At 36.4% G+C, this 288358-nt stretch overlaps 5 protein-coding genes, 1 long non-coding RNA gene and 1 pseudogene across 14 annotated transcripts; 4 read left to right on the forward strand and 3 right to left on the reverse strand.

Annotated features, from left to right (window-relative positions):
• Positions 1–103543: 103543 nt before the first annotated feature.
• Positions 103544–109251, reverse strand: C1H3orf38 (chromosome 1 C3orf38 homolog). 3 transcript variants are annotated; one of them, XM_015248987.3, is made up of 4 exons: positions 109109–109242; positions 108743–109006; positions 105949–106187; positions 103544–104457 (listed from the first exon to the last, which is right to left on the reverse strand). In XM_015248987.3, the coding sequence occupies exons 2-4, from the start codon at positions 108867–108869 to the stop codon at positions 103882–103884; spliced, it is 942 nt and encodes a 313-aa protein (XP_015104473.2). In that variant the 5' UTR covers positions 108870–109006; positions 109109–109242; the 3' UTR covers positions 103544–103881. The 3 variants fall into 3 exon arrangements, with proteins under 3 accessions (XP_015104473.2, XP_015104474.2, XP_072823441.1); XM_015248988.3 differs by having other exon boundaries at positions 103544–104454; positions 108743–109251; XM_072967340.1 differs by having other exon boundaries at positions 108743–109250.
• Positions 109252–109297: 46 nt separating this feature from the next.
• On the forward strand, positions 109298–183211 carry LOC116277672 (uncharacterized). Of its 4 annotated transcripts, XR_012075599.1 has the most exons (5): positions 109298–109694; positions 117740–117821; positions 129357–129488; positions 178508–178645; positions 183074–183211. It is a non-coding gene; the product is annotated as an uncharacterized lncRNA (long non-coding RNA). The 4 variants fall into 4 exon arrangements; XR_012075609.1 differs by lacking the exons at positions 178508–178645; positions 183074–183211 and adding an exon at positions 176697–176819; XR_012075595.1 differs by lacking the exons at positions 178508–178645; positions 183074–183211 and adding an exon at positions 130627–131120.
• On the reverse strand, positions 116776–200333 carry ZNF654 (zinc finger protein 654). 4 transcript variants are annotated; one of them, XM_072967315.1, is made up of 9 exons: positions 200041–200333; positions 176814–176959; positions 145755–145836; positions 133527–133662; positions 130615–130817; positions 129887–130026; positions 123276–123417; positions 117770–120116; positions 116776–117185 (listed from the first exon to the last, which is right to left on the reverse strand). In XM_072967315.1, the coding sequence occupies exons 1-9, from the start codon at positions 200230–200232 to the stop codon at positions 117178–117180; spliced, it is 3396 nt and encodes a 1131-aa protein (XP_072823416.1). In that variant the 5' UTR covers positions 200233–200333; the 3' UTR covers positions 116776–117177. The 4 variants fall into 4 exon arrangements, with proteins under 4 accessions (XP_072823416.1, XP_072823432.1, XP_072823409.1 ...); XM_072967308.1 differs by lacking the exon at positions 116776–117185 and having other exon boundaries at positions 117195–120116; XM_072967331.1 differs by lacking the exons at positions 176814–176959; positions 200041–200333 and having other exon boundaries at positions 133492–133662.
• A 1025-nt stretch (positions 200334–201358) lies between these two features.
• Positions 201359–204048, forward strand: LOC102528925 (uncharacterized). The gene is made up of 2 exons (XM_006215599.4): positions 201359–201556; positions 203464–204048. The coding sequence occupies exon 1, from the start codon at positions 201359–201361 to the stop codon at positions 201434–201436; it is 78 nt and encodes a 25-aa protein (XP_006215661.2). The 3' UTR covers positions 201437–201556; positions 203464–204048.
• Positions 203483–204048, forward strand: CGGBP1 (CGG triplet repeat binding protein 1). Its single transcript, XM_072967358.1, has one exon. The coding sequence runs from the start codon at positions 203483–203485 to the stop codon at positions 203984–203986; it is 504 nt and encodes a 167-aa protein (XP_072823459.1). The 3' UTR covers positions 203987–204048.
• Positions 204049–254592: 50544 nt separating this feature from the next.
• Positions 254593–255806, reverse strand: HTR1F (5-hydroxytryptamine receptor 1F). The gene has a single exon (XM_072970776.1). The coding sequence runs from the start codon at positions 255776–255778 to the stop codon at positions 254678–254680; it is 1101 nt and encodes a 366-aa protein (XP_072826877.1). The 5' UTR covers positions 255779–255806; the 3' UTR covers positions 254593–254677.
• A 7928-nt stretch (positions 255807–263734) lies between these two features.
• On the forward strand, positions 263735–264463 carry LOC102531576 (BCL2/adenovirus E1B 19 kDa protein-interacting protein 3-like pseudogene; annotated as a pseudogene).
• The last annotated feature ends 23895 nt before the right edge of the window (positions 264464–288358 follow it).

The raw sequence follows: 288358 nt of genomic DNA on the forward strand, positions 1-288358 counted from the left end.
TTCAATCAGGTAGTATTAACACTGTAATACATCTCTTCTCGTTGAATCTAAAATGAGAGACAGTTAATTTCACATCGGCATGAGCAATCAATAATCTATAGCTTTATTGAGGATTCTTTATATGACTCTGCTTTAATAATGTGCATATGTCTTATTAAAACACTTATATTTTATACTTAATTTTTTAAAAATCTAAGGTGTTATGATATAAGAAAGAGACCTTGACATTATGGTTGAAAGATTAGGGGTTAAGACATATAACTGTGTGATCTTCAGGGAGTCATTTAACTTCACTGTGTTTCTACATCTAATCTTTAAAATTCCTATTCCACTAAAATAAGATAAACTCTTTGACAAAGGGGATGATGTTTCGTTGCTACCATGTCCCTAGTACCTAGTACAAAATATGGCATTCACTATACTTGCTAAATGACTGACTGCTCATTTGGGGATAAAGTAAGGGCTTATTTTAACTTAGTCTGGGAGTAAAATGAGGTAAAAAAAATTTTTTTTAATCCTGGAAAGTGTAAAGTGCTAGACAAATTCAAGATATTTTTGTGCTTTAAAATGTCTAAGGAATTTGAATGTTTAAAAGTAGTGAAGTGAGAAATCAAAATTAGACTTTGTGAGATGTCACCAAAGAAATTCTTCAGAGGAAACTGTCAGCATTAAATGCCTGAATTAGAAAAGAAGCATAATCCTGAATCAGTAAACAGCCTCCATCTTAAGAACCTAGAAAAAAAACAACAAATAAAATCCAAAGTAAGAAGAAAGGAAATAATAAAGATCACAGCAGAAATCAATAAAATTTAAAAATGGAAACTCAAGAGAGAAAATTAATAGAATCAAAAGCCAGTTCTTAAAGAGAAGATCTACATCATAAGTCATCAAAGAAATGAAAATTAAAACAACAATGAGATACCACTACACACCTATTAAAATGGCCAACATTCAGAAACTAACAAAACCAAATGTTGATAAGGATGTAGAACAACAGGAATTCTCATTCATTGCTTCTGGGAATGAAAATGGTGCAGTCACTTTGGAAAACAGTTTGCAGTTTCTTACAAAATGAAACATACTTTTACCTTAAGTTCCAGCAATTGAACTTCTTGGTGTTTATTCAAAGGAGTTGAAAACTTATGGCCACACAAAAACCTGCACATGGATGTTTATAGCAGCTTTATTCTTAATTATCAAAATTTGGAAGCAACCAAGATGTCCTTCAGAAGATGAATGGATAAATAGACTTTGTTACAATGGAGTATTACTCAGCACTAAAAAAGAAATGAGCTTATCAACCATGAAAATACATGGAGGAAATTTAAATACATTTTACTAAGTGAAAGAAGAAATCTGAAAAGGTTACATACTGTATGATTCCAACTAAATGACATTCTGGAAAAGGCAAAATTATAAAGACAATAAAAAGATCATTGGTTGTCAGGGACTGGGTGGCAGGAGGAACAGACAAAGCCCAGAGTATTTTTAGGGCAGTAAAAATATTCTGTATGATATAATGGTAGATATCTATCGTTATACCTTGATCCAAATCTATAGAATATGTGACACCAAGAATGAACCCTAAGGTCAGCTATAAACTTTGGGTGATTTTGATGTGATGTGTCCATGTAGGTTCATCCCTGGTTAAAAAAATAAAAAAGCACCATTCTGGTGAGTGGTGTTTATAATGAGGGAGGCTATGTGCATGTGTGGAGGCAGGGTATATAGGAAATCTCTGTACCTTCCTCTCAATTTGTTGTAAATCTAAAACTGCCCTAAAAAATGTCTTTTAAAACATCTGATTCTTTGAGGCAATCAATAAAATGGACAAAACTCTAGCTAGACTCATTGGGAGAAAAAAAAGAACACACAAATTACCACTTTCAAAATGAAACATAATATCACTACAGTTTCCATATTAAATAGATAATAGGGGAATATATCAATATTATAAACATACATATGAATAGATTTATGCCTATAAATTCAACAATTTAAATGAACAATTTCTTTCACAGACAAAAAGTGCAAATGCCCATTCAACAAGAAATAGCCACCAATGAATTTACTGGTGATAGTCACCAAACATTTAAGAAATAATCCCAATTCTACACAAATTTTTCCAGAAAATTGAAAAGAAAGGAATGCTTCCTAATCCATGCCATGAGGCTAGTATTACTCAGACATCAAATCAAGATAAACACATTATAAGAAAAGAAAGTGACAGATAAAAACCCCTCATGAACATAAATGCAAACTTTCTAAACAAAATTTTAGCAAATAGAACATATTAAAAAGATAATACATTATATCCAAGTAGGATTTATCCAATAATGCAAGGCAGTTTTTTAAATTTTGGAAGTCAACTGGATTTGCCATATCAACAAACTAAAAAAGAAAACCATATGATTAACTCTATTGCCAAAAAAAAAAAAAGCATTTGACTAAGTTCAACATTCATTCTTGATTTAAAAACTTTTAAAACTCTTACAAAACTCAAATTTAAAGAAAATGTTTTCAATTTGATAACCTGTATCTGTGGAAAGCCTGCAGCTAACATCATACTTAGTGGTGAAAGACTGAACGTTTCCTTCCTCATATCAGGAAGAAGACAAGAAATCTTCTCTCACCACCTCCATTCAGTGTGGGGCTGGAGGTTCTGACCAACATAATTAGGAGAAAAAAAAAAAAAACAGGTATCCAGATTGGGGGAAATAAAGTAAATCTGTTTTTTTTTCACAGACAACATAATCTTTTATACAGAAAATCTGATGGAAGCTACAAAAGAGTCAAAAGAATCATAAGTGAGTTTAGCAATGCTGCAGGATACAAATACAACATCAAAACTGAAAATCAATTATATTTCTATATACTAGAAATTAACAGTAAGAAACTGACTTTCTTTTAAACACCACTCATAATAAGTGAATATGATATATTTAGGAATAAATCTGACAAAAAAGGTGCAAGATCTTTTTAAACTACAAACTTCAAAACATTGCTGAAATTTTAAAGGACCAAAATAAATGGAGAGCTATACCATGGTCAACAAATGACTCAATATTGTTAAGATATCAATTCTTCCCAATCTAATCTATAGATACAACACACTAAGGATACAAGAAAACTTTGGGGGATGTTGGATATCTTTAATATTTTATTGTAATGATGGCTTCACAAGTATATACATGTGATACAACTAATGAAACTGTACACTTTAAACATGCGCAGTTTATTATATATCAATTACACTTCAACAAAGCTGTTAAAAATAATTTTTTAAAAATTTAAATGCCAGTTTGTATCAACAGCTTAAAATATTTCATGCATTTGCCCCAGACTTCATATTTTTGGGACCTATTCCAGTAAAACACAGCTGATCAAAGACATATTTACTCTATTCTTTAACCACACTTTAATGAAAGGACAGTTATGAAATTTGAAGAGCACAGCAGATGGTAGTGATCCCAAGGAAAAGAAAATTGAACAAAAGACAACTCACAAAATTTTGAAATCTGGAAACAGATGAGTTGTGATTGATTCAGCACACCAGAGAAGGAAGAGAAACCAAGGCCTGTGTGGAGCTGGTCTTAGATGCCAGCTGATTGGCTGTATAGAACCCAGGGAGCCCCAGGAATGGGAGGTGCCAGGTAGCTCACAAAGAAGAGATGTGCAGCACCCATCAGAACCCCTGATTCTTTCCCTGTGTCCTCTGCCTGCAGCTTGGTGACTAACCTTTTTCCACCTCCTTCCACCATAAAAGTCATAAAAGTATTCTACAGAGAAGCTGAAGCAGACACTGCAGAACGCTAAGCACAGCTGGGGGTGTGCTGCAGACTAGACGTGTCTTCTGCAAATTCATATATTGAAGTCTAATCCCCAAGATGATTGCACTTGGAGGGAGGGCCTTTGGGAGGTAATAGGTCCTGAGGGTGGAGCTCTCACAAATGGGATTAGTGCCCTTCTAAGAAGACACTGAGAGAAATTATTTCTCTCTCTCTTTCTCTCTCCCTCTCTGTCACTCCCCACCATGGGAAGATATGGAGAGAAGGCAGCTATCTAGAAGCCAGAAAGCGGGTCCTCACCAGACATCAGATCTGCCATGACCTTGATCTTGGACTTCCAAGCCTCCAGAACTGTGACAAAAAGTATTTGTTGTTTAAGCCACCCAGTCAGTGGTATTTTTGATATAGAAGCCTGAACTAAGATAGGGCAGAATATCACACTTAAAATGAGGTGATTAAGTAAAGATCTGCAAATGAAGAGGTGATCTGTAAACCCCTTTCTCCCACTTGGCACCGAGAACAACGAAAAGCAGGCTTAGGTAATTCCGACATTACGCTGGAGGATTCTTCTCTGAGGAAACTGATTATCTCAAAAGAAAAACAAAAAACAGAAAAACTTTTGACAATGAAATTGTCCAATAGTTTAATGAGAGAGTCCATGCTGAGCCCAATATATTAAATACTGCCACTCAATAAACGATCTCTTTGGCACAACACACATATACACACAAATGGCTTCCAATCAGCTTTTTACTGCCTTACTCTCAAACAGACAGCCAAAGATCACCTGACATTTCGAGAAAAGCCTCTAATAAAAGAAAAGAAGAAATTGGAAATAAAGTAGAAAGCAGAGAAAATGTAAATAAACTATACTGAATATCCTCAGAAATTGAAGAGATCTTTGAATTGAGAAAGCACTTCAGAGAGAAAAAAAAAGCTACATTTTAAAAAACTCTCATTCAAAAGTAGGATGTGAGAAATAAAATATTTTTAAAATATGCATAAAGATAGAGTTTAAGGAATCTCTCAGGAAATGCAGGGGGAAAATTATGGAAATAAGGAAAAGGAGCTACAAATAATACAATATAATACAGGGGATTCAACAGACAGTAAGAGCTCCAGAAAGAAAAAAATCAAAAGCTGGAGAAAATGAGATTTTAAAAAAATGATTAAAAAAAATTTCTCAGAACTCAGGGATTGGAGTTTGAAATTGAAAGGGCCCACCTAGTGACCAAATCAGTGGATGAAACAAAAAGCCAACACCAGATGTTACAATTGAGGACCCTGGGAATAAAAGAACATGGTGATGGGAAGAATAAATTTATGTATTTGACCAAATATTTATAACACAAGTCATCACGTTAGGTACCATCAGATACACAGAAATAAGCTAAAGGCCTTCCCTATCTTCAAAGGTAAAAAATTAATAAATAAGTGAAACTCTCATCACAATAAAAATCATGGGACATCAGCTACTACATTTCCCTCTTATCTTGGTTCCTATGCGGATTTCTTTGTTTTTAAACAAGAGCCACTTAGAAGTGTCTCAGCCTATGTATTCACCACATGCACTGAGCGAGGAAAGCCAGCTATTTTTTTTTTTCTGAGTCCTCTTCACTGGTACACACATACACTCTCACACATACTCACACTAATACTCATAAGCATGCACACAAAAATTGTACACACATTTTCACACACTCACGTGTTACAGCCACATTCACAGAGACACACGCACAGACTGCGTGGGTCCTCTTTAGCACCCCATTTCAGTAGTCAGGGGAGAAGGCTTAGTTTCTTAGTTTTCCAGATAAGAAGAGGCTCTGGCCGCCTGAGATTAGAAATGAGGTCTATGATTTATACTCTTATTTCTTATCTCCTCCCGTATTTTGCTAGACTTCCAAAATCTACTTGATACTCAGATTAGCCAATGGCGCCCTCTAACTGCCTTGTACCCTGCCCCTTTAACAGTGTGCCATCTTCCCCATTTCCATTCCTCCCACTGCTAGCTTTTCAGTAGCCAACAAAACCAGTTCTGCCCAGTTCTGGGCACTGCTCACTGTCCCGCCAACAACAAGCCTCCCCTTGCCACCCCGCCTGCCCTGCTGCAGCAACTCAAAGCCGTCGGCCTTCGGCGAGCGCGGAGAATGCCGCTCCCAGCACCTCCGGGGACGGACCTCACAGCTTCTCTGCAGGGTGAGCCAGTGCGTGCACTACGGTGTCAGCGCGCAGCTGACTCTGGTTTCCTTTTCTGGCTGCAGTCTGGAGGATGAGCGCCAGCTGGATTTAGGGCCGACTGTGAAACAGGACCTGAAGAAGAAAGTTGGAGAACCTAGTCGTGCCAGCCAGCTATGTCAAATGCTTTATCCTTAGAGCTAACAAAATGTGTGGTTCTTGTCAAACTGTGTCTCTTTCTTTACAATCCAGTTTTTATTTATATAAAAGAAGAGGAGAGAAAGAAGCATTATTATTATTATTATTATTATTATTATTATTATTATTACTACTACTACTACTACTACTACTACTACTACTACTACTACTACTACTACTACTACTATCATCATCTTATTATACAGCTGTGATAAGAAGACAATGCTAAAGATGCTGGGCACTGGACTAGTTTTATTTTTTCAACCTCGGTCATTCAGTTACTTACCAACACAGCGCATGAAGTGAACCTGACACATCATACAGCCTTCAGTGGACTTCCACAGACTCTCACCCAAATCCCCACCCCCCATTGTAGGTAACATCATGGGACCTGTCCAGCCTCTGGCAAGGTTTTTGATGTTTTCCATCTTTGTCACTACTTTAGATTAAGCTTTTACCTGTAGGCCCTTGTTAAAATGCACATCTGTCGCCCAGGAGGTTAGAAGAGCCCACGTATTTGTCCAGAAAGCAGGCCCGGTGGCCTGTCAGTGTTCGTGAAGAGGAAGCCAGGTGTCCTGGCTGGGTCATGAACAGGCTGGGTTCCAGGCCCGTCTTTGCTACTCATTTGCTGATGACAAGCCTCAGTTTCCGAAGATGCATTTCCCTATCAACAAGAAACTGTATTCCCAGAATTGTACCCAACAGAATTGTTCTCACGGACCTCTAAGATTCTGTCCCGTCTTAAAATTCAGTGACTCTATATTCTAAATAGAATATATACTCTGACACTTTAGCCACCAAGAACAAGGCGATTTGATTTTTTTAAAGAATAAATACTGTATTTTAAATATCCATTACAGTATATCTGCCCATGTAATTTCAAAAAAAAAAAAAAAGCAAATAATTCCAGCTTGTTAAATTTAGAATGCTTATATTAAAACCAATTTGACAATACTGTCTGGCACTATTCCCAGAACATTTTCATTTGATTGGGAATTGTTTAAATTTTAATCCATTTTAAACCCTTCTCTCCCCTAACTGTGTCACTTTTGAAATAGTGACTGCAATTGCATTGACTCTCTTATTAAATCATGGCTCTCAGCAGTGTTACTGCTACCCATTTAGATGTTTTTTGGGCCCCATATAGAACGTGTGGCGGGTGAAGAGAATGCATTTATATGATTATGAGTGTGTTTCTGTGGATTCCCTTTTGGTTCCAAGAGCACCTGCCCCGTATCTATATCAATACTCCTGTATAGCTCTCACTGCTCTGATCTTTCCCTTTTAAAACATTTGAGAAAATAGCAAAATTGTCTTCCTAGACACTATTGCCAGCACAAACTCTAGAAAAACAAGCAAAAAGCAAGTCAAACTGTGCAGATTCTATCAGTCAAACAGGCTCATTTTCTGTAAATTCATAATCGCATGGCTTTTCCCTTCCTTGCTAGCACTTTGCTGTACTCTCAGTCAACTCTCCGTGCTATTGGCCTTGAGAAGAGAAAAGTGGAAACAGTGGCAACAGAGGCTGGGGGAAGGGCTTCCAGCAGGACCTCCCGTGGATGCTCGAGCTCAGCTTGGGTACAGCGCCTTCCCGGTTCTCTGTATCAGGCTTCTATCACTGCATACAGCGACCAACACACACTTTTTCTTAACAACTCTCTCTCTCCACTCACTCCTTTACTGATCCAGCCGCTTCTGAGACTGAAATTTACCTTTTATCCTAAGAGCTGCCATACTTTAAGCAACAACTAGTCCCAGGCACTGAGTTACCCACGTCACATAAATTTCATCACTTAATCCTTACACAGTCTTACAAGTCAGAAATAACCTTGTTTGTTAAAGTTAGGGAAATGATTTGCACAATGTCCACAGACAATAGAGTTGAGTCTAGATGAACACCCAGTACTGTCTCACTATTTAAAATGTGTATTTGTTTAAAAGGAATAATAACCAGGGTATAGTACTGGATGAGCACAAAAGGGACAGAGCTGGTAGTATGGTTTGATCAAAACTATAATAACATCTACATGTGTGTAGGAAAGACTCAGCTAATGACTTCCATGATCTCCATATTCCTTGATTGGAAATGGCGTTTGGTAACACTGAGGATAAGTGCTACCAAAACTTAAGTGTCGGTCAGCCTGACTTTTATTGGCCTAACACTTCTTTCTCACGTGCAAGAAAGTCTAGGGCAGTGCTGTTCGACAGAAATACAACGTGAGAAATTCAGGTCACTTATGTAACAGCAAAGGTTCTCGTAGCCATATTAAGAAGGTAAAATGAAACAGGTAAAGCTAATTTTAATAATATATTTTACTTAACCCAGTATAACCAACATACTATCATTTTAACATGCAATCAATATTAAAAATATTGACATAACTTTCTTATTTTTTCATAAGCCTTTGAAATCCAGTGTGCATTTCATGCTAACAGTGTATCTTAGTTCAAACTAGCCACAGTGTAAGTGCTCTTAGCCAGATGCTAAGTGACTATCATATTGGACCACAGGTCAGGAAAGTGGCTGCTGGGGCTAGATTCCTAGTGGTTTACATGGCTTTTCCCTCATATTTAACACCTCAAGTTCATGAAATAGTTACCATACCAGGTATTGTATCACTATTGAAAGCAAGAACAGGGAGGAGCCACTACCACCAAAATCCTTCCCAGAAGAACCTCTATTTACATCTGTGAACCGTGTCCCAAAGTGACCCTTCATCACAAGAGGTGCTGGGAAAGTGAGAAATTAGGTTTTTTCAGTTTCCAGTGGCAGTATAAGGAGAAGGGGTTGGGAAGCAGAACTCTATTTGCTAAGCAGCTTGGTCAGCCATAGGTATTGATTTAAAAAAAAAAACAAAAAAGAATATATTTTAAGCAAAGAGAAATTCTAGTGTGAAATAAAATTCATATTTGATAGCAAGACAAGAAAAATTTAAACATGAAACATTCTTCTCTGCCCTTTGGCCTTCTCTCTGTGGCCCCCACTGTGCACAGCGGATCTGTATCAGGCATCGAACAAGCCTCCCCCATCAGCAGGAATACCTGCTCAACCATCAAAAGCAACGTTCTCTCAGCATCAACAAGACACTTCCTTGAAAGGTAACATTCCTCCGTGATCTTGTAAGGGGTCACATGACCCATCAGGATGACGCTTAGATCTGGATTATATAAATTGTCAATAATACATCATCTGATGTACAGCCCTCTGTCTCAAAAAAACTTGTATAACTGTGCCTTGATTTCTAACTGGAGGAAAAGTTCTCAGAGCTTTCTGAGATGCTCTTACCAGATTATATGCCTCAAATTTGGCTCGAATAAAATTTTCCCTTTCTTTCTTAGATCGACTAATTTTTTTGTCAACACTGGGAATCACAGAAACATGCTGTTTCATTTTTGTAATATTTATATAATATTTAACTATATAATAAATAGATTTTTCCTTTCAGAACAATATGTGTCTAGCTCACTCACACCATTTGCCAGGAGAGAGAGTAAAGGAGCATCAGGAATGAAGCATCTGGGGAGAATAGTGGTTCTCAGAAGATGAGAGTTTCAACCTCACTTTCCCCCCCAATCTTTCCATGGTGAGCCTTCCATGAATATGTGTACATACTGAACATCAAATATAACACTATTTGTTCAAATTCTTATTGAGCTAATGTCAATGTTCATTTTAATACATCACAATCTAAATATATACTTCTCTTAATAGTTTATATTTCTTCCCAGTCATCTCTTTCCCAAATAGCAAAAAATAGATCTAAAATAATACCATCTTAATATCAACAAAATTCCATAGCTACCTTAATAAAAAGGAAAAAGATCTTTAGCTTCAGAAAAATGAAGAATATATAGCTTTGACATAATTAACATTGGAACTTGAGTAACAATAAATGGAAGCAAATTATCTAATAACTTATACTGTGGATAGTTTGAATTCCTCTGTCCAATGGTACAGATACTACATGTTATGGTAAGCTTAGGTTTTGTATTCTAAAGTATTTCTGTATGTCCTCTCTTCTTACAAAAATCCTAAAAATATACTCACTTATCTTAAACCATGATATGACATGGCATATTCTATTAACAGTAGAAAACTAATCTGTAATGAAGTTATTCCATTGAATGTAAATTAAAGTTGGTATATTGTTTATTCAGTTTTAAATATGAGTCCATACATGTATATACAGGCGTTCATATAACTAATGCTCTAAATATTCAAACAGCCCATCAGGTCATCTAATGGGATTTGTGAAGCAAAGTTGCCATAATCTAGAATATAGGGCACATGGCATGAGCTGACAATTACAAGCATAAAATTCCTCAGTTGAAAACATGAATGAATTTAAACCATCAGAGAAATTAGGTCAATAACATAGTCTTTAACTGTAATCTCCTGAGATTTGCATTTTGAAAAGGAGTAGAAATCCTTGGATTCCACACAAGGAGGAGTAATCCCATTATAACTTCACTACACTGTAGCGATTGAGACGAACTTTGTACCACATTATATGAAGGTCACGTGTTGACCTCACCACAACTAAGCTGCAGCTTCAAGAGATTTTATGATTGTTGCTTAATACATTAAAAACCAAATAAAAGAATAATTTGTGCAACCTAATATTACCACTAATACCATTAATATCACTTGAAATCCTCTTTTATTTTTAAATACTTGATGGCATATCAAATGGTTGCATAGCGCCTATGCGCATATGGATGCCTGACTCCTAAACTCTATGACACCAGATAATAATGCACACTATAAATCAGCCAGTGACTCCTTAATGACATAAACTCAGTGCCTGAATTGCCAGTGGATCATACTTTCCCATCATTATGATACTAAGTAAATATGCACTCAGGGCTGTTAACACCACTCTGGACTTTGACACGTGCCACCACTCAGGGTGCCGACAACCAGCTACGCAAATGCTTCGCATAGATCTACTATATTGCCATTGCCATGCATTCCTTGGAGACATTAAAAGTGATGGTTGTGTCACCTGAAAGTGACATAAGATCACAACGTTCTATTTGAGAATACTGTCGAATTGATGATTATTTCAAAATGAAAGAGAGAAAATAATTTAATTCTAATTAATTAAAAACACTGAGGGGATTCATTTAAATTCAAATAAGAACTATGACTTCCCCGCCAGCACCTCTCCTTGACTTATACACACAAGCAAAAGACCTTTAGTGCTGCAGACTTTGATGAAAGTTTGGAGAGAGAGAGAAATTTTGAAGAATCAAGAAGTTAAAATGCAATGTTAGATCCTTATTTCTAAGTGCATTTCATGACCCTATTATGTGACTCTACCCTCCTCTCTGCTGTCTGCTCTCTGCCCTTACCCTCTCTGCTCTTTGCCCATCCTTTAGAAAGAAAAAAAAAATTCTCCTATCTTCTTACAGAGTAATCCAGCTATCGCCAGCCCCAGTACCGAAACTCAGCAAAGCCATACGTTTTGCATATCCAAAGTTATATTAATGAGCGCTTACTCTTTCACGTCCTATGCATATTTGCTGAAATAAAGGAAAAGTATAGTGGTATGACTTATAATACGATCCTTAGAAACCTTGACAGGTGTATTTTTAACTAATTTTTCTTTTATAAATGGATCAAATATTTAAACAGCCTGAAATCTAACTGTTTGCAGTTTAGAGTTATGTTCATGTAAACCAAATATTGGTCTAAAGTGTAAGTTAGCAATTGTGTCACTTAAAAAAAATCTAAATAAGTATTAAAAATAAATAATTTGTAGAAAACAAACTTATGGTTACCAAATAAGTCTTCTTGGGTAAGTGGTATGTAAGGCATCCAATTGTGAATTAGTCACTTTTCTGTAAAGACACAGGAAGTATGAATAATATCATTTTATTTAAAATAGTCATATATGTGGTGGACAGAAAGAAATTTGGAGTCAAAAAAGGATGCAAACTTACATAATAATTTTGATAATCTGCAACAGATAAAATCCATTTATATGCAAAATTACTATTTATAAATGGCTACATCTTATTTTTGAAAATTATAAATGAGTATTACATGCATCAAAAGATAATAAATTATCTTGGGATTTGGGAAATTATAGGATCATTATCAACTAATAACTCAACTAGAGTTTAAAGAGCTGTCTAAACTGGAGATTATTCTAGTAGTCTAACAGCAATATTGACATCATTTCAAAGACTTTTAGAAATGCCAAAACACTTGATTGCATCAAACTCTAATGTGCACTACACATTTTAAGGCCTAACTAGCAATAAAAATAATTGTGCATATATAGTAAACAATTTACCAGTCACATAAGTCAAATCTTTCATGTTTCCTTGCACTTGAGTGTCTACATTTGAAACTTGAAAGAATTTTGCATTTAATTTTATGACTTGAAAAAATGTAAGCTAAAATACATCTATCAACTAATGATATAAAAACAAATCCAAGCATTAAAAAAGAGCCATTAAGGATAATCTCATAAATAATGAGCAAATGTGTGTTCTTTATTCATTACTAAATTTTAGTTTTAAAGTTTAGCACTTACTTTGTTACAGTCAAATACATATAATTTTATATAATTTTTTAAATAGTCCCAAATGTTAATTATGCTTATCTCCATGAGGTTATTGAGGCTCAGAGAGTTTAGGCAACTTTCCCACATTCATATAGCAAGCCACAGTGGGAAGGTAGGAGGTTGATTCCAACATTGATGTTCTTAGTCACCCTTCTAGAATCCCTCACATAAGACTCTGAGAAATAGAAACCTAAAATAGCTGTTTGGAAGGTAACACTTTCTGAATATATATGTGTGACAACTAGCAGTTCAAGTTCCCAATAACTTTATCTCACCAAAAGAAATGCATAGTGTAATTTATGAATTGATAAACCGGATATATCAAATACCCTTGATTCTACAACATATGTTTTAAAGCTCCAGCACTTTCTGTACTTTGTCTCTTGATCAAAGAAACCTTCACATTTGCAGGCAGGGTATTTCCTTAGCCTTTAAGAACTTACCCAGTATACACCCAGAAGCATCTGCTTATTGTCTTGTATAGCACAACATGTGGTTGACTTTTAACTAAAACTTTGGATTACTAATTATGAGGAAATTATCCCAAGAATATTTAATTTTCATTAAAATGCAGCATTGAAATAAAAATCTTCTCAGTTTTTCCCCCTATAAAAGGGTCTAGGGCAGTCTTCATCACATTCTTGTAAAGATTAAGTGTAAAGCCTTAGAACGGTACTGGGCATGCAGTGGGCACTCCATGGATGTTTGCCATTCCGTGACAATGCTAATTATGAGGCAGAGGAGGAGGAGGATGTGGAAGAGCATGGAAACAACTGCAGGCTATAAGCTGACGAACGGAACGAGAAGAACATTTCAACAAAAGCATGACCTACTTAATCTTCTGCATGGCAATAACCAGGTGCCTTACAGGACCTAGAAATGGGTGACACTTCCAAGGAAATAAAGCTGCTTCACATTGTCACTGAAACATATCCACAAATGTCACTTTAAACTCTTGTTGTTGAAAGTACAGCTCACGTTTTCTCCCCATCAAAGAGCGTGGAAACGACACCACTCCCTGTGCTGTTACCACTTATAGCGAAGTGGATAGTGCCCCCCCCATTCATGTTCACTTTAAGAGTGTGACCTTATTGGAAACAGGGACTTTGCAGATGTAATTAGTTAAGATGAGGCCATACTGGATTGGCATGGGCCCTAAATCCAATGACTAATGTCCTTGTAAGAAGAGGAAAGGACCCACAGAGGCACAGGAAAGAAGATCATGTAAAGGCAGAGATTAGAATGATGTGACTATAAGCCTAGGAACATCCAGGAACGCCAGGAGCCACTAGAAGCTAGAAAGAGGCAAAGAAGGACTTTTCCCCAGAGGCTTCAGAGGGCGCATGGCCCTGCCTACTCCTTAGTTTCACACCTTTAGCCTCCTCAACTGTGAAAGAATACATTTCTGTTGTTTTAAGCCACCAAGTTTGTGGTATTTTTCACGGCAGTCCTAGAAAACTAAGACACCACGTCTGCACGTCCACCCCTCTTGCTGTTGTCACCGAGTCCAGGCTTGTACTGTTCATCGCATGACAGCTCAATAAATCAAGGGACAAGTAGTAGGGGCAAGGAATAGTGACTTTATTAAACAAGCCAGCAGATGGAGAAGATGGTACACTAGTGTCCCGAAGAAACTTCTTACCTGAGTTCGGATTCTGGCTTCTTTCCTACTAAAAGCGGAGGGAGTAAAGTTGAGCATTTCCTAGCTCTGGTCAGCCTTTGACAGAGTCGGGATGGGGTGGGGGTGGGGGGTATGTTAATTTCTTCCAGCCTACAGTCATCCACAGGTGGGCCTGGTCAGCATGTTTCCTGTGAGCTAAACAAATGTATTTTAGCTTAACGTTCATTACCTGGGAGCCAGGGTTCCCAGAGATGGGCTGTTAAGTGTAATTTAAGCTTTTAGGCAACATCCCTTTAGTGATTAACTTGTAGCAAAAACAATAGAATACAGTAAAAGAAACAGATCCGAATGGAGTCAGACTTGTTCATCCCTATTGCGGTCTCCTGCCTAAATGCTCGCTCCCTTTTTATCCCAGTGAATTCATCCAACTCTTCTCTGAACCTTCCTGCAGACCTCACTGACTCTCCCTGATCTCCTAATTATCTTTCTTCCAACAGCTAAAGCCTGGGAATCCATCCCTTACAATTCAGTAACAAGCTGTCGGCTCTTTATGGGGAGAGCCAGATCTCAAATTTGTTTAGCCCCTCAATGTCCAGCACTTACAAGATGCTCAAGAAAAGTGCCCGAGCAATTACGTCTGGGGCACAGGCTCTGACTCAGATTAAGAGCACAGTCCCTGGGACCAGACAACCAGGGTTCAGACCCCCACTTCGCTCTTTTAGATCCATAATGTGGTACAACTTCTCATGCATCCTCTGTGCCTCATTTGCCTCAGGTATAGAATGGGGATAATAGCAGTACTTATGTTGTAAAGTTTTTCCAAGAGACTGAGTTAACACTATAAAGCACTTCAAACAGTTGCTAGCACATAGTAAGTCCTTGAAGCTATTATCTTTTTTATTCCAACTATTACAATATCCAGGGAAAATACATATTAAAATACATCTGTTTAAGATTAGGTATGGACAGATGTTGCTAAAAAGGAGCCATGAGTGAACTAAGTAGGCAAAAACAATTAGTCAAGTGTTCTGCTCTTCAACTCCCCGCCCCCCCATCAATTATTTTCTGGTATAATCAGAAAAGATAATGTGTTGGGAGGAATCGACTCGACATTTCTTTTCCTAACAGTGTAATGGTTAATCATGTGTCTCAACTTTACTGGGCTAAAAGGTGCCAAAGGAGTTGGTGAAACATTATTTCTGGGTGTGTCTGTGAGGGTGTTCCAAGAAGAGACTGGCATTGAAATTGGTGAACCCAAGTAAAGATCATCTTCACTAATCACATGTGAACATCCCACTCACGGGGAGCCAATAGAACAGAAAAGTAGAGGAAGGCGGAATTTGCTCTATCTGAGCTGGGATATCCATCTTTTCCTGCCCTTGGGTATCAGCACTCCTGGCTCTTGGGCCTTCAGATTGGGATCAGTACTTACATAATTGGCCCCCAGGTAGCTTCTCAGGCATTTCAGTTCCAGACTGAATTACACCACTGGTTTTCCTGGTCCTTCAATTTGCAGGTGGCACAGTCACACTTGACCTCTATAATGGCATGAAACAATTCTTTCAATAAATCTCTTCATAGGTAAGTAGATAGATAGATAGGTCGGTAGGTAGATAGATCAATCGATCCTATTGGTTCTGTTTCTCTGGAGAACCCTGAATGACAATGTAAGTGTTAGGTAGTTTAGATAGAAATGAGCTCTGGGCAGGGGGAGAGGAAGGGGAAAGGAAAAATCCAGAAATTTTTTCTTTCTTTAAATGAGGGCCAGTAAAAGAAGCCAGTTAAAATCAAAATGCTTCAGCTGGACCTGCCAAAAAAGGGGATGGGTGTACCAGAGCACAGGCAACCTGAGTTGTCAATCAATCAATCAATCAATCGCGAAACCAGGATATGAAAACAGGAAAAACAAAGGAATGGCACCACTTTTCCTCTCTTAGATTGGCCCACTCCCAATTCTCAGCAATGTACTATTTTTTACTTTTTTATTTCACTAATAAAAATCTTGCCTATATCACGCTTTCTGTCTCTCATCAAAAATCTTTTTTTCAGGTGACTAAGAACTGAGGTAATCCTTATTTTCCTTTTCCTGGTAACATAAGGAATAACCTTGCCCTTCTTAGAAAATATTAGCCAATATTCCAAATATCCTCATATGACTTATTAATCCTAAAACCCCTTATCTCTCAGGAGTTTCCCTCATCTTTAATATCCTCTCTCTTTTCCCTAGGCACATCCCACTCCCTCTTTTAAGGCCAGTCTCCTACATGTGACATGATTACTTTCCCAGTTACTCAAGCCCACCCCAATCCTTTCTTCCTGTGAAGACTTCTAATACACCATAGCACAGAATTCAAATACCAATAATCTATAATTTTTATGTACATATATTCTGTTTCCACTAAACTGTGAGTTTAAGAGAAGAACCAGCAATTTAGCAAGAGATTGATTCTAAAGTCCATTCTCTTGATTGTATTTATGTGTTTAAATCTTTACTTCTTAACATAATGGTAAACCGTTTAATATAGTTAGAATATTCTAGACATTAAAATATCTTTCCTAGGCCATTTAAGTAAACTTTACTTTAAAAAAAATTGGGAAGGGATAATTTATCTGCTTTATTTGGCCCAAATAAAAATTTTTTTGGTAATACATATCTTGCTATTTGATTGTTATGTTTATAGAAGAATAATGAGAAAGTTGTAAGAAAAGGCCCAAAAGGAAAGTTTCAGAGAAATGAAATAATTTAGACGAAAGAAGTCAAATGGATGAAATAAGTAAGGTTAGTGTTATGTTTGATGAAAACTTGAGCTTCAATTTCTGCAGAAAGGAGCCAGGTAAGACATAAGACAAAATTTATGAAGAGGTAAATTTATAAAACATAAAACCAAGAGAGAAAGGGACAAAGATGTTCCTCTTTTTAAATTACTGAAGAAAATAACTCTCTGAACAAGATAGTTTCCTGTTCTGTCTAAAAGCCTGGGGATGGGTAAGAAGGTCTGTTCTGTAAATCCTGAAATCCACTTGAAAGAAACATATATTAAACATTTTTTTAACTATCTGTAATTTTACTCCTGCTGCTTTTCCTCAGAGTGATGATTACAATCAATTCTTTAACCTTTTTAATTACAGGAAAATGGGCAGCTTAATTACACATCATGGGGTAAAGTACAGTGGGAAAGCAGTTGCGATGGTTGGAATTCAGGTAAAAGAGCAATAAAGACATTGTAAAGAAAAACAATACTCATCAAGTCAAATAAATAAGCCGTAAGAAAAGGCAATCAGAGAAGTAGAAAGAGAAAACAGCCATCTATATTTGTTTAATTTGATATTTTAATTAATTAACGAACTTAAGGGAAGACAAAATATCTCTAAACCTGTCAAGTAAATTTTAAATAGAATAATACTCCACTAATGTTTTGACAACAGAGATATTGTCAGGCTACCTGCTCTATCCTCATCCCCTAACACAGTCCTTGGAACTTTTGTTGCAATCACAGAGAACTAAGGTATATGGCAGGCACATCCAAACTGAACCCAGATAGAAAGCATGAAAGCCTCAGGGCACTGATACAGATGTCACGAAACAACGCTCTTCAAGTTTAAGCTTTAACTTATTGGACTGCCCTTGAATCCATGTCAGCCAAGGAAAGAGAGGCATTCATTCACTCATTTATAAGTATTTATTGCAAACCCATTATGCACCAAGCATAGCACTAAGGACTAGTGCAGAAGGGCGAGGTCTGACCTTGCATCTGAGCACAAGGTCACCCAAATTAGTAAGAGGGGCAGAAGAGTTTCTGGGAACAGATGCATGTAGGCTAGTTGACTGGGTGGTGTAGAGACGAGGAACAGCTCTTCAACTTGCTTGTTTCCTCAGTAAAGTAGGAGGCAGATTCATCAGCTGAAAGAAGAAAGAGAGGGAGAAGCATTGAAGGTTTAGGAGAGAGGAGAGCGTGAAACAGACATCTGAGGATGGAAGAGCCAATGACGAGGAAACTGACTGCAGGCGGTGCCAAGGGTCCCCATTGTCATGCGTTACTGAGAAATCATTCAGCCTGTTTGTCTACATTCTCCCAGCTATCTTCAGTTGTTCAAGAGAGGGCACAGAGAGCCAGTCAGATTAAACCAGAATGTTGGTTTTACCAGACAAGTACCACAAATGGAGATGGGAGTCAATAGTCCATGTGTAAGAAAAGTGTCCTTTAAATGAAAAGGGAGCACTCTAACATTATGCATAAATTCACTTAAAAGTGAAACAGTAATTAAAATCAATTGTAATTCTATTTTTATTTATGTTTATTTATTGGCTTTTATTAACACTATTAAGTCAGCACGTGAGATCTTCTAGTGTACGAGGGAACTCTGTCTATACAAAACATAAAAAAATAAAAATAATACTCCATGTGAGGAAGAAGGCAAGTACAAGTAGAATTAAAGGGTTCAGCTTGAAAATAAGGTCAGGGGCTGGGGTATAGCTCAGTGGTAGAGTGTATGCTTAGCATGCACGAGATCCTGGATTCAATCCCCAGTACCTCCATCAAGAAAAAAGAAAGAAAGAAAAGAAAATAGGAATTGGGGGACAAAGGAAAGAGCAGGGGCTGAACCGAATGGCAGGAGCTTGGAGGAACTACTGTTTTGTGGAAAAATTAAGAAAAATAATTAAGTCCCGCATAGATCAGAAGTGCATGTGTGAGAAGGCAAGGAGACTTCTCATCAAAGTTAGTATGGGCAGGAAGTTGGATCCAAAGTAAATTTGATAATTTACAAAAACCTCAGGCACACCAGTGGTCCTCCTACAAAGAGGGAAATGACAGCTTGTATTCGTCGTATGTAGGTCATAAAGCCCAGGATGACATTATTTTTCCCCAGAGTTACATGGTTAACATTCATGAAACTTTTTTTGACCCACAAAATTAAGATTATTAAACTAGATATCTAGGTCCACTTTTAGCTCTTCCATTCCGTGAAACTGAGGTTTTCCAGGAAAAAGCACAGTAAATTAATCCCTAGCCCCTAGCCCCAACCTAAAAGCAACAAACTGAGTATAACCCAACTTGAGTTTATTGCTACATCCTTAACTGCTCCCTGTTCCCACTGGGATCTATGTCTTAATGGAGAAAGGGCAACTCTCCAGCTGTCCCCGTAAGCTTGTTTAAAGTGATTATCACTGAGTGAAAGGGGTGTCAGGAGGCAATCACAATCAGGAGGTAACTCTCCAAAAGGCAGGGCTCCCGGAATAAAGTCACTCAGCCATGTGAACAGTACACTCTGCTGGCCCTAACCAGTTATTTCTGCCTTATAAGTGTAATTTTCATGCCTTGAGTGATTAAATGAATATGAACGCTATGTTCTAAAAGGTTAATTATACGGTGCAGGAGTAAATGTTGTATCACTGGCTCTTTGTTTAACTTAAAATTCTAACACCACTTCTTGAAAATGTAAAAGCTGCATATTTTCCATAACTAATTAACAAAGAAGTTGATTTAAAAGTTATGTATTTCGTCTACTAGATGCAACATCTGGGTGCAGGATTTAAGAATTAAGATAGTTTCCAGGTGAAATGAAACAGATTCTTTAAAGGAAAGAATCTTATACAGCTACAATATTTACAGTGCTTTTATCAAGACATTAAAACAGAAGCAGATGCTTCTCTATAATTCTAAAATATTAGTTACACATGGTATAATGCATTGCAGAAAACATAATAATAATAATGGATGGTAGTAAGACAGAACAGTTTTCTCCTGAAGTTGGATACAGAACAGATACCAGATATTTTTGAAGTTAAACTTAATACAGATGGGACAATCATAAATGTGTTGCAAAGTAAATATCACACTAGAGACATAAGAGAAAGTATCACAAAACATTTTAAGAAATATCAGTGCTGAGGGGGATGGTATAAATATATACTCATTCTTAATAAGTATGAATTATTTAAAGCATCAATCATGTAACTATTAAAATATTCCTGGTGATGTGCCTATATACTACTTACACTTAAAAGCCTATTCTAACTCCGTTTTGTGGGTTCATGTGATGAAACACCGTATAGCTATGACTGAATTAACAGCTCTGTACTCTAAGCAGCTGACCCCAGTGCTTATTACCAATACAACAAAAATTGAAAAACAGGCGCTGTGCTAAGTGGAAGGACTATAAATACACGATAAACTCTTTTTGCTCTGCACCCTGTGTAATTCAAGAGAGAACATGCCAGAGGGCAAGGTGATCTCTCGTCCAATTCAGCATAGGCAGGAAATTGGGGCAGGAAGTGAACTTGGGAATTCACAGACATCTTGGGCACAGCAGTGGTCTTTCCACACAGAATGAAATGGCAATTTGCGGAATGAATTGTCTAGTGGGAAAACAGCTGTAGGTAGGGAAAAAGCCCACAATAATGTGTTAAGGTCCTTGTTTCAGGTATATATAAGGCACCATGAGGGCAGAGACAAAGCAGTTAGGTACCGCTAGAGCTGGATAAGGCTTTACCAAGAAGGAAGTGACGTTCAAAGAATATTTGGAAAGATGGGGAAGGAGGACATCATAGGAAAAGCAGACAGAAAAGTTAAGTGAGAGCACAACTTGAAAGAGCAGGATATCATCTGTCCCATAAAACCTTCCAAAGCAGTGATTTACCTGTCTGAAGCAAAGCAGCAAAAGAAAAGGAGAGAAGACTGATTATGCCCTTAACACTTCCAACACCTATCAAATATTATGCAGGATTTACAAAGAATCCGTAAGGTGATTTCATGAAATGCCTCCATTCTTGAAAAAAATCTGCCAAGCTCAGCTTCTGCATGATTACATTTTGTTCTAGAAGCAAGACAAAATTCCTTTTTGTTTACCAAACAGAAATATCTTTGATTTCTGATTTGAGAAACAAGAAACATTCATCATAGAAATATTCATACAACACAGGAAAATATAAAGAAGAAAATGAGATCCAATCTCCTCAAAACAAACACCATTCACATATCGGTACACAATGTCTTAATGTTCGCAGTGTACATGTGAATGTATGTGCCTGCCTGAGTACAGCCTCAAACTTGTACAAAAAAAAAGTACTACTTGGAGTAATCTAGATGTTGGAAAAGGCCGTCTCCTGTGTGCTGTCTTTGACCCCACTGGGCTGCATAAGAATGGAACTTGGGCTTGGAACACTTCCTTACCAAGAGACGACAGCCTCACAGGGTGGATCACCTTTTGTGGAACTAGCTTTCCCTATTGTAAGTTCACTGTGTGCTCCTTTGTTCTGCTTAAGTGTTGCATCTTATTGTACCTGGCCAACTCCATTACTACACCTGTCCTCCATAGGGAGGGGACAAGCTCTTCCCCTGGAGCTCGGGAAGTGTGCTTATAGGTAAACTGCCCTGCAGGGGCTGCCTGGAGAGACCCACTGGCCTTGGGGGATCTTGCTCTGACTCTAAAGCTGATCTTGCTCTACCTCTTCTCTCTGTAAGTAAAGCCATTGCTCCATCCAGTGCTTGACTGCGTTATATTTTCCTTGGAGAGCCCAATACCAGGATGCCATGGGCAGAAGTACTTGAACTTCTGTTCCTGATGGTTGGCATTGTGATGCGCTTTGCTATCTTCCATATAGCTGGAGTCTTCCCCTGGGAATGGTAACCTGCACATGCATGGTGTTCACCTCAATACTTTATACCCCATGTCAGGCAGTGTCAGCAAATGCCTCCTTGCCCCATAAGGTCTAAATAATATTGCCTCAAAACTTCAATCCACACCCTGTTGCTAACCCTTGTGTAGAGCCCTACCCCCAAGTTCCTAGTCGTTCTGAGCAACTCCGCCTCCAGGCTCCGGCCTTTACATTTTCTTCCTTGTCTGATATCAAACTCAGACCCTTCTTTGAGTTCCACAATAAGGCCCATTTTACACATGTCTCTGGGACTAGATTAGACTTTACTGAGGATTTATTAGGAAGATTTTAAAAAGAAAAAAACAAGTTTACATCATAGCAACAACAACATTTGAATCAAATACTAGAATCCAAGTTCCCAAATGGATCTTTGGTAAACCCACTACTGGGGAATTTGCACTGGTCTTTAATTGTAAGCAATCCCTTTCTCACAACATCTCAGTGGAAATTCAGTCCCCTCACTCCCTTCACTCTCTCTTCCTCCCACATGGTCATGCAGAGCAGATGAAATAGCTCTTCTGATTCTTCAGTTCTCTCCATTCATGTCCCAGTTCTTACTTTCCACCCTGAGTGTTCTCACAAAGACAGTTCCTTTCTAAACAAGATGATTGGTGTGGGTGTGTTAATTAGTACATGTTGGTTTCATATACAGGTAAGTTTATCAGGCATGTCATAATTAGAGATCAATAGCATCATTTTTAATGACTGCATAATATTTCACAATTAGTCATTCAACCTATCATGTTTTATAGCTATATAATTTTTCAATTTGTCCTTACTTCAATTAACATCTTTGCATAAATACTGCAGATATTTTCTTAGCTTATTTGGAAAGTAGATGAAAATTCTTACTTGATAAATTCTTGTCCTAAAATAGAATAGGCAGAGGTTTATTCCTCCAAGTGAAATTATCTGATCAGTCACCTCTGCACACTGATTTTAAAATGTACACCTCCTTCATCCTTCTCCCCATACTGAAGAATGTTTTTTAACCCCCAAGGCCAGATCAACCACCTGTGAAGTACTGATCAGACAGTAGGCTTCTATACTACTACTACTTCCATTGAAACACTGGTGATACATATTTCTACAACACTTCAATTAATTTTTTTATTTGAAAATGTAAAACTTTAATAGTGGCACAAACATTTAAATACTAACCATGAATTTGTTTAAATGAAACGGAACCCCTTCTATTTAGAATGGTAAATTGATCTTCTTAAATGTCAACCATTATCAATCCCTGCTTAATCTAAGCTTGGGTTTTTCAAGGTCTAACTTGCTTTCCTCATTTTTTTCCAAAAACACAGAACTTTTAGGGCCAACCTTAGCATTTCTATTAAACAATCTGTATCAGTCAAGCTTCTCCAGAGAAAAAGAACCTATAGGCAATATACATATATATTCTTAAAGATAGATAGATGGATAGATAGATAATCCTAACTTCTTTGGAAGTCATTATAGATCCCATACCTACCTCTCCATATTCACTTTTGTTACTTGTTTAGGAATGTTCACTTTTCACAATCCTCTTTAAACACAGGGTGCAAATTTTAAATAATCAAAACACACCACATTTAATAAATAATGATTATATATGTTCTTTAAGTTCAATACAGAAACTTTAGAGAAATTTGTTTGATAGAATTAATGTTTGTTTCTTTCCAATACTATCCCAGCCAGCCTCCCAATTCTTACTGATTTTGAAACATCTATTTCATAAAGAGGCTTTGTAAAAAAACATTGAGTCTGTTTTAAATTTTTGTGGACCAAATGCCTCAAAGAAGTTTGCTAAAAACTGTTTATACAATTATGATTTCCTAGGTACCACACCCCCAAAATCGAAAGAAGCATCCCTTCGTCAATTACTCATGATTAGTTCCAGGATCCACAGTCTTCTCAAATCTAACATGGCCAAAATTAAATCAGTCTCCTCCCTCCTCATCCTTACTCCTTTCCAATGTTCCCATGTTATGAAATGCACCACCACTTACATTTGACCAAGGCAGAAAACTAGAAACTGCCCTGGATTCTGCCTTTCCCTTACCACCATACTCAATCATTCAATCAGTCACCAATAAATGCTGGTTACACTACTTCAAGAGCCCAAATCTGTCCTCTTTCTGTAATCCCACAGTTACTGTCTTAGTTCAGGTCTTCACTGTCTTCATTGCACTTGGCCTTCTTGCCTCTATACTTAATGCACTTTCCCCATCCCATCTCCCATCCATTCCCCAGCCAACAGCAAAGGCGATTTTTCAAAAAAATCAAAAGCTAAAAGAACAAATAAGCAATGCAGTCGGAACATGAAATTCTATTTAAAAGTCTTGAATTGTTCTCTATTTTCCACAGAATCAAGTCCAAGTTCTTCAATATAGAGAGAAACTCCCCTATAACTTTGCCACCACATCTTCAGTCTCAACATTTATTACTATCCATTTCTATTCTTGATCTACCATTATAGAGAAACCTGTGGCCAAAGATCAGGAATGACTCCTTTATCCTTTCAGACTCTAAAATAAATAAATGATCCTATTTATAAGCAAATAGTTTAAATGAGTATGTTGGTAAAACTTTTGCCAACCAAGCCCTTTATTTTATATACAAGATAGCCTTAAGTAATAGGGGTTTTTTTGGTTTAGTTTAGTTTAGTTTTGTTTTTTCACTGAAGTATAGTCAGTTACAATGTGTCAGTTTCTGGTATGCAGCATAATGTCCCAGTCATGTGTGTATATATATATGTGTGTGTGTGTGTGTGTGTGTGTGTGTGTGTATATGCACACACACACATATATTTGTTTTCATATTCTTTTTCATTAAAAGTTATTACAAGATAGTGAATATATTTTCCAGTGCTATACAGAAGAAATTTGATTTGATCTATTTTTATATATAGTGGTTAACATTTGCAAATCTCAAACACCCAAATTTACCCCTTCCCACTCCTTTTCCCGCGGAAACCATAAGATTGTTTACTATGTCTGTGAGTCTGTTTCTGTTAAGTAATAGGTTTTAAATTACTGCTTTCTCGGTCTACTTATTTAGTAATTTTTTTTCTTACATTATTTCAAAAGTCAAAAGTGAAGTTATCATTTCCTCTTACATCATCTTAAAAGAGGCGGACTAAGAATGTTGGTTCACAACTGGAGGAGTTTCCTGGTAAAATCTGAAACTGGCCCTGTACACAAGAGGGCAAGGAGAGACTGAAGAAAGAGACAGCCACTTCAGAATGGTAGGTGGTATAATAATTTAATAAGCAAGAGAACTTATGTACGAGGCTTGTTTAGGGTGGCTGTAGGACAAGTAGATTCCCACATCTGCCCACCAGATTCTTAAAAGTTTACGTAGAGGCCTTAACTGGGTTCAGTCACATGTACCATCCAGATGATCTCAACTACACATTGCTCTCTCAAGGCTGCATCCTTCAAAACAATTCCCACTGTGGGAACTGTGGGCAGAACTTTCATTTTAAGGACAGGGGAGGGGTGTGAGGTCCAGCTCACAGGTCAACTGGCAGCCATGTCCTCTGGATGACATCCTCCTTCAAAGAGATATTCTCCGCCTGCGTATTGCCTCCAACAAGGTCTTAAGTGAATTTTCTCCATGTAGTATTCCAATTCTCCTGAGCAGGTATGTGGTCTCAGAACTGAGGTGCAAAAAAAGGGATGTCTTTGAGGTTCTCCCTGGTAGTACTACCACATGGAATTATTTCATCGTGTTAACAAAAGCATTTAATTTACACTTGAAGATTAGATACATAATATATGTAATTATATATATAGAGAGAGAGAGACTGCTGACATTTAGAACCTATTATAGCAAGTTTTTAAATGGGAGATTGTATTTAAATAGTAATTAATTTGTATTGTACTTTACAAAAGTATCAGTCCAAGACAGAATGGACATACAGACATAAAAAATAAAAAAGCAAAGACCTAGATTTTGCCATCGATAATTTGAGAAGCTCTGTTCTAGCACACTTTTTAACTCTGCCAACACACCAAACATGTAAAGTCTGGCTTTGTGTCTACCCAACTAGCATTAGTATTTGTTCAATCTACTGATGAACCTCTCCAGGATGATTTCTTCTGTAGGTGACTGCAGTCTCAGATGGCCTGGTGTCTCCCACAGATACTTTCCTAGTGTCTTATTAGGTGCTATATATTACAAGAGTCCAGTCCTGGCCTCTCACAGATAGCCCATCTCAGAAGGGGTGATCAGTGTTGATCAGACTGCCCCCCACCACTGCAGAAGAGCTTACCAACATGTAGTAAATTATGTCATTTCCCACCAAGAGGAATGGTATTAAATTCCAAGTTCTATATACTCCCAGTAGGGACAATTCCGTGGAATGAATCTGTAACTCTAGCCTGAAAAGCAATAGTCATCATCACAAATAATAGCGTTAGATAATCTATTCTTAAAAAGAAAAAAATTTAAAAATTTTTTTTCATTCTAAATGACGGCTGAGTCTTATTTATTCTCATGTACCCACTCAACTACCTACATCATACTGCTAGGTTCTCTTGCCTTTACTTCCCCCTTTTCTGGCTTTACTGCCCAGTAGTTAAATTTCTCAACTGGATTAAAGAGAACTTTTACTTTTATTAAATCTTTCTGGGGATATCACCAAGATGACAACATAGGAGGCTCCTAAATTCCCCGCCACGGATGCACCAAATATACAGCTACACAAGAATTAATTCCCTGCAGAGAAATCGGAAAACTACTTGGGTGGTTCCTACACATCAGGTGAATGAGAAAATTCATTCACGAAGGCTGAGATACGCTCTCACCATAAACCCACCTCTGGCACAGTGCCTGGAGGCCCCCGCCTGAAGGCTCTAGAGAACAAGCCATGGGCAATCAACTCCCAGATTCTCCCTGGGAAGCAAAAGGTTTGGACCCCATATCTAGTGTTCCAACTTTTAAGTCTGCCGCCAGGGGACTAGCCCCCAAATCAGCCAGCATAGGACCATAGCAAACAAAGAAGCAGTTGTTACAGGCAGGAGGCAGGAGAACTCTCCACCTGGCTATCCCCACCAGGCTCTGTGCAGAGGCAGTAGAAAAATCTCCCTCTCCCAGTTTTTAACCTGAAAGGGGTTTGACTACATATTTATCCAGCTGTTGCCTGAGGGTCTAGTTTCTAATTAGACGGGAACAAAGTACTAACAGAAATCCTCCCCAGAGCCCAAAAGAGCAGGTGGGTACTTCCCCCACCTTTCCCTCTGGCCCGCTCTGATGAAAAAATCAAGCCTCCAGCTTCATTCTAGAAGGAAGGAGTTTGTCCACACATCTAATGCCCCAACTTTTAGAGTCAGCACCCAAGGGATGGGCCCCCAAGTCGCGCAGCTCTGACAGTCAAAAGGGCTTGCATTCATAAGTCCCACATAAGGGACTAGAGCAAACTAAGAAGCAGTTGTCAAACGGACTCATGAACCCTCCCCACAGCTATTTCCCCTGGACTAAGCAACAAGAGAGCAGGCAAAAACAACCAGCTCCCAGTTCTCCCCCCGAGGGGGCTTGACTGCAGGCTCTCCCAGCTGCCGCCTGCAGGCCAGGGGGCACGCCCCGCGTTCTCCCTCTGCTCGCTCGCTCCGACAATAGAGCCCGGTCACCTGCTCCTCCCTGGCCCCTTTTGCTGCTACCACCCAAGGGATAAGCCCTTAAATTCCTTAGCTCTGACAGCCAACAAGGCTCAGTACTCCTAAGTCCCACAGGACAATATTAAACACAACAAGCAGTTTTCACATGGGCACTCACGTACTTCCTACAGGTACCTCCCTGAGCTCAACGCAGAGAAAGCAAAGTGCCCATCGCCCACTCTCTCTGTGGAAGGGAGAAGGGATCTGACTGCATACATTCCCAGCTGCTGCCTGAGGTTCTGGCTTCCAACCAGCCTGGTGAGGAAGCTGACAAGGATCCTCCCAGGACAGAGCTGGTAGGCACAGCACCCTCTGTCTGCTCCTCCTCACTAACTCCAACAGTAACACCAAGTCTCAGGCTTCTTCCTGGGAAGAGCTTGTCCACACATTCAGCACCCCAACTCTTACAACTCCCCTGCCCACCCGAAGGACTGGCTTTAAAATAACCTAGCTCTGGGAGCTAACAGAACTCGGCATTCATGAATTCCCTGGGATTACAAAAAGCAAAGAGACAGTTCTATTTGGGTGCACAAGCTCTCCCAGCAACTAGTCCCTCTATCTCAGCACAAAGAACGTTAACAAAAACACCCAGCTCCCAATTTCTCCCTTATAGGAGCGAGACTATACATGTAATGTTCTGACTTCCCCAGCTGCCACCTGAAGACAGGACTTCTAATTAGCAGCTTTGCCATGCTTATTTGGTCAGTGTTTTGGCAAAGCTGCTGAGAATATACAATGAAAAAAATAGTCGCTTACATAAATAGCGCTGGGAAAACTGGATATTCACATGCAAAAGAATGAAACTTGTCCCCTATCTTACATCATACACAAATCACCCAAAATGGATTAAAGACCTGAATGTAAGTGAAACCATAAAACTCCTAGAAGAAAACATAGGCAGTAAGTTCCTGATATCAGTCTTGCCAATGATTTTTTTTTTGATTTGACATCAAAAGTAAAGGCAATAAAAGCAAAAATTAACAAGTGGGACTACATTAAACTAAAAAAGCTTCTGCACAGCAAAGGAAGCTATTAACAATATGAAAGTCAATTGTGGAATGGGAGAAAATATTTGCAAACCACATATCCAATAAGAAGTTAATACCCACACTATACAAGGAACTCATACAAGTCAACTGCAAAACACCAAATAATCCAATTTTAAAAATTGGCAAAGTACCTTAATAGACATTTTTGCAAAAAAGACACCCAAGTGGCCAACAGGCACGTGAAAAGGTACTCAGCATCACTAGTCATCAGGGAAATGCAAACCAAAACCCCAATGAGGTATTACCTCACATGTTAGAATGTCTGTTATCAAAAAGATCACAGATAACAAATGCTGGCAAGAATGTGGAATAAAGGGGTCACTTGTACACTGTTGGTGGGAATGTAAACTGTTACAGCCACTACGGAAAACAGTATAAAGTTTCCTCAAAAAATTAAAAATAGAACTGCCATATGATCCAACCATCACACTTCCATTCAAAAAAAACAAAATCACTATCTCAGAAAAATATCTGAACTCCCACATTCATTGCAGCATTAATTACAAGTCAAGATATGGAAGCAACCTAAGTGTGTGTTGAGAAATGAATGGATAAAGCAAATGTGATATTTGTATACAACGGAATATTGCTTAGCCTTAAAAAGGAAATAAATGTTGCAATTTGCAACAACCTGGAGGAAACTGGAAGACATTATGCTAAGTGAAATAAGCCAGAGAAGGAGACAAATACGACATAGTATCACTGATATGTGGAATCTAAAGAAGAAAATCATACTCATCCAGTAGAAGGGTGGTTGCCAGGAGCTGTGGGGTGGGGGAACTAAGAAGAAGCTGGTAAACTGATACAAACTTTCACTTATAACAGGAATAAGGTCTGAGGATCTAATATATAACATGGTGACTATAGTTGATAATACTGTGCTATATAATTGAATTTGCTAAAAGAGTGAAACTTAAATGCTCTCACTAAAAAAAAAAAGGTAAATATGTGAGGTGACGGATGTGTTCATTAACTTGATTATGGAAATCCTTTCACAATATACATGTATATCAAATCATCACATTATACACCTTAAATATATTACAATTTTATTTGTCAAATAAATGAATATACCTTTCTGGTAATTATTAAAGATATAAATTTCTGTCCTTCTTTAATCAGTGATTTTACATCCAATTGTTACCCTGAATTTTTAACAAGAATGCGTTAACTGCTTTTATTTTTTTTTTAAATTAACAGTTCTTTTCAAATCCATTAAAGAAGGCAAATTGATCTCCATCTCTTTGTGTTTTAAAAAAAATTTTGTAAGTAAGTTCCAGAATGTCTAATGTCCATTTTATGACCAAGTATACTAGGATATCTGGCCCATTTATTGCCAAATGTCACTTGTGTTCAATTTTTCTACCTCATAAGACTATCTATCATGAAGGAATGTAATGGAAGAGATAGCACCATTAATTTATCTCCAAATGAAAATCCAGAGATTTATTCTGACTGTACCAACTTAGGTCCCATGCCCACAACTAAAGCAGAAAGATGGAATGCAATCATTAACTTAACATCAGCTTCACCCAAACATCACTATCTACAAATCAGCACTAAGAAAAGTGTGGAGACAATTAGATGCTAGGGAGGCAATCAGATAATAATCTGCTACTCAAATATTTCCTAAATATGGACTGTAAGTATCTTGAGAGCAGGTACATGTCTAATTCACTATCATATTTCCAGATCATGATACAGAGCATGTAACATTGTAGGCCCTCTATAAATAAATGTCTTATATTATGTAGGTGTGCAAGTGTGTATGGATGGATAGATGAATAATGAAATAATGAGAATAATTATCTCTATCCCTGACAAATGTTTTTTAAAAACCTAGGATAAAAGGACTTGATAAATCATGTTTCAGCAGTATAATTAATAAACCTTCTTGACTGCTAGGAGAAAATAATCAAAATGGTATTTTCCATATGTAAGTTTAGACGTAAGTAAATTTAGAATTAATGTCCCAACTTAATGGCTTATATAGGTTAAGATTAGCTGAGGTCATAGTCCATGATCCTACTTACATCTTACCTTGTATTACAGTCTTTTACTTGATTATCAGTCAAATGTCTAAGCAAGAGACATGAACCGTACCTTAGAACATCCTGTGGTGAATTAAGTGGTTTCCCTACGTGAATGCCTTCAGCAGAAAATATCCTGTCTCTGTGATGAAGGAAGGATCACATGTGAGGAAGATCACTGATGTATTCTGGCTGATGGTTGATTTTAATCGTCATGAGACTATGTATTATACAGACAATTCCATTTCTACTAGAGGATCAAACTTCAGTTAGATAACTAGATAATTGGCCAAACAAGATTTCTCTGGGCCACGTTCAGGACCTCATATATCCTCCATTAACTTCAGATATCGGGAGCCAGAGAAAATGCGTATGTGGTGAGTATAACACTCTTTTCTCCTTAAGGTCTCATTAAAACTGAGACCCTGGTGAATATTGTGGTAATGTTCATCTATATCAAAAAGAATACAGCACTAGATTCACAGATAATTGGTTTATAAACAAGACGTCAAGCTATTAGTTTTAATATCTTATTTAAGATTTCAGTACCTTGCCTGGATAGGAGCAGCTGCAGAATTTAACCTAATGTAAAAGGGACATAGTAAAACACTTTTCTTTAGTCTTATGTTGACTATACCATTGAAACAGAAGATTTCATATTGAAGGGAGTAAACTATAAGAGTAATTCTGAGCCCTAATATCAATAACAGTTTGGAGATCTAGTTCCCACTTAAGGCACCAGTTTGGAAAATTTCTGTGTGAAGCAAAAGGAATAGACACCATGATATGATGAATGTGGGGATTTCACATTCCATTTAGATGACTTTGGAGCTCTCACAGTGTTAGGAACATGGATTTATTTTACATAATGAACACTCGTAGAACTTGTGTGACCTTAGGAGCCCTAAGTTAGACAGACAGGTTACAGAGGAGGCCTACAAGACCCCAAAGACCCTCATCAGGGGGAAAATACTTTGAGGCCTCACCTAAAAGGGGGCCACTTCCAGAGTTTCAATAGGTTGTTTATTAAACAGGTTACAGTAGGCCTGAAATTGTATCTTCCTCATTGACAAGCTATTTCATATTCAAGATTCACCTTCATGAATCACCTAACAAATGCTGTTATCTCTGTAATAATCCACATTTCATTAACTTAATTTACATCTTTAGCCTTGACCCAGGCTCCTGTGAGAAATAGAAAATAGTGCAGAACTCTCTAGGGTGTGGAGGCAAGGTAGATCCTTACCTTTTTGCTTTGACCTCCCGGGGCAGGGGAGATGTTAGTTAAGAATAAGAGGATCAGGGTTAGAAGCTTCTCCAGTTTCGTAGGTCAAAGTCCTTCCGACCAGACCTTGCTAAAGTTCAATGCTAGTGCTATTGACTCCAAAGTTCAAGTAATTGCCAGATTTTAGGTTTTGTCTTTCTACTAAGTGGTTTGGCACCTCTTGTTCCTTGGTTTACTGACCTAACTTTGTCTCTAGCATTCACTGTATTGTGAAAATCAAACAGCCATTCCAAGGGACAAAGGGCAAGTGATTGTTATGGCCATTCAACTATTAGTACCTTAAATTTCATCATGAGCACAAGTTGATCTCCATTCCATCCATAGTATGGTTGATCTCCATTCCATCCATAGGATGGCAGGAAGCAAGCCAAGGGGCTAAATATTACAACCACATGATAGTGAAATAACCTCAAAGTTATTATTAGCATTATAACATTAAGTTATTATTAGTTATTGTTATGTGATATAATATCATAAGTTTCAGAAAACTAGAATCTCTTCTGCATTTTACCTATGTGGTTTTTATTTCTAAGAATAAATAATTTAATTAAATGTCATTTTTTTATTCATTCTTATACATAAAGATCTAAAATTAGTAGTATGTATTACTTACAAGATTTCTATATTTAGTAGATATACACAAAACATTAAAATCTATAATACTCATATATAGCAAAACAACGTCCTGTCTTAATTGGTAACTCTAATTTCTAGTATCATCCCTCTTGATATTTAAAACAAAAAATTATACTGAATAAGATTTGTAAGCTATTAAATAGAACAGTAACTCTGAACGTAAGAAAATATGTAAAATCATTTATTTCATTTGATTGGAAACACCATGGAAAAGCTGGCCATGAGTATTTAATCTGAGCCTGAGGAATAATGAAGTCAACTACTCTTGTTAACATAGATTTATAATTGTGTATCTGTGTGTGTGTGTGTGTGTGTGTGAGAAGAAAGTATGGTCAAGAAGATGAGTAAAAGATTCACAGGTTTTTGGAGAAAAATATAAAGAAATTGACCACTTAAAAAATTGAAACAATAAAATGAACATTTGTGAACTGTTACAAAATACATAATCCTTATGCATCTTCCTTCTGCAATATAACAGAATCAGTATAGCTATGCCAAATCCATTGTTTTTGATTTAAAAAAAAGACTTTTTAAATGAATAGTATTAACATCTTGAAGAATTTCTACAGTGATCTGTTGCATGTCTTAATTTTAATTAAAAAACCAAATGAATAACATAATGGAAGCAAAGAATCAACATTAATCTTTAAATCAAAAGGATTTACAATGAGATTATAATTAATTACATGCCAAAAAATATCTTACTGAATAGGGTGGTGACCTCAGTTACTTTGTTTAATCACTAAAACAATTCAATTGCCAAATAAGAATCTGGATCAATTCCAAATATATCCAATTAAGATTATCAATTCACTAAGAACAGTGACAATAAACCTCAAAAATAAACTCTTTAAAAACTTTTCATTTTGATTAATGTGTCTGCACCAATATTTTTCAGTACTTAGGTCCTTGAGGAAAACAATCTTAGCAGTAGGACCCTGCTGTCCTCAGAATGCCTGAGGGCAAACATTTCCATAAATAATTGTGTTGATTATCTGTTCTATTACTGAGCACATCAGTTGTCACTCACTAAACCCATTTGCAGTAGACCAAAGTAAAAAGATGCTATTCCTGTTATCTTGAATACATTCTGGAAAGCAACAGATTAACAGTTTTTATTCTAAGATTTGGAAACAGCCATTAGAATTTTGATATGTTTCTACACACATGATTATATGCTTCTAAGAGTTTTGTCTCTCGATTTCCCCTGCAGCCTCTGTCTGAGCTGCAGTGTCCCTGCCAAGCTCCAGACACATGTGGAGGTCCAGCTGTGTACTTTGGGCAGATGCAGCCCCAGAGTGACTTGAAAGTAGAGCATTCTTGGCCCTCCTAAAGAGATATTAGTGGCAGGTGGACAGTCATGTATGGAGTTACCAGATGCCTTCACCTGTGTGAGAAACGTTCAATCCACTGGGACCTCAGCTGTCTAGACTGCCCTTTGTGATAGCAAGATAAGTAATGTATATAGTCCCTTTGCCATGTAGGTCCTAATTAACTCTCTTCAGCTCAGATAGGTGGTGTGAAATAATAGAAAAATATATGCATACATTTAATAAATATATACAGACACACATATATATTATATATATACATATATATCTTCCCTGGTTCCTGGCACATAGTTCCTAAAACCCTTGTATTTCCTAATTGATCAGAACACCAGGAACACCTTTTGTTACAGTGTTTGGTCTTGGAATCTGATTCCTGACAATGAGCTCCTAAACCCTTGGAATTTCCAGGAATGTCTTTTGTTCACCAGAAAGACCAGGCAATGATTAGAAGCTTGGAATTTTCATCATTGCCTCCCCTTCCCACACAGACATATACTCATTCTCCAGAGAGGGAAGAGGGGCTGGAAATGGAGTTAACGATCATACCTACAGGATGAAGCCTCCATAAAATTCCAATAGTAGGAGGTTCAGAGAACTTCCAGGTTGGTGAACAACATGTGGAAGTGTTGGGAGAGTGGTGCACCTTCCCGTGTACCTTGTCATACACATCTCTTCCATCTGGATGTTCATCTGTATTCTTTATCATATCCTTTTATAATTAACTGGTAAACATTAAAAAAAAAAACTGTCTCTCAGATTCCACAACAACACCATAAGGGTGCTCTAGACAATACTTGTATTGCCAAAAGATTATAGTTCATTTCTCTGGGAACCTGCAGTACAGTTACATTTGACTCAGAAAATGAAAACACGAACAAATCATTTCTGGAATCTTATAAGTGAAAAATGTATTTTTACTAGTGCAAAGTAAGTTTCCACTTACTATTGAGTGACCTTGTAAAGATGTTTATGAGAAGACATCTTATTTTTCAAATGTCTGGTTTTTTTCACACGAAATGACAAGTGCTTCTAGGAATTCTAATTGCAAAATGCTGAATCAATTATAAAAGTTTCCAAGCAGCCCCTTTCAATGAACTTCAGAGGGAAACCAAAGCAGCCTTCTCTAAACAAAACTGGGGTAAGGAAGCCAGCCTATTTTTAACTTTTATACTTGCTGATACATGTTATAGATCTTTGAGACTGCACCTGTTTTTTAATCATGATATCCTCTACTACTCAAAATGTGAATATTTCTTGAGCTCCCCTCTGTGCACAGCACTCTCATGATGCATGGAAGTTCAACTTCTTCCCAGAATTCTGCCAAAATCATCTCTCTGACTTTAGTTTCAGCCTTGGTATTTCGACCATCTTAGAACTAAAGAACTGTTGGCATTCGTGAGGAGACCTACAGATTATCATACTAAGTGAAGTAAATCAGAAAGAGAAAGGCAAATACCATCTGATATCACTCACATGTGGAACCTAAAATATGACACGTATGAACTTGTTTATGAAACAGAAACAGAGTCACAGACATAGAAAACAGCTTTATGGTTACCGAAGGAGAAAGAGGATTGGGGAGGGATAAATTAGGAGTTTGGGATTAGCAGATACAAACTAATCTATATAAAATAGATAAACAACAAGGTCCTACTGTATATAGCATGGGAACTATACTCAATACCCTGTAGTAAACTATAATGGAAAAAATATGTATGTATACCTATGTATAACTGGATCACTTTACTGTACACTAGAAACAAACACAATATTGTAAATCAATGATACTTCAATTAAAAAATTAACCTTAAAAAAAGAACTGTTAGCATTCCTGAAGTTGTGCCTAATCAAGGACAGGTGTTTGATAAGTTACCAACAGCACTAATCAGCATAACCATGTCAGTAATATAAATAAGACGTGTCATTCAGATTTATTGTCATGCTCTGAAAATTTACATTCAAATACTGATGAAAGCATTCTAGATGTAACCGGAAGCACAACAGCAAAAATTCTTACAGGCTTTCTGTGTTGAAATTCTGTCACTCTGCTTAAGTACAATTCGTTGTCAAAATGAATTGCAAAAATAATAATCAATGACAATAGCTGATCAATTGCTTTTAAAGGGTTAAGAAATCTACTCGCCATCCTTCGGGATGAAATCTCCCCAGGCGGGACTCCGGCCTCGGCCTCCCGCCGCCCTGTGAACTGCTCTGGGTCTCTCCTGGCTCCGGGGGCGCCCGTGCGGGCGGGTGACGGGAATGAGAAAGCACGAGAGGAGCAGCAGGTGCCGCGGCGCAGAGGCGGGTTGGAGGCTCGGCGACGCGGCTCGGGGCGCCCTGCAGCCGGCTTGGAGCAGGCGCGTCCGTGCCCGGTCCCCGCTCCTCTCCCGCCGCTCTGGGCCGCCTGGTCCACAGACTGACCGATGGCGGCAGCTTCGCTGAGGGACCCACCTCAGGTAAACGCCCGTCCTTCAGCGTCCGCACCGCCCTCACCCGCCAGACGCCAAAGGCCCGAGTGCGGACGCCTGCTGCAGGCCCGGGTGTCCAGGAGGGAGAGGCGGTCGTGGGCGGAGCCCTATTTCTGACCAACCGTGTGATGGCCTGTGTTGGGAGAGGGTACAGGCGGACGGACTGGCTCGTGTAAAGGTTGGGAGGTGCGACTGAGGCGGGAGGATTCGGGAAACCCGGGTCCATCCTCTGTCTGCAGCAAACGGGGTGAGGTCGAGTGGCACCTAGACTGGCAGAGACGTTGTTCCTTCTTTCTGAGGGACCTGGAGACCATGGAGGATGCTGGACATAAGAGAGGCACATGACGTATTCAGAGTTGTAAAAGTTATAAAAAATGCTGCTCGAGAGGGAGTAGGCTGAAATGTAGGTGTTGGGGACAGTGAGGTACAGAGAAACTAGAGTGCTTGTTCAAGGTCAGAGATCTGGAAAGAGGCAGCTCTGAGAACTGAGACACAGAGTTTAGTAAGTTAACCTAAGGTCACCAGGTTCCAATCATGGATGAGGATACAGGGGAGTCCTCTGTCAGAATGTCCATCATCAAAAAGTCTAGAAATCATAAATGCTGGAGAGGGTGTTGAGAAAAAGGAGCCCTTGTACACTTTTGGTGGGAATGTAAATTGGTGCAGCCATTATGGAGAACAGTATGGAGTTTCCTTAAAAAACTAAAAATAGAGTTACCATATGATCCAACACTTCCACTCCTGGATATATATCCAGAAAAGATGAAAACTAACTCAAAAAAATACATATGCCCAGCCCCCCAGTGTTCATAGCAGCACTGTTTACTATAGAAAGACATGGAAGCAACCTAAATGTCTATTGACAGGTGAATAGATAAAGGAGATGTGTGTGTGTGCATGTGCACGCGTGTGGGGGTGGTGGAATATTACTCAGCCATAAACAAGAATGAAATAATGCCATTTGCAGCAATATGGATGGACCTAGAGATTATCATACTAAGTGAAGTCAGTCAGAAAAACAAATACATTATATCACTTACATGTGGAATCTAAAGAAATGATACAAATAAACTTATTTACAAAACAGAAACAGACTCACAGACATAGAAAATAATCTTATGGTTACCAAAGAGGGAATGGGTGGAGGGATAAATTAGGAGTTTGGTACTAGCCAATACACACTACTGTATATAAAATAAACAACTGGGACCCACTGTATAGTACAGGGAACTATACCCAATATCTTGTAATAACCTATAATAGAAAAGAATCTGAAAAAGAATAGATATTTCTATCTATCTGTTGATCCAGCTATCTATCTGTATAACTGAATCACTTTGTTGTACACCTGAAACTAACACATTATAAATCAACTATACTAAAATTAACAAAAAGAAATTTCCAATGGTTGAATATAAACTGATAGCTAAATTAATATTAGGAGAGATTACATTAAATAAATTTAGGAAAAACATTTCTTTTTGGAGATAGGAAATGCTTATAAAATATAAATAATAATACAAAGCTTATTAATAGAGATTAGAATAAAGTATTAATCTTAGTTTGATTGTAGGAAGAGATTCATTATAAGAATTATTAAAATAACAAGTGTGATATAGGAATTAGGGCTTACATGATTAAAGAAGGAGCTAGGGAGTAAAGGTCTGCAAGGATGAAGCCAGGAAATCAGGAATACTTATTCATAATATCCTTGAAGCCCTTGAGTTTGGAGAAGCTGCAACTTTTGGGGAAGTTTGAGATACCACTACCACCATGACCATGACCATGAAGTGAGAGCTCACAAGTCTGTCTACAAGACCACCATGTCTTAACACCACGATATCTCAGGAACGTGGCTTCCAGTTCACTTCCATTTTCACATCCCACACAACAGGAAACAGGAAACTCTAACCAGAATTGTACAGCAAAGAGGATTCTGAAAAGCTTGGTTCTCAGCCTTAGGTAGGAGGGTCTCAGTGTCAGGTTAAGAGCATACAACCCAGCACTATCTCCTCTAATTGTAGCAGAATTGCTTCTTGTGTGAGCAGTTACAACATGAAAGAAAATAATCTTTAAAAATTATATTTATCAATTTATACTAATTCCATAGAAGCCTTAAAATTTTCAAGAAAAAAATGCTCTTGAAGAATTTTCATAGCTTATGAGGGTAAATTAAAATCAGAATATCAAAATTGCCACATCAACATTTCACAAAGAGGAAAATATCCAGAATTGTATATAACAAGTTTTATAATAAATCACCTTCAAACTAAATGTAGCAAAGAATACAGATATAAACAAATGAAGAGTTAAAGAAAAGTGGATGTCTCAGATTATATTTTGTTCTCACCGATCAAACTTCAAAATAATAATTTGGTAAGAATGCTTTAAGATTTGAGTCTATGGGGTTAAAAATTAAAAACTAACTTAAGTAATTTTTATATATTTATTAACAATATAGGCTATAAATGTCTTAAGTTCATTTTATAAAGTGTAATTAAAAAACATTTTCTTGAATTCTGCTGGGTACAAAAAGATGAATGGTATTGCTAAGTACACCAGTGGAAAGCAAGTATGCATTTAGCACTTCCAACATGTGACCAGAGTGACTAAATGAGCCATCCAGTAGTTAAGAGGTTAGGGAAATTACTGTTCTGGTTGCATGTCAAACTTCTAAAATTTGACTCCTCAGAATTTTATTAATCATAATATTAAACATTTTTAAATAAAATTTCAGATTTTTTCTTATATTTCACAAGTTTATTCTATTAGGTGGTATTTGCATTTGGCCTTGGCTTTGGGAAATTGTTGATCTTATCACTCCATCATTGATCATTTGACAAAAAATTGCATTTTAGTGTACATCTCTAAAATCATATCAACACAGTTCACATAGGTTTTTTTGGTGAGTTATGTGGCTATAAATAATCTACTCTATGTCTTAAATCAAAATTATTTCTTTAAGGCTACCACCCTCATGAAACCTTCCCCTGATCATGCAGTCAGAGCTTCCTCCTTTCCTCCTTTCCAAATTCTCTTTTGTTATAATTATTTATGTCTGTCTTCTCATCTCCCTCTTAATCTGAAGGTGGTCAAATGGAAAGAACATTTGCTTTTGTCTGTTTTTCCATCCCCAACAGGAGTCATGAATCAGCAACCTCCATGGCAAATTTATTCTGCAAAAACATTTGGTTTGGTTGGCATAATGCGTTTGTGTGTGTGTGTTTCCCATGCAGTTGTTTTCAAGTATATTAAAGGCATTGTGTAACCATCATCACAATCTAATTTTTGAACAATTTCATCACACCAAAAAGAAACCTGCACCCAGCCACCAACAGGTACTCCTCATCACTCCCCCACTCCCCCACCAACCTAGGTAACCACTAATTTATAGATTTGACTATTCTGGTTATTTCATATTAGAGAATCCTATCATATGGATTCATCTGTTACTGGCTTCTTTCACTGTGCATAATGTTTTCAGACGTACCCACATTATATCATATATCATTACTTTATCACTTTGTATTGCAAAATAATATTCTGTTCATTGTCAGACCACGTTTTATTTATCCATTTATCAGTTAATGGACATTTTGGTTGTTTCTACTTTTAGGCTATTATCAATAATGCTCCTGTGAATACCTGTGTATAGATTTTTGTGTGAACATGTTTTCATTTCTCTTGGGTATATACCTAGGAGGCAAACAGCTAGATCACGTGGTAACTCTGTGTTTAAACTTTAGAGAGACTGCCAGTTTTACGAAGTGGCTACACCATTTTACATTCCCACCAGCAGGATATAAGAGTTCCAGTTTCTCCAAATCCCCACCAATTCTTGTTATTGTCTGACTTTTTCTATTCTAACTTAGTGTGTGTGAAGTGGTATCTCACTGTGATTTTAATTTTCAGTTCCCTAATGATTAATAATGTTAAGCATGTTTTCATGTGCTTATTGGCTATTATATATCTTCTTTGGGAAAATGTCTGTAAGGTACTTTGTCCAATTTTTAATTGGATTGTTTGTGTTTTTCCAATATTGAATTTTAACAATTCTTAGTATATTCTGGAGGTAAGTCTTGTACCAGATACATGATTTGCAAGTATTTTCTCTTATTCTGTGGGTTGTCCTTTCACTTTCTTGATGGTATTATTTGTAACACATTTTAAAAATAAGATCCAATTTATCTATTTTTTCCTTTTGTCACTTATGCTTTTGAAAATATTAAGAAAATATTGCCTAACCCAAGGCCAGAAAGATTTACTGCTATATTTTCCTCTAAAAGTTTTAAAAGTTTTAACCCTTTTATTTAGATCTATGACCAATTAAAGTTAAATTTCATGTATAATGTGAGATAGGAGTCTAATGTTGTTGTTTTGCATGTAAATATCTAATTAGTTGTCCCAGTATCACTTGCTAAACAATTATCCTTCCCCCATTGAATTGTCTTGGCACCCTTGTCAAATATCAGTTGACCAAAATGTGAGGGTTTATTTCTGTACTCTGAATTCTACTTGATGATCTAGATGTCCATTCTTATGCTCATACCACACTGTCTTGAGTACTGTAGCTTTGTAGTAAGTTTTAAAATCAGAAATGTGAGTCCTCACACTTTGTTTCCTTTTTCAAGATTGGGGATATTGGAAATCTTGCATTTCCATTGAAGTTTTAGGCTTAGCTTGTCAAGTTTGTAAAAAAGTCAGCTGGAATTTTGTAAATCACTTTAAGAAGTATTACTATCTTAAGAAAATTAGGTCTCCCATCAACATGTGATGTATTTTCATTATTTAGGGCAGGGCATCTTTAATTTCTTCCAGTGATTTTTTTTTCATTTAGCATGTACAAGTGTTGAACTTCTTTTGTTAAATCTATTTCTAGATATTGTATTCTTTTTGATGGTATTGTAAATAGAATCATTTTCTTTATTTTTTCCAAAGCTTGTCCAAGTGTATATGATCTGGTATTCTGTAACTTGGCTGGAGACTCATTTATTAATCCTAATAGTTTTATTCTTTAGTGGATTCCTTAGAATTTTCTGTATAAAAGATTATATCATTTAGAAATAGAGACAGTTTTACTTTTTTTCCAAATTGGCTGCCTTTTCTTTTCCCTGCCTAGTTACCCTGGCTAGAACCACCAATATAATGTTGAATAAAGTGACGTGCTATTTTAAAATCAAGAAATTTCACACACAAAGAAAAACTGAAATTTCTTTTTTTTTTTTTTTTGGAAAACCAGAAGACCTGAAAAATACTATACTTAACAGGAGCTGAGTAGTGGCTGCCCATTTAAGTGGAACATGTGCTTTCCAACTGACCAAGTCCCCATCATTTCCTGTTGCCTAACACTTGGCCAACTTCACTAACCTGTTCACTGTCAGATACTTTGGCATTATAGTTTGTAAATTGTGCCTTGTAAAGATTAATATGATACCTTATTCATCTTAGACATTTAGTGTATATTTATTAACTGATGCATAGGAAGACTGTCATGAATGAATGAACAAGCAAATTTTTATATATGAGAATAAAAAATCCTATTTCCCCTAACTGTGGTCTCCCAAGCAACTAGATCCAACTATAATTCTCCATTTCTCATTCTACCATATATTTCTTATCAGATCTGTAGAGCCATTATGACCATTTTTGATAGTATCTACTCTTTGTTTATATTATTAGAAAACTTAACTTAGCCAGTTTCTTTTTTAAATATAAATTTTCTTTTATTTTGAAATTGTAACACTGGAATGAAGTGGTTTGTGGCTCAAACAACCTGCGTGGGAAAGAAAAATGGAGTGCTCATCAATCAAATAAACAAACTCAAAGTCTGAGCCAGCTGCTCCAACTTCCCAGGACAAAACAAAGAACAGATTTTAAAAAGGGAGAAACAGTCCTATCAAAATCAGGGTGCTGATGGCTGGCAGCTTTCCAGTAAAATTCAGTTTTCAAAGTTGCCACAATTATAGAATAATGTAGCACTTATTTTTAAAACCAGTTAAAGCAGGAGTACCCTCTCCAGCCCTCATCCTGATTCTCATTAAAATATATATATATTTTTACTATCCTGGGTGAGAGATATATCAGGAGTGTTACAAGTGGCCCTTCAACCCCTAAAGGGAATGTGATGACTGGACTTAAGCGCCCTCAGCACACATAAAGCCTTGGTTCTTGGTGGGGGTGACTGAAGTCATCTGGTTGGGAGGGGAAAGGGTGAGAAACACAGGTGGGACTTACAGCAGGAGTGGGGCTGGTGTGAGGCAAGCGAGGGACAGGCAGAAAGCTGCACCTGTCAGAATACTGCATTATCTTAAATACGTGAAGAAAATTGCCAATGAGTGAAACCTACTTACAGAGGTAAAAAGAGAAAAGAGAAATTAAAGCAATCCAGTGATCACTGGAAAATCTCTCTCTTTTTATTCTTGGAAAGTAATCCAAAATTTTAAGGTAATTTTTTTTCCTTTGAAAAAAGAGATTATCCCCTCCACACAACCCTCCACCCTTAGCAAGTGGAGTTGCCACTGCTAATTGCTCTCTGTTGTTAATCTGCTAAGGGGTAGATCAAATAAAAGTGAAATGGGGCTTCTATGGGGAGGCCCATTAGAGGCTGGGGAGGGGCTGGGCTCACCCATGGAACTGCTCAACTGCAAAGATGCCTGAGCAAGTCTAGAGGACCTGGCTCTCAGACTCTCAGGACAAAGTCCTGCTCCGCTTCTTCTAGAGCCAGTTGTCCCTTGAAAACTGAGAAGAGGATACAGTGGAGGTGGGGCATCTCAAGGAAACCCTGTTGAAGAGGTCTTAGCTCTGGCCTCCTCAGGCCTCTTGACTGTAGGTGAGTGGTGAGCTCCAGGCCAAACCCCAGATTTTACCTCCAGCCAGTCCCCCCTGGTAGAAGGGCAGAGGCAATTCCATTTCTCACTCTCTGGTCCAGCAAAGCTATAGTACATGAGAGATGGACAAGGTGGAGGGGAAAGGGTGAGACACAGGACCCCAGGGCAAGGAAGGTAGAAAGGGGGTACTTAAAGGCCAGCCCTTCTACCACAACTGTTAGAGTGAGGGATCCTGGCAGGTTGGCTTATTCCCTAAGGACAAACCTTTTGTAGCACAAGCCTCCACTTATTTCTCCTCCTGGCTGGGATTCACACCCCTACACCAAGTTCCTGCCCTTGGTTCTAATCTTATTGTAAGGACTGAGGTAGTTAATTCATTTAATACCAGTAGCATCTGTCACCTGTGGTTACTAAAAACATATGCTCCCAAGAGCTTCCTGTTATTACATTTAAGAGGGAAAAAAAGTCTTTCTTTTGTCTTACCAGTTTAGATTCAACCATATTAAGGTACCAGTAATGGCACCACCAAACTGTGCCCCAAGTTGGGGCTTAGGGCCCAGGGTCAGGGTTTTTTCCCCTCACCCTCCAAATTCACCTTTAGTCATCGGGCTTCCTCCCTCTCCTATGGCAAATAAAGAAGCCTTCTGAACCCAAAAGAAAGAATCTGAAGTTTTCAGCTGATGTTACTCTAAGTCTAAATATAAGAGAAATGTTCTGCATCACGATATTTGGAAGAGAAATAGTTTTATGTCCCCTGGTATTGATGCAGATTTTTTTTCAATCTTCCTACACATTACTGTGTCAGGCTGTGCTGTTTTCCATCTACCAGTTGTCAACAAACATGCAAACAGTTTCATGGCTTCAGGGTCAGTGCCACTAGGTTCTCCCCACAAACACTTTACGGGAAAGAAAGGATGAGAGGTGGGAGGAAGGGTGCCAGCTCCTCCTGTGAATCAGAAAGCTCAGGAGGTCTCTCTGGGGCTCTGTGAGGTATGCATAAAGCACGGCTGGTTCCCAGTTTGGTGGAGATATATCTGGGGTGGGAGGAGGGAAGGGTACCTTTGAGAGCTAACTGATGCCTCTCCTCACTGGACAGGATCATTTTTACTATTAGAGTAGAATCTTGCTGGTGAGACTACACATGAATACCATTTTCTCAGACAAGCTACTATGGCAATCCTCAGATTGCCTTTACTGTCGGTTACCCAAACATGTGTTTGAAATTACTATTTCATTCCTTGGGGATAGGACAAATTGTTCACTGTAGATTAGATGCTTAAAACACATTTGTTTTACCTGAGTCACATCTTTATGGAAACCTTCCCAGGATTGAATTTGCAAGAATCCATGACTGGCATTTATCATAGTTATTAAGCATAATGAAATCCAAACCAATACAAGTTCATCCACTGTATCAGCCTCAAGGGCTCCATTTCACATTCTGAAGGTCCAGGCTGTGAGTACTGCTTGTAGCTGCAACCCCGTTATTACTGGTTAGTGATTCCAGTTTGAGAGAAGTCGGTTTACTTTATTTCAAAGCCATTTTCAGTTCGGTTGATCATTTTCTGCTTCATTTAAATAAAATCTCTTCAAAACCATTTAACTTTAAATCTTTAAAGATTTTATTTTCAAGAAAAGAAAATGGTAATAATATAGTTGATAAAATTATTGTTATTCCAAAGCTGATTATTAAAGAATAATACTTCAGAAGAGGGAATTGGATGAAGGCAGTCAAGAAGCATATCAAGTGGTAGAGCGCATGCTTAGCATGCACAAGGTCCTGGGTTCACTCCTCAGTACCTCCTCTAAAGAAAAAAATAAATAAACCTAATTACCTCCCCTACCAAAAAGTAAATAAATAAAATAATAAAATAATTTTTAAAATAAAAAAAAATAAATTTTTTAAAAAGTATGAACTTTCAGTTATAAGACAAATAATTACTAGGGATGCAATGTAAAACATAATGATTATAGTTAACACTGCTGTATGTCATATTTGAAAGTTGTTAAGAGGTCCTACGAATTCTCATCAGAAGGAAAAAACTTTTTTTTTCTTTTTGTTTTTTGTATCTATATGACATGATGGATGTTAACTAAACTTCCCGTGGTAATCATTTCACAATATATGTAAGTCAAATCATATGCTGTACACTTTAAACTTATACAGTGCTATATGTCAACTATATCTCAATGAAACTGGAGGGGGTGGATTATACTTCCCTATTTAGGCATAATCCTATAAAGAAAAGGAAACCTAAAATCTGAGCTAGGCCAATACTAGGTATGCTCTAAATCAAGGTTTCCCAGCAGCAGCAGCATCAACATCTTTCTTGTGAGGGGCTGTCTTGTGCATTGTACATGATTAGCAGATGGCCTCTGCTCATTGGATGCCAGTAGCACCCACTGCCCAGTAAAACAACTTGAAATATCTCCAGAGATTAGCAGATGTCCCTGAGGGGTCAAAAGCACCCACAATGAAGAACCCTGTTTAAAGAAAAAACTAAGATTACTTCATAGAATTCAGATCATCTACATGAACAATGTCCTACATAAAAGGTCTATTCTGCAATAATTCTAGAGAAGACATTTCCCAAGATGTACCATCCTCTGTCTAATCTGGATGGCTCCTCCCAAGTCCAATTTCATCTGCCACTGATTCTAATGGTTTGAACAGACTCTAGGAAGATGATGTAGTTCGAGAACCCCGCCTCCAGGGTAGTTAGAGGACATTGACCTAGATACATGCACTCATTTCTTCGGATGAAAGCTATTCCCCAGATCAGAAGTTGTTCTTACACTTTTGTGTCAATGGGCAAGAAAGTGTGCATTCATTATGTGAGCTAAAGCTGGGTACTGCATTATGAATCTTTTCATTCATCACACAGATACAGGATTTCACAGTGTTTTTTTTAAGTGCCCTGCACTGTATGATGTGCTAACAACAAACAACAGAAAAATTGTCAGATATTGTCACTGCTTTCAAGGAGCTGATAATCAACTAATGAGCTATTCTAGTCTGGTTTCCTTTCAGCATCTCTCTTGCTAACATCTACCCACCACTGCACTTCTTTGGTAGATCCTGGACTCACACAGAGGGAAATATATATAGTCCTGTGGCAGTTGTCTGTTTATTTTGAAAGGTGGGGTTTATTTTTCTGACATCTCAATCCTGCTGGAATTAACCCCACAGTCCCTTAATCTCGTTGAGCTATCCTGACCATGCACTTATTTCAATTCTCCTTACCACTAAAGTATGATTACCTCACTTTGTACAGTCTTTTGGTTTATGTTCTTGTGAAACTGTAAAAATAGAGAGCAAATTTAAAAATACAAAAAAAAAAAGGAGATGTTCATGATAATCGGAATCCACCTTTAGATTGTAAGTTCATGTGTTGAACAGTTTAATGTTAGTAGCTACCTGGAGTACTGCATTGAAAAGTATTCTCTGGCCAAATGAAATATGGGTTCCATTTCTGGCATGTGCAGAATACAGTGAGAACACAGAAGAGGGAGTCCTTATCTCTGCAGGAGATGTGAGGGACGGTCTTCTAAAACACATGGCCTTTCGTGAAGTTGCAATTCTCTGTGTGTGACTGGAGAACATTCCAAGCAGAAGTTACAAAAAATTCCAGCACGTTCAAGCAGTAATTCAAGGCTTGTGGGCTGGATGTGGGGGCAGATTGAGAATATTGTGGAAAAGGGCCAGAAAATTAGAATTAAAAAGGAGAAACCCAAATTTTTTTTTTAATTCCTCACTCAGGCAGCAAAGAATGAACTGAAGAAATAATTTTCTTTTTTTTTTTAATGATCATGTTATCACTTTCTTAAAGAGAATCCACCTGGGAGGATATTGCAAAGGACTCAGAAATTGAAGATCAGAATTTCAACAGCATCTAAATTGATATAATTTCTCACTTACATATAAAAGAGATAACACAAAACCTACTCTAATAGCAAGAACTAAGTGTGAAGGTGGTGCTATTTACAAACATGATGAAGATGGTAGATAACATTTTAATTCTTACTATACGCCATCTCTGATTCTAAGCACTTTACTCTCAGCACTACTAACCCATCTCATCCTCATGTGGAAAATTGCAGAAATACCACAGATTCCACCCATTCCTGAATGTGTTCTCTGTGATGTGAATTTCCACTCCTCTTGTCAAGGGGTGGAGTCTGTCTTTCCACCCCTTTAATCTGGGCTTGACCATGTGACTTGCTCTAGGCAAAAGGCATTAGCAAACATGATGCCAGCAGAGGCTTAAAAACGGACTTGTTCTCTTTTGCTGCCCTGAGAACAACATGTGAAGAAGCCTGGGTTGGCCTGTAGGGTAATGAGACATACTGCTCACCTGGCAGATATCTGATGAGGTGAGACCTCCTTAGACCAATTAGTCTGCCAACCACCAACATTTAGATAAAACCAATCTAAACCATTCCTCTTCAGTCAAGCCTCTCCAGATCCAAAGAACCTCCTAGCCAATCCACAGAGTTATAGAAATAATAAATGATTATTGTATTGAGCCACTAAGTTTTCAGTAGTTTGTTACACAGCAGAAGCTTACTGTTAAACCTCACCATGATCCTCGGAGATGGGTACTAATATTATTGCCATGTAGGGAAAAGTTGAGACATATAAAGACTAAGTAACTTGCCCATCGTTATAGAGCTAACAAATAATGAAGACCAGAATTTGATCCCAGGCTTTAGATTGATGTATTTTTTTGTGTGTGTTTGATCAGCCTAGCTAGAAGGAATCTGCATAGTGTTTTCTCAATTAAAGAAACTACAATTTTTCTATTACTTTACAAGAAAATGGGGGTGGGGGAGACATACAAGAACAAGAAGTCCTGGGAAAAATAATTCACCAGGTTTGTCAAGGAATACATAAGTAAAGAGAAGAATGATAACTGTATTGCAGCAATTGTCAGAAATGGTAACTCACAGCCTATCAGTCAACTACAAGACTCAGTAGTGTGCAGGGTCTTCTAGGTGGACTGTGCCAGTCCATGGACGTTTTAACATGTACAATATAACAATCTGGCATGGATGTATTTATTGTAGACCTCCATGAAATGTTACCAGAATGCTTCACAGTTCTTCATCTTCATTCTCTTTCTTAGTTGGTCTTGGCAGGTGAGAGGGATTTATTACCATGCCACAGTCCCTAGATCCAAAGTGTTTGAGATCCACTGCAACCAAGCATACAGCAAAAGATCTCCCCCAAATCCAAACCTGCCAGAATAGGAAACAAGAAGTTCCATGATAATTAAAAAGATAGCAGTAGGCACTAACAGAGAATTCAGTTATACTGTAAAGGTAAAAAAAGAGCAAATTTTGATTTATTGGGCTCTAATTCCATTGAGGGTTTCTGTTGACTCCAGCTTCACACTTGTGGTTACAGTATTCCCAGAATCCCTCAACAAAGTGAGTTCCTGAAATGCACAGCTGCCTCTTATTTATTTTATTAACTTTACACAAAAACCATGGGAGCACAGCTTTTACGGTATTTGACTGTGATTGGCTTTGTCTTTTCAAGTTTGAGGTGGGAGGGGAAAACAAACATGAAATACAATGAGAACACCATTTAAAAACTAAAACTTTCAAAGGAGTGATAAGTAGAAAGACTTTTTGCTTGAGGTTATAATTTAGCAGTGAAATTTCCTCAAACTAGTATATGATAATTGATTATATTTCAAAACAGATCAAAACCCAGATTTTGTACCGTGAAGGACAGTTGTGCAATATGCAAACACCTAGTCAAAGAGACAGGAAAATTGTTGAACTTCTTGGTTATAACCTTCTTATTAATACAGAGTAAGGAAATTAATTTGTTATAGAATCAATTGTGATCCACTCTTAATTTTTTTCAAGTGTCTAGTTTACATCTAAAAAGATTCTTTGAGGTAATCATCATTATTTTAAAAAGTCACTGCAAAGACTATTTAAAGCATAAAATATTAGAGTTTGATCCCAGACTCTGGAGCTAAAACAGTACACTAGAATGGAAGAATCAGTTCATTGAGAAGAAAAACTGAAGTTAAAAATATATGACTATTCACTAAACTAATGATACTTTTTTATAGTGTTGGGATAAATCTACATCTTTTAATATATTCCTAAAGAAGCTCTTTGGATGAGTTCTCTAACCATTCAATATAATTATAAAATAATTAGTGCAAATAAACCATGATATAGTGCTAATGCTGAAGTATTTTCTTACTTAACTGAACAAAGGTATAATCAGAAATTCTTCAGAAAGTCCAGCATATGGAGCTTATAGCTTTTCAATTATGTCAACATCAATTAGTTAAATAGAAATCACAAATCTTCTCTAAGGAAGTGAGCCCAGATGCCTACAATTAATATTTCTCAGTCCCATGGAAGATACTATAACTTAATTCCCAATGTCTTTACTTTCAAGGGCTAAAAACTCACAAATTATGTCATTAGAAACAGCAATGGCTAACTAGAAGTTTGTTGTAATGTATTTTTGTTAGCTGAAGCTAATTGGAGCCAAATGAGTAGAGCGATGTTGTAAGGGCATGAAGAGAAATCCTGGGTCTTTAGGAACTGAAATAAATGAGGGTAATCAGCAGTGTATGCAGAATACACTGTGTTCAATTAATATAAATAGGATGGCAGTCAGCTGGGAAGTGCCACAGATCATGATGGGTTCTGGTGGGCAGCAGATGTCTTATTATGCTGTATAAACACAAACAACATGCCAGACTGAACCAGATCAGATAACGAGGAATCAGGGAACCAGGAGCTTAAATGGAGGTTGTTGCAAATTTCTCCGGTGCAATTTTACAGAGCACTGTCTCATCTAGATTGTCAATTTGTGTGTGTTGGGTGGTAGGAGGAAGGTAGGATGCACAGAAGTTCTCTGTTCAAAGATGAAAAATGTAGCTCAAGCAAAATAAAGCTATTACTGTATTCTAACTATGACAATAGTTATTTTCACCCACATACCTATATGAGAAGCATAAGAATTATTTTAAGCTTCTATTTGATTTTTACAATAAATTTTGATCTAAAAAGTAATTTCTGGAAGGATATCTTGGTATATTGATATTCAGTTCTTAGGGGTAAAAGTTATAGCTTGAGCTTCATTAGCATAGTATCTTCAGGAAGTGTTTCTTTTTATAATGGACATCTTTAATGAGTTCCCCTTTCAAAATGAAGTAATAGTAAACTCATAATTTGAAGCTGTCTTGGGCACAGCATATCTAAATTTGTCACACTTACTTTGGAATTAAGATTTTTTTCTCCCATTTTAAACATTCTGTCTTAGAGATGCCAACCCTGTTGACATCATGAAGCAGGTACGTATTAGGTATGTATGTTTTCCAACAGCCACTAAAGTAAAACACTGAAATTTCAAACAAGTTCATATTGTTTTCAAGCCATTGTACAATGAGGGTCTTGGATTCACCATCAACTCTGTGACTTCATGATCGAGTGTCAGCCTCTCTGGGTTTCAGTTTACTTCCCGTAAGATAAGGTTTGGATAACCTTTAAGGTTTTTCCAGCTCTTAGAGTCTGTGCAAACTGTGAACCAGTCAAACCATATGAAACCACTAATAAATGAGGTAGAATGGTCTTTTTTTATTGTAATCTTTATAGCTAAGAATATTTCTGAGGCTTCTGAAGTTAGAAACATGAGTCATTACAGGAAGTCATATAAGAGTCATAGAGCAAGCCAGATTATGTACAGTTATTACGGAAAAAGTATAAAACACAGGCAAAAAGGAAGAGGAAAATATAAACTAGCCATAATTTTAACTCCAAAATAGTAACATTCTTAAGATTTTAGTGATTAGAAGAGGGAAGGAGGGTGGAAGAGTGGTGGAGGAGATGGTGGGGGGAAAAAGAGACAGATGGTGAAGGTGATAAAGCTAATAAATAAGTAGCTGGTGTAGATGTGGATATAGATATGGCATGTATAGACACAGATGATGTAAGAAGATACAGACAGAGCATACAGTTCTCACTTTTGAACTTGATTCGTCACTTAAAAATAAGTATTTTCTTAGTTTAGTAAATGTTTTTCAAAAGCAACAGGATTAAGGACTGGTAAACATATATGCTGTATACAGATATGTTCCATATGTATGAGTGTATATGTGTGTGTGTATATATATATATACACATATAGCCTTTTGTAATTTTATGGTAAATATCCTGTAGCTAAATTTTTATATATATTCATAACTTCTAGGTTAAATTCCTAGACATAAAAAAATAGTTTGGGAATGCTATGTAAAATTTTGAGTTGACAGTTGATAAATCGCGTGTTAATGAATACCTTATTAAGGAACTGAGGCACAATTGGGATAAAATTATGTCATCCCTAGTATAAAGGGAGGTGGGATGTGAGGCAGTCTCTTGTCCTGTAGATCAGAGGTCTGCCTCCTGAAAGAGCTTCAGGATAGGTGTGCTGAGGTGTGAGGAGTCAAGATCACTTGGGACGTGTACTGATACAGGGCAAGAGCAGCCGTCCTCATTTAACTCATCACCACTCAGTTCTGGTTGGAAGTGAGACAGGACAAGTAGAGTAGGGCAACAGAGACCCATCTTCAGGATCATTTTAGGAGTTCTTCATTTCCCTCCAAAGAAGAAAGTATATAAGATAACAGAAGAAAGAACTCTGCAAGAATAAAGGCAGGCCTTTCAATAAATTCACAAATGGGAACTACACTCTTGATTTTTAATTTTCAGGCTCCTTGCCCCCCATTATAAAAATGAATAGCTTCTCAAATACAGCTCCTGAGTTTAGTGTTTCATCTTTGGAGATGTCCATGACTTTCAAAGAGTTATTTCTCTGATATTTATTTTTCTGATTTTTAAATATCAAATATCAAGACATTTTCTGATCAGAAGGTCATCAGCTACGAGCAATTTGTACTGCAGCGTTGGGGATAGAAATGGAGAGGATGCCACCACCTACAGGTGGCCAGGTGCGGGGTTCTGGTTTCTGGGGTTCACAGCCCATGTTGAGGGGCTCCTTCCTCCCACCTTCCTCCACTAGATATCCAGGGTCTCACCTTCATTTTATTAGACTAACAGCTATCCTTAGCAAGTGCAGGGGAGGAACATTGAAGGTGGGCAGTAAAAGGAAGTTCAGTTTTTTCTCCTGCCCCTCAAACTTTATCTAAATCCTGAGTCCTGTTTCTTTTGAAGCAAACACCAAAAGGTTAATTGTCCACATTGAGAGTCTGAGCCTCCTTTCCTGTGAGTAAGGCAGTGATGAATTTTAGTAGTAGCCAGGCTACCTCGGTAGCTCCATGCAAAACCATGTACATCATTATTCACAAGAAGGTGTATGCAAATTGGAAATATATTCGTGCAGGCCACCAAATCTGTCTGCAGAGGGATTCAGGGATGCTAGGTCTCCCAAAGCCGAGAAAAGCAGCAGCATTCTAAAGGAGTGTGGGGTGAGCCACTTTGTGAAGAAAAAGAAGAGAAAAAAAGAACCAGCTCATAGAGAAGATCAGCATTAAGAGACAGGAGAGCAATAATCCAATGCATTACCTTATGCATGGGAGGGAGGGTGAGTAAGTGGACTGGGTCTAGTGGGATGGATGAATTTTTTAAGACCTTTGTTCTTCCACAAAAAGGGTTGTAATCACTGGCTCCAACTAGACTGGATTGGTGATACCTAAAGTGCTGGACATGTTTCTGAAGGAAGCCTCAGAGAAGTCACAGTAAGCAAAGGAAACCCCAGTAACCACACATTGAAAATAAAGAGCAGTGTAGCCGTGCGAGGACAGGGCAATGAGCAGAACACATTTGCAAAAGCCATATAGCCAGTTTCTTCCCTGTAGCCCACCCGACTCAGGAAAGAGTTCCTTTTAATCAAGGGTGAAATTTGTAAGTACTTGTTATGGGACACAGGCTCTTTGAGACAACAGACTTCAGAGTGCTGTATTTCTTTTTTTCTTTTCTTTTCTTTTATGTGTCTATATTAATTCTAAATAAGGACTTCTAACGAAGCATTATACACAGCTGCCTTCCTGTAGAGAACTTTCAAGCCTGCTGAAGTGTCTGCTTTCCAGGAGAAGACTATTCTAGGTTTCTGAGACAGGACTGACATTTAAGAAGTGTTTTAGCCCTCCAAAAAATAACACACTGGGCCTTCATGTCAACAGATTTTTGGTCATAAAAACTGATGGAAACTCAGCATAATCAGAAAGGAAAACTAAACCTTTTTTTAAAATGCCTATATAATTTTATGAAATGAGGGACTTGAATATGTGTAACAGTGAATAGGAAACTAAGCATCTTATGAGTTGTAACAGTGAATCTGTTAAGTAAGATGGGTAGTACAACCTAATGACTCAAAAAGGTAACAGTCGATGTCATTACCTAGGATGGCCAAGAGACAATGTGGCAAAAAAAAAAACCAACCTTTAGAATAATGATGACTCTAAACAAGGGAATATTATATATCTCTGTGCACAGCTTTGTGCTACAAGTAATTGGAATCTCAGCCTCAATAAGAGGTTATTTTTTGACTGCACCTCCCATAAGCATTCTGCAGGTGGCACCATACCAAGATTGGTTAAATCAATAGCACAATGATGTCATCAAAAATCCAGGTTCTTTTCATTTGTCTTTTCCCATTGGCCAAAAATGACTGCTGAAGTTCCAGGGGTGACATGGGTTAACATTCAGAGGCAGAAAAATGAAGCATAAATTAATTCATTGCTCTTTTGAGTGAGGACATGGTGTCCCAGAAACCCCCTGCAGCAGTCTGGACTTAATCAAAAGATAGAAATTACATAGTAGGTGAAACACAGGAAGTTTAATACAAGAATTACTAGCTGCAATAAAACAGTAACTGTGAGACATAAGGAACCTCTATATGGTATGCTAGGACTAAGAGAGAGCACTCGAGGAGTTGACCTTGCTGAAGAAGGCGTGCTTCAGCCGCAGGAGAGCCGGGAAGTTGGTTAGTTTAGTCAGACGTGCGCCCATCTGGGGTTGCTGATCAAATCACAGGCAGCCCTGCCCAGTGCCGGCTAGGGAGCAGGGGGTCTTCCCCCCATGGTGTGGGTGTCCAGCAGGGGTCTGGGCTCCCTTGTATTGGGCGGGGGAAAGGGAGGTATTGAAAATCTTCAAAGGGCAGGGCTGGCAGGGAGAGGCTGGCAGGGAGAGGCTTGCAGAGGGAGCTTTCTTCAAGGATTCTCCCCCTCCCATGCCCCACCCTTTGGGTCCTAGGTAGCAGCTGCACGCAGACCAGATAGGTTATGGCCAGCCTGTGGCTACAAGGTCACAGAGAGATCCTGTCCTGGGCCTGCAGCCCGGGCAGGTCTCACCCAATGTCCCCAAACCCGCAGCTCAGGTTGCAAATTGTAGAAGCCTCTTCCTCCAACAGTATCTCTCTAGCGCCCTCTACTGGAAAAGCTTGACATTATACTCACTTAAAAGGGAAAATGGTTACAGGAATTCCATTATTTATCATAGAGTTTATGTCCAACGGTGTGTTCAGAGCTGAGAGGCAATAAATTCAGAACTGACACAGCCCCAGATGACTTCCCCTCGTATCTCCCTGGCCAGAAGTGCATGACATGCACGTGCCTAAACCAATAACTGGATGGAATTAATCACCATATTTGGCTTAGACTAATCAAGATTTACCCCTCCTAGAGCTGAAAAGGAGCTTCCTTTCCAGAACACATGACCCCCCAAGGCCAGTCAGGGCTCTGCCCTCAGGAAGAAGTTGGAGATTGGACTTGGGCAGACAACCAACAGTGTGTGATACCCTGTGTCTTCTGTTTCAGTGGCTTGAAAATGCCTTCTGTGTCATGGTCAGGAAATGAATGGCAGAAACCTAGAGGCTATTTTCTCCTAAAAAATAAAAGAAAATGGTCTCTGAAACATAATAACAATAGAAAAGTCATCTGAAAGAAGAACCAGAGAGCAGAATGTTTAAGGAGTTGAGTTAGAAGATTCTATAAAAGTTTTTCATAATGTGAAAATTACCCCTGTCTAGAAACTAAAGCCTTAGTCTAGGAAGGGAAGATGTTTACCTTTGATATGATAAAAGAATGGGAGAAAACTTCAAGTACCCATCAAAAAAATTTTTTTTTCTAATCCTCACTTACAGGAGTCTCCAGAAACTATTTCATTACCCATCCACTATCGTCCTAGCCCTCTGCAGACCCTGGCTTTTCCTTGTATTACTTGCTCTGTTGTACAGTCATCTGGGTGCCTGTCTTGGGTGCCCTCATCTTCCTCTTCCATGCCCTGTTTCCTCCTTATTCACATTGACCACCTCATATGTTTATAACCACACCTTCTGTCCCTGTTCAGAGGGAGCTTTACCAAAAGCATACTTGATGGCTAGGATGTTGTTGGTCACAATGTTATTATTCTAGAAGTTGCATTTGCTTAATCTGAAACATAATTGAAAACACTATTTGGTGAATAGTGTTCTTACCTACAAAAAGAAGTAAATGTATGGGGTTACAGATATTGTATTCTATACATCATTTCATTTTTAAAAAGATATTTTAACTTCATATACTGTCACTTTCAATGGGATAAAGTCAAACTACAAAAAAGAAAAATTTCAAGTTGCTTTTCCTGCTAAAAAATTTTCTCCTGCCAGCTGAATCAGTAGTCACCTCTAACATATGATGGAAATAATCCATTTAGAGAAAGTTACAAGAATTCACCACTGAGAGTCGTATTTCTGGGTAACACATCACACAGCTTTGATAGCAGGCCAGGGTCATTTCCTTGAAGGCTGATGTGGGATATTATTGCTGAGGAATATTCGAAAGCTGCCAAAACCTTCCTGAAGAACAGTTTAGCACCCTTATTTCAGTAATTATGCCTACTTTGAGAGAAAAGGGGTTTGTATTTATTCGTAAATATTGAATATTAAGTTGAGTATATGCAAGACTTAAAGCTTGACAATTAAGTACTATTTGGTTGTGTGACAATATTCAGATCTCATTTAACACATAGTTAAAACGTATAGGAAACTAAGTAAAAGTGGGATTACAGATTTTATGTTGGAACAGATATGAGATCTTAAATGCATCAGGCTTAACACCTCAGTCTCCTGAGTGCAGGAAGAGGTGAGGGTCAGATCTAGGCTGAGATATGAAAGAAGAGGCTTCCTTGGTTCATCCCTCTGAGCAACCACCTTCCTCCCTGAAAGCTCTCACTGTTACATGAAGTCTGGGTAGTGCTCTCAGTTCCAGAACTTTCCTTCACTTTCCTCCTGTCTTGATAGTCAAGCATGCCAATTACCATATTCTTTCTCAACTGGAAGTTGAGAAGAAAGGACCCAAACAACACAGGGGCTGAGGGGAGAGGCAGGACTATCCCTGCTTTAATGTAATCGGGCAGCCTTTTGTCGTATTTGAGCAGGTGAAAACACCAGCTCTGGAGCTTGTGACTGCCTGGATTCAAGTTCTCTGTTTGGTCACTTATTCTTTGTATAACCTTGACAATATTATTTAATTTCTTTGTGCTTCAGTTTGCTCTTCTGGAAAATGCAGGTAGAAGTCGTACCTGGCATAGTTATTCTTAGCTTAAATGATCTGATACACCTAAGCCCTTAGAATAATGCTTGGGACAAAGTAAGTATATATCAAATCAGTGAGGAACCATTTTAAAAATTAGGGGATTAAAAAAAGTTGCTTGAAATATACATGAAGTTTAAATAATTTGGGTGTAAATACTTTATGAATGTAAAAGTTTTCAGTAATTTTGATTAGTAAGGCAAATGAGCAGTTAAATGATTGAAATGCTGAATTATATTAAGAAATTTTTAACTTGTACATAATTATATGTCCAGTTTTGACATGAGTGTCTGTAAAAATTTAAATACACAGAATTTTTATGAATTGTGCTATTCAATTAAATGAATATTTATTGAACAACTTCTACTGTGCATATGGTTGTTCCAATTATCTATTATTGTGGGAAACACCTCCCCAGCACTTAGTGACATAACATGGTAACTATTTTATCATGCTCATTATGTGGTGGATCAGGAATCTGGGCAAAGCACAGTGGGAGTGGTTTGCCTCTGCTCCATAACTATCTCAGCTGGGCTGAGATGGTTAAAAATCTCAACTGAGGCCATAGTCTAGAATCGCATCTCTGGCGGGTTGCAGGGTTTCTCAGTTCTTCTCCACATCTTAGCGTCTGTTAAGGCTGCAGTGTTCAAGATGACTTCTTTACTCAAGTCCTATTCCCTGTTCTGGGACGGCTGGAACAGATGGGGCTGTCCAGGTCTCTCTCTCTTCACATAGCCTCTCCTTGTGAATAGCCTGGGCTTCCTTAGAACATGGACTTCTCAGTTGTTAGACTTTTCATGAGATTGTTCATGACTCCAAGAGCAAGTATGCCAAGAAGCCCCTCTAGAAGCTGCAAAGCTTTTAAAGACTTATCTCAGAAGCCCCAGAATATCACTTTTGCCACATTCTGTTGGTTAGTAAGTCATTAAAGCCAACGCAAAATCAAGGGGAGGAAAACTAGAAATGGGAGAAGTAGCAAATAATTTGTTCTTTAATCCATCTCCAGTCGATAAGCCATTGACTTTATAGCTTTTTCTAGTTACTGCCTATGACGATCAACCTTTCCAAAAGAATTTTTTACCCAGGCTGTCTCTACTCACTCCTTGACTGCCTCTATCTAATCTGGTTTTAGCTCCCATTATAGCACTAAAACTTGTCTTGAAAAAGCCATTGATGACCTCCATTTTAGCAAAGATAATGGAAAATTTTCAGTATCATTTTTCTTGATTTCCAAGGGTTGTTTTATTTTGTTTTGTTTTGTTTTTTAAACACAGTTGAACACTTTCTTTAAAGACTCTCTCCCGTGGGCTGTTTGACACCATGCTCTCTGGTTTTCCTCCTGTTTGTCTGTTTCTTCTCGGTGTTTTTACTTCCTCTGTTTTTTCCACCCACATCCCTCTTCCTCATCACCACCACCATCCCCACCACCATCCCCACATACAACCCACATCAGTTGTTACCTCTGTTTTAACTAGTACTAGTACTGTTTTGACTAGTCAAATCCCTGTATTTATCTTTAGTCCTACTGCTACTAATCTAGTCAAAGCCAAAACTCTCTTGTACCTAATTTCCTGAAGTAGCATCCTAATTGGTGTCCCCCAAAGCCTTCTTCCCCCTTCTAATCTGATCTTCAAATTACATTCTGAACAATGATTTAAAAATCGAAAACCTTTGGATTACTTTCCAATGGACTTAAAACTTAAAATCTTACAAAGTTCTGCTTCATCCTATTTCATAACATTCTCTCCTTTGCTGACTTTCTGTTTCTCAACTACCATGCTTTTAACACCACAGGATCTTTCTCCATCCTCATCTCTCCGTATGGAAAATGCCATCCTCCCTCCCTCCTATTTGTGTTCTGGCTAACTCCCACTCACTCTACTCAAAGTCTCAGCTTAAATGCCATCACTCCAGAGACAACCTCATCTTTCTACCTAAATAAGTCTTCCCACGGTTCCTTATCATGTTTTTTCATAGAACAGATTACTAATTGTCATTACATATTTTCTTATTTTATTTCTTTAATATTATCTCCAGTAAGTAGGATGTAAGTGTGATGAAGGCAGGAGTACTATGCTTTTCTATCAGTAGCACTGATACATTAGTGATAATTTTTTGCTCTGGAGTCAGACGACCTGGTGTATATTCTGGATGTAGAACCAGCTATGACTCTGGGCAAGTTATTTAATCTCTTATGCTTCAGTCCCCTTATCACAAAAAATGTGGACAATAATAATAATACCTGTCTAATAGGGCTGTGGTAAGAACTTAATGAAAGTATACATGTTAAGAGATTAGCAAAAGGTCTGGCACAAAGCAGCTGCTCAATAAATATTTTCCATTGGTATTTCTATTATCATTATTATCTCTGGTACAGTGCCTGGAATATAGTTGATGCTCAATCAGCATTTAATTATTGGATGAATGAATGATGAAAGTTACACATTTTGAAAGTTACTTATGTATTTTGAAAGGTAGTAGTATATAAAAGAACTAAGGAAAAATTATTATTTTTATATCAGGCTACACATTTCCCTTGCTTCAATGCCTGCTCTGTATAAAACTAAAATGTGTCTTAATTATCTCTTTACAGATCATATAAAGGTTAATTCCAATTAGTACAAGTTGAATATTTACACATTTTGAATTAATGACATTCTGATTAATGAGCTTTTCTGTACATATGGTTTATTCTAAACTAAAAGTGAATTATACATGCTGATAAATCATTATATTTGATTCACATAGCATTTTTAATGAGATAATTGAATAAAATTTCTCATGAATAAGAATATATTCATGGAATTATATATTATGATAAGAACAAAAATTGACCTGTGAAATTAAAATTAAAAAAATGTTCCTTCTTAAGAAGGAAAAGGGTTCTGTTTTTCCATGGCATAATTAATATTACCAATTTATAATATAATTTGGCTTTAATACTCTAGGGACAGATTCATAGATGACAATCAGGCTAGATTTGTAGGGGCCAGTATGATAACAATATTAAATTAAAAAAAAAACTAATGCTTATACAATATTCCTTAGAAATAATAAATTGAATCTCATTAAAATTAGTTTTACATTAAAATACATGACATATGTTATAAGTCTCTTCCAGTCTGTAATCTTCCAACTCTCATAACTTTTTAATAACTTTTGTCCTTTTCTGTTACCACAGAATTTCCTATGATAAAATAGAAATGGTTTAATTCACTCAGTTACAGCTCAATAGCTTAAAAATTTTCAAATCAGTTATTCATCCATTGCTAAGCAGAAAAAATAAGATTCCTATTTATGGTTAAATCTAGAAACAGATTTACTCGTATTTTTTTAGTCAGATTTACTTTTTTTAGTAATTTCACATTTTATTTCAGAATTAAATTAACATCTCCAAAGGACATATTCAGGAGATTGAATCATGTGTGTACATTTGAATGTGTCCTATGTGGAATTTTGTTGTGAATTATAATCGTTTATATAATTACCATAATCTGCCCAAATTTTGTTGCAAAAAAAATTTTCCTATGAGAGTTTTAAAATAGCACTCATAAGAACACAATGTGTAGGGCATGGAGGTTGGGGAGTATATATAAATGTTGGTAAGTAAATCTTATAAAAGGCCCACTAATTTTATTAGGAAAAGCTTTCTTAAGAAAGCAATATTATATGGGGGAGGGTATAGCTCAGTGATAGTATGTGCACTTAGCGTACATGAGGTCCTGGGTTCAATCCCTGGTACCTCCATTAAGGGAAAAAAAAAGAAGAAAGTAATATTTTCCGATTCACTATTTTTCTCTTAAACCATGGGAAATTATGGCAATCCAAGATTTTTATTCTTATGCTTCTCCCTGAAAATATCTAAGAATGGTAACTTATTTTATCTCATTGCCATCCTTTGGCCAACATGTGTTGATTATTGGAATCATGAGAATAGTTGCATAAGACTTTGGTAGCTTCATTGTCTTCAAATTTACCAAAAACATCTCCCTATTCATTATGTTAAACGTCATCCTAAGTGAACTGTACTCTAATTCTTTGAAGATGATTGATTCCTGCATTATTAACTCTTTCTTAATCAGGGCATTCTGGTCTTGCAAACAGAATGTATTTCACTTTTCTGATGCATTTGGTTTTTAATTTAAATCAATTCAAAATGAGACAACAGTGAACCACAGCTCCAGGAGGAAGAACAATCCCATCCTGCCTGTCTCTCTCCACCCCTCACTATTCCCATTGCTGACATCACACAGGTGTGGCAGCCAAAATTTCTAAAATGCACCCCACCCCAACCCCTGCCATATGCACACACCCCCGTAACCCACAGAGCCTGTGAATGTGATGGCAGTATCATTCCTGTGATTAGGTGATGCTCTGTGGTGCAGCTGACTTTAAGATGGGGAGATTTTCCAGGTGGGCCTGATCTGATCACAGGAACCTTTTTAAGCAGAGAGCTTTCTCCAGCTGATGGCAGCAAAGGAAGTCAGAGTAAACTGAGGCATGAGAAGGACTTGCTATTACAAGGGTGGAAGGAGCCACTTAAGAAGGAATGCAGATGGTCTCATGGAGATAAGGACAGCTGCCCACTGATGGCCAACATGAAAATGGGGACCTTTCTACTACAACCACAAGGAAGTGAATTTTGCCAATAACAGGAATTATGGGGAGATGCCCGCTCCAGATGAGAACAGGGCTGGCTGATACCCTGTGTTCAGCCTTGTGGGACCCTGGGCAGAAAACCCAGCCATGCCATCCCAGATTTTGGACTTACAGAACTGTGAGTAATGAATGAGTTTTGTTTTAAACTGCTCAATTTGTGCTAATTTGTTCCACAGCAATAGAAAACTAACACAACTAGGAACAATCCTAATGCCCATCGAGTGACTCGCGGAACTTACATGATGATTTGGATCTCTAACAAAGTACTTAACTTTGTCATACATTAATATCCTAACCAGTGAGCTGGTATGCACATTAAGACAAGTAACTATAGATTGCTGTAGGTTTTAAGTTCCTTTTCAGCAGCAATAAAAATTTCATCATTCTTCAAAAAAATTGAACAAAATCTCCAGCATTGTGTTCTGACAACTAAACAATTTATTAATATGTCTGAAGGTTGAAAAAATATTGATTGAAGCTACTTTCTTAGAAAGGGAGATTTCATTTTTACCCCAGACAGACCTATATTAGGAATTCTTTTTAAGAGTTTGAGAATACTGCTTGCCAGCAGCAGTATACGTTCTTGTTCTAAAATGCACTCCTATCATCCAAAATATTATTCATGATTGCCCACATGTGCCTGCCACACATCTGTTTTCAGTGTTTCTTTTCCAACTTCTGGATTCCACTCTAGCTTTTCAGTGCATTGATTTCTTAAAAATTTCATCAACCACAAATTAACCATCCCGACCCCCTCCCATTTCCAAGTGATTATCCACACCTGAAAACTTTACAACTTCACAGTACTTTTCTGCTTGCCTGGCATTTCTTTTAAGAGTATTTTCAATAACTCACATCTTAAAACAATTTTTAAAATAGATATGGCTGTGAATGCCTATTAGCAGTTGAGTTGAAAGAAATTAATAATTGATTTACTATGAAAGATGAATAGAGGGAGAGGCAAAAATTAACACCAAAATTTCAAGAGTAAATGGTTTGAAGGAAGAAGATGCCAGTATGCACAAGAGGCAGCGAATCTGGAAGGAAGCCGTGAGTTGATTTTGGCCACATTGGGGTGTTTATTCAAATACTAAAAAGAAAGATTTGTACCCTAAAATTTTAAAATGTAACTTTCTTTTACAACTTTATACTAAAATCCTAATCTCCTCTCCCAAATTTTGGATTCTTCAACCCTTTATTATTCAATAAATCTGTATTTTTCTTTACACCCTGAAACTTACTTTTATTTGTACAAGATAGACTATTCTTAAGCTATGCTTAACGTGAGTATAAGCCCATACTCTCATTTAAGAAATCACCTTCTATTATATTTCTCTTTGTAATTCAGGGAGTGACAATCTTCTTTAGGGAATATTCTCAACTTTATAGCTAGTTTGCTATTCTGACCAAGCAAGGAAATTTCACTTCCAAATGTAACCACAAACCCAGCTACTTTCCTCTGTAAACCATTGTTCCAACATATTTCAGCCTGAAATTTTCCAGCTGTGCTCAAGGGCTTCTCGCAACCACATGGAAACTATTTCTTGGGGCTTATTTTTAATTATAGCCTTTACTCTTTTTTGGTTCTTTAGATACTTCAGATCGCAAGGTTACATGATGCTCCAGAGACATAACATTTGTGATACCACTGTATGATATTCTACAGTAATGACTATCACAAGACAGATGGAAGCGTTACCACAGAATTTGGATTTACTTTTGTAGTTTATTCAGAAAGATGTCCATGTCGCCATTAATGTCTGTGCTTTGAACCCATCAGATGTTATTCATCCGGTTAGATGCCTATAAATATACCACACAACGAGGATCCCACCAAATGTCATGCTAAGCACGATCCATACCCTAAATGACAGAAGTGGTAACATACATTACACATCCTTCCAGGGGAAAATGTAGTAAAGAATATTGTGTAACATGTCTGTCATGAGAAACAGCCTCTAATGACTAATGCATCTTACTGGCAAAGCTTTCAAACAGACTCTCAAGTGGAGTCGTGTTTATTTCTCATAAATGATGAAAAATAAGCCAGAAAGTTCAATCAAGTTGATATAAATGTTTTCAGTTCAGCCTGAAATAATCATGGTGGCTAGATTCCTAATTCTTCCTCAAATTATTAGAATCTACAAAGTTTTGGTTAATGTTAAAGTAAATCCAGAATGTATGTGTCTAAGAATGGATTAAAGAGCTCTAAGACGTAATCTATCCAGTAAGAACTCAGGGCCTACTGTGCTTCTTAGGGACTATTCCAGAATTGACTAAGAAGATTCAAATGATTGCTATGCTCCAGAAACCCCAATAAAGGGTCCGCCAGTGACTTTTGCCTTAATTGTTTAGAGCCTTTTTAGTTAAAAGGGTCCATACACTATCACTATAGTTTTTTTTTTTTCAGTGAAGTCTGTATGAGGGAAGAGGTGGAGTGAAAGTCTTTACTGCTGAAAATTAATTAATTTAAATGTTACTAAGGTAGCTAATCATATGATGATGAATCAGATTCAGAGACACAAAATTACTTTTTGGTTAGGGTTGAACAAGATCTGAACTAAAGTGTTTTGCTTCTGTTTTGATTCTAGTTGCCATACTTCTTTGATTATAACACATGGTCCTTTCATACTTATATTATTAATAAAATCTTTTGTTTGAAAAATTACTATTGCCAGAGTTAAGTAGCACAAATAACTATGCTGTAAAACAGTGGTTCTCAAGGGATGGTTCCAGAACTAGCAGCAGCTGCATCACCTGGGAAATTGTTAGACAGGCCCTGCTCAGACCTAGTGAATCAAAGTCTCAGGGAGTGAGCCTTGGCGATCTGTGTTTTAACAAGGCCTCCAGATGACTCTGATGCACACTCAAGTTGGAACTCTAGAATAGTAATTCTCAACATTTGTGCATCATTGTCACCTGTACAACTTTTTAAACGCAGATCCACTCCCTACAGTTACTTACATCTGTGTAATTCTCACTTGCACAAAAGGTTGAGTGACATTACTGTAGAATGTTCATGAGATCAGTGAAATTCAGTTGTCTAACAAAGAGCTTCATTATTTTCATGTTTCGTCAATCAGGATACATTACAGCGGTGGTTATATCAACTGGAGGCAATTTTTCACAATATATTTCACAACATTTTTACTGTTGTGAGATTGAATTTTATTTGTAAGGATTTCATGTTAGATTTTAATTGAACTTAATTTGTAGGATTTAGGGGCTGTTATTGGAACCACAGTTTGACCTAGTATATCTAGATTAACAAGACAGATATATCTTGCCTTTTCAATATATCTAGACTCTACATATAGAGATATGAATGATATCTTTGAATGAAAAATAATATGAACATGTATAGGGTAAAACACCAGCCAAAGTGGAGAAACCTCATTGAATATACTGGTTTTATGGACTGAATTGTGTCCCCCAACCAATATTTATATGTTGAAGCCCTAATCCCCAATGTGACTGTATGTGGAGATAGGGCATTTTAGGAAATAATTAAGGTTAATTGAGGTCATAAGGGAGAGACTGTAAACCAGTTGTGCCGGTGCTCTTATATATATAAGAAGAGGAAGAGACACCAGAGAGTCAATCTCTCTCAGAACATGCACAGAGAAAAGGCCATATGAGAACACAGTGAGCAGGTATCCATCTGCAAACCAAGAAGAGAACTCTCACCAGAAACCGACCCTGCCAGCACCTTGATCTTGGACTTCTAGGCTCTAGAACAGAAAAGTTAATCTCTGTTGTTTAAGCTACCCAGTCTGTGGTGTTCTGTGATCACAGCCCAAGCAGACTAATATACTGGGTGTCTATAGGAGTCCCTGGAAAAGACTACCCTTTATGTTGGGGATAAACTAGTCCAAGAGAATGGCTACCCTTACCCATCCAAAAATGAGGCTTGAAAAAAGCAAGGCTTGAACAGATCACAGCTGTTTGCAGGTAATGTAACTGCTTGCCAGAACAAAATGTATAGAACATATTAAAGGATGCAACAAAATCTAGCACTCAACAATGAGAAATTAGCCATTTCTAGCATCCAATCAAAAGTTACTAAATGCACCAGGAAATAGGAAAATATAACTCTTAATCTGCAAGATAATGAAACAGTCCAAGGGATGACAGAGATGATGGAATTAGTGGGCAAAGACTTTAAAGCAGCTACAATAAATATTGTCAATATTCTCAGGGTTTAAAAGAGAACATAAGTATAATGAAGAAAGAACTGGAAGATATAAAAAAACACCCAATGAGACTTCTAGAAATGAAAAATACTGTCTGTCATGAACATTTCATTGGAAGCGGTTGTCAGCAAGTTGAACAGTTTGGGAGGTGGAAAGAAAAGTAAACTGGAAGACATTGCAATAGAAAGTATCCCCAAAACACAGAAAACTAAGTGGGGAAAAAATTAATAAACAGAGCCTCACTGTCCTGTGGGACAATATCAAGCAACCTAACCTGTGTTTATGGTGTCTAGGGGTGGGGGAAAAAGGTGAAAGGAAAGGATAGAATAGAAAAAATATTTGAAGAAATGACAGCAGAAAATTTTTTCTAAATCTGATAAAAACTGTAAATGCACAGATTCGCAAAGCTTAACAAATCCTAAGCAAGATAAAAAGACAAGGAAACTTCACTGAGAACATCATAGCTAAATTCTAAAAACAACTGATAAAGAGAAAGTCTTAAAAGCAGCCAGAGGGAAGAAAAATTCATAATGTATAGAAGGCAGAGATCAGAATGATTTCAGACTTCTCCTTGTCAAAAATAAGAATGAAGCTGAGACAGGAAGCACGGCACAGCCATTCAAGGAATGCTACAGCAAGTAACATCAAAATGGTGAAAGATTAAAACCCCAGTAGACCTTGAGGCCCAAGATGGTGGGAGATTTAACTTTTAGTAGACCTTGAGCTTCATTATATGCCCATTGTAATATATTAGCATGGTGAATAACATGCCCACAGGCACCATGACAGTCCCAAGGCTAGCTACAGAAGGTCGAAGAGTGGGAAATGGCCAACTTCCTGGGAATCCCAGCCCCTTCTCCGGACTAGTTAGACTGATCCTTCCACTCATTAGCATATGAAGCCACTGAGCCCATAAAAACTGGCAGCACGGTGCCTCGGTGCCTCGCTGCTGCCGCACCCTCTCTCTCCCTCTACAGAGATGGCCCACACTCTATGGAATGTGTACCTACTTTTAATCTGAGCACCCAACCCCCAACACCTCGTGGCTTTTCTCTTACCTTACAATGTATCTCTCTGAATCAATCTACCTTTATTCAACTGTGGCTCGCTCTTAAATTCTTTCCTGAGTGAAGCCAAGGACCTACACTTGGCGGGGCACATCCCAGGATCTCAACTGAACCCTGGAACATGGCCCTCCTCATGCCCCACATCCGTTTTTCCTGCATCAAAGCTACATTTTAACATGCTGAAAGGAAAGAAAAAGTCAACTTAGAATCTTGCACTCAGAGTAAATATCCAAAAGTGAAATTTCAAAAAAAAAAAGCACCAGAAGAATTCAGTTAGCAGTCCAGAACCAGAAAAATGATCATGCAATAGAACAGGCAGAAGAAAAATGATACCTACCAGATGACAACTTGAATCTACACAAAGGAAAGAAGAGCATCTCAAAAATGGTATGTGGGCAAATACAAGAGACTTTCATCTCCAATTTAATTTATTTAAAATGTCATTTAAAAAAATTAAACAAATTAATCCCTTCAAACCTGTGTGTTTTTGAAACAAGTTTCCCATGCATTTATTTCTGTAAATTTTCTACTTTTTATCCTGAGGGTTAGTTGCAAGTGGAGTCAATTTGAGAGAACTCCGTGTCTGAATTTCATCCCTGTAATTATTATCCACTATTTATCATTCTGTTTCTTATTCCCTTTATGTTGCAGCTTTGCAGCTGGTAAAGGTGGATGATATTTAACTATTTAAAAAAACATGTAGCCGATTCTGATGCACCTTCAGTCACTTCAGCACATAACAATCACTTTCCAGGATGCACTGTGGGATAATGTAGGTGCTGAAATTCTCAGAGAGTGCAAAAGACTGTAAATAGTTCATGTAGGATGACATAGCAAATTCATTCTATAGGGAAGAACTGAGGCTTTCTCACTGCCTGCTGAAAGATACTCAGCTCAGTTTAAAGGATCTACATTCCTGCAAATTATGTATTGAATGCAGTGGTTGGGATTTTTTAAAATTCTTTTTTCCCCTGAATAATAAATTTAATGAACACTGCTAAAATATAGTTTAGTAGTTTAAAGATCCAATTTTTTTTTCAAATAAAGGTAAATTCTTTTCAACTATCAAATTACACAAACCCATGGCTGAATGGAGAATTATGTTGCAATAAAAAAGTGAAATATTATCACCATCATCAAACGTATTTTCAAAGGGATTTTTTTTTTTTTTACTCAGAAAGCTCTATTCCTTAAAATTTAAGCATCTCCTGTGCAAGGGGTTTTCTGGGAAAAGAAATATAAAAATTGAAGAAAGAAAACTAGTAAAAAAAAATCCTTAAAGTTTTTAATGTTTAGAGTTGGAATTTACATGCCGGAAGTGTAAAGCTAATCTCGCTCTCTCTCTCTCTCTCTCTCGCTCTCGTAAACCCTCCAATAGCTTCTCACAGAATCTGGAGCAAAACCTACAATTGTTGTCATCTCACTCAGGTTCCTAATCTTCTGGCCTCTGCTGACATGACAGGTCATCTCCTGCCACTCTCAGCCCATCACCCACAAGAGGTTCAAGCCCTGTTAACCTAGTAACATCATTTCAGCCTGTTGACCTTGCCAAACCCCTGCCTGCCTGAGGACCTCCCCAAATTCCGTTCCCTCTGCCTGGAACATGTTCCACCTGGCTAACTTATCACTTCTCTCCTTCCTCTCATCTCATTTGTATCAACTTATAATATTTCATTATATTCTTTATTTTCTCTTTGTTACATTTATTTCACATAGTAATTATGTATTTCTATTCCAGTAGGGAGATATCATGTTTATTTCGTCTCTCTCCCCGTGTCCAAGAAGTGTGCCTGGGACAGAGTGGGACTGCTTGTGGAATGAGTAAACAGCTTGATTTGCATGTGAATTCATGAATGCTTTTTACAACCAATGCCATTTCATTCTTAGATGAATTCCATGAACTCTGATGGTATCCACTGTTATTTTATATACTCTAGTGGGTCTTTCAAGAATACTATATATTGAAATTGATTCACTTAGCAATACGTGGATTCCTGGTTGTAATATGGAAGATGGATTAAAAGCATATTATATGTGAAGGTTTAGGGATACCAGATGCATAGAAATTCTAATATTCCTTCTCCCCAAAAAAGTGTGCCACACACACTTATGAACTTATAGTAGAAAATGGAAGCCCTAGTTTAGTACTTTGATGCGCTGTTATAGAATGGAAAGGAAAAGCAGTGCAGGCAGCGGAAACCCGTGTTCCAGTGTGAAAACGCAGCATTCCACCAGCGTGGCAAGGTGAATCTGTGTCGCAACATCTCCACACTGTGGCCAGATCCAGAATCATTCTACTCTGTGGGATCGCATGCTTTTCAGGTCTTAAGTAAGGGTAATGCACCCAAGCATTCTTCTGATAGTAAATGGAACGAATTTGAATAGTTTCTCGAAAATTAATCTTATTAGTCCCCCTTAATCATCATGGCTTAACATCCTACTGTGGTTACTTTTCTAATGGCCCGCTCCTCTGTTTTTCACCCTGCACATATCCAAAAGCAATTTTTAAAAAAACTCAAATACATAATTTAGAAAAAGTAGGAACCATACTATATCTCTTTTCCTCTATTTTAGTAGTAATTTCCTTTATTAATCATTTCCCTTTTCCCCAAAATTTATCTAATATACAATAAACTGGGTCCTAACCTTAAGCTGAAAATTAATAGTTATTTCAAAACTCTGCCACTGAATTGAATATGTAAGATCTACTGTTTTCATATATATTCATTTCAGAGGACCTTTGTGCACACCCCTCTTTTGAGTGAAATGTAAAGAGGTTTCCTAAATTAAGGAAAAAGGAAGAAAAATCTAGCTCAATTTACCAATCCTCCTTGGTCAATCTTTTTTGACAACAAAAAATTTTGAATTGAAGCAAACTCTTAAAGCATCTGGCACTTGATAATAAGTTTGACTGCTTTGTTTAAAAAGTATTAATCTACAAAATCCCTTGATTGACTTGTCTGTTAGTAATTTTACTACATAATAGAGAAAAGCTATTTTGTTAACTAAAATCATTCGTTCTTCCTTCATCCAACAATGACAGCTTTCTATACTAGATTCTATAGATGGCAAAGTAAAAATTTTTTCCAAGTATGTACCTCCTAGAGGGAAGGAACAATGTTATCATCTCCTTTTGTTTCCTCATCAGCTCCTAATGTAATTCAATATCTATAGTGGAGAATGACTGAAACAGGCAAATAATTTTATAATTATTTTATTATGTGTTGGTCTTTGTAACTATATAATTCTGAGTCACGTGTGATGTGTTAACATGCCATGTGACTTTTATCTAGTTTCTTAACCTGGGATTTTCATTACTCATATGTCAAGTGATGCAAATTAATTTTCTCTAAGGCCTCTTCCAGATTTAAGATGCTCTGATGATTCTGCAAGTGAAAATAATAATTAATGTTTTTAGTGTATTAATAATTATAATAAATAATAACAAATATATATGTTTAAACCAAATGCCAAATATTTAGGATTTACTATGACTTTTTTAGAGAAGTACTTTAAATTAAAAGTAACTGTGAGTCTGTAAAAATATGAACTAGACCATACAAATGTTGTAGATAAAAGACTTGAGTATGTGGAATACTAAAATTATATCTGAGGGACTGATTATTTCAAATGCTGATAGATTAATTATTCTGATTAAAAGAAAACCACAAACTAATTCCATTAATTCCATAGATATAGCTAAAATAGGTGAACATAATAGACATTATCACTAAAATTACAGGAGCAAAGTCATATTTAAAACCTTAAAGCTTTGGAAAATACCTCTGTCAATGGAACGATTAGATTACACTTTATTATTCCTATAACTATTTCTGGAAATTATTGATGATAAATGCCCTGAAAATGGGAAAATCCCTAGAACAGTGTTAAATAGAAAGGGAAATAAGAAACAATCAAAGAAATGGAACCGGATTACATTATTGATTAAAATACTAGAAATGCTTAAAAATTAATTTATAATCAGAACTTCGTTAGAGTTTTTAAACAATGCATTACATTTTTGGCCATTCTTTTAAAACCACTCTGTCAATAGGCACCAGTAACCTTTGAATCATTAAATTCAGTTCTAGTTCTTCACCTGGCTTCGTGATGGTGTAACCACCTACTTAGTTCCTTTCTTAGCACTGCTTATGCAACTCCTCCTCATTCTCTTTCAGCATCCTAAAAATAGTCATTCCAGAAGATTCCATCTCACCAATGTTTTCTTGTTTCCTTTGGATGCTAAATGTCTTTTAATATCACCATTTACCAGATGCACAGTTCTCAGCTACCTTCTCAATATCTCTATAAGGAATAGATAAAACTTAATGTGTTGAAAACTGTACTTTCTTTCCAAAATCAGCTCATCCTCCTGATATTTCTGTTGCTATTAATGAGTTTGGCGTTATCTGTGAATCTTACTTATCATCCCCATATCCCATGCTCAATTAGACTCTGAATCTTTTCATTCTTACCTCAATATTCATTCTCACACCCATCTTTTCTTTCCCACTTCCAGTGCCACCCTCCTAGCTACAGATACCTCTCCATCATCTCTTGCCTAGAATATTACAGTGGTTTCTTAAGTGTGCTTCACATATCAAATTCATCATTGTTACAATCCAAGTCTTGATTTATTGTGTACCATTTTAGTATTTCTAAAGCACACACCAAATCTTATAATTCCCTTCTGAAAAGCCCTAAATATCTTCCCACTGTATGTGAACAAAATACAAAACCCTACTGGTCAGTGCTTTTCCTGAGCTTCCTGAATTGCATTTCCTGCTGTTCTTTACCTGTCTCCACATAAATGGAACTGAGCCATCTTTGATTCTCTAAGTTGGCTGCTAGTTTCAGGGCAGAAGCTCATGGTGTTACCTTCCCTGCTGGTGCCATCCTTACTTCCATCCTGGCCTTTCATCCCTTTGCTTCTCTGACTGGCTTGTTACCTTCCTTGATTCCCTCCAAAGTTGATTTCCCCACCCTCCCCCAACTCTTAGAGTTCTTCAAAACACATGTGTTTTTGAAATAATTCAAATATATACAAGAATATATAGAGAGAGAACTATAACTAAGAAATAAAGAATTAAAAACATGGTTGAGAACATTGGTTTAACCTTTCCCAAAGGAATTACTCTCTCTCTGTCTCTCTCTCTCTCTCTCTCAGTGGTAACCATAACCATAATTTTGGTACTTCTCATTCATGTGCATTCTTTATAACTTACATATGTACATATAAACATATATTTATATAGAAATATATAGATGTATATTCCTAATTATATGCATATTCCATATATTTCTAGATAATATATAATACTTTTTTATTTTTTTAAATCTATTAAAGTTATCTCATTATGCTGTGTATCTTATCCTGTGTCTTAGGGGGACTTGGTGGGGGTGGGGAGGTGATCAACATTCAGCCTTGCTGAGACATGTGATCCTAAACTCATTGATTTTTACTAATATAGAGTGTTTCATCATCATAATACACAATTTTTAATCCATTCTCTGTGTCGATAGACATTCAAACTGCTTCCACTTTTTCTGACTATTAAGAGCAAAATTGCCAAAGCCATTTCCTTGTATATATATTTGAGAGGATTTTACTGAGTTTATATACCTAGAAGTTAAATCATGGAGTTGTAGGATTTGTTCCAGTATTCACTCCCAGCATTATCCCCGTTGTTCCACATTCTCATCAAAACCTGGTGTTTTCAGAGCTTTTAAATTTTTATTAATCTGAGAGATACAACTTCTTTCTTACTGTGGTTTTAATCTACTCCCCAGATTATTGATTAACTTGAACAAGTTTATCAGTCACTTGTCTTTCTTCTCCTAAAAATCACCTATTCATCTATTTTACCAATTTTTAAATTGAGTTTATCTTTTCCTTACATATATTTTAAGATTTTTAAAAATTCTGGATGCTAGTCTTTATCACACTTACATTTTCAAGTATCTTTGTTCAACTTTGGCTTATCTTTGTGGTTTTTTTATGTTTTCACTAGATAAACAGAATTTTTAAAATAATATTATAGCTAATATTGATTGTGTCCAATAATGCCTCACACAAATTAAATAATTGTATGTGTTTGTAATTGATTTAACCATTTTCCCCCTTGTGGTTTGTGCTATTATGTCTTGTCTAAGAAATACTTCTTGGGCAGGGAGAGCATAGCTTACTGGTAGAGTACATGCTTAGCATGCATGAGATCCTAGGTTCAGTCCCCAGTGTCTCTGTAAAAATAAACAAACAAACAAGCAAGCAAAAAACCTAATTACCCCTCCCCCCCAAAAAAGCTATTAAAAAAAGAACTACTACTTTATCTGTGGTCATATGTGTTATCCTTTATTATCTTCTAAGGGATGAAGTTTTTGCCTTTCTCATTTGGTTGTTAAGCCATATGGAAGTGACTTCTATAGGAGTTGGACTGGTCATATGTTTTCACATGGATCATCAGTGATATTATTAGCTAAAAAAATTTTATCAAGTCTGACTATTTTTTTCTTTTAGCCAGCAATTTAATCCATTTACCTTTATTATGGCTACTGATCTATTTGGACTTATTGCTAATATTTTATTTTGTGCTTTCCAATTGTTCTGATTTTTTTCATGAATGTTAACCTCATTTTCTGTTAACTTCATGTGTCCCTTTATTTTTCTTTATGGAAATTGTAAATTCAGTTTATTTGGTCACTGGTCACTTTTAAAATTGTAACATGTAATTTTTCATAAATTTGTAAGTTAATCAATATCTCTATCCTCCTCCTAAGAAACTAGAGGATTTTAAGTATCTTGATCATATTTCCAGAAAAGAAACTTTAAATAGTACTTGCTACTTCCTTTATAGCTTGTACCTTTAACTTCCTAATAGTATCATCATTTTATTACATAGCATCCACTAGATTATAAATTCCTTTAGAATATACGTACATCCTACAATTTTTTTCTCCCCCATACTACCATTAAAGAATACTAACATAAAGAAACTGTCTGTAATACAACTGCTGTGGAAGATTTATGGCTGGCTGGCCTAATTTCTCCTGGAGGACACCAAACCTGTAATGTTTCAAGCTTTGGGTGATATAAAAATAAAATGAATTAAACAGGTTAGGTTGATGTCATTAAGGTATCACTTACTATATTTACCTAGAGTAAAAGAATTAGGAGAGCAGGATGTCATAGATTTCAAGGGAATAAAAAGTTTCAAGGAAATTCCAGCTCTATTAAGTCAGCAAAAAAGAGCTAATAATAAAAAAAAAAAAACCTCAACTTCTTTTCTTTTTAATTTGCAGTTAGAATGGTCACCGATGATCTTGTTGAGAGGAATTTTCAGTGGAATAGTTTGAACAGAAGACAAATTGCAGTAGGTTAAATAAAAGTGAGATGAAGAAAAGGAAACAGAGTATGGTTTCCAGAAGCTTAGATGTGACAGGAGAGAATTAAGTAGAATTAAGAATATCTGATAGCTTTATTTTCAGATATTGAGCACATTTTAAATTTGGTAACCAGCATCTTTCGTGGCACTCTCCAGGCATGGAGGATAATTGGAAGTTTCCTCGTATACATATAATCTCTTGCTTACTCACTGGTAACATGAAAGCTAGAGTTATGTCTTTCCATTTTTGCATACTGCACATACCTAACACAGTATCTTACACACAGACAGTGCTCAATACCTATCTGATGAGGAAACCAGTTTCCTTGTTGTCCTCATCCCTCCTCATCCCAAATGATTCCTAACTGTAGCATTTTATATGCTTTGCCAATTATGAGTAAAGTTAATTCCTTCAGGTTGCTGATCCAAGGCTATTATGAAGGGAAGGCTATCTTCAACCCTATATGTAATATATAAGTGAAAAATACACATATCATTTCTGGATTATACTTTCACCTGTATCCTCAAGGCTGAGTAAATGAGTTTCTAGGAGTAAAGTGTTAGCAAATGTAACAGGCACTGAGATGATTATAGGCCCCTTGTCAATCTGGGAAGATTTCACCATGCCCGCACAACTATTTATTTATCCCAGCTGAACTCAGGTATTAGGATAATTGAGTTTTTCTTTATCAATAAAAATATTTTAAACTCTCATCTGCATGGTAAAAGACATATATTCACATATTCATTTTTATATCTAGTCAAAAGCTCAATTCAGGTGGGCAGGTTGTGTAAGGTTCCTGTGTGTTTATATTTAGAAGTGTAAAGCAGTGAAGCATGAAGTGTCGAGTACATGGTATAGAAGCTGACTTGCTACCCATTTCTTCAAATCCTAACGTTTTATACCCCTGTGGCTCTTAGTAATTATGTCTTCAGGTAACTAGGACCATAGCCTTGGGCTCTAATAGATTTAACACGGGTCAAAGATTTTCACAATGAATCCCTAGACATCAGTTTTACCACAGAACAATGAAATGCACATTTCTTGAGGGGCTATGAGTGAGGCAGCGATCTGTGTTACAACAAGCCCTCCAGATAATATAAATACACACTAAAGGCTGACAGCCACTGCTCTGGTGGGTGAAATGGGTTCAAATTACAAAGTGGCAGATTTCCATTCAACACAAGATTTTTATAAAATATGTATGTTACTTCTATATGTATTTTTAAATAATTTCTTTAGGAAAATTTCTAAACAAATTTAAAAATAGTCTGCATAATGATCCCCATTTACCACTCACCCAGCTAAAACAACCATAATTTTTTCAGTAATTACTTAATCTATTCTTTCTAAACTTGTTAGATGTAACAATAGTATAATTGTTTTGTTAGCAAATTCCCCCTCCATAAAAAAAATACAGTAGTCCACCCTTATCCATGGTTCCAATTTCTGAGGTTTCTGTTACCCAAGTTCAACATGTAACAATATTACAAAAATATTAAATGGAAAATTCCAGGAATAAACAATACCTGAGTTTTAAATTGTGTGCCATTCTGAACAGCATGATGAAATCAGCCATTCCTCTCTGAGGATTGAATCATCCCTTTGTCAAGAGTATCCCACAAGGGATAGATTAGGCTTTGGGATTTACAGATTTGCATCACTATATATAAAATAGATAAACAACAAGGACCTACTGTATAGCACAAGGAACTTAACTCCATAATGGAAAAGAAACTGAAAATATATATATGTATGTATGTATATGTACATGTATATGTATATGTATAACCAAATCGCTTTGCTGTACACCTGAAACTAACATTGTAAATCAACTACACTTCAGTTAAAAAAAAAAAAAAGACTAAAAAAATGAGTATTCCACCCTTTAGTCACTTAGTAGCCATCTCAGTTATCAGATTGACTGTCATGGTATCTCAGTGCTTGTGTTAAAGTAACCCTATTTTTACTTAGTAATGACCCCAAAGCACAAAAGCAATGATGCTGGCAATTAGGATACATCAAAGAGAAGCCATGAGGTGCTTCCTTTAATTAAAAAGGTGAACATTCTTAATTAAATAAAGAAAGAAAAAAATTGAATGCCAAAGTTGCTAATATCTAACCTTCATAGATAGCACAAAATTGTGAAGCAGGAGAAATTTGGGCTAGTTTTGCTGATACTCCTCAAACTGCAAAAGTTACCCTCACAGCGTGTGATAATGCCGCTTACATTTTAACCAAGCACTTAATTTTATTCAGTAAGATATTCAGAGAAAGACCGCATTCACATAATTTTTATTACAGTATATTGTGATAAGTGTTCTATTTCATTCTTAGCTATTTTTGTTAATCTCTTACTGTGTCTAATTTATAATTAAACATCATAGGTATGTATGTATAAGAAAAACAGTATATATGGGACTCAGTAATATGCCTGGTTTCAGGCACCCACTAGAAGTCTTAGGATGAATCTCCTGTGGATAAAGGAGGACTACCGTATTAATTAAAGTATTGAAGGGTGAAATAACGTATCTGGGATTTGCTTTAAAAAAAGAAAGAATTTTTAATTATAGTTGCCTGCACATTAAATAAGCTATCTATGGAGATAGTGACCTCCCTCTTACCGAATATGTTCTGAGAAATTTGAGTGACTATCTGTAAAAAATTCTATAGAAGGAATTTATTCATTACTTTTTAGAGAGGAATAGATAATTTCTTAAGATCTCTTCAAACTCTAAACCATATAATTATATGATGAAATGCATTATTTATATTAAATGGGATTTTAATTGAAGATATTTAAATTACCAAGATAAATTTCTTATTGAAATCATGAGTAATAGAAAAATATAAATAAATATCTATTCATATGTAAATGTTAGACATAAATAATATCTAACTAAAAGCGTATTTATATTAGAAATACAGTTTTCAAATTATTAAACCAAATCTTACGTATAATCACTTATATTATAATTATATTAGAAATACAGTTTTCAAATTATTAAACCAAATCTTACGTATAATCACTATAATCATCATTTACCAATACTAGAGGCACTATATAAACATATGTACATTACAAACTATTGAAGAAAATGCCCCACATTCATGAAACTCAGTGAAATTCATAGGTAGATATAAAATAAATGTTACTGAATAATTGACCATACTCACAAATGCCAACTTTGTGGTTCAAGGACAGGGGGGCCCCCTTTGAAGAACATAACAGGGAGATTGCATTTCCCGTGAAGCACAGAAGACTTCTAGATCTGAGATGATGGCAGCATTTTACCTTTTTCTAATGTCAATTGATTAGGAATGGTGCCTGGAAAAAATATATTCAAGAATGTGTGACCTCCTTTGAGCTCAGTGGGAAAGAATTAGAAGATTGATTACTGGTGTCCACTATGGGTTGGGGGTGAAAGAGGATTGGGGAGTTTGGAATAAAGTATTTGCCAATCCTGTGTAGACCATTAAACACTGACTTCCTACAAACCTTTTCTTTCCTATCTCTACCACCTGATTAGCTATAAAATCCCATTCATACTTAAATTGTTAGCCATTCCTCCAGAATACATCCTACTCCAACAAAATGATGGTTATTTTGCGTGGGCAAAATCTCTGTTTTGGGGTTTTTTTAGATTTGTGTAAGATAGGGTGGCATTCCAGAACTTCCTTTCAGATAGTCATTGTCATCATCAGCATAGTATTAACAAAGAGGAATTCAAGGTCAACCCAGAAAACATTAATTTGGGAAAGAGAAACAGAATGATACTGATAACAATAGTGCCTCCCCCCGCCAAAACATAAATGCTGATTCAGTGTCTCTCCTCTCTGGGATCAATGATGCCCTTGATGACTCCTGCAAAATTTCTCCTTGTTGCAGCCACTGGCACAGCTGTTAACTCCCACTGTTGGCAACTGCCCCAGCATCCCCTCTAGTCCTTGCACAGGCAGCCTCTCCTGGCATAGATGACTCCCCTCATCACAATTATATTATTCCTTATGGTAGAGCTGTGAGTGAGGAGAACATGGCAAGTCTTGCTCAGAAAGACATGGTACACACGATACCCCGAAACTTACTTCTTGATAACAGAGAAGCCAGACAATAAGGAAATTCTTATATAATTCTGAAAGCAAGGCCAACACTTCCCAAGTTAAGGTTTGCTGATCCCCCAAGGCCAGTGAAGATTTTTATACTAAGTTACATAAAATATCTTTTTTAGTAAATGTCTTAAGGGGCCCCTGCTATGAATATTCTCTCTTGACTTTCTTGCTCAAAGTCTAACTTGAAGATGTCGTTTTCTCTGCAGCCTCCTCAAGTAGAATCGTAGGAAAGAAAATATCTTTTCTTATCAGTCAGCATGGAAGTGACCATTCTTCCTCACTCCTCCCTGAAAACGCTCAGCTCTGAATCTCAAGCTGCCGGACTATGCGAAGCAATGCACTCCTTGTTGCAGTCATTTACATATCCTTGGCCACTCCCCTGGTGTAAGAATTTTTTTTTTTATTGAAGTATAGTTGAATTATATTATTGTGTTAGTTTCAGCTGTACAGCAAAGTAATTGGTTATTTTTTCAGCTTATATTCCATTACAGGTTATTACAAGATATTGAATATAATTTCCTGTGCTGTATAGTAAATACTCGTTGCTTATCTGTTTTATGTATAGCAGTTTGTACCTGTTAATTCCTGTTTCTTATTGGCCCCTCCCTTTCTCCTTTGGCAACAGTAATTTTGTTTTCTTAGTCTGTGAGTCTGCTTCTGTTTTGTATATAGATCTATTTGTATTATTTTTTAGATTCCACACATAAACAATATCATACAGTATTTGTCTTTCTCTGTCTGACTTACTTCACTAAGTGTAATATTCTCTATGAGTATTTCATTCTTTTTATGGATGAGCATTTTCAGCACTTACTGCCATTTTATTCCTTAGTTTCCAATTGTTTTTACAGTTCTTTGTTCATTTTTTCTTTTTGTTTTTCCTCTTGTGGTTTGATAATTTTCTTTTGTATTATCTTGAATATCTTTCTTTTTGGTTTTTGTTAATCTGTTGTAGGCTTTGATTTAATTACTTTGGAGTTCATGTTTGTTGATACATAATTAATGCTACATACTTTAAACTGGTAGTCACTCAAATTCAAACACATTCTAAAAGATATACATTTTTATACTCTTCTCCCTCACATTTTGTGATTTTGATGTCCTGTTTTACATCTTCATGCTTATTCATTTACTGTTAATTGTAGCTATAATCACTTTTACAATTTTTTGATTATTGTTTAATGTAATGGCTTATTTAATTCAATCCTTTTTTATATCTGTCTTTTGTATAGTGATTTTCTCTTTCCTGTAGATTCTTACTTCTTTTCTATTCAGAGAAGACCCTTTGATATTTCTTTTAGGGTAGGTTTAGTATTGCTGAATTCTTCTAGTTTTTCCTTGTCTGAGAAATTTTTTCTCTCTCCTTCTATTTTAAATGAAAATCTTGGTAGGTAAAGTATCTTACACTGCAAGTTTTCAGGACTTTAATATATCTTGCCAATCCCTTCTGCCCTGTAAACTTTCTGCAGAGAAATCAATTGATAGACTTATGAAGGTTCCCTTATAAAGGCTCTTTGTTTCTCTGTTGCTGCCTTTAGAATCTTCTCTTTTTTGTTAACTTTTGCCATTTTAATTATGTTTCATTTGGGTCTGTTTGATTTCATCTTGTTTGGGACCCTCTGTACTTCCTGTACCTGGATATCTGTTACCTTCTTCAGGTTTGGGAATTTTTCAGCCATAATTTATTTACATTTCGATCCCCTTTTCTGTCTCTTATCCTTCTGAAAAACCTATTATGCATAAGTTGGCACATTTTGTATTATTACATAGATCTGTTGCATTCTTTTTTTTTTTTTTTTGGTTTTGTTTTTTTTTTTCATTTTGTCAGTATGTCTGCTGTTCTGATTGGTGATTTCCATTATTCTGTCTTCCAGGTCACTTATTCGTTCTTCTGTGCCACTTAGTCTGCTGTTCATTGCTTCTAGATTGTTTATCTCAGCTATTGAATTGCCTGATTTTGATTGTTTCTTCTTTACAGTTTCTAGTTCCTTATTACAGTGACCTGCATTTCTATTGATAGTCTTTCTTAATTCATTTAGCATTTTTATTGCTTCCTTTTTGAGCTTGAGTTCTAGTAGACTGGTGAGGTCTGTTTAATTATTTGTTCTTTCCAGGGCTTGTTTTTTTCAATTGAGAGTAGTTCCTCTGCCTTTTCATTTTACCTCACTTTCTGTCTTTATGAATTTAGGAGAAACAGTCATCTGCAGTGGTCTTGGAGGGGTGTTCTTCTGTGTGAGCATCTCTGTGTAGGCTGTGCTTGCCCAGTGTTTTCGCAAGGGCTAGTTTTGGTATGGATACCAGCCACATCTTTCCTCAGAGTGTGCTGGCCATTATCCTCTTGATAGGGAGTGTGGTTGGTGTGGGGGGATTTAAAGCCTATGATTTGCCCTCTCTACTCTGTGGCTGTCACTGCCCTGTTGGAGATGAGTTCTGCTCCCCAGTTGTTGGAGCAGAAGCCCCAAGGGTCAGGTTTAATAAAGCTCCATTGCACTCAAGTGAGAGGCCCGCCCCAAAGGTGGGATACTGAAGCAGATGAGGCCTGTGTGGTCACAGAGGACCTATGTGCTGCCTGTGTAGGTGTCCATGTTCCAGTCAGAAGCAGCCCAAATACATGTCCCATTTTCTATTGTGTTTGCCCCAGATCTAGCAATGCTGTGGGGTGCAGGAGGCTGTGATGGGGGCCAGGGTGTTGTGGCTGCAGAAATTGAGGTGACTATGCTGCTGACTGAGATTTGGGCTTTCTCTGTGGCAGAATTCTGCCAGGTCCTGTCTGCCTTAGATCTCATCTGTTGCAGACAGGTCTCATCCGGTGCTAAGCTGCAGAGTGGAGTAGGCAGAGCCAGAGGGCTCTCACTGGGAAACGAATTGCTGCGTACTCCTGTCCAGGGCATGTCTGTCCCAACATTCAGCACCTGGCTACTGCTCCCTCTTGTGGCACTGCCTGGTGCAGGAGTTGGCAAAGGGTTCTGAGGCTAGACTGACCCACTGCCCCGTGTACATGCTTACAATGGCCTCCACAGTTTCACCCATATCACACCCCAGGCACCCCATCTGTCTCTACGTAGCTAGACCAAATCTTTGCCCATATCTCACACCGATCTGTGGTTTGGAGTGAGTAGAGTCAGGGTGTTCACCCTTTCAGATTGCGAAGGGAAGCCAAACAGCAGCTACCAAAGCAAGATTTTCTGCCCTGATCATTAGCAAGCCAGCACTAGCACACTCCTTGCAAGGAGAGTCTAAGCTTCTCCAGCCCTTCTACCTGTCTCAGCAGATTTCCCAGCAGGCAAGGGAGCTTGTCTTCTTTGCACAGGACCCCAGGAATGGTATGCCCAGATTGTGGCTCAACCTGCTCACTCCCCAAGGTGAAGATGTGCCCAGTTTTACATTCTCTTCCTTAGAGATCCCTCCCAGGAGTATAGGTTGCCCAACCCAATGCCTTTTTCTCTTTTCTGTCCTAATCAGTTATATGGAGATCTTTCATACAGCTTTGGTTGTATAGAAATTCTTCTACCAGTTTCCAGTTAGTTTTCTGTGACAGTCATTCCACATGTAGATGTGTTTTTGATGTGATTGTGGGGAGAGGTGAGCTCTACATCCTCCTACTCTACCAGGTTGATCCCCCTCCTGTAAGAATTTTAAATCTTGGTTCACTGTTACTTCCTCTAACACTTTTCCTCTGATTTCATAGCTGATCACTCCAATACCCAATAACTACACAGTTCTTGTCCTCCTCTACTCCAGTGATCTGAATCCCACTCTCTCTACCCATCTGCTATGGCCTAAATTGTGTGCTCCTGAAATTTATACACTAAAGCCCTCCCCCTAATGTGATGGTATTTGGAGGTGGGGACCTTGGGGAAGGAATTAGGTTTGGATTATGTCATGAGAATGAACCTCTCATGATGGGATTAGTGCTCTCATAAGAAGACACCAGAAAGCTTGATTCCACTCTTTCTCCACCCACACACCAAGGAGAGGTTGTGTGAGAACATGGCGAGGTGGTCCTCTGCACTGGCTCTGCTGACACTTTAATCTTGGACTTCCAGTCTCCAGAACTATGAGAAATAAATTCCTGCTTTTAAAGTCACCCAGTCCATGGTATTTTGTTGTGGCAGCCTATGTAGTCTCTGCACTCAATTCCAATGTGTGTGGAGGGTTGTGTTTTGTTTTTTGTTTTCTCACACCAACAACATTTCTCCAATACCAGTTGGGTGTTCTAGAATGTAACTCAATTCTAGTACTATCAGATAGCATCATATACCACAGGTTAAGGGCTGAGTTCCACAACACTGCCCCCTACCTCAGATGCTAATTGCAAGCCCACGTTGTTATGTGGCTAACATCTACATAGGCCTAACATCTACATAAGCCCTTTACATAAATTAACTAACTTATTTCTCATTCCAGCAGTATACACCAGGAACCATGTTTATCCTCATTTTGCAAATAAGAGACTGGAGGCATAAAGAGGTAAAATAACAGCCCCTGGTCATATAGCCAGTGACTGGGCAAGCTTGTTTCTTCAGTTCTTCACTATAGTGCTTCCTCCTGTGCTGCATGCATGTGAATGAACTCTCTGTGCTCCTATCTAAGACCAATCCTGCCGCTGTACCTTGGACCCCATGCGCGCTAGACAATTTTGGGACATCATGTCAGTAGTTCTCCCCTCTTTTCTGCATTTTGCTTTATCTGTCTCTACTGGATCCTTCCCACGAGGATACACATTTTCTATCATCTTCAGAAACCTCCCATGACCCCACAGCTCTCTCAAATTTCTGTCTCATTTCTCTGCTCCCTTTTAGAGTATAACTCCTGTGAAGAAGGCTCATTATTCCAATAGCTTTTCTTCCAGTCTCTCTAGAACTCGTACAGTTCAGGCTTCTACCCTCTGTTACTCCACTGAAGTGGGCCTAGTCAAGGTCACCAATAACTTACCATTTAAACCAGTTAGTTGCTCACTCCTTCCTCCTTGGAACAGTTTCTTCAAGGACCTTCTAGGACACCATTCTCCTTTAGGTTTTTCCATAACTAACTGGCCACCATTTATGTATTTCTGTTACTGATTTCTCATTTCCCTGACCTCTTAACACTATAGGGACCCAGAACTCAGTCCTTAGACTTCTTCAGTCCTTAAATTCATACCTTAATACCTGGATAATGTCAGCTATTTTCATGGCACTAAATAGCATCTTTAGGCTAGTGATTTCCAAATTTATACCTTTAGTTGGACTTTGTTTGCCAAGCACATACTTCAGGCTTTCCTGGCAGTTTTTGAGACACCGTTTGAGAAGCTCAAGGAGTATTATTTCATTATCACCTGCAAACTTGGTATCTCCACTTAGATATCTAATAAACATCTCAAATTAGCCTATTCAAAAATAGCCTTTCTCCACATCATTCTTACCCCGCTTTGGCTTCTCCTGTAGTTTTCTCCATCTTAGTTCATTACCACTCCTTCTTTTCAGGCGCTCAGGCCAGAAACTGCGGAGTCATTCTTGTCTCTTCTTTTTGTCTTGCCATCTGGAAATTCTGTCACCTCTTCCTCAAGAATATCTTGAGTCTGACTAGTTCTCACAACCTTCACTGCTACCTCCTTGGTCTAAGCTGCCATCATCTCTCACCTGGTTTGCTGCAAAGAGCTTCCTAACTGGTCTTACTGCTTCCACCCACCCTTGCCATTACTCATTTGCATCACAAGGATCCTTAAAAAAAAAATCAGATTATAGTATTGGTTTCAGCTGTACAGCAAAGTGATCCAGCTATATTTTTCAGATTATTTTCCATAAAAGTTAGTATAAGATATTGAATATAGTTCTCTGTGCTGTGCAGTAAATTCTTGTTGCTTATTTGTTTTATATATATATTAGTTTGTACCATTTGTTATCATATTCCTATTCTACCCAGCAACCCCACACACACACACCTTTGGTAACCATAAGTTTATTTTCTATGTCTGTAAGTCCGTTTCTTTTACAATTTTTTGTTTATTTTTTAATCTACGTGCTGACTTATTTAAGTAGTCTTCAATCCTCACTATATATTTGCCTTTCTTATTGGGGTTTTCTCTTTCCTATATATTCTTGCTTACTTTCTATTTACAAAAGATCCTTCAATTTATCTTTTAGCGTAGGTTTAGTAATGCTAAATTCTTTTAGTTTTTGCTTCTCTGATAAGTTTTTTCTCTCGATTATTCTAAATGAAAATCTTGCTAGGTAGAGTATTCTATGTTACAGGTTTTTCCCTTTTAGTATTTAAATATATCATGCCACTCCCTTCTGGTCTGCTAACTTTCTGCCGAGAAATCAACTGATAGCCTTATGGAGATTCCATTGTAAAAGGCCCTTTGTTTTTCTCGCTGCCTTTAGAATCCCCTCTTTTTCACTAGCTTTTGCCATTTAATTATATATTTCATTTGAATCTGTTTGGTTTCATCTTGTTTGATATCCTCTGTGCTGCTTCCTGTACCTGAATATCTGTTACCTCCTTCAGGTTTAGGAACTTCTCAGCCATAATTTCTTTAAATACATTTTAAATTCCCTTTTCTCTTTCTTTTTCTGAAACCCCTATTTTGTGTACCTATGCAGCCTTTATATTAGCCCATAGATCTTGTATATTGCTTTCATTTTTTTTCATTTGTCTTTCTGTCTGTTGTTCTTATTGGATGGTTTCCATTATTCTGTCTTCTGGATCACTTATTCTTTCTGCACCATTTAGTTTGCTATTCATTCCTTTTCTTTTTTAATCTCAGCAACTGAATTGTCTAATTTTGATTGGTTCATCTTTATAGTTTCTAGTTCCGTATTATAGTGATCTGATTTTCTATTGATAATCTTTCTTAATTCAGTTAGCATTTTTATTACCTCCTTTTGAACTTGAGATCTAGCAGACTGCTGAGGTCTGTGTCATTATTTGTTCTTTTAGGGGATTTTTCTTGTTTTTTAATTGGAGTAGTTCCTCTGCTTTTACGTTTTATTTAACTTCTTCTGTCTCTCTGAATTTAGGAGAAACAGTTATCCACTATTGTCTTGGAGGGGTATTTTTATGTAGGAACATCCCTGTGTAAACTATTTGTGTCCAATGTTTTTGATGCAAAGCTGGTTTCATTATGGATGCCAGCCACATCTTTCCTCACAGTGTCCTGGCCTTTGTCCCCTTGATGGTTGTGATTGGTGGTGTGGTGTCTAAAGCCCACACCACAGGATGTGAGGTACAGCTTCCTCTTTGCTCCGTTGCTGTCTGGGATTGAGTCAGTCTCCCAGTTGTTGGAGTAGAAGCCCTGAGGAAGGGTTCGGTCAAGCTTCTTTGAACTTGAGTTCATGCCCTGCCCCAAAGGAGGTGATTGCTGAAGCAAGTGAAGCTTGTGCAGTCATGGTGAACCTGTGTGCCTCCTGTATAGGCATCTGTAGTTTCACACAGTAGCAGCCTAAGGTCACATCCCTTCTCTGTTTATCCCAGGTCTAGTGCAAGGCTGTGGTGGAGAGCTGGCTGGCGAGCAGAGCATTGTGGCTATAGAAATTGAGGCTGTGCTGCTGCCTGAGCTCTGGGCTGCCTCTGTGCAGACTTCTTCCAGGACCTGTCTGCCCCAGATCTAGTGCTAAGCTGCAGCTGGGGTAAGTGGAGCCAGGGTGCTCTCTCTGGAAAAAAGATCGGTGTGTACTCCTGGCTGGTATGCAGGCTGACCTGAGCTCTGTGGCTCCACCCAGGTCACACCCTAGGCCCTTTCAGCTGTCTCTGCATACCTAGATCGAGTTCTCTCTCTGGGCTTGTGTGCCTGAGGTTCAGCACTTAGCCACTGCATATTCTGTGGTGCCACCCAGTGCATATGCTGACAATGTCTGTCTGGCTCACCCTGCCACCATTGTGTGTGTGATGACAATGGTCTCTGCAGTTCTGCCTGGGTCTCGCCCCAGGCAGCCTGTCTGTCTGCACAACTAGCTCCAATCTCTGCCCTGATCTAGTGCCAGACTGTGGTTTGGAGTGATCAGGACAGGACATTTGCCCCTTCATGTTAGGAAGTGCAACAAGGTGGCAGCCACAAGTGCCAGGATCTCTGTCCTGATTGTTAGCAAGCCAGCAGGGGCTCACTCCTTACAAATAGAGTCTAGGATTCTCGAGCTCTTCTATCTGTCTCAGCAGTTTCCAGCAGGTAAAGGGGCTTCTCTCCTTTATACAGGACCCTAAGATTGAGATGCCTAGATTGTGAGTCTGTACAGCCCCTCCCCTGGGCAAGGGTCTGCCTATGTGGACCTTCTCTTCCTTAGAGAACCCTCCCGGAAGTGCATGCCCCAACCTGACACCCGTTTTTCTGTCCTGCCTGGTTACATGGAGATCTTTCTTATAGCTTTGATTGTGTAAGAGATCTGCTAGTTTCTAGTTAGTTTCCTGTGAGAATTGTTCCACATGTAGATGAATTTTTGATGTGTTTGAGGGGAGAGGTGAGCTCCACATCCTCCTACCCTACCATCTTGATGACATTTTTTTGTCTCTTTTTGTTCACCACTCTTTCATTCACCACCAAGAATAGTGCTTAGAACATAGTAGGCACAGAATAAATTCTTAGTGAATAAATGATTTAGTAGATGACTAAGTTAATAGCATTGTATTCAAGAGGAGATTTTGTGATTGGTTTGTTAATTTCACGTTTGGAGAGGTGCCTTATTATACACATGGTTCTGTATAAAAGATTTAGGTTAAATCATGTTTATTAGGCCTGGTGTAATATTCCGATTAAAAGATATTTAAAGTTATATTGCTATCCATGATTAATAGTAAGTGTAAGAGTTAATGTTTTTTATGTTTCTTTTTATTCCCAAATCACCGCTAAGCTCCAGATACACACTGCCTTATATTTATACCATTGCTTTAATCTTCTAAATTGCTTCTCTACTCTAGTTGTTAATCATGTATTTTAATCTATTTTACATCCTGCTGCCAAATTAATCTTTCTAAAGAGCACTATGACAATCACTCCTTGGCTCAGAAGATTGCTGTGGCATCTCAACACCCAGTGTAAAGTCTCTCAAGCTAGCCCTAACCCACCTCTACCAACTTTTCTTCTAGTACTTCTACTTCATCATGCTGTACTCTCACCACTGAGCCTTTGTGAGTGAAACCAATTCTGCCTATAAAGCTGCTTCTCTACATCAGAAATAGGCAATCCTTTTGTGCTAAAGGTCAGATAACAAATATTTTAGGCTTTGCAAACCATATGGTCTCTGTTACAACTACTCAAATCTGCCCTGTAGAGCAAAACAAGTTCAACAATAAATAAGCATTGATGTGCTCTAATAATATTTGACTTTCACATAATTTTCATGTGTTACCAAATATTATCTTTAGCTTTTCAAGTCATTAAAAAATATTAAGACCATCCTCAGCTCGAGGTGTCACACAAAACAGACGTTGGGTGAGCCTTGGCTCTGGGTCATATTTTGCCACCCTCTGTTCTACGTGGATTTAACCCCTGCTCTTCATTTACAGTTCAGTCTGTTCTGTGATGTTTCCAAATTGTTACTACCAACTGTGCTGGCTTCTCCTTACTAAATTTTCTTCTGTTTATGTTAAAAAAAAAAAAAAAGACCATGCCCTATACCTTTGTGTAACCCCAGCACCATGTTATACCAATAACAGGCACTCAGCATTTGTTGTTTGCTCTCACTAATATAATAACATTGAGGAATGTTAGTCATATCACATTCAACTTTGCCACATAAAAAGAAAAATTAAAGACCTTTTATTTAAAAAAAACTGTTGTTAATATATAGTTTATTTCTTTAACATTAAAATGTTTGCTCACCCCACACACACTTATTTAGTATTTCTGACATTAGATCTTTTTCTTTATATATCTATGGAGCATGATGCTAATATTGGGTACCAAAAAGTAGTTAAATTAGTCATGTAGCTTACTAAGATCAATGGAATCTTACAGTCAGACATATACAGGACACTTCAATTCTAATCAGAAAAAGAAAACATTTTCTTTTACAATTTTTGTTTTGTTTTGACTTTGAGCTTAGCAGACTACGGCTTCCTGGATCTAGGAATATGGCTTTGATTTGAAATATTCTATAGAGTACTCGATGTTATCCTGCTTTTAGTTTCAGAGAATCTTACTGCAGTGTGAAAGTGCTTTTGCTCCCAAGCATCTCTCTGAGTCAATGAACTGAAAGCCACGTGAAATGACAAAGTCCTGCCCTTCAAACTTGTTTGCTTGCATGTCCCTTAAAAGAATGCTTGCAAAATTTATTCCCTCACAAATTTTGATCTGATATCTGAAATATTTCATTATATTATTAATAGTTGAAAAGAAATAATTTCCATTTTTAATTAAAGTGTTAATTTTTTAGAAATATATCCAACTTAATTGAATTCTCTACCACCCCAGTATCTATTTAAAAATTTACAAACAAGCTCCTTTTACAGCTAGAAATTTTACTTGCACTTCTTTAGTTTGTACTTTTATTCCAATGGCATCACAGAATTTTATCCCAATATGATGTATTTTATGCTTAAAAAACTTAATCGCTATATAACACTTCTACACAAGAAAAACATAATTACAATTCAGGAAAGTTTTACTACAATGTTTTAAGTACTAAACATTTCTTCTGAATTTAGTTACAATGTTTAGTATTATATAATTGATCAAACAACATGACTAGTTTATACATTGTACTGGAAATCCGTAATTTAATGAGATGGGATTATTGCTTGCATAATCAGTTTGTCATCAATTCTATTTTTAACATAAGCATGAGAACTCATGCTTTCATTAATAAGTAGAGAGGAGTGAAATTATAGTATAGTATCTACCACCCCAATATTTTGAATATTTCCTAAGTAAGATTTGTACATTTTAGTATATATAAAATTTAGCTCAACAGGAAAAAAATCAGATAGTGATTTATTTCCAAGATTCATTTTAATAAATGATCTATTAGGTGAAAGCTTAATTTAGCTTTTCTTTAATTTTGTTGAAATCAAATAATTTTAAAGGAAGTCTAGCAACCACCTGACTTACAAAACTTTTGTTGAAAAATAATTGTAGTGACCCCCTTCCCCTACACCAACACCAATTAATTCATAATTCTCTGTATTTAGTGCCCAGAGGTTTTGATACCACAGGGCAGTGCACTACAGTGAGGCCTAGAAGTGGTGAGAAGTAGGTCTGCCTTTGGTAAAGAGGAGAATGATAACTGTAAAAGGAAGGTTGGGGAAAAGGGAATGGTATAGTGCCTAGACCACAGGTGTGATCAAGTTAGTGTACAAAGAGGGCAAGAAGTTGAGGATAAGAAAAATTAATTGCCTTAAAACTCTTTATATCAGCCTAAAGTTTTGGAGTCTTCAGGTACTCTCTGAAGAATGTTTTCCTGTTGGAAGTCCACTATTACGAAGCCAGTTCTATGACAGACAGAACACTCAGAGAAAAGCCTTGGCCACAAGATGTCACTAAAATTCCACATTCGACTTTATTGCAAGCTTCTTTCCTTCAAAATAATCTGCAGCAGCACTTGGGTTCTAAACAAGAGAAGGATAAAGTATCCTTGATTCCTTCTTAATTTGCAAAGAAAAAAATGTGATGGGAAAAAAAAGGATGATGAAGGCAATCCAGATAGTTTTGCAAAATTATCTCACGCTGTCTGAGCCTGTACAAATTTGTTTCTAGCAAAATACAATCCAGTAAACATGTGTAAGTGTAATTAAAATTTAATAATTCAGAGTACTCTAAAAATGGAACATCTTGTAAAATATTTTATTAAACACCTCAGAAAATTAATATATTTGTGGATAAAAGTAAACCTATCCATTAAATCAAGTTTAGAAAATTTAATGTATCTATTTATTCATTTGCATAATTCTATGCAGCCCCTAAAACTTTTTATAATTCAAGCCCAATTAGTCTTGAAAAATTAGCTATTGCTTAGTTATTCAAGAGTATATATTTTTAGTACTCACTATACTTTATGTATGTTGAGAACTTGTTGATTGGTATGCTACATTTATTACTGGTAAAAGTTAAACTCGTCTCTATGCAAAGAATAGCAATTGGGACCACAAGTATTGCAAAGCTACCTGTGTACAGTTCCCGGGGCTTTCCTTAATGTGCAAAAATAGACCTTCAAAAAATCTAGCCTTACAAAGACTAACATTCAAAAGATCAAAAACGAAAAACAGACACACAGCACGCCATCTGAATACAGGTATGGAAATAAGACATTTTACCCATTTACTAATTATGACAATAAATGAATGCTTTATTTTGGCTAGGAAATAACAAAGAGGATAAAAATCATCTGATCAAAATATCCCCGCCCTCCAACATATTGTGCAAAAACATGTCCCTGCTCTACACAAAGGAAGACTGAATACGGACCAGTGATGTTCTTAAAATGTTGGTAAAGGTAATTCGTAGAATGTGAACAAAAGAAAGTAGGATTTTTTTTGTCATTTCTAACTTTTTAAAATTGAAGTATAGTTGATTTACAATATTGTGTTTGTTTCAGCTGTACAGCAAAGTGATTCAGCATTTTTTTGCAGATTATATTGTATTACAGGTTATCACAAGATACTGGGTGTAATTACCTGTGCCATGTAGTAAGTCCTGGTTGTTTTATTTTATGTGTGGAAGTTTGTATCTGTTAATCCCACACTCCTAACTTGACCTTCTACCCCTCCATCACCCTTGGGAACCGTAAGTTTGTCTTCTAAATCTGTGAATCTGTTTCTGTTTTGTATTGTATTCTGTTTTGTATTTGTATTCATTGGTATTATTTTTTAGATTCCACATATGAGTTATAGCATATAGCATTTATATTTTTCTAACTTATTACAGTATCATACTATTCTCTAGGTCCATCCGTATTGCTGCCAATGGCAATATTTCATTTTTTTATGGCTGAGAAATATTACATTGTACATACATATATGCCATACCATCTTAAGCCAATCATCTGTTGATGGACACTCAGGCTGTTTCCATGTCTTATGTATTGTAAATAGCGCTGCTATGAACATTGGGTTGCATGTATCTTTTCAAACTAGAGTTTTTGTTTTTTCCGTATATATTCCCAGGAATGCGATTGCTGGACCATATGGTAACTCTACGTTTAGTTTTTAAAGTAAACTCCATACTGTTTCCATAGTGGCTGCATCAATTTACCTTCCCACCAACAGTGTGAGGGTTTCCTTTTCTCCATACCCTCTCCAGCATTAATTATTTATAGACATTTTGATGATATGATAGCTGTTCTGACTGGTGTGAGGTAATGTCTCATGGTGGTTTTTATTTGCATTTCTCTAATAATGAGGCATGTGGAGTAACACTTCATGTGCCTGTTGGCCGTCTGTATGTCTTCTTTGGAAAAATGTCTATTTACGTCTTCTGCCCAATTTTCGATTTGATTGTTTTGTTTTTTCAATATTAGGTTGTATGAGCTATTTGTATATTTTGGATTTTAATCCCTTGTTGGCCACATCATTTGCAAATATTTTCTCCCATTCCATGTGCAGCTTTTTTATTTTGTTGATGGTTTTCTTTCTCATGCAAAAGCTTTTAAATTTGATTAAGTCCCATTTGTTTACTTTGCTTTTATTTCTTTCACACTGAGAAACTAATCTAAGAAATATTGCTACAATTTATGTCAGACAATGTTTTGCCTATGTTCTCTTCTAGGAGTCTTACGGTGTCAAGTTTTATATTTAGGTCTTTAAACCACTCTGAGTTCATTTTTCTGTATGGTGCAGGAAAGCGTTCTAAAATCACTGATTTACATGCCGCTGTTCAGCTTTCCCAGCAGCACTTGTTGAGGAGATTGTCTTTCCTCCATTGTAGATTCGTACCTCCTTTGTTCTAGATTAATTCACCATATGTGTGTGAATTTATTCTGTGCTCTGTATTCTGTTCCATTGATTTATGTGTCTATTTTTTGCAACAGTACCACACTGTTTTGATTACTATAGTTCTGTAGTATAGTCTGAAGTAGGGAAGGGTGATGCCTCTAGGTTTGTCTTTTCCTCATGATTGCTTTAGCAATTCTAGGTCTTTTGTGTTTCTATATAAATTTTAGGATTATTTGTTGTAGTTTTGTTGAAAATATCATGGGTATTTTGGTAGGGATTTCATTAAATCTGTAGATCGCTTTGGGTGGTATGGCCTTTTTAACTATTAATTCTTCCTATCCAAGTGTATAGGATGTCTTTCCATTTCTTGAAATCATCTTCAGTTTTCTTCATAGATGTTTACAGCCGGGTTCTGTGGCACAGTGGGTAGCACATTGGACTTCTGTAGATGTTTTACAGTTTTCAGCATGTAGCTCTTTCACCTCCTTGGGTAAGTTTATTCCTAAGTAAGATATTTCATTTTATTTTTTGAAGTAACTTTAAAGAGGATTTTTTTTTTTTGCTTTGTCTGATAGTTCATTGTTAGTCTAAAGAAACATGACAGATTTCTGCATATTAATCTTGTGTCCTGCTACTTCCTGAATGCATTTATTAGTTCTAACAGTTTCTATAGGGGAAGTTTGGTTGATGCATAATGCAGATACGCAATGCCCAGTAGCAGGGAGAGAGGAGGTCGAAGGGCAGAGAAAAAGTTTCATGTTTAAATTTTTCTTGTCTTGCCATGAAATATGAGTTTTATTTCACAGCCAGTATCTGCACACTCTTTGTGAGTGGAGTCTAGGCTTCAGTCTTTCTGTCTGTCCCAGAGATTCTCCCAGCAGCCAAGAGGTTTTGTCTCCCCAGGACCCCAAGACTGGGATGTGCAATCTGTGGCTCAGCCTGCTGGCTCTACCGGGCAAGGGTCTGCCCACGCAGACCTCTCTTCCTTTAAGATCCCTTTCCGGAGCAGAGGTCCCATCCCTATACCTCTTTTCCATTCTACCCAGTTATGTGGAGATCTTTCTTGCAGCTTTGGTTATATAGGAGTTCTGCCAGTTTCCAGTTAGTTTTCCATGAGAATTGTTCTGTATGTAGATGTATTTTTGATGTTTGTCAGTATGAGCTCCACGTTCTCCTATACTGCCACCTTGATCTGACTCTTTAAGATAGATTTTTTTTTCTTTAAAGTTTTTCACTCCAGTACTGAAAGTTTCGAGCTAGCCTATTTGGGGTGTAAAGTGAAAGGAGACAGTGAAATGATCTCTGACAAACTGCCATAATATCAGGAATATGAAAGGACAGAATATAAGGGCATTGAGTAGTTGCTAAAAAAATGCAGGTAGTGGTTCCAGTTAAATTGTTTGTGAGAAAAGGCGATTATTTGAAGATCGGCTCCCACGCGAACAGCCACCTATGGGTATACCAGCTGAGTTTTATTTATGCTTGCAAGTACTATTTTTTTTTAACAGTATATAAAGTCAGGTCAGCATAAGCTTTTAGTGTACAACTGGTTGAACCTCCGTAAGAATGACATATAAGCAGTTTTATTCCCCCCACAATTTTGTTCTATATTACCATGTTCATATAGAAAGAGGAAGCTTGTTACTCCTGTGGTTTTCTAAGAATAGACATGTGATGTATAAAATCTTTTTTTTTTTCTTACAATCCACATGTAAAATTCTTTTTTAGTCATACATGTTCTCTCACAATAATCTTCTCACCTTGAGTCACATGAAGAAAAATCTACCTGCAGATAGTGTTAAATGGGTTCCCAATCTGTCCTTTGTATTCAGCTCAGGAAGGTATTCTTTCATGTTATGTTGTAGAATTTGGATGTGGTTTTAAACACGTCCCCTAATATACTATATTTCTGCATTAATCCAAGAAAATGAAATGGGGTTGTGGATGAGAATGAAGCTCTGTACAACTAAGCCATTTGCACAAGAGTTGTGTAATCTTAAAATAATCTGACCTCTTTGATATTACACCACACATCATGGACCTGGAGGGGTGTCTCAAGTCAGTAGATTGACTAGCTGATATGCCACATGAGCGAGCGAGGCACCTAAAATCAAAGAAAAGCCCTTTACTGACATAACAGTGTTTCAAAGAAATAGTTTTAATCTCTGCTGTTACCTCAGAACCTCATGTGAACACCTTTTCTCTAACAAGGCGGTATCGAGGAAAAAGTTGTTTAACTTCCTACCCGGTTTTTGATAGAGCATTATAAAAATGGTGTAGACTTAGGGGATAAAATTTGATATTTTCTTTCCCCTTCAGCACTGAATCAACATCTTGACAGTTTATTGTTGATAATTAACTGTTCTTTTTTAAGAAAATGATGAATTGATTGGCTTTTTTGCAAAACACCTTTATTTACCTAACCACCATTTCATTGCTGCCCAAATAGCTGGTGTTCCATCATGAAGCTCATGATACATCCTTTCTAGTCCTCACCAAAACTTACTTCCCAGTAATCTTGTTTTATATATACGTGAGTTTCCAGGGATGAATAGAACAAGTTGTTATGGACTTCTCCCTTAATGTGTGTAACACATATATGCCAAATGATGATTCAGACACTGCACATCAGTGGTTGTCTACAAAATAAAATATCCTCTAGAACACACATGAAAGGAATTACTCTTTCATGTTGTCACTGAATTATAAAATTTTCTTTCTAGTAGAACTTTTCCAATAGCTTTCGTTTTGTTCTCTCTGATTACATTTGTTATTAATGTTGAGACTGTTTGTACAAGCTCTCAACAAGTTTTAAAAAAATTTAATTGAAGTATAGTCAGTTTAAAATGTACAATGTACAACACTAACAATTGTACGGCATTGTTACAGTGTACAATGTTCAGCATTGTAACAATGGCACATTGTATAACATTGTGAACTGACTAAACTTCAATTAAAATTTTTTAAAACTGTTGCTGAGAGCTTGTACAATTACATTTTTTAATTGTGTTAATTTCTGGTGTACATCATAGTGATCCAGTTGTACATATATTCCTTTTCATCTTTTTCATTATAGGTCAGTTCCCTGTGCTATACAGTAGAACCTTACTGTTTATCTATTTTATATATAATAATGCGTATCTGCAAATCCCAAATCCTCAATTTATTCGTCTCCACCACCTTTCACCCCTGGAACGAGTTTTTTTATTTTTATTATTACTACCTTCTGTTATAGATTTATTTGATATTGAACTGAGTCTGCAAGTTTAGACCCACATGGAACTGATTGCTTCATAGTTTTAGAAGCTGGTGTGCATTATTTCTGAGGTTTACATCTGGTGGCACTACACAGAAAACAAATGGACATAATCATTAAGAGATGCTAAATATTTCAGTGCCCAAGTGATTGACTGAAGGCAGGGACCCTTCTAAGGAGGAAACGCCGGTTTTTAAAGTGAGGTGGCTTCACACCACCAGGTGCCAAGTGAGCTGTCTGAGCGAAATGCCTGGGACAGTAATGGGCCAGTGTCTTACATTTTGTTTTATTTTAAGGAAAGCAACTCTGGATGAAGCTTCTATAATTTTGGACTCTTCTCCATCTTGCATAATGAATTTTAAACTGAGTTGTATTATTTTACATTTATTCAGAAAAAATGCAATTACCCAACTAAATTCATTTACCAGAGACATCAGTATGCTTTAAGAGTGATGTGAAAACTTTGGTGACATGCAAATATTTGACAGGCCATATGCTACTGACCAGGAGTCAGTAAATTGCAGGCCCCCCCAAATTTCAGATGTTTATCATTGTCCTTCCTTATATGGTTCACTTGATGTTTTGAAAATATCATATTCACAGAATCTCCTGCACAGAACATAGAGATTCTAACCTTGCATTCACGCTAAAGTTTTCTACTCTTTACACTGTGGAATTTTTATGAATGGTGATATTTGTTATTATTTCATCATTTTTCAGTAAGTCATTTTTGTGAATTGGGAATACGTATCAACTGTAAAACACAAACTTAATAAATATGAAAATTAATAGGAAAGTGCATTACTGAATATGAACACCCTTTTGACTTCACGTTGGCTGATGTAAATGGATCAAGTCTTTGTTGTGCACACATGCACCTAATAAGAGTACATTAAAAACAGAACACTGTTAAAAACAATGAGATTTTTATGAGTCATCTTACATTTAAAATTTGCAAAAATATGTGAATTACATGCAAAAAACTGGCAAAATATATGGGAAAAAAATGTTTCAGTGCATTTTTTCCTTCTGAAACTGAAACTATTTACTAGGGTCACTATTCTTTTACAGCATTGCTCTAATCTAAGGGTTAGGATTTTACCTACAATTCAGATTAAGTACCAAAAGATGACAGTGGTTAAAGCAGTAAGAGGGCATCAGTGAGAGATCACAGAGAAGCACTTTGTAATAAAATAAACTCTTTATTAAATAGTAACATTGCTTTAAAAAAAAAAAACTGAAGTACCATCAGTTACAATGTGTCAATTTCTGGTGTAGAGCACAAGCCCAGTTGTGCATATACATACATATATTCATTTTCATATTCTTTTCCATTAAAGGTTATTAAAAGATACTGAAAATAGTTCTGTGCTATACAGCAGAAATTTTTTTAAAAATCTACTTTAATATATAGTGGCTAACATTTGTAAATCTCAAACTCCCAAATTTATCCCTTCCCACCCCCTTTACCCAGTAACCATAAGATTGTTTACTAAGTCTGCAAGTCTGTTTCTAGTTTGTAGATGAGTTCATGCTCTTTTTTTTTTTTAGATTCCACATATGAGTGATATCATATGGTATTTTTCTTTTTCTTTCTGGCTTACTTCACTTAGAATGGCGATCTCTAGGTCCATCCATGTTGCTGCAAATGGCATTCTTTTTATGGCTGAGTAATATTCCGTTGTATAAATATACCACAACTTCTTTATCTAGTCATCTGTTGATGGACAATTAGGTTACTTCCATGTCTTGGCTATTGTATATAGTGCTGCTATGAATATTGGGGTGCATGTATCTTTTCAAATTAGAGTTCCCTCTGGATATACATCCAGAATTGGGATTGCTGGATCATACAGTAAGTCTATTTTTAGTTTTTTGAGGAATCTCCATACTGTTTTCCATAAGGGCTAAACCAAACTACATTTCCACCAACAGTGTAGGAGGGTTCCTTTTTCTCCACACCCTCTCCAGCATTTATCATTGTGGACTTTTGAATGATGGCCATTCTGACTGGTGTGTGGTGATACCTCATTATAGTTTTTATTTGCATTTCTCTGATAATTAGTGATACTAAGCATTTCTTCATGTGCCTATTGGCCATTTGTAAACAATAAGCATTACTTTACACAAGTTTAAGTGAGACAGGCATAAGAAGCTAGAAGCAACAATAGGCTACTCTTATGTATCAGATGTCTTCTGTTAAAATATTTGGTACATAATAAGTGCTTAATAAATGTTTACCAAATTCAAAGACCATTTTCTCTCAAAGACTGGTGTTACTTAAAATCAACTTTCATTGATTATTGTTTTGTTCAGTGTCCTGAACTCTTGCTCTAGCAGAGGTTGCTCTTAGAATTAAAATAATGGCTTATTCTATGATTTCTCCTAATTCCTAGCAGTCTGTTGTTGCTCAATGATTCTGTCATTGTTCTATTACTAGCTCCAGCATTAAAGCTCCTGAAAGCTAACATTTTCTATCATTATCTTGCTTCTGCACTCTAAACTTGTTTTATCATAAAGCTGTACTTCTCCTATCAGTGCAGGAAGCACAGCAAGACCTCCTGTCTGCTAAACAAATGTTTTCCATTTAACTTCCTGTAGTAACTGTCAATGACCTCGCGAGCAGCACCCATCCAGGGCCATCCGTCGTACAGAAAAATCCTATCCCAAATCTGCCACTTGTCTGCAGTGTCACTCTTAAATATTTGCCAATTCTATTACTCAATCTCTTGGAAGGAATCATCTGTATTTGATTATTTTATTAGCATCTTTATTTTCACTAGGGATTACTGGCAGTCTATAATTTGGCCTTCTATCAAGACCACTTTACACTTTTCTTGACTAAAACATGGAAATATATTTTAACCATATGCAACAAAGCAAAGTTTTACAGCACAGCAATTTTTCAAACAACTTAAACATTTCTAGTGATTAGAAAGTAGGACAATGAATATTCATTCTTACCTTTTTCCCCTTTTCTATTCTAGACATGATCTGTAATCTTATCTTTTTTTTTTACTTTGTAAATAGAAACACACTCTATCCTTAAAAATGTCTGAAAAAAAACTTCAAATGAGTATGATTTATAGGGAAGCAAAATAATAAAGAAGTAACTTCATTAACAATGAACTACAAACTCACTTAAAAGTAATATTCTTAAGCTGCTGAGAAGGCATACAATCACAAAATCACATAACTTCAAAATTGTAGCAGACCTCAGAAATCACCTAATTGGTTCATTTTTACATGTGAAGAAATTGAGGATTAGAGTTTAAATTCTTTTAAAATAAAGAAGTAGCAGTTGTCAGTCTGGGAATGAAGTGCAAGAAAAAAATAGGCTTTGTAATTTAAAAACAGAGCAAAAAAACCCTCTGTAACAAAACTGTGTGAACTTCAGCACCTTTGGCTACTTAACTTTTGGGGCCTCAGTTTCTTCATCTTTTAAAATAGTGTAACATTTTAATAATTCTGTCTACTGAAGAATGTTGTTGATTGTTTCATATATCATTATTCAGGAAAATAACTATTTGTTAAACAAATATTTATTGAGTACCTAATATTCTAGGCATTGTCTTTAGGAGACAGGCAAAGAACTAGGAATATATAAGTCTCCGAATAAAAACTAGCATTTGTTCCCTTATCCTATCTTATCCCTTATCCCTGTCTTTAATAAACATTATTGAATACCTAGCCTCTGTGCAAAGCAATGGAAATACTAGGAAAGTAAAACAGTTATAGTCTCTACTCTCAGCTTAAAATCTAGGAGAGGAAATTAATAAATTAATAGTATTTGATTTGCTAAATCTGAAACAAAATGTTGTGATAAATATTAACAAAAGGGTCCACTTAGGAGAAAGTATTTAAGACAGATTCTCAAATGTGAAAATGAATTGACCGTACAAAAAGCTGGGGAAAGATTATCCCAGACAATGTATACAAAACTCCTAAAAAGAAAAAATGCTTGACTTATTGAAGAAATTTCTAGTTTTTAAACTCCGTTTCAATCAAGGTCCTTTTCTTTCTACGATATATTACTGGACTGTCTGCAACAAAAAAATTAAATTCTACAATTTTGGATACTTACCAATAAAAGCAGGCTAAATAAGCACAGAATAAATATCAAAGTTACTTAGCGGTAGATGTTGGCTGGACCAAACAATATGTGAAAATGAATAGAATCAAAACTAGCTAGTGATAAAAGGCAGATTATGAAATCTGGACTTTATTTTGGAGGTATTATTCTGAACATGGAAGATATGATGAAAACTACTTTAAAGAAATTTTAATCCATCACAAATAAACTATTAAAGAACTAAATAATTACATAAATCAAGGTTTAGGGCCTAATTACAGCAGCTGAAATAGAAAATACTGCAGATATGCTACATCTGGACATGACAAGAAGCTGAACGTGGGACACAAAGACTGTCTGTGAGGCTGAAAAGCATAATGGTGTCACAATCAGGAAGGGAAGAGGAACAGAGACTAGTGACACGAGTTCAAGAAATCTGACATAAATTGTCACATTTTAAAAAACTTCCCAATTACCCAATTCTTTTTCATAAGTAATACGGTTATACATAACATTATCTTTTCTCCAAGTGATTTTAAACACTAAACAAGCAACTTGAGATATAGTTACAAGAAGATACAGTATGCATTAATACTCCCACTTAATCCAGATAAACTCAAATTGAAGGCATCTTTGCTTTGGAAGCAAGTGCCAGCAAATGACAATTAGTCAAAAAATGATTCATCAAAAACCTACTGTCTGTAAGCGGCAGTATAGTGTAGTAGTTACCACATGGCTCTCAGGCTCTAAAACGTGGGTTTACTGGGCATTAGCTCTGCAAGCCTCGCAAATTACTCAACCCTGCTTTCTGGTAAGAGTGGTCAATGGCACCTATCTCACTTAGCTGTCCATAGGATTGAATGAATGAATACATGCAACATGCACAGAACTGTACCTAGCATATAAGCACCCAAAACTTAGCTACTGTTTATCCTGTGCAAGGCACAGGGGGAGGGGTGGGGAAAAGGGAGGGGGATTGCAAAATATGAATCACCAGTTCTAGGAATTTACCATCTATTTAGGGAGGCAGAAGTACCCTACATGCAACAACTTGAGAACAATTGAGTGTGATACTAATCATTAGTATAGTAAAAGATGAGCGATGGAAAAGATTAATGCAAGCTTATGAAACTAAATGCCTCAAGAAAAGAGGTTTTTCTAAGTAGTTACTGATTTTTTGTTCAGAAAGCATCACAAGTAACACTGATGGCAGTGGGCAGCAGGAGATTCTGTCGATCCTTAAATTCATTAATTCAAATGTAACTAATTTGGTACTTGAGATTAGGGTGTTTAAAAATTGAAGATGAAAACTGCCAACCAAAGAACCCTCACTAAATGACTCACTGCAAAGGTAAATGAGATTAGGCCAGTGAGTCTATTAACATTCCATGACTAACACAAGTAATTCTAGTTTCTGGTTTAATATTTTGGGTCACGTTATAACTCACAATAAATATCACACTCAATTTTAACAGTAACACTTTACTAAAAGATTATAGGAAAGGTTCAAACTAGAAAAAGTAAAGCTGAAAGGATTTAGTGCACTCTGATACAGTTCTGAAATATTTTCCTTCCAACTCTAGCAAAGGCCTTAATGTAGTTCTCACCTTAAGAAATCTAAGCCCAGAGACAGAGATTTGATTTCAACATGAGAAGTTTAGGTAAATAACCTATTGATGGATTATTTTGTCTTGTGCTTGATTCAGTGACTTACAGATTGTAGGTGCTCAATAAATATATACACATAAACTTGAAGAGAACCCAGATCCAGAAAGTCTTGGTTCCTAGCACTGCAGCTGTGCTATCTGCACTTCAGACTGCTGGGATACAAAGCTGACAGGTAGGGTTGGCGGGGAGGACTGTTGGGAGGCGATCACAAATATAGACTCTTCAGAAGAAATGCCCTGTTTTTAAAATCTCTTTATCAGAATTAGCAATATACAATCATTACTAAATAAACATCTTAAGATAGTTTAATAAAATCTTGAGAATATTAAATATTTTCACATTTATATCACTGCCTCCAAAGCATGTTCATTAAACTTGTCAAAATGAAACGAATTCTGAATTCGTATTTTTATATTTCACCTGACAGTACTTCAGCAGGTCTTGATATTTTCAAGTTTACTTAATAAGTTAGAGATGGCTTTTTCTCTATTTGGTATTTTAATGAGACACATGAAGTCTGTTTTTTGGCATTCCAGATACTAATAAAACAACCCAATGCTTTTAAGTTTTTAACAAAAAAGGAGATTGATGTATACTGTTAGCTACAAATCAGCTTTCAGTAAATAAAGCCCAGCTGCCACCTAGTCTGAGCACCCCACTTACTATGGATTATGTGTAGAGTGCTGTACTCTTCACTACTTGACTCCACAAACTTCACCAGTCCCGGCAAAGTGAAATGCCGTGAGAGACATAAAGCTGCAGTCTCTGTGCCATTCCCTAGGCCTGACCAAGCCTTCAGCTTCCTGAAATTTCAATTCCTCTAGATCTTTTTTCTCTAAACAGGAAGTATATACTTCCTCTATAATGGTTCCTGGGTCTCTTAAGGGCTTCCGGTATACCCTACTCTGACTGTGGGCTTTTGAAAGTCAGTAAATTTTAATAGAAAGAAGTTAAATTTTTATCCTAGTTTGGGGCTTAAAAGTTTGTGTATCCACATATTAAATTCAAACGGTATGACCAAAAAACCACCACTAATGATCAGAACTAAAGATAAAATCTAAATGCAAAAAGTCTTTTATACAGTATGTAAGCTTCTTTTGCTCATTCATTCACCCATTCACCTAGACATCAGGTCTTCCTGGGTGCCCAACTGCAGGGATTCAAAGGAAGTAAATAAGAAAGATTTCAAGTTTTTAAGGGTAATTAAAAGAACATGCAGATTGCATCCTTACTTGAGCATTATACATTCAAAAATTCAACTCAACATATGTACAGGCAATTTCTGCCCATCCTGAGCATCTGTGGTATGATTTCTGCAGTACTTGACATCAACAGTACAAAGAAAACAGATGGGAGTAGTTTTTCATATTATCATTAGAATACTGATCGATTACATGTTAAAATGATACTTCAAAATTAAAGAAGAAAAAGATAACTTGGGTTTAAACAATGCCCTATTCTTATGACAGACAAAAAGGATTACCCTCCTTTATTTATTTGGACATATTAATTTGTACTCTTTGTAAGAAGCATGACATTAGAAAACCAAAAAGGATAAATTTTTTCTTCCTGTTTCCAAAATCAGTCACCCTAGATGATCATGAGAAGAGTTAAAGGTAAAAAAAATTACTATGTATGCTATCTCATCACATTTCCCAGTTGAGTTTTTTTCTAAATGGCATTTTTGTACATTAAAATTACTGAATGCAGAATCAGATGAGGAATTTAAACTTGAAAGCAACTATGTAATTAGTATGACAATTTAGCCTTGTAACTCAAATCTAGTAAAACAAATTAGAGGTGAAAAATTCCTAATATATGATGTGAGAATTTATCTCAATATATGTATAATCAATACATATATAAATTATAAATTTGGGTTTTCTTTTTTTTTTGTCACTTCTTAGATCACTGAAGAGGGAAAACTAATTCACTTAAGTTAGGAACTGGGCACACCTTTTTTAAAAATTTCAACAGTATGTTTCCTTTATCTGGTGTTATAATAAATGCTCTATAAAACTGTTAGGTGAAGCCTCAGGTAAGAAAAAGGTCTGTTTTGAGAATAGCACTTATCACTGCCCAAAATATTTCAGAAAATGTTGCAGACTATAAGATATTTAGCTTGGACAACAGTAGATAACTTTGAAAAATGTTCATCAAATATTTAAAAAAGCATATTAAATGTTTCTTACCAGATAAATTATTGGACTTTTTGTATAAAAATATCACCCAAGTTTTGTGAAATGAGAACTCTGAGTTTACATTAAACATCTCTAAAATAGGTACTTTTTAAAAATCAGTACTGTCATGAGATGCATTTGTAAAAATTACCTAGATTTAGAATAAAAGAAACTTAAAAGAGAAAGCCTTGAACACAATTTTTTCCCACATAAAAGTACAGATATTAGCAGAATATCCACTAAGTAAAATGAAAATATTCACTGGTTTCTAAGGCACACCATTACTTATAACATCTAAAGTGGGATTTTATTTGATGAACTGCATAAAGCTTTCAGAACATTGGCTGCAACTCAGATAGAAAAAGAGGCAAGTATTCACATATTATGTTAGTCTGTAGGCAAGAAAGGCATTTCAACTAAAATGTGTCAATCCCCGAATCTGAAATCAGTTAGACATTACTGACGTAGTATTTGGAAGAATTTCTGTATAGAAGATTTTTCAGGCTGACATACAGTACTCAATGCTTTTAAGAGTTAGGTAAAATCAGTCTTTTTTTTGTTAAGCAATGCCTCATTTCCACTAAAGCTTGGTCTTCAGTCCCACTACCCAATGCCTGCCTTACATTAAGTCGTGCTTCACTGGACTGCATAAAGTGTTTACATTATAAAAGGCTTCTAGGTCACTTGGTTCAAGTGTAACTGCTGGTTTCATTAATGTTCTGGGAGCAGGGGAACTCTCTCCAATAATTTTCAGGTTGGTAAATTTGATTTTCCAAGTATTTTCCACAAAAGGGCAACGGATGAGTCCAAAAATTTGTTCAAAAATGCCCAAACACGTGTTCCCTCGGTGGACAGTCCCCGCAACTCCAACCATAACTAGCCCATGGGGAGAAGCAGCACATTTGAGTCCTTGGGAATCTAAATTGGGGCTGAGAAAAAGATATTCTTCTTTCACTAGTGACAGCAGACGAAGGCTCACAATTTCTGCTCCATGGTAGTCTATCACATTTTGTTCAGATGTGTTGTAATAAAACCTAAGCTTGACATCATGCCAGAAGTGCTGTGGCCCCCATTCATCTTGAGGTGGTCCCAGAAAAGGATTCTGAGAATTAAGAAGTCCAAAGAACCAGTGACAGAATTCTTCACCTAATCGACGAAAATCAACCTTTTCAGCTTTTTTCTCTTCTTTCTCCTGCTGATTAAGATAAAATAAATATAAAATAAAACCAAGGTTAATTCTCAAATCTATTTTGTATCTAGCCTGTTTCGGAGCTAAGTTTTAATGTACTGATTATAGCAGAAAGGAAATGAACTACATGTGAACTCACTGAAACCATTATACATAGTAAATTCTTTCTCAAAAAGGGGAAAAATCATTTTAGAATTTCTCAGCTTAAACTTCTGAAAATTCAGCCAAGAAATTAAGGCTTAACAAAGTCTTAAAATATCAGCGTGAAGAAACGGTCAATGATTTACATAAGCATTTTCTCTTGATTGTCGCAGTGATTTCATAGGTGTTTATCTGTTATAACTTTCAAACTGTATGCTTTAAATGGATACACCTTGCTGCATGTAAATTATATCACAATATAGTTTATAATAAACAAGCATTTTCACTGTCTTTAACCAGGTACTTCTAATACGATTGAAATAGGTTATTTTCTATGATTGGGATAACTTTATACTATTTCTTTTTCCCCCAAGGAAGTATTATTGCAAAAATATACCTGTTGGGCTAGATTTATATTGGATGATATATTCCAGAGCATAGCAGGACCCCATTTAGATGGTTGAAGATCTTGTATTTACTGAGCACATGCTATTATTAAATGCACTAGGCACTGTGCTTGGCACTTAGGTGCTACTTTCTTCTATCTTCACAAGCCTTATAACATAGATAGTATCATTATGCCCATTTTATAAAGAAAACAAGGCTCAGAAAGGTCGTTACTTGCTCAGGTTTACACTTGGTATATAGAAGACCCTAATCTGACGTCATGTCTATATGATTTCAAAGTCAGCATTCTTTTCAGTACATTAAGGAAGCCCAAAGAAGATCCTTTCTTAATGTGAAGGCAAACATCTCTCACTGTAAAACCCCATTAATTCCATGTGGTACATAGCTTTAAAAAACTACAAATTACTTAAAGGTTCATTCAAATGATATTTAAATATTCACACAGTATCTAAAATGTACAGTGGAGATACAAAGAAATAGGAACAGTCAATGGAGATGGAGGAAATTACTAAAACAGGATGTTTTTCTAGCTTAAAAAAAAAGTTTCTTTCATGAATGTTCTGCAATTTAAAACCAAAGAAAGTCTTCCAAATGAGAAAGGGTTTACAACAGCATTTTTTTTAAGTGGAAAAAAATAATTACAGAGAACCAGAAGCTAAATTAAATTGATCCTGTGATCTATCCACTCTCTTTAAAAATTAACAGTCCTTGTTTGATAAAGGGATAAAAACATTTTCCCTCACAAATCAACAGAATATTATATATACATTACTAATATCAAAAATATTTTGTCTGTTAGGTGCTTTATGGCTCTTCCTTTAGGATGCAAAAGATATAAAGTAAAGCTAAAATTATAAAAAATTAACCATGTCATCCCAAGATTTAGGATTATCTGAAGATTTTTACATAGAACTATGGTTCAGCACATGACTATAAGATCTGTTTTACCTGTTCAGAGAATTTAATGTCTTCTGTCTTAACTGGCTCTGGCGTTCCCTTCAGCTTCAGTTTTAACTGCTTTTTCCAGTAATCCTTTGCATGCTGAATAAGATTGTGTTTTTCAGTAGCTGGAGGTATAATAACCCCCTGTGTTGCCAAGTACTTAAATATGACGTCTCGGTGGACTTTTTTACGCCTCAAAAGCTCGTCTACACTTTGACTGTACACTAATATTGCATGAATGGCATCTAGAAGAAAATTGTAAAGATTAATAGAAAACCACAAGTCATTTGTAAATTATGCAGGGTCAGCAGAAACTCTATCGAATAATATTTATAACTCTTGTCATGGCATTATTGCTTCTGTATGAGATGATTATCATTTTAAAAAACGAGCAAGTGGGCTGTCAGGTTTTGAGTTTTAAAAAACTTCTTCGGGGAGGGAACAGCTCAGTGGTAAAGCATATGCTTAACATGCACGAGGTCCTGGGTTCAATCCCCAGTACCTCCATTTAAAAATAAACAAATGAATAAATAAGCCTAATTCCCCCCTCCACCAAAAAGAAAAAAACAAAAAAAGTTAAAAAGAAAAAAAAACAATTTCTTTACGCTATGTATTTCCCTACCTAAAATTCCTCCTTCCTTTCACTTCTCATAAGAGATTGTGAATTTCTGCATTTTCTTTTAAAGAATGGTTTTATTTTAAGAATAAATTTGCAAAGAAAAAATATTTTTTCTAATAAGGTCAATGGACCTAAATTCATTTACAATCCCTAAAAATAGGTAAAGTTACAATGTCTTATATGCACAAGAACTTTCAGTTCAGTCTCCTCACTCTAGAGAGATTGAAAGTCAGGGATACATGAGGGATCAACAATTACACTTCTAAGAAGTGGCAGAACCAAGATTTGTATGCTGTCTTCTTTCAATTTTAAAGAACTTCTATTAAACAACAAACTAAAGATTATTTTTAACATGTATGAAGTATACAGAATGGTAATAAAATGAACTCCCATATACACATCACACAGCTTAAGACATAGGAAATTACTAGTATCTTTGAGGCCCTCATTTTACCTCTCCCTACTTAAGGTTATTTATTCCCTCTCTCTTCTCACATGTACTGACTGTCCTAAACCTTGCTTATCATTCCCTAGATTTCCTTTATAGTTGTACAGCATAACTCTGTAGCCCTGCATAATATACTTTGGTAATTTTTGAATGTTCTATAAATCTAATCCATTGATACACATAGTCTTCTGTTAACTAGCTCAATGTTTTTGAGATTAATCTATGTGGACAGATACAGCTGTTGGAGTTAATTCATGCCAGCACTGTACCACAGATAATAAATATTAATTGACTCTACCACAAGGTATCTATCCTTTTGTTTATGGGCTTTTATTATCTGTATCCAATTACAAACACTATTACTTGGAACGTTTCCATACATGTCTCCCAGCCCAGAGGGGCAAGCAGCCTGAGCATCACCTGGAGTTTGTTACAAGTGCACAACTTCTGGGCCCACTCCAAAACTATCTACTCAGAATTTTAACAAGATCCCCTGAGGGATTCACAGGCACACTGAAGTTTGAGAAGCTCAGGTAAGCAATCTTCCACTCTAGGAGTTAATATCAAACTTTTTCCAAAGTAGTAGTTCTAATTTATACTCCCCCAGTAGTTGTCAAAAGACTTAACTTCACAATATCACCAACACTTGAAGTTTACACGTTTAGTTTTTGCCGATTTGGTACATATAAAAGACATCCTGTATTTTTGGTTTTCATTTCACTGCTTTCTAACGATGTTGACTATCTTTTCATATGCTTTTTTTTTTTTTCCTCTGAGAAATGTCTCTTCAAATCATCTAGCATTTTTGTACTGGGTAGATTCTTACTTGCTTTTAGATTCACCATCAATTAAATCCAGCATTTTTATCGATTACAATTTTAAACCACACTCACCGAGACTGTTAGTATGTAAAATATATAAATGCCAAAGAACTACATTAAGTCTGAAATTATCTTCAGTCTAAATTCTTAAAAATGTAAATCGACTTAAAAGCAGAGAAAGTTTTAAAAGGCAGACTCTAACTTAAATCATGCTAACACAGAAGTCGGAAATCTTCGCATTTTAAAGTAAAATTCTGCAAATTTAAAATAAAACTAGTCAGGTGATTACAAAATGATATAAGTGTTTACATTACATTTTTATATGTACTAGTTACAACCAGACTGAATACTTATAATCCATGAAATCCACTCTACCGAAGTGTTCATTTGGCTCTGAAAGTAATTTACTCCTAGTACACAGAAACATCTCAGAAAAAAATCGGATCCACAGAGACATGGACTCAAACTATCCGCTCTTTTATCAGTCGTTGCTTTCGGAGCAGATTGATAGAAAATGTTTGCTATCTTCTCCCAAGCTTGAAGAAAATGAGCAAGAGCTGACATTCCTCAGCTAATCGAAACTGAAAATGGAAAATACGCTGACTCCCCGGAAGTTTTTTTTTTTTAATCACTATTCACTTACTCTGAATCCTCGAAACAAGCAGCATTTGCCCATAACATTCAATGAGTAAAACCTGGAAGCAGCGCCGTTTCCACCTACTCCACTTCCAGGAGGGGCTTGGCGCGGGAGGCCGCCCGAGGCCAAGACTCCCTAGGGTTCCGCAAAAGCACGACGCCGGACGGGGTAGGGGCGACGCCTTGCACGGCCTCCACTCGCACGCTCCCCCAAACTGGGGGTCAGTGAGGCCTGGGGAGGGACGCCGGCCCTTGGGGAGGAGGGTCTACCCTTACCTTGGCGGTCCTCAGGCTGCACCAGGCGGTTGGTGATGGTGTCGCACAGAGCCATGATCTCTTCGTTGTCCAACAGGCCGAGCAGGTTACGACAGCCCTCCATCTCTGGGTAGCTGAGCCCCGACATCTCGACCCCCAGGAAGGGGGGAGAGGACCACGCCAAAAACTTCCCCAAACTAGGCCCACCGGGCCGGCGCCTTGGCAACAGATACCGGAAGTGCCTTTCCCGTTGTTCGCCGCCAAAAAGCCGCCGGTATTCCAGATCTGTAGGCGGAAGTAATCGTCAATGGGGGCAATGAGGAAACGCGGTGCTCCGCCTTGTCGTTCCGGGCTGGCGGGGACTAAGTGGACTCCCAAGGATCTCACTTTAGCGAAGCACCGCGTTTACACCGGGAACATCAACCTTCCACAAGGGAAAACGAAATCCTGAACTCCTCAAGAGTCCCTTCTTCAAAAGAGCAGCTGGGAGGGTTGCGCAGGCGCAGGTGCGTGGAAAGCCGGCGGCGGCCCCCGCGCGGGGCGAGCTCCCGTGATGCCGCGGGGCCGGCCAATGGAGGCGCCTCCTCCCCGCCCGCGGGTCCGCCTCCGGGAGCGCTCGCACGTCCTCTGCGGCCGCTTCTGAGTGCGACACGCCTGTAGTTGGAGATCCTTAAGTTACATAGTTCTGTGTTAAAATAGTTTCATTCTGTTTAACATGATCCTTGGAAAAGCTAAGAAAAAATCCACCTATCCTGTGCCTCGCCTGCCCGCCTCCAGCTGACTTTCCTCGCCAACAGTCAGGGATCGGCTGTTGCTTCTCTTCTGATCCTCGCCGGCTTGCCTTTTGGAGAGGCGGTATTGGGAAGAGTTTTAAGGCTGGGGACTCTGGAAGCCATTCAGCTCTTTACTGACCGGGACAGTGAGCGAGCTCTCTGGTTCCCCAGTTTTCTATCTGGAGATGGATCTCGTAGAGGTACCCATCTCAAAGGGCTGTTGGGGCCGGGGGAGGGGGTGAAGAACTGTGCCTGGCTCCTAGAAGAGCCCAGAATATATTAGCTCTTGTTATTGCTGTTAGTGTGACAGCTACCCACATTCACGAGAGGGAAACTTAAGACCTAAACGCGTTGGCACTTGCCAACTTGCCATTGTCTCCTAACATTGTTTTAGTCATATTTTAGATTTGTTAACGTTTAATTAGATTATTGCCAGTTAGTAGCTGAAATATACACATGTGCAGATCCAGTTGAGCAAACTTAAAAAAAATCACAGCTAAATATAAGTCATAAAATATACTGTAAATATAGTCTTTAAAATAAGGCATACAAAACATGCCTAATCTAATTTACCAGTGGATACTATTTGGGGTATCATTTACTCAACAGATACCAATTCTTTGTTTTTCATTAAGTACTGAGTGCCTACTATGCTAGGTATTGAAGATGCAGAGTAGTGACCCAGACCCTCCTTCAAGGAGGTTTTGGGAATGTTGCAGGTAAAGAGGTAAATTTTCACAATACTGATGTGGAACCACATGGAAAGCATGCCCAACTTTTTCATTCATTCATTTCTTTAAAAAAATGTATTTTTTGAGCACTATTTGCTAGGCACTGTTCTTTATTCTTGGAACAAACGCAAGTCCTTTGGAGCTTGCATTCTAGTGAGAGGAAACAGACAATAAACATCCAGACAGTACTATGCCTGGAAATCCTACGGAGAAAAATCAAAAGGAGAGGGTTGGAGGAGAGGATGTTGCTATTTTATACAGGCTGTCAAGAAAGACCTTGAAGGAAAGACTTGAAAAAAGTGAGAGGCTGAACCACAGAAGAGTGTTCTAGGAAGAAGCAATAGTAGAGGGTCTGAGGAAAGAACAGAGGACTTGGCATGTAGGAAGGGCGAGGAGGCTGGAGCAGCTTGTGCAAAGAGGAGGCATTAAGCAGTGAGTTTAGAGTTGTAGTCAAGATTGATTGAGAGCAGGTTTCTCAACTGTGGCGCTGTTAACATTTTGAGTGGGATAATTCCTTGCTATGGGGCTGTCCTATGCGTGGTAGGATGCTTCACAGCATCCCTGGCCTATACCCACTAGATGCCAGTAGCACCTCCTCCCCAAGTTGGGCTACCAAAAATGTCTACAATTCTCCAGATGCTTCCTAGGGGGCAAAATTCCTCCAGTTGAGAACCACTGATACAGTGTCACCTGTCCAGAAGTGCTGAAGAAGTGAAAATATTCTATGTCTGGGCTAATATGGTAACCATCAATGCATGTGGCTACAGAGCTCTTGTAATGTGGCTAGTACAACTGAGGAACTGAATTTTAATTTTAATTTTAATTAAATTTTAATAGCCACATATGGCTAATGAATACTCTTAGATAGTACAGTCTGGAACCTTGCAGGCCACTGTAAAGACTTTGGCTTTTATCTCTTACCCTTCTGCCTGCATTTCCTATTATTCTCTGTCTCTCACTCCAGACTAGTCACAGTGGTTCCCATGCTGTTTGTTCCTTGAACTTGTCATGCAGGTCCTTGCCTCAGTCTCTGTTCTTGCTGTTCTGCCTGGCACAGTCTCCCCTCAAATATCCGAATGGCTCACTTTCCCTTATTTCATTCAGGTCCTTGCTCAACAGTCACTTATCAAAGAGGTATTATCATCTCTTATCATAATCCTGTTTAAAATCATCACCTACAATGCCATGCTTACTTACACCTTCCCTACCCACTTAATTTTAATTTTTCTCTCTAGTACTTATACTGTAGGTTTGTTACCGCCCCCCCCCGCCCCCGGTAGAATGTGAGTTCTCTGAGTCAGAGGTTTTTGTTTCCTTCCATTGCCTGTTTCAGAGCATGGCACATAGTAGGTATGCAGTAAATATTTGTTGAATAATTGAATGAATTGCAAAGCCATTGGAAAATTATAAACTGAGGAATGGCATGATCTGACTAGTTTTCAAACTGCATCATTTTGGCTGCTGGTGTATAGAACAGACCGCACAAAAGGCAAGGGAAGAGGCAGGGAACCCAGTTAGAAGACTACTACAATAGTCCATGAGAGTGGAGGACATGAGAGTGAGTCAGGGCTGATGGCAAGGTTTTGGTTTGGGCAACTGGAGTTGCTGTTTACTGAAAGGAGGAAGACTGGAAGAAGTAGGTTTCAGTGGAGAAATCCGGAGTTATTAGGAGAGATTAGTCTTTGTGGAGAGTGTAGTGATGCCCAAGAAGATTAAGCAAAGAATGAGGGGTGAGGTGGAAAGAGAACCACAGGTAAAAGGAATGAAAAAGAATTACAGGGAAAGGGAGCAGTAGTGAAAACTGCATGGAATAAAACAGCATGGCTAGAGCAAGGGGTGGTACAGAAGCCATGGCAGAAAGAGAAATGTAGAAAAATCCTAACAGGAAGGGCTCAGCACCAGGCAAGACCAGCTGCCTTTTAACTGCTGTGTAAGTCTGAGCACAGTGGGATGTGCTGATTGCCTTAAAACTTACGCTGTAACTTGAATACAACCGGTCCCCACACCTCTTTGAGCTGTTTTCATTAGATTCCATTCTTGTGGTTTTGATTACTGAATACTTTGAGAAAAAGTTTTCTAGAGTAGAGTGGTTTGGGGTATTAGACCTGTTAAAATATCCATTCATTCAACAGTGGTAAATTATTTAAGTACCTGTTGATAGGGAAGTTCTTAAATGTCCTGGAAACTGAGTTTCTAAGAAGCCTCTATGAATTTAATAGTTTACTTTCCAGGGAAACATGAAGAACCTTGTTTCTTTAGATCTGTGGTTTTCAAACCTAGGCATGTATCAAAACCACCAGGAAGACTTCTTGAATGACTGATTGGCACTGCACCTGATCAAAAATTTAGTATTTCTAACAAGTTCTCAGGTGATGCCTCTTCTGCTGTTCTGGGGAGCACCCTGGAAGAATCACTGCTGGTAGGAGAGAATGAAACATCAACCAGCCATGTTTGTACCAGACCACATCCTTTGTCTCTGAAATCACTGATCCTCAGGCAAGCCTATCCCTCTCCACTTGAGTATATTAGATCCATTCATGCCCTACACTTGGAGGAAAAACTGCATGGCACTACTGTTTGAGGAGGAAACACTGGCTTTTTTCAATTCCATCTTTCCAACTATTAGTTGTGTGACTTTAGTCAAGTTATTTAACCTTTCTGAGCCTTGGTGTCTAAAAAGCAGTGTTCATATCTACCTTGGTTGTTTTAACAATTTGAGGTGATACATACACAGTAGCTGGTACACAGTGATTTAGTAAAACAGAAACCATTTCTTCTCCAATGTGCAGTACACATAAATGAGGCATGAGCCTCTCTCCCATTTTTAGTTTTTATTCAGTGTTAATACTGGATTGCCTCCATTTCAAATACTGATATACAGCCCAAACTTCTGGCCTTGTTAGCAGTTGATTCTTGAAATCAGTCTAGATCTTATGTTATGAAAGCAGTCTAATTTGTTTATCTTGGAAGTGTATTTAATATTTGATTGCTTCCCAGCATTCCTCAAATTTCAGAAAAGAAAAAATGGAAAGTCTAGATAACCCCAATTATTTTATCTAAACACCTCAATACATTTAATAGTCTAAGATCATATGACCATAAATCATAGATGCAGAATTCTAGATTTAGAATGCTTCAATAACTTTCTCTGTTTTTCAAAGCATAGCATTTATAATATGTACACATCACTTTAATTAACACAATTATTCTTTCATTTCCAGTGCTCTTTCACATCAAAGACATGCTCTTTCTACTCTGTCCCCCATTTTTTCAAGTTGCAAGTTAGAGCAAACAGTGTAGGGGGTTTTCCTTTGTAAGAGAACCAAGAGCAGGAGCCCTCCCACCCAAGGGCCTCACTTTTAGATACACATCACTAACCGGCTTCAACATTTTGCCATTGAAATGCTTTTGTAGGAAGTAATTTTCAAAATTTACATCTTATTTCAAAGTGACTTCCCAGCCTTTTTTTGTTTTAAGTTCCGCCAGAGGCTTTACATCCCTGGAGTTACCAGTCTAGATCAGTCCATTTACTGTCTTGCTTTTGGCGAATTCTGGTGTCTGTCTTCCACCTACAAAGTTTGCAGAGGGCCCTGTATCACACTGAAACCATTTACTCGAAATGACTTTAGTAACCAGCATTCTGTCAACTTGTAATTCCTACATATGAACATGGACATTACTTTAAATAATGTCTAAAAATATCTATTTTGTGTAAACTATATTGTTCTGTTTTTTAAAATCACTCAATAATCTGAATATGGTAATATTAACTGTAATACCTCCTTCTCTTATGAAACAGAAATTTCTTAGTTAATATATACCTTAAGTCTAATTCCTTCTGAAGCAATGTGCTACATAAAACTGAACACTTCATTACCAACAAGGACAATGTTTTATTGAACAAATCTATGTACAGTACAAAAAATTTCTTGAAATGAGACACTATTGTTGATTTATTGCAGTTCAATGGCTCAGTTTTAATTTGTACTCTTATAAAATGCAAAGTAAAATAATTTAATGTTCAACAAGGAAGCACAAATTTCCTTTCTTGCTGAATCTGTAATATCTTTCACATATTAACAGTCCCAAAATGCATATGCAGCATTTAGTCATTCTGAAAAGGTGTTTTACAGTACCAAATAAATTAAAAAATAAACACTATCATCCCTTTTAGGTTTTTCATCCATACTACAGTTTAAACCAAACATGAAAGGAGTACAGCTGAACCTTCAAGTGTGATTTGAGAAGAATCACAAGTTCAGTGTTATAAGTTATCTATTCATTATATAATTGGTGTTTTTAAAAAAATGAATATGGCTAAAGCCCAAAGTACCAGTGTCCTTGTCCACGGAGGTTCTTTTCTATCTTCTCCATAGTATCTGAGCAGCAAAAATTCAGATTTGCTATTTTTTTTTACCTTACTGAAACAGCAGAAAGTTAATATTTAATGTTTCAAAGGAAATTTTTATTTAAAAACAAAAAATTGAAACTTGGTCCATGTAAGATAAACACATCCTCAAAACAGAAGTAGAAAAGAAAATGAGAAGAATTTGAGGGATAAGAAGAAAGTTTCCTTATCTTCTGAACCCCGCATTAGAACTGTTGGAAGTTTATGCACCCTATAAAAGCAAAATGATGTACATTTATGTTTTATAAGGCATACATAAGAAAATGTACACATTCTTTCAACGGCAGTTATTTGATACACATATAAAGAGGTTAGAACAATGGTCAGAATTTCATAAAACATTCCTTGATTTATGATTTATTGGTTTATGTATAAACCCATTTGACCTCAGACGTCCAGAAACAGTTTTCCCTTAGAAACACAAAAGTAGAAATAAAACCTCAAATTAAAGACAAAAAAATAACAAGTGGATTATGTTTAAAAACATCTTGGTATGAACTGCAAAATGAATGAAAATAACAATCTGTAGACATGGATTTATGTCAATAGTTACAACTTAGAAAAAATTAAAAGTTAAAGATGTGATAAAATGTTAAGCTGTGATTTTAAACTTCTGAAAAATGTACAAAGCAGAAATTGTATTTCAAAAAAACTTCATTGTCCCTTTGAACTAGTTTCCAAACCGACTTATTACATGATGTATTTTAGACTGAACTGAAATAGAACTCCAGTATTACATTTTTAGTATCAGGAAGTATGGAAAACACTTTTTTCTTTAGTTAACCTTAAAGGATTTTAAACTGTGTTAGGAGTTGTGTTTACTTATGTTATTTAAATGTAAATTCCACAGCCTAACGTAGGCTACATTAAACAACAAAAACCTGATTTGATTGGAATGGATTCATGACTATCAGCTGCATAGTGGTGAATGCCTATGATAAGTAAACTAACAGACCTGGGAGGGTTTGTTTGGATATCTGATCTGCCATGATCTAGTAATCCTATTTTAATAAAGTTTGGATGCTACCCTGGAGGAAAAGCCCCACTTCCTCAGTAACTTCATTCAAGACGCTTTAATGTTTAAAAATTTATAATAGAGTTTGATGAGATTATATGCTTTGAACAAGAATGTGTCAGAATAACTGGAATATTTGGTATATTAATAGCTCTGTTTCTAAAGAATTTGCCTTTGCATTTTTGTTCATTTTACCCCTGCTATAGATTAACACACTATTATGTAAAAGGAGGTCTTTAAGCATCCTCTTTTAGAGACTGTACAAGTGGAACACATCTGAGAGGGTATTTTTAAAAACTTTTTTGTTTTACAATTTATTAAATTAAAATCTTCCTTAGGAAAATTACTGGTCATTAAGGAAAATAAATGCATCAGCATATCTTATTGTGTTCTTGCTGTGCAAATGTTTGTGTAAATATTTCCTTTTATATATAAAAATTACTATTCAAATCAAATTTACCAGAAATAAGAAAGCATGAGTAATATGGCTTATTTTAGAATTAACTCTCCTAATTGAATAAAACCAATGAATTCTTAATGATTCTCGGCTGCATTTTTTTTCAGCCAGTTATTCTTATAGGACTGTACTTGGATAACACATTAATGTCTAACTATGAATCATCAAGTAATGTCCTAACCCTACTCTACATACAAACAGAAATATCCCAGTGTGCTTATACCATTATTCACATTGAATAATTAACTTGCAATTCAGTGTTTTCCTTCAACCAAGATAGCCTTAATGGTCTTAGATTCCTCTCATCTCTCCCAAGTTACTGACTGTATGTTTTCTACTGACGCTGCTGCCTTTTAAATATAACTCATTGGTATTACAAAAATGGAAAGTGAAAGGTTCTGTCAAGAGCTAAAGCTTATTAGCAAAGTACTCTTTTATTTTTTAATTTTCAATGCTGACATGTCATTCATTGAACTTTGATCTAATCAATCACCTGGAAACAAGTCACAATCTTTTATGGATAGCATGGTGATAAATCAAGTTTAATTTTCATCTATCAGTTTCTAAATTATAATAAACCAAACAGAAATGGTTCCTTAAAGTGTATTTGACCAGGAAGGAGGACATAATCTGATTATGCATGACAAGAAAACAAATCCCATTTGTAGAATACTTTTGAAGTTGTTTATTGTAAACCGACCCTCCCCCTTTTTTTAGAATGGGTTAGTTTTTCCCTTTCTGTAAGGCCATAGCTGGTTATTCTGTCTAGTTGAACACGTTTCTCACGTAAGCGAAACTGAACATGCTGCTATCGATCATCAACTTCTTAAAAAATGTGGTTTTCTGGATAACTGGTACTTTGGGAGTTTTGTAAATAACCCTTTTGGAGTCTAAACCAGCACATCTCCTCTGTGAGTTCATTCTAGAAAATGTGCTTTGTCTTTATCTTTAGTAATCCAAGACCGCTCTAAAATTAAGGCCATCAGGGAAATAGCAAACTGATGATGCATTTTCTTGTAGTGCTTTTTTGCACACTACTGCTTGATCGACAGATCTTTCTGAAACATTTTTATCAGGCACCTGTAAAACAGAACATGTCTGTTAATTCAAATTTTATAGACTTTCAACTAGAATTCTAATTTAGATTTCCTGTTCATACCCTTACTCATTGAAAGAATATTAGTATTAGTAGAAAGGCAAGCTCTTCTTTTGTTCAATTTTGTTTTTCAGTTATTATCTGGTTCTTCTTCTTTTTATTTCTGTAATAGAGGCTCAACTTGGTTTACATTCCAGCATGCAGATGAAAAACAATTCCATCATAATTACTTTGTCTTAGACCTTTTATTACATGAAACTTGGAATGAAGAAAAGCCTCAGATACAGTTAAAGAGCATGATCCAAAAGTATGAAAAAACCATTCAAGTTCTGGCTTCCACAAGTTCATAGGCCTAGGCCTATGCAAATTACTTGACTTGTGAATGTCAGTTGCTTGATCTATAAAACAGGAATAGTAACATCATGGTGGTTGTATGGTTAAAAGGAATTAATGTATGAGGTAGTGCTTTATTATCTGTGTTATACAAATGTTAGTTTTTTAACCTCCTAAAGATTTATGGTATTTTCTATTTCTACAGATAAACCTACTGAGAAGATAGAAGACTTACTTTCATCATCTGAATCAAATCCAAAGAGTGTCTGACATTTCTTTTGTGCAAGGTGAGCCTCAAGTGCTTCTGCATTACAGTAGGTGGTCAGGCATTTGCCACATCTTAGTCTTTTCACTGATTTTTTACAAACGTTATCTTGATCAGAACAGGCATCTACCCTATCAGTCAGAAATTTTCTGCGTTTTGGCATACTAAGGTACCGTTCATCAAGGTAACTGGGAGGCAATGGTCTGACATATGGCTTTGTTAAAATTAAGCCATATGAAGTATGTTCACTTGTCAGATTTGGTTTGGAAGGTGCCTGAGATACTGGCAGGGTATTGTGTTCTTGTGGTACAACACTGGGTAAAATGGAACCGTTTTCTGTCCTGATTCTATTTGTATCAGTTTTCAAAGCGGGATCTGACGAAACTAAAGGTGTCTGCTCTATTCCACTGTGTCCATTGACTAAATCACTAATACTACAGTTATTTTCAGAATTTGGCTCTATGTCAGGCATCTTTTGGTCTATCAAGCTTATACCAGAAATAGTGTCACCAGAATGTTCATTTCCATTCTGAACTAAACGGTCTGTTTTCCTTTCCATACTTTCTATACACGTCTTTGGTTCTGTAGAATCTTTTCTTGACTTGCTAGTAGAAACTGGCAGACTAATGGTTTGTTTCTCATTACTAGATGAGTCTTTTTCTTGATGATTAGAACTTGAGTCTGTGAGAACATCCCAAAGAACTGCCTCACTTGGTTGAGCAGATGATTCTGGTGTTTTACTTAAATAATGCTGAGCTTCATGTTCATATAGCAGAGGAAGATCTTCAAAAAGCTCATGGCATTCTGGAAAACTACACTGAGCTTGAAATATCCTGTGACTCTTTGTGTGCTGAGCAAGTTGGAATGGCAGCTTGAATGACTCATTGCAATTAAAATGCAAACAAAAGTACACATTTGGATAGCTGTGTCTATTAAGGTGATCTATAAAATGCTGAGAGTCTTCAAATTGCCTTTGACAAAATTTGCACTTTCCTTTGCTCCACTTCATTACTGTTTGCCGCACATTTAAATCAGTTGGGTGTACAGTCATTGCGTGCTTATTCAGAAAACCAATTCTTTTAAATATCCTGAGACAGCCAAGAGCAGGGCACTTAAAGTTTCCTTCTTGATCTGTCGCATATATGTCTTTTGGATGGCACACAGCTCCATTGATTTTATGAAGTACTGAAGTTTCTTGATTCAGATCATAATCATCTTCTTCATAATCACCTTCTTCGTCTTCTTCCTCCTCATAGTCATCCACACACGCAGGTAAAGGCTCCGCGATGCTATTTAAAGAAGTATCAGGACTGCCATTTTCAATAATGTTTTCAATAACATCTTCCGATACACTTACGGGAATTTCAATGAATTCAGCCACGTGCGCAGGGATGGTGTCTTTGTTTCCATCACTGGAAGCAGTAATGGTCTCTACTTCCAAATCCTTATTATCAGAATTCCCATTTTCAAATGAAATGAAAGTATCAGAATAATTTATTTCTTCCAAAGCAGGATTTTCCTGATCCTCCTGTTGAGCTGCTGCAATTTGCTGTCTCTGTATTTTCTTAACGTGATTTTTTAAATGCTTCTGCATAAGTCCTCTGTTTCTAAATTTTCGACCACATATTACACATGAAAAACTGCCTTTTTTCTGGTGAGCCTGAGCATGTCTTACAATGTGACCACCTAGAAATTCCTTGTTACATAACATACACCGATGCCTCGGGACGTTATGATCTACTTTGGAAGTGTTAAGAGCTGTAACGTTTTTCTTTGCACTCATATGACCTTTTGGTTGCACTCCAGAAACATCGTCAGGATCAAGCTCTCCAGTACTCTGATCTGTAAGAAAGTCAAGCCCTTCATCTAAACTTTGCTGTTCCATTGCCTTTTTCACATTACCTGCAGAATTTTCCAGTGTACTTTCATTTAGAAATCTAACTGCTGATTTATCACTCAGTAATGCTACACAGTTTTTCTTAATCATTACAAAGTTCCAGAATTCAGGATCAAAAAACAATCCCTTTTTCAAAATCGGAAGTAATTCAAAACGAACACGGTTTTGAACACTACTTGTGCCTTCATTGTATTCTTCATCTGGACGTTTGTAAAGTTCTTCAACAGTATGATAAGCTTCCAAGGAACGTTCAAGAAAAAATATTGAGAGTGCACAAATCCTGAGGATCTCCAAATCATTTGGCAAAAAATGTGCAATTGTTTTATAAATTAGACATTTTGTTTTGGGATCATCATGAAGGTCTAATTGTAGAGCACAACCACATATTTCAACACAAATTTGTAAGCCTTCTTCTTCCACCTATGAAAAGAAAAATATTACTACTAAATACCTTCTTAAAAATTGTTAACACTTACTAGTTTATCTTTTTAAAAGACAACTCTGAAATTAAAGCTGAATAAACACATATTCCAAATGTGCATTTTCTTCAGTGGGTAGCTTTGCTTAACTCCTTAATATATAAATAAATCTTTCTTTTTAAACTTGAGAATAAATGGAAAGGTAGCATTTTAAAAAGCTTCCAATTTATTTAATTCTCAAGTCTGACAAGCCCTACTAACCATAATACAAAATGCTTCACAACCTTATGGTGATTAAAAATACAAAATGCTTCATAAACTTATGATGACTGAAGCATCTTACAAATCTAGGACCCTGTTTTAAGGCACCAACCTCACATTCTGTGGCAGAGTAATACTTATTAAATAATATTATTTATCCAAATAAGGGGAGAAGTGTGAACATGAACAGGACAGTTACAAACTTTCCAAATCTATTAAGGTATCAGAATAATGAACCTACTGGAAGTTAACTGAAAATAATTCAAGCTTTGAAACTTTTCCTGATGATTCAGAGATAACTGCATCAGCTTTTAGTTGGGAATTTGTTGTCTATCCATCTCAATTCAAATTATAAATAATGCCTCTAGTGATTTGGAATGATCTAAATGTTTGTTTGAATAGAAAGACGTAAAATAATATGTCTTTAAAAGTGTGTATGTGTGTGTCATACCGCCTGTATGTGGTATATTATAAATGACCAAGAGGAACACTTCCTTGCCAGCCTCATGTCCTCTCAGTTTCTTACATGTTATGTAACCCTTACTTACAGTTCCACAAGGAGACCTTAACTTCGCACATTGCTTTCCCTAGCTGGTAAATTCCTACCCATCTCCTGTTCATTCTTTGAGAATCAATTCTGCTTTGAAGGTTTTTTTCATTCATTCTGGCTCCTGCCCTGGGTTACAGTTAAACACTCCCTATTCTTTCCACTGAAAATAACTTACACTTATTTCCTAAGAGCACATATATGCTGTTTTATAACTGTCTATGCCTCTTCTCCTTGGCTTTGAATTCCCAAATCACAGGGATAGCGTCCCATTTTTTGTTTATCCTGTGTTTAGCATAGGAGATGGCATACAGTGACCTCTGAACAAATGTCTGCAGAATGGTTGAGATCATTCATTCCACTGACTTTAGTTTTCTCCTATAAATCTACCATTGCTAGCTTGGAATCCTTTTCTGAATTCAGATTTCTTATTTCTGTCTATTACAATTAGATATTCCTATTTACACTTTCCAGATAAAGCAAATTCAAATCCATTGCTTCAAAACAGAATTCATTCTTTCTCCAAAGTTATCTACATTCTTTGTCTTCCCTCATGAAATTGTAATGTGCCCAGTTGCTGAAGTTTACGAACATCAGGATCATCACAAAAAGGAACAGGATACTTCCTTACCTGAAATCCTTTAACAATTCCAGTGTATTTGTGGAGTGAAGTTTCAGCTTTTGTCTAGTATTGAGTCCCTTCAGGATCTCTAGCAACCCCACCCCCAAAAAAACTAAACTCTGATTAGTTCCATCTTCTACACACGTCCACAGATTTCCCTGCCACTGGACAGTTGTGAGAACTAACTAGTAAAATGAGGAAAAGGAGCTCTATAAACTACAAACTCCTCTAAAAATATTCATATTATCCTCATCTATCATTTAAAACCCAGCTGAAAGCATCTTCCTCTGTAAAGCCTTTTCCAATATGCTATCTGTAACGTCTCCTCCTGAACTCACACGGCATTGCCTGTCCCTCTTTTCACAGCACAGAGGCACGTGACTGATCTAGTCCACAAGATAAAAATGTTTTTAGTAGAGTGTATTGAAAAATTCAAATACTTATTTCATCTTTGAATTTTTCCTCTTATCATGTATTCTTAGGTTGACCAGACATGTGAAAATGAGAAAGCTCTGTGATGCTTGGCTGAACTTCACCTAGATGAAAACGTTCTATATAACAAAGCCTCTCAATTTTTGGTACAAATGAGAATCATATGTTAAAAAAAGATGGACACATCTTTATTTCTTAAAAAGTTTTACAGGTGATTCTGATGCACTTCCAATATTAAGAAGTATTCTTTCTACAGCATAGTTTGTCTTTTTTCCTCCAGTTTTTGGTGAGGAGAGAGGTAAACTTTGACAATGCATTTGAATGACATTTTACTATTTAATAATGAAGCTATTAATGCAGTTAGCACAAAAAAAAATGAGAAATAAAACAGAAAAACAAACCATCTGATATAATGCTGCTTTGTATCACGAGAATATGATCACTGCACGGTCATTACATCTAATGAGTGATGTGATAATGAATGTGATAAACACATAAATATATAAAAAATATTATTTAGTGGATGCCTCCTTATATATTTAAAAGTAACTCACATAACAATTCAGTTAAACAGAGCTACCTAAAATGTAGGGTAGCTTTATCATTCCTATCTTTGTAGTCAAAGTTCTGTTCATATTTGAGGAGAAAAAGTAAAAGGATCTGCAGGATCCACTTTCATGTCTATGTAAGAATCATGTAGATTTTTACTCACTTGCAAGTGGCCCATGAAAAACTTGCTTCAGAACTATTTTTAAAAACAGATAATGGGTCTTTACTATTATTTGAAATAAACACATTAAAAATTTGTCCTTAGGTTTCAAAAATGCCTGAGAATTCATGGTTCCTTTTCACCTAAACACCAGGCTAAAAACTATGAACTGTATTTCTCTAGGACAGTGAGCAGGTATTACCTATAGTTATACAAAGTTCATCTGCAAATTAGTTAAGATTCTACAAACAGGATTTAGAATAAAAAGGGACAGACTTAATTGTAAGAAAAAAGATAACAGCTTCTTATAGAAGCAATTAATTATTCCCCTAGTCAACTTTATGTAACACTAAATTGACCTTTTTTCTCTTTTTTTTCAGTTATTTTCATTTATGTACACCCTTTGCAACTATGTTGGGAGTTTGAGGTTGGGATGAGGGGAGCATATAATATATGGAGAATGTGGTTTGAAAGTCCTCCTTTTCTTCAATTATATAATCAAATAAATTTTATCATTAAGAGATTCAAATTTCAGTGAACTGTCATTTAAATTTCATTTAAAATGAAGGGATAAATATATCCTATTTACCTCATCTTTAATGATTTTCATGAAAGGAAATATGACTCTCACATTAGTTGCTGTTCTTAAAAGCTGGTAGCATTGATCTACAAAAACTTGTTTTGAAGGATTAGACTTAAGCTGAAGTTTACTCCATATGAAAATCAACTCCCTGTAAATGAGAAAAAAAAGAGAAATATCAAAAATACAGTTTATTCAAATACAGACATTAGCTATCTTTCCCAGATTCTATAGTACCCTGGGCTGGGATGTTTACAAAGTGGGTGTAAATGGATATTAAGTTAAACCCCAAGCTATACTTTTGCTCCCAATTTGGGACTAACAGAAACTGGGGGGAAAGGAGAGATCAGAAGTTGCAATTTTGCAGTGACCTAAGGCATCTTTAGTACTTGATCAAAACAAATTCTAATCCCCGGGTACTAATATTTATGATATTATTTTTAAAAAGTAACTGTGGCCTTTAATTAATACCCACTCACAAATTTAGAAATCAACATTGCAGACTTTCAGCAAAGAAATGGTTTATATTTTTCATTTTCAATCCATTAAGATACCAAAAGTACTACAGATTAAAAGTGTAAGTATAATATAGTACTGATTCTGAAATTTTACATTTAGATCATCTGCTCTTCCATTAAGATGTAATACCTTTAAAAGGATAAGCTATGGACCATTTAAAATATTTCACAGGTAGATTCTCTTCTAAAATATGGCCAGGGTTACCAGATGAATAAGGTAGGAGCAGTGGGTTTTGAGGCAAAGGAAATCCTAAGATATAAATGTTCTATCTGGATATCACATTTTAGCGAAGTAGAATTCCTTGAAAAGTGTCACAAAAGTTACATAATCCATCATAATCTAAAAAGTATTAAAATAATTGATGAAAAAATGTTTTTAAAAAGTGATTTACTGAGTGTGTACTTTGAGCCCAGAGCATACAGCTATTAAATCTTAGGACAGCTTGACTACCATCATGAAGGTGCACACTGTCTATTTAGAGAGACAATACAGAAAACACAAAACAAAAAATGATGGCAAGCAACATAGGAAGTAAAAGCGAAATTCCATTTCACACTAGCTGTGTGGGTGTACATGTTTCAGTGCACCACTCACTTTTTTTTTTTTGCACACATACTCCTTTAGAAAGCTCACCAGGTTTCACATCATGCTCCCAAATCTCTAGCTCTGACTTCTTCCCCAGTTTCCATACCTGGATATTTCAATTTAGATTGGTTTCTATCACTTTAACCCACTCAGATCAAATCTAATTCCTTGCAAAATTGATTATTTTTCCTAGTCACAGTCACTGACACTAAACATTCCTCTAACCTGGTTGGTTCTAACCTGTTTGTTTTACATTCTTTGTATTCTTGTCCGCAGTTATATCATACTTTCTCAATGCTGCCACCTTAGGCCTTTTAATTTTTCATATGTATTTCTACAGGGGTTGCTAAACTGAACTGTTTCCAGCCTCCCAGATTTCCTTGATTTAGTACTTACTCAATAGGACTTACAGTGTTAAAAGCAACAGAAACATGGGCTGAATCCTGGGCATTCTTCCAGGTTGGTTTCCTCAGTATCAGTTAATGTGCTTCATTTATTCTCACTTTTTGTTTTCTTGATTGTTCTACTTGGAAAATATATCTCTATATCTAATATGAGCTTATCTTTCAAAGTCCACATTAAGTGCCTCTTCTTCATTAAAACCTTTACAAATGCCCCAAACTAAAGTGATAACTACTTTAGAACAGATCTAATCTCTCTTATTAATTCCATGCCTTTCATATACTTCTTTGTTTTATAAGTCCTGTTACCCCACCTATTAATATGTTGTAAATCTTCTCAATGACACATTGTATATGGAGGTAGTGGCAAGAACAGCAGATTGGGAATAAGAGAGACCTGCACCTCAATAGGGCATTACATACCAACTGGCATGGCACTACCCAGCTCACAGTGAACCACCGTTTTCTAAGAATAGGCGTAATACAGAGTTGGAACCTCAGCAGCCATGTCTCCTATGTGATCCTCCTCACTCTCCTTAAAATATTAATTCAGGGGTGGGAAACTGACCCCAATTAAGTCAGTAAGAATCCCTGGAACGTTCTCAACTCTCAACTATGAAGCTGGGGGGACTGTTGGCATTCCTTCTGGTCTGTAACAGGGAAGACTGAAGCCAACTGGCTGAACAGAGAAGCTTTTGAAAACCCCCAGCAATTTCAGTGTCCCTAGTAGCAGTTATCTTTGAGGACTACATTTTTGGGCTCATGTCACACCCTAGTATCCATTCAATAAATACTGCCTTTTCCCTAAACTAGTTAGACATAGGATGTTACCACTTGCAAACTGACTAGTATAAATCCCAACTTCATTTTGTTACTAGCTGTGTGGCTTTTATCTTTTATCCACAGTTTTCTTACACATAAAAATAACTGAGGTAAGTGAAAACACCTAGGTGTGAAATGTCTGATACATACCAGTATTTAATGAATCATTCACAGATGGTCTTCATTGAGAAGACCAAAGGGAAAGCTTAATGAAACTTACATTTTCTTTTCAGAGGGTCCTTTAAAAAAAAACACAGCACTGATTTCGCTATACCAGCACATTTCCCAGGTAGTTAACTGCTAATACAGCCGTCAAGTTATTCAGTTGTAGGAAGTCTATAGCAAGGTCTGCAGCCACTCTTACTGCATAGGTTATTTTTCATACTATACCCATTTACAGTAAGTAATGTTTAACAGCAGAGGCTGTGAGTCAGGCTGCCTGGGTTTGACTCTGGCTTCATTATTTACTAGCTGAATGGCTTGGGCATAATATTATCTACCCCATAAGATTGCTGGAATAAATGAAGCACTCAGAAAATATAAACAGCTATGATTATAATATTACTATGATCATTAATGGTGAGAGAAATGGATTAGTAGTTTGCTTCACCTGCTTGATACAGAGCAGAACTGGACTGTGGATCAGGTTTTGTCATCAGAGAGGGGAGACAAAGAGTAAGCTGAGACCAAGATGAAACAGATAACACAGACCTTGTAAGCTGGAAAAAATCCTGTTCTTCAAGTAACACTGAAAATCAAATTTTAGAAGCAAAAAAAAGGACCCCAGCAATATAAAAGAAAGAATAATAAGAGGGCAGGTGGTCAGAAGTCAGCCTACTCACAAGGAAGGACAGAGAAGCAGGCTAAAGATTCCTTTCCAGTTAGGCAACTGGGAGTCACACACCCAACTTCTATTCTTAGAAAGTGACTGTGGCCAGGAGCAGGAAAGATAGGCACTGTTCTATTTTTAAAGTTCTTCCCTAAAGAGTAGAAACTGGTTAGCCAAGAGAAGAAGGAAATAAAAATGTTTTCCTGGGGTTTTTTTGTTTGTTTACACTTGATTCCAGTTTACTTATGAGTATGTTAAAATGAAAAGACTAAAGGTGTCCTGTAAATAGTTTAATATACCCAAGGCTGAACATCCCTGTCACCATAGGAAAAGATGCACTTTAACAGTCATGGCTATATCCTGTTTCAGAACAACATATCAAGAAATAATACTCTGAAAACTATTTAAAAGCGTATGTCTTACTACCACCTCTTGATCCCTTCCTATTTGAAATTCCAAATTACATGGAAGACTTCTGAATAAAAGTTAGTATAATCTAACTAAAAGTATAGTCCTGTAGAAGATAAGTCCTCTAGTTTCTAGACCCTCTGCTTTCTGGTTTGCTATTAATTAGCTATTTGACTCTCTCTGAATCTGAAGACTTTACTCTATAAAGTCTACAGTATATTAAATAAGTTTATCTTTAACCACCCTCTCCCAGTCATTGTTTTAAGTATTTAAGAATTTAAAATTTGAAAGCACTTATTTAAAAAAATATTTATAGCCCATATTATTTCATATGATGTTAGGCAAATGAAATCTAGTTTTCTCTTAAGAATTAATGACATGTAGAGTAGTAGGGGGGTGTGTGTGTGTGTGCGCGCGTGTACACTGGGGTAGGGAAGGCAGAAGTTGTTAGAAACTTTTCTAATTATTTTTCATGATTTCATCTAAAAGCACTTGAAGGATTTGTACTAAAATTACTCTCAAATCACTTTCTAAATTACATGACTGCTGGATAAACTAGATGTTAGTAACTTTTAAGAGGTTTTAAAAATGTTTAGAAAAATTAAGTCATATAATACCTTTTACATTAGCACACCAAAAATGAAAAACTTAGGTATAAATTGAAGAAAATGTGTATAAGATATATATGAGGAAAACCACAAAACTCTGATGAATGTAATCAGAGAACTAAATAAATGGAGAGACAGTCCATGTTTATGGATAGGAATACTCAATATTATCAAGTTATCAGTTCTTAACAACTTGATCTACAGATTCAGTCCCAATCTAAATCCTGGCAGGTTATTTTATGGATATCAACACACTTATTCTAGTCTATATGGACAGACAAAAGACCCAGAACAGCCAATACAATACTGAAGAAGAATAAAGTTGGGGGACTGATGCTACCTGACCTCAAGACTTAATGGACTCTTAAAGCCAACATAATGAAGACAGTGTTGTACTGGTGAAAGAACAGACAAACAAATCAATAGAAGGAACAGAAAGCCTAGAAATAGACCCTATATAGTCAACTGTTCTTTGACAAAGGAACAAAGGCAATACAATGGAGTGAAGATACTCTTTTCAAGAAATGGTACTGACCTTACACCTTTCATGAAAATTAATTCAAAATGGATCATGGCTTAAATAGAAAATACGAAACTATAAAACTCCTAGAAAATAACATAGGAGAATACCTAGATGACCTTGGGTGTAGGTGATGCTTTTGTAGATATAACACCAAAGATATGACCCATGAGGAAAATAGCTGATAAGCTGGAAAACAGCAATAAGCTGGACTTCATTAAGATTAAAAACTTATCTGTGAAAGACAGTATCAAGAGAATTAAAAGACAAGCCACAGACTGGGAGAAAATATTTGTAAAAAACACATCTGATAAAGGGCTGTTATCCACAATATACAAAGAACTCTTAAAACTCAACAATAAGAAAACAACCAAATAAGCAACCCAATTAGAAAACAGGTCAAAGACCTTAACAGACACCTCACCGAAAAAGATATACAGATAGGAAATAAGCATATGAAAAGATGTTCCACATCATATGTTATCAGGGAAATGCAAATTAAAATGAGATACCACTACACACCTATTAGAATGGCCAAAATCTGGGACACTGAACACAAAAAATGCTGGTGAGGGTATGGAGCAACAGGAACTCTCATACATTGCTGGTGGAAATGAAAACTGGTATGTATAGGCACTTTGGAAGACAGTTTTGCAGTTTCTTACAAAACTAAACATACTCTTACCATATGCTCCAGCAATCGTGCTCCTTGGTATTTACCCAAAGGAGTTGAAAACTTATGTCCACACAAAATCCTGCACACAGATGTTTATAGCAGCTTTATTCATAATTGCCAAAACCTGGCAACAACCAAGATGTCCTTTAGTAGGTGAATGGATAAATAAACTGGTACATTGAGAGAATGGACTATTACTCAGCACTAAAGAAATGAGCTATCAAACTGAAAAGACATGGAGAAACCTTAAATGCATATTACTAAGTGAAAGAAGCCAATCTGAAACAGTTAAATACTGTATGATTGCAACTATATGGTATTCTGGAAAAGGCAAAACTATGGAGATACTTAAAAAAAAATCAGTGGTTTCTAGAAGTGGGGGCAGGAGTTGAAGGGAAAGGTGAACTGGCAGAGCACAGAAGATTTTTAGACAATGAAAATACTCTGTATGATATAATGATGGATATATGTCCTTATATATTTGTCCAAATAGAATAATTAACACCAAGAGTGAACCCTAGGGTAAACTGTGGACTTTGGGTGACTAAGATGTATCAATGTAGGTTCATCCTTGATAAAAAAAAAAAAAATGTACAACCGGTGAGTGATCCCAAGAGCTTGTTTGGAGGTTCTAGCAGGGGAGCGCAGCTACTCGTATAGCCTTGACTGAGAAGAACAGTCCTCCTCTATTCAGGATGCTTGTCCTTTTTGACTGAGAACAGCTTCGGGAGGGACGCACATGGAGCGGAGAGGGAAGAAGGGGACACCCGCCTCACCTGCCAGATCAGGCGAATCAACCCTGGCGATCAACGAGGTGACAGATGTCGCAGCCAGATCACCTTCACATCCAACTGGTAAGTGATCTTGATAATGGGGGAAGCTATGCATTTGTGGGGACAGGGGGTATATGGGAAATGTCTATACCACCTCTTGATTTTGTTGTAAACCAAAAACTGCTCAGAAAAATAACTTTTAAAAAAAAATTTTAAGTAACACTAAATTTAATTTAAAACATGCTGTTTCATTTTACCACATTCCTTAAACATTAACACCACTGATTATTGGTACATGATCATTGTCTTTTTCAATCCTTAGGTCTTACAACATACTACTATTTCTTGCACAATAAAGGAGAAAAAAAAGTGACTAAACATTCTCACATAACTTTTAAAAAATATAAAGTACAAACTCTGCTAACCAATTCTCCTGTTCCCCATCTCACCATTTCAATTTCTATATTAGGAACACTTACCAGATACAGTACATATCCCCATTCTGGAGCTGTGGAATAAGAAAGGATTCACAGAGTTGCAAGGCTAACATAGTCTTGCCTTCTTTTTCAGTGTTACAGATTATATCAATTCCACTCTTACAATCAGTTTTCAGTAAATGCTATAAGAGGAAAAGAAAAATCAGTTCATATCATTTAAAATATCTAGAAAGATAGTTGCAAAAAATGTTTAAACATTCAGAAGGAATTAGATTTCTACATCTCTACAAAGACGATGAATTGTACAGAAATTTTTTCCTGATTTCATAGTTTCACTATATATAGCACCTACAGTTTACAGTGACTACTTTTAATCTCATTAATGTCCACAACTTGTAGGTACATAGGGTCCATATTAGGAAAAGATTCTTTCATTTAAAAAAAAAACACAAAATAACATAAGCATTTAATTTCTTACTACTTAAGAGGCAAAACCAAAATGCTTCTTAGTTTTTATTTAACTTCTTCTCTGTCACACCAGAAGCTTGTTCAACATGAATAATGCTTATTAAAAGATTTAATTTCAAAACCATTTGTTAATATCATACTCAATATGAGCTTAAAGAATGGTGCCAAATGGGACACATCTAGATAATGTAATCTTAAAACCTTTGGTATTACTATAAAAAGGAATTTAACAAGAATGGGCTACATTTTTTTTTCTTGGTAAGATCCAAATGGTAATAGACAAAAGTAATCTCAAACAATACCTCCCGAAATAGCTGATCTTCTACAGGTGACATAAACAGACATGTGAAGAGTGCTTGATGGAAGTACAAGTCTTTACTGATTTCTGGATGATTTATACAACATTTAATAAGAGCCATTGCTTCAGGTATGCGTTCACAAGCAATTAGGTATCTGGCACGTAGTTCAAAGAATAGTGGATTTTCAGAACTTAAATATTTGTTCACTATATTAAAAAGAAAACAGACTTATTACTCTCAAGAAAAGGTTGTCTAAAACTTTGTTCTTTGAAACTTCAGCACTAACATACTATCCAATTAAAATTAGTCATTTAATTAAACAGCATTTTCCTTAGTAGGAGTTTATTTGTAAAAAGATTACTCAGTTAAATGATTAGAAAAATGGAAGTAAGAGCAACACCAAAATTATGCTCAAGAAATATCTGCTGACTCTGAGTCTAAAAAGCAAAAAAACAGCATGAAATATTCTTTTTTCTGTTCACTAATACATTAAAATATGTTTCAACTGACATGGGGTCTGGAATTTCTTTCTAGTCTAAGATTATGTATTTTATCTTCTTACTGCCCAATATTTTCATTACTATAAGATTAAAAGGCTAAATCCTAATTTGTCATTAAAACCACATTAATTCAGATTACTTATAGAGAAATGTAATCTCAATTAATGAAAAAATTCACTCATGAAAGAAATATATTACCTTCCAACAAGAAATTAAGCTAGAAGTAGTGTCAAGTAGGACTGCTTATTAATATATACTCATGTATCACCAAGGATAATTACTAATTAATACCTGCTTTTACACAATTTTAAAATGTATAAACGCCTTTATCTACATAAGTTCATTTAGACCTAACAACAACCTCATGACAGGTTTAAATACTTGTTTTACGATCACAAAACTGAGTCTCAGAGAGGTCAAATGACTTGCCCAAGGACAAAGAATTAATTAAGTAAGTGGCAGAGCAGGAACGGGAACCCATACTTTATGATATCAAATCCAAAAATGTTTTAATTAGTTATATATGTTTAATCAGCAGCTTCTGAAATGCCTATGAATAATGTTTTATTTGGGCTTCAACATTTGCCTTGCAGTTCTGTTTACAGTATGTGATAAGCAGACACTGATTTGTATAATTAATGCAAAGATAAACTTCAAACTGATCTTTACCCTAATGATCACCAACTAGAGGAGAGTCATCCATATTAATGAGGTTCTAGAGCAGCTTTTCCCAGAGTGAGGTATGACAGCTACTGTCAGTACAAAAGGAGTATGTATGAAAGGACTAGACATAGTGTAAACTGTATATATTGAGGCCATCAGCCCTCATTAACCAACAACAGGTTTGTTCTAGCTCTGACTCAGAGAAGCCTAAGAGCTACTACTCTAGAAGCCCAAACTTCTCTGTTCTCACTCCCTATAAATCTGTCTTTGCCTAGCTCCTTTCCCCTCTGGCCACATTCCCCAGTTTCCTCAGAGATTCCTGCAGGCTGTCACCCTCATCTTCCCTATAATTTGATGGTCTATACTTTTCCTCAATAATTCAACTCTTTCTCCTCCAATCAACTACCTCCATCTTGAGTTTTCTTATTGCTTTTTGAGACCGTGACATCAAGTGCTAGTCTCCGTTGCATCCTTTGTGTATATTACCACTATAGCGCTGCCACCTGTACCTTAGCCCTTTCCTTCTAGTCTTGTCCTTCCTCCTGTCTCATCTCACCACTTAGCACTACTTCTCCTGGTCTTAACTTTTTTTTTTTCATCTTCTCTCACATCTCTGTTCTAGTCTTCTGTACTTGTATCTGGGGTCAGCTGGCTCTTAAGCCCTAGAATCACAGCTCCTTCTCCACTCAGTTCTACTCAAAACCCATCCCCATCCCTTTACCTGGGACAAACGGAAAGATTCTAAACTATTAAGGATAATCAGTGGGGCAAAATGTCTTTCTCACCAGACCAATTTCTGAATGGATCCAGAGCCGAGAGGTCTTGTCTTTTCCCTCTGGCCACGTTACAATTGCATGCCATAGACCATTCTCCATGCTCTCAAGTGTGTCCACGCTTTTGTGCTTATTCACTGCTGCTGAACTTACATTCTAAGTTTTGGTGACCCCAGATGTTCTGAAGTTCGGGAATAATATGGCAAATGTTTCTTTAAAATAATTAGCTAGAAGTAGTCAACCGAGATTCCTGCCTCAGAAGGAAATTCTGGCTCACAGGAACCACTGTGAGTCTATGTTGGAGAGGAAGTGATGTCAAAAAAAGTACACAGGTGGTAAGGGTATGAGACAAAATTTAACTTCTGTTAATGAATGAAGTTTGGGAAATACTGCTCTTGAGTATTCGGAATTGAAATTTAGTTATTCATCCAACTAGTCATTCATTCACTTTGCATTCATCATGTGGTTGTTCATTCAACAAACAAATACTTATACTGAGCACCTACTCTGTACCAGGCACCAGGCCAGATGCAGGATATACAGTGATGTATATTAAACCAAAAAGTGAAGGAGTTCCATCCTTCACAGAGCTTCCTGTAGAAGGGAGATTCCATGTACTTAAGCAGGGTTTTTGTTTTTTTTTTTAAGTGTTCTTTCTTAAACAGATATTTTAAAAATATAGCCGAAGTGACAAAAACAAACTATAAATAAGTAGTATCTGGATAGTAAATGTATTAACACTCTGAATTCCCATTAGAATAAATGGGAAATTATTAAAAATAACTGTACCTAGTCTTGTGTCAAAAGTCACTCTTGGGCCAGGTTAGTATAACAAATTAAACACACTTCATGTGAAAATACATTCCTCTTCTTCAATATTATAAAATAAAGAAGAATCACTACTACTGCTCTAGTTAGAATATGAAATTGTGTTTGCTTCTCACAAATGTTGGTTTGGATTTTGAGTCTCCTGAAGTACCTATCTCCTGAGATGCTGGCTGGGCTTTTAGAACAGCTTGCAACACTGGATCTTCCCATGGGCCACCATCTCTAATGATTCGAGTCACCAGTTCCAGATTCACATTTCCATATCTGCGGAGGTGATTCTGGCATTCCTAGGAGAGAAAAATCATTTTGGCTTTGTGAATTTAAAGGGGTTAAAGACTAAACTTGATCATCATTGTCAATAAAATGACTGATGGTCAATGAGGCAGCTGTTAAATTATAAAAGAGAAAGGGTTGCTGTATTAACCTAAGTAGGGTATCAAAACCCCATTTGTATACAAATAGGCTTTAATGCCAAAGGTTACACAGTTTGTACATAAGTGGACTTAGAAAATCCCATTATAATAGGGATGAAGTGTAACCTAAGGGAAAAGTGTAAGGGATGCATCATTTCTAGAAGGAAAAGAACCAGGTTGCAAAAATATAAGACGTGTATATTCAGTTAAATTTATGTGAGGGCTCGTGACGTTTCCGTCAACAGTGGCAGGCAAGAGCCTGACAATTCTAAGAAGGGGATAGAGAGGTTCCTGCCCAATGCAGACTCTGGCTGACAGGTAGTACAAATCCCCTCCCCTAATCCCAAATGTAGAATCTCAGATATGGCAGAAGGCTGGAAGATGGAAATTCTATTCCACTTGTTATGTAAGTAGATTTATACCCTTGGGATGAGAAATGACAGGTTGGAGGAATGCATCCAGCCTATAATATGAAGACTCTGCATTAGGTTTAAGGTAAAAATATTACTGATAAGTTGGGCATTAACTGATAATTTGTCTATGCATTTGGGGGTATTTTTTAAAAGATATTTGAAATGTTTTTAGAGAATGTGTTATCTTAAGACTTGTGATTAAAATATGAATTATGTAACATGTAGTCTATAAACAATGCTTAATATTTAGGAGAACTTGGTTTATATATTTTAGAATTAGATTTACAAGATTTAATCATATGATTATGCTTTTTTGATTCATTATATACTTTGTTAGGTGTTTTTTAAAATGTTTCAGGGAATTTAATTTGATAATTTAAAAAGATTAACTGAAGGTATGGACAGATTTTTTTAATGCATAAATTGAGCTTATTTAAGGCCTTAAGAAAAATCTGGATATTGAAATTAGCATTGTTAAAAACTGGAATAAACTGCACATCAATTAAAACACAAACAACTGTCAAGAATTTCTTTCTGTGCTCAAAAAATCCCAAAGACGTGAAAAGCTTAGTAACAGTTATAAAGCGAAGCTTCAAGATAAAACAATATATATTTACAAATTTTACTTAGCAGATGAATCATTAGGCTACATATTCAAAGTAGCAATAAACACTTGCTTTTATTAAACTGTCATGTTCTTCTATCATTTGAACGTTCCAAAGTGATATCTGTATGCCACTTTCATTCTTGTTAAAATACACAAAGGTTTTGTTTTGTAAGAGAACAGGGCAGTAGAAGAAATCAAGTTTCAAGATAAAGAATTATTCAGAGAAGTCAAAGGATCATTAAATCAAAACATGAAAGTAAGTATCTTCTAAAAGTTATTTTAGCACATTCCCAAATTAAAATAACCAACCAAGCAAACAAAAACCCTATAAACAATGGGCAAGTTACTTAACCTCTCTGCTCCTTCAGTTAACTCCTGCAAAATGGATACTAAAAACACCTACTTCATAGGATTGTTGTAAGGATTAAATAATACACAATACTGAAAAGTGCTTGGGACAGTGCCTGGCGTAATAAGCACCTAATAAATGTTAGCTGTTATTTTTTCTAGTATTTTTTAAGATTCTGAGTAAATATTTAATTTTAGGACATCCAATTGCCTTAGCATACAATTAACTCCTACATTTTCATGTGTCAGTATGTTACAGCATTCATAAAAATAAGATAAAGTTATTGATAAGCCATGATTTTTTAACACATGGAACATAGTAATGATCTGTGGCAACAGCTTCATGGTTAAAAACAATCATCCATTTTAAACCTCAAGGTAAACAAATTCCTCAATTACTCTAGATACACATATTGCTGCCCATAAAATTAAACTCCTATAAGCTGGCTTACGGTCCAATTAAAGCACAAGAAATAAGGTGAGCTGGATGCCACCCCCTGAATCACTGATGAGGCTTTAACTCCACTGAGCCCTGGGACAACCTATCTTCCAGCTGCGTTAAAGAAGGCGAGGCACCAGTCATACAGCCATGAGCGCTGCGGGACCTAGAACAGGACTTGGGCCTGAATCAAGATGTGATCCATTGCTAATTTCTTTAACTTGGCTGAAAATAAGAAACATTTGGAGGTCTTGTTAAAAGACAGATTCCCCGGCCCCAATCCAAATCTACTGAATCAAAATTTTTAGAGAGAAACCCTGATACTCTGTATATTTAACAATCTCCAACCCAAGGTCAACTCAGGCATAATTTTTTGCCTCCTACATTTTGGTTGCATTTTCATAAATGTTTATACTATAAATTTTATACTTTTACTCTTATTAATCCTTCTATTAAAAATTAGTAAATTAGCTTAAATTCATTTTTCTAGGATAAAAATTATAAATTAAAGTTTTGTTTTTTGTATGCATACTTGAGTCAAGTACATCATATTTTGGAGACCACTTCTATGGGGAAATAGAGATGAAATAAAGATTTCATTTTGGTCTATTTAAAAAGACACAGGATAAAAGAAAACAAATAAGTTTGTACGTATCTTTTGGCTCCTTCTTCCTTAAACAGTATGGTGGCTTTTTTGGATAATACTTAATTTAATAACCTCCAAAGTGGAAAAGGAAGCACTCAAAGCACTACAGAATTTACAATTTATCTTTTCTAGAATATAATTCATACTGTATTTTTTAGAATGTTTAATTAAAATCGTGGACTTGTATATTAACCTAACCCTTTATTTACCCACTGCACTGAGCTAAATATAATTCCCTAAGAAACTTCCATTCAATCTTGTGTCTTTGCCAAAGGTAGAGAGAAAGCATAACTCCCCAACTCTTCCTTCAGAATCCATTTAGTACCAGAAGATTTTTCTTCCCCGAACATGCTGCCACTCTAGAGTTGGCCACTACAACATGTCTGTGAAGCTGCAGGTCAGTGTTCTGACCATTGTACACACTTGATCTGAATTCTTTCGCTCATCATAGGATAAAAAGTTCTTAATGCCTCAACTTCATCTGTATGGACTTACCTACCTATACCGCACATCATGATTCCTTTCCTCTAGCCTGGTCTCTTCCATGTCTTCCAAACTTATTTTGCACTTTCTTGCCTATGCCTTGTCTTCTATAAGTCTTTCTCCTCCAACTTCCTATAAACCTAACTAAATCCTTTCCTAACTATCTTTCCACAGAGAAGCCTTCACTAGGTACCTCAATCCATAATTCTTTCTCCTACAGTACTGAAAATCTGTACCACTGCATTCTTCTGGTACTTATCACATAGAAGAAAAGGCCTTGCATTATTAAGTGTTGACATCTTACTTCCTACGTAGTTAAAAGCTTTTTCAATCAGAGTCAGAAAAGGAAAAGTATACCAGAGAAGACATATTCTCAATAATAAATAACTTTTTAAATCAAAATAGAGCTTTACAGAAATCTGTGTAAGTAGAAGCACTATTCAGTATCTGTCTTATTTTGAATGAAATGTAGATTCCAGAATAAAATTATAAAATACCACATGTCAAATTCATAAGCTATTGCAGCAAATCAAAGCAAAATTATAAAAGGCATTTGATTTAGTTAATTTTATAAAAACAAAGCCTTTAAAATACAATCAAATCTTCACGATACTTTGAAATGAGAATGATCCTGATATCTTTTATTATTAAACTTTCATTATCTTATAGCAAAGCACTTCAAAAGTGGTAAAATTTGAAGATGTTATGCAGTTTTTTACAAAAAGACAGTTCTCCAAAATTTGCTCTTCCTTTCTGTGGTCAAGTTCCTAAGGAGTATTTACCTGATGTTTTTGAAAAGTTAAACATTCTGAGTTTGCCCATATAAAGAGAGTATCATAACAATGAAAAAGTCACTGCTTTTCAAAAGAAAGTTCTTAAGCAGAAAATCGTTTAAAGTGGATGTTTGGACATATTTGCATCTTTACATGATTGTTGTTGCCAAAAATTGATGTCACCTACAGTGCTTGTATATGCTATGGAAAAACTTAAACTAGAATTTTCTGTTTAAAAAAAAATCCATCTGGAACATTTTAATGAGTTTTCAATTTATTTAGTAAAAAATGTTTAGTATTCAAGAAAACAATGATTGATTTCAGAAACCATAGGAATTTAGTGGTCAAATTGCAACAGAACTGTAAATTTGGTGGAAGGCATTTAAAACTGAGTATCAAAATTAAGAAAATAAAAATTTTCTATTTGGATCTACCAAAGGTATCTTTTTCACCTATGACAAAACCAAGTATCAAAGTAAACTGAATTTAAAAATCAGACTTACTGTATGACTGTGAAAACTTTTCAAAAATAAAGCACATTGTCATATTAGTGTCATTAAAGTCTTATAGTGTTAAAATACTTTACTTTTACCCTTTTAAAATATATTTTTATGTTTTATATTATATATAGTATTAGTACATGTACATAAATAACAAATATACCTATATTGTGGATATGCGCTCAAACTTAAACAAAATCTGGATGGGTATGATATCATGGGCATGGGGATTCCTAGTTTTAGGTATTGCTTGTTTTTATATTTATGTTTGGAATCAAATATAAAACTCATCTTCTTCTAGTGATCCTAATGTTATGTCAGTTTTCTTTTAACATCTCCTGATCTGCTGCTTCCTTGCCATTTCTACAACTTACACTCAGTCTAGGCCTTCATCTATCACTCAGATAAGCACACTAAAGTTCTCCCCCCACCCCCTGCAATAAGGCAGTCTTGAAAAGGTTTTAAAATGTTAAGGCCATACAGCATTTAAGACAGTAGTATAAATAGAAACACTTCTTTTCACCTGTTCTTTTGACATATACACTACTGCAAACACATGGCTGTATCGTTTCATATTGTAGATGAAGGAATGCTGGAAAGAACGCTGGGCTGAGAGTAAGATTTAGGCCCTTGTTCTGCTTCTATAAACCTCAACCACTGAAGCCTAATTTTTTGATCTATAAAATAAGGGATTATTGATTAAACAATTTTTAAGGTGATTCCCATTTTCAAAATTATAAAAATATATTAATGCCTATAAATTACATGTATCTGATTTTTAAAAAATAACTAGAATCATGTACTTAGTGAACTATTTAAGATACCTCTTTCAGGGCTTTTGAAAAAATGAACACTTAAATATGAGTAATTACTCCCTGTTTAAAAAGCCTGATTACATTTTCATATATTTAAGAAAATTTTAAGTAACAATGTAAATGTTACTTAAGTTAGCAGTTTTTTTCTGAAGGCGAAGCCAATCATAAAAACAGTGAAATCATCAACTGAGAGCACAATCAGATTTCAAAATGAATTGGTGGCTGCCATGCTAGTGAAAGCACACCCTACCATCAGTATTTTAAAATTAGTAATGAAATAATATAGCCAACAGAGAAGCACTTTTGTTATAGTTCTAAACTGTAAGACAGACTTTGAAGCAGAATTAAGGTGTATGAAAGATGTATTTGAACACGGGTTCCTATGCAGAGAAATAAATACAAAATCTGATTCAGCAGCGAGAGCACTGGAGTCTGTCAAGAGAACAGGTCACACTATGGGCTATGCTGCAAACGGAGCAAGTGATGTGACTTCCAGTAACTACTGCTGAATAGATGACTGACTGAGTCTCTCTGGTCCTTTGTTTCATCATTTATTAAAAAATTAGGTTGGACTTAATGCTCCCTACAGTTCTGTATAGCAAAATTTTCTATGTGCTAATATTTTACCTGGAGAAATATAAACTACTTCAAGCACTAATATGCTGATACCTCTAATTATTATGTATTAGGATGCTCTACAGAATCACCTTTCAGTGAATAATGAATGCCTCAGTGATCCTGATGTGCTTTCAGAACTAGCTGCAAAGTAAATCCTGTCATTGATTTTAAAGGCGTTTAACATGTCTGCTCCTGACAACACAAGATTGCTCAGAATAGAAGATCTTTACTTATGGTTAGGTACTATGGTGTGAATAACTATCAATGTACAACTCTTTGAGATGACTGCCCCTCCATGTGTCTGGGTATACTAGCTTTTCCTGAGAGATGCAATTTATTGAGTTGACAGCCTTGTCTTTTGGAAGTTTGCTCTTGGTCCCTTGAGCTTAACTATCTCAAATTTATTTATTATATATCTTATGCTTGAAATAACTCTGGGTCTTTTATCTCTTCAAAGTGATTATAGAACTTCAACAAATGAACTGAAGTAAAGTGTTTCTTACTCAAACAGATTATTTAAAAAAATATTTCTGAGGTGGTGATATACAAGAGTTATTAATCTGGACTAACAATTTCAAAAAGATAAAATGCCAGTGGAAATATATCAAAGCTTTATCCATTTCAACACCAGATTTATCTAAGGAATATGACCTTTATAAAATGATTTCAAAATCTGAAACTTAATTTTAACATGAATTCCTTTTACTCCCAGGGCTAAATATGTGGCACACTTGTCAAATGTTTCTTTCATAGATAGTAAAATCTTTTCCTTTACACTTTTCACACAATTAAGCATATTTCAGTTTCTCTTTTTTCTACACAATGTCAAAGTAGAATCCACAAGTAAACACTGATGGCTTCATCCTATGAATACATTTATTCATGTCTCCCTCATCTTACTGTACACAGTGGTAACCAATAGACCATGAGGTAAATAAACCATTTTAGACATTCTGCCTCACTGTTTCTTATTTTTTATAGTTATCAAGGATGATACATCTCTAAATGGGATTTTAAAAAAAAAGACACAGCTAGACATCAGGTAGAAATGTCTATGACTACTGCTTCTCACAAAATGTCTTGCTCTTAAGCTGATAGGGTTGTACTCTATAAAAGCCTTTTAACCAGCACTACAAAGGTGGTTTTGATCAAGTGGATTTGATTGCCAAGATTAGGACTTTGCCGAGTAACAAGTAATCTAGAGAGGGCACATGATCCAGGTTTTGAGAAGGTTTCAGTGGAATGTTAATAGTTCTAAATTTATTTATATTAGCTAAAAAAATAAAATATGGGAAATGTGCTGGTTTTATGATGACAATGAATATAAACTCTAACTTATTAGGGGAGATCAACATTTGCCCCAGTGAAACAGGGTGGGCATAACTAAACTCTTTTGTGGCTGCTTCTTTTACTTTTAATTATGTTTTGCTCTTCTTTATAAAAGTAATATATGTTCTTGTTTAAAAACAAAACAAACGAGGAAGATAAAAATATAGACCCATGAATCTAAACATCATCGGGCATCAGTATCTAAATATTCCAAAGATATTTAAAACTCTATGTCTAGAGTAGAATTTATCTTCTTTCTATATTCTTCCCTTCCCTCTGTAATCAACACCCACTTAGTGAATGGCATTGCTCTAGGTGGGTACTTAAGCTTTGGTACCCTCAAATGTACTTGATTCCTCCCTGTCTTCTTTATCTCGATCCAATCAATACCATAATCTGAGAATTTAGTTCCTGACTATTTGTGCTTTTATTTAAAACTTGTATTTTCTTTCTCCAGAATCATTTCTTATATTACAAAAATTTTCATAATTACCATATTAACAATAGTGTACTAATTTTTACTTGTTTCTATAGGTCAGTCCTATTTCTTTTATTCTGTAACAACTCTATTAGTAAATTCTTTGTTTTGATCATTTCTACATCCGCTGGCATACTTCTTTGTTTTCCTGATAAAAGTTATGTAGCTGGTTTGCTTTCCAAACACTTAGACTATTTATTTCTGTTGCCCTCTCTCATAAACTATAAGGCTTGGCAGCTGTATTATTAAATAATATTTTTTCCCTTGAAAAACTCCAGACATAATTTATTATGGTGTTTGTACAGTGGAGAAGTTCACTGCAGGCCTGATTTTATTTTTTCCTTTATGGGAATACTGTTTGTTCTACATGATTCTGACATCTATCGGAACTCTTCTTTATCCTGACAATTGAAGACCATAATGAGATATGGCTGCATGTAACTATGAATTGAAAATTAATTTTTAGAAATTGTTTCCTTCACTGACTTGGTTTTTCCTGGCGCTAACCTGCTGTTAATCACCTTCACTACACTTTTAATAGTTTCATTTCCATACAATATTTTACTTCCATATATTCTTCGAGGTTGTCCCTTCTTTACAATTTCACTTCCAGTTACACAGAAGATACCCAAGACTCAACCATAGCAAGACATAACTGATCCTTTGTTTCTTAAAAACTGCCTTATCTTACCATGTAACTGGTGGTAACTAGTATTATTCTCTTTATTCATCTTTACCTAGAGCATTCAGAACAGAGAACTGTTTTACTAATGGGTAAATAGGTATCTGTCAAATCCTTCAAGCCCAAACAGAGAAGGTAAAAGTTTGTCAGTTTAATTTGTCACATTAATGGCCCATGAGGTAGTGAATTATGAGGAAGCTACCGTAGGAGATAATCACAGCTCTTTATACAAAACTTTCTTACCTCTGGGTATCAGGGCAGGCTGCAGTTTGGATCATATCATCATTCCCTGAATGGAAGGAATGCTCTCATGCAGAGCCATACGTCCCATTTTTAATGTAAGTGTAACAGTCATATCACCATTCCTGTTCTGTCACTTCTGCTGCACACATAGTGCATTTTCAAGAAGCACCAACAAGGGTGAGAGTGGCCACACCAGATGCCCCACTATCTGCTATTTCCTCCAGCCCCTGTTGTTATAAGCTGGTGGAGGGCAGGGAGTACTTCTGGATAGCAATGGCAGGTCTCTCTTTCTCTCTCTCTCTCATTTCCCTATTTAATCACATTCAGTTGATCAATTATTGTTTGGCCCATCCCTCCATCTGTAAGCACTTGATAAAAGTCTTCATTCTAGTTTCCAACATTGATAAGAAATTTTTTCCAAATGTTATATTATTTTTGTCATTTCACTGGGACTCTAAAATATCTAATCAAATTAATGGATTCTGAAGATTAAAAATAATGAGGTAGGCACATCATATAAGAAATGTATCATCTTCTTGTATTGAGGTAAAGAAAAATTATTGAAAGCCAAGTGCCAGGAAGAAAGCTTTTAGAAGCCAGCACATATCTTCCTCAGCTTACAATGGGGTCGAATCCCAGTTAACCATTGTAAGTCGAAAATACCATTAAGTTGAAATGCATTTAATACATCTAACCTCTCAAACATCACAGCCTAGCCTACCTTAAAAATGCTCAGAACACTTACATTAGCCTACAGCTGGACAAAATTATCTACCACAAAGCCTATTTTATAATAAAATGTTAAATATCTCATGTAACTTATTAAATATTATACTGAAAGTGAGAAACAGAATGGCTGCCTGGGTTCAGAATGGTTTTAAGTGTATCAGTTGTTTCCTCTGGTGATGGCATGGCTGACTGAGAGCTGCCGCTGCCCAGTATCATGAGATAGTGTCATACAGCATGTTACTAGCCTGGGAAAAGATGAAAATTCAAAATTCGAAGTACAGTTTCCACTGAATGGTATGCTTTCACACCATCAAAATGTTGAAAAACCATAAGCTGAACCATCACATGTCAGGGACCATCTGCAGATGGAACACCTGGCTCTAAGAGTAAAGTTTCCTCTTGGAATAAAGCAGAGGAAAAATTACAGTAAGTAGATAAGGAGAATTAATGACCTCGACTGGAACAGCTCAAGTTTTAGGACATCCAAAATTCATGGAAGAACAGAATAAGCTTAGAGCTAGGTTTTGGTCTCACTGTGAAAAATAGAAATCCAGATAGTATGACTTCAGAGTCCATACACTTCACCAGACAGGCTATAGGCCTGCCTTAGGCCTTAAGCCTGATCATTTTGCTAAGAACCATGCCAAGCTGATGACCCTAAACAGCAAGTACAAGTACTGTCCCCATTTTACAAAAAAGGAAACTGACACAGAAATTACATAACTTGCTCAAGATGACAGTGGTAGAGCTAGGATACTCACAGCTGGAAAATGGAAGGGGAGAGAGCAGGGGAATAGAAGGAACAATTAACTTAAATCCAGCAAAGAATGTTAGTCCCTTGCTGATTCAAAGTGTAGTGCAGGGACCAGCACCATCAGCATCACCTCAGAGCTTGTCAGAAATGCAGACTCTCAGGCCCCACCTCTGAGCTACTGAATCATAACCTGGATTTTAACAAGATCCCCAGGTGACCTTTATGTACTTCAAAGTTATGAGCAGCACTGTGTTTGTCCTACTTCAGGTAGAGAAGAAAGAACATGGTCTTAAGCTGGTATGAATCTAAATGAAAGATGGACAGAAATGAACCACTTGGGAAATAAGAGTTTGCTCTAACAGAAAAAAATTCTTAAAATTCAAAAGGTGAGACTGGGATTGTCATTGGATTATCAAAGGTCAGTCGAAAGCCTGGAGAATTCACAAAGCTTAGCAAATATGAGATTCTGGAAGGGTACCTATGATGGACTATATGCTGGCCCTTCCTGGATCCCATAGGGCACAGGTCTGGGAAGCACCAGCAGCAGCAGCTCAGTGAGAAAATGGAAGACAATTTTCCAGGTGAAGCTAAAATGGGAACAAAAGGTGAAATCTCTCCAAGGAGGCAGAGTTAGAGGCTCAAGAGAATTTACAATAGGAAGAAGCCACTGCGGCAAAAAAAGTAGCAGAAATGGCAGAGATTAAGCACAAACAACAGAAGGGATGAGCTTTAGAATTTGAGGAGATAGAAAACAGTGCAAAACCATGAACATTTTTATGAACCACAGATCCTTTCAGGAATTATTTTGATAACTGAATGGAAACCATGTTCACAAGAAAAAGGAAAAAGGATACATCCCTTCACAGATTAGATACAATTTCACAATGTTATGATATCAAATGGTATAAAGAAGGTGTAGGATAATTAAACAATACCCCCGAAGCAGGAGTCAAAAGTTGACTACTTAAAAAGAAATTATAAAGTCAACTTAAGCTTTTAAAAGCCCAGTACCAATGGCTTTTAGTTCTTTTATAAATTATTTTAGGAAATGCTGCATCACCAACACTTTTGATGCCACTGAAGACAAAATGGTATAGAGAAAGACACTGATGACTGAAGTGGAAAAGCGATTCCGGAGTCAGATTCTGAATGTGAAGAAGTTTTAGATATACCTTAGCCAATTGAGTTTGCTTACAGTTTTCCTACTTTATGTATGTACCAGAGAGATCAATCATAAAAATCTGTTTTAAATCGGTCTGAAAGCTCTCTTTCAATAAACATGAAATAAAATTCTAGGTGAGAGAAAGCACTGCACAATTTTTCTGTTACTCTAATAATTTGCTTCCTAAAGGTAGAATGCAATACCCTTCGGTTAACATAGTAAGCCTTGCTTGTTAGCACCATAGAAATAAATGCAAGATATGGTGTCTGAACAACTTCACCCCTAGGGGGAGCTCAAAGTACATCTTCCTTTATTCCACCCCAGACACGTGCAAAGAGATACTGCCAAGGACACAATAGTGAGCCACAGTTCTAGGTATTGCTTCTCAACTAAATGGTAAAAACATCAAATGTTCTTCTAACTACAGGTGAGGTCTTAGATCTTTCAGATCCCTTCTGGATTTACTCTTCACTCATAGAGCACGTGCAAAAAAAACTTGCCTCCTTTCTTGGGAAGGTTATTAAGAAAGTAGATGAGATAATCAGGAAACAGCCAAGGGAAAAAGTGATATGGAACAGACAGCCTGCCTCTAGTCTAGGCAAAGAGTCCTTTTTCTAGAGCTGAGTTCTACATGGGGCTTTGGAACGAAGGCCTGTAGCAATAAAAAGCAAGTATACGTCCGGGACGTGCTTGGGAATCTACAAGGGAGGTGGCAGCAAGCTCTAGTCTAGTAAATGTGGAATTAGAATCCTATCTATGATCTGTTTAGAAATACAGCCAACAGTTAATTTTAAGAACTTTCTTTTTCTTCCAAGATAATAGTATCTTAAGCATTGCCACCTTAGTAAATATAAAAACTTATAATCAATATACTATTTTTAAGGGAAGGATAAAAATAAAGGCTATTTTTAAATGTAGACAAAATGTTCAGTAGTTAACTGTTTTACCTGGAATGATCCAAGAATATCCTTTAAGGGCTCTTCATAAAACTCATCTCTTCCAAAGAACAGCAGCAACTCAAAGAAACTCCTAGAAAGAATAAGTGAATGGTAACTTTCATTGCTTCTCTGATTTTTGCTCCAATTAAAAAGATTCTCAAGCGATAACAGCTATACATTATCAGGTATTTAGCTTTAAAATAGTTGGTTTTGAAAAATTACACTGACCTTTTAGGATTCATGTTATGTTTTCAGTAAAATTATTAAAAAAAATTCATTGAAGTCCTACACCTATAGAATGAACAATTACATTACTTATGCCTATCAATGTTCACAGTAGGGAAAATAATGCAGTGGTATACCAGGTGGCAAAATGTGGCTACATATGTCAAAATGATTCAAAATGGGTACACAGTCCAGCTTCACCCCAGTACAATGGGCCCAGAAAAAAATACAAAATCTAATTTTTTCAGAGAAATATAAGGGATGGGTAAAATTTACACAAAAATATAAGAAAGTTATAGAATCACAATGAAACTCTCAGCCAACATTTACATTATAGCAATATCACCAATTCTGCATCTAATAAATGACACAGGGGTCCCTCAGCCCCTAGGCTTACCTTGATTATCACACTCATGATAAACTGCTCAAACTCTGTGGTTTCTCCTTTTTAAATAAATTATTTGGTAAATACTGTTACTAGTAGTTTATGTGCCTTTAATAATTCATGAGTTCACACAGGAAGAAATATGACTTATTTCCTAATCATGAGCATGAAAAACTATTAAAATTATTTAATGTTACTTAGTAATCCTAAAGTAGCACAATGACAAATCCCTGAAAATCTTTAAATTTTATTGCTCTAGAAAATATTCAACTAGGAATACCTGATATTGTCTTTTTAAACACTTTTGGCCCCCTTTTTTTGAAGCATAATTGACATACAACAATATATTACCTTCAGATGTACAACATAATGATTCAACATTTTTATATATTGTGAAATGACCACAAATCTAGTTAACATCCATCACCAAACATAGTTGCAGTTTTCTTCTTGTGATGAGAACTTTTAAGATTTACTCTCTTAGCAACTTTCAAATATGCAATACAGTATTATTAACTATAGTAGCCATGCTGTGCTTTACATCCTCATGATTTATTTTATAACTGGAAGTTTGTACTTGTTGACTCACTTTGCCCATTTTGCCTAACCCCAATCCCCTACCTCTGGCAACCACCAATCTGTTCTCTATATCTATGACCTTGGTATTTTGGGGGGCTTTTTGCTTTTTGCTTTTTTTAAGGTTCCACATATAGGTAAGATCATTCACTATTTGTCTTTTTCTGACTTATTTCACTGAGTATAATGCCCCTAGTTTAATCCATGTTGTCACAAATGGCAATACTGCATTCTTTTTATGGCTGAATAATATTCCACTGTACATATACACCACATCTTCCTTATCCATCAATCCACTGATGGACACTTAATATTGTTTCTATATCATAGCTGTTGTAAATAATGCTGCAATAAACACAAGATGCCTAAATCTTTTCAAGATAGTGTTTTCATTTTCTTTGGGTAAACATTCAAGTGGAATTGCTGGATCATATGGCAGTTCCACTTTTAATTTTTTGAGGAACCTCCATACCGTCTGCACCAATTTACATTCCTACCAATAGTGTACAAGGGTTTCCTTTTCTCCACATCCTTGTCAACACGTGTCATTTCCTGTCTTCACTCTTTGCCTTTAATCAAAACAAATCACTAATAAAAACAAAATTTTAAATGCAAATGTAACTATGAGAATATAGTTTTAAAAATTATATAAAAGACCTAAGTATTACCCAATTATTACAAAGACCCTTCTAAATATAGCATAGTAGTCATACTCCATAAACTGATATAATTTTGACTACTGAAAATTTTTAAATGTCAAAAAAAACACATAAAAGTAGTCAAAAACAAAATGGTACACTGAGAATCTTTGTTGATTTCCTTAATTAAAAAGCTGATACAAGTAACTTTTTAAAAAAAAGTTAACAAACTGGTAGAAAACTGGGAGGCGATAAGACTATTCCACAGAAAAGAAATACCAAGTGGATTTTTTCAAATATGAGAAGACTGTCTACTATAGTTAAATAAGTAAAATTATAATGACATATCACCTCTCCTATCATATTTAGAAAAATAAGAATGTTGAGGTATTCCATGATGGCTCTGATACAGAGAAATAGGCTTTGTGATCTTGTTGAAGGGATGATATGTGGTACTACCTCTTTTAAAGGCAATACAGTAAATACAGTAAGGCAAAACTCTTAAATGCACACATACCATTTGACTTACCATTTCTACTTATAAGTATTTAATCCTCCAAATAATACATGTTCAAAGACATGTGTATATATATATGCATCCACAGGTGGCTTGTAATAGTAAAAGAATGGAAACATACTAAATGTCTACTACAGGGGACTGGGTAAATTAATTATAATATACTCATACAATGACATTTGATACAAATATTAATATTAGTGAGAATATAATTACATCTATATGAGTAGATAAGGGAAAAAATTCCAAGATATTAAGCAAAGATGCAGAAATCTATTCATTACATTATCATTGGTGAGTAGAGGGTGCATGTACACCAGTGCATACCACCAGATGGCTAGAGGGATAAATAATAAACTGGTAAAAGCAGTTGCCTTTAGATAGGAAACAGAAATTAGAGGTCAGGGGTGAAAAGGAGAATTATTTTTCATTATCAACCATTATGCATTTATTTTACCATCAATAAGTACATATAAAATAGCCCCACCAAAGTACCTCTGGAATCTTTATCCCTACTAACAAAGCATTAATTCACATCTATCTTATTTCTTAACTTCTAATAGAACCTATCTCTAGTCATGCTATTTCACACTTTCCTAAAATCCATGTTCAACCCAGCTGCCATTGTGATCTTTCTAAAACACAGAATGATCTACTTATAGACTTTACCAATTGCTGTTTAGATTGTACCATCTAAAGCAAAGAACTTCAGCTGACACATTTATTTTATATGGATAAAATATTAGTTTAAGATAATTTAGTCAGTTTCCAATATTTAAAAACTGTGATATTTCAGATTAAATATAGATTTCTCTGAACTCTTAAAAAACAGAAACCCCTGTAACACAGGGCTTGCATCTCTCCATGGCAAAATAAGCTGAGCAGCTACTGCCCTTGGTCAAGGCATGGACCTCTTTTCCAATTTGCCAGTCTCCATCCACCCCTCATTTCTCCAGCACACTGCCTACCTGACTTATTTATTATTTATATTCCCTTCCTGTTCTATTTAGGTATTTGAGATCACTGTAGAATAGGAAATTCAAATTCCTTATTATAACATACGAACCTTTAAATGTCTGATCCCAAACTACTCTTACACACAGCTTTTACCACAAATTCCATGCTCTCCAACTGCAGCAAACTACTCTATATTCCCTAAAACTCCTATACTTAAAGGTCTTTGGATCCATTGCTTCCTAAAGACCTATTTATAAGATTTCACCTTGGAACTTAGCCTAAAAACTCCCTTCCTTCTTTCCAGACAAACATAGAGGTGATTCTTCTGTACTATCATAGCACTGTACTTTGCATATCGATTATAACATGTTGAAACATGGAGGTGTTAAAGTTGAACTAGGTAGAGCAGAGTAGAAACTGCATCATTATGTTGAGTAGACAGTATTGGCTAGTAGGACATTTAATTCTATTAAAGGAGGGAGCGATACAAAGTTTCTTAGTAGAAATAAAACATGTTATGGCAGTAAATTCAGAGATGAGCATGCAGATTAATACGGCCTTGTAGATAATAAAATAAAATATGCAGAAATATGTCTACTACATTACGTGAACATGAAAGGGAAGCCAATGTTTCATGAGATCTGTGTGTGCCCCACTATCAGCTACCTCAATAACAAGGCCCAACTTCATGATAATGATATTAAAATGAGAAAAACTACATGTAAAATAAGTAAAGACTAAATAATGATAAAACAACTTGGTCTAATGATAAAACAACATGGTCGAGCTAGCTCTGCCTTGGGGTAAGATTCAGGGACATCAACAAGTATTACGCAGTAGTGAAATCATTAGGGGAAAAAAACCTAGATTATATGTAGAAATAGAAACTTCATGTTTCAAATCTGTTGAATTTCCTATTGCCTACTATAAAGGATCCACCAAATGCTTAGAGATCAAACTGTCTAGCCCTCAAGGAAGCAAATTCTACAAGGTGCAGGGTAAATGAGTCCAAAATGGAACAAAGTAGGACCCCAAAATTCACCTAGCAATCTAGAGCAGAGATGGCAAACTACTGCCCATGGTCCACATCTGGCCCAAGAAGGCTGAAGGCCTGTTTCAGTATAATGCATGAGATAAGAATATTCAGATTGTTAAAATAAAAAAATAATATTTCATAATAGGTAAAAATTACATGAAATTTAAATATCACTGTCAATAAGTCATTACTGCAACACAACCAAACCCATCTATTTACACATTGACAATGGCTGCTTTCACACTACAAAGACAGAACTGAGTGATGGCAACAGACACTTTAAGGGTTAAGCCTAAAAATATTTGCTATGTGGCCCTTCATTCACCCATGATCTAGAGTCACACTGGGTTTGAATCAGCTCCACCACTTCCTTGATGTGTAACCCTGGGCAAGTCACTGAATATCCCTGTGCCTCAGTTTATTTATAAAACAGGAACAGTAATAGTAGCTACCACTTATAAAACACTTAAAACACTCCCTGGTAGTGCTATAGATGCTTGCTAGTAATGATAAGGAACCACTGTTTTTATTAACATTGCCATGAAAGTTTCCTTCAACAGTCTAAAATGAAACATGAGATCTTCAGTTTTGATCTTTTCAGTTGTGTATATGTCAATTTTGTTGAAACATATGACACCAATTTTTCTCACTTAAATTATGAAGATTTTAAAGATACCTGATTAAATTCATCAAAATGTTTCTTTCCAAAAAGTTATATATATATAATGTTATACTGTTTTTTAATGTTGAATATGTTTAATACAATGTTTAATATGATTCTATAATAAAATATATTTGGTATAATGTTTAATATGTAACAGTCTGTACATTAACCAATTTATAATTAACATGAGTTCAAATTGTGAGTTACCTACAGTTCATTCACCTAAATTGAAATAATTATTCAAAATAGAATTACTTAAACAAAATGATTTATACAAAAACATAAATTATTTATAGTGGGATGAGTATATTATAGATGGTATGCCTTTTGAATTTAAAAAAAAATTATAGCTTTTACAGTCATTTTTATTTGACTTACTAGAGTCCCATTAGAGTCCCTATTTATGAAACAAACTATATTCTGTCATTGGGTTGCTTGGAATTCAGACCATATTCTCACATTTATTACAAACAGTAATAAGGTAGCAGACTTCCTAAAACATACAGACACACATAGATTGTTTTGGTAATTATGACCAAAATTACTTTTCTTTTTTGGGCCTCTGTAGCAAGTAAGTAATTTTCACCCTAAAATACAAGAATATGGATTTCTGCATTTATCTACCATAGGAAAATTCCACTAAATTATGCTGCTTAACTATCCAAATAAGAAAACCACTTACCAATTTAAGTCAAAGAAAGTTAGGCTTATTCTACATGAATTAAATAAAAACAGAATAAAATGTTACTGCTCACATGTAAAATACCCAATTTTTAACAATTTCTTCTATACTTATTAACGCTAAATTTTTGATATCATATAGATATTTCAACTCAGAGCTACTTAACCTTAACAATGAGCATTTACTTCAACATACTCAAAGCACTCCAATGCATTTATCTTCAAGATGCTTTCTTCAGCAGTGTCTTTACTGAGGAAAGAAAAGGTTCACAGTTTTTTTTTCAAATATATACTGATAAAGATAAAGAAATTGTACATTATTGTTTCTAAAGTATGACAGACTAGGTACCCTGAATGAGTCACCCTCAAAACAAGTAAAATGCTGGATAAAATAGCTGGCTTTTGCCTTGACTAAAACTTTTACAAACAGTTACACCAATATGCTCCTCCCACCCACTGCACCATATTTCTCGATTGTAAGGAAAACTGCTTGGCTACAATTGGAACTAGACAGGAAAAAAGAAAAAAAACAATCTCCTGTTAAAATCCTCTCATATAGGTTGTCACCTGAATTCATCTTACTAACATGGTCCAAAAACTCTCAAGCCAAGAATTTAGCTAAGATTGGTTCTGGGCTAGTAATGGCTCCAGGTCCTTGGCAGAAACAAATGTAAATCCTTTCTAAATACCCACCTCAAATCCAGTCTTCAATCTTTTTTTTGGTGGGGGGAGGATTAGGTTTATTTATTTGTTTAATGGAGGTACTGAGGATTGAACCCAGGACTTCATGCATGCTAGGCATGCACTCTACCACTGAACTATACCCTCCCCACCAGGCTTCAATTTTTACAAATGAATTTATTTCAAGAAAATACACATTAACAATGTAAATAATAATGATAACAATAAAAACCACAGATATAAGGAAATACAACAGGAGCAAGGAGAAACAGAAAGTCCACAAAAGCTTTATATACTTAAACCAGAGCCAGAATATAAAATGAGTATAACACAGTTTAAGAAATTTTTAAAAAAAGTACTAAAAATATAAAGAATGAAATAATCAAGAGCAGTCAAAAAACTCCTAGAAATGAAAAGTCAATGAAATTAAAAGTCAGTGGATCAAAGATTAAACACAGCTGATTAAAAAATTAATAAACTGAAAGATCTGGAAAAAAAATGACCAAAATGTAATACAAAGAGACAAAGAAATGGAAAATACAAGCAACAGTTAAAGACATGGATGATGGAACATACAAGTCTAACATATCTAATCATACTTCTACAAAAAAAAAAATAAAGAATAAGAAAAAGAATGGGAGAATGAGGCAAAGACAAAAACTGGGTAAGGATTTTTCATAACTGATGAAATATACCAATTCTCAGATCCAGGAACCAGGAAATCTCAATAATGATTAATAAAACTAAATCTACACATAACTAATCACGGTAAACTATAAAATACCAAATACAAAGAACAATATATGGAAAACAGAGAAAAATACAGACTGTTTACAAAGACATGGGAAATCAGCAAGAAGAGTCTAAGATGCAAATTAGTAAACATATCGGCTAAAAAAATTGACAGCATGAAGCAAAAGCAATAGTAATTTCATCTGGGCTTTTGAAAAAATATAGCAAAAACATATGGCATCAATAGCATTTAAGTTGGAAAGAGCAGTTTCAGCCTTAGTGTTCCAGTATTCTTGAACCAGAGAGAGATAAAAAGCATATAAAATACATACTTTAGTAAGGTAAGCACTAAATTCTCCTTACCTAATTTATAAATTTACATACCTTTAAGTTTTTCTGAAAGTAGACAATTGATTACAAAGTTGAGTATCTAGGAAAACTATGAAATAGCATGAGCAATGAGAAGGAACTAGTCAATATTAAAACATTTTGGAAAGACTTTATAATTGAGCCAGTATTATATTGGTACATGAACAAATAGCCTAATGAAATCAAATGGAAAATCCAAAAATAGGGCAACTGCATGTGAAAAGTGAGTATATGACAAAAGGGGCATCAAGTCTGTAGGAAAACGTTGACTTCATATCAGATAGCCCAATATTAAAAGAAAAAAATGATTCACTCCAACTTCCAAACATAAGAAAAAAATTCAAAATGGATCATAAACCTAAATATAAAAAAATTAAACAATGTAAATATCAGACAAAATCCCATATAACCTGGTTATAGAGAAATGTTTCTTAACTAGGTTTCAAAAGTAGGAAGCAATAGAAATAAATTTTAATTATATTTTAAAAAGTCTAAAAATATAAACGCCATAAGGAAAGCAAAACAGAGATGAAAAAATACACATTTGTAACTTACATCACAGGAAGGGGTTAATATCTCTAATACATAAAGAGCTATGAAAATTGAGAAGAAAAAGTCCAAATAACTTATAGAAAATGAGCTTCAGATATAAACAGGTAGCTCATGGAAAATGAAACACAAATGGTCTTTAAGGATATGCTAAAAGATGTTCAACTTCACTCACAGTAAGAAAAATATAAATTAAAACTATATTGACATGCCATTTCTCTTTTGTTAGCTTAGCAAAAAATCAAAAGTCTGACAACACAAAACTGGTGAGGCTGGAGGTAAACAAAGCCTCATTTTGTGGGTGAGAATGCAAAACGGTACAAGCAGTATAGAGGGAACTTTGAGACTACTTAGCAAAATTACGTATCTAGTCTCCTTTTGGCACAGATTCTAGGAGCCTATCCCAAAAATCTACTGGGAAACATACAAAAATATGTATGCAAACAAATCATAATCATAACACTATTTGTAACAGGAAAATAAGGGAAGCAATCCAAATACTTATCATTAGAAAGTATGCTGAATGAAGTATGGTACATCTACACAAGACTAAGTTGTAAAAGGAAATTTACACTGTGTCTTGATCTCCAAGATACAATATTAAGTGAAAAATGCAGAGTGTAAAAAAGTGTGTATCTGTTATTCAAAAAAAAAAGCATGGGGTATGGATATATATATCTCTTAGATCATGCTTTTCTAGCCAACCAATTTCTGTCTTTTTTAATAGATTCAGGCAATTTATATGCGATTTTTAATATGCTTCGATTAAAACCTACTATCTTTATAATTGTTTTCTATTTGTTCTATCTGTTCATTGTTCCATTTGACCCTTCTTCCACCTTCTTTTAGACTGAGCAATTTTATGATTCCATTTTATCTCCACTTTGGCTTAATATATCCACCTCTGTATTCAGTGGTTTTAGTGACTACCCTAGGATTTTATATGTATATATATATAAAACATATATATATCTTTAATAAATCCCAGCCTACCTTCAATATTGTGCTGTTTTAGTAAGGCATAATATAATAATCCTTGTGCTATTTTTGTCATTCATTTTACTTTTAAATGCTATAGACCAACAATACTTCACTTCAATTTTTGCTTTAATCTCAGCATTTAGGAAATATGACCCATGCACTGGCTGCCAGTTTTTGTAAAAGTTTTATTGGAACACAACCACATGCATACATTCATCTTGTCTATGGCTGCTACAATAGCAGAGCTGAGTAGTTACAACAGGCACTCCATGGTCTGCAAGTCTAAAATAGCTGGCCTTTAAAAAATACATACTGAAGTACTACATAATCCATGGTTGGTGGAATCGAAAGACACAGAATTGCAGAAATGGAAGACTGGTTGTAAGTTCTACATGAATTTTTGACTGTGTGGGAGGTTGACTCCTCTAGCCCCTGTATTCTTCAAGGGTCAACTGTATCTTTGTTCTCTGGTGGCCTTCACTATTTTCTGTGATCTTTTTAGTTTGAATGTGATGCATCTAGGGGATCTAGGTGGTGGTTTGAGAGAGAGAGATGGATCTTGAAATTATCTTACTGGTTGTTCTTCGAGTTTCTCAGATCTGTGGTTTGGCATCCTTCATTATATTTGGAAAATTCATGGCTACTGTTTGGTATTTCTCCTGTCTCATTTTTCGTCTCTTTCTGGGATTCTAGCGGACACATGTTGCAACTTCATATTTTCCCAAAGCTCTTAGATGTGCTATTCCAACAGTTTTCTTCTTTCTCCTCTTTGTCATTTAGTTAGGGTAATTTCTTTTGACCTATACTCAAGTTCATTCATTCTTTTCTCAGTTGTGTTGTATTGATCTATCAGTGAGCCCATCGGAGGCATTCTTCATCTGTTACTGTATTTTTTATTTCCAGCATTTCTATTTGGAATCTTTCTTGGTGTCCCAGCTCTCTGCTGAAATTCTCATGTGTTGAACCATGTTCTCCACTTTTCCTACTAGACCTTTATATCTGAGTTTGATTCTACAAATTGCTTTTTCTCTTGATAGTGCATTTTTTCCCTTGCTCTTTATATGCCTATAATTTTTGGCTGAAAGCTGAACTTCATGATGTATGAAAGTGTAAACTGGTGTTAATGATATTTGTGCCTGGAAACAGATATGCCTTTTCTTCTGCCAGCCTTTATGGTGGAGCCTTAAGTAAATCTTGTCATGAGTTACTTAGGTTTGTGTTATTTATTTCATTTGGGTTGTTGCTGTCATGACCTTCAGTGTACCACTAGCTTCAAATTCCTTCACTATTGTGTGTAGGGTGAAGCCTGGGTAGCCAGATAGTATTTTAGGCTTTCTGGATCACATTAAGGTCTCTGTCACTTTTTTTTTTAAACACCACTATTAAAAAATATGAAGACCAGTCTTGGCTTGGGAGCCATTAAAAACAAAAACAAAAACAGCCATGAACAGTATTTGACTCCATGGGCCATAGTCTGCCTATTCCTGAAGTAAAGAATCATCACGTTAGGCAGAGAAATGGAAGACATGAAAGACCCAATTAAAACTTAAAATATACAAAATCTGAGATGAAAAATACATTGTATGGGATTAATGTCAGATTATCTGCAGAAGATAGTATCAGTGAAAACAAGATACAGCATTACTAAAACAAAACACACACACACAAAAGAAAATCACTGAAAAAAACTGAACAGAATAGTCAGTAAGGTGTGGGTCAACTGTGGATTCCCTTTAAGTGGAATCCGTTAAAAAAACATAATGGTGGTTTCTAAAGCAATTTTTGAAGGCATTTCCCAAATCTGGTGAAAAGTACAAACTCAAAATTCCAAGAAGCTTAAGACTAATAGATGTGAGATAAACTACACAAGGAAAATTACTATCAGATTTCTTAAAACCAGCAACAGACTCCAGAAGACACCAAATAGAAAACGAAAAAAGCCAGAGTGGGAAAAATTATTTATGAATCACATATCTGATAAAGAATGTATAACCAGAATATATATAAAACTCTTACAACTCAGTAAGAAGGCAAACAATCCAATTTAAAAATGGGCAATAGATTTGAATAGACATTTTACCAAACCTATGCAATAGCAAATAAGTATATGAAAAGATGTTTGCCACCAAAAGTACTGAGGAAATGCAAATTAAAACCAAAATGAGATACTACTATTTAATTACTAGAACAGCTATTATGAAAAAGACAACAACAAATGTTAGTGAAGATGTAGAGAAACTGAAACCCTTATAGATTCCTGGTTAGAATTTTAAATGGTATACTCTGGAAAGAGTCTGGCAGTTCTAAGTTAAACAGATGTTAAACATAAACTTATAGCATCTAGCAATTCCATTCCTAGGTATCTATTCAAGAGAAAAAAAAATTTGTCCAGTTGTACACAAATGTTCGTATCAAAACAACAGCAAAAAATCCAAATATCCATCAACTACTGAATACATAAACAAAATGTACTGTATCTGTCCGATGGAATACTATCCAGCACAAATATAAATGAGCTATTGGTAAGTACTAAAACATAAATGAATCTCAGAAACATTATTCTAAGTGAAAGTACTCATATGTAAAAACCTACATATCGTGTCATATTATTTACACAAAATGTCTATAAATAGCAGCTCTATTTAAAGATAGAAAACAGATCAGTAGTGGCCTTGGCCTGGGGAGAAACTGAGAATTGACTGCAAGTGAGCATGAGGGAAATTTTGAGGGTGAAAAAAATGTTTTAAAACTGGATTATGGTGATGGCTGCACAACTTTATAAATTTACTAAAAATTAATTATACTTATACTGAATGAACTTAATGACATGGAAAGTATGCCTCAATAGAACTATTAAAAAGATAATTAACAAAAACTTGAAGATAACTAAATAATTTTCTTATCTTACAAAATATAAAGATACAGACTTGCAGATATAAAGAACAAACTTATGGTTTCCAGGGGATAAATGGGGTGGGAAGAGAGAAATCAGGAGTTCGAAGTTTGAGCCTCTTGGGGAATGATGAAAATGTTAGCTATCTTGATTGTGGTGGTGGTTTCACAGGTGTACACATTTATCAAAATTCATCAAATTGCATATCTGAAATATGTGTAGTTTACTGTATAGGAATTATATCACAATAAAGGTACACAAAAAGGTAACTAGCAATGGTAAGGAGTGAGGAGGTACAGATGAAAGAAGACTGATGATATATTGATAATCATTGAAGCTGGTGACAGCTAAGGGCAGTTCATTATCCAATTCCTTCTACTTTTGGTTAGGTTTGAAAATTGTGATCATTAAATTTTTTTTAAAACACTGTATTGACAAAGATGTAGGGAAACAGGTCCATTCTTATATGGCTGGCAATATTATAAATTGGCTCAAGTTCTGCAGAGAAAATTTGGCACTATCAAAATGACAAACCTCAGACTCTTCAATCTAGCAATTCTACTCCTAGGATATCTGTCCAATATACAAATATCCTTGTACAGGTGTACCCCAGATATTGCAAATTCAGGGCCAGAACACCGGAATAAAACAAATATTGCAAAAAATCAAGTCACATGATTTTTTGGTTTCCCAGTGCATGTAAAAGTTATGTTTACCCTATACTGTAATCTATTAAGTGTGCAATAATATTGTGTATAAAAAAGTATATACCTTAATTTAAAAATGCTTTATTGCTAAAAAGTGTTAACCATCATCTGAACCTTCAGTGAGTCATAACAGTAACATCAAAGATCACTGATCAGAGATCATGAGAACAAACGTAATAATAATGAAAAATTTTGAAAGATTGTGAGAATTGCCACAATGTGACAGAGACTGAAATGAGCAAATTCTGTTGCAGGGTGCATTAGATACAGTGAGACAAAAATTTTTAACAGAAAAAAAACAAAAACAAAGAAACAAACACAAGCCAGAAGAGTAGATGGACACCTTTTAAAGTACTGAGGATAAAAAAACCTCTCAGTCAAATATTCAATAATCAGCAGATTATCTTCTAAAACCAGAGGTCTCTGACCTCCAAGATGATCAGCACACTGCAGAATCTTATCTGTCACAGCTGACAACTTGTGTTGGACATACAGGATAAAAATTTCACCCAGGAAAATGACAGCCTTATAAAGGGAAAGAATTGAGCCTGGTGACCAAGAACCCTGTCCCCGGAGAAGAAACAATCTTTTCCTCCCGTGGTATGTAAGAAGCCAGCTTTGGGTCAGCAAACACCACCCTGCTCCCACTATAGTGTGATGGTCCCCTCTGCTCCTGCCCTCCAAATCATTCTTGGATGAATGAAGACTGACCCACTTTCAGGGGAATGACCTTCCTCCTCACTATGCAGGCCAAAGGTGTTGGGACAGTGTGTGATTTTTCAGTGGTTTCCTACAGTGTTGTTTCCTCTCTTGAGGCTGAGAGGCAGTAACCACCATACCAGGATTTCTCAATAAATTTTTATTACCGAAACTGAGGGAGAAAAGAAAAAGAAAAAAACCCAGAGGTCTCTGTCAATTATGCAGAAGCCAACTGGCTAATGGTTAGCTCTGGACAAGGGAGGCAATGGTGGAGAATGGAAAGTTAAGAGGAAGGGAGCAATGAGAGGTCTTCTTCCCCTGCCCTTCTTCTGGATCTTCTTTAGCAGTAATTATATCTCTTCCAAGGTCTTGTCTCACACAGGTCAGTACTTCTTCCTCTCACGAACCATCTCCATTCTCTGAGTTTGAGCCTTCTATCCTCATTTCTTCATCCTTCCAGTCCCAGCTAATTGCTAACAGCAACTTAACTACAGCCTCTGTATTAGTTTCACCACCCACCCCTTGGTCTATTCTCTCACATCTTCTAACAACTATGAAAACTGGTTCTACGAATCAACTTAAATTCCCTCTACTGAATTATTTAGGATGACTTACAAATGTCTAGATCTTGATTTAAATAAACTATAAATCTTATCTATAACTTATAAACTTAACCTATAAACCTAACATAATCAAAAAGAAAATAAAAAAAGGAAATAAATTTGTGATTATTCCCTATAAGGCCAGCAGGAAATTATATTCTATCCCTCTAGTTTCAAAATTAGAATAGAAAACTTTTTCAAAAGTCCATGGCTTAAGAAAAATATAACCAATAGGCTACAGCCATGATGAGTCACATTTATTTTTATTAAATTTTTTAAAATATAAGTTTCTGTTGGTGCCTTCACCCTGGAAATTTTTTAAATTAAGGTATAATTTACATATAACATTATATTAGTTTCAGGTGTACAATGTAATCATTTGATACTTGCATTTATTACAAAATGACCACAACAAATCTAGTTATCCATCCATCACCACAGTCACAATTTTTTTTCCCTATGATAAGAACTTTCAAGATCTACTCAGCAACTTTCAAATTTACAATACAGTATTAATAACTACAATCACCACACTACATATACATCCAGTGACCTATTTATAACTAGAAGTTTGTACATTTTAACCACGTTTACCCATTTAGCACACCCCCAACCCCCACCTATGACAACCACCAATCCCTTCTCTGTATCTATGAGTTCAGTTTTGTTTTGTTCTCTTTTAGATTCCACATATAACTAAGATCACTAGGGTACTGACTTCCTCTGACTTATGTCACTTAGCATAATACCCTCAAAATCCATCCATGTTGTTGCAGGTGGCAAAATTCCACTCTTTTTTATGGCTGATAATAGTTACACACACACACACACACACAAATAACACATACACATCATATCTCCCTATCCTTTCATCTATCAATGGACATTTATTTAGGTTGCCTCCGTATCTTGGCTATTATAAATAATGAAGCAATGAACACAGAGATGGCGACATCTTTTTGAGCTAGTATTTTTGTTTCCTTCATATAAATAAGCAGAAGAGGAATTGCTAGGTCATATGGTGGCTCTATTTTTAAGTTTTTGAGGAACTTCCACAGTTTTTCCCATACTGGCTGCATCAATTTACGTTCCCCAAAACAGCATACAAGTATTTCCTTTTCTCCACATTCTTGCAATGCTTACTATTTCCTGATTTTTTAAATAATAGTCATTCTAACAGGTGAGGTTATATCTCACTGTGGTTTTGATTTGCATTTCTCTAATGATTAGTGATGCTGAACACATTTTCATGTATCTGTTGGCCATCTGTATGTCTTCTTTGCAAAACTGTCTATTCAGATCTGCCCATCTTTATTTGATTTTTTTGTTGTTGTTATTGAATTGTATGAGTTCTTTACATATTTTGGATATTAACATCTTATCAGATAAATAATCCACAAGCATTTCCTCATTCAGTAAAGTTGCTTTTCATTTTATTGATTTTTACCCCTGTGCAGAAGCTTTTTAGTTTGATGTAGACCCACATGTTGATTTTTCCTTTTGCTTCATTTGCTTTTGGTGTCAAATTCAAAAATTTATCACCAAGACCGATGTCAAGGAGTTTACCACCTATGTTTCTTCAAGGAGTTTTATAGTTTCAGGTCTAAAATTCTTTAATCCATTTTTAGTTGATTTTTGTGTATGATGTGAGACTGCGATCCAGTTTCATTCTTATCCATTTGGCCATCCAGTTTTCCTAACACCATTTATTGAGGAGACTGTCCATTCCCCATTGTATATTCTTGGCTTCTGTGTCATAAATTAATTGACTATATATGCTGGTTTATTTCTGGGCTCTCTATTCTGTTCAGTGATCTATGTGTCTGTCTTTATGTCACTACTATACTGTTTTGATTGCTGTGGTCTGTAATATACAGTTGATCCTTGAACAACATGAGTTAGAACTGCACGGGCCCACTTACACCTGGATTTTTTCCCTAAATATGTATTAGTGTACTACACAATCTTCAGTTGGTTGAACCTGTGGATGTGGAACTGCAGATACAAGGGCTGACTATAAACTTACATACATACAGATTTTCAACTGAACAGGAGCTGGGAGAGTTGGTGTCCCTAGCCCCCACATTTTTCAAGGGTCAACTGTAGTGTGAAATTAGGAAGGATGATGCCTCCATCTTTATCCTTCCTTCTCAAGACTGAGTTGCCTGTTTGGGGTCTTTTGTGGTTTGATACAAATTTTCAGAATTGTTAGTTCTATTTCTGACAAAAATTTAATGTATTGTTGCATTCAGTTTGCTAATATTTGGCTGAGGATTTTTGCATCTATGTTCATTAGGGACACTGACCCATAATTTCCTTTTGTGATGTCCTTGTCTGCTTTTGGTATTAAGGTAACACTGGCCTCAAAGAATGAGCTTGAAAGTGTTCCTTTCTCTTCTATTTTTTAGAAGAGTCTGAGAAGGATTGGTATTAATTCTTTGAATGTATGACAGAATTCACCAGTAAAGCTCTCTGGTGCTGGATTTTTGCTTATTGAGAGGTTTTTGATTACTGATTCAATCTCCTTAAGAGTAATTTAACTGTTCAGATTTTCTGTTTCGTCATGATTCAGTCTTGGTAAGCAGTATGTTTAAAGGAATTTATCCATTTCTTCTTGATTGTTCAATTTACTGGCGTATAATTCTTCATAGTACAGTCCTTCTACATAGTATCCACAGGTTCTGCATCCATGAATACAATCCACCACAGATGGAAAATATTTGGGAAAAAAAAAAATTCCCGAAGGTTCCAGAAAGCAAACTTTGAATTTGCTAAGCACTGGCAATTATTTACACAGCATTTACATTGCATTCACAATAATTTACATAGCATTTATATTGTATTAGATACTACAAGTAATCTAGGGGTGATTTAAAGTATATGAGAGAATGTGCTTAGGTTTACATGCAGATACTATGCCATTTTATATAAGGGACTTGAGCATCCATCGTGGATTTGGTATCCATGAGGAAGTTCTAGAACCAAGCCTTAATGGATATTAAGTGACAATGGTAGTCTATTCTGATCCTTTTTTTTTTTTCCGGTGGAATCAGCTATAGCATTTCTTTCATTTCTGGTTTTACTTGAGACATCTCTTTTTTTCTTGGTGAGTCTACCTAAAGGTTTGTCAATTCTGTTTATCTTCTCAAATAACCACTTCTTAGTTTCATCAGTCTTTTTTTATTGTGTTTTTAGTTTCTATTTCATTTAGTTCTATTCTGATTATTTTTTTCACATACAAACACACACACACACACACAAAACACATATACACACACATACATATATTCCTATTCTTTTTTTTTGTTATAGGCCATGACTAGGTATTGAATATAGTTCCCTGTGCTATACAATAGGACCTTGTTGCTTATCAATTTTATATGTAATAGTTAGTATCTGCAAATCCAGAACTCCCAATTTATCCCTTCCCACCTCCTTCCCCCACTGGTAACCATACTTTTTCTTTCCTATGTGAGTCTGTTTTCTAAATAATTTCATTTATGTCTTTTTTTGTTGTTTTTTTTTTTTTGATTCCACATAGAAGTGATATCATATGGTATTTTTCTTTCTTTCTGGCTTACATCACTTAGTGGGACAATCACCAGGTCCATCCATATTGCTGCAAATGGCACTGTTTTATTCTTTTTTATGGCTGAGTAATATTCCATTATATATACATAACACAGCTTCTTTATCCACTCATCTGTCAATGGACATTTCAGTTGCTTCCCTGTCTTGGCTATTGTAAATAGTGCTATGAATATTGGGGTGCATTATCTTTTCAAATTAGAGTTTCCTCCAGATATATGTCCAGGAGTGGGATTGCTGGATCATATGGTACCTCCATTTTTAGTTTTTTAAGGAACCTCTCTACTATTCTCCATCGTGACTGCACCAATTTACATTCCCACCAACAGTGTACAAGGGTTCCCTTTCTCCACACCCTCTCCAGCATTTATTGTTTGTGGATTTCTTCATGATGGTCATTCTGAAGGGTGTGAGGTGATACCTCATTGTAGTTTTGATTAGCATGTCTCTGAAAATTAGCGACACTGAGCATTTTTTCCACATGCCTATTGGCCATTTGTATGTCTTCATTGGAGAAATGTTTTAGATCTTCTGCCCTTTTTTGGATTGGGGTGTTTGTTTTTTTGTTATTGAGTTACATGAGCTGTTTGGAAACTGGAAATTAAGCCTTTGTCAGCTGCATCATCTGCAATTACTTCCTCCTATTCTATAGGTTGTCTTTTCATTTTATTTATTGTTTCCTTTGCTGTGCAAAAGCTTATAAATTTAATTAGGTCCCATTTTTTTTTTTAAATTTCTATTGCCTCCATAGACTGCCCCAGGACAATGTTACTACAATTTATATCAGAGAATGTTTTGCGTGTGTTCTCTCCTAGGAGGTTTATGGTGTCTTGTCTTAGTCTTTAAGCCATTTTGAGTTTATTTTTGTGTATGGTGTGCAAGGGTGTTTGAATTTCACTGATTTACATGCAACTGTCCAGTTTTCCCAACACCACTTGTTGAACAGGCTGTGTTCTCCACTGTATATTCTTGCTTTCTTTGTCAAAGATTAACTGACTGTAGGGGAGGTGTGTGGGTTTATTTTGGGGTTTTCTATTCTATTCCACTGATCTGTCTGTTTTTATGCTAATACCACACTGTTTTGATTTCTGTAGCTTTGTAGTATTGTCTGAAGACTGGGAGTGTTATTCCTTCAGCTTTGTTCTTGTTCTTCAGTATTGCTTTGGCAATTCTAGTTCTTTTGTGATTCCATATGAATTTTAGGATTATTTGTTCTAGTTCTGTGAAAAATCTCCTGGGTAATTTGATAGGGATTGCATTAAATCTAGATTGCTTTGGGTGGTATGGCCATTTTAACAATACTAATTCTTCCATTCCAAAAGCATGGGATATCATTCCAGTTTTTAAAACTCATCTTTAATTTCCTTAATCAACGTTTTATAGTTCTCTGTATATAAGTCTTTCACCTACCTTGTTGGTCAGGTTTACTCCCAAGTATTTTATATTTTTTGATGCAATTTTGAAAGGGATTTTTTTTTAATTTTCCTTTTCTGATATCTCATTGCTAGTGTAAAGAAACACAACAGATTTCTGTATGTTAATCTTGTTTCCGGCTACCCTGCTGTATTTATCAGCACTATTAGTTTTTGTGTGGAGTCTTTAGGGTTTTCTATATACAGTATCACGTCATCTGCATATCGTAACAATTTTACCTATTCTCTTTCAATCTGGATCCCTTTTATTTCTTTTTCTTGTCTGATTAGTATGGCTAGAACTTTCAATACTAAGTTGAACAGAAGTGGTGAGAGTGGGCATCCTCCTCTTGTTCCAGATTTTAGTGGGGAGACTTTCAACTTTTCATCACTGAGTATTATGTTGGCTGTGGGTTTAATAAATAGCTTTTACTATGTTGAAATATGTTCTCTATACCCACTTTTCTAAGAGTTTTTATCATAAATGGGAGTTGAATTTTATCAGATGCTTTTTCTGCATCTACTGAGATGATCATGTGATTTTTGTCCTTTCTTTTGTTGATGTATTCTGACCTTTGTTATTTCCTTCCTTCTACTAGCTTTGGGTTTTGTTTGTTGTTCTTGTTCTGATTCCTTGGGGTATAAAGTTAGGCTATTTGAGATCTCCTTTATTTCTTGATGTAGGTATTTATTGCTATGAACATTCCACAGCCATCCTCTGTTCCCAGGAGACCTTCCAAAACCAGCAGGCAGGCCTGGCCCAGGTTCCTATGAAATCACTGCCTCTGCCCTTGGACCTGGCACACGTGAGATTCTGTGTACACTTCCCAATAGAATGAAGTCTCTGTTTCCCCCAGTCTTGTGGGGTTCCTGGAACCAAGCCCCGCTGGCCTTCAGAACCAGATGTCCTGGGGTCTCCACCTCTTCCCAATGCCAGAACCCCAGGCTGGAAAGCCCAACATGGGGCCCAGAACTCTCATTCTTGTCGGGGGGGGCCTCTGTGACCCAATTATTCCTTAGTTTGTGGGTTGCCCACCCAGGGGATATTCTACTGCAGCTCACACAGGGGACATAAAAGCTGGTGGTAGACATTCTGGGAAGTTCATCTACATGAGCTTTCCTGGAGGCTGACATCTTGATTGGATCATTAGCACCAAGATCTAGCCCCACCCAACAGCCTGTAGAGAAGCCTCAGGCGAAACAACATACTGGGTAGGAACAAGGCCCCACCCATGAGCAGCTCTCCTGAGCCACAAACACCTCTAGACACAACCCTAACCACCAGAGGTCCAGGACCAAGCTTCACCCAGCAGTGAGCAAGCACCGGCTCCTCCTGCTAGGAAACCTGCATAAGCCTCTAGTCCAGCCTCATCCACCAGGGGCAGATACCAGAAATAAGAAAACAACAATCCCAAAGCCTGTGGAAGGAATCCACAAACACAGTCCAGACTATACACTGGGACCATCTGGACCCTGGCTCTTGGGTAACGAAAGGAGTATACTGCTGGGACGCATAGGACGTCTCCCACAGAGGGCCACCTCTCCAAGGTCAAGAAACGTAACTAACCTACCTAAAAATATAAATAGAAAGACAGACAATATGAGGCAGCAGAGAAGTATCTCCCACACCAAGGCACAATATAAAATCCCAGAAGAAGAAATAAGTGATGAGGAAATAGGTAATTTATCTGAGAAAGAGTTTAAAGTAAAGATGGTGAAGATGTTCAGAGAACTCAGGAGGAGTATAGATGCACAGAGCCAAGTTTTTAGCAAGAGTTGGAAAATATAAAGAATACCCAGAGTTGCAGAATAAAATCACTGAAATGAATAACACACCAGAAGGAACCAAGAATAGGTTAAATGAGGAAGAAGAACAGATCTATAAGCTAGAAGACGGACCAGTGGAAATCACTACTGCAGAACAGAAAAAAGAAAATGAATGAAAAGAAATGAGGATAATTTAAGAGAACTCTGGGACAATATGAAGTGCACTAATGTTCGCATTATAGGAGTCCCAGAAAGAGAAAGAGAAGAGAGAGATAAAGAACCTGACAAAAATTTTGGAGAGATAATAACCAAAAACTTCCCTAACATGGGAAAGGAAACAGTTACCCAACTCCAGGAAATGCAGAGAGTCCCACACAGGATCAACCCAAAGAGAAACACACCAAGGTACATAATAATCAAACAGACAAAAATTAAGGATAAGGAGAAAATATTACAATCAGCAAGAGAAAAGAAACAAATAACATGCAAGAGAACTCTCATAAGGTTATCAGCTGATTTTTCAGCAAAAACTCTACAGGCCACAAGGGAGTGGGAAAATATATTTAAAGTGATGTAAGGGGGAAATTTACAACCAAGAATACTCTATCCAGCAAGGCTCTCATTCAGATTTGATGGAGAAATCAAAAGCTTCACAGATAAACAAAAGTTAAAAGAATTCAGCACTACCAAATCAGTTTTACAACAAATGTTAAAGGAACTTCGCTAGTTATCAAATCATAAGAAAACAGAACAAAAAGAAGGAAAAAAAAAAAAGACCTACAAAAGATTGCTTTGGCAGTTTGGGGTCTTTTACAGTTCCATATAAATTTTGGAATTGTTTGTTCTAGTTCTGTGAAGCATGTCTTGAGTTATTTTGACAGGGGTTGCATTGGGTAGTATGGCCATTTTGATAATGTTGATTATTCCAATCCAAGAGCACAAGATATCTTTCCATTTCTTTGTATCATCTTCAATTTTCTTCATCAGTGTTTTACAGTTTTCAGAGTATAGGTAACCTCCTTGGTTAAGTTTATTTCTAGGTATTTTGTTGTTTTTGATGCAATGGAAATGTTTAAGCCACTTATAAAATTCTGGGTTTTGAAGTGAAAAAAAAAAAGTGAATGAAGGGCCACAAATGGCAAAATACCCTTCTTATGGTTGTACTCCATTACATATATATGCTTCATCTTCTTTATCCATTCATCTATTGATGTGCACTTACGATGCTTCCATATCTTGGCAATGATAAATAATGTTACTGTTAATGGTGGGGTGTATGTATCTTTTTGAATGAATTTTTATTTTGTGGTTGGCTTTATTCCTTTGATAGCTACTGAGTTTAAAAAGCTAAAGCTCTAAATGTTCTTAGAAACAATGTTCTTAGTACATGTGTGTAAATTTTAAAAAATATGTGCAGTATATTGTGTATATGTATTCACATGCAATATATTGTATATGTGAAGTTAAACTGTAACAATTTTACCTAATAAAACTGAAAAATGAAAAAAAAATAAAAGGACATTTAAGGAAAAAAGAAAAGACTTTACCTCTCGGCAAGGTTCCTTAGACAAGTAAATGATGCCTGGCCCCACAGTAGGGCCACATAATGCTAACTCGTTTATGATGACTTTGTTTGTAACAGCTTTCTCTAGTCTCAAACTTTTAGTTAAGCCCTAGGTCACGGGTCAAGGCATTCACTTCTCTGCCCTTGTATGCTGCCAAACACTGAATGCTCAACAAATGCTCAGTGAATTGAAAATGGAAAAAAAAAAAAAAAAGAATAGTCTACTGCTTCTTCACTCTAGTTTTGGTGTATCCACAGTGACAAAGGCAATTACCAAGTTTTCCTTCCTTTAGTTATATCAGTAAAAAATAAATGCCATTTTTTAAAGCTATGCACATACATCCTTCTAGATTTCTGATGTGTACTATGAGTGATAACAGATTATGTTATCACCCAATCACTTTTCATCTCTGCCAACACAAATATACCAGTAAATAATCCCTCTATCTCTCTGCCTTTAAAATGACTCTAGTCTCAACTGCTTCATTCCAAAATTAACAAAAGGAGTGATGAAAATTATGAGGGAAAAGATGCCAGTTCACAACTAGCAAATGAAATGCTGAGTTTCTAAACATGGCCAAATAAATGCACATAGGTATGTCTAATTTGACTTTAAATTCGAGTCCTGAAAACAACATATTCTAATGTAATAGTAAAGAAAAACAAAACAGTATTGCGGGAATGTAATTGAAACCTCCCAATTACTCAAAAAAGAAATATATCTTTTCTTCAGAGAGAGAAAACAAAGAAATAGAAAGCTAGACAGCCTCCATTTCTCTATAAATGAAGTTCACCCTTCACAAATGACTAGCAACAATAATGGATGCAAAATTGGAGAAGATTTTGAATAAATGTTGGTCAAAATAACTGAAGAGTCAAAAAGTAATAAGAGCGTTACATATTGTAGAGAAATGATAATACTGATTGGGGACTAGCCACATCAGGAAAAAAAATGGCCCTTTGTAATTAGCCTTTCTTCCTTTGATTTCTAGGCTGTTTTCTAAATTAGTTGAAGCCTAAACTTAAGTTATAAATGCAACCAAAAAAACATGATTATAATACAGTGGAGACTGAAGTTATGCATCAATGCTATGTTTGAAGTATGGTGTAATTCTGCAACATAATGAGAAAGGGTCACTGATGTGTCATTATACGTGTAGCCGTGACTGCCCAGCCACTCTAAATAAGAGAGTGATTAAACCCAGTTTGTTCCATGAAAGAGAAGCCTTTTCGGTCTTCTCTCCCTATGCAACTTAGCATATTAGGTATACACCTTCAGTGTTTACCACTGCATAAACTAAATGCTACTAGCAGAACCAGTTCCCTCCTCCAGTCGACCATGTGAATCCTTGTGGACCTAGTGGCTGCCAGGCAAATTACTACTGTCCATCACTGAACCCTATGTGGAATGCTAAAATATATGAACACTTAATTTTTGCTGGACTTAAAGGAGGCTAGAAAGGCAGCATTAAAGTTTGCTTTCATTTTATGTAAAATGGGTGAAGCCTATGTTCTTTGCCTGAATGTCCACTCAGTTTCAGGTTTTTTGCTTTGTTCTACCTGGAAAACTTTTAGGGATCAGTGTTTAACCAATCTAAAACAGGAAAACAATAGGAAAAATAAACAGAACTTAACTCAGATTTGCAAAAGTTTCCTAACTTCTCAGGCCTCAGCATTCTTATCTATAAAAGGGAATTAATTTGAGGTCCTTTTAAATGCAAACACATATATACACATGGCAAAATCTTCACTTCTTTAAAAAATACAGTGAACAAGGAGAGTCAACCTGGTAAAATTATAATCAGTTAATTTACGACAATTCTCTACATGACTATTTATTTCCATAAAATTTTTAAAAACACTCAGGTATGAATAAAAACACTCCAGTTTCTTTACAGAACTAGAACAAATCACAACAAAATTTATATGGAACCACAAAAGAACTAGAATTGCCAAAACATTACTGAAGAAAAAGAAAGAGGCTGGAGGAACAACTCTCCCAGATTTCAGACAATACTATAGAGCTACAGTAACCAAGACAGCATGGTATTGGTACAAAAACAGACATATAGACCAATGGAACAGAACAGAGAGCCCAGACATGAACCCACAAACTTTTGGTCAACTAATCTTCGACAAAGGAGGCAAGAATATACAATAAAGACTAAATATACAATAAAGAATAAAGACAGTCTCTTCAGCAAATGGTGTTGGGAAAACTGGACAGCAGCATGTAAAGCAATGAAGCTAGAACACTCCCTTACACCATACACAAAAATCAACTCAAAATGGATCAAAGACTTAAAGATAAGACAAGATACAATAAACCTCCTAGAGGAAAACATAGGCAAAACATTATCTGACATACATCTCAAAAACGTTCTCTTAGGGCAGTCTCCCAAGCAATAGAAATAAAAGCAAGAATAAACAAATGGGACCTAATGAAACTTAGAAGCTTCTGCACAGCAAAGGAAACCATAAGTAAAACAAAACAACAACCTACAGAATGGGAGAAAATTTTTGCAAAGGCTGAAACCAACAAAGGCTTGATCTCCAGAATATACAAGCAGCTCATATGACTTAATAAGAAAAAAACAAACAACCCAATCCACAAATGGGCAGAAGACCTAAACAAGCAATTTCCAAGGAAGAAATACAAATGATCAATAGGCACATGAAAAAATGCTCAATATCACTAATTATCAGAGAAATGCAAATCAAAACTACAACGAGGTATCACCTCACACCAGTCAGAATGGCCATCATTCAAAAGTCCACAAATGACAAATGCTGGAGAGGCTGTGGAGAAAAGGGAACCCTCCTACATTGCTGGTGGGAATGCAGTTTGGTGCAGCCACTGTGGAATACAGTATGGAGATTCCTCAAAAAAGACTAGGAAAAGACTTACCATATGACCCGGTAATCCTGCTCCTGGGCATATATCCAGAAGGAACTCTACTTCAAAAAGACACCTGCACCCCAATGTTCATAGCAGCACTACTTACAATAGCAAAGACATGGAAACAGACTAAACATCCAACAACAGATAACTGGATAAAGAAGATGTGGTATATTCATACAATGGAATATTATTCAGCCATAAAAAACAATGCCATATGCAGCAACATGGATGTCCCTGGAGAATGTCATTCTAAGTGAAGTAAGCCAGAAAGAGAAAGAAAAATATCATATGAGATTGCTCATATGTGGAATCCAAAAAAAAAAAAAAGAACATAAATACAAAACAGAAACAGACTCATAGACAAAGAATACAAACTTGTGGTTGCCAGGGGGGTGGGGGGGTGGGAAGGGACAGACTGGGAGTTCAAAATGTATAGATACTGACAGACATATGCAGAATAGATAAACAAGATTATACTGTATAGCACAGGGAAATATATACAAGATCTTGTGGCAGCTCACAGCAATAAAGAATGCAACAGTGAATATATGTATGCTCATGTATAACTGAAAAATTGTGCTCTTCACTGGAATTTGACACAACATTGTAAAATGATTATAACTCAATAAAAAAAAGTTGAAAAAAAAAACACTCCAGTTTCCTTCTCTGTAAATAACATCTTGGGAAACCTGCATTTTTTAGAATCTCCAGCCTACAGACGGCAGGTCTTCACATACGTACTGATTTACAAGGTGGTCACAGGTGTTTACGAAGGTGGACACACAGACCACACTACCAGAGACTATAGTAATTTTTATATTTAACATGTAACATATATTTCATATGCATATATTACATATATATACTTGCATAAGACAGAATGTTATAGGTATTACTTCTTTAGCTCATCTATAAATTTTTAGTGTAAGTGAATAAAAATTTAAAATATTTGATACATATCATAAATAAGAATTCTACAAACAGATATGAGTTATAATGAAATCCATTAATATCCTGACATCCTGTCCAGACACATTGAACATTCAGTTTGCTATCCCTGGGAGGCTCTTTTGCTCCTTCATCTAATTTAGTCCCATCACTCTTTCAGAGCTCAGCTGAAGAAGTATTGGTTCACTAAGCAAACTTTCCCTGACCTTCCAGACCATGTCCAGTCCCCCATTATTGTACCCTGCAATCCTTCCATAATTACAATACAGAATAGTGGAGCTGCTTGTGTAATATCTTTTAGCTCTGTAAGGCCTTTGCAAACAAGGACTTATCTATCTTATTTACTGTTTTATCCCTAGAACCAAGCACAGAGATTTACAGAATGAATGAATGATTATGGAACAATTGTTAGAATAATTTTCTGGCTTAAATTTTTAAATAAAACAGAACACTGTTACAGACTTTCTGCTCTTCTAATGATACCACCAAGTAGCTATTTCCCCATTTTTCTTCTGGTATTAAAAGTACAAATAATTTTTCTGTTAAAAGTAAATTCAAATAATGCAGAAAGTTTTCCTTATACGAAACATTACTACTCAACAAACCACTAAGATGGTTTACTTCCTTTTGCCTGGCACTGTCCATCTTAGACAAGATCTGCTTCTGCTTAACACATTATTCTTTCCATGAGTAGCGGTTAAAAAGCTAGCAAACAATGAAATATTAAGTCAATAAGTGACTTAAAAAACTTTTTAAAAAGTACTTTTGAAAGCCTTAAAAGCATTTTCATATTACAACACTTAAGTTAACAAAGACTACATAGATGAAAGGGGAGAAAATGTCCAAATAGGCACTGAATCAAGAATAGTACTTCTTGCTTACAAATGATGTATTTCTTTCAATACTCATTTTATTTTCCTCAGAAATCAGCAGGGAATCATTGAGACAGTTTTGGTAACTTTCAAAGTATCACATAAAAAATTCTTTGTCATAGACATCTATTATTTTTGTCTATTTAACCAGCTCTCTTTCACACTACCTCATTTGCTTCTTGAGGAAACTGCTTATCCCTCCATTTCTATGGTCCTCCTGGAGCTGCCAATGTAGTATCCTCGTTTCCCCTAGCTGTGGGGTGGGCTTGCCATCAGACAGCCGAAAAATCTCACCATACTCTCCTCAACACAGTGATTAGTCAAGCAGTGGGCACATAACCCTCAGCCAGGCCCAAGTTCCCAAAGTATTTGGGGGATTAGAGGTGAGGGAAGGGGGTTTCTTCTCCCTTGGTTAATAAACTAAACTTAATCCCAAAATTGTCAGCAGATCTAAGAGCTACAATGAAGCCAAAAGAGGAATGTTGGAAAGGAAGACAACAGTTCTAGATGGTATTTTATCCTCTGGATTCAGAAAATCCTCAAACTAGTTCTAGTCCTTGCTTGCTTATCAGATGACTTACTCATCTAATAAATCCCTCAATGCCCTTTATTTTTGTTGTTATTGTTAAAACTAGCTTGGGTAAGATTTGTCAGTTATAATCAAGAAGTCTTCATATTTCCCATATTCATTTAGGCACCATGAAATAATTTTTAAAACAATGGTTGTTTTTTTAAACTACTGTACTCTCACAAATCTAAATAATGTTACATTCTAAACTATTATTCTCTCCCACAATTTTTTTCAGCTTTACTGGGGTACAATTGACAAACAGAAATTGTATATATTTAAAGTATACAACTTGGTATTTTGGTATAGTGAAATGATCACAATTAGGCTGGAGAACACAACCACCACTTCACATAGCTCCTTCCCTACAACTTTAAGTATATACAAGTAAATTTTTAAAGAAACACAATGTACATGCACGCTTTAAAATTTTTATGCATATATATAAATAAAAAAATACAGTTCATATGTATGAAATTTACACAGTCAATATTTAAAAATTCTAAGTGTACAGAGAGGCTTGAACCCTCTCACTCACTAGTCCAGTGCCCCAGTATTAACAACTTTCAATATTTTTAATAGCTGTTGATAATAAACTTTGCCAGTATTTCTTGACTTACCAATTTTAAATATTATCTTTTAACTTTCTGCTGTGATAGAAGAGAATTTAACTCCTTGCACAACCAATTTCATCTTTCCAAAAGTTACTCTGTATTATTCCTCTATTATTTATCCTTGTAACTTTACTTACACCTTTATTTATGGTTTCATGTACTACTGACATTCCATTTTGTAAAATAAGAATTAAAGAATTCAGTGCCTTTGTCCTTCACTTTCAACTCACAACTTCCATCAAACAGTCTTATATTGAAAGGTCAATAATTTCTTCTGTTCTGTAATTATTTTCTGTACTTCAAAAGTTTAGTCAAAAAGCATCATCTGCATGGAGAAAACTAAATAAATAACACTCAGTGTATATCTAAGTAGTATGCTAATGACTCTGTGTCCTATCCTGTTCAGTTTATTTTTAATTTTCCTGGAGTATTTAACTGCTTTTCTATTCCCTTTGCCTTGTCTACTTTTATCACTACTTTAAATGGTTACAAATTCTCAAGGTTAGTTTCAAATCTCCATTTTTACTGGGTATCTCCCTCTTGGAGGTGAACGTCTGCAAAGGCTTACCACTTGGCAGTTGATCCTGGGACTTCTCTTCCCCCATCTTAAGTAAAAGCTACTGTTTCCTAGATCAAAGGTTATCTGGGTCTTCTTTTTTTTTTTTCTTTTTTTTTTTTTTAATCTGGGTCATCTTCTTTTTTTCTAATCTGTTACACCTCATTTTTCTGGAGCACATTCTCTAACAGCTTCCAAAAAAGAGTATGTGTATAACTCAATCTTCTAGGTCCTTACATGCCTGAAGTATTGTTTCCACTCTCACACCTCACTGCTAGTTTGGATGAGCATAAAATTCTACACTGAAAATAATTTCTCTCCAAATCTTTAGAGACACTGATTCATTATATTCTACCACCCACTGTTGGCTGTATGAAGACTGATATCAGCCTGATGTCTGTTCCTCGTTTTTTCTCTCTGGAAGGTGTTCCAGTCTGTTTTTCATTCTTGATTATTTTCAAATTGGGGAATAATGTATTTAGCTAAGTATCTTTTATATTCATTGTGCTGAGCACTTCTGGGGCTCTTTCAGTTTTGAAGTTTATGACTTTTAGTTCTGGGAAATTCTTTTATTATGTCTTCAAAATTTTCCTCCAATGTATATACTCTAAATTCTTTTATTATGTCTTCAAAATTTTCCTCCAATGTATATACTCTAAATTCTTTTCTCTAAATACTCCAAAATTTTCCTCCAATGTATATACTCTAAATTCTTTTCCTGGGACTCCAACTAATTAAATAATGAACCTTCTATATGAAGCCACTGTATCAGTTTTTTCTTTTTTTTCTGACATTCCATCTCTTTGATTCTGTTTTACATTCTGGACTATTTCCTGAACTTTACCTTCCAACTTCCCTACAGAATTTTAAATTTTAACCATATTATTTTCTTAATTTTCCACAAACTCATTTTTGGTATCTCATTATTTCTTTCACATGGCATGATATATTTATGTTTTAATGTCATACATATCTTCTCAACTCTCTCTGAAAATGATAATGATAGATTTTATATTTATCTTCTAACTTTTTGGTTTTCGACATTAACACTAGTTCTTCCAAAATTTTTTTTAGTTTGTTTTCATTGTATTTTTTTTTTTCATGTGAAGTCATTCCTCAAATGTCTGATGATTCTTGAATGCTCATTAATATTTAAGAATAAAGCCATAAGCAGATTAATTGGGAGCCCTATGAGCAAGCATGTCTAGAGTCTGATGATTGGTAAGTTTTCCTTTAGGATAATTAAGTGATTAGCTAGCTGTCTCAAAGAAGAACTCTTAATTGCCAGAATACAAAGGTCACTGCTCCAGTCACTCAATTTCTTTAGAGGAAAAAAAAAAGTAGTAATGCAATTTCCCCAACTTACCCTGGCCCTAAGGTCTAGTGAATGGCCTGAATGGAAAAACTGCAATTAACTCCTTTATCTGTATTCTCCCAAAGTATCTCATTCCCTACTCTCTATTTCATACCTTGCACGTTCAAACTCTACACTTCCTTAGGATTCCAAGGGGAGGGAGGCAGGACAAACAATCTTCCTCCTTTCTTACAAGGTGGAAGATAATTTTGTTTTAAATGCTACCCACAGTTTTAAAAAATGTTTTACAAATAATAAAGTATACACATACATAAATATGAATATATAAAACAAGAGTTTCACAAAATAATACTTATATGAGGCATACTGTGATATTTTCTATTGTATTTTGTAATGTTATTAAATGAATTCACAACCCACTATTGTGATGTGAGTGTAATTTGAGGCGCACACACACATACACACAAAATTAAGTTGTGACTTGCTCTGTCATTTTTCAAAAACCACTCCTCTATCTGTTTTCCTTCCACAAAAAATTGTTGAGATCTTTTTATTCACTGATGACTCTTCTCTTGCCTTTTCACTCTATTTCCCTCTTTTACTTCTTTACTCTTTTAGTAGGATCTACGAGGGCAAAAAGGACAAACACAAGTGCTCAGTTGGTGATCTTTAACTCAAAGTCTTTCACAAATATTTTTAAAAACCAAAGTTTCCTCTTTCTGACCTGATTTAAGGTCCCTCTGCTAACTATGATGGCCTCAATTGCTGTATTCTGGGACTTACATTAAAGTTTGCCAACGCAATCTGGGGAATTAAAAAGGAAAGTGCTAGCAGTGACCCTAAGAGTCTATGTAACAATTTCATTTAACTCTAAAACTAAAAGTAAAATTGTGGTTAAATGTTCAAAATCAAGCCTAAACACTTAAATGAAGAAATGGAAATTTATTTTTCAGAAAAGACTTTAGGAAAGGTTCCTTCTACAAAGAAAATAATCAAAACCAATTCATCAAGAAATATACTTGTATAAATACATCAAGAAAATACTTTCATAAGAAGTAAAGAGTACTTACAAGGCAAGGCTACTCAAAACATACTGTACGTGCTCACATTCATCTGGGAATGATGCACTGGCTGATGTAAAACAGCAAAGTGCAGTCTGAAGAACCTGAAGCTGTGGCAAAGGGACCTGCCATCTTCCAGCATAATCTTCAACCACCTGATAGAGAAGCAATCCAAAAAGTACATCATTAGAGAAAATGTTCTCAACATCTTGAGTTTAAAAATGTGTGTAAAACTTTTTAAAACATTAGTTCAGCATGAACAGAAATGATTTAGGAGGGAGAAAAAGTTCTTCATTGCTTAGTTTCATGGAGTGCATCTGAAAATAAAATGAACTATTATCTTTGAAAATGTGAAAAATATAGTATATGAATGACCATACTTTTCAACTGTCAAATCTTTACCAAATATTGTAAAAAATACCTTCACATCCCATATCTAATTTTTGTCAAAATACCAATTACTAAATATTAAAATAGCTAGACAGCAGAATATAGTAATAAAGAAAATTAGAAATGAGCATGCATTATCATCATTATTATGTGCAAGACTGAACTCTAAACATTATAGCAACAAATGAGTATTAAAGATATGTTGGTGTGATGTTCTGATTATAAAAGTTTAAACTATACCATATTATGGAGAAAATAATCCAGAATATAATGCCTGGGCTCTGTCACTTAATTCATTTTATAATTTGGGTAGGTCATTTTCCTTCTCTATGCATTAGTTCCCCCACCATAAAATGGATATAATAATGCCTACTTTGCAGAGTTACTCTGAAGCTAAACTGGGATGATTTATGAGAAAACATTTTAGAAATATCAAGTCCTATAAAATGTTAATTATGATCTCTTGTATGCAAAACCACTATATTAAAACATTATATTACATTTTATAAATTCATCTTATAAAATAGGTTGGAAACTATGGCCTGGAGGCCATATTTGGCTTGCCACCCATTTCTGTATGACCTACAAGCTAAGAATGGATGTTACATTTTCAAATGGTTAAAAATAACATTTTGTGATTTATGAAAATCGTATGAAATTCAAATTTCAATGTTCACAGAGTCTTACTGGAACATAGCCAGGATCACCCATTTAGGTATTATCTATGGCTGCTTTCCTGCAACAACAGGTTGAGCAGTTATAACAGAAATCATAAGGCTCACAAAGCCCAAAATATTTAATATCTGCCCCCTTACAGAAGAAGTTTGCCAACTCCTGATCTAAAAGCTGGTAAAACTAGAGCAGAGTTAAAAAGCCAAGAACATTCAGACTCAAGAATTTTTCATATTATTTGCTTCCTGTTGGAGACAATTTTCCATGAGTCTCTTGTATTTCCGTTTTTTTTTAAAGAGGCCCTGACTGCCTTCACCCTTTCAAAGGTGTTTACAGGAAACAGCCTTGAAAAACAGAAATGATGTCTCTCCCCAAAGCAGTGAGCCTGTTTACTGTCTGTCCAGTATACTCATGATGATGTCTCACTCTGGAGCAAAGATCAGGCAGATATGCTTGCAGACCATTATAAAAGATTAGGACTCCCTAACCTTGGGGTTCCTTAGCTGTGACACAAATTTACTATGCACCTGGGCCATTCACATCACCTTTGTGAGACTTGAAAGGCAAAGGGAATCATATGAACTTGAAGCTCATGCTGCTTGCTATGCCGTGAGTAACAAAGTCTATCATCTCTGACCCAGGAGTTTTACGTCTTCAGCCAGCATCTGGGAAAATGTGGTAATCTACCTCAGATAGAACTCCAAGCCTTTCATGGTTCTTTGACAATTCCAAATTGCAGTATCAGATGGCCAGCATGTCTCCAATGTTTCTAAGAACATGTAAGTATGACTAAAAAAGAAAGCTAGAGGGTGATATCTCTGTGAACTTGTATCCCTTCCGTATCTAGCAGAACTCACTACCTGGGAAGTAAAAATGACTGCTGTGAAAATGCCAAGTAGGACAAACTTTAACAACCACCACAAGCAAAAAAGAAGAATGTTAGGTAACGTTGGATAATGTTAAAGCCAGTGGTTCCCTGGCTTTAAATGCTCTCTTCACTGAAGTGTTTGACTATCTCTATGCCTCTTTTTGGCCCCTACAACACAATTTTGGTACTACATAAAAAACAGGTACCTGACAGTCTCACATTTCTTCCTATGTTCAGTCCCAAATAGTTTGCCCTAATACATTTCCACTTACAACTTAATTTACTTCCTGCTTATAGGCTGGGTTTATATCCTTAGAAGGATATCCTTATATCCTTCCTTCTGTTCTCATTACAGCTTCCCTCATTCACCAAGATTCAGCTGTTAATACCCTGCCTGATTCAGTTCAGCCTAAACCTAACATAATAAAAGTATTTGTAGGCAATGCCTCCAACAGGTTTGCCACAATACCCTTGAAAAGACATAAACAAGACTGGCTGAAATATACATAGAGTTGTCCCTCATTATCTGTGGAGGATTGGTTCCAGGATCTTGCCATATCAAAATCTGCAAATGCTCTAGTCCTTTAAAAAACAGTGTATTTGCAGATAACCTACAGACATCCTCCCATATACTTTAAATCATCTCTAGATTACTTATAATACCTAATACAATGCAAATACAATGTAAATAGTTGCTATAGCACAGCAAATTCAAGTGTTGTGTTTTGGAACTTTCTGGAATTTTTTTTCCAAATTATTTTTGACCAATAGTTGGTTGAATCTAAAGGTATGAAACTGACAGACAGGGAGGGTTGACTGTATCTTCTTAAGTATAAGAAATCACAAGTTACAATGACAATAAACAGTAGCTTAATGTCATGCCAGACACTAATAATTCACTATAAATCTATAACATTCACTATAACATTATTTCTCTTTTAAATATTGTCCTTAAAATATGTAAAAGTATACATGATATTGTCTTTTTGCTTTTCTTCTTCTGCACTATATAACTGCTATTGTAAACACACAGCTAATGAGAGCTAACACAGGACATCATAATCTGAATGTGCTCTACCAGGCCCTTGTGCAATAAGCAACAAATCTTACATTTCTTTGTCTTTAGTATTCTAGTAAGCAACAGTCCTTACAGTTACTATACAAAGAATTACTGTATAAAGAATCAGATCCGTAAGAACGTTAAAATACATCATCCAAATTACTACAGACTGAAATGTGTCCCCTTAAAATTCAAGTTTTGAAGTCGTAATCATCAGTGTGACTGTATCTGGAGATAGGACTTTAAGGAAGTAATTAAGATTAAATGATGTCATAAGGAAGGGGTCCTAATCAGATAGTATGATGGCCTTATAAGAAGAGGAAGAATGCTCAATATTGCTAATTATCAGAGAAAAGCAAATCAAAACTACAATAAGGTATCACCTCACACCAGTCAGAATGGCCATCATTCAAAAGTTCACAAACAATAAATGCTGGAGAGGCTATGGAGAAAAGGGAACCCTCCTATGCTGCTATAGGATGTAGGGTTTGGTAGAGCTGCTATGGAAAACAGCATGGAGATTCCTCAAAAGACTAAAAATAGATTTACCATATGACCCACCAATCCCACTCCTGGGCATACAACCAGAGGGAACCTTAATTCAAAAAGATGCATGCACCCCAATGTTCATAATAGCACTATTTACAATATCCAAGAGAAGGAAGCAACTTAAATGTCCATCAACAGATGACTGGATAAAGAAGTTTGGTATATTTATACAATGGAATACTACTCAGTCATAAAAATAATAAAATAATACCATTTGCAGCAACATGGATGGACCTGGAGATACTCATTCTAATTGAAGCAAGCCAGAAAGAGAAAGAAAAATATCACATATTTATATAGTATATATAATTTACATGTGGCATCTGAAAAAAAAAGACAAATGAACTTATTTACAAAATAGAAAGACTCACAGACCTAGAAAACAAACTTATGGTTACTGGGGGGAAGGGAGTAGGAAGGGATAAATTGGGAGTTCAAGATTTGCAGATACTAACTAATACATATAAAATAGATAAACAATAAGTTCATACTGTATAGTACAGGGAACTATATACAATATCTTGCAGTAACTTATGGTGAAAAAGAATATGAAAATGAATACATGTATGTTCATGTATGACTGAAGCATTATGCTGTACACCAGAAATTGACACAACATTGTAAACTGACTAGACTTCAATAAAATATATAAAAAAGGAGAAGAAGAAGAGAGCTCTATCTCTCCACACACATGTACTGAGAGGGAAGGCCATGGTGAGGCCACAGATTGTTATCAACTTTCATTATTTCAAACACCTCACAGATCACAGATGTCAGTCAAGCTGTTCACTAATATTAATTTCATTACTTGTTTACAATGAATCTGCTCACCTTTAAAATCTGATGAATAAACCAAAAGCCACAACACAATTTACCTTCCATTCTTAAAGCTTCAAAAAATGGGTGTAATACATGCCAATCTATGCACTGAATATATGTTAATCTCCTAAGTACCTAAAATAAACACTGTATGAAACATTAAGTTAGTCTTCTCTCCCCACCTTTCAGTATGATATTGTTCATTTGTAAGATAGCTATATATACTATAAAGTATAATATATATGTATTTCCTAAGCTCTGTACATTGAGAGAGCCTAGGAGCAATGTCACCTCAGTAGCAATAACATACTTGGGGCACAAGTCTTGATTTCTAAACACTAGTCTATAAAATGAGGAACTGGGGCTCTTCAATCACAAGGAACTTGGGCTGTTCATGTCCTCCTGTAGCCGGGATAGAGCAAGGAAAATAACAAGATAAAACTGGAACATTTTGTAGTGCTAGGAAGTAAGGAAATGTTGAAATAATGATGGGATATAAAAACACAGGAGCCAACCTGAAGGCACTCCTAGCAGCTAAAGTTAGAACAAATATTCTGGGCAACAAAATAGATGACAGTATTGGATTTAAGCCATGGAACCAGATAACTATCCATGAGTCCATACTGATAAAAGTAAACAATCAAATTCTTCAGTAAAAGTTAGAGATGAGACAGCTCTTCCTCATAATAGAATACTAATTAATAAATACAGAAGGAAAGAGAGAAAGAGGAATCACCATTAGGCAAATACTGTACACAGTAATGAATGCTGCAAATAAGAATCATGGATTAACGCTAATATTAGTGGGTGAAAAGTTTGAGTAGATGCAGGATTCGCAGTCTCAAAGTATCTCCACCAAGACAGTTATTAACTACAAACAGAAATATAGTGACTTTAGAGTGGAGAAACCCCACAGACACAAACTTAACCAAGCTATACCAAGATATGTATTACCAGTAAGTAACAAAGCATACCATCATCACAAATCCCTTGATATGATGCCCCAAGAAAGACAACAGCATTTTTGTGGTACTTTTGCAAAAAATGCATACTCATTCCTAGCATGAGAAATCTTCAGACAAACACAAACTGCAGGATATTCTACAAAAAAAAAAAACCTGATCAGTATTTTTCAAACATGTCAAGGTCATGAGAGACAAGGAAAAACTGACAGAATGGGAGATACTAAGGAGAAATAACAATTAAATACAATGTGAGATCAGAAATAACATCCTGGAACAGAAAAAAAGCATTGGTGGAAAAACTGATAAATTTCTAGTAAGGTCTGTAATTTAGTGAATATTATACAATGTTACTTTCCTGATCTTGATCACTGTACTCTGCTGTGTAAGTATAAAATTAGTTCAGTTTTTAAAAGTTTAAAAACAAAATTATTTTGCTCCAATCTTTTCCCTCAAATTTTAATGTTCTCATTTATTTTCTGGATGCTATTTTATAACATAAACACAATTCCACATTTTCCTTGCTAGTTACCTAACTACATACCAAGATTTACCCTTGCCTATGCTTATTATTTTAGAGTCAGACAGAAAAATAGAGCAGGTAGACTGGCAGCACTAGGGAAAGAATATAGGTTTTGGATCAGACAGACTTGGCTTTGTCATTTAATAGCTGCATAGCCTTAACAAAATTATTAAACTTCTCAGTCTCAGTTTCTGGCAAAATGAATTTAATATTACCTTAATCATAGAGCTATTGAAGAACCAAGATAATATTAAAATCTAGGATAATTCCTGGCACATAACAAACAGCTATTATTACTAGTGCACTTTGTTTGAAGAAAATGGCAAGGTAAGCTAACTTTGGTGACTATTTTATTACATCAGTATGAAATGGTTAATTATTTGTTTCTAGATGTGACTAATTATGATAAATTTTACTCACTTTTAGGAAGCAGACAGGCCTCTCCCAGATAAAATCTTTCCAAAAGCTACTACTGGGATTCAACTATTTAATTCAATATTCATTGATATGTGAAGTATATCCTAGATAGAACAATATAAATAAAATACTTCATGCCTGAACAGACACCTGAGTTTTTTTTTTTTAAGTTTTCCATTGAGAATGAAGATAAAGAAAAGCTCTATTCAGAAAAAAAAACAGTCACTGTCATTTGACTTTTTTCCATCAGGATAATCATGCAATGAAAATCTAAAATTAAAGTCATTTTTTAAAAAGCCCACCAAACTCACTTAGAAATAGATTCTAATAAGTTAAAAATTGTTTGCAATCTGCAGAAGGACATAATCTTCAGTAGTAAGCAAACTAAAACCCAGTTATTTGGTTGGGGGTGGGGGCGACTCATAAAAGCATATTGTTTGTTCAGCTTACTACTCCTTAAGTTGATATTTCTGCAACATTAAGGCATTTAATAGGTCCTGTGAATGTAGTAAGACTAAACTTTTCATAAAATGGAAGATGGTATAAGCATCTCAAATCTTAATATTCCCTATCACCTTAGTGTTAAACATAAATCCTCAGGAGTGTCTATAAAGCTACCAACCACAGCAGAAACATCCATTACAATATCACTCCCAAAAAGCTTTCATCCCCTTCTTGAGTTTTCTGCATCCAAATGGAGTGAGGCAGACCAGGGTCCTGAGTCCTCACTTCAGGACCCAACTTTCCTCTTAAGCAGGTCCAAAGGTAAGCAGTAGGCTCATTTTAAAGGCTATAGATACATTTTAATATCTGTCAATTTTTCATTTGATTCCAGACTCACTAGGGAGAGTAATATATTAAATGTTTCCCTCATAAACATTGAAACTGGCACATAGACAAGAGAACCCCAAAATATATGGAAATGTCTATGAATATCAAATGAAAATGTGAGGTGAACAAACCTCTTCATTTGCCTGCAGCTGGTGTCATCTATAGATGTGTGTCTACATGATAATGTCTTAACTAGCATGGGCTATGCAGAACTCTGCATCTGACTTCAATTTAGCATGGCCTCTAAGGCAAAAGAAATAAAAGTAGAAATAAACAAAGGAGACCTAAATAAACTTAAAAGCATTTGCACAGCAAAGGAAACCATTAACAAAAGGGAAAAACCTATGGAATGGGAGAAAATATTTGCAAATGATACAACTGACAAAGGGTTAATATCCAAAACATAGGAACAGCTCATACAACTCAATATCAAAACAAAACAAACCCCAATCCAATTCAAAAAAAGAGCAGAAGACCTGAATAGACATTCTTCCAAAGAACACATACAATGGCTTACAAGCATATGAAAAGATGCTCAACATCGTTATTAGAGAAATGCAAATCAAAACAACAATGAGGTATCACCTCACACATGACAGAATGGCTATCATCAAAACGTCTAGGATATGGAGGAAAGGGAACCTTCGTGCATTGCTGGGAATGTAAACTGGTGCAGCCACTGTGGAAAACAGTATGGATGTTCCTTAAAAAACTAAGAATAGAACTACCATATGACCCCGGAATTCTACTCCTGGGTATATATCCAGAAAAAAACTTTCGAAAACATTAACTCAAAGCGATACATGCACCCCAATGTTTCATAGCAGTACTATTTACATTAGCCAACACATGGAAGAATCCCAAGTGCCCATCAACAGACAACTGGATTAAGATGTGGTGTATATATACACAATGGAATATTAGTCAGCCTTAAAAAAACTGCCATTTGTAGCAACATGGATGGAACTATGGAATATTATGCTTAGTGAAATAAACCAAACAGAGAAAGATAAATACTAAATGATATCACTTTCTTGTGGAATCTAAAAAAAAAAATACCTATGAATGTATGTGCAAAACAGAAACACTGAACAGATATAAAAAACAAACTTGTGGTTACCAAAGTAGAGATGAAAGTGGGGAGGAACAGATTAGGAGCACGGGATTAACAGGTATAAACCACTATATATATAAGAGGTTAGCAAGAAGGATATACTGTATAGCTCAGGGAATTATACCCATTATCTTGTGGTAGCCTATAACGGAATATAACCTGCAAAAATACTGAATCACTATGCTGTACATCTGAAACTAACACAATATTGTAAACTAGCTGTACTTCAATTAAAAAAAAAAACTAGCAGGCTTGGCCACAGATGGTATTGCAAATGTGGCTGAGGCATTGATTATATTATTGAATTTTTTTAAATGTCATTTAGTCATGAAAGTTTTTTAGATATTAGTAGGTAAAAATCTTGTTTCTTCCTTCTGTCTGATTTCTCGACAAAGACTCCAAGCCAGAGGATTAAACTGAAAAGCTGGTTAAGTTCCATATGGGTCTTAGAACACTAGTATGTGAATGTCTAGTCTTTAAACTGTTAATATTAGTCCTAGATCAGTGGACTTAATTTTGTCCCTCTCCATCTTAATTTTGTTCTCAAAGGGTAGCCCTTATATTGAAGAGACTTGTCCAAAGGCTTCTAGAGTCATTGTCATAATCTGGTCTCAAGTTAACTTCAGGGACTGATAATGTACATAAATTTAATCAAAGCTGTAGATGTCAAGATTTTATCTGTGTTTAATGAAGATGGCCAGTGGATTTTACCAAGTGCAGAAAATAAAGATGGGTCAAGGTTCCTTTAGAGCATAAACCATTTTCCTAGGCTCAGGCAGAAGAAAAACTCAATGGAATTATTATGGTATTAATACAAATCCAAAGGCCAAAAAGTAAAAAAAAAGTCCTATGCCTCAAACACTAACTTTAGGTACCATGTTGTTCTGTCTCAAGAAGAACTAAATTTGTTTTAAAAATATGATACACTTCCAATTAAAATAACAGTGGAAGAGTTAAAAAAAAAAGAGGGGGGGCGTCATGTTATGATGGAAAAAGAGAAGAACTTCCTTAAGATAAAGTTCAATCTTAGAAGCTGAACTAAACAGAGAGGAAATATATATATCAGAACTATGTGTTCTTAAAGATGGAATTGGGGGAAAAATGTATTTCAGTTGTTACTCATTAGAAAGGGTGACTGGCTCCAAAGGCATCTAATAGAGGAATAGCTGGTAATAGTGTGATGGAAATCTCAGTGTATCAGACTGGAAATCCAACTATGGCAAGGTGGTCTTTTAAAGAAATAGAAAGTACATAAGAGCAAGTGAAAAACCACACTATGAGGTTGTTATATGGTAACATAAAATCTGTAAAGATTTGAAAGGTTAGAGAAAAAAAAAAGCTAAGAGATTATCTTTAAATACCTGAAACATTTTCAGTATATTTCAAATTATTAGTTATTACAGATGACAATGTATGGGATGGCACAGTGTCACCAAAAAAAGTGCCTCAGGAACTCAAAGTTAGGCCTCAGGTAGTGGATAAAGAAAAGCATAACTGCAGAAAGACAAAATAGGAGGTCAGATCTAGGTTTGATGTTGAGTTGGTAAGATTTTCTTCAATTGGGGAAGTGAGAGTAGGCAAAATCTGTCTGATAATGAATGTTTTTTGATAAACTCAGAATTCCTTGACTTTAATCTCTGATTTATGGGAGATATTAGAAGAGATAACTGAAACATAATAAAACCTACATCCAAAAGCAAAGCGAAAGGGAAAGGAAAACAGGAGGGGGCCACCTTATGAATAGGTTAAAATATAAACAAAAACAGAAACCAAGAATGTTTATCTGAAACAGTGTATCCTACTATTGCTGAAAGGAACATGATACAAAAAGGAATGTTTACACTGCTAATGAAATAGAACAAATTATGGAAGGCCCAGAATAGTCACACGCAGAATAAAAAAAAAAGGGTCTAGAGGAGCAAGTAGTAGAAGGGATATTGTTTTCACTGGGCTTCTCTAAGTGCAGACATCAGAAAAATTAAAAGTAGCTTTATTTCAGGTAGCCATTTATGGTTATTATCCAAATACAAATATGGGGACAGTGTAGAAGCTGTGCTGTAGCACAGGAATACTAGGACAACACAAACAAAAATGGAAATTAAAAGCTTTTAATAAGGAAGAAATCTAAAGGAAGAAACATCATTATGACCTGGTGCCTAAGAGCTGTCATCCATGGAAATTTATAAATTCTGCAAGACAGAAATTCAGATACAACTTTCAAGTAGAAATGTTCAGGTTAAGTGCTTGCATCCTTCAAAACAAAATATCGTTAAGCATACAGTCGCAAAACCACTTGCATTTTCCCAGGAAAACTTTACAAGTTATAGTCACTGGTAGTTGCTGTAACTGACTGGCACCCAACCAAAACTGACCTGGTACCCAGTTTTTTATGCACCCATCTTCCCTGTAATATCCATCTTTAGTGATATCAATAAATCCTACTGGCGAAAGTACAATGAGCCAACTGTACCATGTACTAATTTCAAGGAATTATCAATGTTTCTAAATTTAATGAGTGTTGGTGGGGTAGAGTGTTAAGTGTTTGCCCTACTGACCTTCTAGATTTTTTTAAAAAAGTAAGATTGGAGGTTAAATAATTCTCCTTTTGAGGTGCAGAAGAAGCCACTCCCAATCAGAGGAGACACCCTAGCTACAGCCCCTGAAAAACCCTCAGGCCTGACCATACAGGCACTCTCACTCTGATTAAGCAGTATTCCAGGAAGGAAGCATTTGGGACCTTAACCTCTTTGGACTCTAGACTTTAATTTTTCTTTGTGAATTTGACAATGGGAGACAACTCATTTGATCCAACTGAAGTGTTTATGGCTGACAAAACAAAGGCAAATTGGCAGGAGAGTAATTACTAAAGTTGAAGGAGGGAGCAAAAACACTAGGGTGGCTGAAGGTAAGCAGCGGACACAAAGAGCAATAGGAGACAAGTCAAAGAGCTAGACAGGGGTTGGATCATGAAGCCCTGCAGTCCACTGTAAGAATGTTGGTTTTCATACTGAGATAGAAAAGCATGGAAGTTTTAGAATAGACCTCACTCTTATCTCTTTAAAAGGATCAGTTTGGCCGTGTGGAAAAAAAAACTGAGAAAAATTGGAAGCAGGGAGATAAAACTGTCCAGGGGAAAGATGACTACGGCTTGAATGAAGGTCATAACAGTGGTTGCAGTAGTCGGATATGCCTTTTCTCCCTTACTGCATGATTCAGTTCCTTGAGGGCAGGGGTTGTGATCTTTTTTCCTCCTTAAATAATCATTAGGATGAAGCTTCCCACATAGTACACTGCCAATTTTTTTCTTTTAGGAATGCCTTCTACAACACTTTTATGTATCTAGATCTATGTCTATTAAAATAATTAAAGAAAATTCAACTGATTGATACTAAGAGAAAGTAAGTTGTATACACACTGTCAGATACATGCAGCATTTTATGAGTACCTATTAAGTTACAAGCACTTAATAATTGAAGTTAAGTTCAGAATATAAAAGAAAGGACACAGAATCTCAAGAGTTAAAGGATAAAATGGCTTCAGTTAATACAGAACTTTTTAAAGAAACTATAAATAGAATAATTTCTAATTTTTTTCAAAAAATCAGAGTTAAAGAGCTGAAAAATAAAAGTTAAGTTCCATAAAAGCATAAAGGGAAGCAAAAATTGCATATTCACTCTTTATAAACACAGTGAAATGTAGGAAATCAAAATGATAAGAAAGGATGAATGAGTTTTAAGATTATCTTAGTTCTATCATATTTTTTATAACTTTCTCCCCTCTTGATTATAAGTTATGTACACACACTGTAGTAAATCTGGATAATATATTTTTAAAAAATCATCATTATCTGCCCACATATAACCACTATTAACATCTTGGTATAGTGCTCTTTTCTTGCTGTGTGACTTAGGGTTAGTTGTTTAACCTCTCTGAGTCTCATTTGTGTCATTCATAAAATGAAGATTAAAAACAGTACCTATCTCACAGGGGTATTGAAAGAATAAGTACAAAACTAAGAAAGGGACTTATATATTTTTTCCGAAAGGGCCAGAAAGCACCTTATGGGCCATACATTCTCCATCTCAACTTTTCAACCCTGCTGTTACATCATGAAAAGAATGGGCATACTCCAATAAAGTTTTATTTGCAAAAGCAGGTGGTGCTGCTTGTGTACCAATGGCTTACATCAAAGGTTCATAATCTGTTGGTGTGTTTGGATAGTTGTGGGATGTGTTTGTTTAGCAAGTTTTGAAATTCTTAAGAGAATCTGATAAAAACAAAAGACAAAAAACCTTAGACCTGCTCACCAAAGAAATAAGAACACAACCTTTTCGTAAATAATTTCAGAGTTCACAGACTTCCTGAAGTACACAAATGATTTCCATGGATTACCATCAAGAAATCCCAATCCTAGTGAAACAGCTCATTTGATTTTTCTATATAACACTTTGCCCCTCTAAAATACATATGTTGAGTACAGTGAGAATGGACTATATTCAAATTGTGTAATCCTGCTACAAACAAATTGTTCCACCTAACTTTTTTGTCATTGTATTTTATTTTCCTAGGTCATTACAGTCACTGAAAACATCATTTTTTTAAAGCTGAATGATATTTTAATTTATGAGGGTTGAAAAGTGTTCAACTGTTTTAAACGTTCTGGTTGCTTTTCCATTTTCAACTCATTCCTTTCATTAATTACATTTAATGCTATGATGAATCACTTTATATCCAAATTTATACTTCCTCAGAAATTAATGCTGTAAGTCAAAATGTACAAATTATTTTTAATGTTTCTAATATATTTTGATGAATTACGGTTCAGAAAGGTATTGTAATTTTTGCTCTCACCAACTGAAAATGAGATGTCTTTTTTACCACACCCACATGCACATAGAATATAAATCTTAAACTTTACTAATGAGTTCTATAACCTGAGAGATCTTTGGCAAGAGTTTTCAAAGCTTGGTAAAAGGTAAAGTCGAAAAATGCACATCCACTGTACTCTTGGTTAGTAAGGTTTCAAGATACTCAAGGTTAAATTTAAATTATACAGAGAAACGGAAACCTTAGAATTTAAGATAAGTACCTAAAATATATTCCATACCCTCCAACCTTCAAAACACAAGGTAATAACATAAAGTAACTGTCTGCAATCATCATAACACTTGCATTTTAAGAATAATCACTATGGTGACCCACTGCTTCAGAGAGAGGTATATCCCACGCAGGTTGAGAGAAAAATAAGAGTTGAGAATCACTTCTCATTGAACTTCTGATAGCTTAAGTTCGATTTTTTTTCTCTGTTACATTTATGAACATCTTTAGTTTCTGCTGCCTTGAATCTTTTTAAATCACTGCTTTACTCAGTCAGTAACTGCTTAAACATGCTGTAGTATATATCAAGACATATGCACAGATGCTGTAACAGATACCAAATGCATGTTCATAGATACAATGTGTGTATATTGAAATGGCTAAGTACACAGGGCCCTTGACAGACTAGCCAGGATTCCAATCTGACTTAATCGAGCTTTTTAATCTCTCTTGGTCTTTCTTAGTTTCCTAATCTGTAAAATGAAAATAATGGCACATATCTTGTGGGGTAGTGGATTGAATGAGATAAAACAGGTAAAAGACTTATCACAGTACCTGATACATGGAAAACACTCAAAATTATGAGTTTACACATACAAGAGCACTCCAAAAAAATAAGTAAATCTTCCAGATACTAAAAACATAACACATACACATCAAATCATTAGCAACAGTGACTACTGGATATTTATAATATTTTAACTTTAGGGTAATCAAAACAGATACGGGCTAATTTTTGGTAAACTCTAATTATAGAAAGACATATTAATAAATTGTATACATTAATATTTTACTGGGGTATCATATATACCCATACATATGCATACATATTTTTAAGGTACATAGAACAATGGTATACACCTAACTGTTAATATCTAGTGATATGACCACTTCTCTTCCTCTCACAACTCTGTACCATTTTATAACAAATGGAGCCAGAAAATGAGGATGTCCCTTTCTTTCTCAAAGTTAACTAACTGATAAATTACAATATATCACTCAACCCTGAATGAATATAACTAATCATGTTCTTCATGCCTTCACCTATACAGATAAGTACTGTGGAACAAAAGTACAGACTAGTGGTCACTCTGCACTCAAAATCAGCAAACTCAAATTGTTCTGTAAATCAACTCAATCCACCTCTCTAAGAAGCTACCACTTTAGACCTCTTTTCACCTTAAATCTACAACCACCCCCATGTACTCTGAACAGATGAACTTTCTACCTACTCCAAAGCTCCTATACAAAGCAACTACTCCATTTGTGCTTTGAATCTTGTCCTTCCTTCCCTTTTTGGAGTCTTACTTTCTGGATTGTCCCTCCATTCTTTTGTAGATTTATCTCTTCCTTTCAAATGAATCATTCTCATCGGATGTTAAACATGCCAAATTCTCAACAATTTAGAAAAAAATATCCTCACCTTCAATCCACAAATATTCAATCCAGTTTCCACCCATATCTTTCCATCTCCTTTGTAAGTTATCTATACTACTGTTTCTATTTCTTTGCTTCCTACTCCTCAAACTACTTAAGTCTGGCTCCTACATCAAAACAACACTGCTTAAAGTCACCAAAGACCTCCATGTTAATTCAATGGTTGGATCTCAATAGATTCCGATGCCAGTTACCATCACTCTATCCTGAAACATTCTCATCCCTTGTTTTCTGTGACACCATAGTTTCCCAGTTTTCTTGAAGCTTTTTAACTAATTCTTCTCAGACTTCGTTTGAAGACTCAATCTTTCCTACCTGGCCATTTAACCAAAGTTTCTGAAGCTTCTTTTCCCCTTCTTTTCTCTCTCTATATTATCTCCCAATGTGAGTTCATTCATATGCATGACTTCAAATGCCATCCATACAGCTATGATGACCAGACCTCACTTCTGAGTTCAGGATTATGTGAATCCAGCCATCTTTAAGATCTCTCTGTGGATGAGGAAAGGCACTTTAAATTCAACATGTTCAAACTAAACCAAGGAATCTCAGCCAAGTTCAACTTGCCCAAGAATGCAATAATTGATAAGCCTTTTATTGGCCTGCATTTTATAGTAATATATACCTTTCCTTCATAGAACTGATCAAAATGATAGCTTTACACAAAAATAGGGACAATGCCTGTTTGCTTATCACTATATGCCCAGTGCCTTATACAGTCATTCATCTGAATCTGGGAGATTGGTTCCAAGACCACCCCCTAAATCCGCCAATCCTGTACAGATATCAAAATCTGCAGGTGCTCAAGTCTCTCATATAAAATGGTGTAGTATCTGCATATAATCTACATACATCCTCCTTTACACTTTAAATCATCTCTAGATTACTTAAATACCTAATACAATGTAAATACTATGTAAATAATTGTTAGTGTACAGCAAATTCAAGCTTTGCTTTTTGGAACTTTCTGGACTTTTCTCCCCCAATATTTTCCATCTCCAGTTGTTGAACTCGGGGCTGCAGAACCTGTGGATATGGAAAGCCAACTGCATAAACCCTAACATCAATGACCCTTTTTTTCCTACTGTTTAAATGGAAAGCTGTTCAGCTATTTTCACATTTATTTCTGCTTTGGAGAATTGAGGGTATTAAGTGGTTGGTACAAGAATGTCAATGGAGTAGCCTTTAAGATCGACCAGATCGACCTCCTCTCATATTTAGTTGACACCAAGTGTTCCACCATGGCTCTAACCAGGTGAGACTGAGTGGGTCTCATCCTAGAGAGCAGAACCATACTGAATAGAGTGTGAATAGAGAAATGATGAACTGACCTGTCAGAGAAACAGGGAGTTAAAAAAATCAATGTGATATATATTACATGAAAGCTGAAGGTTACCTTGTATTAGATTCATTTGAAATTACAAATCTTAAAAATACTCTCCAATTCAGACTAGATACTACTGTAACTGATCTACAACATAACTAGAATTAATATTTAGTTAAATAAACTACCCTAGATTTTAAATGGCCTAATATTCTTATCACTGCATTTTAAATGGCATATTAATTGATCATATTTTATTGATATTTTATTTTTTCAAATATCTCACTAGACACACATTTTACCATAGCTTTCTTAAATGTAATTTAAAGTTCTCTTTTTTGCTTTTGTTTGTAATTGCTAAGGTATAGTTTAGCACATTTTGGCAGGAAAATCAAAAAGATTCCATGCCAAAAATAACAGTACAACTGGTGCCTTACTTCTGTTTGGCAGAATTTCAAAATAATGGTATCACTAAAAAACTTAAAAACAATGAACTTCATTTAAAAATATTTTCTCCTACCATTTTATCTACATAATTAAAATAGAGATAAATTTTTAAGTCAATGTGATGAGTTGTTATTAGAAAGCAGTAATGACATATATCTTAATCCAAGACTGTGTAAAAAGAAATTATGTAAGTTTAGTATCTCATCCATTAACCTAAAATGACTTCCATAATCTCACTTAACCAATTCACTTTAAAAAAAAAAAACAAACATTTCACATATTTTTGGGAAACAAGTTAAAATTTCATCATGCTCAAAATAATCTTGCATTTATTCACAGAAAATAATCTGTAAAAACGGAAAGAAAAAATGTGGTTTTTATATTTTATTCTTCCTCTCATTATAAAGGTAGTAGTTTAATCAAGAAAATGTAAAAGAATAAATATATGTAAAGAAAAAAACAGCTATGAACATATCACTAATAAAGTATCCACTGTTAATAACTTTGCATATTTCTTTTCAGTCTTTTTTATTTACAAAAGTGAAATCATCTGTCCTTTGTATCTTTTCAGTAGTTATTATACCAGGACTAGTTTCGCATATGAATAAATATTCTTTATTCTTTAAAAACATGATCGTTAAGAGAACACAGGATTCCATCATATGTAACAATTCCCCTAACTTTGATCATTAGGTTATTTTCAATAATTTTCTATTTCAAATAATGTCATTATGAACAATTAGTACCATTCAATTCTGAAAGTCAACCTAAAAAAAGAATAAACAACAACAAAGCATTTAGCTCCCCAAATACAGCCATCAATATCTAGGGTTCACTTTGCTTTCCCCAATCATAATAAATAAGTTCATGACTTTCCATGGTAGTCAACTTCTATGAATACCGGAAATGTCCCAAATCTGTCAAATTTTGAAAACCATTTTTAGAAAGCTAAAATTTTAATTTGCAATGTATTAATAAAAAGAATTTTGTGAAAAGGAACATATAAAGTAAGTTCATTCAATGAAACTAATTCCAGCTCTGAATACTCATTACAAAGTGGATCAGGAAGTAGCATACTCTTTTTCAAAAGTAAATAAATCACTATGAATTAGTTTTAATACTTGTCTTTTTATAATCTTTCATATCCACTATTCTTTATTGAGTTGAAAAACTTAACTTGAGACTTCTAGCTAAATGTAGCAGACTGAACACACAATTACTTCTGCTCCCACTTGAAAACTCCACTAAAATAACAGTAAAGATATTTTTGTTTTAAAAGGTCTAAACCCACATGGAGGAAAACAATGACAAAGGATCGATGATAGCATTTAGGTAGTTATTATTTAGAAAGGAGGGAAGGAGTTCAAAAATAAGCTGATTTGTGTTGAAGAACCCCAGAAAATCTCAGGAATCTGAAATGCCACATATTTCTTAAAGTGGAGGTGAAAGCAGAGTCAAAGACAGAAAGATCAGTTGAAAACCTCCCCCAGATTCCCTCCCCTATTAGATCAATGAAAATTCCCAATTCTCTGGAGAAGCTGAATAAGACTCAGAAATAATGGGGCAAGGGAGGAAGGGGTTAGAGGGAAGGAAGAAAGGAGATACAGAACACAGTGGGTAAAATCAAAGTGTACATACTGAACAGGGAGATGGTAAGGTAGTCCTCACCTCGGTCAACTGGGCTAACTGATTATATCTAAAAGTAGGGGAAAAAAGTCATTTATAAACATGAAGGTAAATATCATAATTGCTAAAAAGAGTTGCAAGTGATTGCCTCTGGTGAACATATGGGGAAGGAAAGGGACAGAGTGCAACTGTTACTTTTATTATAAGCTGTGGCAAAATAGAAAAAAAGAAACAAAATAAAAACCACACAAAAAAAAGGTTGCCTCTATAATATCCACTCATTCTACTTTCCTTATTAATAGAATCATAGACATGTTAATCAGGGAAAAAATATTTTTTGAAGTTTCTAACATTCTTTTCAGATGGTGATAGCTAACAAAATGGAAATGGAAGTTACTGAGTAGGATTGAGGGCAAGATGTTTTTGGCTTATTCTGCTACATGGAACTCAGATGTGATGGCTGACACTCCAGCAACTATTTTGGATCATGAGGCAAACTTGAGCTAAGAAGATAAGGATGACTGATTAGAAAGAGTAAATGATGGTACAATGATGATAAAGCTACTACATCATCCCTTTACTATCCATTCAAAACTATTCACATGAAAAATAAATGTGTAGTATTGTTTAAGCTATTTAAGTCAGGTCTCTAGAAGCAGCAAAATGCAATCCCTGACATTTAAGTCTTACAATATGACTTTTTAAACCAAGTACATATAAAACACATACAAAAATTAAAAGTAAATCAAAAAAAATTCCAGTGAATAACAAAAACAGTAAAAATGTATAATTATACCCTAAAAAACTAAAGAAACTATAAATATTATGTAAAATGTTATATCAAGACTAAGAGATAAGTGTTACATTTTCCTAAAACAATTAAATTTTAATTTCTTTAAAGTAAGAGGCATTAGCACATATTTTATAAAATCATAAGGTGAACCCTTTTTCTGTTAGTGTCTCTTAGGTACTGTGCCTGGTACACAGTAGCTGCATAAAATTATTTGAGGATCATTGAATAATTTTTTTAAAGACATGAAGTATCCACTAAGAGTTCCAAAGTAAGGATATAGCAAGGTTTCTCAACTTCGGCACTACTGATATTTTGGACCAGATTAATTCTTTGCTGTTAGGGCAGCCCTGTGCACTGTAGGGTGTTCAACAGCATCTCTGGCCTCTACCCACTAGATCCTACTAGCAACCCCTCAATTAAGACAATCAAAAATATCTCCAGACATTGCCCAATGTCCCCTGCAGGAAATAAAATTTGAAAAAAAAAATATATATGGTTGTTTTTGGAAATCATTTAGTGCTCTGTCAGCAACATTTGGCTTTCCTAGTTAAATAACAAAATTTTAGAATTATAACATTTCTAAATTATCTCTACAGTTTACTGAGGGATACAAACTATAAGTGACCTACAGATTAGAGTATCCCTAACATCCCTCTTAAACCTTCAGAGGATTTCACATGAGAGAAATATTAATAGCATCTATCTATTTAAGCCTATCTATGTGCTAGGTACAGTACTGAGCACTTCATGTTTATTCTCTCATTTTATACTCATGACATCCTCATGGGATGGCTATTAACCCCACCACAATAAAAAACAACTTTAAAGTCTATTTTAATCAACATATCGAAGTGCTCCCAGAAATACTTACTTATCACGCACTATATTCATTCTGGCTCTGAGCTAAGAAGAAGGTATCTTTACTTGCTTAATTTACAATTTATGATAAAAAAATTTCTATTTTCAATATATCTAGCAACAAAATTAGGTTGAATTATCACAACCCTCAGGAACTGAGGAAACGTTCTTAGCACCTAACAAGTCAGAGAAATAATAATTACTTGACTGTTCCTTGAAGTATTTTTTACACTGTGGCATAATGCAAGAGTACTTTTTCAATTTTTCGTACATGATTCCCTGAGTACTTCCAGTAACTTTTTCTCTTCTATACAACTTGACCAAACAAACAAAAAAAATCACTTAACAATTATCTGAGGATTTATAACTACCATCTGTCTTTTAGTAGAAATTGAAGGCTGGGATCAAAATCCCAGCTTGTTCATCTGACAAGTTAACTTGTTCAGGCCTCAATTTCAACTATGTTACTTGCATAACAAGGCCTATCCGAAGGCCTTAAGAGTTAGTAGGTCCTCAATAAAAATTACATTCCCCTTCCTTTCATCCTCAAATTAAATATTAGCTAAGGGTCAATTCTATTTAAGCATTTGTTGCAGGTCTACTAATAAGAGTGAAGAGAGGATATGATGGAGCAGTCAGTCTAACATTATTCAATGTTAACTGGTAATTAACATTGTTAATCTCCCAAATCCATCATCTCAAAATTGTGTTGTAGCCTAAGGAACCATTCCCCTAGTTTGAGATTTAATAATTACTGGTATTGTTTCTCAAATAGAAAAGTATACCATAAAATGCATTGAGCACATGCATAATTTATCACTTATATTATCTGGAGTCTTCTGTTTTACTCTTCCTTGTGGTAAAAGACAGAACCATTCTTGAAAAGAAGTGTTCCTTCCTCTCCCTTCACCCGCACAACCAACTGCCAAGAAATTTTGATTCATATTTCTCTCTAAAAGGAGGAAGATAAATTGGAGCCTTTCTTCTCAACCCCACAAAGCTGTGTGTATAATTCGTATATTTAGTTAACTGTCACCAACCCAAGTGCATATTATCCATTTTACAGATTACTCAAAAGTAAGTCACTTATTAATGAAATAAGTTTCTCTTAGTGAATAGTAGGAAACCAAATGTTTAAAAAGAAACAATCTTTGAGAATTAGATTATATAATCCACTGCTTCCCTTACTGGCAAACAAAACAAAACTACTATACTAGAATGTTATTAATCAATCAGTAAAGTTCAACTTAATACATGTAACATTTTATTTCATCTTAAAGTTTTATTACAAAAAAAGACTTCATAAAGCTCACCTGCAAGGTGGAACCAGGACAGGAACCCTCAGCTCTACTGGTAATCTATAGTACTGTAAAATATCTTATGAGGTTTCCGGTAAAAGTTGGTAAGATGGAAGTATGTCAGTTTAACATTAATAATTTAGCAATATAAAATAAAAGTTTAAGTTCTTCCTATTTAGTTTTATTTTCCTGGATATTTTAGGAAGCAGTGGAGTTTTATAAAATAGTCAACTTCATTTGTTCTTAAAATAATTTACTGTCACTATTCTGATACTGTATTTCACCAGCTAAATTTATTCATTTGTTCTTAAAGTTGACTTCAAGAAATAGACTAAAGAGTAGTTAAAAGTCCTCCAAAAATGTTCTGGCTCTCAAATAAAATTTCAAATTCTACAGTAATTAAGGGTTATCTGTCAAGTAAATTAACAAAGCTAAATGTAACCAAAACCAACTTGCTCATTAATGCTATAAAAAGCAAAACATAGAAAAAAATAAAAAAGACTTTCTGCCTGTGAAAATATTAAAAAGATCAATTGTAACTTAATTTTTCAGAAGCTTAAAATCCCTATAAATACAAAGTCTACTGATAATATGGTTAGAAGACAAGCTCTGTAAAGACACTGAACCTCTAAATCCTGAACATAACATCAAAAAAAATTATTTTTTCAAGAAAGTCACTTAGAAAGTAATGCCAAAGAAAACTGACATATCTTTTATAACAAGACAATTTCCACCATCAAATCAACTTATCTATTGCGGGAAGACAGATGAAATCAAAACACAGTTTAAACTAGTTATTAAAAACCTACCTAAAAATATCAACCCCACCCTTCTTCTTTCAATGCTTGGAAAGGACATAAAATCAAATTTCAGCAAACACGATGCCAACTTCTGGTTAATTTTATTTCCTACTTGTTACCAAAATGAAATTAATGGCTAACTTTAATTAGTGTGTAAAGAATTCAAATCCCTTACATACTCACTAACTTAATTACTATGCCTATATGACAGAAGAGGAAACTAAGGCACAAAAAGGTTAAGTAATTTGTTCAAAAGAACATAGCTAGAAGTAGTGGAGCCATGATTTGAACCCTATACATCCAACATGATAAATGGAGGAATGGGGTGGAAAAAGGAGCAGTTAATTTTTTTTTCCAAAATAGTTTGCAAACTAAGAATGTCGTGAATGAGAACAAAATCTTTAAACTATAAATATACACAGATATGAATGCAGATAACATAAATTTTACCCCTAGACAAGTACTTCGGTGCTTTAATATCTGATTATGGTCAAACACTATAAACTACCTCAAATCGCAGTGGCAGTCGACCAAGTGAAATAATTTACTGTCACTGTTCAGATACTGTATTTTACAGGCTAAATAAAATACATTGTAATTTAAAGGAAGGGGGTGGGGAGTGGTGATGTAACCGGAGCAATAGTCTCAGGAAAACTACTTTCTCTATTAGCAGTTAATTAGAAAAGAGCTTGTGTGTGTCAGGGAAAGAGGGTAAGAAAAGATGACAATCCCACTGCCTTAACCCCACCTCCCAAAAAAGTAACTAAATCACCATGGGTCAGCGCCTAAGCCAAAAGAAGAACTGACCCAGCGGAATCTCGTGAGGGAATGACAGGAGACCCTAGCAGAGGGGGAGGGGTGGCGATGACAGGAGAGGGGGCGGTAGAGAGATGGCATGCCTCCCATCTCCGAAAAAGGGGAGAATACGGGGGGCAAGGGGCGGAGAAGGGAAGGCAGGAAACGTTGCCAGAGATTCCGAAAGAGGTGACAAGAAACAGGGTAGGAAACACAAGAAAGGCGGGACCCTCGGGCAGAAAGGGGTCTGTATGGGGCAAGGGAGGCATGTCAGTACAGAGCTCGCCTGCCAGCTGACCCTCCTCCGCTCCAGCCCCTCCACCCGCGACAAACTCACTTTCTCAGCAACCCTAAACCTGAGCGGGTCAACCCCGTCCCACTCCCCGCCCCCCACCCCAAGCCAGATAGGTGGAGGAGGGAGCTTCACCCTCACTCTCCTTGTTGGGCTGGTGGAGCGAGCGATGGACACAGCCCAGATTCGAAGACGAGAAGGCCAGGAGAAGTAGGGAGGCCCAGGACCCGGCTGACAAGTCCGGGCGGCCGACAGGCGCCTCACCTGACAGAAGCGTCGGCAGTAATCCCGACTGCTGATCCCGACGCCGCCGCCGCCACCACAGCTGCCGCCCCCAGCGACGCCTCTGCCGTCGTCCGCAGCTCTAAGCCCAGTAGGGCCTGGCGGGGACTCCACAATGGCCACGAGCTCTTCTCCGAGGCGTTCGGCCTCTTGGTCGCTCTCTTCCTCCGCCATGAGGCTCTCACCGCCCAGCGCGTACCAGCCCCTGCGCCGCCGCCGCTGTAGCTGCCTCGGCTAACCTCCTCCTCCTCCTCTAGTTCCCTCCCCCTTCCCTCCGCCCGAGCCGGACGGGGGCCTCTCGACTGGCTCTACTTCCGGCTCCGCCCACCCACGCCCCCAATTTTCATTGGACAACTCTAGCCGCCAATCATCAACATGCCCGCCCTTTCACTACCATTGGTCAAATCAGCCGCCTGTTTGATACACCCGCGGTCCGTTGGTCAATGTTGCTCGGCGGTTGCTGGGGACCGCCTACGAGCTCTGCCATAGGCGGCGCAGGAGGACGGGGCGCGGCGGGGGACACGGCGGCCGCCGCTGGGCTCGATCGGGCGGCGGCGGCGGCGGCGGCGGCGGCGGCGGCGGCGAAGACGAAGACGACGGGTCCTCCTCCTCCCTCACCCCATTGCTCCTCCTTTTCTTCCTTCTCTTTTCCTTTCCGGCCGGGTATCGTCCACTTCCCCTAGCGGCGGCCCCGATCCTACGGTACCGAGAAGCTAAAGAGGTCGAGGGTGGGCCCGGCCGTTGGTGCGGGCTTTGGGCCCGGGGCCTTCGTTCCCGAAGCGGGAACCGGAGGCGGGGCCGGGGCGCCGTAGTCGGCGGGAGGAAGTGGGAGGAGACGGGAAGCCTGACAGCGGCCGCCTCCGCCGGGCGCCTGCCGCCTCCTCCCTTGAGACTGCCGCCAACTCGGCTGTCGAGTTCCCGGGCCCTCAGCCGGCAGCTGGGACTCGGCCCTGCCCAGCTAGCGGGGCAGTGGCGGTGGGGCGCCGGCGTGCTGGGCTCTGCGCGGGAGGAGGGAGTCTAGACGCCAGGAACGCCTCGAGCCCCGCCTTTCCCTCCTCCCGAACCCTGAGGCCTGGGGCACGCGAGGAGGTGCGGAGCGGGGCGAACGACCGAGAAGGGACTGGGATGAGGAGTGTTTGGGTAAACGCAGGGATCCGGATTTGTGTTGTGGACTTAACTAGAGTGGTTTTAAAGACACTTGCGTGCTGACTGTTGTGGACGTTCGTGTTCGTTTTCCATCCGCCCTTCCCCCTCCCCCATCTTTTCTTTCCATTTGTTTTTCGTGTTTTACAGTAAAGGCATGACTTCCCGGCACCTCAGGGAAAATAGGGTGCAAGCCCAGAAACTATTTCCCCACCACCACTTGTTGAAAAACTGATTTGAAGGCATCTCCGAGTTTAAATCAACGGAAAGTGCCAGGATTGCATGCGTCTCTGGTTTTGCGCTGGAGACCCTTCACTACTAGGTATCAAGACGGAAAAACCTGGAAACTAATTCGGTAAACATTTAAACTTGAAGACTTCTGATGATTTTTATTTTTATCTAGTAAATGTTTTGCTGCTTCTCCCATCTTTTCCCCCTGCTCTTAACTTTTTAACTTCCTCGTTTAGGATATCTTTACTTATGTAGAAAACACTTTTGTTCTTCGGTTCTGTAAACTCGAGCATTCTCTACTGGGTGGATATTTGCCTTGCGGTAACGCAAATATACTTTAAAAGTTACAAGACTTTGGAATGTATAGGCCTTTCATATTAATACAAAGTGAGCAGTTTATGCTTAAAAGAAAAACGACCTTTTTCATTGTTTTAGGGTTTGAAATCCAAATATTTAAAGACAAGAGACTTCACATAGAAAGATTTAGGCATCACTGGACACAAATATGTAATGGTTTTCATAACTAGCTTACAACCATTTATCATAATAGGGACTGATTTGCTATATGATTATAAAACATACCATTAAGTTAAACTACAAATATGTGTGATAGTATTTAACTATTTAATAGGCAGGAGTCATATCTGTCTTAAATGCCAGTGGAAACCTATAGACTAAATAATGTATTTGGTACATGAGAGCCGTGTATTAAACAGATTTTTAATGGAAAAAAATAGAGTTGGAAACTTCTTAAAATCTAACTTAACATACTTTCCAGAATTTCTGTGAAATGTTGGGGTTATGTCCACAGGTGACTAACACATTGGCAATTTGAAATTCTTTTGAGAGATATTTCATGTTACCCAGCTACGAATTCTCTAGTCTAGACTAATGGAATACTCCATTGTTTCTGATTACACTTATAAAGCATTGCCCTTTAGAGCTCCCTTGGGAATTTTTCTCTAATGTATTTAAACTGAACAGAATTCCAATTTGAATTCTATGAAATTCATTTCAATTTCTTAACCTAGGTTAATGTAAGAGATTAGCACAATGGCATGGCCCCAGGGAACAAATGGTCATCACTGACAATGTTTGTTCTTTATCTCAAGTTTCCAGTTCCCATAACATGATTTTGGCAATGATCATAAAAATTTGTTGTTAGGATAAATTGAGAAATTATGAAGCTGCTTCTGAGTTAAATATTTGGAAAAATAGTGAAGAAATCATTTACTTATTCCATATAAAGAAATTGTGATATACAAGGTGCTATGTTAAGTTCTTAGTTTTGATCTAACTTATCAGTTAATAAGTGAAATAAATATTAACAAATGTAAATATTAGTCTTTAATGGAAGAAAGAAGACAGTGTTAGGCACTTGCATATCTTGACTGTCACCTTTTGGAAAGAATGCATTACAAAAATGACTAACTTTGAGCTGTGTATTTTGATTTTAAGAATTGTCATTGTTGCTGCTTTTATTTGCATTTGCTCTGTGTTCTTTCTTGGTTTTTACTTTTCTTCTCAGAACAACTTTGGAAATTATATGCATCTGCATATAGATTTATGCCATTTTAGTCGCCACATATTTGAACAGTTGTACACAATTCTCTGCAGTTGTGTTCCTAAAATCAGTTGCCCCAGAACTGTGAAGGGAAAGCAGCTCTTTTAAACTTGAACATACGTCTAAATGGATGAGATTAATACAGTTAACACCATAAATGTTGATCTGTGATTAGGTTTTTCTAAAGAATAGTGACATCTAGGAGAGTTGGAGCTCTTTTTTCATAGTTCTAATTTATTTGAATTTCATCAAAATCAGGGAATGAACCTAGTTGTTACTAATAACTTGCTCTGATTTTGCCTACCCTTACATATTTCAGGTAAGTTAAGACTTAGTAGACACACAGTCTCTTCATTTGAATTAAGTTTTCTGAAGCCTTTATTCTAAAAATGCTTGTCTTCCTTTTATTGGTAATTTCTTCCCAAATGAAGTGTTGTTATAACACTTTGTTTCTCTTGTCTTGAAAGAACCTTATTCAAAGTCAGAATGGAAAGATTTGTAGTGACAGCACCACCTGCTCGAAACCGTTCTAAGACTGCTTTGTATGTGACTCCCCTGGATCGAGTCACTGAGTTTGGAGGTGAGCTGCACGAAGATGGAGGAAAACTCTTCTGCACTTCTTGCAATGTGGTTCTGAATCACGTTCGCAAGTCTGCTATTAGTGACCACCTCAAGTCAAAGACTCATACCAAGAGGAAGGCAGAATTTGAAGAGCAGAATGTGAGAAAGAAGCAGAGGCCTCTTACTGCATCCCTCCAATGCAACAGTACTGCGCAAACAGAGAAAGTCAGTGTTATCCAGGACTTTGTAAAAATGTGCCTGGAAGCCAACATCCCACTTGAGAAGGCTGATCACCCAGCAGTTCGAGCTTTCCTGTCTCGCCATGTAAAGAATGGAGGCTCCATACCCAAGTCAGACCAACTGAGGAGAGCATATCTACCTGATGGATATGAGAATGAGAATCAACTCCTTAACTCACAAGATTGTTGACAAGGAGGTTACCACCATTGTGATCAAGATAAATAATGTGGAGTATTAAAGTTATGTGTTGATTGTGTGGTTCATTTTTATATTTATTTCATTTTAAATCATGTGATGCAGAATAGTTTTGCAATGTATATAGAGTTGCAGGCAAAAACAACAAAAAACAACAAAAAAAAAACCTCACTGCAAAATGTATTGTTAATTTTAGTCACCAATGGTGTAAAGCAAAACTTAGGGTTTAGAGTGTGCTAGGATACCTGAAACCTGATGGTTATCTTTCAAATTGATGGTTTTTCTCCTGAAGTGTTTGTGCATGGAAGAACTGCCCTGCTTTTCTACCCTGTTGCCACGTATGATTATTCCTTGTGAGATTACTTCATTACTTGGATTAAAGACTAGCCTAGGAAATTGAAGCTGCTGCCAGGCAACGCCACTCACAGTAACTTAAAGGAATTATTTCTGATTAGAGGATCCTCAAAAAGGAAGAGATGGTGGGTAACTGTTCTTATATCTTCATTATTTGTAGCAGAAAGTGACTGTTTATTTCAGACTATGCTTTACTCATACATGATGTAGTTACCTTAACTATCCTTCAGTTCCTCACTGTCTTTTCCCCTTTTTTTTTAAAGGCTTATTGTTGTATTTAGTAGCAGCTTCAAGTGACCAAAAGACTAAAATCTTTTTTTAATGTCAGTGCCAAGAGCCATGGGGAATTTTGCAGTGACATGATTTTAGTCTCTTACGATAAACATACATTTTTGAAACATAGTTTTCATCTCAAGTATCATCTTGAATTTGCAAACTTATTTTTTATGTCATGGTGTTAAAAAGACTTCAAGATTGGCATTTTAATTTAAGCAGGTAGACATTTTATGATTGAGTTTCCTATTTTTACAGAAAATAATTTTTGGCTGACAGATAATAAGGAAATTACTTTCTATGCATTAATTTTTCCATATGATTTTATAAGAGTTTGTTTAGATAAGTAGACTAGAAACAAGTTTGCTTACTTTCATTTTTGTGTGCTTTGCCTCTGGTGGTGCAAGGTTTTTAAACATGGATGGTAAACAATTGTCTAGAAATACTGGCAAGGTTTTTGTAATGGAGATCTGGCAGTATCCTGCATAACTGTTTGGGTGAGGAAATAATCAGTTCTGTTAAAGGTCAACCATGTTCAGGAAATGATCTCCATCTGAACCTCACTGTCCTGTAAGGTTATCAAAGTAGCTTAGCTCAGTTAGGTCCTCTCTGTTGGATACCCGAATTATATTTTTTAAAAATTAAACAGCTGGAAACTTGGACTAGAGCTTTAAAAAAGAATCTTAAATTCTTTCAAAACATTCAAGTTGAAAATATTTATAAAATATATTTCTGTTACAAAGCACTGATGAATAATGCCCTACGTGACTTAGAGGGAGTTAATCTTTGAGGTCATTTTACCACAAATTTTAATTCAAAAAAAGCCAAAGTGAAAAAGAAAACAATTAGGTTTTATATTTTTCAAAAAGCTTTCAGTGTCTTAAGTCTTTTTTAACAGACTTAAGTTCCTAGTTTGTGTTGTCACAGTACCCATCTGATTTTAGATTTTATGTGGGTTTTTTGCTTGTTTGTTTTCATTTCTAAATAAGCCTGCCACCAAAAAAAAATCACTTGTCAAAATTTGAACTACCGGTTTTTCTCATGTTCAGTTATGTTCAAGTAGCACAATAAATGCCTAAAGTAGTGCTCTCATTGATAAAGAACAGGCATGAGGAGACTGGCAGCAAAACAACCAAAATGTGCTTTGTTTTTACTTCTACTAAAGAATTAGCAGGCAACCATATTTAATTTGAATTACCTAAGATGATAGAAGGCCTAAGAAGCTAGGAAAATAATTGAATTTTATAGCACTATTTTTAGAATATAAAGATAAATATACAATCATTCTAATTTTTTCAGATATCTCATGATTCAGACTGCTTCCTTAACATTTGGATATTGGTTTGCACTAACAGCAAACATGTAGTGGCAGGGCAGATTTGAGTAGTCATAAGTAGTAAACTGGATGACACTGCACTTAGAAAAATAGCAGTAATTCACATTTGAATTTCTAGTGGTTATTACTAATTTCATGATCATTTAGGTCCCATATATCTTAATGTATTTCTCCAGGCTCCCGACTTTTCCCACATATCTAGGGGCATAATCCATACTCCTGTTAGGATTATATCATGTCCTTAGAAGCATTTTCCATCCTGTTGCAGAGGTTTAACATGTTTTTTACTGATTATGAAACTGTTCATTCCCTGAAACTGGTTAACTTTACTTCACAGATAAATAGATAAGACAGAATGATTGTTGTAGCCTGCTCAAACTGGTACAAATCTGAAACCATGGTTGGCATACGTTGGATAACAAAGGAAGATGTCTAAGAGGCATATGCTGCTGTGGAGCATAGTGGATGTGTGTACAGAAGCTTTCAATCTTAACTATATAGTGTTAGTGCGATGCTATACTATTGGAAAAATAGCAAGTTTTTTTCTATTTTATAAGTTGTATGCATAAACATGAGATTTGTAATGTTTCATTTATAAACTGCCTTCAACACATGCTTACCTATTAAATAGTGTTTTTTCAAAGTATGGTAGTATGTCTTCCAGAATTTCACTATATGCTTACAGTAAATAGTTCCTAGCTTGTTGAAATGTTAAATTCCTTCTTGGTTTCTTTTGATTCTATGGAGCATATAGCAAGCCTGAAAGACATTGTAATCATTTCTTACAGGGGGAAAATTTAGAAAGATTGTGTATTGGAGCCTAAATAGTCGCTTTATTAATTATCATCTTTGAGTAAGACTTTTTTTTTTTTAACAAATGCTACTTCCAGTTAATGCATTTGGCCCTACTGAATTTTCAGGGACCAGAATACTTAAAAAGTTCTGCATCTTATAATTGTAACCAATTAAGTATGGCCTTGGGGTTGTTCTAAAGTATTCATTGCTTTAACAACTATTCTAAGTAACCGCTGGCAAGATCTCCAAGCAGAAAGTTCCATGTTAAAATCTTTTGCCTGAAGGAATTTGTATGTAAATGAAAACACATTTAAACAAAATAAAATCTAAGGTGGCCCAAAATGAAAGCCACAAACGATCTGTCATTTGGTGCTTAAATCTTTGTAAGGGCTCTCCATGGTCTGAATTGCCCCAGCTGCCTTTAAATGAGTACAGTACACCTTAAAACGCATTTATTAAATAGAAGACTCATTCTATAATTTCATTGAAAATCAGCCTAAAATAAGTTGCTTTGGCTTCTAGTCAGCACTGATTAAAATGTGAATAGTGAAGGGACTATCCTAAACCTGGTTTATCTCAATCCACACTATCATAGACTTGAGGTAAAAACAGTTCTTACCTGTTGGTATTCTACTTGTATCTGGAATATTGTATTCATTAAAATTTTACTATGTTCATTTTTGTATTCCCTTATTTTTTTTTTGCTCACGCATGTATCCTTAGTATAAATGTGTTGCTTTAAAAGTTTTGTCTCTGTGACGTTTAGAAATAAATTTCAAAAATTGTTTCAGAAGTTTTTGAAAGCATGTTTTGTTTTGTGAGTCAGTATCATTTCATAATTTCAAAAGATTACAATTTTACTAATTTAGTTTTATTTTGCTACTAGTTATATCTCTGTAAGATTATTAATCCTTATGCCCAGTATAAAAGCATATATCCTGTCAAATCAGATTCATATCATAGCTACAGATTGCCCCTTTCTCCTAAAATTACATAAGTAATAATTAAACAAGCTTAATCAGTGCTTTTAATTGGAAATTACTCAACACTCTACTTTTAGAAATAGTAATTATGAAAGACAAGGGCCTAATTTGTTCTCATAAGTTTTACTGGGTTTTTGAAAGGTTTGCCATATTATTTGGCACTGGGGGGGAAAATGCATAGAAGTGGAAAAATGTCTTGCCTTTTATTAGTTTTACATAGTTTTTAGAACAAATACTCCTTCTGTTCACTTCTGTTTGGAGAAAACTTAGTGAATTTTTAAAGTAATTGACTTGTTTTTCCTGAATCTAAATAGTAGAAAGGACCTTAAGAAATCAATACTTCTGTTTCTAGTTTAACATCTCCAAACCATCAGAGGCTTGTCTTCATTTTTCTTAAAGTATCTCATTATAGCCTTTATTACTGTAAACCAATTGAATGTATGTGCTTCTGGCCTCTGGGTCTCATAATGTTACTTTTTTTTTTCTGTGTATAAATTGAATTGTATTATGCACCTGTAATATGGTTATCTCATGATGCAAAGATGCTCCTGGGATCAGGCCAGCTAACCTAGCCCTGTGAAGACTAAAACTAGGAAGTACAATAGGACTTATTTGTGATGTGATGAATTTGATAAGTATGGCATGACTTCCATCTGATTACCCCTTCAATACGTTACTTGATTTCAACTGTTTTATATGCATACTATTTAGAATGAATGTTTAGCTCTCTCGTTTAAATGTTGGAATCAGATCATCTAAAAGCCTAGGGCCTCAAGTTCTTGGTTAAATTTGATTAATATCCAGTCAACTAGTATTTATTGAGTCCTTATCATATGCCTGACGCTACTCTAGCCACTGGAGATACATCAGAGAAAATAAAGATGATTCAATTGTCTAATACAGTGATGGGGCAGAAGCAGGGAAGGGCACATGTTGTCTTTTCTAGCCAACTTCTTTAAGCATTCCTTGTTAGACTAGTAAATTACCAACAGAATAGTTATCACTGTTTTCATCTTGATTCTCCAAGTCTCATTTTGTACATGGAGAGAAATAAAAATGGGAAATTTGTAAATTAGATGATCCACACAAGCTCTGAAAATCTGGTAACACATGTTATCCATAAAATATCCATTTCCAGATTAAAATCTATTAAACTATGAGACTGACCAATTTAAATACCTGTAAAATAAGAACCTGCCACACATTTCAGTGCAATGCTCGTGGTAAATTAAGAGCTCCTTTGAATACTGGATATCAAGAGAGTCACTGGTGTACCTAATCCCACATTAATAATGATGCTCATAATCCCCCCACCCTGAGCTGGTATGTTATGTTAGATGACAGATTCTACAATCTTCTGTTTAAGCATAAAAGGCCTTGGTATGTAATAAGAGACATTGTTTTAAATGCCTTCTCTTTGAATTTTTTCTTTCCATGCTCATGTAGGACCCATTCAATAGTAACAGTAAGATTGATTTTATGTATTCTTTTTAACTTAGCAAATTCTACTTTAATGAATATATCCTACAGGAATAAAATAGCCAATGTATAAAGATACATGTAAAAGGAAGTTCATCTTACTATTATAATCACAAAAAACTGCAAATACTATGAATGTCCAGCAGTAGTGGAATGGTCCAAAAATTATGACATATCCATATTATGGAGCTATTCAAGTGATCTAGAAGTATGTATCACAATAGATTTCTACAATGTTGCTAAATTTAAAAAAAGAATTACACAGTATATTTACTCACTTCTGAGGGGGAAAAAAAGAACAATCTATACAAAGTGCAATATGTTAATATGTGGTAATAAACACACAGCAAATGGTTAAGATTACTGAGATGGGGGAGTATTTGCCCTTCTTTTATACACGCCTGTATGTTGACTCATTTACAACAAGCACATGTTAGCTGTGTCACACACAAAAGATGAGGCAGACTTTTATTGAAACCTGCTCCCATAATAAGTTATATCCAAACTGTAAAGAATAGCAATATCACATAATTCATCTACCTTATTAATGAGAATATTAAAGAATTTTAAATGCTGAACAAATATTTTAAAACATCTTTTTTTGAATTATTTAAAACTCACCTTTATAAAATTTAGTTGCATATTTATACAGTGAAGTCATCATTCTTTTTCCCAAGTTATTCATCACTAAGTATATAATTTGAAGTCAGTTTCAAAGCTATGACTTCAGTGTCCCTGTACTTTTACTTTATAAATAGCCCAAACTTTCTAGCTGCTTGTATGTAGTATCCCACCATGCTTCAATAACACCTACACCAAGTACACGTGTACTAAGTGCTAAACCCTGGAGATATGTTTCCACATCTTCCAGTTAGTGAGAAAACGATGAATGCCATAAAATACCATCAAGTAGTTTTTTTAAAACTTACAAGTTCAATAAAATACCTTAATTTCCTATTTTAGAAAACCAGCATTAGATCAGGATTGGAACTCTTATGTCTGGTAATCACTTGTCACCTAATTCTATTTGTCTCCATGAGGGTTGTTATTGTGCAACTTACACTCTATGAATACTTTTTTTACTGGGCAATCGCCTAACACCTCCTTGCTTAGGACACAGCAGTAAGTTTCTTTACTACTCAGTATAGCAGTAACACAAAAGAATTAAGGTCCAATCTTTCCCTGTACCAATGGCCATCCGTCCTTAATTTTTCCTTCCTATCTGATTTCCTTCTTTCTCCTCTAATGCTGCTTCATCTTCTCCCCTTGTAGATTCTTAATGCTACACCTTTGGCTAACATAAAATATTATCAGCTCACTGTGAGATCATACGAGTTGTAAATAGCAAATTCATGTCTAGAATCCATGTAGTCATTAATCCACATTTTTAGGTGTACCACTGTATTGAACCTACGGGAAAAAATAGGCTCAGATTGGAGCAAGAGGAAAGAGGGCTGAGAAAGAAGGTCTCTGGGGAAACAAATGGAATATATATTATTTTGTATTACATTTATATTATTTCTTTGATAATCTATTCTCCTTCATTTATTCCATCCTGCTTTTGATTTCGAAGACTTCTTTCTTGCTTTCTGAACATACCCTTTTCATAGCATCCCGTTTTAGGTCTATGACCACAGTATTTTCTTTCATTTCTCTGTGACAATTATAATTTTTTGAAAGCTTTCTTCTGCTCCTGCATTGTCTTTATTTCATCCAGGCACCTCTATTTCTGACTATTTAATTTTAAACTATCTCTTCCCTATTGGAAACATTATTTAAGTATCAAGTGATCCATAGATGCTCATTTATATTTAAGAACTAAACAGCTGATTGGAATCCCTCTGTGCATGAATGGGATCTGGCAAAAGGTAGAGTAATCAGAAGCAAAACACAATTTTACTCCAAAAGTAAGTTGTTGAAAATCTTTTACCTAAGTGCTTTCAGTTTCTTCAAACTCATAGGAAGAGATGTGACAAATGTAGAAAATTAAAAAACAGAAGCCACAATTAGAATCTGGAGACCAGAAGGGGGAGCTCTCATGTCCTGTGATGATAGCAGAGCCCAAGAGGAAGAAGAAAGACTCCTTTCCTGCAAGGGCTCAGCCAATGAAAACACATAGACTCTTTGTTTAACTACACCCCTCCAACTTCCTTGTCCTTTTTACAAAAGCGTTCTCCTTCCTTTGCCATTCAGGGGCTTGTACATGGCTTGCCTGCATGTGGCTCACCATGGTTGCAGACCCCAAGCTGCAATTCTCTGTTGATCTTGGATAAATCATCTTTGCTAGAGAAGTACCTGGCAGTCTATTTGTCAGGTCAACACAAGAATGTGTATAATATGTCCAGTTACTGGAATTCTGAGAACAGGATGGATAAGAGAGCTATTATGGGTTGAATTGTGTCCCCTCTACTAAATTTGTATCTTTAAGTCCCAACCCACCAGGACCTCAGAATATGACCTTATTTGGAAAAAGGGTCACTGCAGAGGTAATTAGTTATGATAAGGTAATACTGGAATAGGATGGGCCCCTGATCCAATATGCCTAGTGCCTGTGAGAAGGGGAAATTTGGACATAGAAACACACACACAGGGAGAACGCCATGCTAAGATAAAGACAGCTCAAGGTGATATGGTAGAAGCCAAGGAATTTCAGGTATTGCCAGCAAGCCACCAGAAGCTCAGAGAGAGACACAGAACAGAGCCTTCCTTGCAGCCCTCAGAACGCACCTGCCTACACCTTAATCTCAGACATTCAGCCTGCAGAAATGTGAGAAAAGACATTTATGTAGTTTAAGCCACCAAATTTGTGGTTTGTGGTACTTTGTTACAATAGTGCGAGGAAACCAATACAAGAGATTATAGTTCGATAGGTAATAATTCTTTTAATCCCATGTTGTTAGCCCTTTATCTCATGACAACCCTTTATTCAACTGGCTTTCCTGAATCTGGAGCTTCTCTGGTTCAAATTATCCAGAGAATCACCTTCTGGTCCCTTACCTGGTGAGGGGTGTGGATGTGAGGGGAGAAATAGTTGCCCACTTGTGTGGCCTAGGGAGGTGGTCCTGGAGCACACGGAGAGCCTCCTCACAGCGTGCAAGTCCTGAGCGTCTGAGGGGTTCTGTGGGGTGAACTGACTGGCTCTGTCTACCAACTCCACTCCAGTCAGTCACTTCTTACTTCTGTTTGAAAGCTGAGGAAATTTCTCTTACATTATGTATCCTTTTCCATTTCATTTGTCCTTACATTTTAAACACACAGACACACATTTTTAATTCATGTATTTTTGCTTTAGTGATAAAGTTTAGTGATTTTGCGTTATGAGATAAAGGAGATAAATACTTGCTAATTCATCATTTTTAATCAGAAGCCCTTTGCTTCTAGTCTCGATATGTTACATTTGAACATCAAAGCCAGAGAGCAGGTAGACATGACAGGCCAAACACATGCACTCCCTTCCCTTTATGCCCCAAATCCCTTAAAATCTGGGAAGAAATTCACAGTAGCATTATAAAATAAGAAAGGATTCCATGAACAGATATGACTTCTCAAGGAATTTCTCGATGATGGAAAAAGTGATTGTGTGGGTCGATTAACTGTACAGATGATGAAAAACACAGTTAACCCTGGAACAACACAGGTCTGAACAGGGTGAGTTCATTTACACGTGGATTTTTTTCACTATATACACTACAGGACAACACAATCTGATCCTCAGTTGGTTGAATCCAAGAATGAGGAAACTCAGATACGAGAGCGAACTGCAAAGTTTACATTTGGATTTTTGACTGTTTGGAGGGGTCGGGGGGCCCAATCTCTCAGTTCTTCAAGGGTCAACTGTAGTTTGTACTAATGTTGACTGAGAAGCGGCAGAGCAAGAGAAACTAAAGCTCCAGTGCTCTGAAGAAAACCACATCCTGAAGAAAACCACTGCTGAATTCAGAGCAGACCCTAGAAAAAAGGCAAATTCAAAGTGAACAAATATGAATAGCAGGAGATGTCATCTCTGAGTGATCATCAGGGTGAGTGGCTAATAAGTCCAGCCAGGTGGGGTTACTGGCAGGGCGGGGGCAAGGTTCCCCAGAAGGCTGTTGTACAGTCTGAACCAGCATCCAATATATGGTGCTGTTTCTCCCACAGCCAGGGCAGGAATCCAGGGTTGGAAATGAGCGGGGCACCACTCACTATTACCCCTAGTAACCCAGTGGCAAAATCTCTGCCCCCTATGCTCATGACTTTATGCTCTGCTGGCCTAGAGGTCTTAGTTCCAAAGGGAGGAATGCTTCCACTACACCACAATGATTATCTGTTGGGCTGGAAGTTAAGACTGCCACCTGGCCAAGAAGGGAGTGACTGTGCTGGCTGGGGTGACTGCTTCTGACCATCAAGGGGCAACTGGACTGCTACTCCACAACGGAGGTAATGGAGGGGGGGAGGGTACGCAGATCTCTTAGGGTCTCTCAGTATCATCAGGCCTTGTGATTAACATCAATGGAAAACTACAACCACTCAATCCAGGAAGGGTGACCGATGGCTCAGACCCTCCAGGAATGAAGATTTGGATCACCCACCAGGTGAAGGAGCCCGACCCGCTGAGGTACCAGCTAAAGACAAAGGGAACACAGAGTGGGCAGTGGAAGGGCATTCCCTTCCTTTTCATATAAAAAGATGAAAAGGAGAATCTGATAATCTTGATGCCCAAGGATAGGTGAGTTCATCAAACTCTCCTTAGGGTCTTGAAGGCTATGTCCTTTTGCTCTTCCTATAAAACTGGATCAGGGTTGTTACAAAATGTAGAGAGGTTTGGCCATAAGAGAGAAATGTGGAATTCAGTTTCACCAATAACCAACTAGCCCAAGCCAACCTGACAGTTAGTGCTTAGTTTTGTGCTTTAGGAAACTTAGGACGCCATAAAGTCTATCTGGGTCTAGGTGTGCCCCTTGTTCTAATATCAGATGCCCTAAATATCGACTCTGGGTTTGGGCAAACCACAATTTTTCTTCGGTGACCTCATGCCCCTTTAAGACTAAAGGCTTTAGCAACTGAATGCTGTCTTCTTGTGAGGAGGCTTGAGAAGAGCAAAGCAGCACATCATCCACACGGTGCAACCAAGGAGAACCCCAGGGAACTTTATATCACCCAGATCGGCCAGTAGGATTTCTGAGTAATAATAACCCTGAGCCATTACTGTCCAGGTGAATAGTTCTCCTCATGTAAAGGCAAAAAGGTACTGCTCAGCTTCCTTAACTGGAATACTAAAGATGCACCGCGTAGGTCGGTCAGGTGAGAAACCTGCTTCCAGGGGACGGACGTTAGTGCCATGTGAGGATCAGGAACAACAGGGTTGTCGAGGGATAACAAGGCTGTTAACTGCTTGGAGGCCCTGGACAAACCTCCACCCTCAGCCCTTAGGTTTTCTTACCAGTAAAATGGAGAGTATTATAAGGACTGATAAAAGGGATAATGAAGCCTTGACCCTTGTAACCTGCTATGATGGGTTTTATGCCTTGAAGGCTTTACTTACAGGTATTGATTAATTCTGAGGAGAGGTTCTGAGAGATCTATTTGAATCTTGATGGGAGGTGCACAGTGAATTTTGCCAAAATCAGTTGAAGGTTTTGCCCATAAGGAGGGTGGTACATGATTCAATAAGGACTAATGATTAATGTTCCCAAAATCAGCTCCAGTCCCATTAGAGGCAGAGCAAATGAAAGATACCAAATGTTCACTAAATTCAAATTCACCTGGTTGGCTGCTTTGATGACTACTGTCACATTCTAGAATTATTTCCCCCTTTTAGGGGAAAGAAATTTCTGCATGATATTTCTCTAAGAAGTCTTGGCCTGATAAAGAGATAGGGTGAAGGAGTTGAGGAGAAAAGGCTGTGTGTCTCAAAGGGCCTAAACAAAAAAGAATACGTTCAGAGATGGAAACCTTCCGCAGTTCACCAGAGACCCCCGCGATCTGAGCAGTTTCAGTACTCCGGGGCAGGGGCTGTTTTATAGTAGTGGGGTTGAGCACTGACAGTGTGGCTCCAGTCACTTAGGAGTGGAATAGATTCATCCCCAATCTGGAATCTGGAGAAATGTTTCTGCAAACTGATTAACAAGAAAGATTAGGAAGATCCTTGTAGTTCTTCAGAGCCCTGTGATTAAGAACTGGGAGGATGTTGGAAAGACTGGTTAGTGGACTGAAAGCACCTGAAGAGCTTGAATTTGTAACAATCTATTTTCCAATGTCCTGGTTCTTTGCAATGACAACAGAAACTAGAAGGTTTGGCTTTGTTTAGGGGACTTAATTTGCTGGAGTTGATTAAGAATTTTAGTAGTCTTTCTTTTAGGTGACTCATCTAGAGTGTGAGAGAGCTGGTTTGCCAGATTAAGCAAATCTGGAGTGGACATAGTTTCCCATCCCATCCTGGTCCTTTTTATTGGTAGGGAAAGGTCCCCGTTTAGCCCATTAATAAACATAGACGTAAAAGATACCCAGGTGGAACCAACATCTGAAGGAAGACCAGAATCTTCTACAAAAACAATCTGAAGTCGATTAAAATAGTCATGAACAGATTCATCAGATTTTTCTGTGTGAAGCTGAATTTTGTTGTAATCAACAGACTTCGGAAAAGCCTTAGGAACTGGTTGACCAAGTCACCTAGCAACTGTCCACGTCTGATCATACAATAAGTTAGAAGGCTGATCTCTCAGCCCTAAAGACCTTTCAGGATTTTCATCCAATGCTGGATCTGGCCTTCACCTACAAGCATATGAACTAGCTGATGTAAGTCAGAGAAAGCAGGTTAAGTTTGAATGACGATATTTATTTCTCTGTGAGGATCATCGGTTACTTTGGGAAAATGCTAGACTATGGCTTACAGTTCAGCTATAGTCCAGGGAATATTAGAAATTAAGGGTTTAGCTTCTGGATCCTCAGGAGGTTTAATTTTAAAGGGATGGGTTCTGATAGGTTCAGGGGAAAAGGGGGTGAGAAGAGTTTCAGGAAAAAAGGGAAATTCAGCAAGAGAATGAGTATGGGAAACTGGGGGTACAGGGAAATTGTAGTGGGTAAAAAAGGGAAGGAGAAAGAGTTCAAAGTACAGTGGCTTTTCATTGGCTGATTTGTGACAGTGTCTCACCGACAAGAGGAGGGAGTCTCTTCCTCCTGCAGGGCTCTGCTAGTATTGGAGGGCACGAGAACTTCCCTGTCTGGTCTCCCAACTCTCTTTTAATTGAGATTTCTGTTCATCAGTTTTTACACCTATCAAATAAAAGTTCCAGGAAGACAGAAAAAGAGAAAATCAAGGGGACATCTCAGCAAACCAAAGGAAATTTTTCATAACACCCAAAACCACAAGCATTGAGATCTACAAAAATGCTCCAAGTGTTAAGACAATAAAAAAAAATCACCATCTTAGACAATTGTGTAATTTCACAGGACTCAACAGAATTCAGAGAAACTGTTAAATGTTTCCCTAGAGGAATAATACTGTTCACACAGGAACTGATGCTTTGCAAACTCCAGAGGGCGCCATGCATGTGACATTCTCTGGCATTATGTCCCAAAGTCAGAAAATGCCTCCTGGATCTGGAAAGTTCTTTAGTACTGGATGGGTATTAGAAGTCAATAGATCAATACTGTGGGCATCATATGAAATATATTTGGTCTTTATCCCTAGTTTGTAGCACAGAGCTCCTAAAACCTGTGCTATGTCCTAAGGAACAGGCATATCTATTATTTGTGACAAGCACTCTGAACACACTTAATTTTATATTAATGAGATGACTTAGGGTGGGGCCCCTAGAGAACTTTAGGATGGAGTGGTCACCAGAAAGACCAAATGATTCAAAGGTTGGCACTTTGAGACCCACCCATTGACCTCTGGGAAGAGCAGGGGGTTGCTTCAGATTGAGCTCTACAAAAACTCTCCAACAAGTAGATCTGATGAATTTCCAGGTTAGTTCATGCATCCACCTGCAAGAAGGGTGGTGCACTTAGTTCCCAGGGGCAGAAGCTCCTGCCCTTGGAACCTGTCTGGACCTTGTGTATGTACCTCTTCATCTGGCTATTTATCTATTTCTTTATAATATTCTTTATAATAAACTGGCAAATATAAGTAAATGTTCCTCTGAGTTCTGTGAGCTGCTCTAGCAAATTAACAGAAATTTAGAAAAAGAAATTCAATCAATCAAATCAAGAAGGAATTTTAAAAAAGATGTCTTGTAGTAACTTATGGTGAAAAAGAATATGAAAACAAATATATGTATGTTTCTATATGACTGAAGCATTACACTGTACACCAGAAATTGACACAACATTGGAAACTGACTATACTTCAATAAAAATATATCTTAAAAAAATTTTAATTAAAAAAAGAGAAAGAAGTGTGAAAGACAAAACATGAAATGGCAGGAGTAAGTTCAAATATATTTGTTATTATAATATATAAAAGTCTTCTATTAAAAGAATAATTAGATTTTTTAAAATCTATGTATAATTTAAAAAACTGTTCTTACCACGAAATTGGGCTGAAAGTTTGAAAATGATATATTAATCAAATGCTACAAAAACACGAACAATTTTGACAATACTACAATCAAGGACAAATAGAATTTACAATTATAAAACAGGAAAGAATACTTTTTTGATATTGGTCAAATATACACTGTGCCTCTTTCTATCATTTTATAAACCCCCTTCTGAAGAAGGAAAGCACCAGCCTCAGCTCAGAGGCTCTGCAAGCACTGCTAGTGCCTTAGCACTTACAACTTCTTGTCTTTAGTACGTTTATTTTTATAGTTAATTTCTATTCACTTTGGGATATTTCACTTTGGCTTTCTTTCTTTTTTTTTTTTTCCACTTTGGCTTTCCAATGACAGTTTTCTTTTTCAAATAAATCTTCTGAAGTATAAAAAGCAAGTGAAAGTAAAACATACCAAGGAAACAATAGCATATACGAGGCTTGGGTAGAGCAACATACTCGAAGGCACCATATGACGCTACACAAATACAACAAAAACCAAAAGGTGACTGATGCTGCACAGAACAGCAAGCTGCTCACCCAGTCTGAAGAGAGCGAGCCTGCATCTCCCAGCCTCCCTCCCCAGGGCACCGAGGCCTGGCCGATGGAATGTGAGTGGAAGACAAATTTTAATCTCCATCATGCAACCTTCTGCTCTCTTCCTCTTCTGCTGACTGAACCCCAGGCTCTAGTGAAAGAAAGAAGGATAAAACCAACGGAGCTCTTCGGGAGTTTAACTGTGCTGCCGCAGAGGTAACAGCAGTTACTGACACAGACTGCCTTGCAGTCCAGGAAGATTTCCCTTTAGAAACTCTTCAGGGCAGTGGACTTTTTCTTTCATTCAGTGCGTTGATAGCAGGATGGAGAGACTCACACACCGAAACACACTCACTCACTCCACACACTTATGCCTAGTGTTCTACTGGTTTGATTTATGTTCCTTGATCTTACTGAGGTTTTTAGTGTATTATGTATGATAACCAGGTTTTCCCCTTTATCAGCATCTCAATAATCAACAGAATTCATCATATACTTAAGAGGATACTTTTTTTTTTGAGGTTTTAGCAATGAATTTAATACAGGCAAGGGAAAGCTCTAATTATAGATGCGTCTCGTCTGTTCATCGCAGCCAGCCCAGAAACAGGCTTAGAAAGGATCTGGAAGCTCCTGCTTCAAGTTGTGGCAGTATGGTCATAAATTAGTAAAACCACATAAAAAAATCCCAAGGTTAAGGATCTTCACTACTTTAGACTGCTCTTTTTCCAGTTAGCAGCAAATAAAGTTCTTGTATTATACTTACGAGAGCACTTACACTATTTATGTATGTGTGAATCGTTCTTTTGTATATTTGTGTGTCCGTGTGTGCAACAAATTCCTAATCATGAGTGACCCATATTCACTATCTATTAAGTTTCTGGGCTAATTTTTTCATTTACTCAGACATTACTGGGTACAAAACTGGTTGGGTGTCATGAGAGATACTCTTTACTCTAGACCTGAGGGACTTGAGACTAGGCTCCTGTTCTCAAAAAGGTCTAATTGGGGAAAAAATGGAGAGAAAAAAAAATCCCAGTATAGTAGAATAAATTCACTCCAGTCAAATAAATGAAAATGGAAATATTAGTGAGAGGTTATTTTTGACTAGTAAAGATGACTATTATTTTTTAATGTTAGTGTGTGAGAAAAATGGATTATCTCATACAATGCTAAGAGAATAAAAATGGGTAGATCCTGGTTACAATTTGGGAATATGCAGTAAGTGCCTTAAAATGTGCACACTTTTGGCCCAGAGATTCAAATTCTTTGATTCTGTCGTGAAGCAGCAGCCATGAACGCATGCAACAAATGTGCTTCGAGGATACTCACACAGCGCTGTTACTACTGGTACAGAATTATAATTAATTTACATGGCCAATAATTAGTACATTTTTTATAAACCAGCCACAGGGAAGACTGCTACACAGCTTTTAGAAAAAGATGCTGTAGAAGAAGATATAGACATGAAAAACATCGTCACATTACATTTTTATATTAAATGAAAAAATAACTTACAAATAAATCCATCCTTAGGTGTTTACATTTATCTTCGGGTAACAGAGTCTCAGGGATTTTTATTTTCTGGTATATGCATACTGATACTTCCTAATCTGGAAATGTCCTTGGAGCAGACAACTGACTCTAGGGAAATGGGAGCCCATCAAATCCATTACGGAGAGATTCTGTTATGTATGTGTGGCTTTTCTGTGTGAGACGGGCCCAAGGCAGGGTGGTCATATTAATTTAGAATTCAAATCCTGAGGATTTGTATAGAAAGTGTCAATTGTTTCACCGTCTGCTTGATACTCTGAAAATTCAGGAATCACTGATAATATTTTGGCATCTTTCCTCTTTACTCAGCTGCTACTGCAACACACAAGCATGTGGATGGTACTCAGCAGCCCTAGCAAAGTGGAAGAGTATGTTTATTAATTTACTTAAAGAATTTTGTCTACACTTTAAATGTTACAACAGTTAGAGCTTGCTGGTAGGGATCACATAAAGTCAATGTTATACCTTCAACGATGAGACCAGCCTACAGGAAAAGTATTGTAAATTTTTTTTTTTAACTTGGCTTCTGTGTTTGGAGAGAGTTAGCTGTCACCTTGACTGAATGAGATTTATTATTTCCATGGAGTGAGATTTTTTTCTTATAATGACTGAATTTTTCTTAGTTATTTATAAAATCAATTAAATGAATATACATGCATTAGTTATTAACCTTGGTGTTATAATTTTATCCACTTAAGTGCTATTTATCATCTGTATCTGTATCCAGGCAAGATATCATCTGTATTCAGGCAGATATCATCTGTATCTGTATCCAGGCAAGCAGCCTGAGGAAGTTCAGGGAAAACTATGTTTGCCAATAGATTAAGATGGAATCTGAAGTTGATTTGCCTTTTATAGGTTCTTTAAGAGAGAAAAGTTTTCTGCTGGATATCTGAGATAGGGACTAATACGTGAGTACATTTCTATGTAAGGAAAATGCATTCTATTTTCTACAAGAAATTATCTCATAAACAGTTAAGAGTTAGTGGCCCCATCAGGATAAAGTGACCAGAACTATCTCAAAGACAGGAAGGATCTAACTGGGTAACCAAAGGAAGAATAAAGGACTGGAAAATGCCTTTGAAGAAGGGGAAGGTGACAGGCTGAGGAAGGCAAAGTAAGTTTTAAAAAAAAGAGAGAAAGAGAGAGAGAGAGGCATGAATACCATCTAGACCGAGCCATAAGCCAGCTACTGACTGATGTCAATATTGGGTTAAGTTTCCTTTTTTTAAACCTGCCTTCAGGAAACTACATCATTTCTATGGTTTGGTATTCTGGATTTGGTTAATTGGCATTTTAAAAAATACTTTTTCCTTTTTAGTTTTCTAATAAAATTCCACTTGAAAAAAATACCAGCACAAAATACACATGCCATCTGTACAACTGAAGAGGATCCGCGAGCCCTCAGCATTGATTCTGGCTTGCCTATATATTATTTGCATGATTTGGATGAGTTCATCCAGACTTCTCTGAGCTTTAGATTTTACTTCTGTGAAATGTCAAGTTTGGTCTATGGGGTTCCCAAAATACATTCTGGGTTTACATTCTATCATTTGATGATAATGAGAAGACGCCTGTGCACACCGAGGGGCTGCTCATGGTAGCAAGCTCAATCTGCTTTAGAAGCGCAAAGTGTCTGGAAGTATTTGCAATAGTTGGAGGCCAAGATGGAAAGAGTGGGGACAACAGCAAGCATTATGAAATTTCGGCTTTAACTTTTCATTCATATTCAGATATAAACAACTTGGGCATAAATGTAAAAGTATCTCAGTGTAGACTTCAGAAGTGGTGGTTAAAGTATCAGTCGCCATAAGCTGAGGTACAGGGTGATTCACCTGTGGCAGTACTTAATCTGAGAATAGGGAGGAACAAAAAGGTTCCTTTCTTTTGGGTACTGAAAAATATATTGAAGGATACATTTATAAGCAAGAATTGCTGAATGTTTATTGGGCTGTTTGTGGGATTTAAAATGGCCCCACATTCTTTGCCATTCCTCCTATCCAGGAGTAAAGGTCTGTGTCCCCTCGCCTTAAATCCTCGTGGCTCTAGGCCTGCTTTGACCATTAGATTATGGCAAAAACAACACTGTGCCAGTTTCCAGGACCTGACTGTAAGAAACTGGCAGCTTCTACTTCCTGTTTCTTTAAAAACTTTTTCTAGGAGCCTTGCACTGTCTTGTAAGAAATCCAACTACCTTACAACTATCATGCTATAAAGGTCACATGGTAGTGCTCTGGTCAACAGTTCCAGCTAAACTCAGTCTTCCAGACTATCCTGCCACAGAAACAGTCACGTGAGCGAAAGGTCTTGGACCTCCCAGACCATCCCAGTCATCAGTTTATGTAACTTGAGGATCCCTATCAATCCCATATGGAGGAGAAGAGTCTCTCGGCTAAATCCTGTTCAATTTCTTTACCCGTAAAACTGTGATATAGAGCAAAACTGTTGTTTGACACTCCTAAATCTTGGGGTAAGTTATTAAGCAGCAATAGGTAACTGAAACAATATGATAAAACATTCTTAGACATAAGTCTTCTTTCCTTGAAATCTTATTTGGTTTGTGGTATCCTGGGGAGACAGTTTATGAAATCAGACCTTCTAATCTTGAATCCTATGGATGACTTCTTGAGTATTACATCTAGACAGAGATTGTATTACTTCCATTCATCTTTTTGCTTATTTTCCTTTATATTCTTGAGTGGCTACCTGGCAATGAAAGGACTAGAAATCCTTTATGTCTGTAGAAAGGTAATCCAACCTCCATTAGGTAAAATCCAACAATCCCTTATTCTAAACTGGCAATTTCTCCCCAAATATTTCTGCCTTCCATGGTTGTCCCATGTTGGGATTGGGAGACAGTCTCTACCAGCTGGATTTAGATAGAAGAGCCAAGACTTTTGAAAGATAATTTTTTTTTTTTTACTACTTCACTAATCCTGTTCACCTCAGGCAAATTACTCAAACTCTCTGAACACCAGATTTGCTTTTTATTTTTTTTAATAAAATGAGGATAATAAATACTTCTCTGTTGTATGCAAGTATATGTTGGTATCATAGTATATACTATGGTTGGTAGCAAGTATATACTATAAAGCGTCTTCCATAAAATAACCTGGCCATATAATATGACATAAAAGTAAGGAATGAATTGATATTAGAATCAGCTTCTCCCAGATTCCAGTCCCAAATCTGTCTCTTTTTCTATTCACTTCAACAATTCCTGAATGCCTCCCATCTTTCAGGCTCTGATCTATCCGCTTGAGATACAAAGATAGGTAAGTCACACCTTCTGGCTTTGAGAAGCCCAGAGATCAAGAAGGAATTTATAAATTAAATCAAGTATGTAAAATTGGACAGCTGACACCTGAGGAATTATAAGGGCTCATTTACATATCATGGCAGCTTTAAGAACAGAAAACAAAAAAACAGTAAAGTTATTAAGATACAGTGTGAAACTCAGCAGGAGAGATTATCTGCAAGCACAGAGTGAAGCAGGACACAAATCACGTTCTCAAAATCACAGTCAGAGAAGAAGCTGAGAGCAAGAAAAATATTCTTGAATAAAATCTGAGCAACAAAACCCCAAGTGAATTAAACAGGCAGAATGAGCCTTTCAGATGGCATTTTGTAAAAGGGTTGGTATATGCTATTTTTGTTAAAGAGATTTAAAAGAAGGTAAACTTGAACAGTTGGTGTCAGTAGTACAAAACGCATTGTCAAACTGGACCATTAGGCCATGAGAAACTGAAAGTGAAACTAATGGAAACAAATTCTTCATAGCTCACCTACCGACATGAATGTGTACATATGTATATTGAATCTGATGTACAGCAGCTCTAAAAGCCTCCTGCTTTCTGCCCTAAAGATATACAACACCTCCTGATACATATTCAGCCAGGGGTCTGTTTCAGGCAACATGGAGAGCATTAGGAGGAAAAATAAAAAAGCATACGCAAAACCCTCACTAGCTGCATCCACGCCATCCTCCAGGTCCATCTCCTGCCTCCTGAGCCTTCCTGTTATTTCTCCAGACAAAAGAGTCCATTCGATGAAGGATATTTAAAAGGCAATGACATGTGGTGATAATACATGTTGGCACTTCGCTCATTCAAAAGTATTAACTGAGTACCAGCTATATTCCCAGTATACATACTAAATTATGTAAATTTTATTTTTTAACACAAGTGATTATTTTAGCAATTAGTTTTCATTAACTATCTTAAGACTCCCTCCAGCCTTAATACCCAGTGATCCTGGAGCCAAGATTTCTTTGGGAAAACTATTTTTGCCTAAATGAAAATTTTATTCTATCTCCACTCCAAAATCCATTACCCAACTTAAATGTGTCTGTTTTTGTACAAAACTGTGTCTGGCTTAAGGCAAACCTATCATCAGTATTCAAAACAACGGAAAATATATGAATTTGATTGTTATGTTTTGAAAGTGTCCAAAACAGAGATAACTTTAGTATCTCTGTCAAAGATATCTATAGTTAGAAAAAGTATACTTTAAAAAGTATGATATATATACTTTATAACGTAAGTAAACTAATATTGAGATCTGCCCTAAAAATGTCTTAGGGTACATTGACTTTAAAAATCATTAAAATATTTTAACGTTAAAAAAAGGAATTGAAGCATTAAAAATGTAGATCTAAAATTAGGATTTTAGGATCAGATGGTACAATTCATTTTTTCAAGGATATTTTGATATTTGGTTAACCATATATTTTTCCACGATTTCCAAATTTCCTATTTAGATACAAAAACTTTACAAAATGTGTAACAGTAACATTGATCCTGACCTTATGTAGGGAATATTTTATTCTGCTGAGTATCTATTTTTAGATTTTTATTTTGATGTTTACTAGAAGAATGTCTCCTCTTAAATTATGTGAATAAATGTTAAGAACTGAAATTATTTACAAAATAGAAACAGACTCACAGACATAGAAAACAAACTTATGGTTACCAAAGGGGTAAGGGGATGGATAGGGATAAATTGAGAGTTTGAGATTTGCAGATACACACTACTATATATAAAATGGATAAACAACAAGGTCCTACTGTATAGCACAGTGAACTATATTCAGTATCTTGTAGTAACTTACGATAAAAAAGAATATGAAAACAAAATATGCATGTTGCTATATGACTAAAGTATTTTGCTGTAAACCAGAAATTGACACAACATTGTAAACTGACCATACTTCAATTGAAAAAAAAAAAAGGATTCACAAATCTAGGAATTTCTGCCTGGAACATCTGATACACAGGAAGAAATATATTTTGTTTAGATATCTTTAAGTAGAAGACATTTTCTGAATAATCTATTTATGAATCATACTTTTGACCCTTTTTCACTGAATGTTATTATTTTAATTAACTCATCCTTAATGACAATATTCCATGAAGTTTTAAGTTGGATAAGCATTTGAATTCCTTAGGAACTGAGAATATTATCGCCAAATTTTGCTCATACAAAAGTATAATGAAGCCCAAGGGAAGCCTGAATCCGAAATCAAATCTCAAAATCTTTCAAAGAGAGGTTATCTATTTACCTGGTTCTATTAAAGAATGTAATCCCTACATTATAAAAATACAACTTTCATGCCATGTAATTAGGAGTTAACAGTGACATACAATCTTTTTTTTAAACCTCAGGGGCAAATAGTTGCCATTCCCATTTTTTGGTTCCTGGTACACTGTCATTATTGGCATAACCCTTCTCTGGTTTGGTTTTGTCTTATTTAACTTTACTCTAGTTCCTCTTCAGATCCTATTCCAACTCATATCTGCACCCCTCCTCCCAGGGTATATGCTGATGTATTTTATGTCCTAGAAAGTTTCTGTATCCCTAAAACACACAGCATTTCTTTTGTATGCATGTGTTTTTAATTTACACAAATGATATTGCTCTCTGTATTTTTCACTTAGCGTGCTTTCAAGATCTATCCATGTGGCTTTGATTACTTCTAGTTCATTCTCTTTATTTCATAGCATACTATAATAAGCATCATCGCATTTCATCTATCCATCATCTCAGTGATGGACAACTAAGGTGCCTGCAGATGCCCACTTCACAAATAGTGCTGAGGTAAACTCTCTTGTATCTGCTTCTTTATGGGCCTGTGCAAGATTGCCCCTGGGCAAATGACCAGGAATGGGGTTTCTGAGTCAAAGGTTACATGCCTTATTTACTTGTCTATCGTATTTGTCTTTCCAGAGAACCAGTTCTTGGTTTTGTTGAACTTTTCTTTTCACCTTAGTTTTTTTTTTTTTGTCATTTTCTATTTTATTGATTCTGCCTCTATCTTTATCTCCTTTTTCCCCCTACCAGCTTTACTCTGTTGTTCTTTCTCTACCTTCTTGAGTTGCACTCCTAGTTCATTTGTTTCTAATTATTCTGGTTTTCTAATAAATGCATTCAAGACTATGTTTCCATCGCATGTTGCTTTAATAATGTTCCTTACACTTGATATATCATACATTGTCTTTTAGTTCTAAGTATTTTGTAAGTTCCCCCTTTTTTTCTATTTAATCAAAGGTCATTAATAGTATGCTATTTAAAGTCTCTAAAACATGGTCTATGTGTGTGTATGTGTTTTAAAGATATACTTTTATGCCTAGTTCTACAGATAAATTGATACAACATGTTGGGGGTGGAGTGAAAAGAAACCACTGCTATATTATGGACCTACTCAAGTGTGATCCTGAGAGACAATGATGAGAGGAAATCCTTCCAGAGGGCAGAGCTTTGAGCAGCACACCAGGTCATCACCGTTGTGGGGACAGAAGAGTAGCCTGAAAAAAGACTATAAGATCGTGAGAAGTGCCATGTGGCTTGGCTGGTGGGTCAGGAGACTGGATGAACCAAGACTGAAAGATAACAGATGGAGGAAGACTGAGGAAGAGGCAGGTGGATACATCTTTAGAAGGAGCAGAAAATGAAGATGAGGAAGTGAAAACCAAGTGTACAGAATAAGTCGTGCAGGGAGGTTACCTCGCCTCTGTCCCCGGCTGTGCCAGTGCTCACGGTGAGCCTATGAAGAGTAGTCATCAGGGTGGAGATGGAGGCTATCTGTGGATTTAACTGCATCGCTTCCTTTTACTAATGCTAATCCAACTGCTACTGCAGCTGAATATCAGGTCTGCCAGGAGCAGAGACGGATGCTGGGCCCTAAAATGGTACTGCCCTCAAGGAGATCAGTCAAGAACTCTGTGGCAAATTGGCTGCACTGGACCTCATCACAGCTAAGGAAGTATGACAACACGCAGATGACCAGAACCAACCAGTCCCACCATACACCACATCACCAGAATCCACCAGTCTGATAGAATGTTGAAATAGCCTCTTCACAGGTACAAACCAAGGCATCAGCTGGTGGATGACACTCTGTGGCACAGGATATGATATATATTTTGAACCAATGGTCATTATATGTGCTGAGACTGACAGCCAGGACACATGGGTGTAGGAGTTAAAGGATAGAAATAGGAGTCATTCTTATCATCACAGCCACTCTGGATGTTTGTACTTTTATTGGCAAAGCTTGGGTTATGCAGGATTACAGGGGACCAGTAAGGTTCTACTGAATCTGTTACTAGTATTTCATTTCATTTTATTTTAAAATTTTGACCGGCCACTAAATTGAAGAGTAGTAACTAGACAGTGGGGAAAGTGTGCAGTGCCAAGGGTAGGTTACTGCAGGCCGTTGGCGTCCAACCCACATCCTCTGTGTGATTATGTTTCCCATACAGACTAATAGCTTCTTCCTCCAAGCGCTGTGACCCTTAGCTAGAGAGTGTCTTGGATCTCAGGAGGGTGCTTGGCCATACATGGGGACGACTGGAATGTCCAGGGAGCTAATGACCGCAGAAACTGCCCTTAGCCAGTGAGGGGCTGGAGTTGGTGGGCGAACACCCAGCTTTTCTGCTTTGTGAATGGGACAAGTCTGAGGCCTGCTTTATGGCTCCCAGAAGGGCCCAGTGGGATTTAGCCTCATTGTCCAAAGTGATAACCTGTTCCTTAATATGTCCTGTCCTGACATTCTTCCTCTCCCTGTCTCACTTCTGCTTTTCCTTATTGGTGCTATTTGTAGTCAGCATCAAAATAAAATATTTGTACTCAAACCCTTGGCTCAGGGTCTGATTCTGGGAAAATCCAGCCTAAAATGATTTTGATATGTTCCCTTTAGAGAAGATCAATATCTTAGCCCTCTCTCAACTCCCACCAGTCTTTCTAACCATGGTAACATTACCACTTATTTATCTCAGAATCCTTACTGATGCATCTTTTTTTTTTTGGCCTCTTTATAATGTTTCTTCTTTTTTTTTTGGTAGTGATCATATAAAAAACAGTAAATGTTATTAATTGTTCATTTCTGTTCTTTCTGGAATGTTTCTTCCAAAAGTGTTTGTGTGATAAAACTTCTGAGACTTGTATTCTTTAGAGCGTCTTCACCTTACCCTCACATCTAAATGATCACCTAGATATAAAATCCTAATTCAGAGTTCCTTGAGCACTTTCAAACGCACGCTCTGTGGTCCCCTTGCCTCTCTGTAGCTGTTGAGAAGCCTCATGTCATTCTGGTTCTTGTTCTATTGTAGATGTCTTGGTGCATCTCTCTGAAACCTTTTAGAGTATTTTTTCCTTGTACACATTTTATTTTCTACAATAAATGAAAGAGCAAATCATCCATATACTATATTGTTAACATATACATACTATATCTGGCATTTAAAATGATCTATCCTTCAGTGGAACAGATTAGAGAGCCCAGAAATAAACCCACGCACTTATGGCAAATTAATCTGTGACAAAGAAGGCAAGAATATACAACGGAGAAAAAACATCTCTTCAGTAAGTGGTGCTGGGAAAACTGGACAGCCACATGTAAAAGAACTCAACTCGAACACTGTCTAGTATTATATAAAAAAATAGACTCAAAATGGATTAAAGACCTAAATGTAAGGCCAGATACTATGAAACTCCTAGAGGAAAAGATAGATAGAACACTCTTTGACATAAATCACAGCAACATATTTTTTGATCTGTCCTCTAAAGCAAAGGAAACAAGACCAAAAATAAACAAATGAGATCTAATTAAACCTAAAAACTTTTGCACAGTAAAGGAAACCACTGACAAAACGAAAAGACAACCTACGGAATGGGAGAAAATATTTGCAAATGATATGATAAGGGGTTAATATCCAACATTTGTAAACAGCTCACAACTTCACATCAAAAAAAAAACTGATTAAAAAATGAGCAGAAGACCTGAATAGACAGTTTTCCAAAGAGGACATGCAGATGGCCAACAGGCACATGAAAAGATGCTCAACGTTGCTAATTATCAGGGAAATGCAAATCAAAACCACAATGAGTTATCATCTCACACCTGTCAGAAAGGCTATCATCAAAAAGAACATAAACAAATATTGGCAAGGATGTGGAGAAAATACACTGTTGGTGGGAATGTAAATTGGTACAGCCACTGTGGAAAACAGTATGAAGGTTTCTCAAAAAACTAAAAATAGCACTACCATATGACCCAGCAATTTCACCCCTGGGGATATGTCCAAAACAGTCCAAAAACACTGATTCAAAAAGATACATGCATAACATGCATCCTAATGTTCATAGCAGCGTTATTTATAATTGTCAAGATATGGAAGCAACCTAAGTGTCCATCAACAGATAAATGGATAAAGAAGATGTGATATACTACTTAGCCATAAAAAAGAATGAAATTTTGCTATTTGCAACAATATGGATGGACTTAGAGGGCATTGTGCTAAGTGAAATAATTCAGACAGAAAAAGACAAATACTGTATGATATCACTTAAATGCGAAATCTAAAAAATACAATGAACTAGTGTATATAACAAAACAGAAACAGATTCACAGAGAACAAACTAGTGGTTACCAGTGGGGAGAGAGAAAAAGAGAGGGGCAATGTAGAGGTAGGGGATTAAGAAGTACAAACAATTATGTGTAAAATAAGCCATAAGGACATATTGTACAATACAGGAAATACAGCCAGTATTTTGGAATAACCACAAATGGACTATACCCTTTAGAAATTGTGAATCACTATCTTGTACACCTGTAACTTAAATAATATTGTACATCAAGTATACTTCAATAAAAACAAACAACTTCACCCATTCCTCCCCTGCCCCAAACAACCTCTCCTACCATTAAAGAGAAATGGATCGCTGTATTTGAATGGGAAATGTGGCAGCCATGAAGGTGTCAGCTTAGATTGCTCCTCAAGAGAGAAGCTGCCAAGAGATGGACAGTGAGCTGACAGCCTCCAGCTGCAGCGCCTTTAGGATACACCTCAGGGTTCAAATCCAGGCTCAGCTGTCTTCAAACAGCGCCCTGGAGAGACCAGGCACAGCAGGGTACTTCAGCACAGCAAGGTCCTCCCGATTGGAAACTCTGTGGGCAGCCTCTGCACCGGTGCGCCCCGCTGGGCTGACCGAGACCTTCTCAGAGCTGCTGTGGGGTCTGCGGTGCTTGCTCCCCAGGCTCTGGGCCTTCCTCTTTCACCTTCACAGGTGGCGGGTCTGTGCTCTAGACTGCAGACTCCCTCTGACGACTTTTGCTCTTTGCTCTTGATCTTGCTCAGGTGTTACCTTCACTGTAGCTCTTTCATTTCTAACTCCACCCTAGTGTCTGCTTCTGGGATGACACAGACAGAACAAAGTGAACGTGCCTGTGTGGTATTTATTTAAGTAGAAAGCTCAGCCCAGAAGACTTGCCATCTGATCATTTTCCATATGCTGCCACGGGAAATGTACCACTGTTACCCAGCATGCTCTGCCTTCCTACTCCTTGTCCCACGTAGCCTTGCAGTGAAATGGATTTTTAGCTATCAAAAATAGATACATTTTTATTATAGAGCAATAAATTCTTTTTATTATAGTTTTCCCTGGCTTGACATATAATGTATTTCATATTTATAGTATAAAAAGAATACAAATGGGAATCTAAAAAATACAACAAACTAGTGAATATAGGATAATTATTCCTTTAACCCATTTGTAATTTACCAAACAGACTCATTTTTGTAGATCACAGTAGATCTCAGCTTGGAAATTGGTTTGGCAGTACAGATTTGGTCATTTCTGTTTACTTTTTTGGCTTTAAGAAATCTGTGAGTGGCTTCTGACTCATTTAGAGTTAACATTTTCCATCTTCAATGTGTTGCTACTTTACAAAACACTAAGACTAAAGAATTCAGATGCCAATAACTCACAATATCTTTGTAAACTGTACAAGAAAGTTATAAAGAAGACTGAAAATATAACAATAAGAATTGCTTTCAAAAAGCTGATGAATTTTGGAAACCCTTTCTACAAATGCAATTTCCATGTTTATTTTTATATTAAAGCATATTGATTGGTAAACATAAAGGACCCCTTTAGCTATGCTCTTAGTGCAACTGTTGAGATGCCAAATAATTTTTGTTAAACACAGAATTTATTAAAACACCAAAAAAATTTATAGCTACTCCTCTATCTCAATCAATTCAAATCACTGGAGTTTATAGTAGAAAGATTATATTTCTCTAGTCTAAAGCCTTTCTCCAGTTACAGGTATTTTAGCCTGTCAATAAGTAAATTGGAGACATTTTATGAAAACCATGTGGTTTGTAGTGGTCTAGTGATCTGATTATGATTATTTACATTTCAATTTTTACCATGTATTAATCTGCATACTGACTTCTTTGCTCTGTAGTAGCATCAAATGTTTGGTACCAGTGTACTTAAATAAAATAGACTGCTGTGGTGGTACTTTTCTGAGTTCACTGTTTATTTTTTGTGTCCACAAAAACCACAGAGCTACTAGGTGTCACATGACAGCTGCATTGCAGCAATTTTTTGCTCAAAGCCACACGTAATTGTGCCCCAGTGTAGTGGATTATTACTATATGTATTCCAAGGCTTATCCCTAGAAGAAAAATGCCCAGAATATCTCAGGCACTCTTTTGGAATTTTTTTTTGAAATTGGAAATGTTAAATTTAATTTCAATATAATAAAGACAGAAAAACAGCAACCAACTTGTCACATCATGTAGTAATTTTAACATAAAAGGTTTAAACTTATTTATCTTGCCAACATTTTCTCCATTACATATAGCCTTTAAAAAAGACATCAGAAATCTGTGGGATGTATTTTATAAATAAACAAGGTAAAAATATAAACTCTTGAATTTCTGGTGCTGGAGTTAATTCTACATTAAAGGGGCTCAAGCTATTAATAGTAAAATAGAAATTGTAAGAAATCCTTTGATAAGAGTGAGAAAAATAAAGCATTTTAGCAGCTGAAGATGTACCAGGGTTAGAGTGGTAAACAAAGCAGTCTCTGCTCTGATCAGACATATTTTAAAGGAGACACACAATGAACAAATATGTATACGATTTAATGTCAGATAGTGAGCAGTGAAAGGAGTGACTATTAATAAACCATGTACCCAAAGAGGAACTATTTCAAGTAACTAAAAAAAAAAAAAAAAAAAATAGGAGGTGCCTGAAGAACCCTCCTGATTCCAGCTGATTCCAGATCTTGGGCAGGAATAGTTGTACAAGATAATCTTCGAATCTCTCCTTGTACCAGAAAGTAAGAGTTATTAAAGACTACACAATGTTATGTCAAAAGGACTCAGAAGCTGACTTGAAGAAACTCCTTATCAGCCTATATTCAAATAAGAGAAGAGCCACAACTGTTATGGGAATAAAAGGGTTTGCTAAGAGAATTTGTATTTACACGAATGTGGAAAGACTGAGAAAGCAGCCAAAGGCTCACAACACTAATGTCTTCAGCATGAAGCTCAGATCAGTTTGAAAAGCAAGACTTCCAGAAGACTCTGAGAAGCTGTCAATCTACCTACAATGACTTCGAAGTGAGACAGGTCTGTGAAGTGAATTAATTTGGTTGTGGCAAACTCCTGAGAAGAACAACTTCTGCTTCCACTTCGAACTTTCAAATTTTGCCTGAGTTCCTGTCATTGACAAACTCTGACCCCATACCACACAGGAAAGGGGAATCTGGGAAATGTAGTTTCCAGTCTTAGAGGATGTGGCAGGAGGTTCCAAGTAAACTGTGGCGGGGGTTCCAAGCAAACACGTCCTAATACAGACAATTTGAATACTGTCAGCAAGAATAACTGCGATTGACTAAAATATATCAAACATGATTAAATCTGTGAGTTAATGATCGTAGGATTGACTGCAAAAACAGCCTCAATTATTTCCTTCCCTGTATCTCCTCCCCTTACAACATGACTGCAATTCCTCTCTTCAGGAGGTAGAGTATTTTTCCCCATCCCTTGAATCTGCATTGACCCTGAAACTCTCTTTGACCAACAGAATGCAGCAGAAGGGACACATGTCAGTTCTGAGTCTAGTCCCCAAGATGCTCTACCTGCTTCTGCTTGCTCTCTTACACAGCTGTGCTCTCATGTTCACAACCCCACTTCCACATTGTGGAAAAGTCCAGGCTAGCCGGCTGGCCAATGAGAGATTACATGTCACAGAATTAAGTCTCTCAGCTGAGGTCACTCTATACCAGCCAGCCACCTGCTGACCAGCAGAGATCAGCCTGGAGAAGCTGAACTTCCCCGCTTATTTTTCATGCCTATTTTTAAAGCAGTTTTATTGAAGTATAACAGACATTCAGCAAACAGCACATATTTAACCTCAATGACGTGGTTAAGTTGTGACATGTGTGCACACATACAACCATCACTGTGATGTTTTGACAGATGTATCCATCTTCCTTATTTAACTTCTCTGTGATTAAAGAACATACATTATATGACTTTAATAGTTTTGTATTAATTGAGGCTTATTTTGAGGCTTGGAATATGGTCTTTCTTGGTAAATGTTCCATGTGCACTTGAAAAGAACGTGTCTCCTGCTATTGTTCAGTGGAGTAGTCTATAAATGTCCATTAGGTCAGAGTGGTTGTGCTCAGCTAATCTTCTCTGTTATGCATCAGAAACTCTTCTTTAAAGACAATAATAATAAACATTTTAGGCTTTGCAGGCCACAGAGTCTTTGTCATAATTATGCAATTTTTAAAATACATCTTTTGGGGGGGTTGGGGAGTAATTAGGTTTATTTATTTGTTTATTTTAATGGAGGTACTGGGGATTGAACCCAGGACCTTGTTCATGCTAAGCACGTTCTCTACCACTGAGCTATACCCTCTCCCCTAATTACGCAACTCTTAAGGTGGAAGTTTAAAGTAGTTTATTTGAGATCTTTTTTCTTTTCTTACATTAACACTTAGTGCTATACCTTTCTAAGTAGTGCTTTAGTGGTGTTTCACAAAGTTTGATATTGTTGGTTTTTATTTTTATTCTGTAAAACATATGGGCACCTAGTGCTATAAATTTCTCCCTAAATACTACCATTCTGTTATAATATGAAAACAGATATCATCTGTTGTAATGTGAAAGAAGCCATAGACAATACATACAAGTGGGAAAGAAAACAGTCTTTAACCTAAAAAATGTTAGTTACAAAAATTGGTGGGACAGGGAGTGGATGGATTTAGCTCTCAGGCCATAGATTGCTGAACTCAGAACAATGACTGATTTTCCACGTACTTGTTCCATCAAATATCAAGGTAACAGTATTGAACTCTCTAAATATACTTGTGGACTTGCCTACTTCTCCTTACAGTTCTATACATTTTTGCTTCATGTATTTTGAAGCTCTGTTATTAGGTGAATAAACATTTAGGAATGTTTTGTCCTTTTGATAAATTGACAATTTTATCATTGCAAAATGACATTCTTTACCCTGGTAAAACTCCTTGTTCTGAACTCTTTGTATGATATTAATATAGCCATTCTAACCTTCTTTCATTATTAACAGCATGATATATCTCTTTCCATTCTTTTATTTTTAGCCTACTTGTATCTTTATATTTGAACTGTGGTTTTTTGTTTTTTTTTTTTGTAAGCAGTGTACAGTTGGGTCTTGATTGACAGTTCTTTCTTTTAATTGGGGTATTTAGATAATTTGCATTTAACATGATTAGTATGGGTAGATTTAAATCTATCATCTTGATTTTTTTTCTATTTTATTCATCTGATCTTTCCATTTTATTGATCTGCTCTTTTTCTCCCTTCATTTGGTTTATTTTATATAATTTTATTTCCTTTGTTTCCTTATTAGCTGTAACATTGTTTTGTTATTTTAGTGGCTGCTTTAGGTTTTATAGTATACACCTTTACTTTATCAGCCTATCTTTATAGCAAGAGAACCTCACAATAGTATATTCTTCTTTTTCTCCTCTCCTGACCTTTGAATTATTGTGGTCATCATGTTGTTTTTTTTGTTGTTGTTGTTTGTTTTTGTTTTTTTGTTTTTTTGTTTTTTTCATTATTGTTACATACTTTGTCTGTTATAAACTCCATACTACATTGTTACTATTTTTGTTTAAATAATCGATTACCTTTTAAAAGGTTTAAATAATAAAGAAACACTCATTTATTTACCAATGAATTTACCATTTCTGGAGTTCTTCATTCCTTCCTGTAGATTCTGTTTCCACCATTTTTCTTCTAACTGAAGGATTTCCTTGAGTATCTCTTATAGTGTGGATATACTGGAGATCTTTTAGCTTTTTTATTTCTGAAGATGTCTTTATTTTACCTTCATTTTTGAAACATTTTTTCCTGAGTATTGAATTGACACTTTTTTCTTCAGCACTTCCATTGTCTTCTTACTTGCATTGTTTCTGGCAGGAAATCTGCTGTCATCTGAATTTTTTCCCCTCTGTATATATTGTGTATTTTTTGTCTAGTTGCTTTTAAGATTACTCTGGTTTTAAGCAGTTTGATGATGATGTGCCTTGGGATATTTTTATTCACGATTCTTGTGCTTGGGATTTGTTGAGCTTCATGAATCTGTGGCTTTATAGTTTTCAGGGACTACAAGTGCAAGCAGATTAGTATGCTTAAATTGTGCCACAGCTCACAGCTTTGTTCACTTTTTAACAATTACATCTTCTCTGATTTATTTTAAATAGTTCTTAGATTGCTGTATCTTCAAGTTTCACTAATTTTAAGTTTTGAAATCTCTAATCTACCATTAATCACATTCAACAGTTTCATTTCACACATTGCAATTTTAATCATTAAAAGTTTGATTTGGGTCTTTTTAATATCTTTCGTGCCTCTTCTTAACTTTCTGAATGTATGAAATACAGTTATAATAAATTGTTTGATATTCTTGTTTGCTAATTCTAACATGTATGTCTATTCTGGATGGGTTTTGATTAAGTGGCTTATATCCTCATAATGGGTCTTATTCACCTGCGTCTTTCCATGCCTAAAAATACTTTATTGGATATCAGACAATATAAATTTTACCTTGTTGGGTACTGGATATTTTTTGCATTCTTATAAAAAATTCTTGAGCTTTGTCTGGGTTACAGTTATGTAACCTGAAAATAATTTGACTTTTCAACTCTTGAATTTAAGATTCTTAGGTGAGACCAGCTCAGTGCTTAGTCCAGTGCTAAGTACGCTCTACTGGTGAGACAAGGCCCTCCCATGTACTATTCCTAGTGCTTTATGAGTCGTGGGTTTTCCAGTCTGGCTGGTGAGGACAGGCACTCCCTGTGGCCCTGTGTGAGTGCTGAGCACTGCTGCTGCTCATCTTTTCTGCTGGTTCTTCCTCTGCCGCAGGTAGTTTCCTCACATGCATGTGCTAATCAGTGCTCAGTGACACCTGAGGATGTCCCTCTGCTTATCTCCACAGTTCTCCCTATGAACAGCTCTCTTCTCTGGTACTGTGTCCCATGATCTCTAGCTTCTTTGGATTCACTAAAATCGTAGTTGCATCTCCTCAACTCAGGAAGTGTGCTGGGATCTCCCTCAGCTTTCCCTCCCCATACACAGCCTCTAAATTCCCTCAAGTCAGTACAGTGGGGCACTCACTGAGCTTACCTTGCTTGTTCCCTGTCTCTCAGAGATAACTATCCTTTGTGTTCTAATGTACAGTATCTTACAAATTTTTTTTATGTATTTTGTATTTTCTAAGAATTATTTTAGGCAGAAGGGTAATCTGGGCCTTGTTTCTCCATCCTGGCCTGAAGCAGAAGTGCTTTATTGTTTTAAGCTATTGAGTTTGTAGGGGTGGAGAATGGGTGAGCTTTTTCACTCAACAATAGCTAACTGAGATAAATAAAAACAGTACCTGGTAACTGCTACAGGATGCTAGTGAACTCGTTATTCTGAAATTTAATTTAAAAAAGGGAAGCCAACCCAGCATTTATCCTGTCTTTTCTATATGAAATCTATTGCTAAATAACCAAAAAGTTGATGAGGGGGAGTTTCTCTTTATAGTAATATTCCAGTTAATAAATTAAGATAGAACAACAGAATTGGAATTTATCATTTTGTAGCTCCTAGTGCATTAATAGTTCTAGGAAGTACCCACCAATTTCTGCCTACATCACTAAAGCAGACAGTGTACTTTCTGTTGAAAGAACACAACCCCTATGACGCCATTTCATGAAGAAAACCTCATGTGATCCAACCACCACTTCACAGAAAATATGGAAGACAAGAGGAATGTAGTAATGAAACTCATCAGCAAGTTCCAGAGTGGAAAACCATCTAGAACAAATGAGCAAGCTTTCTTCAATAGACAGACTGCAGGGGAAAAGGCAGGGGAGAGAGACCAAGAAGGAATTTACAGATTAAAAGAGAATTAAGAAACTTATCAACAAATCAGTTATATATCTTATTTAAATATTGATCAAACTAGGAAGAAAATGATATTCATAAGTAAGTTGCCAATTTTAACACTATTTCCTATATTAAAGATGAAATGTTTTCCAGTTTTACTGAGAAATAATTGACAAAACATCAGTGTGTGAGTTTAAGGCATGCAAAATGATGGTTTGAGTTACATATATTGTGAAGCGATTACCACAGTAGGTTCAGCTAACATCCATCTTCTCATATAGATGCAATAAAAGGAAAAAAAAAACAGAAGAAAAGGAAAAAGGAAGAAAAATTCTCATTATGATGAGAAATCTCAGGAGTTACTCTCTTAATGACTTTCTTATATATCACATGGTAGTGTTAGCTACAGCCATCATATTGTGAATTACATCCCTAGTACTTATTTATTTTATAACTGGAAACTTGTACTTTTGACCACCTTCCTCCAACTCACTCTCCTGCCACCCTGTGCCTTTGGTAACCACAAGTCAGATCTCTCTCTGAGTTTTATTTCTTCTCTCTCACTCTTCTCCACTCTTTCTCTCTTATATTCCACACATAAGTGAGATTATACAGTGTTTGTCTTTCTCTGACTTATTTCACTTAGCATGACATTTTCAAGGTCCATCCATGCAGTTGCAAATGGTAAGATTTCCTCTTTTCTAATGGCTGAATAGTATTCCATTGCATATATACCAAGATGTATTATCTTGTTTTCAGTTGTAATAATGGCATTACAATTGTTTAATTTGGTAGAGATACAGATGAAGCACTTATAGATGAAAAGATACGATGTCTGGGAATTACTTCAAAATAGTGTAGGAGGGGAAAGTAGATGTGGAATTAGATGAAATAAGTTTGCCCATGGATTAGGCAGCTGCTGAAGCTGTTCTGCTGGCTTTTCTATATCTGGAATTGCCTACAGTAAATGTAGGGGAAAGCGGCAGTATGACAATGAGCACCGTTTTATTAAGGGGAAGCAGGAAAGGCCTCTCTTTTGAGAGAAGACTTTTGAGAAGAGGCTTGATGAAAATGAAGTTGCAAAACGAGGATTAAAATAAGTAAGTTTCTAGGATTTTTCAGTTGGGAAGTCACTGGTGACCTTTACAATTTCTTGGTGGAGTATGGAGGGTGAAGTCTGAGTGCACTGGCTGAAAATGAGCAGAAGGGAGTGTTCTTTCCAGCCACTCCCTGCAAAGGGCAGATGAGAGGCAGTGGCGGGGAGGACACTACGCACGTGTATCTGAAACCATACAGGATCTGCCATGTCTCTGCTAGGAATTACCATCTGGGTCTTGGCTCCCTTCGCGGGGCCACTTTTTCTGATCTTGTTTCCTTTCAGCTTCAGGTAGCTTTTTTTCCTGCCCAGTTCCTTCAGGGAGCTGCCGTTAAGTCCCATGTCACTTCTCAGGCACCACAGAGGTGACTGCCAGAACTCCTGTGCTGTTGGAGGCTTTTACTTCTTCGGCTTTTGCACAAATGGATTCTTCAACTGCTTCCTCCGTCCGTCTGCTGTCCCCTATCCTGACTTCTGGCTTCAGTGTTCACTTCCCATTTTCAACCTTGCCTTACCTTTCAGACTAGCTTTTCAGCATTGTCGGCTTATTCGTAATCTTGTCTGCCTGTTTACCAACAATGAGGTCCTTTCAGTACACTGCTTGGGGCTGCTTATCTCAGCCCAGCGCCAGGAGCTATGCAGTTTTCTGAAGATACAGCAATGAAAACCACGGAGTAGGCTGTTAACCTACAGTTCTGGATCACCTCCTTGGTAAAACCACAGCCATTTCATGCCCAAACTAAAGTCCCCCCCAGCAGCCATCCCCTACCCCCAACGGCTAGCCAACCTGGCCCTGGAAACAGAACATTACTCTAATAGCTGGAATGAATCCCTGGGTCGTTAACTATTAACAGAGACCAGGGCAGAGCTGCTGGCTCTGCATTCAGAGGCCCAACCCCCACGCCCTGAAAGCCCTCCGGGCTCTGCGCTGTTTTCCCCGGTTCAGTCCTGCTCCTTTCCAAAGTTCTGTGCCATAAGGTGGGACGTGTGCACAGAGCACTTTTGCTGAACGATGATGTATTAATGATGGTCTTCTGGAGAAAAGCACCTGGGCTCTAGTTAAGGCTGCAATCTGAATTAGCTGCTGCATTTCCTGGAGCGCCATTTTTACTTGAAAGAGTGACTGGCAGACAAACCACGGTTATCCAGCCGTGGGCATGGGCATCTGGCAGGTATTTCTTCAAAAGTGGATGAAATGAGCTTGTCACTTCAAGGAAGTCAATTGACAGTATCTGTTGCCAATGAGAACTTCCAAGTTTTCAAGCAAGGGAGAGCACCACACACAGAGAGGGTTTGTTTCAGTACTTTTCTTGTTTACCTTTTCTCCACAATTAGCCAATTTGAAGGCCAGAAAACTGTTTTCAATTAAGTAACGCTTCCCACATGGTGTTCAGTATTTGAGACAATTCACTTGTATAATTTTGTGTGTGTGTGATAAAGGAGCTATTTCCTATGAAATCTGATTTCAGTGCCAAGAACTACACTTTTAAAATGTGATTTAGCAATTTTATTATCTTACCAGTAAGGGGCAGCAAACAACAATGTTTGTTTGAAATACTAAGCTAATTTGGAGCTTGTCCTCATATTTCTGTGCTTCATGAATACATCTCTGACCCCTCTCTCTCTTCCTAGGGACACTAAGCTAGAGAGATTGAAGATGAGAGGGACATTCAAAAGGGAAAAGAGTTAATGTTAACATTTAAGATATAATTCTAAGAAAAGGATAGATAAAACCTGCCAGTCCTTGGTGTTGACAAATAGTGACTCTCATAATTTCCAAGCTGGGTCCAAGGAACTTCCACAAACCAAGTCAAGTGTCCACAAAACTTATTCATAGCTCATTAATGAGAAGGAAAGGGTGAGAGTAATACTATGCCTTAATTCTGCATTTCTCACAAAAGACTGGTTTCTTATCTAAGCTGTAGTCGTCTAATTAAAAAAAAATCATTTCATTTTAATGATTATTTACTGAGCTTGTACCATGAGCCAGGACCCATTCTAGGTACTCCTAGGTACCACTAGGGGACAAATGATAAACAAAAGGGATACAATCCGTGCCCTTCTGCTGCTTTCTTTTTAGTTGGGGAAAGTTACCCGAACTAAGAGTGGGGTTAGAGGTAGAAGAGAAAAGGAGAAACTGACACCGAGTGTGAACAGGGAGTAAGATGCCAGTGAAGGACGGAGGGATGGCAAGTCCCAGCACTGGTGAGATTTCTTCAGAACCTTCTTTCGAATTTTCACTTTTTATTTTTTTCTTTTTCGATCCAAATGCTGGTATGAAAAATGTAACTTTGTTTTTCTAACAACCAGACGAAATCTCTATCTTAAGACCCCATTCTTCCAAAGGATAAAGCTCGATTATTGCTCTGGGGATTTCTGAGTATTTCATGCTTTATTCAAATTCAGATTCTGCCCGCCACCACCCTCTTTCTTCCTAGGTTTGGGAAAGCACATCTTCTCTTGTTTCATCTGTCCCAATGCTGTGTCATAATCTTTGAAATGTAACTCATGTTATAAGGTCCTCATGCGTTCTTTCTCCATGCCAGCAACATCAAGATGTGATTGCAACCAAGATGTGGTCTCCCTGTCATTCTGTCTTCCTATCTTCCTGTGCCCCTAAGGGCCCCTGCAAGACAGATTCTCCCTCCCTGTCCCCTCCCTCCTTCCCTCTGCCTGTCTCTCCCACTTCTGCCTCTGGGGCCTTTGGGAAGAACTCGTCACCACCACAGGCCTCGGAGTGCTCACTGGGCCTGCATCAGCCCCATTTCTGCCTCCACATCCTCTGCAACCATATCTAAGTGACTTGTACTGTACTTTTCTTAAGCAGAAAATTCTGGGGGAATTCTTAGCTGCTCAGGATCCTAGCGGAAAGTAGGCTCAGAAATCTTTCACTTTCAGAATCCCCTCAATATATTCTGGAGCTTTTATTATCCGCTCCCATACTCTGAAACTTAATCATTGGAGAGACGGAATGGGACAAGTATTCTTCTAACTTCCTTCTCAGTTACACTTACATCAAGGCTTCTGAACTTAAAGGCCAATATCACTTATTCCAGAGAAATTTCCTTGAACAAGGGAGGGTCAAGTAATGAAAGAAAATGCAGGGGAATAAAAGTATCAAGTAATATTTCACATATTGACCCGTATGTTGAACTTCACTGTAATTTAAGAATCAAAATCAAGTCAGCACAAAACTTCCACCTCAAGCATATTTCTCTTCCTTTTAATGCTAAACTCCTCAAAGGAGGTCTCTATTTCTCAATTATCTAACAAGTATTGGTTTCCAGTGATGTGGCGTCTGTGCAGCAGAAATAAAAATTCTTTGTGAGATTTCAAGAGCATTTTCTTGCTTCAAGTTCAAGAAATGCACATCTATATTGGAACATAGGGGATTTTGTTTGTTTTTCCAGAATTCCAGTATATCTGCAAGTTTTAAATCAGCCTAAAGAGGGCAGCAAACAGTAGTGCAAATCCCTGTGCTTTAAACTTAAGGCTCGCTGTAGTAGCAGCCAATTAGGAATAAAGCAAGAATGTTAGTTCACATTATTTAAAGTCAACACTGAAAGATTTTATTGACACAAGGGAGATTTTTGTGGCTTTTTTCGTTTAAGTAAAAATAAGCACTGGGCTGCTTGTTAGTGAAAAAGAAGTAGTCAAATTTATTTTTGGCACTTCTAGATCTTTCCTCCAGACAACCAGGACCTGCTCACTGCCTCTAGAGTCTGAGAACCCTGGCTCCCCCAGCAGGTCATCACATACTTCAGGCGCCCAGAATTACCACCTCGCCAACAAAATTAATTATCTTGTATTTCATTCCTACTTGTGTTTTCTTCCATAAGTAGTAACAATTTATACAGAATAACTACTTTTGCTTTATGCACATTATCCTTAAAGACATATATATATATTTATATATAATCTGTTAAGTAGGTAGTCCTGAAAAAAGTGAAGGAGAGACCCACAAAAATACAACCTTAACCTGAGAATTCATCAGTGATAAGAAGGGCCGATAGGCTTACTATCTTTGACGGAACGGTGAGGTGTTAGATTGACAGCCAAACCAAGAATCCACTCATGGCAGAAGCTCAGAAAAGACCTACAGCCCTGGAGCGCTCCTCCCAGCAGGGCCCCACCCCCACCCCCACCCCCACGGGCTCGGCCTTCACCTCTGCCGCGCCGCCCGCTCCGAGCTGGAAGGCCCCGCTGAGTCAGATGGGAAGTGATTCGAGGAAAATCTGCACCGTGTTAAATTGCGCAGCCGTACGGGACGATAAATAACGACTGAAGTAAAAATAAATCACACGGCAAATATGACACTATGATAGAGTGAAAAAGAAGAAAAAGGAAGGAAGAAAGAAAGGGAGGAAAGAAAAATAGAAGGAAGGAAGGAAACAAGGAAGAAAGGAAGAGAGACGTGTTTCACAATATGCAGAAGTCTGGAAGTATAGCTCAAACTACAGAGGCAGGGGTCCCCAGGTATTTTATGCTGTGCAATCACATAGTATCAAAATGAATGATTCAATGAAAAAGAGCTAAAAACCAAGATGATTAGAATTAAAAAGTTAAAAGGAGATTTCAGAGCTAAGAAAACAATCTGAGAACTGACCCATAATTGTAGATGTAACACATAAACCTAATACCAGAAACAGCAAGGGAAAAATATATAATAAAAATGGAGTAAAGGCTTGGGATAACTATAATGAATGCACAAGAAAAAGCAAATCTAAGGCAACTTTACTTTCATTACTGATAATATGATGAACTAAGTACCTGAACTGTCCCTAATCGCTGAAAACAACTAAACCTGCTGAGCAAAACTATTTTTAAAACCTTAAATGCATGCAAACACTACAAAAAAGGTTAATACCACTTAGGCTAAAAAGTAAGCTAAAGGCAGGAACTCCAGGAGGTACGTAAAGCACTGAGGGTTTTTTGTTTGTTTGTTTGTTTGTTTTTTGTTTTTTGCCTTAATGGTGTCTGCTGAGTTTAGACGATTTCAAGCATTGACTTTTAAGGTTTCAGGGATGGAAGCCAAAGCCCAGATCCCACTCAAGTTAGGGGTTATATTAGGAGACCCCTTTTAAATAAAACTATACCCAGAGTGTTATACTTCCAGTTTAACAATGAACTAGAAATATGCCCTGACACCACTCTGGACCTGGGGTGGGGTCGTGGGGAGGGGAAAGAAAATTGCCCATCTTGAAACATGAATATTGAAACTGGATTCTGATTAGAGGTGGAAAAGGATTTTTCCTGAAAATTCATAACCACAATCTGGCTTCTGTTTAAGTTTGTATCCTGAATACACATCACATGGTATTACTCCCCCCCACACACACACACATACACACACCACACCTCCTCAAGTCAACAGGTAATTTCCCTTAAATTGATAACAGCACAGATAACGTCCACTAACGCTCACAGAAACAATGGCTAATTATCCCGTGGAAGAATCCACCTTCATCCCAAGCCTCAAAGAATTTCCATAGACAAAATTCAAATAAAAATGAGAGCTCAAAGTTAAAAAAAAAATAGAATTCAATGAACACACAGGGAAACAAGGTGCCATGAATAAAAGCAAGCATAAATAATATTGTGGCTCAAACGTCTTCAGATACAGGAATTGTCATACAGAAGAAATAAAAAATTTGCTAAAAATATTTCAAAATGTAAAAAGCATTAACAATCATAAGAACAAATAGTTGTTAAAAAACCCAACACTTCTAGAATTGAAAAATTAACAGAAATTTAAAACTCAATGGATTTTTGACACCAAATTGTTTATAACTTAAGTCCAGAGATACAAGAAGTAGAAAATATGAAATAGACACGAAGGACAGAAGAAGATGGTCTAACACGTACCTAATTGTAATTCCAGAAGGAGAGAGACAGCGTGTGCGAGGGAGCGAGCATGGTGTAGGGGCTATGTTTGAAGATGCCGATTGAGACTTTTCACAACTGCTGAAAGAAAAAGAGCATGAGAGGCAGGAACTTCAATGAACGCCAAGGAGGATAACTTAAATCCAAATTTAAGAGCCACCATACTTAAACTGCAGCTCACTTAAAGAAAAGAAAGAAAGAAAGAAAACAGAAAAGAAAGGGGGGGGGGGATTCTTAAAAGTTCTATGGCAGTTTTTTCCAGAAGAGGAAATTTATCCAAATCTCATTCCCTGCGTTATCTCTACAAAACACTTCGTCTTACTCTTTCCACAAACACTTGGAAAAGTATATAGAAAAACTCACGCTGTAACTCCTATTCCTGAATAAGGCATTCTTTCACTTTTTTTTTGGGGGGGTGTCAATTGGAAAGTTCTATTCTCTTTTAAGACCAGTGTCAAGACGGGATCTGAGCACCTGTATCTTCAAACAGGCAAACGAGGTTTTCCAGTTGTGCCGGTATCACATAGTTAAACTTAGCTGAGTTAGGCTGACAAAAGTACAAAACAGTTTGCTCTAAAGACCCAACAAGGAGATCCACCGAGTGGCAAAATCATTACCAGTAAGCTGAGTAGTTGAAGAGAACTGCCGGTCTTTCTGGTCTTTATACAGTCAAATTAGCTCTGCCAGAATCCAGCGGCGGGCGCAGAGGTCAGGGTACTCACGGCACTCTCGGGGCTCCTGTGACTGCGCATGCTCCAAACTCCAAGCCCGGGATCTTCTCTGAAGGAGGCCAACCCCCAAAGCGAACGCTAGGGGGCAGGTGTGGCTGTGGGTGCCTCTTTGCACAGGTGGCTCCCGGTGCCATTTAACACCGCAGCAAGCAAGTTGTAGAAATTTTCGAAAGCTCCACTATCTAAAACGCAGCTGTGTATACTAAATTAATCTATAATCAACAGACGGAGGGAAAGGAGAGAGGGGAGGAGGAGGAGAAACAAAGAACCAAATAAAACCAACCAAACTTACACCTCTCAAGGAAGTATGATTACCTATTCACAAACATTTGGGAATAGATGCAAATGTTTGTTTCTATTTCTCTGTTGTTTCCTTCTAACGTAGTTCCCTTAGTAACTAATGAATATGTATCTTTCTCTATGGAATATGTGCAAATATGTTTTATTTAACTGGCACTATAACCTTTTCTTCTTGCCCACTTTAAGTGCCAACATTCTTTTCAATTCGTCTCTATCCAGGTTTATTTTGAGAGGGAAAAGTTGAAAGAAGTGGTTTCTCAAAATCTAACACGTAATTCAGCGAGATTACGCTCAAAACTGTTCCTAAAAGACTGGAACTCAAAACATAATGCAGGCATGAAGAAAATCCCACCCTTCTTTTCCATTTGCACTTGAACTTTACTTAGTAACAGTATTTCAGTTGCTACCTTTTACTGTTTTTTTTTTTTAATTCAGAAAAATAAAAGGAATGTTTTTGTTCTAAATAAAGTTTAAATTCTTTGTAAATTCTTTGAGTGAACTTAGGAACCAGAAGTTACTGTAGGTTATGTTGTCACATAGGGAGACTCGGGCTTCCACAAACACTATGGAAAGACACTTGGACACTTAAAATTCATGTCTGCTTCATATTTTTATTCTTCCTTTGTTGTTTTTAAATAGAATGCTATCGAATAGTTTGAAATGATCAAGTGAAAGCCAACATTCATTATTTGAAGAATATGGTTTATTTCACATTTTATTGTGTTTTGGGGCTAACCAACATCAAATTCCAGCATACATTTATTTTTATTACCCTTTTAATAGCAACAAACTGAGTAGACTTTCATATTTCATGGAGTATTAAAATTCATGTTTGAACATTTTCTGTAGTATGGACAATTGCTATTAAAATTGTTAAAATAAACTTGTAGTTTTTCTTGTCTTTTTTTTTAAACTAAAGATAATAACCACTATATATTATTTTCCATCAATGGGAAGATGTTCAGAAAGCAAATACATTTAAAGTTTTGGCTCAGGTTTAATAGTGTACATATAAAACTCTAGCTCATTGATTACTCAATGGAAAATACAACATAAGAAGTCAGTTACCCAACTTGAGCCTCCAGACGTTTTGCTTATGACATACCATAAGAACAGGGGAAAGGACAGAATATTCCTAAAGCATGCATGCGTTTGTAATTGGAGTCATTTTTGTATCAGTATCGCAAGGAGAATAGCTAATATTTAAATATTTGGATTAATAGGAAAATATAACAGAAAAGAAAATCAAGCTTTAAAGAAAAAGTCATTGCTGGGTTCAGGTTTTATACTTTGAAACATCCACAAAAATGAAAACATAATAGATGAAAATATAAACTTGCAATTCACTGTCTATCCCCTCTTTTAGGAGTACGTAACTAGAACCCAAGTTTGTGGGTGAAGAGACAATCATGACAGGATCCTTGGAGAACGAGGGGGATTGAGTCGAGTTAGCACACTGTGCTCCCCAATATTGGAGAGACTCTCAGTTGCCTGCTGTAGGATTGGGCAGTTTCAAAGAGTTTCTATGTTAGGTCAGCCTAAGAGTGCTTGTACCATAATTCTATAGGATGCTGAGGTGGGTATGGGTCCCAAATACTTATTACCTTTTTTAAGATGCTAGAGCTAAGTGAAACTATTAAGAAAAGTTTCTCTAACTTTTAAAATATACAGAGCGATTTCCAGAATTCCCTGGGAAGTAAGAACTGTTCCTTTTGAGCTGAAGAACATATTGCATTTTCTACTTCAATGCAGAGATATATCTTACTTTAACATGCTATCCTTTTTTCATCCACACACAAACTAGGTCCAGGGAGGAAATGTGAAGAAGGGTGATTTCATGGAAGCCAATAGCTGAGTTTTAATATGACCAAGTGTATTTATTTATATCTGATTTTAGAATAAGAGTTAAAGTGTTGTCTTTAGAAATAGACAATTTAAAGTATTTTTATATCGTACTTATATGGTTTATGATGTAAAATTACCAAATAGCAAAGTTATTATAATACACAGATATTTCCAAAAAATTACTGTTCTGTGAATTTCATGTATTTCACTGTCAGTAAGATATTCTCTAATCACTGAAAAATAAGAACTACTTTTCTGTTTCTAGACAAACACACATTACTTCTCAATTTCCCTTTTGATAAGAATCCACTTGTATGTTTTTTATTGAATTTTAAGAACAAAGATAAATCAACTGTAACAATTTTTAGTTACTAAGACACAGTGAAATGGACCAGGCTCACTTAGAGACGGAGATCAGTATTCAAAAATCTTTGAGATAGGTATGGAAGGAATACAGAGAAATAAACAAACCGCTTAAGTAACTTACTGTTTTAAGTTGGTATAAAAACCAAACGCTCATGAAGAAATTAGTGCTATTCAAAACAAATAAGGAATTATCGAAGACAATGCTGTGTCTTCACAATATTGAAACTGAATACATATTTAATTTCAAGGAGGAAGTGGAATTTAATCTGTGCTTTGAAGGCTAAGTTGCTTAAACATCAAGGAGGTGGAGGGCACTTCAGGTGGGAGGAGAAACAATGCTAAAAGAGCAACTGAGACAAAAACGAGCAAGGCACGTTGTGAGGACAGTGAGGACAGGGAGGACAGGGAGGACAGGGAGGGGACTGGGGAAGACAGCGTTTGTTGGGGTTAGAGAGGAGAGTGGGAAACAAGATCTTCTAGAGTGGTCTATTTTATTATCATTATCAAGGCCCCAAAAGCCAAGCCAGGGAGTCGGGAAATGTAATAAGCAACAGAAAGCTATTACTGAGTAGTTTCTTTAAATTCAAATATTTTTACATAAATTAGTAGTGCTTTTTCTTACACTCAAGAGAGCCTAGAATTAGGCCTCCAGTCTTGTTTTCATCAACTGAGAATTCTCATTTCTAACAAAAGTTTCCCCTTTAGTATTTAAAGGATGAAACTAAAACCCAAATCCTAAAACATACGGAAAATCACCTCTGTTATCGATAGGAGAAAGGAATGCTGGAATAATTGCAGTTTTGATTTTCATAGGGTAGAAGTCTTGTATTGAATCCCGGAAGAAAGCTAAAGAAGTTTTGACAATGCCAGGCTTTTAGTAACAGGGATACAGCTAGGAAGGGGCCGGTGAAGGCCCAGCTGGCGGCATTTCTGTCGTTGCGATGGGGTTGTGCGGAGTTATTACTCTGCTAAGGACAGAGCTTCACAGGAGAGCCAGCAGCACGAGGCCATCAATTCCTCTCTTCTCTCCAGACTCAGAAGAAGACAGTGAGCACTCCAGAACACCAGGTTTCACGGCAAGTGTGCTCTGACTCACTCCAGACCTGCCACAGAGAATAGTAACAATGCTAATTGACATGTTGTAGTCCTTTGGTGTTTTTCAAGGGTGTTTGCTTTATCTCACCATATTTCTCAGTATTTCAAGTCAAATCTGAGGCAAGCAGGACAGATGGAACTTGCTCAGCATGAAGTCCATAATTAGCAGAATCAGCACTCCCTTTTAGTCTCTTCTGATTTCAAATCTAGAGAGTTCTTGACGCCTCTAAATTGCTACTTCGTATGTGATGAAAAGCTTTTATTCTTTATCCTAGCAACATTTAAATAATATACCTGTTGAGAACAAATTTTAATCTTTTTTTTTAACTGAGTGCTTTAAAGTCCATTCAGCAACGTTGATATGATTTTTTACTTCAGTTTTGCATTAGGCACTGTTCACAGAGTGACAAAGTAGTTTTCTGGATACGGACTGGAACTCAGTAAGGGCAATGGTGGTGAAATTTCATTTTCAGTTACTATAACTATATCCTACAAAAACCTTAACTAGCTAGCTGGGAGGTTTCAAGCAATGGTCTCTAGAAAAGCTCCAAGCTCCACCTTTGTTAGAATAACTGGAAAACCCTGCTGAAGACTCAGATTCTGGGGCTCCATGAGGGGACTCACAGACTTAAGTCTTTAGAATCTGCCTTAATGAGCAGCCTCTCAGGGCATACTTCTGCACACTGGTTTTGAAAATCTTGAATTTGAATTATTCCTCTTCCTGCTGAAACCCTCCCCCTCTTCTTTCTTCATCTTCAAGTTCAACAGTGTTCTAGGCTAAGATCATTTCTTTTTTCTGGTTCAGTCTTTCTTAACATCTACAAAATCACACACACCCCCCCACACACACTCTATTAGGGTCACAGATCCACTTAAACCCAAGCCAGGCCAACTAACACAATGGGGAAATTGTCCTTGTTGGTGTGTGTATGGGAGATGGGGGGTGAGTAAAATTTTACTTTCATAATAGGGTTGGGGTGGGGGAACCCTAAGGCAGCAAACCCAGCAATATAATGCAATTATGTAATATTTAATGCAATATATGAAATAAAATGATACAATAAGTATAATTCTTAGGAATGAATATTAATTACATATACTTTAGGAATATTAATATAATGTAATGAAGAATTATTGGAGAACATAGGAAGAAAGACATAGCAAGCTTTGCTGTGTCTACATAAACCAGTAAGTTCATTTTACTGTTCTTGCAAGGGTGGAAACTCTCCATGGTAGAAATTGGAACTGTGACTAGACACAAAGTCTACTGAAGGGCTAGTTTGAAAAGATTTATTGTTGATAAAAATAATACACATTTTATTCCCTCAAGACTTTTATGATTTCCGGCCTAATCAGGGAGTGCAAATTTTTTGAAATATTTTTTACCCTTCTTAGGTAGATTTCAAGCACTATCATGTTTTGTGCAGAGAAGATATGCTTTATCAATAACCAGACATTTATTATACTGTTGGAAAATATTTCTCTCAACAGGTTCCTCATTTAAATAATGGGAGAAAGCATACTGATTCACAAGGCCATGAAAAATGATCACAATGCCATAAGAAAATATTACTTTATTCATGACAGAAGTATTAGCTCACCTATGGGGACATTTTCTGGCAAAATAAAGGTCTGAATATAATCATTTTCTTTATTAGGAGAATGTTAGAAACACATTTTCCAAAACAAATTAATTTAATGTGGACACATTTTGAATTGAGCAGGGTTATTTTTGAAGGACTTTAGATTAACGAAAAATCCTTCAAGTTTCCTTTCTACTGCAATACAGTAAACCTGATTTCCTAACTATAAGTCAAAAAAAATCTTGTATAAATTCATGAGGAAGCTGCTCACTCCTTGAGGTAGAGGAAATCATGGCAGCAGGAAGCAAATAATCACTCCCATTCTCACAAGTTTGGTGGAGCAAGTCAGCGCATTTCCTCGTAACTGGTTTCTAATTAGTTCTTCATTTCTTTTTGACACAAAACTCTTGATACAGAGTTTTGTACAGGGCAAGCTTAAGATTGAGCCTGAGAACATGAGGATTGTGCTCTGCTAAGGAATTTTAAAATCTGGAAATGACAGAAGAATTTGGAAGTGGGTCTAAAAGAATCTTTCGTTCACCTGCAGGCAGGGAACTTGTGTACCCTAGAGCACGGGGTGGGGGTGGGGGTGGGGGTGGGAGTGGAGGTGAGGTTGGAGGTGAATCAAGTTCACCAGAAGAGGGAAAGGAAGACTGTTTTTGGAGATTTGAAATGGAAATTGGTCCTACTTAAGGACTGACCTATCAACTGCCAGTGCCTAGATAAACTGTTTATGCTATGGACTTGACCCTGGGGTCTATTGTGAAACAAAACAAACAAACAGTCAAAGTGGGCAATCCATATTCTCATTCCAGATCTATAATAAAGACCATTTTTAATAAACAGAAGTAGCTTTTCAAATATGGTTTGTACATAGCTATGCCAAATGATAAGAGTATTGGACTGAATTGAGTATTCAGCAGTATTGACTTCCTTTCTTTGGTGTTTTGTCCTTGCCCTTTACACATCCTTCATTTGAAAACATTTAGAAGAAGCAGAGCAAAAATAAACTCTCCACTTACTTTTCTGGTATGGGCATATTTAAAATTGTAGCACGAAGTTAACCTTCATTATCCGATATAATAACTACTTTCTATATTTATATTATTTTCTTCTACCTTATCAGTTAAATATATGCATTATTATATTGTTATATTTGTTACAGAAGTGAAATTATATTTTCTTCTGTGGAAATCTGCAGCTTTTAGTAACTTGGAAAATTTTCACTGAGAGAATAAATATATTCAGGGAAGCATATCATGTTATACGCAATTGGTTCTTCATAAATTTCTTAAAAATTACAAATTGCAGATTATTAGTCCCTACACCTACCATTTAAAGATATTAAAGAGAAATCACTCATACTAGTTTACAAGAAATGGCATGATCTGTATCTTCAGCATGTGGGGAAAACATGTAGGTGAAGTGATACTTACTATAATGTGTTGTGACTTCCATGGATTAAAAAACTGCTTCATATACACAAATGATAAACTCGGTTCTCCTCAGAGTTCTAAAGGAGCATTTGCCTTCCCTGTCACTCGCAGTATTATCTTCCCAGATCTGAGCTTCAGCCCATCTCAGAGCAGAGGGTAGTATGTGTATTTGGATGAGCCTCACCCTGCTTGAGACTTGTTCCCTTGGGTTGATGGGCAGTGACTGTTAGACTTCTCCAGTATAAACATATACATTTCTGAGGTGGGTGTAAATAAATTCATTTGACAGGTTGTTTTAACTTTAGCAAGGCCTTTGAATGAATCAATCATAGAATCAAATTTTGGTGAGAAGAGGGAAGGGAAATAAGCAGCAAACGATAGGGTCTCAAGCAGGCTTTGGACTGTCAACATAGCACAGGAGTCCTGGGAAATAGAGAGAAGAGGTGGCAGGAGCCGTAGATAAATTTCATCTGCTTGTTAGTTTCACCTGGGCCAGACTGCCAGGTAGCGCCTCTGAGCTCTGTCGTATCTCTACGTGCTTAGCGTACCCTATATGGAAATCATTTCACCAGTAGAACCCTTGTCTTCAGTTCCTCTTTTCAGTTGAGAACAAGTTATATCAGTGACTCACGTCTTTCTGTCTGTCTGCCTGCACATTAACATGTTGGTATAAACTGCAGATTCTGCCTCCCCACTGTCTCTCATCTGTTTCTTCCTTTAAAGTCCTATTGCCAGAATCAAGTTCAGGACTTTATCATCTCTTGCCCTGGGTTCATGATTTGCTTTCTAACAAGAAGTTAATACGTCCAGTACTCTCTCTGCTCGAATCCATTCAGATTTTTTTTTAGAACTGTACAAAACTTATATTTCTACTAAAAAGCATCAGTGACCACTCATTGACAGATAGCAACTAAATTGACTGTAGACTTCTTTTTCTGTCTGTCAAAGTCAGCCGCAATAATGGTCAATTTATCTTTTAATCTCTTCTTCCATTGTTCTAAATAGCTGCCAGACTAAATGCTATTTTATGATCAGGCCCCACCAAACACTGCAGGATGCAGTCTGAAATCTTTATGTTGCCACCACCTGAAGTATGTTCTTCCATAACTCTTATTCAAATGCTATTTATTTAATATCCACTTTAGACACATTCTTTACAAATTTTTTCTGATTTTTCTCAGTCAGATGTGATCAGTGTTTCCTTCAAATCACCATAACAAAGTAAACAACTTCTATGTCAATCTTTGTTTTTTTTTTCTATTATAGTGTTCATTTTTCTTTTGTTTCACCTTTTAGATTGTAAACATGTTAAGGGAAGAAATAGTGTTTTTATTATTTCCTGTATCTTCTATATAGTATATCTCAATGCCTTATATAAAATTAAAGTTTTGTAAATATTTGTTAGATTGAGAGTAATGTGTCACTGATACATTAAAAAATTGATATAATGTACTCTTAATTATGTCACCGGAAAAGAATATTTAGAATACACACAAAGGAGCAACTTAAAATAAAAGGGAATGTATTGTTTTTCAAATGACTTTGGTTGATGGTAGGCTTAAAAGGTGGTGTATGACCTTGCTGGCTCAAATGGAATGAAATCTCCTCAGAAGCACTGTTCTTTTGTTTTCAAATCCCTGTATAAATATGGAAGATGAGCTTATGAAATTGCTTTGGCTCACTGAACTTGTGGAGTGACTAACTGGGAGATATATATATAATATACAATATATGTAATTAGTATATTATGAATCTTTGCCTGTTCATTTTTACCAATTGGAAAACTAGAGATTTTTTTGAAGTCAGTAGACAGTTCTAAGAATTCCTATCACATTCTCGCTAATAAAAGGAAAATAACGTTTAAATTGAAGCTATGGAGCTGCGTAAGTGCAAAGTACCACAGATGTTTGAGTTAGCTTATTAACATTAATGGAAATGAAATATATTTTATATTTAAAAAAAGAGAGGCATATAATATCTATGGCAAGTAACCTTGAGTACTTAGTACCCTAAATTTGATTCTTAAACATGGCAAAGCTAGAACACCTCCCCTTGGACCCTCCCTGAGTTATTTCTACTAGGGTAAGGCTTTGACTTCAAATGTTGATAATATCTGAGTAAGAAAATATTCTTCTAGGAATTCATCTTAAACAAAAAGAATGTTAAACATGCACAAGTTCAGTAGGCAAAATTATTCTGCAGTATCTAACTCATTTTATGATTACTCTTAACTATCTAAATACAAAGACAATATCAACCTCTGACTTTTACATTTCCTTGGGTCATAGTAAGTCTTTCTTAACTCCTTCCCCCCTCCCCTTTTGTCCAGTGTATGATGGAGAGGGGTAATAGGTAGGAGAAATGTGTGCTTTGTGGTGAATTACATCTTTTCTATAAAGTAATAGAATCACATAATAAAACAATAGGATTATATAGAAATTGTGGATGGAGGTACGTGTTAATTGAAAATTCTTCTCTAATTGTTTTAAGACATAAACTGGAAAATCACTGTCATTAATTTTATATATATGTGTGTATTTCCAGTGAGCTTTTTAGGGACATTGCATAGGCAAAATACTGTTTATAAATAATAAATTATTTTCTAATCTCACATACTCTAGAATGATGATCAAAGATGTCTTTAAATCAACACATTTTATATGCATGTTGCTATTAAAATATAAATTATATTATTATCATTTTAGCAGCTTTAATTTATTTCTTTCTAAAATTTTAGATGTTTTGTTACTTAGCAATCATTATTTCACCTCAAAAGAACCCCAACCTTTTCATAATAAACTTTCTTTAAACTAACATCGACATCGCACAAGTTTTTGGAATGCTTTTTTGAAGTCTTCATTAAAGATTGTATAAATCAGTGGGTTTATAAGGGAATTGAGATATCCAAGCCATGTCAAAAAATTTGACAGTTCTTCAGAAATTTTACACTTTTTACAGACATTAACAACCAATTCTTTTACAAAAAAAGGAAGCCAACATATTACAAATGCACCCAAGATTAATCCCAGGGTAGTGGCTGCTTTGCGTTCTCTTGTGCCTGAGATCTTTTGTCTTCTCCAAGATTTCTGATGCTTCAATTCAGACCTGGGACTTTTCACTGTGCTGTGAATTTTATCAAAGTCCATTGATGGATCAGATAAAGACTTCTCTAGCATGTACGGTGTGGAGACCAGTCTAGTGCTTTTCTCACTACTCTCCAAAAGGACTTGGCCATTCAGTTCCTCCTTGGCAATCCTACTTGCTTGTCTCTTGTGGTATAACATCTTTGCTGCTTTATATATTTTGTAGTAGAGGATCAGAATCAATGTTAATGGGATGTAGAAAGCTCCAAACGTTGAGTAAATAGTGGAAACAATATGGTCATGTTTGATGATGCACTCATCCTCTCGGCTAGTGCCTTGGTGCCTCCAGAACAGAGGAGGCATAGAGATAAAAACAGATATAATCCAAACTATGGTAATCATAATGCCAGCATGCCTGGGAGTCCTTTTCCTGGCATACTCAACAGCATCTGTGATTGCCCGGTACCGATCCAGAGCTATAGCAGAGAGATGCAAGATGGAGCACGTGCAGCACGTGATGTCAACGCTTAGCCAAATGTCACAGACCACTTGCCCCATAACCCAGCTCTCTCTCACGATGTACACAATGCTGAAAGGCATCACCAGGACAGCTACAAGAAAATCTGTGACTGCAAGGGAGCAAATTAAGTAGTTGGCGGGGTGGTGTAGCTTTCGAGTCACGATAATGGCCGCGATCACAAGGGAGTTGATGGTCGTTGTCATCAGGGCTAGCCCGGACAGAATGAGGGACACCAGGATTTTGGATGGCATTCTGTTGAACAGTTCTTCAGAGGTCAAGTTTTGATCAGATGAGTTTAAGACATCCATTTTTTTTGGTTTTATTTTAAAAGATTAATATAGCTGAAAAAATGGATACCTGTAACAAAGGAGGGGAGAATAGTTCAGAGAAGGCTTCAAATATTTTCTTTTCCTTTCAGAATAATTTTTTTAAGTGTACATGTATGTTTCCTAGAACATTCTATGGGTTTAAAAAATGGAGTTCAGATTGCAGATTTTCTTTTTCTTTTCATTTAATTTAAGAAATGCAACGAGAACAGTAACAAACAATAACTTAAAAACATTTCTTCCAAAAGGGCTCAAATAAATCAATTTTTATGAGTAAATGAACCTATCACTCAGTAAAATCTCTACTGTTATAAAATTGCATTTAAAATCTATGTTAATTCTGGCTATGTTTTTGTCTATGGTAGAAAAAATTTAAAAAGCACATGTATACACTTAGTACACACTCATTAGTACACACTTGTGCATTATACTGTGTAATATAGGAAAATATTATTTTAACTGAAATGGAAGGTAACCTTTAAAAATTGTATAAAAATTTAAAAATGAAAGTATCGTTTTAAAGGCAGTCTTCAAAATCATAAGCAATTTCATACTTAATTCAAAGTTACATTGAGAATATTATCACTGAGCTTTTGGAGACTAAAGGAACATTTAATGTATTTTATATCAGGATATAAAGGTTCTACAAATAAAAATAAACACAAATAAAATATGTTTTAGTATATCTCTAACATTCTATGATCATTTTATGAAATTAGAAAATGGCAGTGTTTAATAGTCTTGTGGCTATAAGAAGTTAATTTGCTTTAAAAAGACGAAATAAAATCAGTTGAAACCACACAACCGCACAACACTGCCCATTATTACCATGACACCCATGACCAAATAACCCAGTGAACAAGGTTACCTTGCCAGTAAGAAAAGCTCATAATAGCAGGCACCCTGAAATGGAAATTGTTCTTTACCAGTCACCATTGTAATGACCATGTGACCTTACTTCTGAAAGCGAACCCCCCAAGCATGGCTTATAATTTTTACTTCAGTCCATGCTCTTACGTACTTGCAAGTCAAATAAGAGCAAATACAGTGTAATGAAATAAGATTAATCGTTTTTATAAATAGTTTTTTTTTCGCATCAGCTCTTCTCGCCTTTAATAATTCTTCTGCAGCTACCTATATCTTTAGAAAGGAGATAGAGAAAAGATGGAACACTGAAACTTTATTTTTGGCTCTAACTATTATTATATCTCCTTATTCCTTAAATTATTTTTATGTTAAGTGGTTATGTTTCATTTGTTGGAACTGATAGTGCAATCATTTTAAATATTTGATTTTTTATATCAAGTGCTTTCTATGAAGTGTGTGTATACATATATACATATAATAAGATTATGTATATATTTTTATATATATTATAAAAACTAGGAATGCAGCATATTTAATATTCTACTAAATTTAACTTTTATCTTCTCACATTCGCTGAAGGCAGGTGCTGATAGCTTGCTCCTAAGCAAATTGAATGGTGGAAGAAATCCGAATATCTGCTGCTCATAAGATAAATAGTTGTCTGGTATGTAGTTGAAAAGGCGTTATATATCTAAGTTATATAGCAACACTTACCTGTTTGTAAAGGGCAACTAAGACAACTCCAGATAAAGAATGGAGGCTGAAGTCTCCATAGAAATTCTAAGCCAGTAGTTCTGGAACTTAGTTTGCCTTAGAGTCACCAGGAGGGCTTGTTAAAACATAGATCACTGGGTCCCACCCTCTGGAGTCTGAGATGCAGTAAGTCCGAGGCAGGGCCTCAGACCTGCGTTTCTAACAGATCCCACGTGATGCTGATGCTGCTGGCCCAGGGAGCCAGGTTTCTCGGTGGTAATCAGCGTGGTTGTGCCCCAGCTGTCGGTCTGATCCCTTCACTGCTACAGCACCTGTGAGTTCCTCTCTACTGAGAGCAGCGCTGACATTTCTGCTATACAACTTTCTCAGCAACTCTCTTTCTCACATTCTTATTTCCTGAGTTTCTCAAATACATGATCTTACTCTAGCTTCTGATGTTTCTCCGTTTTTAAACCTTACTTCATGCAGCTCTTGAACCCCCTGCTCTAGACTTTTTAACCCCATTCCCCCACATCGTTCTCGCTCTTTCCGTCCTGTTATGAGAGTTACGCCGTATCACCATACTTCCTAGCTCAGGGCTGGGTCACGGGCTGTCTCATCTATCTGCACCACCAGGACTATCATGAAAACCCCTGGTATGCGCTTCAGTGTCAGTGAACCTCACAGTTTTCGGTTATTGTCCCTGGAGACATCTGTGGGGGTCAATGGTTACAGGTGAAGTGCTTATTCCAAAGCCAACTAGACATCAGAAACATGTTGGGTTAATTAATCTCTACTTTCCTTCCAATCCCCCGACGTTCTTTCATCATAAAACCTGCACTATATATTCAATACAAAACCTAAATCTTTTCATAATTGGTTAATTAGTTTGCAAAAGTGTTTATTTAGTATTATGAGAATTGATTCTAAAATGCTGACATCTTCCATAGTATAGGCAAAAAATAACTTTCTACTTTAATTTGCCTGATAAAAACAGTTTTGGTACAAGAGCCTCTTCAAGAGATAATCCTGAAATTATATTTTGAATAGAGTATTAAACAAAAAAACTGTTTGGAAATAGTTATGTGTGTTTCCATAATACAATTCTGTAGGAAAATGGACCAGCTTAAAATTAGAAGGTGAATTGTTTGATAATTCAACTGATTTCTCTAAGTGTCACCCTGTAGCATTTAAATTAGGCTCAATTAAATGGTACTTAATGCTAAGGAAGAAAAGAACCAAAATGTGTCATATAAATTCTATTGCATTTTACAAGAAATCGTCCCATTATTAAATTTAGAAAGTTAATTAATCTTCTGATAATTGTGTATATAGAAAACAAAATAGGAAAACAAATGTAGGTAATCACAGTTGGGTTTTTCTTTTTGTCTTATTTTCTTTGCCACTTAGAATTTCAAGAAACCATCTGCCTTCATAAATTCACACACTTCATATCAGATTCTTTCTAATTCCTTTGTATCTTAACTTCCCACTGTGAGTCCTCATGGTGCAGAGGACAATCTCTGGGTTACTGGACATAGGTCCGTGTCACACACATTTCTCCCCAAAATGCATTCTGTATTTTGAATGTCTTCAATGGGAAAAACGCCTACTCTTTAAGTAGAGCCTGTTGTCCCATCAGTTATATGTAGCCTTCCTGACAATAACAAAGAGAGAAAATTTCCCCAGGCTTTATTCAGCACGGTATTTACCGCTGTATTGATGTAGCCACATCATGCATTTTACTTCTCTGCTTACATGGAGTTTTTAAAAATCTAATATTGATTTATATTCAGGGGGCTGTTTAATCTTGATGTCCAACTATATTGTTCTTATTCAAGTTAAACTATAAGCTCATAGGGGCATAGCTTAATTTATTTTTTATTGTAAATAACTGGGGGGGTTATACACAAATAGTTTTAATAATAACGCTGTAGAGAGTCAAGAAAGCAAAATTCAGTTCTATCAAGACCTCATGAGAACCTAGAGCTTGGCTACACCAATTAGAATAGTGTTTATCTTTTCTCTTTACTTCTGCAAGGACTATGCTAGTGCTTTGTATATGTTAACCCATTTAATCCTTACTGCTATCTTATGAGGTAAGTACAGCTATTATTTCCCACTTCATGGATACGAAAATTGAGGTATAGAGGTTTAATGAACGTCTTTGCAATGAAACATCACAAATGATTGTTGGAACAAACCCATTCTTTCAATCACCATTTTACTGTCTGTGAGTAATTTATTACTAACTTTATTCATGTCATGAGATCTATGAAGTACTTCTGTGAAATAAAGATTGTTATAGAGTAAGAAGTATGTTCAAATGGAGGCAAATATCCAATAGATCAAATTGCTTATTTCTTGCTGGGAATGTTTAAGACAGGGACCATGTCTGAATGTGTAAATTGTACTAATGTGTAAAATGTGTAGGGAGGGATATGTTCACAGTTTTCAATTTTTTAACTGTCTTTCCAACTCTGAGTCTTTTCTTTTGCCTGTATTATATTTCTTTGCTCCCACTTATTCCTTTAAGAACTATTTATTGAGTGCTATTTATGGGCTAATAATTAACCTGGTAGGCATAAAAAATACCAACAAACAAACAAACAAACAAGCAATCAAACCTACCCCTATTCAAAACAAAACAGAAAAAAAAGCCCCACACTGTTCTTGTCTTTAAGAAACTAGCATAGTAATGAAATGCCAAGTATTTAATTATCGTACAATAATACAATGCAGTAAGGACACTGTAGAGGTATGTACAAAGTGTCCTAGAAATACTGATGAGGGAGTACTAAGCATACCGTGTTAAAACAGTGAAAACTTCCCTAAGATTGATGGAAAAGCATGAGTAAAGAGGCATAAAAATGTAGGATGCATTCAGACATGTGAAATAAGTCAACGCGGATACCGCAAAGGCATATCAGCACCAAGGCTGGAAGTAAGGGATGAAAGTTAACTGAGGAAGACAATGAAGGGGCTGGCATGTTATGATAAGGCACTGGATTTTATTTCACAGGCAGTCAGAATATTTCAAAAATGTTTAAGAAGGTAAGTGAAAGGATAAGATCTGTGTTTTGGCAGAGTAGGGTGTGCAGGCAGAGTGATATGGCCTGAGGAGAGTGGTACTGTCACTCTAGGGAGAAGGCATCAGCCCAAAGATTACAGAGCACTCTTAAGGATGTAGCTGAAATCAGAACCTTAAGAAGTGTTATCCTCCATCAGCTCCAAAAACATAGATTCTATATCTCAGAGAAATAGATAATTAAATTGAATCAGGATCATATCAGGAATTGGGATACAAACTGGGGTCAAAGGCCAAGAGAAGACGGTGGTGGTGATGCTGGATCAATGCTAGTTTCAGAAAAACCAGACCAGAGAGGGCAATTCTATGAGGAAACAGGCCAGGGTTTAGTAATTCGAGGTCTTGATGAGTTTAAGGAGTAGGTGTAATGTAGGCACAGGTGACGTGCAGAGATGAAAAAAGGAGAGATTGCAGTTACTTTCAAAGCCTGGGATTGCAGAGTTTCACATTTAAGAAGTGATTCCAGGGCTGGGGTATGGAAATGTTAAGAAATGCTCTAACTCTTTCAGACCAGTGAAGACCTGCTTACCAGAGCCTTGTGGCTCTTTACAAAGGCATTACAGCACTTCTAATGCCGACAAGACATTGCTCAATCCTCTATGTATGTGTATACATTTTCTTTTCTATATTTCTTTATCACTGCCCACTGGATTTGATCTCTAAGTTTTTGAATTCTGGTTCTTGATATACTCTGCTCAGATTTGTCAATTCTGTCAACTCAACTTTCTTTTTGGCACTGAATGCCCACCCCTTCCCACCATGTCTTGCTCCAACTCTGCCCATATCCCATTTAGGTGATGTACCTGTGATTCATAGACGTCTCGCCTAGTCTCATTCTCAGCCTGTAGGTTACCTTTTCCTTAGTTTGTCTGCTGGATCCAAAAATTCTTGTTTCTCTCATACTCAAAAATACATTCACCTTCTTAACTGGCCCGTCAAAACTCCTCCAATCATGGTGCCAGTATTGAAGTCCAAAATCTCATGTTCTGTAGAAGGTCAAGAAACAGATGAGGCTCCTCGAGGCTGCAGTGCCTCTTGATTCAGAGAACTGTGAACTAAAAAGACAAGCTCTCTGTGAATAACTAATAGTGAGTCAGGGACAGGAGAATTGCAATAGACATCCTCTTTCAAAAAGATGAGGAAACAGGAAGTGCATAGTGGCCACTGATCTGAAATCCACCCGTACACATGTCAGAGTGCTCTGCTCTGAGGATTAGAAATGCACCTTCATTTGAACCACTTCTGCTCCCTAGTTTGGTTTCCAAATCCACTCTACTCTGTGGTTCTTGAATCCTCTCTCTGGACTCTTGACTCTGCTCTCAGAGAGGTCTCTTCTTTTCAATGAGAAATGGTCTGGATTTACAGCTAAGTAAACTTTTCAGCCTGCTCTCTGCCTATAGAGAATTCTACCATTTGGAACTGTCTCTTTACCCTTGGGCCCAAATTACAAGAATTCTCTTATAAACATTATATTTCCCTGGGAATCTAATTGGAAGTCACTATATGCCTGAAGATGCCACATGAATAATTTTGCAAGACAGACTTCCACTTTGCACAGAATGTTGGGGCTGAGGGATGGTACTCTTAAGATAAGCCATTTTGTCTAGCTGGGCACTTGCTTAAACCTTTCTGAAGTCTTAGTAAAAGGATTTTATAGCCATACCCTTGATCTATTCTTTACCCTGAGGCCATTTTTACTTTGAGAATCTTTTGCTACCAGGACAGATTAGTGATGTGAAATAGCTTTGTTTTCCTATCTACAATTCCTGGTTCTGATATATTTCTTCTAAATTTTGCTTGCAAATTTTAATTCCTCTCTTTCTGTTCTTTATTATTATACACAACTAAAAATCTGTCAGCTGGCACTTTAAACATTCTGCCTATAAATCCTCTTGGCCAGATCCACAAGTTCATCAGACACATTTTATCTTTCAAGTTACTAGAAACCACACTTTTACAAATTGTTTTGCTGCTATTAAATGTGGGTTGCCCTCTTTCTAGTCTCTAAATTGGTTTCATCCCTTCCTTTCCAGCTTCCACTAAAAGTGAGCTCACTAATAGTCTCCTCACTCTTTTTCAGCCTCTGCGTGCCACCTGGTCCCAAAGTCAATGTCATGTGTATTGATCCTGAGTTGACAAGAACAGACTGTCCTGCTGGATTGTTTGCTGTCAATATGGCATCACTATGAGCTCCCAATTCCTGCCATGTAAAGGGGAAGCTTGGAACTACATTTCCCAGAATCCCTTTCTCTAAAGAGTCTGGCTTCAGAGTTTGGTAACAGGAGGAATTCCCAGGAGGTCTGAGAGGCAGAAGAGGGAAGCTGATGACTCTGAAGGTGGCCGCAGCCAGGTGAATGCTCAGACATTGACAGCAGCTTCTGTGTGCGCTTGGAAACAGTTGTTGGGAATTTTCTCAGCTATTTTTGAGAATTACAACAGTTTCCAAGCAAGCCTTTGAGAACCACCTACTTTGGGGCTTCAGGCTAAGGTATCTCACTGTCTGCATCTTTAATTTTAGGCAGCAACTGGACTGGATTAAATTTTGACTTTCCTGACCTTTCCCTTAATTTTTCCAACATCAATGTCAACTCCAGTATCTTCATTAAATACCTTTATTCCAGGAATATTTTGAATGATGCTGTTTCCCTAAGCAGTCCCAGACTTATCCAGGCAGATTCTTTGCTGAGTGGTTATTGGAAATTAATAACCAAAGCAGCTTTAACCAGATCTTGAAAAGAATAAGCAATATTTGCATTAAAACCATTAATGAAAGCAACTTTAAACATTAAAGCATTAGCGGGGGAGAGTAATAGCTCAGCGGCAGAGTGCATACTTAGCATGCACTAGGTCCTGGTTCAAACCCCAGTAACTCAATTAAAAATAAATAAAAAAACCTAATTTCCTCCTCTCTCCCCCAAAAAACCATTAAAGCATTCACCAACTTTAACCAAATCTTAAAAATATTTAGAAAGAAGAGAGGAATTCTGATCTTAAATTAAATTTACATATTCACACATTTCATTGCTCAAATGACTTTGGTTATTATTTTCAAGAGACACCTCCATGTTAGTCGGCTACAATAGGGAAAATTAAATTGCAACAATGAAAATCATAGGGAAACTGCTTGACATTCAACGGGCGCTGTGAAACTAGCTGCAGAAGCCCCTGCTGTAGGAGAGGAAGCCCAGCCACGTGCACAAACTCAGTATGCTGTACTTCTTCCTTTGTTTGTTGCTGAAACTTAGGAAGGACTCTGAGTGCGTGTGGGGGTGATGGGGAGAGGGGCGGATATGGAAGGATGGGGCTGTGACAGCAGTAAGAACTCAGGTTTATTCCTGAGATTGGGGCTTCAGTTTATTAAGAGTCTATCAAGGTCATGGTCTGGCCTCAGCTCTTCCCGCTGCTGGACAATGTCTTTTCATTCAGTAGAGCAGCCGCGACCCTGCGAGGACGGTGAACAGCCTCTGGCCACAGTTCTTGGGTGGAGCTCCCCACTGAAGCAATGGCAATGATAATGGCAATGGGAAAAAACAGGGGGCTAGAACATGTACCCTCCTCATGCTCTATCCACAATGGAGACTTAGAGAAGATTCTTTCGGATATACAACATGAATCTGGACAGAGCAGTTCAAGAGGCACTTCTCACTGTGACAGCCCTTCCCTTACAAGATGGGCAGATCACGTTTGATGTGGAAATGAACACCAGCAGGGACCACAGCATTCAGTCAGAAGTTGAAGAAGAGAGAGAAATGTTGGCTTTGAAGAAAAGTGTAGACTGGGTGTCCGAAGGGTCTAGGTGACCTGAAAACACCGCACCTAAGGGGTTCCACTTCCAGCACCCTAAAGGTTCTGTCTCTTTAAGCATGAGGAAAAGTGGAGCCATGAAGAAAGTGGGTATTTTCCCCACAGAATTTCTTAAGGTGTTCATTCCATCTCTCTTCCTCACTCACGTTTTGGCTCTGGGGCTAGGCATCTACACTAGAAACAGACCGAGCACACCTTCTCCCAGCACCTACTGAGGGAAACAAGAGCGCTGGGAAAGCCTGTGGACTGTGAAGTGGTGTATTGTCACAGTAGTTGGTTTGAAGTTGAGACCACTGTAAGCATGATCCAAACTACACCCTATTTTTTCATATCCAAGTTACAGTAACTCTCAAATCCAGTATTCAAACTCTTGAGGCATTTTACTCTCTTCACTCCGTTTGTGGCCTATAAAACACTTCAGAATTTCCTAACACAGTTTACTGTTGTTTAGAAACTTGCAAAGGCTTCTTTTCCACAAATGCTACCAGCAGATTGTAATTTTGTCAACAATGCTGTTGTCTCCTTTTAGTTCCACCAGAGTTAGACTTGCATCATTCATGGGATAAATTTAACTCTTGCAAGATAACTCCCATCTCTCTTAAAACGAGATCAGGTTAGCAAATGAAATAAAAGCTTTGTTGTTTTGTGTTTCAAGACAAAGGGAAGCTTCCCTAAGCTTGAATTTATAGTTATTTAAAAAAAGAAAACTGAATGAAAAAAAAGAAAACAAGACACAAGAAAAAAAATTATCCTGGCCAAGAGTCTATCAAGTATTGTGAATAAAACCCACAAGTACTAGAGTTGAACAGCCTGCCTCTCCCATTTACTAGTGCAAGCTCCAGAAAGTATTTCAGCTTTCAAAGACTCAGCTTCATTACCTACAAAGTGAAGATAATGAGAGTGAAACCTCATAAATTATTGTTGAAGATTAAATATAAATCCCTTAGGTGCCTGCCCCTAATAAACTCAATATTTACATTTGTCAACCGGAGTATGGGGCTAGCAACATCTACCTTTAAGAGTATGGTCAGAATTAGAGAAATCACATAATGGTCTAACCGTGTAAAAAGTATTATTTTTATTTTTACCTCAGTCTTTATTTTATAGTATCTGCAGTACTGTCATTGTCTAATGCCATGTTTCTAATTCCACTGAAGGACGGTGATGTGGGAGGAAATGACGTGCAATCAGCATGAATGAGGAATGATGTACTCTCTCAGTATTTCAGTTAAAATGGAAAACAGACAGTATGTTAGCAAGCTGGAGATGAAAATTTTGAAAGAATATGTTTATGATCTCTCTCTTGCCTAACATTTTCTCTCCCTGAGTATGGCAAACAGTTCAGTCTATAGTGACACTGGGTATAATAATGTCTTGTGTAAGCGGTTATCACCAGAAACTAGATAAAGGGTCTGGAAATTCTGTACCTTTACTTGAAAGTTACTGGAAAGTTGAGTTTCAGCTATATGCTAGATGTAAAGAATATTTAAAAAAATTATTTCTCAAGTTAGTTAATTATTTATAATCTGGTAAATATCTCAACCTAGATACTTAATTCTTTTTCTTAATCTGGAATAAAATATTGAATTAGACAAAATCTACCTCAAAATTTGGAGCAACAATAGCTGTTTATCTAAACATGAATAAAAATTTATGTCATGGTAAATTATTTGGAAAAAAATCATGAGCTTAGGTGGTGTTAAAACTCAGTGAAAATTATTGTAAGGTTAAAAGAGATCTAATTTTTGTGATGAGATATTTGATTTAACAACTTCCATTTCTGTTAATGCATAATAACTAGTTAACCAAGCTAAGCTGGCAAGGTTTAAGCAATTTCAAGCGTAACAATCTTTTTTTCTCTCTCTTTACGTTTTTCTTTTACCAGCGATAGAAAGGCGTTAGACTGCTACTTTTATTTTATGCAAGTATAACTAATGGAACTAACTGCATTTCACTTGATCATGATACATGTGCTTCCATTTTATTCTATTTTTCTTTTGTGACTATATTAAATTAGAATTATTTCTCTTCCTCTTTTTTCACCTTTAGTCTGCATTCTCTCTTTTGGGCCCCTTTACTTAAGCTTTGTAAAGTACATCTTTGCACCTGGTTGGCTTAGTAAGTACCAGCTGATGAACTGAGTATCATAAATAAAGCAAGTGATTAACACTGACATTTACTGGGCACCATTGGCTTGGTGGGCCTGGTATACAAAGCAGAAGTCTAGTAACATAGTGTGAGTGCTTAACTGCTGTCAGTTGAAATCGGGTAGTTGATTTGTCATCTTCAATTAATCATATTATAGAATGTTCAGCACTGAAACACAAGGCAGATGTTATGTAGCCATGATTTGGAGCTCTGCTCAATGCAATCTGGTCTTCCAGTCTGCTGGTTAACCAAGGCTATCAACTGAAATATGAAAAATAAAAAACCCTTAACTTATAAACTTGGATTAAGACAGGCGGTGATTGAGACATATTTATTCTTAATACACACTGGTTTTATATGAAGTACGAAGGTGTCACGATTTTAAATAAGATGAGTATCTTTCCAGTTTTACTTTATTTCGTTGGATTTCCTTCATGCCGCAGAATATCTTGTTTGCCTCTCTTTTACACAGGAAATTATCCTAGAATGCCAAGATACAAATTGAAGCGTAGAGTAAGGTTAAGATGGTAACATCCCGAATCAGCTCCAAGATAATTATGAGAAATCTGTCTATCTTTGACAAGAAAGGAGAACTACTCATGTAATTTGACTTAACATTTTTTTCCAGCTTAGAATATTGAAGTGCTACTTCCAAAGGGTTTCTCTCCTCCAAGATTTTTAAGCTACGTTTTTATAACTTAAAAAACAAGTTCTCATTCACTAACTTTAATTACTTCTACCCCCCTCCGCCTTTTTTTTTTTTTACTTCAGTGACTACTATACTAGTGGCTATTATTATCTCTTGAATGTATTTTAATACATGTACTTGGAACTGATACTAGTAAAGTCATGTATTTGAGAGAAAATTATAAAAAACTATAAAGAGTGTGTTGGGTATTTCAGAAATGACAGTTAAATGATGATGATTTATATAGTGCCTATTGTGATTTAGCATGGAACAAATCTGAACTCTTATCTGAAGGGAATGACAAAATATCAGAGAACACAATGGCTGAAACTCCTGATTTGTTTCCTAAGTTCTGAGCATCAATCAATAAACATTTTTTAAGCAATGCAGTGTGTGTTAGGTTCTGTGTGTGATACAAATGCATAAAGGATGCAACTCATGCTATCAAGGAGTATATTGTCTATCAGTAGTTGGGGAAAAGAGACCTACACCTATTCAGCAAATTTTTATTTAGTTTCAGCATTGTGGTTGGCACTCTGGATATAAAAATGAATGTATCACAAAACATTTCTCAAAGAGCTCACTACCAGGTTATATGAATACTGGGCTATGATGAGATAAGTACGTTGCAATAGTCACTAAAAAAAAATTTCCAAACCTTTTCTTTCTTATGATAGTAGGGATGTTAACAGCCATGTGTTGGATATTCAATATTAAAAATATTGAAATGTTTCTCTATCAGTCAGTAAATAAAACATTAAAAACTATAAGCAGTAAATATAATAATATACATTCTAAAATAATCTCATTAGTTCAGGTTGATCAAGAAAACTATTGAAAAATATACCTCCTTTACTGAGAATTGAGAATAGAGATATTAAATATGGAAAAGCTCAGGCAGAATTTTGAACATAATTGGTATCAGTTCAGCAGAAGTTGAGGGAGGACTCGGCATGATGAACAATATTGTTACTGTTAAGAAATCTTTACTTCTTGAAACTATGAGTTCTGTAAAGATGTTGCCCATTGGTGCCATCGAGGTGGGAAACAGGGCCTGGGTGTGGTTTCTGCGTGGCAGCTGGTTTCCTAGCCTGGATGCTGAGGAGACAGGAGGCAGCAGGGGAAGCAAGAATCACTGCTCTAGACCTGCCCTGCCTGCTGAAGTGGCGCTGCCGTCACCGAGACCTGCCTCTGGGTCCAGGTCACGTGGGAATCTGCTATCCGGGCTCATCTCTGGCCATGATGCTCAGGCAGGATGCCTAGCAGTACTGATTATTTCCCCCTACCCATACTACATCTTTGTGATTAGTCCTTTTGTAGATAAATTCTTTCTGAATTATCCTAATTTGAATTGCCATATATTTCCTTTTGGGAACCTGCCTGATAATAAAACTTGTAACTCCCTGGCAGTCACTGTAAGTAACAATGATTAATTTGGTACTGGACATGTATCCATAGACAAGTGAAACCAAAAACAAGGGAGTTTCCAGAAAGGGGACTTTTTTTTAAATTTTATTTTTTCCACTGAGCATATGTGAGTATTTAAGCTTGGATCTCTTAATATACCTCTGCCACAACATGAAGCCTGAGAATGAAGCCAGCACTTATAACCTGAAGTGTACTATGTGACGCATGCCTTAGTAAATGTCTGAAAAAGAAGCCATGATTATTTATAAGAGGTTGAAGCAGTTCTGCCTGGGACTTATGAATATATGGGCTTTTTTGTACACAGAATATCTCTGGAAGGATACACAAGGAACTGGTAACTGTAGTTAGATTAGTGAGAGCACCAGGCAGATAAGGTGCAGTAAAGGGAGGAAAGTCTGGAAGATGGAGGATGTCTGCTTCCAGCATCATTTACTTCCTCTAAATGAGTGCCAGCAAGAAACCGGTTAGAACCCGACAGCCGCAACTGCACAGTAGCGACAAGGACCTAACTGGACATAACCCAATGCTCACTGTAATATTGTAATATAATTAGCATTGTGGTTTAGCCACCCCCCCAATATGCATAATGGGTAAGGACATGTGCAAAGGGGACAAACATGACTAGGCATTCCAGGGGCAAGAGCCATCAATCAATCAAGAGACCACCTGTAAGCGAGAGTACAAGAGAACAGGCAAAGACCGCTGCTATCCGCCCTTCGATCAGCCCGCCTCCCGTTCCTGGAGGTGTACTTTCCCTTTGCTAGTAAATCCTTTAAAATCTTTCACTACACCAAACTCCATCTCCTGTCTGAATTCTTATCTTTTGGGTAAGACAAGAACTGGGGTCTTTTCCCTTCCCCTTTTCAGGTAACAGAGGGACTAGAAATGTGTTTAGGGAAAAAAAGTTTGGAAAGAGACTACAATCTTACACTCATTATACATTTGTTACTTATTTTTTTAAAGGAATAATATAAAAACTAGCCAAACAAACACATTTTTTGAGCACATCAGTTTGTTTCAAACACTTTCCTAAGCATTTTGTCTACATGGTGTTATGTGAGACCAGGAGGAAGGAGATGAGTGAAGGGAGTAACTTTGAAGCTAGTGAACGTGTGAGCTTGTATATATTGGGAAGGCGGTGAAAATGACAGAAACTTGGAGGTTTTCATGTGTCATACATTCAGCTTTTGCTTTGAATAGGAGACTGTGTCATCTGTTGAGGGGGAAGAGGTAGGGATCATGAAATGTAAGATGATCATTTGGCATGGTTGCTATAGAGAGTAGGAAGAGAGGTGATCAAAGGCAGATAAAAAGAATTCTGTGTATTAGTTAAAGCTGCACAGACATCAATCTTTACTTTAGGAATGCTCAGCAGCCCTGGTATAAGAGTGGAAAAGGAATATTGTTGGATTATGTATCTTGCCGTGGGAAAAACACAAGGTAGCAAGGATGTTGAGGGTATTAGTATAAAAACAGCCAAATTTAAGTGGTAATAAAGACACCCATTGGGAAATTAGTTTAGATTACAAGTGGAGGGGTTAGTATCTTGAAAGAAGGGGTGAATTTGATTAGTTAAGAGAAGGTGAGACTTTCACGGCAGTGCTCTTATCTGGTCCCACTGGTCATGAAAGTTCTCCCTTAGCCCATGGTTTTCTGCTGCTCAGCACACAGTCTCAGAAGGTAGCCTTCCTGAGTAGAACTCTTTGAGAAGGGCTCCAGCCAGCTCTTCCCTGAGTGGCCCTCACTCAGGGAACCGTCGGAATACACCCGGGACATTCCCACCTGGGGCTTTTCCTCTAGCTCAGTGATTGTCTAGTGCAGTTCCTGGTCCAGTAGCATCAGCATTAGCTGGGTACTTTTTGAAATGCAAATTCTTGTTCCTACTCTGACAGTGAATCAGAAACTTTGGCAGTGGAGCCCAGTGATCTGTGCGATCTGTGTATTAACCCTCTAGAAGACTCTGATGCAGGCTCAAGATAGCACTAGCTACTTTAGCCTGAAATATCCTTACCTGAGAGAACCACTTCATTAATTAACTCCATCACTTCCTTCAAGTCTTTGCTCAAATTCCTTCCACTCTAATTAATATTTCAACACCCCTTTATCTCTCTTCCTCTTTATGAAACCCCTTTTCTCATTTTCCTAATCAGCTTTTTCTTTTTTCTTTAGCACTTATAATTTCCTATATTATATACTTGTTTATGATAAAGTTTTTGTCTATCTCTACCCACTAGGATGTAAGTGATTTGAATGCAAGGATCTTTGTTCATTGATATATTCCAAATTCCCAGAACAGTGCCTGATATCTAGTAAGAGAGCAATAAATATTTGTCAAATGAGTTATTTATCCACTGTCTCAAGAAAGAGCCATTCCCAAAGCAGCTACCTTTGTTGGGTTTGTGGCAAAGTAGTTTGTGAATAATCTCTCACCCTTAGGCTTTTCCTGGTGTGGGTCCCCACCAGTCCCCAGCAGACTCCAGGAGTCATAAATCACGTGCTTTGAGCAGTCTTTTTGAAGCCCCTCTCTCTTAGCTGGAGGTGAGAGGGGAAGCACTAACCACCCTCACTCACCTCCAGATACACTCATCCTAGGAAAAGGGGTAAACTCAGAAATCTATAACTTTCTCCAAGGATCACCTTACCCTCTTTTCCAATACCTACCTTCTTCAATCAATACTGTCATAATATGAAGGTAATGAAGGCCAAAGAGATACAAAATTTGGTTTCCCTTGCTTTTTTTTCAGTCCTGAATAGGGCATGCTTCAGTACAGCATCTTGTACTGGGACATGGGGGAGTTGGTACTTCTTTTCTTAGGGTGTCAGCCAAAATCAGAGTGTTTAATTTTTACTACATGTCACATGGTCTCCTGGCTTGGCTTTTATAGTCCATTCTTCGAATTGTACGCAAATGAGCCTTTGAAACCATGACTAGATGATTTTATTCTGCTCTTCAGAATTCTTCCATGACTTTCATTGTACTTAGAATATGGTCTAGGTCCTTAGCCATGCCCTTCAAGGCCCTACATGAATTGGTCCTTGCCTACCTTTCAGTCTTCTTTGGTATCACTCTCCCATATACTCACTATTCTCACAGCCACACAGGCCTTGTTAGTTTTGCTATTTGATAAAATCAAACTCCCTCCTAAATTAGAGCCTTTGGACTTGCTGTTCCTTCTGGAAGATTCTCTCCTAGAGAACTGGCTCTCTTCCTCATTTAAGTTGCAGACACTATCATATTAATTTTCTTCAGGTATTTATCACTGAAATTCTTATATTTTTTCCTTGTGTACAATCTGCTTTCCCCACTAGATTTAAGATTCATGAAAACAAGGATCTAGATTTTTTGGTTCAATACTGTAACTTCAGTCCCTGGAACAATATCTAATATGTAAGCTTTTAATAAAAACTTTGACAGACATTTTATTTCATGTCTTCTAGGTGCCAGGCTGTATGTTGGTAGCACGATTTTGATTTTAAAAAATGTATTCCCTGCCCTTAAGAAACTTCCAGTTAGAGTATGAAAAAGACAAGAAAAAGAGCCAAATTTTCATGATGTTGTATGATAAGTGTTACATAAGAGCAAGGTATAAGGGAAGCAGAGAACTAACCCGGTGTGGCAGAAGGGGCCTGGGCAACCAGTGGGTGTAAGGGAGGATTTTAGAATGCAGAGACTGTTTCCTGACTTCTAAAGTAAAGCTGAATGATGCCAAAAGCTTGGGGCAGAGGGCAGGAGGTGGTTGGGTAATGAAGGATGACCTTTTCTCTCATTTCTGGTGTCTCCACACTGTCTAAAGGGCTTGGTGTTGCTATGGGAGCTCTCTCAGACTTGTCTTCCAGACTCTGTTTTAGAAAGGCTGTTATACACTGGAAGTGTAGAAATGGGGATGTATGCAAAGTAAGCAGTGAGAGAAGTGGACAAAGTTTACTTGTATCATGTGATGATGTTCTACTGTGATAGGATGCCTATAACACCACTCAGGAAACAAAATGTATCTAAAATTTCTATTTATTTACCAGACACTTGTTTTCAGCACACCTGATTATTGAAGTATTGATCTTTTTGCTCAAAATAAGGTTTAAAAACCATAAACATGAGTACTATAAACAAAAGAGTTAAATGTCATTTAACCCATTTAAATTTTATTACTAGTAGGATAAACTTAGGTTAATATTTTCATTGCCTATACTATTAATAGGAATTTTCAAAGTCAATGAATCATGTAAATAATTCTGGAAGCAAACTTCACTTGTAGGTTCAGCAAACAAAATAATTAATTAAGAGTATGAGTTGAGGGTGGGTATAGGTCAGTGGTAGAGTGCATGCTTAGCATGCATAAGGTCCTGGGTTCAACCCCTAGTACCGCCATTAAAGAAAGGATGAGGAAAAAAATCATATGTAAAAATTGAAAAAAAAAAGTAAATGAGTTAATGTAATGGAAAGATTCTCTAAGTGCTGTCAAAACAGAGTCATCATTTTAAAAGTTTTAAAAAGTACTAACATAATCTAATTAATCAATAAGCATTTATTTTATTCTTAGATCACTAATGAAACTTTTTTTTCTTGCCATTTGGGTTGAGTCAGTTGAGTCATCAACTTAAAATTAAGGCATTTACCATTTTCTGTCAATGTCAATTGTCATAAAATGATAAAATCACAATGCAAAAGATGTCCATGTGACAGACCATTATTTTTCTATCAAAGCTGAAGTTTAACAGGCAGTAGAAATCAAATACCATATTTAGCAATCACTTTTCTCCTTTGTAAAAAAAACCAAAAAACAAAAAAAAACTCACAAAAGTGGAAGGAAGATTGATTTAGGAGTTAATTATGCAACAGTTCTGACTGTTCAAGACACCTCTCTTGGTGTCCTACTCTGTCTAGGAAAGGGAGGACATAATATGAAGTCCCTAAAGCACATTTTAGTAGAGAAGTCCAAAGGTCACCAGAGATGCAGAGGAGCTAAGGAAAAGAATGAAGTATTAGCCATTTCAGCCAATGTGGCTTTAACCCGGGTAGGAAAGAGTTAGTCATTCACCTTTTGGTATTACTTTGAAGAGCATCTCATGGGCACATGGATATTCTTGGCCTTGGTCTCCTCTGGCTAAGTTCTGTATTGCATAAGCCATCTAAAAGTAGTGATCTGTGGGTACAGTCCTTGACATTTGTGTTAATTCTGTGCTTGCTGTATCCTCAAAATGTCTTTTAAAACTTACTCATAGGGTACGTTGCCAGTTATTCTCCTAAAGATAGCATTATTATCTAGTATCCTTGGAATATGTCTATTGACTTTAAAGAAGGCAGTATATGACCAAAATGCTTTCTGTCTATACAGAAGGCCCAGAATGAAATGGCATCCTGTCTGAAATCTTGTCTCAGTTTTATATTGTTCTTCAGTTTTACCATTCCCATTCTCCTGTTTTATAATTCCTCCTTCCTTTGGACGGAAGTTTATTTTTGTAATATATATAGAAAAGTAAGTGAATCATTCAAAAATAATAGGAAATGTCTATTAAATAGCTTTAAGAACATATTTTTAAAGATCATATATTGAAGCATGTTATTTGCATAGAAACATGTCACTAACTACTAGTTCCTGAAAATTCGTGTTATTAATTGAATTAATCTCTGTTTATGAAGGACATGTCTGCTTATAAAAAAAGAAATCTAATCAAGCCATTTTTAGAAAAGGGGGTCATTAGAACAAGTGACTTTATATTATACAAGGACCACTCAGGGGACTGGGAGGGATACAGAAAGAAAGCCTCTCACTTTCTTTCCAGATTCAAATGGTCCTTTTCATCTGCATTTTTCTTTGCTCTTTTCTTTACTAACTTTCTCTGCTTGCATGTCAACCAACACAAAGTCCTGGCTCCAGTGCTGGGTAACCTTTCCATTCAAGTCCTGCTTCATGGAGCAGTTAGCTGACTTAGTATCTCCCTGCCCTACTGATAAATTCTGAATAAGATGTTGTTTCAGCAATTATGTCAAACCATGTTAACTAAATCAAAATATTAAACAGTACTGAAGAATTACATTATAGATTACTCCAAGTTGATACTTTTTATTGCTATGTTTATGGCCAGGATAAAGAAGTGACATCCTAGTGATCTAGGAGTGACTGACTTTGACCTAATGCATACTCAGTTGAAGATGAGAGGATTCAGAGTAAGGGCAAGGGGTATACTGTATTTTTATACTCTAATATTTATGGACAATTTTATAGCATTCCTGAGAGAGACTGAATACCTAGCCATTCCTCTAAGGCACTAACACATTTTTACCATATTTGGTAGGATTTGTGTAAACATTCTATTCCGTCTTAGATCTTATCTCTTCTCTGTTAAACTATCTCCTTTGTTTCCCATTTTTCAGATTACAAAAGGAAAAAACAGTGAATTCAGTTGTATAATTTTTGCCATACAGAGAAGTTGTCTTGCTGGGTAAGATATTAGAATACTATGTTGAAGGAGGATTAATAAAATGGCCACACTTAGGCTAACAGATTGCTTATTCTATGCTTGCCTTTAAAACGGTCAACTGACCTGACTGACTGGTTGCTACTCACAGCTCCAGGCCTGTAGTTAAAATAAAGCTATTAATTTTACTGTTTCTGCTTTATTCCAGTAATTGAAAGTAGTAATCATACTTGGTTTCTGAGTTGTTCTCTAGGGAGAAGGTCACAGAACTGCAACCTTATAAAATAGTCTTGAATTACCAAGATGACCACGCCTTGGGCTCTTCTAAGATAAAGAGATCTAAAGAGCGATAACCACTAGCCTCTACAGAATCGGTCACCTGGAGACACCATGATGCCACTCTGAGTCTTATGAGAAGAAAATAATTCTGTTAATTGTTATTCTGCTTTACTGTTTGAGCTACGGCTATATAACCACCCCACCCCGTCCCCAAGGTGGGCTCACAGTTTTGAAGGCACCAGCCTGTTGGGAGTCCCCTTTGCCCAGCAAAGCAATAAAACTGCCTCTTTCCTTCTAAGTTCCAGGACCCTGTCTCTGAGTTATTTGGCTCGTCAGGGACGGGGGCCGATCTTTCAGCAACATGTTTACAGGTAATATATTAAAATTATTTGAAAAATTCAGCAGCACAAGAAGTAGTCACAATCCTGATGACACTTTCACTGTAAATCTCCAGTTTAACATTTCATCTCAGAATTTACTTAAAACACCACCCACCCCTCCACTACCGCCTAAACACACACATACACACACACACACACACACACACACACAGAGATTTTAGGCTTCCTCTCTTGATTGGAGTTGGCTGGCGATGGGCTCTCTTTCAGTGACAACAAGGAGCAAGCTAGAATTAGTTTTTTGGCTTTTGACTAGTCAGCAACAATATCACACAACAGCTATGCTCCTCGGACTTGCCCCACTGAAGTGGTTAACACATGTCCCTTGTGGGGAGGGGTGGTCAAATAAGATGGAGATAATCTGAGCTAAAGGCACATCTCTACTGCAGAACTTCTCTGAAGCTTAAGTGTAATAGGGAAGAACAAATCTGACCCCGTATTAGATCTGTTCCTTTAGCTCTAACCCTGTGCTGTTTCCTGTGCTCAGTCAAGCTGGTTCTGCACCTTTTGCAAAAGAACGTTGCCAATAGTCTGGAATATACAGGAAAGCCCGTTCTCAAGGCTCTGACCTTTAAGGGTGTAACACTTTTCCACTTACATAGAGATTAAAAGTTGAAGAATAGAAAATAACATTTGTCTTGTTGGAGGTTTACAGGAACATTATGACCTGACTTACGTGAACAGCTGCAAGAACAAAGGATTCTGACAGCAAGAAGTCTGCAGCAACCAACCACATCCCCTCTCATTTTTAGTATAAAAGGAGCCTGAATTCTGACTTGGGGAAGATGGTTCTCCAGGACATTAGTCTGCTATCCTCTGGGTCTGCTGGCTTTCTGAATAAAATCACTATTCCTTGCCCCAGCACTTTGTCTCCTGATTTATCTCCTGATTCTTGGCCTGTCATGCAGTGAGCAGAATGAGTTTGGACCCCATAACATAAGAATGCTACTTTTCGCTGGGCATCTGTAAGAGGGGACCACAGTATACTGCTTTTCTTTAATTTTTTTTTGATGGTATACTTTTGTGTGTGTGTGTGGCACACCAAGTACATTTTTGTGAAGTGCTGGAATTCTAGGAATAAACACTGGGAATTCTGAGGAAGGTTCCAGCTCATTTTCATCTGATTTAAGATCACAGGTGGTTTGAGGACTAGAGTAGTGGGACAGGCATCAGAAACCAGTCTACCACAGTTATCATTCAGGTTACATTAACAGGGAAGATTTCAAATGGCTCACTCTGAGCATTGGTGGATTAATTTAAATTGAATAAACTCAATTAACAAATAATAGGGAATAGGGAAGGCATAGGGATCAGAGAAAAGGAAAACTGGAAGTAACTTCTGTCGAGCACCTACTACAGTACTAGAAACCACACAAGAGGCCCCATATGGCTTGTTCATATTATTTTCATAATGTCCTCACAGCAAAAGTGTGATGCCCTTTTATAGATGAAGAAACTGAAGCTCAGAGAAGTCTAGCGATGTGTTTATTGTCACATATAGTTAACTTGCCACAATTGGCACTTGATACAGGTTTTTTAGGTTTCAAACTCATTTTCTTTCCCTACTCATAGGAATCTACTTAAAGTCAGCTTCTTTTTGGCTTCTCCTATTCCTAGAACTACTCAGACTACTCCTTCAGTTTTGAGAATTACCACTCTGAGCAGCAATGATTCTTTTCTTTACTAATCACCTGGACAGCTACTATTTTCTGGTAACTTACAATGACCACTTCTTTTTGTGATTCATCTAGAATGTTTTAAAAATTCCAGATCAGTAACCACTGAGGAGTAAATAAATGCTCTCAAGTAGTGAAAAGGAAGCAGTTCTCAATTTGCCTGCTGCCATTCTGGAATCACCTGGGGTCTTTTAGAAATACTGATGCCTAAGTCTCAACCCCAGAAATCCTGATTTAATTGATCTGGGGTGTGGCATAGCATTGGGATTTTTAAACACTACCTACGTGATTCTAATGTGCAGTAAGGCTGAGAACAGCTGCTGGTAGGGATCAAGATAAACATGTAAGTATTTCCAAAAAGAAGCAAAGGAAGTGTGTTAATATTACCTTTCATTTAACAAACTCATTTAAAAAAAAATAGCTGCCGAGTCAGACTTTTTTTAGATAGAACACGAGCAAGTTAAGACTTGGTATCTTTTGCTATTTAAATATGTGTATTCAGTTGGGGTTCTGTGGTGTAAAATAGGTACTTATTGTATTAGTTAAGTTACTGAGTCATTCCTGTTTAATCTTTAAAACTCATAATCCTCCCCAAACCATGGTGGTCTCACATCACATCTCAGTGTAGATTTAATTATTGCACTAAGAAAAGCACACTATCAAAACAGCATGAAATATCCCCTTGGAAATGTTTAAGTCCTTTTACTAATGCAGTTTTTACATCTCATATTTGTTTCTTTCTTATTAACCCTGTCAGAAGTCTCATAAATGGAACTTAAGCAAACTACCACTTTCGCAATGTAACTACAACATTTTTCAAACTATTGTTTAATTTTGGATGTTGATTTGTTTTTTCTAATGATCAAAATCGAAGGAAAAAATTTTATTAGATTTGCTCTGGAAACAATATAGTATAACGTTTAAAAGCAAATGCTAGAGTACTGACAATAAACAATGAGAATTTATTGAAAATACAAAATACAAATTGCCAGGTTTCAGTATGGTAGGAAGCAAGGGAGAATCTAGATAAAATAAGGCTGGCAAGAATTTACGGGGCACTAATTGCATTACAGTTGACGTCTCATTTAACCCTCCCAGTAACACTAGGATTGAGACACTATCGCTATCCCAACTATATAGAGGGGTGTATTGAATCTCAGAGAGCAGGCTTTGAACTCACAGAGTCTGGCTCTAGAGCCTGCAGTCTTAATATGTTATTGCCTTCTTCAAAAAGTGTTAATATTTTCAGCTTGAGTGACTGAGGGGTTGGTTATGTCAAACAACTCACGTATATAATTCAGGTAAATTAAAAGTTTCTGAGTGCCTGTCAAGGTAATGAGTTTGTACTCACACACATGTAATTTGGGGAGCTGGTATTTTACTCTGAGGTAACATTCATCAGGCAGTTAACAATATGGATCTGAAATTCAGCAGAAAGCTCAGAGCCGGAGAGGAAGATGTAGGTAAACATACGTATGGAGATAGTGGTTAAGACTGTGGTAGTGAATAACATAACCAAGAGAAGAAGTATAAAATAAGAAGGGGTTTTAACACTGGATCTCTTGGAAACATCTTTAATTGTGAAGCAGAACACAACTGGATTGGTAAAGAAACAAAATAACAGAATACACTATCACAGAAGCTCAGGGAAGACATTTTAAGAAAGAAATGGTGATCAGCAGTGCCAAAAGCAAACTAGAATAAGGCATGAGTAAAGGGATTCTGTATTTGACTGTTAGCAACTTATTAGCAATCTTTTAAGGAATGATTTTAATATTCTTGTAGGGCTGGCATAGACTGTGTTAGGTTATTGAGTAAATGAAGAGTGTTAATTTGGAAGTAGCTAATTTTTGTGGATTGTTTCCTATGGACCATGCACTATTGAAGGGCTTCACATGTTTTCAGATGAGTTAACCCTAGTTGGGGATTCCGTATACTCAAAAGCTCACGTGCATACAGAATTAAGGAATTAAAGAGAGAAATAGACAACATAGTAGAAGTTTTAAAAGAACTCTATCTCAGCAAGTGATAGAACAATTAAATGAAAAGATTTTTAAAAAACAGAAAAAAGTAAGAACACAGAGGATCTAAACAACACAATTTTCTACCTTGGTCTTATTTATATTTACAGAACACACAACTGCAAAATACACATAAGATGCTCAGTAAAACCCTAAGTATTTGGAAATTGAACAACACACTTCTAAAAAGTCCATGGTCAAATTGTGAGGGAAATTAAAAATATTTTAAACTGCATGATAATAAAAATGCTATATATAAAAATTTCTGGAGACAACTAAACAGTTCTTAGAGGAAAATTTAGAACTTATTGCTTATATTAGATATCAATGACTTAAGTTCTACCTCAACAAATGAGAAAAAGGAACAAACTAAGTAGAGAGGAGAAAATAATAAAATAGCAGAAATCAGAGATAAAAATAGATAAAAATAAAGAAAATTAACCAAGTCAAAGATGGTACTTTTAAGAGCTCAACAAACATGATAAAATCCTAGATTGATCAAGAAAAATAAAAGATTATAAACTTATGGTTACCAGAAGGGGAAAGAGGTGGAAAGGGATAAATTGGGAGTTCGAGATTTACAGATACTAACTACTATATATAAAATAGATAAACAACAAAGTTATACTGTATTGACAGGGAACTATATTCAATATCTTACAGTAACCTATAATGAAGAGGAATATGAAAAGGAATATATATATGTGTATGTATGACTGAACTATGCTATACACCAGAAATTGACACAACCTTGTAAACTGACCATATTTCAATTAAAAAAGAGTGAAAAAACCCAAATTAGCAATATCAGAAATGAAAGAAGGGTTTTCCATGCAAATCATACAGCTATTAGAAGGATAAGAGAATATTAAGAAAATAATGTCTATAAGTTAGATAATTTAGATAACATGGACAAATTCCTTGAAAAACACAAAAGCTTACTAAAGCTCACTCAAGAAAAAAATATATAACATGAAGAGCTCTGTATCAATGAAAGAAATTGAATTAGTCACTAAGTATGTTCCCATAAGGAAAACTAATTCCTTGTGATTTCACCAGTGAATTATACCAGATACTTAAAGAAGAAATTACATAAACTTAATTAAAATGCTTTCAGTCAATAGAAGAGGTAGGAACATTTCCAACCAATTTCATGAAGTCAACATTATCTTGATATCAAAACCAGAGAAGAACATTAAAAACAAAAACAAAAAACCCCCAATATCCCCATTAACCTAGATGTTAAAATTCTTACTACAATACTAGCAACTGAATCCTACACTTTTTTAAATTAATTAATTTTTTATTGAAGTAGAGTTGATTTACAATCTTTCAGGTGTACAGCTAGTTGATTCAGTTACATATATAAAATCTATTCTTTTTCAGATCCTTTACCATTACAGGTTATTCCAAGATATTGCATATAGTTCCCTGTGCCATACAGTAGGTCCTTGTTGTGAATTTTGAAATGTTTAAAAAGGATAACAAATCACAACCAAGTATTATTTGTCTCAGAAATGCAAAGTTACATTTAACATTAAAATATGTAATCCTACATATTAACAGAATAAGAGAAGAAACATGTTATCATTTCAGGAGAAGCAGAAAAAATACCTGATTGAATTCAACACCCCGTCATAGTAAAAACTCTTGCAAAAGTCAGAATACAAGGGAACTTTCTCCATCTGATAAAAAGTATAAGAAATCTACAGATAACACCATACTTCCTTGTGCAAGTCTGAGTATTACTCTCCTCAAACTGGGAACAGGTAAAGAGGCTTGATCTTATTGCTTCTATCCAACATTGTATATCATAGACATAGCAAAAAAGGCAAGGAAAAAATTCATAAGGCTATGAATGACACATCTGTTTATCTAGAAAATCTAAAGGAATCTAAAAGTCAACTATTAGAAAAAGTGAATTTTGCCAAGTTGCAGCATACAAGGTTAATAAAATGAAGTGTAATTTTACATACTGGTAAATAAAATTTTAAAAAGCCATTTCCAAGAACACTAAAAAACAAGTTATTTGGGAATTAAGTTTTTGAAAGATAGGCAAACCATCTGCTCTAAAAATTAAAGAACATTGTTGGGAGAAATTTAAAGAAGACCTAAATAAATGGAGAACTGTGGATTTGGAGATTCAGTAAATGAAAATGTTAATTACCCTCCAATTTATCTATAGATTTAATACAGTCTCAGTAAAAATTCAAGTAGGACCAGTTGTAGAAATTGGCAAGCTGACTCTAACATTTATACGGAAAGGTAAACCTATTTCAAAAAAGAATATAATTTAAAGATGTACAGTTCTTGACTTTAAGACCTACTCTCAAGTTACTGTAATAAGGATAGTGTAGTACTGACACATAAAGGAATACTTTTAAAAAGCCTAGAAACAGACCCACATATATGGTCAATTGATTTCTGAATAAGATGTCATGGTAATCCACTGAGGGGAAGAAAAGCCTTTTAAATAAATCACGCTGGAATACCTATTATCCATTTGGAAAATTAAATATTGATCCTTCTCAGATATACAAGAAATAACTTGAAATGGATCACAGACATAAAAGGAAAAGCCCAAACTTTAAAACTTCTTGTATAAAAAATAGAAGAAAATCTTAGTCACTTTAGACTAAGCAAAGCTTTTTTAGATAGAATAAATTAGTACAAACCATAGTGGAAAAAGCATTAAATTGGGCTTTATTAACATTTTAACCATTTGATTTCTGAAAAGCACTCAAGAAATAAAGTCCAGCCACAGAATGGGAGACAATATTCATTTGACATATAAATGACAAAATATTTGTATCCAGAGCATATAAAGATCTTTTACAACTTAATATGAAGATTAAGAACTCATTTTAAGAAATGGACACAAAGTTTAAGACACTTCACAAAAGATATCTGAATAGCTCAAATCTCATAGTATATGGTCAACATAATAGTCATTAGAGAAATGTAATTTAAATGATAAATCATCAGTAGAATGGCTAATACTAAAAATATGGAATATATGGGTTGTTGGTGAGAATGTGGAGGAAATGGAATTCTCATGTAATATTAATGGGAGTATAAAATGATACAACTACTTTGGAGAACTATTTGCGTATTTCTATAAGTTAAACATATACATGTCACATGACCCATCCATTCCATTGTTAGGTCTTGACTCATGAGAAATGAAAATATATGTCCACAAAAAGCCTTGTACATGAATGTTTGATCCACTTTTTTCAAAATAAGCTCAAACAAGAAGCAACCCAAATGTCCATCAATAGGTGAATGGTAAACAAGGTATGTCATTCATATAACTGAATGTTACTCATTAGTACAAAGCAACAAACTACTGATATTCTTAAAGTCATGTTGAGTTAAAGAGCCAAATAAAAAGGGCATCTTTTGTATTATAACATTTATATAAAATGCAAACTAATACAGGTGCCAAAAAGCAGGTCAGTTACCTGGGTCCAGGGATGGAAGGAGGGAGGGACTGCAAGGAGGAATGAGGAATTTTTTGAAGTTAGTTTAAATGTATATTTTAATTATGGTGGTAGTTTCAGGGTATATATAGCTATTAAAATTCATAGAATTTTGCGTTTTAAATTGATATGATTTATCTTATGCAAATAAGCTCTCAATAAAGTAGATAAGGCAAAAAGCAAAACAAGACAACAGACGAAGACATAATAATTGAGACCACAAAGCAGAGATAATCACAGCCCAGGATATTTACCAAGCAGAATACAGCACTGAATAAGGCTAGTTTATATTGGAGAACCTGGAAAGACTGATACTGTACAGAGACATGGATGGGAACAAGCGTGAGGGGTTGAAGACAGAATCTGTCTTTCTCTCCTGACAACTGCCTTATGAGGAAGACACTACTTTAAATCCCAATTTTACAAATGAGGAAACTGAGGCTCAGAGTGGTTTCCCAAATTCTGCCTGTTTTGCATATCCATATCTCCACTGAATTAGTGAATTCTGAAATGCTGGTAGCCTTGGCTGCTCTTTCAGGATGTATTCAAATACTTTTAGAAATTAAAATACCAGGTATAACAAATGATAAATATTAAAAGTATAATTACTGCTTTGTTAAAAAAATGAAGTAATAAAAATCTGTTGTTACAGCTTAGTAAAATATAAATGACATGTCTTATTCAAATCTTATCTCTTTGAGTCAGCTTTGAATGTGACCTTGTCTCCTATAAATAAATCACTGACTTGGGGATATGTATTAATGTTACTTTGACAGGATATGTATTAATGCTACCTTGAAAAAGTTCTCAACCAGGATGTTCTTCAGTAGATGAACAGGGCAAAGTTGGGAACGACCTATGTCACCATCTTGGTGACATCACTCTAATAGGTGAGTAGATAAATAAACTGTGGTACATCCAGACGATGGAATATCATTCAGGACTAAAAAGAGATGAGCAATTAAGTCTCAAAAAGACATAGAGGCAGCTTAAGTGCATATTACTAAATGAAAGAAGCCAATCTGAAAAGGTTACATACTATATAATTCCAACTACATGGCATTCTGGAAAAGGCAAAATTATGGATACAGTAAAAAGATCAACAGTTGCCAGAGGTTAGTAGGGAGGGAGAGATGAATAGGTGGAGCACAGAAAATTTTTAGGGCAATGACACTAGTCTGTATGCTACTATAATGGTGGATAAATGTCATTATAAGTTTGTCCAAACCCATAGAATGTACACCACCAAGAGTGGACCCTAAGGTAAACTAGGGACTCTAGGATATAATCATGTGTTGACATAGATTCCATCAATTGTAACAAATAAACTATTCTTATAGGGAACGTTGATAATGGAGGAGGCTATGAATATGTGGGGGCAGAGGGGTATAAACGAAATCTTTGTACTTCTATCCAATTCTGCTGTGAATCTAAAATGGCTCCAATTATATGTGGAACTTAAAAATAAATGACACAAATTCTATTTACAAACCAAAAACAGACTCACAGACATAGAAAACAAACTATGGTTACTAAAGGGGAAAGGGTGGGGAAGGATAAAATCAGGGGTTGGGGATTAGCAGACACACATTACTACATATAAAATAGATAAAACAAAGAGGAGTTACTATATAGCACAGGGAACTACCTTCAATTTCTTGTAATAACATACAATGGACAAGAAAAAAATATATGTATGTATATTTATAACTGAATCGCTTTGCTGTATACCTGAAACTAACATTATACATCAGCTGTACTACAATAAAAATTAAAAACATAAAATGGCTCTGAAAACCAAAATATTTTTTTAAAAAGGTCTGGAGTAACATATCAATATACATTAATTAGTTTCCTTAGTATTTATTGAATGGGGTTGACTTCCTTATGCCTACTTTGATCATTTTTACCATGTGGGTACTGACAGTAACTGTCTCCTAGGGTTTTGAGAGGAGGAACTACAATGATACATCAAAACGGTAGAGTTCCTAGCACATAGTAAACTTTAATGTACTATTACTGCTGTTGGTGGTGATGTTGTTGGTGTATATAATACAATGGTTCAGGCACTATGCTGGATGTCTCTGATAAAATGATATGTAAAAGCTTATATCTGAAATCACAACGATCATTATATAACTGACTCCACTTGTACTGTAACAGGAGGGAAAGTAACTGATAGGGTCTCCCAGGTTTTAGAGGCTGGTCGCTAGTCAGGAGAATCTGCTACAGTGGGATGTGACAGAATATAACCGAGACTGACCCTGGGGCCCAAGATAAATCCAGGAGAAAGTGAAATCAGGGGCACACTGATGAACTCAAAGACCTGAAGAATTTGAGTTGGTTATACATGGAAGAGGAATTAAAAGATGAAAAGGAAAGATGATTTTAGAACACCAGATTCTGGATTTAGAAAGTTTTCCTGTTGAGTAGACGGGTGTAATAGAAGTCCAAGATGTGGCAGTACTTGTGAGAGGGTAAAATAAACTCTACATGCAAACTGTTCAAACTGGGAACTGCGAGGCTACCTTGTCTTATGTTTTGAATTCCCAAGTGTCCTGACAGGGAATGGGAGAAAACGATTTACAGAAACCAATTCGAAAAATCGCACGTTTAGGTCAGTAGGTGGCAATAGTGAGGTTACAGTGAGGGTGCTGGAAAGCTGATGCATACTTCAATAAGGAGAGGATTTTGGAATCAGGTGAGAGTTAAGATCTGAAAGTGGCACCTCCCAGCTCCATGAGGCAGAAAAAAAGATAGTGGCTTTCGTCCGAACCCTATACCCTGCCATTAAACTGTTTACATTTCCCAATGGCACTTTCTCCTCGACACATACCTCAGCTTATCTTAGTAGCTTATCTTTTTGAAGGAGCTGTCTTTCCCCAAGGACGAGGACAAAAGAGCCAAGGATTCATATCCTAAAATGACCTTTTTTTCTTAAGATGCAGATTCATTCATTCAACCTGCTGCTATTCTTAGTGACTGACTGATCTGTCAGTGGTAGAGGCTTCAAATAATTAGTCACCATTTCCTGAGTATTTAGAATGGAGGTATTTGTAGGGCAGTGTTAGAAACGACTCCATAAAGAATCCCTGGTCTATTAGCAACACAATTAACTTCTTGTGTGTGTGTGTGTGTGTGTGTGTGTGTGTGTGTGTGTGTGTGTGTGTGTGTGTATCTGAAACTCTTTTGGCTCTGAAGAATAAATTTAGACACATACTTTAATAAGTAGGGAGTCTGGTTTGAGAATTCTCTTTGCAAACTGTCATTTCCAAAATTTAAGCAGTACTAAGGTAAATACTGATTGAATTTAGAGATACAAAACTTGGTTTAAAACAAAATAGTTTATGTAACTAATCTGAAAATAAATACACTCCCTCTTTTACAAACCTTAGTAAATATGCTCAAATTAAGGTTTTAGTGTTTAACAACATTGAGAGTGTTACTATGGTTAATTAAGTAAGGTCCTTAAAACACGGCTATCAGTACTGTTATCAAAAAGCTAACATAATATTAAAAATCAAAGTTGCACAGAATAGACTTTAATAGTGATATTAAAAGAACAGCATATTAAAAAGGATGCCACTGGCAGGAGAACTGAAATGTGACTTTTTTTTAAGTCCTCATCTTACTTGAGACTTTCAATTTATGCATACATAGATTTAAGGAAGAAGTAATTTAATAGGACAAAGATATGAATTTTTAGATAGAGTACAATGTCTTGGAGACTTTTTATCCCAGTGACCTCTTCCTTTTAAAGTAAGGGTAGCTGCCTTTTGGTCTTTCAAATCCATTTAGTTCATAGAAGGTATTATAATTATTAACTAGGCTGGTCTGAAAATTGGGGGCAAGCCAGAGAGAATGAATGAAGCAGTGAAAATGGTCAACCCCAAATTCCGAACCTTTAAAATTGAGGTCAACTATATTTACTTTTCTTTATTCCTCTAGGATATTAGATAAGCCTTAATGTTTTAGAAAATCTTTCTGAATGTAATTTTTTTCAATGAAGTAAGGATCTAAGAAGATTAATATTACTAGATAAGATTCATTTTTAAATTCTAACACAAAACCATACATATGAGTGGTTTAATAAATTTTATAAAACAGCAGATTTGATTCCAATAGCCTCAAACTTTGGTTTTGCAGTATAAAGCCATACTTCAGGTAACACATCAACGTTAGCCGGGTGTATTAAAGGACAGACGTTAGTGTTTCATTAATCAAGTTCAATAGTAACTATCCTTGTTAATAATAAACATAATGATAACTATGATAATAAGTCTAAAGGTGGCTAATATTTTTGAGCAGTTGCTTTGTGCCAGGCATTTGAGTTTTCACACACAGTATTTCCGTTTATCTTCATTGAAATCCTGGGTGTTGTTATTCCATTTTACAAGTGAGGTAAATAAGGCTTAGAAAGTTTAAATAACTTTCCCAAGGACCTGCACTAGGAAGTGGCTACTGTTGACCTTTTGGAATCCCAGACTCACGTTTTTAAATGCCATACTATAGAGCGTCTCTAATACTTTCTGTACCTTTGACATTTGTGGTTATAGCTAACAAAAATATTTCTATCTTTCTAAATCTTACGATATTATGTAATTCCATATGTGAAAATAGTTTTAAAGTTCACTGAACAAAAAGAAAACTATCAATTGTTTCCTTTTAGATTTACAATCTCTGAGAGGTTGAATTTATTTTTTATTAGTTAAAAGAGAGAACTGTTCTAGTGTTCTGTGTATAATCGTATTATCTTATCTACCCAAACCACTTTTTCCCATACTTTATCTAACTTAAAGACGATTTGAAAACAAAAGACCTCTGTTTAGCACAGTCCTTCCAGTAATGAAATTTCAAATTACTCTGCATGAATAACAAGGAGAAAATATTGTGATGACATTAATACTACTTTGAGATGAAAAGTAATTGCATTAAATAATACTGTAAACTGCCAATTTTAAAACACAGATGTCATCTTGTCTTAGCTGTATGGGTCACTGAATTTTTATATGTGCTTTATCTGTGTAACCATCACCCAGGCAAGATGTAGAACATTCTAGCACCCCAGACGCTTCCTTCTCAGTCCATAACTCTTGCAGAGGTAAACACTGTTTTGACTTCTGTCAGCATCATTTGGTTTTGTTTGTTCTTGAACTCCATATACATGGAATCAGGCAGAATATACTCTTATGTCTGGTTTCTTTCACTTAGCATAATGTCTGTGAGTCTGTTCATTCATAAGTGTATCAATAATTCTTTTTTTTTTTCACTTCTGTGTAGTTCCCATTGTATACAATACCACTACTTAATTTACTCCAAATGTTGAGGAACATTTGGGTTGTTCTAGGTTTGGCTATTGTAAATAAACCTGTTATGAACATTTAAAAAATAAAAATAAAAATAAAAATAAAATACAGATTTCATTTTAAAGGGGGTTCAAAAATACCCAATGAAGCACTTGAAAATCGGAAAGGCCAAATGTGTTCCTAGACTCAAAATGTGCATCATCATTTTCAACACAGCCGTTAAACTATAAAATTAACAAACCAGAATATTTAGGGGCAGAACCATAT

This window comes from Vicugna pacos, chromosome 1 (genome assembly GCF_048564905.1).
Source record: "Vicugna pacos chromosome 1, VicPac4, whole genome shotgun sequence".
NCBI classification, from domain to species: domain Eukaryota; kingdom Metazoa; phylum Chordata; class Mammalia; order Artiodactyla; family Camelidae; genus Vicugna; species Vicugna pacos.

Bases quoted from the DNA above. Each gene is read 5' to 3' on its own strand.
- C1H3orf38 (XM_072967340.1), bottom strand. From the start codon at position 108,869: ATGTCGGGGCTCAGCTACCCAGAGATGGAGGGCTGTCGTAACCTGCTC. The intron at 106,188-108,742 runs GTAAGGGTAGAC...ATTTTCTTCTAG, and splicing joins GCAGCCTGAGGACCGCCAAG to ATGCCATTCATGCAATATTA. The intron at 104,458-105,948 runs GTAAAACAGATC...TATCTTAATCAG, and splicing joins ACATTAAATTCTCTGAACAG to CAGGAGAAAGAAGAGAAAAA.
- ZNF654 (XM_072967308.1), bottom strand. From the start codon at position 200,232: ATGGCGGAGGAAGAGAGCGACCAAGAGGCCGAACGCCTCGGAGAAGAG. The intron at 145,837-176,813 runs GTAAGTACTCTT...TATTCTTTCTAG, and splicing joins GTTTTGAGTAGCCTTGCCTT to GAGTTTCTTTGAGTTGCTGC. The intron at 123,418-129,886 runs GTAAGTGTTCCT...TCTCATTTACAG, and splicing joins GGGGATATGTACTGTATCTG to GGAGTTGATTTTCATATGGA.
- LOC102528925 (XM_006215599.4), top strand. From the start codon at position 201,359: ATGACTTCCCGGCACCTCAGGGAAAATAGGGTGCAAGCCCAGAAACTA.
- CGGBP1 (XM_072967358.1), top strand. From the start codon at position 203,483: ATGGAAAGATTTGTAGTGACAGCACCACCTGCTCGAAACCGTTCTAAG.
- HTR1F (XM_072970776.1), bottom strand. From the start codon at position 255,778: ATGGATGTCTTAAACTCATCTGATCAAAACTTGACCTCTGAAGAACTG.